The sequence below is a fragment of the Athene noctua genome, chromosome Z (assembly GCF_965140245.1).
Source record: "Athene noctua chromosome Z, bAthNoc1.hap1.1, whole genome shotgun sequence".
NCBI classification, from domain to species: Eukaryota; Metazoa; Chordata; class Aves; order Strigiformes; family Strigidae; genus Athene; species Athene noctua.
In genome coordinates this window covers 21,569,930-21,858,287 of record NC_134077.1, presented here as the reverse complement: position 1 = coordinate 21,858,287, position 288,358 = coordinate 21,569,930, and the positions used below count along the sequence as shown (strand labels likewise).

At 39.8% G+C, this 288,358-nt stretch overlaps 2 protein-coding genes across 13 annotated transcripts in view; one reads left to right on the top strand and one right to left on the bottom strand.

Moving 5' to 3' along the window:
* Window positions 1–73,000, top strand: part of PDE4D (phosphodiesterase 4D) — a 633,293-nt gene extending 560,293 nt beyond the window's left edge. For 10 of the 11 annotated variants that reach the window (XM_074932337.1, XM_074932343.1, XM_074932336.1 and 7 more), the window contains 10 exons: window positions 13,506–13,618; window positions 53,731–53,824; window positions 56,997–57,169; window positions 60,795–60,893; window positions 60,990–61,154; window positions 62,883–62,982; window positions 66,144–66,298; window positions 66,806–66,928; window positions 67,419–67,601; window positions 68,183–73,000. In XM_074932337.1, coding sequence (XP_074788438.1) covers window positions 13,506–13,618; window positions 53,731–53,824; window positions 56,997–57,169; window positions 60,795–60,893; window positions 60,990–61,154; window positions 62,883–62,982; window positions 66,144–66,298; window positions 66,806–66,928; window positions 67,419–67,601; window positions 68,183–68,593 — 1,616 coding nt within the window. In that variant the 3' untranslated portion in view covers window positions 68,594–73,000. Of the gene's footprint in view, window positions 1–13,505; window positions 13,619–46,102; window positions 47,598–53,730; window positions 53,825–56,996; window positions 57,170–60,794; window positions 60,894–60,989; window positions 61,155–62,882; window positions 62,983–66,143; window positions 66,299–66,805; window positions 66,929–67,418; window positions 67,602–68,182 lie in introns of those variants that run through there. The other variant, XM_074932346.1, reaches the window with a different exon arrangement.
* Window positions 73,001–107,273: 34,273 nt separating this feature from the next.
* On the bottom strand, window positions 107,274–253,069 carry RAB3C (RAB3C, member RAS oncogene family). 2 transcript variants are annotated; one of them, XM_074932364.1, is made up of 5 exons: window positions 252,970–253,069; window positions 243,456–243,683; window positions 180,234–180,352; window positions 130,076–130,200; window positions 107,274–115,569 (listed from the first exon to the last, which is right to left on the bottom strand). In XM_074932364.1, exons 1-5 carry the CDS (start codon window positions 252,991–252,993, stop codon window positions 115,382–115,384), a joined length of 684 nt encoding a protein of 227 aa, XP_074788465.1. In that variant the 5' UTR covers window positions 252,994–253,069; the 3' UTR covers window positions 107,274–115,381. The 2 variants fall into 2 exon arrangements, with proteins under 2 accessions (XP_074788465.1, XP_074788464.1); XM_074932363.1 differs by having other exon boundaries at window positions 252,931–252,993.
* Between the last annotated feature and the right edge of the window lie 35,289 nt (window positions 253,070–288,358).

Below are 288,358 nucleotides of genomic sequence, written 5' to 3'. Positions count from 1 at the left end.
AGAAGAAAGATTATTTAGGACTTTTATTGATTACATTTGGCAAAAATAAAAACACTGTCCAGAATTCTTCTGATTACATTAAAAAAGTCCAATAACTGCATGATCAGATGAAAAATTTTTAACCAGATTTTTTTATAAGACAGATAGTTCAGCAAGCAGCAAGCTTAGCAATGATTGATTTCCTATAGATTTATTTCTATTAGATTCTTTTGTTTCTAACAGATACCATTTCCAGTGGAAGTTTTCTCTACCAATGCATGGCTTTCTCTCCTTTGCAGCCTCAGTATACTCTACGGATAACAGTGAGAGCACACTACATCTCTTCACTCAGTAGAGGGATTAATAAAGATTCTCCCTTTAGCTGGTGATTTATTTTCAAGAAACTTTCCAGAATCTAGCATGTTTGAAATCTCTACACCTCTGGTAGGTTTGGTTGAGGTTGACCAAAAGATTTAAAGTAGGCAGATATCCAAAACCAAAAGTATTTTGTGAATTGCTTCTACTCTTTCATACTAAAGCAGTATGTGTCTTCACATGTAGCCAAATGTCTGGTGTATAGATGAGTTCTCAGAAAGTTTCATTTCCTGTTTTTTATACTTTTTTCTGGACCCTAGAGATGGTTTGTGAAACAAAAAAATATTTTTAATTTTAAAGGTAATTTTGGTGAAAAGATCAAAGGTGTTCACTCTTCTCATGTAGTCTCAGATGTAACCCAGAATTGTTCTATCAATATAGATTAATTATGCAATAGAGGAAATGTTTTTGATAGTTTCTGAATAAATAGCTATACAATATATGTAGCAGAGATTTTATGGGGTTGCAGTAGTAAAGCTACCAATGTTCGTTGTGTTAACTTGTGAGAAGTAACTGATTTTCTGTTGAATAAGTAGAGCAACACGTATAGTTGTTCTCAAGCTGAAGTCTTGAGGCCTTTCTTTGTTTTCCTTTTGAGATTTTAGGGAAATACTGCTATGTTAAGCTGTAGGCAGATGTCCTCTTTCAGGTTGTTGTCACAGAGGTCGCTACACGCTGCTAAAAGTTGCTGCCCAAGTTTGTTTTGCAGTGACGTAATTTCTGCATGTGCTTTCTAATATGCTCCAGACAAAATCAGCTAGTTCAGCTCAGATCATTAATTTAAACAGCCTGAGCTGTCTTAGCTCTTCTTGTTTCAAGCATATCAGCTCTTTTAAACCATTTCTACCAGCAATGTGTTAACATTAGTAAATTATAGCAAGGAGCTATTACTGAGCAGATTTGGGCTGAGATTGGAGAGGACATTTCTCCATAGTCCATGTTTGAGCACCAGGTAATTTGAGACAGGTTTTGGAAGGACAAACATTAAAATGTTTATCATATGTGGTAGAGGTCTATGAAAGTATGACTACCATGGAAAAAACTCATTATAGATATATCTATATAAAAAATATAAAAATGCTAGTGAATTAAAACTAATGAACAAATATTAGAAAATATAAAAATACCAGTGAAGATACAATAAATGTATGTTTGTGAGAATCTAATTAGCAATGACTGACATTGCTTACTCTTGAGAGCTGTCTGCTGTGCTGCCTCTTTTTTGAGTTTTTTCTTGGTGTTTTATAAACTTCTCTTGTTCCTAAGGAAGAATTGAAGAAACTGAACTGTAGTAAAACTTCCTGTGACCGGAGTACCATATCACAGTGAACTTTCCATAACATCTTACTAAATAGATTCTGAGAAAGAAACTAACAAAAAAGCCAGTGCTGATTTGTCTGGGCACAGCATTATTTGCTTTATCAAACTAAACACATAAATCCAGCTAATTTAAAATTAGCTACAATGCTGTGAAGAAAGAACCAGTGCTTTTGAAACTGATTCTAACTAATGACTAAGCAAGCTTTGCTAAGCAGAATAAAACCATTTTACTAGAAGTTTTTAACTTGTCAGATCTCAAAGGAAAGGTAGTCATGTTGGGTCACACCGACACAGTGCATTCAGGAACATGTAGTGGGAGAAGGTGCTCCTAAATCAGGAGTTGGTGTCATTTCTTTTAAATCGACACTAAACTACATTAGTTTGTAGGCTGGCAGTAAAATATTAAGATATATTTGTCAACATATGAAGTTGGTATTTGTAGACGTAGCTGGCTTGCCTAGAAAAACATTAATGGCTAAACTGCTCTTGTCATTTCAGATAGGTTCTATTACCTATATAGCTTTTTGTTATCAGTTGTGCAGTGCACTGTACCAATCTGTAAATGCCATGCCACTACTCTTGCGTGTCAGTGTTGAGCAAAATAAGTGTAATGTAAAGGGATATAATTTAGATATGGTTTATTAATCCACTCTTACACCAATAAAGTACTGTTTTAAAGTTTTTATTAGATTCAACACTATTATTATTTATTTTAAAATAAATGCAATTTGCTCCTTGTTAAAAACGTAATAATGGCCCCATTCAAGTTGCTTTAAAAATTGAGAAAGCTGCACTGCACTGCTGTCAAGAACCTGCTGGTAAGTGCAACAGTCCAGACTGTCATGGCCTGGGCAATGAGCAGCCGTCCTGAATGATTATTTTTTGACTTGCAACAAGAAATAGTTTTTATTAAGGTCAAGCTTGCTGTAGTAAATGTTGATAAATGTTGTTATGTAAAAAATTAGAAATTGTTTTTTAAATTGCTAATGGGAAAACAATTTGTAATTATTGGCAAAATACCTGTTTAGAGAGGTTATTAGTAGAAGTTGGAACATAATAATAATAATAATAATAATAAAACTACAGCTGAATTAGGAGAAATCTGTTGTTTTTTCCTGACATCATTTAACAGAGGAGATTTTCTTTGATTGGACCCTCCCTGCTGGCAGATACCCCACAGATTACTTTTACCAGATCTTCCAGGCCTGGGAAAGTGATTACTCTTACTGCAGTATGTGTATATTACTGCTGCCTTCATATTCACACTTTGTGTTGCAGAACTTCAATATGGATTTGTACTTGATTTTTTTATCCTAGAACAGACAGTGCAGTTTTTGTGTAGGATATTGGGACAAAGCTTTAGGGTCCAGTTACGGGTTTGTGCACAAAGAGGAAAGAGGTTATCCATAGTAAAAAATCCAGTTGTGTTTCTCTAGGTATGTTCCAGTATTTCCTTTGAAACCCATGTAGATGAGAAAGTCTTATAGAAATGATGTTTTTACACTGGCAAAGCTCTAGATCACCTGGTAAAGATAACCTTAAAAGATGATTAACAAACCTAATCTTTCAGAAGGAAAAAAGAGGGGAAGAGTACCTGTTGACGTGTTGAAATCCTCTCTTTGCATAGATGAGTGTCCTAGGATTAAGGACAATGTGTTTTTACTGATGAATTGAATCACAAAGTACAGATCTTTATTCCACCGTGTTCTTTCTTGCTGTTAGGAAATGAAACATTTTGAGAATCAAGTTTTTGATTCTTTCCTCTGCCAAGTTTCCTTTTGCAGCACTGATGAGGAATCATTAGTGAGCTTGTTAAGGCTCCTTCATTCTCAGGACAAATTTGCACATAAACCCCAGGTAGCACTGTGAAGCCTGTAGCAATTGCCTCAGCTCAGATCTCAGACTGACTGTCGAATGTAGGTGATTATCTTCAAAGGTTCAGAAATCTTAGTTTTATTTTTCACTAGAAAATAATAATTCTCAAAACCCAAAAACTTTTGTGGAAGTCTACCAGTATCATTGAAGTGTACTCCGGAAAAAAATCTCTGAGCTTCCTTAGAGAGTGTTAAGGGAATAGCAATATGAGGGCATTCCCAGGCTGAAGTAGCTCCACATCCTCCTAACCAGGAGAGGGAGGGATCTTAAACAATGCAGTTGTGGTGTGCATCTCAGCATCTTCTCTTGAATCTACTCCACTTCGTATAAATCAGTAAAGAGTTGAACTGCAGTGATACTGATCATTTGCAGGGCTAGGAGGGGAGAAGCTTCCTTTTTATTATTTATCCATACCAGAAGAACCTGAGCAGAAAAAAAATAAGCAGCTCTACCTCAAATATAGTCAACAAACCTGCATTCGGGATACTCTACACAGAATGTAGGAAACTGGTATAAAATTTTGAATGCTCTCTATTCCAGGACAGATGCATAATAATCAGGCTATTTTAGGGTAAGATTTTCTTTTATTGCATTTTAGGGAGAAAAAAAACAAACAAAAAAAAAAAAACAAAAAAACAAAAAAACAAAACACGCTTTGAACCAGTTTGATGTTACCGCTCTGTAGAGTAGGATATGTATATGTTTTGAGGGTTTTTTAAATCTCAAAAATTTGCTGGGATGGAAAAAAAATTCCCATCAGTTCTAATCTGGTCATAGATCCATGGGAGGACAAAAGAACATGTAGGACATTCTTTTTCCAAAGAAGAGCTCCAGAATGAGGTGAATTAATCACTACTGTGATGTATCTCACCTGAAGCTTCTTCTTCTTACCCTAGTTTTGATCTCTTTTATTTCACCTACCTAAAAATTATGGGCAGGTCATCAGTTAATATAAAAGAGTGTGACACCATGTAAATCAATGCTGAGCATTTGATGCAGGACTTTTAAAAGAAAATATGAGGGAAAAAAATCCTTGTGTGGGTTTCAGGGAAATGAACTGTTAATGGATATTGTGAAAGAGTTTAAATTTGCTGTAAGGGAAAGGCTGACACAGTGTTTGTCGAATTTTCAACTTGACGCATGGAGGAGCAGGTTGAGCTGTCTTGTGGTTTTGCTGGATGACGTTTGTCCATTGCCTACCTGTCATCCAAAACAAACCGTCTCCCAGTCCGGCCTTTTCACAGCCACAGAAACAGTGACTGATACTTACAAGGTAGGTCATCTCGAGGGTTAGTAGCCTCCAGGATAATTTCCTGAGGCAGTATGACACAGTCGTGTAGCAGAAATAATGATTGACTCATTGTCCAGTATAAAGAAGTTGTATGACTAACACAGTTCATTCAGTTTAAACTGTAGGTTTCTTATCTGTGACAAAGATCTGATAATAGTGAGGTGTATCTGACTTCCAAAAGAGTGTTCCTGTTCCTCTGCAAAATCCAAAATACAAGCCAGTGGAAGCAGTATTATCTTAAAACTAGGATAAATAAGAAGTGAGATTGTGCTTAAGAAAAGTGGGGAGAAGACCCACAGTTTTGATGTGTATGCACCATCTATTATTTAATGAGATCTAATCTTGAATGGGGCTCCTGGGCACTACTATAATAATATTTTGAATACATTAATAAGCAGTGACACTAAAACAAAAGAGATTATAAAAATATTTATGATAACAGTAAAGGTCCTGTTAGAATTATCTTATTAAAACCAAACTAAGTCCATCCACCTCCTTAGTCTTATCATTTGTGGGCAAAAAGATTATTCACTTCTTCAACAGTGTCAGAGATAAGCATGGAATTTTACAGGAGATGCAACAGATGATCTGTAGATTTTGTAGAGTGAGGATCTGATTTAGCACGTGCTCACTTGTAATAATCCATCAAGAGTATCCATTCAGACAGGAACTTAACATTTTTCTGTTACCTTTAGTAGGGCACAAGAGTGTGCTGCTAGCCCAAAGGCTGATTCAGACATCACTTGACCTGAAAAGGAAGCATTAAAAACTAAATAAATATTGAAGCAAAAAGCAATGTTTATTGCTTTATTGCCTGTGTCCTTAGTTTAGGGAAGAATGCTCAAATGTTGCTCATTTGTGCCACATAAAAAAGCCCAGTTAAGCAGGTGTGAAGGGAATAACAGTTTCATAATAGAAAAAGGAGGAAAATTCATTCCTGCTACTGCCCTTTCTGCTGCTTTCAGGAATGAAGATGAATGAAGTTGCCTGTTCTTGTATTTCTCCTTTTACTTTGTTGGAAAGACGGCAGGCTTCTTGCTGCCCATCTGGGGCAAGGCTGAGAGGTTTCTCTTCTCCTGCAATCTCCAGAGCCCCGAGATAAGCCTGTCTCTAGCTGCTCCCTCTTGCCATCAGTTCATTTAGTTTATCTTATCAATATCATACAGATGTGGTTCAAATTAGAATTATCACCAGAAACACTTGGGACATTTTTAGAGTGCTCTCCTTAGGAAATAGGTGTGTATTACTAATTGCCACCTATTAACTTTTGAAATCAGTGGCTGCTGTTAGCTAAATCTTACAGTAAGGTAGTGATTTATGAAATTTATTAAATATAAACTATATAAAAATGGGCACCTTCATAGAAGAGCCTATTAACACTGTCTTTTAGGAAGAAAAACCTGCAGTTTGAGTACATTTCTTGTGGGACACCAGAGAATCTAGATGAAGAGCCAATATGAATGCCTCAACTCTTGGAAATCTTTCATTTGGCTTTCCCATTTTATCAGACACCAGGAATTCTATTGAGGTTTCTTTGGCAAAGACCAGATGAAGCTTTTTCTAAACTTTAGCATTTAAAATTTTTCAACATAGCATGATCTCAGGCTGCACTGTTTGGTGTCATGAAGTTCAGAAGTCAAATCAACCAGGAGACATAAATGCTTAGGCACAGAGAGTTTGTTAGTTCTGGTACTTAGAGATATCTTTATTTTTATTTTCTTCTGCAGTGATTTCTGAATATGCATTTGTAAAGTTTTTGAGGAGCTCTCAAAACCAAACAGATACTGAAATACCTTTCCCAGATGGGACTCCCAATTTTCACATTTTAGCTTGATCTAAACAAGTTCCAGTTCATAATAAGGATTTTGTGACAGAACAGTTTCTGGGTCTTGGAGCTATTGACATCTCAGGCAAACCCAGTGGTAATCTGCTTAAAAGTGAAGTTGGTTATTTCTAATAGGCTTGTATTGTTTTTTGACAAAAAATTGAGCTATTCCTTTGTGTTCTGATCATATGTTCTATGAAAGCAGGAAAACAAAATTGTTAGTAGGTCTTATTAAAAGTTTTACACATATCAAATTAGTGATTTGTATTTCTTGTTTTGATTGTAATGTACAGAATAACATATGAGTTGAGCTGTTCAGCAAAATCCTGATGGGGATAACGTAATATCCTTTGATCCCTTCTACTAGGGTCAGAGACAGTACAGTAAACATGACAACATGGCTGTTTGAACCACCCACTTTTTGCCAAAATTACTTTTATTTTTTTCAACTGCTAATTTATCACAGAATCACTGAATGGTTGAGGCTGGAAGAGACCTCTGGAGGTCATCAGGTCCAATCCCTCTGATTAAGTAGGGCCACCACCTAGAGCCAGTTGCCCAGGACCATGTCCAGATGGCTTTTGAAGATCTCCAAGGATGGAGGCTCCACAACCACTCAGGACAACCTGTTTCAGTGCTTAGTCACCCTTGCACTAAAAAAGACTTTCCTGGTGTTCCAAGGAAACCTCCTGTGTTTCAGTTTGTGCCTGTTGCCTCTAATTTTGCTCTACTTTGAAAAATCTCTCACTTCTCTCCTTATGTTGCATCAACAGCAGTATCCTCAGAAACAAACTGTTTTACAGCTACAGGGAGAACTGATGCTGAGGATACATCCTCTCACCTAGAAATAATATTTTTTGTATGATACAAGAAATAGGATAACAAAACAGCTTGAGCAATGAATCCATTATTGAACTCCTTGCCCACAAGCCTCAGAGTACAGAATCAACACAATTACAGCTGTTGGGATAAAGAGACATATAAAAAAGAAACAGACCTTTTCTCAAAATGCAGTTTGTTCATGAAAAGAAAGCAATAACAATGCATGCAAAGGATATTTTTCTTCTTGAAAATCAAGAGCTTTCCTCTTTTTCTTTATTTTGAGCGAGGTTGATTGCCTGATGGAAGGGCTTACTTCTTTTCACCAGTGAGTGAGAGTCAGTGGTCATTAGGCAGTGGAGTAAGGAATGTATTAGTCCTTTGCCAAATTGGTCAGAGGGGAAGGGAGCACTGGATAGGGATGTGTGGTAGCAGAGGAATGTTCATTTGGCCTTGCTGGATATTTGATAAAAGAGTAGATTTAAACATTTTGATGTGCTCTGTCATTAAAGCAGTTAAGTATTTAAATATGCTGTCTGTATCTGTGTTTTACTGATTGGCTTCAGTGAAAGATACTTTTCTGACAATCTGCTGTACTACTCCAGCATTGAAAGACTGTTTCTTAGGATGAATTTGCAAATATGTAACACAGAAATACTTCTAGACTTTAGAACAAATTATATCAGTATGAGTAACTTCATTCCAAAGCCTTTTCCAAGAAGCAGAACAAACGTTTAACAGAAAAAACAGAGAAGCCAGCACAAGTAACATCACCATCCCCACGCAGTAAAACTGAACTACATAGTGAGAGCCTAATGATACAGTTCTTCTATATTTATAAGAGTCAGAAGTACCTTATTTGTTCTGAACTAACTATAATAGGCCTGTTCCAAGAGCCCAATAACTTCTTTGTAGATATCTGCAACCTTTCTGTTACCTGGTTTTGTAAGAATATAAACACATGTTCTTAATACCTTTGCCTGTGAAATACAGTCTTAGGGTATACAGAGATTCTTATATAGCATATTTGGATTTCTCTGAGACCATGAGAGAAATACAAAATGTTGGGGGAAAAAAACCACCTTTTTTCCTAGATTCTCATTTAATGTGTGTTTTGTCTGTGTATTTCTTTATTCAGTCTTTTTTTGTAATGTAAGCGTAGTCAAGTATTTTGAGAAGTTGTGCATAACTGGACTTTATCATTTTGCTGCTATTATTTCCTAGATGTTACTACATTCTCTGTTCAAGGAGATAAGACAGTTTCTGTAGCCTAAGGCTAGTGCTACTAGCATTGCATAAAGCAGTAAGTTGGTCCTGCAGGTCATAACATCCTGAAAGACTAGTCCTTGTCATTTGGACATAGCTCATCTATGCATAAGGCTTAAGGCTTTTTCTTCACTAGAGTGGAGACTCGGAGAGATTTTTGTCATGTGAGAAAGTGAGCATTCAGAGTGCGACCAACAAAACAGTTTCTGAGAAATCTGCTACAACTGAGTTGTCCTCCCGGATGCTCATTCCAAAATCTGATCAAGTGTATTTTGTTTTACTTGTGATTGTGGAGGGATATCCACAAATTTCTAAAGTTAAACAAAAATATCTTTCATCATTACATTTTATCAACAACAAGACATATGAACACTCCACAAAAGTCACAATATTTACAATTTTCTCCGTGAAGCCTAAAAACAAAATGAGGGTTTTTTTCCAGTTATAAAATGGGTGACTAAAAGAACAGATGCTATTTCTACACTGAATCAATATTAATATGGCTATGTTTAATAGAAGGTGCCAACATTGACTGAAATGTCTATCACTTCAGTATAGGTCATCAGTTTAGGCTGTAAATACGAACATCCTCGTTTACAGAAAAATTCTTAGGTTGAACCACAGGATTTTTATTTTTTTTTAATGCTCTAGTAGTAAGAGAAACTGAAACTCTTGGCCCAGCAATTCTGTTGCTCCAAACTTGAAGCTTACACTGGTAGAAGAGCAAAAAGATGGCCAGAAAATTCAGGGAAGATGTCCAAGTCACAGTAGATCTTTAGCTCTTCTTCATTTAGAGTAGCCTGGAGGTTTCCAGAGCTTCTTCCAGCTGCCTGCACCCCCAAAAGACAATACACATGCCAAGCCTATCTGGATCATTACACTGCTTGGCAATGACCTTGTTTTGCCTCCCAAGACGCTCCCATTTTAAGGCAACACAGTGGTCAAAGCTTTTGACTGTGCACTTGCTCAATCAACTCTTTTCCAGCCTCACTCAAACAATCTCAAACGATTGGACAACAATGAAGAATCTGCACTTCACTTTTTCCTTCTCCTGTGCTGAAAATCCTTAAAGTATTGCAGAGGTTAATACAAATACACTTGACTGCTAATAGAAAAGTCTAGTATTGTTTTTGTTTTTTGGAAATAGTAGGACACCATACATGAAAATCATGACAAACCGTTACATAAAGTGGACGCTATTCCTAATTATTGCCATTTAGTAATTTTCCCCTTTGAAAATGTTGAACCGAAGTTGGTTCCAAATAAAGGTGTTATTAGAAGTACAGCTATCTCTGGTGTTGTATTAGGCGCTGTGCTAAGAATCAAGTCTTTTATAAAAACAGACAGTAGAACACCCTTTCTAAAAAAATAGGTGTGCCATGCCAAATTATTATGGCTAAGCTTTTTCTTTCTGCTAGTCTTTCTTTTGTTTTTTTCTATGTACTGTACTGAAAGCTACATGTGGTAGAATTGTTTGTAGTAATCTGTGAACTGTAAAGAGAACATTTGCTGTCACTTCCTTTTTTTCTAAAAGCATATATGAAATAACATGCAAATTGTTAAAGCAACTGGTGTTGAACTGTATTTCTCTCTCTCTTGTTAAAGCCTAATGAGATGCAAAAAGAACCTTTGAAATTTCAAAAACCCTCTGATTTATAGAAATCGATCTGGTTTAGGACTTAATCATCGTAGGGGGGTGGGGGGGTCTTGTGTCACAAAAAAGCTTGATCATGTGCCTGTACCAAAAAACCTGATAAGTAGATCAGTTCCGGCTGGGAATAATTACAGGGTGCTACCTTAGCGGTAACACAGAGGTCAGAAACAGTGTTGTGAGACTGTCAAAGCTGCATGGCTGATAATTATTTTTTTATTCTTAGTTTAGCAGTGACGGGGTGTTATACTTGAAAAGCTGTTAACCTCGACAACATTTTCTACCACATTGTATAACAACAAAAGTGTGGGCCAAATTTAGAGCTTCAGTACTGTTTAGAAAAAAGCTTTCCTATGGTTGTTCTGCCCTTAGAACTGCAGGAACAAAGCGGGCGTGCTTGTTTGATGGGTACTTTGTCACCAGTTAGAAACCCTTTTATTTCCATTTAAGCTATCAGGGCTGGCCTGACCGCTTTGCAATCTGAAAACTGGCAGGAGGTGCTGAGTCCAACAAGTCTTAAGCCTAGCGTTGGCCATAAGAAGTTGACTTAGTGAGTGGTCAGTCGGGTCCCCACAGCAGCTGCAGACTCGAAGTGTGGATCGTGTGGAGCATCCTAAGGGTGAGGGACTTTCTTGTGAGTGATGGATTCTGATTTCTGATGTGCTTTGAGATATACTGAGAAGGTGGGTAGTAGAAAAGATTCCTGAATGTAAGGTGCTGTTGATAATATATATTATTGCTGTATGGATAACAAGAAAATTAAGTTTTAAATAACAAAAAGATAATTTTATTGCTTTTAATGAAGTATGGCATCCCTTAAGTTTATTTGGTTGTTGTCATACTTCTTGGAAAAATCTTACCCTCTTACTTTCTTAAGTATTGGAAGAGATGATGCTTACTTGTGAAGAAAAACACAAGTTTCCCAGTATCTGATTTTCAAGAACTGCTGAAGGGCAGGCTGCAGGCTCGCAACAAAATGTCATTACAGATTCCTTTTACCTCACTTCATTATGCATTTTATCCTCAATGAAATCATTGTATAAGGTCACCAGATAACTACACATACCTTAGCTGCATCTCTGCTTCATCAAAAGCATTTAATGTGGCACACTTACAAACATATTATAAACCAACTTATTTCTATTTACAGTACTGATCTTGATGAAATCTACACTGTGAGGTCAGTCAACCAGTCATGTTCAAGAACTAGTGAGCTGTGATGTCTGCTGTGTTGCAGAACCTCACAGATTCTCTTGATGGATAAACAGGCTGCAAAACTCTGACTTTATTTGCCAGGGGAATTCTTTTGGATCAGATAGCATTTGTAGTAAGTATGACACGTCTGAAAGACAGTGTTTACAATTCAATGGGGATATTTTTTGTTGAATATTGGTTAGTGTTGTGTTTTCTGAGGTGGCGGGGTAGTCATGATATGGGCAGACACTGCAAAATTTTCTTTAAATGGTTCTGCCAATTACTTTCAGTCCAAACTTACTCTCCCATTGCCTTTTTCCTGAGGTGAATGGAAATTATTCAAAATTGTGGAGCATTTTTGCAATAGCCACAAGTATGTGAAGTTTAACAGCTGTGAAGGAACCCAAAATTTTTGAGCATGTGCTCTGAAAATGTAAAAAGATACAAATCTAGTATCCTAAATGTTGAACAGTAATGCGCTGAGCTATTTGGCAATAGTCCATGCTAGGGTGCTTTATTTAAAAAGGAGTTTTAGTTAATTTGTTTGCCTGATTTTTTGGTTGTCTGACATTTTGAAAATAAGGTTAATTTGATGTGAAACAAGTTAAGGGAGATATTTTACATGGCAATAACAAGCCCACTGAACAAACATTTTTCTACCTTGGAGTTACGTTTGCCCGTAGCTGATCCAGAAGCATCCATGCCAGGAGTTTCAAAACTTGATGTTTCAAGTACACAGCTTGCAAGACAGCATGCCTGGGCTAAAACTCACTCGGCTCTGGGTTCAGCGTGGACAAGCATTCTCCCCTTCTGATCTACATCAGAAAATACAGTCAGGTTTTGTAGGTGAGGCTCACACTCTAGACATAGGACAATTTTTCTGAAATTATTTGCATACGAGTAGATCTCCTGCTGTTGGAGAGTTACTGAAGAAGGGAATGTCTTCCTCTCTGTAAATAAAACTTGGAGAAGTTCCACGACAGCTCCAACGTGACAGAGCAATTTTGGTTAAAACATTTCTTCCTATACTGTTATTGGGTTCATTTCCCATATTGTGCTGCCAGGTCCAGTTCCAAAACTTTCATCAGCCCTTGTTGTGCTTACAGCCAATATGTGATACTTCGTGCGCCCACACAAACACACACACAGGCAGAAGAGAGGCTTTTGGGTTAGAGCAAACAGTACTGCAGTTACTTGAACAGTCCTTGAACAGCTGGTGCTTCGGCGGGTCATCGTTATCCCGATCACTTCCACGTGTTTTTACATCTTCCCCACGCTTTATAACCAGTACCCAATTCATTCTCATGGTATCCCAGTGGGTGGGTAAGACGGTACGGAGACGATGGCTCCGCGGGGCCGGCAGGTGCCCGCGGCGGGGCCGGCTCCGCGCCGGGTTTTGCGGGGCTCCCCGTCCCGCGGCGGCTCCCGGCGGGGGGGCCCGCGTGTGAAACCGCGGGTTGGGGGGGCCTCCGGCAGCAGCCGCCGCGCCGGCGGAGCCGCGAAAACAGGAAGCGCGGTGGCCGCAGCCGGCGGCCGCGCTGATTCATCCCTGCCCGGGCCGCCCCGCCGGCGGCAGGCCCGGCCTCCCACCGCCGCGGGACCGCTGCGCGCCCGCGGAGCTCGGCGCTGCCCGCGGGGGGCGGCGCTGCGACCGGCCCCGGCGAGGCGCGGCGCGGCCGGCGGAGAGCCCGGCCGGCGGAAAGTTTCTGCCGGTCGCCGCGCCGGTGGCTCCGGAGAGGAGCGCGGCCCCGCGGAGGGAAGAGCCGCGCCGCCCGCTGCGCGGGCTGGCAATATGAGGGAGCAGCACTCATGTGTGGGCACCGGGCAGCGGAGGATGGACCCGCTGCAGCTCGCCGTTAGCCCTGTGAAGCGCTTGCGAACTGAGTACGCCTTTCCCTGTCTCTTCGCAGAGGAGGCCTACCAAAAACTGGCCAGCGAGACCCTGGAGGAGCTGGACTGGTGCCTGGACCAGCTGGAGACCCTGCAGACCCGGCACTCCGTCAGCGAAATGGCCTCGAACAAGGTAGGAGCCCCCGGCCCCGCCGCCCCGGCTCTTCCCACCGCGCGGGTCGCGGGGGCCCGGTCGCGCTTGCGGGGCTGCCCCGGGCGAACACCCCGGAGCGGGCAAGAGGGGCCGCCCCGGCTGAGAAACTTGCCGCGGGGAGCAACAGACTCCGGATGCGCGCAGGGGCGCGGGAGCGGCTGCTGTGGTGGTTTGTACACAGTTTCCTTAAATTTCAGGACAAGCTGTGAAAGTGATGCAGGTCTTGGAAAGCTGTGCAGCTTCCCTGTGTGCCTCAATTTAAAAAACAGAAAGAAATGGTTTCTGGCTGCTGGCGATAATCCCGCCGGTCGCTCTTTCTTTTCACAGCATCCCATTCTGAACCAGCGGTCTTTCCTAGAAAATGGTGTAGAAAGTAGCCTGAAAGGGTGATAACGGTAGTTTTTTATCCCAGGGGAGCTGCAGGCTGAATCTTATTGTAAATAGTAGTGCTAACAGCTCTTGTAACACGATTTGCTACGAAAGACCATGCTAAGAATGGAGGTGCCATCACAGTAGACACCTGGATCCAGAGGTGTGTTTCTGAGACACAGTGCGCCCTTCCTTCCCGTCTTGGAAGTTAAGGATGCGTTTTGGCCGGGGCCTACGTGCTGGTGTCTCCTGTGATCTGTGCCTGTTTTGCAGTTTGAAATGGAGTTTCCACATGATCCGTTCGTACGTACACTTTCTCTTGTGATTTTTTGTTTGCAGACAGTATGTTGCCACATTTCTGGAGTTGATTTTTAAAGCCGATTCAATAAGCCTGCTGTCTTGCTTCAGAATTCACGTTTCTCATCAGCTGAGTATTTGGGGAGCTACATATACAATGAGAGAGAAAAAAGTTTTAACTAAATAGGTTGGTTTTACTTCTCTCATGTCTGCAAAAGCAGCTGATGATCTAGATTTTAGCACCTCTTAACCATTTTAGTTACAGTTAGGATTTTTTTTTAAAGTGAGAAAACAAGTGGTTTTGGCTCGGCTTATGCTTTTGTAAAATTCTGCTGCCTTTCTTTGATTGCCCTTACCAAGAACCTATTCTTTCTTACTGTCTGTTTTTAAGTCCATGTTCAAATCAGCCTGCATGTAAAATGTGAGGTGTTTGCACTCTAGTGCAGCTTAGTCCCATAATGTAATATCCCTTGTGCGTTTCTTCTCTTTAGAGAGTCTTAGCAGCAATTAAATCTCTGCTTTAAGAATTATCTGCTCGACATTGCCCTGTTCTCAGAACTGTGTTTTCAGTTTTTATTGCCAATTGAAAGAGCTCATTATTCAGGGCCTGTTGCTACCTACGGGCAAGTTATAAAGTTGAGTTTCCGAATCTGTTTTAGCACTGTCAGAATCTGGTGACATTGTTTTCAAAGGGAGTAACATCTGACTGGCATGTAGAGCCTGATCTTTCTTTGCTAACAAGTTTGAACACCTATCAGTTCCCTGACTTGTGCTGTCTGTATAGCCTCTCTTTCACAAGATCCTGGACTTTCTTCAAGTATTTATTACCTCCCTAAAACAGATAGGATATGCAGTATATTTTATGAACAATGAGGGCAAGCTGTTTTTAGAATAAGATAAAACTAATTGCGGATCAGTAAGTTTTAAGTTTTGCCAAGTATATTCAGATTTTTAAAAACAGATCGTCTTTGGGTAAAATGAGACCTAACAACTGCTTTGCATCTTTAAGTAAACACAAAGGTGCTACATCTGATAGTATGCTTTGTTTGGATTTGTTTGATTAAAGAATTCTTTGCTGTAGATTACAGGATAAACATTCTTCATGCCTATTTATTCAAAGGAAAAGGAAAAAGGAGTTAAGGAAAAGTTTTTCATCTGTTTCCAACATAAAATCGTGCAGACAAGGAATTGATATGGGGTACATGGTAAACCTAGCTGTTATAGATAATCTCAAGGTCAGTATGAATGATGCCAAGCTTTATTGCATTTTGCTGTAATGTGTTGCCTCAGTCTGCTTTTATCTGTCAAATATGGATATACATGTCTAAAGAACTTTATTGCTACATACTGTTTCATGTTGCAATATTTAGTAATACTAGGTTCTTCCTATACTGGAAAGGAATAGCTGCTGTTTGGTTTTGCAGGTCATACTCGATTCTTAATGTAAACTTTTTCCACTTTTGTTGTGAAATTGCCCCCCCTTGTATAGAAATCTGACATCTTTCCATGTTTTCCTGGTTTTGTGGGCTTTTAAAAAAGTAAATCAGTACCATTAACCATAATGTGAACAATCTTGAATATAAAATAGCAAGACCATATAATAATATGGGAAATCTTAGTGCGGGAGGATTTTCATTTTAGGTGTGTAACAGGTTGTTCTAAAGTATCAGTTTATTTCTGATGATTAAAACATATCTGGCATTTATACAGCACCTCCTGTTGTAACTGCAAACTGCAACATCTTGATCAGTCTTACAGGTAGATGATATTAATTTAATTTATAGAGAAACTGAATTATAGAAACTTTGCTCAAGGCTCAGGACATAGACTTCAGTATAGCAATGAATATTTAGGAGGACCCAGTTCTATATCCCAGGAGTATGTCCTTTAAAATCAGATGAGAAAATCAGGAAAATTAATGTCGTTGGTACTGAACATAGTTGCTCACAGTGTTTCGCTCTTTGTCTTTCTCTTGATTTCTTTTAAGAACTAGCCTTCAAGAGTGATTGATAGGGTTTTTTCCCAGATTCTCAGCTACTTGCCTCATCTATTTCCCCCCTTGTTTTTTTGTATATAACAGCATTTTCATCAGTCTTAGTTTTCTGTATGTATGGGAACATGTGCAAGACATAAGGAGTAGTGTAAGATTTGAGCTCTGCACCAGGTAGGAGCTTTTGCCCATCATGCAAAGGCTGCCATAGTAGAGGGGGGGGGAAAATCCAGGGAGGAAGCAGTGTTGTGCATACTGAGTGCCTGAAGTAGGCCAGGGGTCTTATCTCCAATCCCTCTCTGTGCAGTGAGTTGGCAGCCTGTACCATCAATTGCGTCTGTGTGGAATCCCCTTACCGTCGGTAATGCCTGCGTAAGACTCGCATTAGCATATCCCAATCCAAGGGTATTTATTTTGTTTAGATGCCTCTTGTGCTCAGTTAGCAGTAGTCTGTGACGTGCCAGCTCACAGCTTTGGGTGACTGAAAGTGGGATGACGCAGATATACACAAAGATCCTTCTTCTCCCAGCTTAAAATTGCTTGAAGCAGTAGGCACGGGGTGCTCTCCACGATCTCTGTATGAGCTCCGGTATGTTGTGGCAGTAAGTGTAACCCCCAGAAACTCTGAGAATGTGTTCTAGGTTGGTTCTATAGGAAGCTGGCTGTGATTCTTGGCTGCCAGAGTTATACCAGAATGACTCTAATATCCAGGTGATGTTGCATTTGCCAGCCAGCCCTGTGATAAGCAGATTTCCAAATGCCTAGAGGCATTGCACATGAAGTAACTAATGGAGAGATCTGTGATGCACCCATAGGTGTAGCTCCTAAATAATTCTGAAAGGACATAGTGTTTGAAAATATTTGTCAATTGTCACTACACTGTTATGAATCTTACAGCTCCTGGTGTTTTCTTAATTTACCAGTTTATGGAATTGGGTACTAACAAGAGAATTCTAGCTTCTGTTTAGAAGCACAGGAAGCTTGTCATCCTCATACTCCTCTAGAAATCCTGCAAGGTCTTGAAAGGCTCTAAAACTAGAAAACTATAAAGCATTGCCTTAAATTTGGAAATTTGACTAAAAGTCCTTCATTTTTGGAGACCTGTTTCTACTTTTCTACTGTGTACTGTTAATATTGGCTAATGTCAGTGGACTGCAGCTCTATTGTGTTTTTCTTGATGATGCTTACTTGAACACGACAAAATTCATTTTAGGAAATAGTTTACCAGTTTGGGTGACTACAATTAGCATCCTTAATTAGATCCCTCTAATTGTTCTGATTTCCAGAGATGCTAACCCATACCAGTTTCTGCTAAACTGAATTGTGAGTAATAGCTGTTGAAAACATAGTTTTTAGATGGGTACTATCTTGCTGATTGATTTCTAACCTTAGACACAGGTACGCTTTGATACACTTTGTACAAGAAAATGATATTTTTAAAACATCCATGTTGCAAAGTGATGTTTCTTATTCTTTAATCATTTGCTCTTTTTAATTAATAACCTCCTCTTTTTTTTCTGCCAAACAAGATTAAAGCAAAAATTAATAGGTTAAGTTCTCTGGGAGAAGAACTATCTTTTTCCAGTATGTGGTTTGGCAGTACCAAGCTTAAGTCCCTGATTCTGGATCTGAAAGTTATTCTGTGACAGACAATAAATAAAAGAAGAATGCACATAATAAAGATGTAGCAAGCACTTTCTGCTAGACAGCATTAATTGTAGATTAGTTGAACGTGGAGGAATACTTATAATGAAACCGATATGCAAAAGTGTGTTTTCACTTCTGTAATTATGGTTTTGCAGATGTCTCTAGTGTGCTGCTTTTGTGTGTCTGAGTATCTGAATTTAGACATAGAAAAAGGCTGAATTTACGTTGCTTTTGTTTCAGTTTTAAGTCTACTGCAGGTGACAGTGTTTTTGCAGAATTTTCTGGTAACTGGTAATGAAGAAGAGTTTGGGAAAGGTCATTCACTGGATATTTGTTTCCCACAACAAACTCAGGTAAATGCACTTTCTCCAGGAAGGTTTTTTAGGTATCAATGCTGAGAAGATTTAGATTTCATTTACCTGGACCATGTTAACTATGAAACTACTTTTTAAGTATAAACTATTTTATAGTTATCCAATTTGTATAGAATATGTGCAGATGCTCACAGATTTGATGCACATCTATTAGATGCACATTTATTTACGGACAGTTACTAGTGCTAGTTACTATTAAAAGACCTTTCTGAGATTGAGTGCTTTTGAAAATGTCCAAAGCATCACTGTAATCAACCAACTAACTTTGAAAGACTGCACTAATGTAACAGTCATGTAAATGTTAGTGGGATTTTGGTTTATGTTTATGGTCCTGTACTTGTCACGCATTATATATGCACAAACAATCTCAATGATACTTTATATTTTAAAAAATTACCTACCTGTGAACATATAAACTAAAATTATACTTGAATGAAACAAAGACAACTTGAAATATGTTCAGTTACTCTTTCTTTTACATTCCCTTCTGAAGTCCCCTGTCAATTTGAGCTGGCTTATAATCACATTTTCCTGCTGCTAAAAAGTGTTTTTCCTTTCCTCCCTTACAAGGCTGAAAACCTCACACAAGCAGGGAGCTGACTAATGTAATATTCAGGGAAAGAGTGAGGCTAAACTAATTACTTGGTTCTGATAATGGATCATGTATAAATTCCCTAACGTGCTTCAAACAGAAGCGTTATGTTACCTTTGCTGTGTTTTCCCAGGAGCAGGGGAGAGCCCCACTGCCCACATTCCTGCATGACCCTCTCTGGGGCAAGAGGAGCAGGGCCAGAAGGTGCCTCCAGCCTCTTGGCAGCTCTTCACAGGCACCAGCCACGGGATGGAGAAGCAGCATCGTGTTGCTGCAGGCTGACAGCAGCTCTCTGGGTTTCCCCATGCCCAGAATATATGGAGCTGATGACAGGCCATAATGCCTGATTTAGTCCATTCATCTGCTTTATATTTTTCTTATTCTGTAGAAAAACTTATGTGCTGTGGTGGTTGGTAATTTTGTAGGAGCCTGGTTAGGCTGAGTCTAGAGCTAATAAACGTGTCTCATGCCACTGTCTCAGTCTTTTATTAACAGACTAGTTTTTAGTATTGTCATTTTTTAATTTTTGCTGCCAACTTTGAGGACAGGTTTGTCACATAGCTAGAAGTTTGTTTTCAGAAATTATATTTCATAAGTAAGAGCACAGGCTTTTTGCAGTACTTGTTCCAAATGTGGAGGCTCAGATGGAGTAAAACTGTATTCTCTTCTGTCGTCATAGCCATTGAATAGTGTGACCTGTTTCCAGTTAAGAGACAGGATAATGTTGTCATAGCCGTTTAAGAGGATTTAAACATCAGTCATTCTCTTGGGTTTCAGCTATTGCACATGAAAAGTAGAAATTTGTTATTGTCATGACTAAATTGCTGCAGAGCAGACGGCATCTCTGTTTTGCTTCTCAGATTTAAAGAGCTTGGGTATCCAGATGAAAAACTTGATAAGGTTTGTTGTATGACAGTACTCTTATATAGTGTCTGGCAATACCATCACACTTGGCTGGCTGACATGATCGTTTAATTGGTTCTTATGTTCCCAGATCTTTCTAGGAAGATCCGAGGATTGGTTAGCTCTTTAGAGTGCTCCTTCTGATGAAGATTACAATTAAGGAGCATCTGTTGTCAAGAAAAAGCTTGAGTGCAGCATCAGGAACTATTTTATTCGTTCAGGATTTCAGTTTGTACAGTGACAGAATAAAGGGATACTGGTAAAGCAGTGAGCCTGGATTTGAATTGATGCACATTTGTGTGGGGTCCCCAGTTTTGATGTACTTCATAAGAGAAAATGAAAAGGATTGTGGAGGTAATGAAGGACCGCCTTCTCAGGCATAGTCCTGCCTTTCCATGCACTAAAGCCAGCCCAGAAGGATTTTAAGATCTCTGGGCTGGAGTGGAGTTCCCTTTGCACAGCTTTATTTGTCCCATGTGAGACCACACATGCTTCTGGAGAGCAACAGACTTGCTCTCAGGTAACCACAGTGATGAGTGAGGTATACATATATATAACAAGGAGATAGCAGTTTGTTGGCTATATTGTACAAGGATGTACTACAGCAAGATAATGGATGAAACTTGCTCTTGTGCAGATGGCTTGCACCAACCCCTCCTTATCATTTATGAACACTTTCCATCCTCTCAGAAACAAGTGGATGGAGTAGTGGTGCCAGTTCAGCAGTGACTGAATCTCTTCTGTGCAAATGTGTGCTGCTTCCGTAGGGACTGTCAGGTTGCTGCCAAATTGGAAAAAACATTAAATGCTCTGTTCTTCTGAGAGGATAATGAGTGGGGGCTTTGGTGTTGTGATAGAGCTGATGGTCTGTTGCTGAGAAAGAAGCAAACATGGTGGGTGAAGATCAATATATTTTGAGTTGTGAACAGCCCCTTCTTGTGCAGGTAGGTGATGGCAAATGTTTGCTTCCCTAGGCCATGACAAGCAGGTGTTTGTTATTCAAAACATCTCAACTGGGTGGTGGGGTGAGGCCCTTCGCTGTTTGTTGGGGCTCTCCTCAAAAAAAAGTACAGGACATAAGCTATCCTGTTCTGTGACACTGGAAAGGAGCCTAAGGGTGCCCCATAGCAGTCAATAAAACACTGGCATTTCAAGTTAGGAACCCTGTAATCTCACAGATTCAGTCTGTACTTTACATTTTAGAAAAAAACAAATTGACTTCTGCATCTCTCATTTGCTTCTGCTTCAAAAGTTCTCGATGTGACAGCTGAATAAAAGGAATGATGCCTGTCTGAGGGTTGCTGTGATTTAACACTTTTCAGCTCTTTAGCTGCTTCTCAGATTTGCATAACTTTCCAGTCACTAATAACTTGATAATTTTTTCCATAAATATAAGCAAATGGTCCATAGGAGCACACAAACAACCCTTTTTGTAGCCTCTTTAATTATAGGAAATGCCACAGTGTGAAAGATTCTTTCCTTTTAGCGTAATGGCACAAAATAATATAGACAAAATGTTACGGAGTAAATAACTAGGACTTGATGTGGGAAAATAACTTTACTTTCAACCACCATAATAGAAGATTTGAAAATTATTATATTTTTCCACCAGTTGAATTATTTAAAGTTAAAATGTGAAACATCAATGTGTCTATTCATGGCATTTACGAAAAATACTGGGTTTTTGTTTTCTTTTTTCCAACGACTTTACTTAGGAAAGGCTTCATGGACATGAGTACTTCATAACTCCTTGCTTAATAGTAAATGTGTAATTCATGGCTCCTGAAAGGTATGATAAATACCTAAATACTTGTTAGCTCCTTCTGACAGTACTTAGTGCAAAGAGCTCCTGCATTGTATTCATAGTAGCGTGCTGCCATAATTAAGGTTAGACTGTAAGGTATGAAGCATTTCAGAGAGTAGTGACCATTCTTTTTCTCCTTTTTTTTTTTAATAGATGTTTTGTTTCCTGTAAGAGGCAGCTTCTGCTGTTAGATAAAGTTTTGGTACAATTTTGGTGTTTGCTGAAATCGCATTCAGCCTCTGCCTCAAGGAAACCCACAAAGAAGCTGTTCTCCTGCTCAGTTACATTAGTAGGGTTTTGGTATCATGTGCTAAAACTTTCCATGTTTAGGAGACTTATGATAGAATTAAGTGTATTATGTCTTGTTCTGATTATTTTTAATAGAGCATATTTCAAAAGAAATTGATCCCAGTTGTAGTTAACTTGCAGCCAGTCCCCCACGTAGCTGCAGAACTGAATGTAGGCAAACTAAGGCATGATGGAAAGTGGTGCTGCTCATCCTGCCTTGAACCTGTGTGAGCAGGGCAGTGGCCAGAACCAGCCTCTTGAGCTGGCGTTCATCTCTGAGCAATTCAGCGGCAGCTTCCCCGTGGATGCTCTGTTGTGTGCCTGGTGGCAGAGCCTGCTGTGATGGGGACTGCTTCTTCACCTGAATCTCCAGCCAATTTTAGGGAACTGATATGGAGTGGTTAAGATGTGTTTGTAGTGGTCCAAGTCTGGAATCATACTTCAGAGCATTTTGCTGCTGCTTTCATGTGTTCAGCCATGCTGTGCAGTTAAGTGTGTGCAGGGCACAGCTCAGTGGCAGGACTTCTTGTGCTCCCCACTGCGTACGTTCACGTGTAAGTTAGGCTTTCAGCTAGAAAGACTAACTAGAAAGGTTTTTAGCAGGTTTCCTGAACGTCAGAATGCAATCCATTCTCATCAACATTAGACATTGGTGAAATGTTAATGAGGCAGCAATTACTTTAATGTAAACTAGTCCAGGCTGGCTTTCAAGCTCCTAGATCATTCTCTCTCACTAATTTACCGTGTGTTAATGCTAGCTCTTGCCTGTGCTCATAGGCACCATATACTAACCAGTGGCACTTTCTTTTTGCCTCAGGTTTGTCTTTTTGAAGAAATTTACAAACAGGTTTTTCAAAGGCATATAAAGCAATCGAAGCAAAGTCAGTGTTCATTTTATTCTGGAATAAATAGCAGGACCTTACAGGAAATGTATATAGTCAACTGCAACCTTGTAACCATTCCACTACATCAGTATTATTCCTCAAATATATGCGGCCAGGAGTATTGTTTGATGGATATAATGATGTGTGGGTTTTAATTGAATTAGTTTACATGATTGAAAGGACGTGTTCAGGCAGGTGTTAATGTATTTAAACCAGGCTATTTGATTTTCTTGTGGCCATGGTTGACTGTACATCCTTAATGCAATAATTTTACCCAGAATTACAGGCAACTTCACACTGCCAGCTGAGATACTAACGTTTTCATAAACTTGATTTTTGTGATTCAGAATGAACAGATGTAACAGAGATGTCTTTTCTAATGGCCAGGAGCAAAATGACTAACAATACTGATATTTTAATTACCTTAAGTCAGATTTTTAAGAGGATGACCACCAAGTGCATAGGTAGAATTTTACCATGAAATACCCTCTGCTTGTTGTATAGTGATACTAGTCAGTAGATTGAGCAAGGCAGCACTGCACCAGTTGGTACTGAAGGTTATTTTAACTTCAGGGAGTAGAAATGAAGGTGCCAAATATTTTTTCCTTACTCTTTCTTAAGGGGTTGGTACATATAATGCACTGTAAAATGTAAACTGAAAGGTACCTCACCCTTAAGGTTTCTTATATGTAGAAACAATGATTTTTCAGAATACATCAGCCACCCATTGGGACCTTCAAAGGGTGGTCTAAATGAAGAGTAATTTCTGCAAAGTGGGGCTATGATTCATGTGTACTTGCTGACACAAGGAAGCAGTTGTTAGTTTTCAGCTGAGCTGAATAAAGAAAGAATAAACACTCAAGGTGACATTTTGGCTGTGCTCCTTAACAGTGTTTCTACAAGTTTCACCCTTGGGACACTGGAAAAGTAGTGCAACTGCACTGGGGAAGAACGGTAAGTAGAAGACACTGTAGGGGTTAGTGTAAGAACAGAACAAATAACAACGTAGTGCTGTTTCATTAATAGAGCAAGAAAGTTTGAAGAGCAGAAACAACTGAAAAGTAGGCTGCCAAGTAGGTGTTGTAAACTTGAGCATATTTGAGCATGTTTTAATGAAAAATGGGAAAGACAGACTAGAAAATAGACTTTCTACGCATGCAATCTTTTGAGTAGTTAATGATCATCTGTGCTTGAAATTTGACAAACTTTATGGGCACTGTGATAAGTAATGGCAAATACAAGAAACACTTTAATTTTTTTTAGAGATTGGGTAACATTTTTGAGGGAAGTTTTGCTATGTGCTTCTGCAAATGATTTTGAAGGATAATGGTTGGGGTCTAATCTTTGCTACTGCTGGGTTTGCAGGTGGTTGGTGTTCTTGAGTATGTCAGCAGTATCATGAAACTTTGGCTGTTGTTGGTAAGCTTTACTGCCACAAATGTGGCATTGGTGACTTAGTTTCCTCATGCATGGTGGGTAAGCCCTAATACATTAGAAGTGATGCGTGGGTAGCGTGTGAGTTAGTGTAACTTTTTTGTTTGGTTGTGTTTTCCTCATGCACAAAGGGACCTCCCCTTCAAGTACATGTGAAACAAACGAAATGTTTTCAGCCTAGTAGCTGAAATGAATGAAACAAGATATAAAATACTAAAATTATATTTGAAAGTTGGTGATGAGCAGGTTTGTAAAGATGTGTGTTACTGTGCTCATGTTATGTGAATTAAAATGCTTGCCTCTTTGATGCTCAATAGCAGCATCTCAGAACCAGGGGGACAGAGAAGTACTTGAGACCTTGCGAAATGCGGTATTTATTTTGCTTTCCAAACATGTGGTTCCCTTGGCTGACCTGTGTTCAGCTTCTGCTGCCACAGAAGACTAGAGTTAAAAGGACCTCAGCCAAATCCATATGTGTTTCTTGCATGCTGTGTAATGTGTCTTGAAGCAGCCCTTGTGTGTGGTGTTGGAGGGAGCATTCTTGGATTCCTCAACATCTCCATCCTCTGCTGCATGCTGAGCACCTCAGCAGCAGCCCGTCGCTGCTGCTGCGAATGCATGCTGTGCTGATGCAGGCACTGTCATAGGAAGCACCTAGGCCTGTCATAAGTAAACAGGTCCAGGAAGAAAGTGCAAGCCTGACGTATGGTGTGGCCATAGCAACATGCAGAGATGAGGGTGCCATTTTGGAGGAAATGCAGGCTAGTATGGCTCAACAAGAAGCCAGAAATTATCTTTGCTGGATTTAAGAAGATGTTCTGTATGTGCACTTCAGAGGTTTTTCTGAAATGCACTACCTGCAAGAAGACAGCTTACAAAAAAACCAAAATCTGAAATTAAGTATGTAAGGGTGTCTTTAAATGAAATTATTTTTCACTTGCTGTGAAAACTTCAGCTGGAAAATATAAGCATGTTTACTCCTGAGAAATATTCATGTGATGAATTGTTTGACAAATAATAGAATATCTCTTTAAAGCTCAGAGCTCACATTTCTCAGTAAAATGACTGTTTTTCTTGTACTGTGAAGCATAGCCAGAGTTTTCTATGTCTGAATACTGGACCCAGGTAAGGTTGCATTTCATAATTTGATAATTAGCTTTTTTGTCTTAGCATCTGTAAAAACAAATATGTATGTTTTCTATCTGGGAGGGATTTTCTGCAGCTCTTTGTTTCTGAAAAGGTTTCAGAGCCTCTATTACAGGAGAGCTCTTAAAGCTCATCACTGTGAAGATGCAGTTGGTTGATACATAGTCAAAGCTTGGCATTTCTAGTACAGCTTTCAGTACATCCCTGCTTACAGAACCTGGTTCTTAAAATGGAATGACTAAATTTTAAATGCAAGAAAAGAGCTCTATAAAGCTTCTGCAAAAACAAATCTTGATATGTGGGGGCTAAAACTTAAGTAGTGATTTTTCTTTTGTGGTCAGGAAATACACATCTATAACGTGGCCTTTGTTTCAAAGAGCTGTGAAAGATAGATTGGTTATGGGAATGATATAACAATATAAAATAAAACTGTGCTGTTAGGATAAAGTAGAACTGCAGGAAGAAAAATAATTTAACTGTTTTGGTAAATTTTCTGTCTTTCCAGATAAGTACTATTCCAGTGCTCATGTGTTGTTCAGATTTGTATAGATGTACATCAGCATGCTTTTATTTATACCACATAGGGGTTTTAGGTTTGTTCTTGCAATTATCATTGGAGCTTGAAAAATGTCCCAGTTGTACAAAATGAAAGCTGACTGACCTGAGCAGAGGATAAGACAGCTGTTGGGCTTCCATCTTCTTACACCCTGTCATTTGAATAGTGTGCCCAGGTATGAAAATGTGTCTTAATTACACTTGAGGGAGGTGTCATCTGGGGTTTGTTTCTGTCTTTTATTGGTTCCTTCTACAGTGTCTTGGCGGTCATGAAATAGCATGCTCTAAACAAATCTATTTGTTCCCCAGTCTGTCTTTTCACTCCATGTCCTGCCTGGCAGTGGTCTCTTACTTTTGCCGATGCACATAGCTTTGAATGGCAAGAGTCATGCCAACCTGTGCTGTCTGCTGGGTGGCTTGCTCAAAGGTGGTAGCACTGGAAGTGATAAGATCCATTTTGACTTGTACCTTTTGACTACCAGGGCACTTCATGGAGTCCATTTGAAGACTCACAAATACCTCAGCTTTATTTCATAGGTATTTTGCTCTTGGAAAACTTTGTAATCAAGAATTAGGACTTTATTTATATTGTTATTTTAATGAGGTGATTAATACAGCAGTGAACAACAGACAAGGCAAATGTTTATTCTTGTCAGGAAACTGTTGTGCTTACAGTGGACTGGGCAATATTGGGAATTTGAGTCACATAACATGTGCTGAGAAAACAGCCTAAAAATTATTTTGTTTTTAAAAACTGGGAACATGCTTTTTACATATGTAGCAGTAAATTAAGCAGTAATTAATAGAATTTTGTATTCATATTGCAAGTTCATCAGAGCATATATTCCAATCTAATGATGTATTTTTCTTCTGTTAGTACAGCCTAATGAGTTTCCAGTATGTGATATTATTTTCATGGTTCTTAGTCTACCTTTGGTTTTAAAGTTTGCATGAATTGCAGGATTCATTTCAGTTTAATATTCAGAAAAGAAAATAAGTGATGGTGGGTTTTCATTGCTAAACATGTCAAATTTTATTTTATTTGTAATGCTATATAAGTTCATAAGTGACATAAATCATCAAAGCTAAAGCATATTAATTCATAGCTAATCATTTAATTGTTAAATATAAAATATTCATTGGTTATGAACCATGAATAAAAGCAGTGTTTAGAAAAGATGATTACTGTATGATGTTACAGTACATACTAGAACTTACTAAATACAAGGCTGCATTTTAGCCTTTTCAAAACAAACACTGATTTAGCAATAAAATTGTTTCCTTGTAAATATCAATGTATTGGTCCTCTTTCAAACTGGGATTGCCTGCTGTGACATTATTGAGGTGTGAGTACACTGATGTGGCAAGTAAACCCTGATATATATTTGTGTATTCCATACTACATTTTCTTCTAGAAAAGTAAGCATAAGAATGTTTTCTATGTTTGAGTGATGAGTTCTGAATAATGCAAATACATTTTAAAAAATGTGAAGGATTACTGAAGAGGTGCCTCTTACAAGAAATCCAGTTATACAGAGTTAATGGGAAATGCATTTTTATATTCTTAAGTATGTAGGACTTGAGATAATCTTGATGTCCTGTTCACAGAATAACTAGGTTGGAAAGGACCTTAAAGATCATCCAGTCCAACCATTAACCTAACATGAACAGTTCCCAACTACACCAGATCCCTCAGCACTATGTCAACCTGACTCTTAAACCCCTCCAGGCATGGGGACTCCACCACCTCCCTGGGGAGCCCATTCCAACGCCTAACAACCCCTTCTGTAAAGAAATGCTTCCTAATATCTAGTCTAAACCTTCCCTGGTGCAACTTGAGGCCATTCCATCTTGTCCTGTCACTTGTTACTTGGTTAGAGAGACTCATCCCCAGCTCTCTGCACCCTCCTTTCAGGGAGCTGTAGAGGGCGATGAGGTCTCCCCTCAGCCTCCTCTTCTCCAGACTAAACACCCCCAGTTCCCTCAGTCGCTCCTCGTACGACCTGTGTTCCAGACCCTGCACCAGCTTCGTTGCCCTTCTCTGGACACGCTCGAGTCATTCAATGTCCTTTGTGTAGTGAGGGGCCCAGAACTGAATTGAGATGCGGCCTCCCCAGTGCCGAGTACAGGGGTCAGATCCCTTCCCTGTCCCTGCTGGCCACGCTATTGCTGACACAAGCCAGGATGCCATTGGCCTTCTTGGCCATCTGGACACACTGCTGGCTCCTGTTCAGCCGACTGTCAATCAGCATCCCCAGATCCCTCTCTGACTGGCAGCTCTCCAGCCACTCCTCCCCAAGCCTGTAGCGCTGCTGGGGGTTGTTGTGGCCCAAGGGCAGCCCCTGGCATTTGCCCTTAGTGAAACTCCTCCAGTTGGCCTCAGCCCATGGCTCCAGCCTGTCCAGGTCTCTCTGCAGAGCCTCCCCACCCTCGAGCAGATCAACACTCCCACCCAACCTGGTGTCATCTGCAAACTGACTGAGGGTGCACTCGATCCCCTTGTCCAGATCATCAATGAAGATGTTAAACAGGAGTGGCCCCAAAACCCAGCCCTGGGGGACACCACTTGTGACCAGTCACCAACTGGATTTAGCTCCGTTCACCACAACTCTCTGGGCCCGGCCATCCAGACAGTTTTTTACCCAGTTTCATTTCATAACAAGCAGCAAAATACACCCAGGTGAGAGTACTTCAAGGAAATTCTTCCAGCTGTTGTGATGAGACTATTGAAGACTAACGGGTGTAGGAGTTGTGCTTCAGCAGCTCCCTTTAGCTACCTTAAATAAAACTTAGTGGGAAACCAGCCATGTTTTTGAGGGCTTCTGGATGTAGCCCATGGGCTCTGAGCTGTGGAAAGGAGAACCAGCTCCAGCCTGGAGGGTGTGTGAGCCACACCACACAAGAGTGGTTCTTGATGAATGGCCCTGTCTCACAACAGTCCATGGTGTGCAGTGGGAAGGAACAAAAAGTTCACAGAATAATGACACTGGTCTACAGTAGTGGAAGAACCAGGCATCTGGTTGCATCTCCTGACCCTCAGTTGTTTTTCCTGATGCTTTCAGTTTCACAAGAGCATGCTGTCCTGAGCAAGTCCAGTCCTTTGTATGTTATGAATGGTTAGCTACCTAGAAACTCTAGTATAGCTACTGTGCTAACAGTCCATTTCTCCAGCTGCCTCTTAGCTGCTGGTTGCTGCCCAGCTGAGACTTGGCTATGACAGTCTGAGCACTCACCTGCTCTCCTCTGCCACAAGGTTAAACAGGGTTGCCAAAGTCCAAGGAGCCCATCTGTGTTGGTATGGAGCAGTGAGGAGTGTTCTCCATCTGTTGTAGGTGTGTCAGTTGCCCTTACTAGCACTCTGTAAAAGCCTCCCCAGCGTGGCCTGGTCTGAACCTGCCAAACCCCGACCAGGTATGCAGACATCCGCAGCTGGTGAACAGAGCACCAGGAGACAAAGTGGAGCAACAGCTCTGCGTGATCCCAAAGCAGCAGCACCCTGCTGCGTGCTGTCACCATGACACAAGAAGTGGGCACACAAAAAGATAGTTAGATCCTATGTGTAGGATAAGAGGTAAATTACTGTTATTAATAGACACTAAGTAAGGAAACATGAATATACCACAAGCTTCCTCATGCAAATACTGAGACTTGTTGTAAAAGCGCTTTAAATCATACAGGTAGTAAGTATGCAATTCAGGAAAATACAGAGCTGCCTTTGGCCTGGTTTTGTTATCTTGTCTCCATCTCATGTGTACCAGTAAACCCAACCTCCTAGTACACTTGACTGTGGGACTGGAAGCCACATTGGTTTCATGCTTGTTTGCTTAAATTGACCTAGAGGCATTTAAGTGAGGTGCTCACTTGGACAAAAAAAAAAAAGCAACATTACATTTTTGTGTGGTTTTCAGTATGCATGAGACAGGGGTGTAGTGGATGAGACTGGTTGTTTCTTCTGTTGTGGATGGTGAGATCTTAATTTTTTGTGAACCTATATAGATCTAGAGCATCTAAATAATCAAATGGAAGGTGCGAAGGACATACTGGAATGAATATTAGTTTGTGAATAACTCTTGAGTTTTTTCCTTGAAAGAACAGTGACACTATCACATGCACCTTAGGAATACAACAGCCATGGTTAATAAGAGCTGGAGTCTGAACCAACAAAATTGCATGAAACAGCTTGCAGTCTGCTTTCAAATTGTGGGTATCTGCTGTGGATGATTTAGAGGCACTTGCTAGGGCGTGTTTTTATCAGAGCTATACAGAGCTCATTGTAGTGTTAGTAGTTACTTTGCAGTCTACAATTCTCTGTTCTTGTCTGTAGTATCATTGCTTTTTTGGTAAGATGGCTTTTACCTTCTGTCTCTTTTTTTTTTTTTTTGTAAACTGAGCAGTAGTATTAAGGATATGAAATAGTTTGCTTCATATTTGGTTTTCATATATATTATAATTAGCAAAGAAAGCCATAATTCTTGCTCTTTCACAAGAACAGTGTGTATGTTAAGCATGACTGTAGCTTTAAAAAAAGATGATTAAAATACTCCTTTCTTTTTGTATGAAATGGCAAACGTTCAACAAGTTTTCTGATGAACTGTTAAAGCATGTGCTTGGCCAGGTTTACAGTAGGAACACCTCATTAAAATAAGAATGTCACATTACAGGAGAAGTAAGATTAATCTACCAGTAGTGGTGAAGCTGGTTTTTTGTCCTCACATAGCAAGCCAGTTTTCTGTGTGAAACAGGCAATACCCATAAAGCTCAGCTTTTGCTTGTATAGCTGTATCAGTCTTAGGCTGAGTGTGTCATCACAGCTCTGAGTAAAGTATTGCTCCTCTTTGCAGATGTGGCTGTCTGCAAAAATACACAGTGTGGGTGCGAAGCTCTTTTGTGGCTATGCTACAGTAGGTATTTATGGGGCAGATATTTACTTGCAAGGGGCATATACATGTGTGCAGGTTTAAACCCTGCCGGGACCGGAGAGCACCTTGCCGTTGCCCCTCCCCCACCCGCAGCTGGTGGGGCTGGAAGTTAAGCACTGACCCCGGGCTGAAATAAGAAGAAATTTAATACAACAGAGTGATAGAACAATCTGAACAACAACAGTAGCAATGGTAACAACAATAAACAGCAATAACAGTGAACAAGACAAACGATATACAGAGAAATACTGCTAGCTGATTACGAAAAAAAAAGGTTCCCGCCAAAGAGCAAGGTAAAAAAGGCTCCGCCCCTGGACCTGACGCCAGCATGGTATGAATAACCCGGTTGGAGATCCCTTCCCCCTCTCTCTCTGCTGGGGAAACCTAACCCTATCCTAGCTGAACCAGGACATAATCCACCCCTTTATTCAATACCATCTGCATCATGTTCAGCTGCCATTTAGCAGTTAACAGTAACAAAACAACAATTAACAAAGGCACAGCATATTTTACGGCATGTTCTCACCCAGAATCAAGTCCCCCTGTGGTACACATCGGACCTCTCCATTGTCCTGCATCACCCACCAGGTGCACCCAGGTCCTTGGGCAAAAGCAATCCCGTGGATGGGTTTGCCTTTACCTTTGCTGGTGCAGGACTAAACCAGACCATTTTTCCCAGCATATTCCTCATGCGCACCACAGGGACTTTATCCCCATCTACAGCACGTGGAGGTTTCGACTGAGCCGGGCCAGCTCGACAGGCAGATCCTCTTGTGTTGACTAGCCAGGTGGCCTTTGCTAGATGCATGTCCCAGTCTTTGAAGGTCCCACCTCCCAGTGCTTTCAATGTGGTGTTTAACAGTCCATTGTAGCGCTCGATCTTCCCAGAGGCTGGTGCGTGGTAGGGGATATGGTAGACCCACTCGATGCCGTGTTCTTCTGCCCAAGTATTTATGAGGTTGTTTCAGAAGTGTGTCCCGTTGTCTGACTCAATTCTCTCTGGGGTGCCGTGTCACCACAGGACTTGGGTTTCAAGGCCCAGGATGGTGTTCTGGGCAGTTGTGTGGGGCGCTGGGTAAGCTTCCAGCCGTCCAGTGGTTACTTCCACCATTGTGAGCACGTGGCGCTTCCTGTGGCGGGTCTGTGGCAGTGTGATGTAGTCCATCTGCCAGGCCTCTCCATATCTATATTTCCGCCATCGCTCTCCATTTCGCTGGGGCTTCACCCGCTTGGCATGTTTGATTGCAGCACACGTCTCACATCCGTGGATGATCTCTGCAATGGTGTCAATGGTGAGGTCCACCCCTCGATCTCGAGCCCACCTGTATGTTGCATCTCTACCTTGGTGGCCCGAGGTCTCATGGGCCCACCGGGCTATGAACAGTTCACCTTTGCGCTGCCAGTCCAAGTCCACCTGAGCCACTCTAATCTTAGCAGCTTGGTCTGCCTGCTGGTTGTGTTGATGTTCATCAGTGGCCTGACTCTTGGGTACACGGGCATCCACATGGCGCACCTTCACAACGAGGTTTTCCACACGGGCTGCAATGTCCTGCCATACTTCAGCAGCCCAGACGGTTTTACCCTTACGTTGCCAGTTGTTCTGCTTCCATTGCTGCAGCCATTTCCACAGGGTATTCGCCACTGCCCACGAGTCGGTGTAGAGGTAGAGCCTCGGACACTTTTCCTGCTCAGCAATATCCAAAGCAAGCTGAACGGCTTTCACCTCTGCAGACTGGCTTGATTCACCCTGTCCCTCAGCAGCTTCAGTGACCCGTCGTGTGGGACTCCACATAGCAGCCTTCCACCGTTGATGTTTTCCCACAATGCGACAAGACCCATCAGTGAACAGGGCATATCGCTTCACCTCATCCGGCAGCTCGTTATATGGTGGGGCCTCCTTAGCACGTGTCACCTCCTGTTCTGGTGACATCCCGGAATCTTTGCTCTCTGGCCAGTTCATGATCACCTCTAGTATCCCTGGGCAGCTGGGGTTCCCTATTCGAGCCCGTTGTGTTATCAACGCAACCCATTTACTCCACGTGGCATGAGTTGCATGATATGTGGAGGAAGCCTTTCCTTTGAACATCCACCCCAGCACCAGCAGTCGAGGTGCCAGGAGGAGCTGTGTTTCAGTGCCGACCACTTCTGAGGCAGCCCGAACTCCTTCGTACGCTGCCAGGATCTCCTTCTCAGTTGGTGTGTAATTAGCTTCAGAGCCTTTGTATCCCCGGCTCCAAAAGCCCAGAGGTCGGCCTCGGGTTTCCCCAGGTGCTCTCTGCCAGAGGCTCCAGGTAGGGCCATTCTGCCCGGCTGCGGTGTAGAGCATGTTCTTAACCTCCTGCCCTTCCTGGACTGGCCCGAGGGCTACTGCCTGGGCAATCTCCTGCTTAATTTGTTCAAAGGATTGTTGTTGCTCAGGGCCCCATTCAAAATCGTTCTTCTTACGGGTTACATGGTAGAGAGGGCTCACAATCAGGCTGTAGTTCGGGATGTGCATCCTCCAGAACCCCACAGCGCCCAGGAAAGACTGAGTCTCCTTTTTAGAGGTTGGTGGGGCCATGGCTGTGATCTTGTTTATCACGTCCATTGGAATGTGGCGACGCCCATCTTGCCATTTTATTCCTAGGAACTGAATTTCCCTTGCAGGCCCCTTAACTTTCTTTCACTTAATGGCAAAGCCGGCCTTCAGGAGGATAATAAAATAATTTAAATTATTTTATTATAAAATAATAAAATAATTTCAATTATTTTCTTCCCTTTCTCAAACACTTCCTCAGCTGTGTCCCCCTATACAATGATGTCATCAATGTACTGCAGGTGTTCTGGAGCCCCACCTTTCTCCAGTGCAGTATGGACCAGTCCATGGCAAATGGTGGAGCTGTGGTTCCACCCCTGGGGCAATCGATTCCAGGTGTACTGGATGCCTCTCCAAGTGAACACAAACTGTGGCCTGCACTCTGGCGCTATCGGAATGGAGAAGAACGCGTTAGCAATGTCATTCGTGGCGTACCACTTGGCTGCCTTCGACTCCAGTTCATACTGGAGCTCCAGCATGTCCGGCACTGCAGCACTCATTGCTGGCGTAACGTCATTCAGGCCACGGTAGTCCACAGTTAGCCTCCACTCGCCATTAGGCTTTCTCACTGGCCATATAGGACTGTTGAAGGGTGAGTGAGTTTTGCTGATCACCTTCTGGCTTTCTAGTTGACGGATCAGCCGATGGATGGGGACCAGGGAATCTCGGTTGGTGCGGTACTGCCGCTGGTGCACCGTCCTGGTAGCAATCGGCACTCGCTGCTCCTCAACCTTAAGCCGCCCCATCACTGAGGGATCCTCTGAGAGGCCGGGTAAGGTGGACAACTGTTCAACCTCCTCCAGGGCAGCTACACCAAAAGCCCACCGGTACCCTTCTGGGTCTCTGAAGTGCCCTCTCCTGAGGTAGTCTATGCCCAGGATGCACGGGGCATCTGGGCCAGTCGCAATGGGGTGCTTATGCCAGTCCTTCCCAGTCAGGCTCACTTCAGCTTCCAGTAGGGTCAGCTGTTGGGATCCCCCTGTCACTCCAGAGGTGCAGATGGATTCAACCCCACTGCAGCTCGATGGCATCAGGGTGCACTGTGCGCCAGTGTCCACCAAAGCCTGATATTCTTGTGGGTCTGACGTGCCAGGCCATCGGATCCACGCTGTCCAGTAAATCCGATTATCCCTTTCCTCCACCTGGCTGGAGGCAGGGCCCCTCTAATCCTGCTCATCATCACTCACTTCTTGTAAGAATGATTTACTGGTCCCCTCAAGAGGGTCAGACATAACGTTCACCATTCTATTCTGTTTGGGGGATTTTTGACTGGACACTGGAGCTGCGCTCTTCTTGGAGGACTCCCCTTTTGTGATGGTCTTCCCTTTCAGCTGCTCTACTTGTGCAGCTAGGGCGGCAGTGGGCTGTCCATCCCACCTCCTCATGTTTTCTCCATGGTTGCGGAGGAAAAACCACAGGGTTCCTTGTGGTGTGTACCTTCTGCTGCCTTTCTCTTGGGTGGGGAAACGTTTACTTCTAATGGCTGAGACATCAGCCCGTGCAGGTGGAATGTAGGACATGTCCTCTTCCATTTTCTGGACCCTCTGAGACAGTTCCTCCACAGCTGAGACCAGGGAATGGTGAGATGAAGGGAGATTTCCCTCCTATTGCCGGAGCTTGCCAACCACTCCATCCACTGTCAGAGTGTGGGTGTCTGTCCACCAGGACACTATTGCCAATGCTTTCGAGTGTGCTTCTGGTGCGCTCTTCAGGAACTTTCGCCACATCAGGTGTGTGCAAAGGACCTGATCTGAGTCCGTGGGTGACTGCTCATCATTCTGATCACCATAGATCATCTCAAACACAGCCAGTTCCCTGAGGTTCTGGATGCCTTTCTCAATGCTGGTCCATCTGCCTAGCTGACATAGGATGTCATCCTTGTGGGGTGCCTCTCCCTTACACTGAGCAGGAGTCGCTTCCAAAGGCTGAGGGTTTGAGTCTGTTTCCCTATTTCCCTATCAATGCCAGCATCCTTGGCCAAAGATCCCAGCTGCTTGGCCTCTCTCCCCTCCATCTCAAAAGCACTGGCTCCATTGTCCCAGCATCGGAGCAGCCAGGTGCAAATCTGCTCGCCTCCCAGGCGGCCGAAATCTCTCCGCCTATCTCGCAGCTCAGTCGGGGATAGAGATCGGGTGATCACCTCTGGCCTTTCCTCCTGTTCCCATGATGAGCCTGGCTCATCCTCATCCCTCACTCTGCGAACTGACTTTCTGGTATATTTTGTTTTCTGTATCAGGGTGACTGACACTGGCACTAAGCTGGCTCTCTGGCTCAGTTGCTGTGCTGGTGGAGGTGACTGAGACTGGCTCTGCCTGTCCCCCCGGTTCAGATATTGTTTGTGTGGCCTTTTCTTCCCCTTGAGGGCAGTGAGTGATATTAAAGTGGACACGATAGGCATGGGCAAGTCCCCAACACATTGCAGCGATTTGTGTCTCCTGGGTTTTGCCAGATTGGTAACACACCCTTTCTAATCACTCCATCAGCTTATCAGGGCTCTGCATTTGCTCAGGAGTGAAATTCCAAAGCACTGGAGGTGCCCACCGACTCAGGCCTTTGCCCATCTTTTCCCACACCCCTTGCCACTCACTATTATCTGACCTCGGGGCAGGTTTCCGGGCACTGCTATTGTTAGAGAAGTGCTGCATGGCCAAAACCGAAATCAGGCAGACATTCAGAAAGCATTGTGCCACAATCACACTGGCCTGCAGGCTCCAAGGATAATTGAAACTCCCCAAAGTGGAGAGGATCTCTTCCCCTGGCTCACCCATAGAGGGGGTGAGACCCCTAACTAAAGCCCAAACGGCAAACAGGTACCGGCCCACCCACACACAGCGATACAAAGGCAGCATAAGCATTCAATAGCCCGTATAACAACATAAGACCCTTTATACCTTTTCCACTGATAACAAACGCCAGCACTGGGATCGTATACTGGATATAATGGATAATCCAGCCCCACCACACAAGCAAGTGGGCCAGCACTGCAAACATTTTCTTATCAAACAAATACAAGCAAAAAAATTACACCCAACAGATTGCTCTATCACCCTCTGGTCAGGGTCTGTCCCTTTTTATTCTTATTCTGAGCCCCACATTGGGCGCCAATTCAGAATGTGCTGGTTTAAGCCCTGCCGGGACCGGAGAGCACCTTGCCGTTGCCCCTCCCCCACCCGCAGCTGGTTGGGCTGGAAGTTAAGCACTGACCCCGGGCTGAAATAAGAAGAAATTTAATACAACAGTGTGATGAACTATCTGAACAACAGTAGCAATGGCAACAACAATAAACAGCAATAACAGTGAACAAGACAAACGATATACAGAGAAATACCGCTAGCTGGTTACGAAAAAAAAAGGTTCCCGCCACCGAGCCCGCCAAAGAGCAAGGTAAAAAAGGTTCCGCCCCTGGACCTGACGTCAGCATGGTATGAATAACCCGGCTGGAGATCCCTTCCCCCTCTCTCTCTGCTGGGGAAACCTAACCCTATCCTAGCTGAACCAGGAAAACATGTACATAAATAAAAAAATTACACAGTTCTGCATTTTATATTCCTTCTTTTACAGACCTATTTCTTAGCCCAAATTCACAAACATGTTACACAGAATCATCTAGGTTGGAAAAGACCTTGAAGATCATCCAGTCCAAGCATCAACCCAACATTAATAGTTCCCAACTACACCATATCCCTCAGTGCTGTGTCAACCTGACTCTTAAACACCTCCAGGGATGGGGACTCCACCACCTCCCTGGGCAGCCCATTCCAACACCTAACAACCCCTTCTGGAAAGAAATGCTTCCTAATATCCAGTCTAAACCTTCCCTGGTGCCACTTGAGGCCATTACCTCTGGTTCTGTCACTTTTTACTTGGTTTAAAGAGACTCATCCCCAGCTCTCTGCACCCTCCTTTCAGGGAGCTGTAGAGGGCGATGAGGTCTCCCCTCAGCCTCCTCTTCTCCAGACTAAACACCCCCAGTTCCCTCAGCCGCTCCCCGTACGACCTGTGCTCCAGACCCTGCACCAGCTCCGTTGCCCTTCTCTGGACACGCTCGAGTCATTCAATGTCCTTTTTGGAGTGAGGGGCCCAAAACTGAACACAGGAATCGAGGGGCGGCCTCCCCAGTGCCGAGTACAGGGGTCAGATCCCTTCCCTGTCCCTGCTGGCCACGCTATTGCTGACACAAGCCAGGATGCCATTGGCCTTCTTGGCCACCTGGGCACACTGCTGGCTCCTGTTCAGCCGGCTGTCAATCAGCACCCCCAGGTCCCTCTCTGACTGGCAGCTCTCCAGCCACTCCTCCCCAAGCCTGTAGCGCTGCTGGGGCTTGTTGTGGCCCAGGGGCAGCCCCCGGCATTTGCCCTTATGCAAACTCCTCCAGTTGGGCTCAGCCCATGGCTCCAGCCTGTCCAGGTCTCTCTGCAGAGCCTCCCCACCCTCGAGCAGATCAACACTCCCACCCAACCTGGTGTCATCTGCAAACTGACTGAGGGTGCACTCGATCCCCTTGTCCAGATCATCAATGAAGATGTTAAACAGGAGTGGCCCCAAAACCGAGCCCTGGGGGACACCACTCGTGACCGGCCACCAACTGGATTTAACTCCGTTCACCACAACTCTCTGGGCCCGGCCATCCAGACAGTTTCTACCCAGCGAAGCGTGTGCCCATCCAAGCCATGAGCAGCCAGTTTTGCCAGGAGAATGCTGTGGGAAATGTTGAGGAACTCGATCCTCATAAAGAACAAAAGGAGGGGAAAACTGGAAAAGTTTTACTTTCTAGATATCTTTAAACTGTTTGTGAGTTACAGCCTGGGAGTTGCATGAGATCTGTGGAGTGATCATGGAATAAATGCAGTATTTGTCCGTGGCAAGCTGGAATTTTTTACTTGTGTCTTTTACCTACTATGTCTCTCAGATGTGGCTGCCATTAACTATGCAAATGTTAACACGGTAAGAGCTAGGAAAAGGACAAAATACTTTGTTAGAAATGTTTAAAGCTAAATCTATTCAGTAAGAAGGGAACTGTTAGAATTTTCTGCAAATATATTTTAGAAAAAATCCTGTTTCTCTTTTCATGATACTTAAAAGATTAAATGCTTGTTTTCAGAGGAGTGTTTTGTTCTTAGAAGAAATAATTTTTGCCATTTCTCTGGTGTGAATACCTTTATGAATTCACCACAGTTTGTCTTGGCAAAGCTTAAGCTTCATTGTGTTCTTATCTCATAATACCTTTATCCTTATGAGGTGTTAACAGTGATGTAACTTGTAAATCTTACTTATGCAAATAAGTTGTAGAAAAGGCATCTGCATTTGCTGTAGCTGCAATAGCTATACAAGTTGAATTCCCATGCTACAGGGCATGGATAGTTAACTGAAGCTAAGAGTGCATGTATGTCCACAGCACAATATTTTTTATTAACAGCAGCATTCCTTCAACAATGGTATTGCATAATTTTAGGTGCATTATTGAAATGTTATGTCTTTGCAGTGCCTCTGACATGTTTACTCCTCTTTTCTTAAATGCCTTCAGGCTGAAAATCTCAGTACAGCTGTGGTGAAGTAGACATAGCCATGTGAAGGAGATGTGTGTATCAGATTTCACTGGTCTTTGGAGTCAGATTATCTTTTCATTTTGTAAGGCATGCTAAAGTGTTTATAAAGCATAGGAGCTTACTGCTGAGGAGCATAGGAGCAGCCCTGAGACTCCACTTACATCAAAACTTGCCAGTTTTACGTATTAGTTGCCCTGGCAAAACATCCTTGGCTGGGGCTGCACTTTGAGAATTAGGGACTGGGAATCAATATATTGCTTGGAAAATGTCCAGGTTCGAAGCATGATAAAATTGGCAGCTCAATGAAACAAAAAATACAGTATAAACTATACTGTGTAGCTGTATCTGAGGTGGAGATTTCCACCTGGCTTTCTCACTGTGCTTTGCCTAGAGGAGGCAGAGAGGCAGGATTCATTTTTCCTTGCTGATAAGGGGAAGGGGTGAAGGTGATATCAACACTTCAGCTCTTTGGTCACTATTGTTCCCAAGACAGGAATGGATGTGTGAAATAGTAAGAACTGACGAGAGACCAGAAATGAAAGTAGCAGATCTCCCCCAACAGCAGCCTCTAAGAAAAAATGGACAAAAAGATTGACTAAGAATGCCTTATTATGCTATCCATGGATGCAGTTTCAAGGAGGAAGTTTTATCCTTTTGTCCCACATCTGATTTATTTTTCACTTGTTTATTTTTCTTATTTTAGTCTTGGAATTGTTACAGCTATCTCACTGTCCTGTACAACTAACCATGTGAATAGAGTTTACATAATGCAAGCATTAAGGGAAAGGGAATAAATCTGTTTTACCTTCCATATGTAACAGGTCTTGGTTCTGCTCTTCCAAGAGAGGTCTGTTCTGAAAAGGAGGTTTGAAAGCCACAGTGAGTCTTCTGATGGACTATTCATCAGTTCATCAGTTCAATGGACTATTGAACTGCTTGGTTTTGAGATTTGGTCACAGTAAAGCCTGAGCAGCTCATGTAAGATGTGCGTTGGGGCAAGTCCTGGAAGTGAAAATCAAATAATTTCTATTTTATTTTCCACTTTTCAACCAAAATAACAGTTTCTATAAAATATGAGTATTATTATAAACCTAACAAATTGCTGCCAGGGTACTATAAGGAAATGAATCATCATAAAAGTCCAAGTTAGAGCTCTCCCGTGGCAGTATTTTGTGGCTTCTCCCAGAGCTGTTTTGAAAGACATGATTTAGATTGTTTCCTGCAAAGTTGGTTGGAGGAGTAATAGCAAGTGAAGCCTGCCATTAAAATAGCTTGCAAAAATATGATGGATTTTTGCATATGAAGTAGATATGAAAAATATGAAACAGGAAATCTAATAGTTGTTGCCTGAGCTCATGTTCAGTCCAAGCTGAGCACACATTTGATTTGTGTGCTGGCATGTTTTACAGATACAGAGAGAAACTTCGAGCAAAACAGTTTGCTGCCTGTTGAGAAACATGCTGATACGATGACTTAACTGAGTGGAGTAGGTATTTCCACTAACATCAGAATAATTTAAGTATGGTTTTGAAAAATACTGCCTTAACCCAGGATATTTGTTTGAAGCATTTCTAGACCAGAGCTATAAATAACTCTGGTCTGTTGTTTTACAACTACTCCTGTTGTGATGCAGACGTAATAGGTGTTTGTATCAATATGCTGTGGATGCATATGAACATGCATAAAAACATGGTATGCATTGTGGGTTTTATGATGAGAGATATATCTATATATCCAAGTAAAGGTAAAATATTCTGTCAATACTGTTTTTAGGGCAAAATTTGAAAAGCCTTCTGCTCACATCAGGTAGTGTTTGCAATAGTAATTTCATGGTCAAAACCACTGGACTATGGTTACACATTTGATTTTTGCCAGTTGCCAGGCAGGATAGAGAGGTAACTACCTGAGTTATCCATTTCTGCTTTCTGCTAGGAAGACTGCCTCCTCAAATCTGCTGTCGTCAGTGCAGCTGTCATCACACCCTGATCCACTTTTCTCTGATCTAAATTAGCTTTCAACAGTAGCTTTTTTGTAATTTACATTATTTTGACAGAATTGAATTCAGGAGAAAATATATAGAAAAATATTGTAAGCAGTAAAATGTTTGTTGAAACTGAACTCTGTTTACTGCAGGGTTTGTTTTGGGTTTTTTTTTAGAAACCATTATATGCATCCTCTATATAGAAGAATTCCTGCAAGAAAACTGTGGGTGGATATTACATCTTGAAAGATTGCCAGTGGTCCCCAAAACATGGGTTAAAATAGGGTGCAATTTTTGTTGCTTGTGCAATTGCTCAGGAGTGTCTACTGAAAATTCTGCAGTTTTAGAGAATACCTGTAAAGACCCTATGATATGGTTGAAAATTAGTAGACCACATTGAGATGTCTGGTCTGGAAAGTTTAATCTGTTCCTATACATTCAAAGTTAATGTTTATATTATCGCTAGAGGGCAGTAAATCCAAACACTGAATTATGTATTTTACCAGAAAGTCTTTTTTTTTTAGTTAATAAAAACTCTTTATTAGACAACTCAGCTCCTGGCTTTACAATGTATTCCTTCTGAAATAGTTTAGAATAATGTTGTCATCTCAGTCAGCAACATAAAATTCTCATACTTGATGCATGAGAATTATATATTGCCACATACAAAGATCTGGAAAATGATACAGTTTAGGCTGTTCTGTCTTGTTTAATGAATGTAATTCTGACAAGCAGAAGGCTGCCAGGAAAGCCTTTTTAATGCAGCATAATTATGCTACGGTTAGGATCCTTAAAGCTGAGACTCCTTCAAAAGAGGGATTTGTTCCAATTACTGCCATCAGTTTTCAGCCACCAGTGGAGTTCATCTCTTCTTGATATTAGTGTAAAACCCAACTTTTTTTTCACCCATGCTGCTCACTTGGTGTGTGGCAGCTCATTGCTGCAGCTGGCTTCTCATTCGGCCCATGAGATCTTCATCTGTTCCTGTTTATAATGCATACAGCCTTGAAAACATAAAATAAGTGGTGGGTTTAGCTGTCCTCCTCTTTGTTTTAATCCTTGCTGCTTACTAGACAGTATGCACTACATTCAGCATACTTACATTCAGGATTGATGCTCAGACATCTCTTTGAAGGTTCCTAGTGAAGCTTCATAGTCAATCCAGGAACTGCAGTTGAGAGTTAAGAAGCGCTGTTCTCCTGCCTTCAAAGCTAAGCATGTTTCTGCTGGAGCTCCTATCTACCCCCTAACTGACCTGTGGAAGGAAAGATCAAGATCATAAGTCCCCTGTGGGACAGTTCAAAAGTGCTGCAGCTGCATCAACAAAGTGGTCCTTCAGACTTTTTCTTATCCTTTTCTTCAAGTGTTGCCATCTTACTTTCCTGTTGACTGAACCATCAGGAATCTTTGCTTACTAACAAGAGCCAGAAAGGAACACAGATACATTATTTCAGAGTATTGAGGTTTCTCCCAGGCTGCTGAGGATGTAATTCTCTTCCTTGTCCCTGTCAGTAATGTGTTTCTAGATCAGAAGTCATATTCCAAATCTTTAGGAAAAACAAGCTTTCCTTGAATGTCTTGTATTCCACAGGTCCAGTCTGTATGTTTTGCAGTGGTTTACAGGCTATAGGTCCTTCTGGCAAGTCGTGATCATCAGTATGACAGATGAATAAAAGGATGAAAACCTCACTAATATTGGGGAAATGTGCATGCCTTTGCATGCACTTGGAATCATAAAAAAGAGCAACCTAGTAATGAAACTCTTCACATTCTTGTTGAAGGACAATAAAATGTAGGTCAATAGTAATTCTTTTCTAACTATGGCAATGGTACAGAGCTTTACAGAGAAATAAGAAATAGATATAGTATGAGTGCTGACAGCTCCAGAAGTCTGCACAGAGGTAGAGGTTACTGCTTCAATTATAAGAATGTTTGAAGTAACTCACTGCAGTCCTCATTTCATCATAAATGCTCAGCTTTTAAATTCTTGAAGCTGCTTTCAAGCAGAATACATTCATAGAAGATGTATAAACAGCTTTTGTGATACATGTTATTTAGAAGGTAGAATTTCTAGAATGAGTATCTGCAATAGATGGGTTGAGTTGTCATAGACTCATGGGGCCAGATGGGTTACTGGATCTCCTGTGTGTCTCAGATGGCTAATTTGCACATGAATGTGGAAGTGTTGAACTCACTGATGTGTGCTTGCCTAATATGACTTGCATTTGGCTAAAATACACCTTCCAAAAAGACTGCTTTTCTTGATTTGAATGTAGCAAGCAGCAGAGAATCTACCACTTCACTGCTTGTGTATGCTAATTTAATAACTCTTATTGTTAATCCACATTTCTTGTTTGTAGTTTGAATTGGTTTCAGTTGATTTGAGGCAGTTTCAACTGCTTTCCATTGCTTCTTGTTGCTTCCTTGGTGCTAGTGAACCAGGTCTCTTACACTGTGTTTCCTGTGTCATAGTTCTACGTAGTAGTCATATTCATTTTAAGCTACAACTGTCTTGAGTTTTTTTCTTTCATTATAAAAATTTTTCTCTATCCTCTGAATAATATTTGTAATCTTTTCCGTACACACTGTACACGACAGTATTTAGGAAAACACACTAAAGCTGTATGCACTAATCCATCACTGGAGTTGCCAGAACTGTGTGTTTAGAGTATCTCTCCTCTTATTTAGCATCACAAGATGCAGATTTTTGGGAGTGATAGTATTGCTATGAGATGTCCTGTTGTGACTATAAACTCTTCAAGGTTTCTGCTTTCTTCAGCACACTCCACCATTTTGTACTCATAGCCTGTGTTCCTTATTGGCAAGTATCTTTGCAGTTAAATTACTTGAACTGTAGTTTATATGAATGGTGTCAAGGTACTAAATGAGGCTGCTGTTGTTGACTTCCACCTCCTCATAGTTTATCTCCACCTCATGTCAATTTCAAAGTTTTCATAGTAGTGAATTAATTCCAGATCACCAGTGACAAAACTGAATACTGTAAAATAGTCTCAGGTCTTGCAGAGCCTGGCTTAAAATTGTCCCATCAGATGAAGGCAACCTGTTTGTGGTTAGAAATGGGTCAGTAATCAGGTTCTTCAACACATTTTATATGTTCTCTCTCAACATTGGGAGTGCTGTTGCAGAATATTACACAGTACTAAATCAAATGCCCTACAACAATCCAATAATATTACATGTTCAAAGACAGAAAATTATACTGACTGGCATTAACTGTATTCATGTGTCTTAGTTCTTTATCAAGCAAATGCCTAGAATATGTGTATTTCAGCTTTTCCATTATTTTACCCAGGATTGATATTTTGTGAAGTGGCCTGAAGTTACCCAGCCATCCTGCTCGCAAATTTTAATTGGCACAAAATTAACATTTTTGCAGTCTCTCAAAATTTGCTGGAGCTGAACATCATAGCTCCTGGGATCTCTGCCATGTCTTTTTATGATTCCTGTGGAGAAAGTTGTCCAGGCTTGTTGATTAAATAATGGCTAACATTTCCTGTGGGTATTAAGGGACTTCATCATCTTCTGCCTTTCAAGGTCATTGTTCTTGAGTCTTTCAAAACACACAACAGTGCTCATTAAAAACTTCCTTTTTTTCTGAATTATTTAATTACTAAGTTACTGCCATTTCAAATTATATCTTTCTCACTTCCATCTTCTCTACTTGATTGGAACCATTGTGGAAAATGTCATTATTCTCCCTTCCCCATGTTTTATCTTCATGTATGTAGGTGTGTATGAAAACAAGAATTTCCCTTTCACATTGCTGGATTTCCACTTATCTCTAACTTTTTTAAAGTCTTGAATTATTGTAGGTATTTAGTTCTGTGTGGCAGCTATTTGTTGTGCACTCATCTATCTACCATAATCTCCTCTAAAGCTAATTATTCACTCATTCCAACCTGGGAATTGAGGATGAAAATCAGCCAAAATGATCAGTGTAAATCAGTGCTGGTGTGAATTTCCCAACTCTAAATTTCTAAGCTTATACTTTTAAACATAGCCAAAATTGGAGGACGTGCTTTTTGAGTCAGTGAACTCATAAGTTATATTACAGCAATTGGTAGTTTTATGAGGTTGACACTATGGGTCTCAGAAAAATCATAGTAAGTAATAAGCTGTCAAGTGTAATTTTCTATTATCGGTGTAGTTAATATGCAGCTAAAATAAACTGCAACATATATGTACACTGGAGGGAAATGTTTTTTCATGGTTTTACATCAAAATTATCTAGCTAATAGCTCTGTAAATACTATCCTTCAAGAAATTCAGTAAACTATAATTCAGCAATTCATATGAATGTGTCTGTCTCATATGTTGGTGGTGAATAAAAAAATTCAAGGAGGATTTTTTTTCATGCACACTAAACAACTAGTTAATTTACATAGCACCCATTTTGAATATTCCTTATCTGAAACAAGTTCTGTGCTTTTGGGGACAGTTGTTAATAAGATTTAGAGAGGAACAGGCCTTTAAATTAATAAAGTAAGAGAAGTAATTTAAAAACCTGACTTTAAAATGTCTACTCATACTACTTATTGCCCCTGAACTTTCATACCTGTATGCTTCACCTCTTAAGTAGCCAGAAGTAAAATGGCTGTTATTTTACCACTTTCTAAGTCATTATTGAAATTGCCTTCTGAAGAGAAGCAGCATATTTTCAATTCTCGGTGCTGATGCTGGGTAGATGGCAGCAGTGCTCTCTTGTGGGTAATCAGAAAACAATGCAACACAAATGCAGAGAAGCCTTATATTCGTGTTACAAAGCTCATCTGGAAGAATGAGGAATAGTATTTTCCAGAAATACTTCTTAGGCTACTTGTCTTGATGAGTCTCTAATAACCCAGGTCTGTTTTCAAAGCTTAATTGTTTTATATTCATTTACCTGTATCGATCCAGGAAAGGTATAATTGCATATCATAGAGAAAATGCATCAGTAATGTATTCATTCACATGTTTTTATATTACCTATATGCTTTCCATATGAAAATACATAAGTGCTGGATGATCTTTGACTGTATCCAGTTGTCACATTGCTCCACATTTATCTCCTGTAAGGAAGAAATTTGTTAATATCATGGTTTGCCCTCTTGATTTTTGAATATTCAATTCTTTTTCGAGCACTTAGTGTTGCTGACATTGCTGTGTAGCATCACTCAGAGAAGTAGAAACCATTTCAGCCAAAACCTCCATTATGACTGCTGTCAGTCAGCATCTTCCAGTGAATCAGCAGTGTGGGCTTAGGCTGAACACTGCACCTCATTCCGTTTGTCCTTAGACATTTTCCCACTGTTATACTGGGAAACTCTTCCTTCTTGTGATACAACAAAGACTCAGAAATTTGCAATAGTGATGCAAGATAATGCATTCCTCCTTTTAAGTTTTGGTCTCTGAATGGCAGATGGTGGGATCTTTTATTTAATGCTCTGAGTCAACTCACTGACACACACCACTTTCAATTAATCCCTTTTTTCTATGATGTATAGCTGTAATTGATTACATTAATCTGTCAAGGCAGAAAGAGCAAAAGTTGAATAAATCCAGTGAGAATTTGAGGACTCTTACTATCTCACTTCTGACTTCTCCATGGGAACTTAATTACTGGGGATTGTAGGATGCATGACTTGCTTTATTTTAATAACTGCTTTTATCTCTTAAAAAAAAAAAAAAAAAACAAAAACAGTAGAAACTAGAAACAGACTGGCCAAGTGGTCTAAGATCAGTTTTTAATATAGATGGTTTAAAAGCCAAAGCCGTTTTCATTGTTGCAGTACATCACAGATTGCTCAAGAAACCTGATAGTTCTATTTCTGTTTTTCCTTCACCAGAACCCTCAAAATATATTTCCATATGAAAAATTAAAATCGCTAGCAATCCACATGAATATACACAATACCAATTTTAATGACTTTTTAATGTAAATGGACAGTGTATCCATTGAAGAGGGCTGGTAAATATTGCTGAAATGAGACCTTAACCCAGTTATTTTTGACTGGTGTGTGAATACTGCAGACAGAGATGCCGTTATTAAATGGCATTTGCCGCAAAAAAAAGAAATACCCCATGCCCAGGAGAGTCCTGAGCGCTGGCCAATGGGAAATTACTGTACATCATGTCACCAGCCCCTCAGATTTATATCTTTTAGGGTGACATGCTATTGGCTGCTAGTTAGGCTCTATGGGAGGGATTACTGGCACTATTTGTGGATCCTCTTCAGGTCCTTATTTGGTAGCTATTGATAGAGCAAGTCTTTCTAGCAGCGGAGCATCTTGACATACATTATTCATTAAGTCCTGGTATTCAGGAAATATGCATATCCCTAGCTCTTCAGATACTACTTCAGCTCGTACAATACATCTCTTCAATGTTTCCTCTGAATGCTTGGAGTTTTACAAATGGTATTTATACAGTCAGAAGACCATGCGGTTGGATTTCATTTCAGTATGCCTCCTGTGCACACAGTTGCTGAGAACCTGAAGATAAGCAAAAAGAATTAGGATCGAAAAGGAGTCTTTCTTCTTGGAAATCGTTTGCAGTATCAGATAGCAAAGAACTGATTAGCTTAGATTAGTAGTATAGAAAAAAAAAATGCCTGAGGCAAACTATTTACTCTCAGTTTCTTGGGGCTACATAAAGGTAGGATTTTGTTTTACCTTCTAAGAGCCTTGATTTGCAGTGCATGATTGCATGATCACTGGATGACATAAGTATTTGTGGCTGATAAAACTGGGTAATGGGAATATTAAGTAAAAAAACAAAAAACAAAAACAAAAAAAAAAAAACCACAAAAAAAACACCCCAGAAAATCAACCCTTTGTTCAGCAATAAGAATGGAACTACACAGTGTACAGTGTTTCTTAGAAACTGTGCTGGGACTTATAAAATAATGTTGCTTCAGTGGATAATCAGACCAAATCTAAAGCCAAAGAAATTAAGAAGAGTTTTGTGTTTTTATAAAAATATTGCTACAAAACTGTATTTCTAGAGACTAAAAGATTTGGAAAAAAAAAAAAAACCACACTAAAAACTGAGATAGCATACAACAGGAGAGAGCATGAGTAAAGAGACTAAGGATAATGGGTGAATGCATGACTCATACTGGTTTTAATATCTGAAGAAATGTGAAATTATCAACAGTATGTTCCAGCAGCATTTTTTGGTAGACTGTGTGTGACAGGTTATTGATTAAAACACTGGTAATTGTCATCTTCTAATATTGATCCATGTTACTATGTAGAACAGCTTTGAACTAGCTTGAAACTGCAGTACTGCTAGAAAATGGAATTAAGCTTTTATCTCTTTTATGGAAAAGTTTTGCACGAAGAAATTAAATCAATGTGCCTATCAACATAAAGAACTGAAATCCACTTAATACAAAATAATGTTCGGGCTTTGTTTTAACCCTACTTAAAAAAATGCTGTTGCCTTTATAATTGTTAACAAGTGTTTAAAAAAGGAAAAAAAGAAACACCCTATGCTTGACATACTATAATTGTTCCAAATCATCCTGTTACCAAGTGTTTAAAAAAGGAAAAAAAGAAACACCCTATGCTTGGCATACTATAATTGTTCCAAATCATCCTGTTTTTAAAAAAAACCCTGATTTTTCTGGAACTAAATAATGCAAGTGTTGAATTAAATGCCTAAAACTAATACAAGCATTATATTCACACATGACTGAATCTCTTACGCTTGCTTGTATTAATACCTATTTTTATCACAGATTTTTTTTTTTTTTAACAGAAATAGTAACCCCTCATTAGGTCATTGAATCAGATCAGATCATTGTGATCATTCTCTGTTAATGCACAGTTGTTACAGTATATTCATAAGGATTTTGATTAGTCATCTGTGAAAAAATTACATCCCATTATGCTAGCTAGGTGGATTCTCTTCTAGTTTGCCAAAAAATAAGATGAGATTACTTTCCATTCAGCTAAAAGTGAGGTATTTATTTTAATTTACTTTGAAGTACTTCCTGCATTTCTAGGCAGCTGCTGTCTGTCATGTTCCTGCTAGAAAAGTCAATCACCTGTCTTCAAAAAATGTTCACTCTTACTGTTTAGCCTTTAAAATGGATGGTTTTTGCTAACTGAAGTTCAGCAGGGAGCGTGGTAGCTGTAATTGATGACACATGGGGGAAAAAAGTCCTCTGTATAGACAGTGTCCTATACTGTCTATGGACAGTGATTTTACTGAAGAAGCTAAATAGTACTTGAACACAATTTTAGTACAGTGCTTTTTGAGCTCACAGTATACACATTATAGGAAAAATGTGAAGAGCAGCAAAGACTCTGTTTGTTATGGCATTCAAAACATAGGAAAAATGTGAAGAGAAGAAAAGACTGTGTTTGTTATGACATACAAAACAGTGATTTAAAGTATTTATGAAATTCTAAGGAAGAATCAAAAATTAGTTTCAGAGATCAGTATGTATGTTTATGTACCTTACTATACATATATTTCTGTAATTTCTGTATGCTTCTGGCTGTACTTTATTCTGTTAATTATATTTCAGAGAATGATTATGTGGAGTATCTACCCTGGCTTTCACTGAGTATCTTTCCTTGAAACAATGAGCAGTGCTGTTAGGTGTAGAGATACACACCTCGCTATAGCTTATGTATAAAAACCAGCACATGACCTTAATTAAACACATAGGTTTCCAACACACATATTTAGTTATTAAGAATGCCATTTATATATAAAGAATGCTGCTAAAATTAATGGTCAACGTTAGATTAATGTTTGGACTAGATGATCTTCAAGGTCTTTTCCAACCGAGGTGATGCTGTAAAATCAAAGCTAGATTTTCTCTGATAAGCAGTAGAAACAGAAACCTTCTGTTAATTTGTAAGGCTGACCTATTTTAAGTTCCTTGTTTTTGTAGAATATAACACTTTGCAAATCCAGTAAAATAACATTGCTTTTTTTCATAATTCTGTGTTACAAATGTCTTTTTAAAATAACATTGATAGGTATTTCAGAACAAAACATAGTCATGTAAGTTTAATGTTCCAAGTATTGAATGAATGTTTCATGGTTGTATTCTATTCATAAAAGCTTTTATCAATTTGATTTAGAAAAGAGGCAGCCAAAAAGGTTGAAAGTGGGATCAGCTGCCATGTGCGCTTGGGAGCCATTACAATGAAAGGCTTCGCGTGCTCTTGAGCATTTTGATTCCAGCCTCCAAGTTGATTAACCCTCAAACTGAAGCACAGGCAGAATGGGGCCTTTTGGTGCGTTGGAAGGACCTTCTAGGCCTAGCTTCACCTTCTGTGCTAGTGCCAAAGGTTGGGTGAAAGAAGCCCTACCAGGACAAGGCATCTACATCAATGGTAGTCTGCTTGTTTCCTCTCCCAGCACAACTAACTGCAGACTGCATATTTACTTGAGGTTTTTGTACTGAGTCGAGAACTTTATGCAAAAAATGTTAAATGTTCTAAAGTGTAATCGATAAACTCCATATATACTAAGCATGCAGCCCAAATTTTTTCATGGCTATAAATTAACTCCAGTTGGATCTTTGTTACATCTTTGAAGTTTCTTTCTAGTATACATACAAAGTCTTTGCAGAATTGTATTAGTGCTCTGACTGCCATCTGGGAACATGGTTACTGCAAAAGTTTGTCTAAATTTTCCTATGTACCTTTGCTGACATCAGAAAAGTATCGTACTTTTTCCCCTGAAACCCTGTGTAGTTTTATCCTGGATGAGAGCAGTAATATATATGCGGAGATGTGCACACACTGGGCGTGTATGGACCTAATGAGGACCTAAACTACCAAGCTCAGTCCCTCATTTGTAACCTCTTCTTGAGGTGACCACTGTTTAGGAAACTGTTCTTGTCTCATCAACATATGTACTTTTTATTTGCACGTATTACAGTTCTCCCTCTATCAGACTTCCTAGGTTTTTAAAGGGAGGTAAAAGTGCACATGTACTTCTGTCACTTTGGGAGATTTTTAATGTTACTTGAATATTGTGCCTGTGTTTGTGTTGCGCGTTCCCTTCCCTCTCACACTGTCCTCCCCCATGCTGAGAGTAAAATCATTAAAATCAATAGAAACAAATGAAATGAAAAAATTCTATATAAGGAAATGTTTTTAGCATTTTTTTTAGACAATACTGTTTTGTTGCTGTGACATCAGTATTCATCAGTGAAGAACTGTATAATTGGCTTAATGGACATTTTATATCCTGTCTATTTCCAGAGGGAATTTGCTAGACTATAGTCAAGGCCTGTGATATTCCAAAGGGATATATATATATATGTGTCATTTGTTTTTCCAGTTTAACAATGCCTAGTGTTTACATGGTAAAAATCTTTCTTTCTGAGGAAGAATATAATATATGCGTAGATCAGCCAAAAAACTCTTACTTCCTCCCCATTCTGAGCTGACAATACCATAATTAAAGTGTATGGTGTAAATGTTTATTAGTAACAAGAGTTTTGAGGCATTATGGTTGATTTGCTTCAATTGGGAAAGTATATGGCATTCATTTTTTTTTAATTCTTACAGAAAATATTTACCATTTACTATTAGTGACAAGGTGGTTTCATGTCTCATTTGACTTGGATACCAAGTGCTAAATCTTATTTCTGAGAGAAAAGTGATGGGAGTATGGGCAGTCTAGCCAAGTTTCAAGCAGTTAAGAGGTGGCTGCTGGATGACTGAAACAGTGTTGACTCACAGATGTAATGGAAACTTCTCTGATTTGCAGTAAGATCTTGTGGGAGACACATGAGAGTTAGGCAGAGTTTCATTGTAAACTAATTGTACAGGGAGTTATAATTCTGTGAAAAGTTGATGCTGGTGCTCTTTGAAGCACTTGGGCCCATTTTAAATCTTTGGGAAATAGGTAAAATCAGGAGAAAGTAGGGGGATTGGTTTATTTTTGCTTGTTTTTTTCTTAGAAAAAAAGATTTTTTCCCAAAAGGACAAGTTATTAAACATTAGAGGATTAAGTAACTTACAGATATACTGAAACGGTGTAATCAACAAAAATGTCTGAACATCTTGATGACTGTTCATCTCAGAGTTATTTTATGTTCTCAAAAAGCATTGTTGTTCATCAGAAATTGCTGCCTGCATATGATCTTCAACTTCATCAGTTTCAGTAGGGATGACGGTTGTCATATAATTTAAAAAATCAAAACAGTTCTCAACTCGTGCATAGTGCAGATGTTTTCCAAATAAATGTAAATTAAAGTCTTGTTGCTGTTGTGTCAGCAACATCTGAAAGCATATGAGGAGATCACACTGCTAGAGTTCTTCAGAGCCAAAGGCTTCTCCTATTGACTTCACTGTTAGCAGGAGGGCCCTGCAGAATCTGAGGGAGTTGTTTTACTGTACACACATGTTTAGCAGGAACACAGACTGTTCTGCAGGTTTCATGCTGATGGTTGAGTTTTTATGTTCCAGTGACTTACAGTGTGATGGGAGGTTGGAAGACAAGGCTTTCAATCAGCCTAGTGTGGAACATAGCGTTAGAATAGAATGCCATGCACATTCGATTTGTTGTGGACGTCTGTACAATAACTATTTAGTTGGAAATTCTTAGAGAACATATACTCCGTAAGTTCCACAAGGGAATTCCCAGTATGTCATAACAAACCTCCCTACCTACTCCATGCAATTACATTTATGATTTGGAGGGAAAAAAAAAAAAAAAAAAAAAGTCCTTCCTATTTGTAGCTGCAGAAAAAGCATAGTGCAAACAAACACCAATTTGTTCTCCTTTCAAAGCTGGGAAACTTTTAAGGAGAGTTCCTGAAGAGTTCATACCAGTAGTGTCTAAATGGTCTTCTTCCAAAGTGTGGAATGTGATCTAGTAGTGTTGCTCTGCAAGAAAAACAGCACACAAACGTGGGCATCATCTAAAAGGGTTTACTAGGAAACAACCAGATACACAAGGACGTATTTAGTTGGGATCTGGTGAACTAGCTGGATTAAATTAAGGAAGAGAGAATATTGGAGTGGTAATGGATATACAGATGACATGCCTGGAAACTAATGTGATTTTGTGAACTTCTGACATTTTATTACGATTCCTATACATGATATTTAGTTTAATTTAAAGCTGGAGTTTCTGGATACTGTCTGGAGACAAGCCATTCCATGAGATCTTCAGTTTTTGCCTTAAGTAATTCAGTTTCTCACCTTCATGTGTACAGAAGAAAAAGCATGCATGCATTACTGAAGTCTGTGTTAAAAGTTTAAACACAGGCTTTTAAAAATACTCTTAGAATTTTTGTACCAGTCACTTTACTGCTTCCCAAGCTTGATTTTTTTTTTTTTTTTTTTTTAAACTTTTGACAGTGGCAACAAATATCAGACCTTACTGTAGAGGTTGATAGTTCATGCAAAATGTATAGTCATGCAGTTCATAATACATGTAGCTGTATTTGCAGTATGGATCTAATTTTCAGAAATGTGTTGAGCACCTGCTAGAGCACAGATATGTCTGAGATCAAAGCTGAGCCTTTGGCTTGTGACTAAAGTAGGATTAGTCTTTGTAGCTCAGGAACTTCCTGAGCTGATGGCATGTCAAGATGGCAGGAAAATGCAGTGGCTAATGGTTAGAATGTTATATAAAAGGTAACTTTTATTTGGCACATTGAGCAATGTGGTAATTGGTAACTTACAAGAAAATAATCTCTCTTAATGTCCTTTTGCCAGTTATAAGTTGACTGCATTTTCTCATGCTAGCTAAAATACATCTTGATTGCTAATTGTATGCTTTTTAATTTTGTTCTGTTTTCCAGTTTAAAAGAATGCTCAACCGGGAGCTAACCCACCTGTCTGAAATGAGCAGATCAGGCAATCAGGTCTCAGAATATATATCGAACACGTTCTTAGGTAAGACTGTGGTGGGAGTTAACTTTTTTGCCTTTTGTTTTTTTAATTTCTCTGAGCTGTGATGGAGCTTAAATGCAAGTAGCTTTCTATATGCATTTCTGTTTTCAGAAACTGTACATTTAGTATCTCATTGTTCAGTGTTTGAGCAGAGAGATCATGTTAGATCTATTTCCTCACAGCTCAATTAGTCTGTTCATGTGGTTTCCCTCTGTAGGTAATTAGTTACGTACATATTTTCATGTATTGTTACAACTACTATATTACTACTGTATTAAGAAATGAATATATAATGAATTAATTATGTTTTAACAAGAGTTCTTCCTCCCTGTTTCCCTCATGGTAGTTAATGTAAAGTGGTTTCAGTGTACTGGAAGCACACAAGCACAAGTAATCTCATAAAATCTTGTAGCATGCAGTTCTGATGCTTTGGTATTCCTTTCCTGCATATGAGCGGATGGGTGAATGTGACTAAGTCAACATCTGAACAGACTGCTGCCAGGAGAATTTTACTTACGTGCGATACTATAGCTGGTGCTTTTTGGTTTGTGAGAGAAGCGGGGATTTTTTTAGTACATTTTATCCTGCTTGTCACCATATCCTAAATGGATCGCTTAATTTGTCTGTTCACTCATGATTGCAGTAGTGTGCCTGAGTGCTGCAGCACAGCAGGGTTTCTGACAATAAGAAAGGGATAAACATCTGTCATGGAGAAGCAATATTGCACAGCTTCAGGAGCCCTGAAAGTCACAGTGTACAGTTGCCTGAGAAGATGACCCACTTAGACTGAAATGACTGAGATAACCTAGTTTCTGCTTGCTTTTACTTGTAAACTTAAGGCTTATTTTAACAGGGTAAGGGAGTACATCTGTCAGTCTTTCACATGAGACCTTGGTCTTGAGCAGAGAGAGAGCTGGAAAGGCAGTCACTTCTAAGTTACTGAGCCACGGGTACTCTTTTGTGGCTGCATGAAAAACTAGGATACTTAAAATTGTAGGTACAAGAGAATTACAACAGGGAAAACCTCATTACAGAATTATTGCTTAAATATTTTCAAAATATGCTGTTGAAGTATATAGGTTCTGAACAATAATGTGAAGAGGGAAGACATTCTTTTCATAGGAAATTTTAATGAGTCAGGTTAATTTTTTAAGTACAAAATCTATCTCCTGAACTACTACAGGCTTTCTCACATTTGAAAGTTAAGAACATGTGATGAGAAAACATGTTTTTCTGTTCTTATTCTTCAAAATAAAATTAGACTGTTTTCCCAGGTAGGGCTGTACGACGTGTATAAAGTTGTTAATAATGATAAGAAATATATTCCTTGTGTAAGAATTAAGGCTCCTACACTGAGTATAATAATATGAAAGATTTTTATTTTTCAGTGTCATTAACCTGTTTACCTATGAATGGAAAATGTAAAAGAACCAGCTAATGAGCATAGCACAACCAGGGTCAAAATGGCAAGCTGTCTTCTGGATGTTCAGATGGGCACAGGATCCTTTGCCTTGTGTGTTCACAGTTACAAAAGCAGAGGCAGCCCCATGGAATTCCTGTGGAGATCTAAAGTCGTTTAGACATACACTTCCTTTCACTTGAGTTAGTCTGACATCTTGGCTTATGAACCTTCCTTTGATGGGTCTAAACTTTGTGCGTATGACCAAAACCATAAACATCAAAGCATGAACAGGAGTCACTGCTCCTCATCTGTTCTCAGTATGCACCAGTCAAGAGCTGCAGCGCTCCACCTCCCCCCTTTCTTGATTATCTGTATGAGGAGAGGGGTGAAGTGTGGTGGGGGCAGTTGGGGAACTTGATGCCACAGGCTAAAGCTTGGTGACATTTCCACAGTCTCGCGTTCACTGTGATTTGTTTAGAATTTGTGGTGTCCAGCGCAGCTACTAAAGGGTAATTGAAAAAAGAAATGGCAGATAGAAAGAAAGTTAAGAAACAAACACAATAACAATCTGGTAATTAGAAATGGACTTGCTGCTTTCACTGTCTTTCTTGAAAATGACTATTGCAGGAAGGAAAAAAATTCTTTAAAGAGCCCAAATTTTCTTTTTAAAATTTTATTTCTTTTGTTTTAAGGATTTTTTTAAATCAGTTTTTGCTAGGCTCCTGTGTTGGAAAAATCAGTTCTGGATTTTCCTAGTTCTGCTGGGATATTCCTTAAGGACTAAAGAAGTGGCAGCTACATTTCAGCAAAGAAGAGATAATTTGGAGGGTGTCTTTAAAAGATGTTGAAATATAGTATGAACAAGAAGAACAAAAATTAATGCAAATTTATATCAGTTTTGGCAGGAGTCCTTTGTTGCACTAACTTGGGTTTCTCTGGGGACCACAGATGTCTGCAGTGCTCCACACCCCCACACTGTTTCTGCAGCAATCAGCTGGCAATTGCCTAAACATACTTTACTCTCAATTTAATCCTTGTCCAAAGTTTCGCTGGCACATACGGTGATGAAGTGTATGAAGTGATGTCACCGAAAGTTACTATGGAGGCAAAAGCCCACAGTAAAATGGATGGTTTGGGCAAAACAGTCCTTTTGTTGGTATTACTTATATCTGGGAGGTGCAGAAATACACTGCATGGCTGATGTGAACTGCTTCTACATCAAAATTACGTGTAGATTGGCTGGCAAAGGCTTTGAGTTGTACAAAGTCTTAATGCAAACAGGATCAGTCTCCAAGTATTAGGTCCTTCAAGTCCTGAAAATGTTTTGTAAAGGTTTACATGAGATACCATTTTGATTGTTCTTGAAACCCAATTTCAGAGTGTTTTTTCCTAGAAAAGAAGAAGTTTTAAATCTTCTTGCAAAATGGAAGTTTAGATTTCAGTTGTAATAACATTTTTATAATGAAAGGATTGACTGTACCTACAGTGCAAGGGATGCAGAAGTGGAAATCAGATAGTCACAGTCACATTTAAAGCAATTTGAAGCAATTGTGAGAGGCAATTTTTGAAACTGAGATCTGCTTATACTGAGGTTTACATTTATCTTTTCATGTTTTTACTGCTCTTGATACGAAGCACCTGTTGCAAAATCTCCAAAAATAAAAATAAAAAAAGTTTTGTTAGGAACTACAGTATCTGTAAGATAAAACTCAACAGTGAATTTTGTAATATTTGAAATTCCTTTAAAATTTTTTCTTTATCATTCTTTTGAAGACAAACAACATGAAGTTGAAATCCCTTCTCCGACGCAGAAAGAGAAGGAGAAAAAGAAGAGGCCAATGTCTCAGATCAGTGGAGTCAAAAAACTGATGCATAGCTCCAGCCTAACAAATTCCAGTATTCCCAGATTTGGAGTTAAAACAGACCAAGAAGATGTTCTTGCCAAGGTAGAGAATATATAAGTCCTTGAATTTAAAGCACTGAATTAAAATAGAGGATGGACTTGTCAGTATTATTCCATACTCTGCTTGTAACCATTGATTTCAAGCTGTAGCACCAAAGCCTGGTCTCACCTGAAATAATCTAAATTTGGTCAAGTGAAAGAGTAACAAGTAAAATCAGAATCAGGCCATAAAGGTTAATTTCTGTGTGAAAAGGATTTCTTCTAGAGATGGAATGTAAATCAGCATTTGTGTGTGCATTAACATAGCTGTTTATTCATAAATAATATCTGAAGAATGAAGAGTAAATATACCATAGGGGAATGAAAATACATGGCAGCCCTATGTGTTTTGAAAATGCACAACTGGTGTTATCATATTAGAGCTATCCTTCCAGGTCTGTCTGTAGCTGTATCATTTCATATACATGATTTGTGGTTTTGTTTTTAGTGACTTTTCCTATGATTTTTGCAGCAATAATCTAAAACTGGCTGTTATGGAGGCTCTCAAAATAAACCACCAACCACCAAAAATTAATTATCAACACAATTAACTAGCCCTCCACAAATTACAGGTTCGAATCTGTGTGAGAACAGAACAACTTCCTAGGGTTTAAGGACAACCCAAAACACTCTTATCACTCACCTAACAAGTGAGGACTCTCAGCCTCAAGGACCTTCTCAGGGCAGTGTCCTGACCCAAGTTACCTCAAGGAGTTTCCTTGGGCAGCGTCCTGACCCAAGGGGAGAGTCCTTGACCACACTGTCTTGTTCCAGGCAAAGAGCTTGAAATGGCTCCCACAGGGGACTGCATTTATACCCAGCCAAATCTGATCTGTAGTCAGTAGTGGTTCTCATTGGCCAAAGGCCCCAGCTACTGTGAAGCCCCAAGAGCAAAGCTAGCCAGGAGCTGCTACACTTCAGCAGCCCTGTTTTCATTGGGCAGGTGCACCTGCCACACATTCCACCCTGTGACAGTCATGATTCAGCTGGTTTCCTTGGAGTGATGGTGCACTCACCTCTTGCCTCCAAGGTTAAAAGGGAACGCGGTCCTTGTGAGTCTCCATACTCGTTGTGGGTTGTCATTCTTAGATGATTATACAATCAAATCTTAAAAAAAAACCCCAACCATACAATGTAGTGCAATCAAAGTTGAAGGAAGCTGATCAACCATTTTAACAAAGAAGATTCGAACGTATCAAATTAACCAATTAATGCTTAATATAGCAACAGTAGCCTCAAGTCTCTTGCCACTTTCTTCATTTGTTGACCTAAAGTAGCATTAACACAATAGCACTAAGTTCAATCATCTGAATGCTGCCAATTTCACAAGATTCATTTGCCACCATGTTGTCGTCCAAGTCCTGATGGTCCATATGGATCACCATTACCATTGCCAATCAGGATGTCGAAGTCATCTGTTTCTTCAAGATCCCAACAAAAAAAACAGAACTAGGCCTTGGGTCAGAACCTGGGCATCAGGTTAAAAATTAGGAATTAATTTTTTCCACCTTTATCAAAGCCCACCCAAGCATGTGGACAGTGCCTGTTAGCCTGAGGATAGTATGGGGTGCGCAAACCCACTGTATTCCTTGTGTGCCTGCTCCTGGATCACCCCGTCAGTAAAGTGGCTCCTTTGGGTGTTTCCTTCTCTATCTGCCATAGCAATAATTATCTAATTGCACATAGCATTTCCTTGCAGCTTCTCGCTGTGTGACTCCCAGAGGAGGGGGGATTCCAGAGATCTTAACCCCTTCTCTGGGAGTAGTTTTAGTGAGCTTTTGAGCCGGTGCATAGCAACCAATTGTCGGTGAGTGCCTATATCCCCGGGGAAGACATGCAAATGTAAATTGCATGCCCTTCCATGTGGGAGCAAAGCCAAGCGATCTCTGTTTACTTCCTGCAATGGAACCACAAAGAGCCTGTCCCAGAGCTGGCGGGGTGCTCCTGCAGGGTTGTACCCAGCCCAGCTGCTCCAGGCCCTGCAGCTGGTATGTATGGGTATGTATGGGCACTCAGTCACCGATAATCTACTGTTAATTGCCACCTTTTGGTTGATTTGTACCTGTATGATTTGTAATATTTTTTCAAGATCATTAATCACCCCAAAAATACCATTTGACTGCAGCAGGTACTGGATATTGAGAGACACACATAGCTTCTGCCCCCAAACTCCACACTCTGCCATTTGGTAAATAGCATTGTTTACCTGCCAAAACGTCAAACCCTAATATTTTTCCTTTGTTCTCGAGTGCTCCCCTCCAGCAATTGCACCAACTTCAAGATGTGACCAGTAGATTGCCCATGTAATAATTGCCCGCAGTACCCCCATGCCAACACCTTCCACCAAAGATGATTCCTTCCCGAGTCATACAATCGACCTGACATCCCAGGGCAGTTTAAACTCTCTACAAGGAGGCTGCTTGGGGGGGCGGGAGTTTCTGACTGACTGGCCGAACCCTCCAGCTTCCATCTTCACCCCAACCCGCTCAGTCTAGCCCATTTTTCACCCATCAGCAACCAGATCCTGTAACGCTTCTGCCTACGTTAATAAATGCACACGAGGGGCGGGGGGGCGTGTGTTTGCTGTTTGCATTCAATAGCTCGATGCACCCTCTCTCTGAGGGACTGGACGTGCACTTTAAGGCATCAGGGATCCCTCTAGTAAGAGATATAGGTGGCTGGGATCCACCAGCGCAATGAGGGCTATTCCACACCGCCCCCTCTCATCCATCACCTGAATGCAAGCTGCCTTCAGTACTCCCTCCGCCAGCTCCAACAGTCTCTTCACCTTAATGGTAACAGGTTCCCCTCTCTCTTTGGGGTCCACACCCCCAGCCCAGTAGGCCACTTTTTGACTGGTTACCTGCTGGTCCATCACACAGAAACCTCCCGCCTCGTTATCACTCAAGAGTTCAACACCCGCAACCCCCACCCCCTGTTAAAGAAACCCTCTACAAATATTCAGGTTTAGTTTCATCAGAATTATGTGAAGCTCACTAAGCTCAGGTCCTGTCCAGGGGCTTGTACGGACAGCGGTTTGGGGGTTCCCACCTTCTGGACCTATATACCTTTCTGTTTTAATGAGAGCTTGCATATTTCTTTCCTCCAACCTACTTCCGTCGGACACTTCCAAAATAATCTCCATCCCACTCCTCAATATCTGCACTCGTGATTAACTTTCAAATCTGAACGGTAGGAAGCATTTTTGCTCATGCCAACATAATTTCAATTTTTTTTTTCTAATAACTGTCTTCTCTCTCACAACAATTCTGTCTTGAAGAAGTCCATTTCCAATTGCTCCTTTAAATTTTCTCCACTACTACAAAATAATCCTGCATCTGAATCAGGCAGGCTAAAATGACACATAGTTCAGCTCCTTCAAGATGCTGTAGAATTTTTCCCTCTAGAGCTTAACAGTCACTCTTTCCTGCTTAGTGAATTAAAATCTGAAAAGTTGGTAGCTGCAAATTCAAATATTGCAGCTTTCCTCCTTCCAGAGTTTAGCATGTAACTTTCACAGTGGCAAGGTTTGAATCTTCATGAATCTGTTGTCTGTAGCTGCTTCAATCAAAAATCACTGAAATTTGTGTGTTAGATTTCAATGTCTTTGTTGCCTGATTCTGCTCTAGGAACTAGAAGATGTGAACAAATGGGGCCTTCAGGTTTTCCGAGTAGCAGAGTTATCTGGAAACAGACCTTTGACAGTCATCATGCACACCATTTTTCAGGCAAGTAGCAGCAGCTGTGCTGCTCATAGCTTATCTTAGTTTGTTTTTTTTTTCCTGTACCTTGTACTCTTAATTGTTTCTCTTCTCCTTGTCTAGGAACGGGACTTGTTAAAAACATTTAAGATTCCAGTAGATACTTTAATAACTTACTTGATGACCCTAGAAGACCATTACCATACAGATGTGGCATATCACAATAACATACATGCTGCAGATGTTGTTCAGTCAACCCATGTCCTGCTGTCAACCCCGGCATTAGAGGTAAACTACCCTGAGGTGGAAAAGAGGCAGGCATGAGAGAAAGGGACATACTAAGACTGTTCTAAACTAACTATTAAAGATCTTAGTTTCTACAATATTTTTTAAATACTTTTTAATGAATTATTTTTGTAATTAATTTTTTAATAATTTCTTGTATGAATTCTACTCTTTTAAAGATACTTTGTGAGGATCAAAGCTTCTTTATACGTAAATATGTGCAGAGAATGTCACATCTTTTTCTGTTAAATCATGCAGATTTGTACTCTTGTAACCTTTTCCACTGTAACATAATGCATAACTTGTTTCCACCATCTCATTACTAACACTGCATCCTATTCTGTCATTATTTCCTATGTGGGATTCTCACTAACCACAATTAGTGGAATTGCTTAAGAAAGATAGGGATAAAATGGGAATCCCTCAATAGAGCCTTTTGAAGTTTTCTTTCCTTGTTTTTTCCTATTTATTCTGATCCTGAAAGGCTACCTTTGTGTTTGTTTCTCAGGCAGGGTGGAACATGTACTAAATTTTCAGTGGACTATCTCTATTTTTCATAAATATTTCAAAATTCTTCAGGAAAAAGTAACATTTCAATGTTCTTTTCTGAGTAGTTTTCTTACCACAAGTGCTTCTCTGAAGTAGAAGGAAGAAAGATGTAGATTACTTCCCTTTTTTTTTTTAAGCACTATGCAGGCCTTAGTATAGCAAACATTGATATATCCCAGTATTATTGGATATATAAGGCAGATAAAGCAAGCAGGTGAAATTTTAGTAGTTCAAAAGGATTTTCCCTCAATTTGAAGGAGGGATGCATTTTGACTTTTTCATAATGACCGATCTTTTAAGTTACTGAATGCTTCTGCTTTACCTTCTTAAAAAGGTAAGTGGACCTTTAAGACTGATGGAAGGTCTAAATCCTCAAAGGGTCAGAAATCCTCGTGAAAAAGTTTCCTTTATCTCAAGAAGAAAGATCAGATTATGTTCTTAAATCACCACTGGCTTCACCAAACAGCTGAACTGATCATCAATAGCATTTGTGGTTGCTTTCCAGATCAACTGTTTTTCATGGCCTTGCTCTTAGAAGAGCTTGAGCTAGTAAAATAGCAATGTCTGCCCAGTGCCACTGCTGACCTACATACCTCTGAGCTGTTCTTGATCAATTATGAAAGCAATTATATCATGAGGGTGATTGTGACAACAGGAGACTAGGGTCCGTGACATGCCAAATCCATTGCAGTCTTCTCTTCCTATCTTCCTAGTAATTTCATGCAGAAGAAAAACCAGTAAATCTTAAAATGCATTGTAGTCTGTGGCAATTTCCTTTAGCATCGTTTAGGAGATGTGTGTCTTTCAAGTGCAGCACAATACATAGGAGTCAGGCTGAAATTTTTAACTTGAATTTGTGCTACGGTTTAGAAACCTGTACTTGATGATGTGATAAAAATTATGTATTTACAGACTGAAGCTGAGAAAACTTCAGTTGTTATGGAATTTAGCAATGCTGTCAGTGTGAAGTAAGGATTGTTTTACTTTGGTTAAACTTGAAATACTTATGAAATTTTACATAATTGAAGATTTTATAAAAGGTTGTCATAGCCTATGTGTAAAATCTGGTACATTTCAAATATGTTTTGCTTGTTCAGGTCTAGATTGAAAGTAGAGTCCTTTTTGTTGAAAACAGGTTTTCATTGATTAGTGATTGTCATTTCTGTTTTATGATTTTTCTAGGCAGTGTTCACTGATTTGGAGATCCTTGCAGCAATTTTTGCCAGTGCAATACATGATGTAGATCATCCTGGGGTTTCAAACCAGTTTCTGATCAACACAAGTAAGTTTGTTCAGTGGTTTTCTCAAAAATGTCCTGCAAGGTTTGCACATAGCACCAAAAAAATGCACAGTTCATTCCTTGTTTGCTTCTATCTGTAACTTTTCTCAGTAAATAGATAGGTCTTTATATTTTAAACTGGGTATTATTTTGCATTTTTGGAACTTTAGGAATTATTTACATAGTAGCCTCTAGCAAGGATTGCTAAGACATGAACTATAAACCTGGCACTGTTTCAGTGTATTGGATGTGGCTTCTTGCACCAATATAACCCGCTTTAATTTCAGTGGCATATGTTGCTATGATAAATGGGTAGCACATTGTACATTAGTACAAATTCTTTCATATGATGTTATTTCTTTTGACATCTGACAACTTCTCCTTTTACAGTATCTGACCCAGAAGTACAAAAGTTGAAATAATGCTAATAATCCAAGCAAGAAAAAGCTACAGAAATAGAAACATATCTAGGGTTGTGTATTTGACCCTTTTGGTTGCATGTTTATAGATACTCTCATTCCTGCACTTTGGATCTATTGCACTGGTGCTAAAATTTCATGACCCAAAATCAGCATTATGATTTGAAGAAGGCAGCTCCTTTTCTGATTCATTACTGTTGTATGTTCAGATAAGACCTCTACTCCAGTTTTACATGCATCTGATTTTGCCTTAATGGCCTGAGGGCCACCCTGTAGTGAAATTCAATTTGATGACTCAATCTGCATGGGATTGACTCCATTTTTTTGGTACTTTATTGGTAACTAGTACACTTCAGCAGTGTGGTTTAAGAGAGTGAATGAAGCTTTGTGTACAAAATGGTGTGTAGTACCTAAATTCTTAAAGAGTGGACATATGTAAGTAAAGTTTTTATTTGTGTGTTTAATCAGAAACTGAGTATCAGGGTATATGGGTGACTGAGGTGCTAGGGGAAACCACCTGTTTGTTCAGGTTTAAGCGGGATGACTGGCTAGTTGAAGGGATGTATCAGTAGTGATACATAAAGCTTTCACTTTTAGGCATACAGTTGAAATTGAGCTAAGACAGGAGTAATTCTGATGCTGTTTATTTAATGATTTAGAAGAAATGTCTTGTTTTTCTCAATTCACCTTTTGATAGAGGGCTTCCATGTCAAACAAGTAACATCACTAGCTGGAACTGCTGTTGCCAGGTTGAAAGAGACAAAGGGATTTTATCCCTTTTGCGTTGTTCTGTGTACAAGGAATAAACTTTAGGGACAGGCAGAGATAAAGACCACCTAATTTAGGTCTCTCAAATCCTAAATTTTCCTAACCTCTAGAAGGTCATTTGCTTGTACCTGGTTTTGTTTTCCAGTGAACCTTACAATGTATTAACATTTCACTAAATATAAGCTTATATTTTTAAAAAGCAGACTTAGAGTTACTTAAAGTAGGTGCATATTTGCCATATTTCAGCTTATTCTTTATAATTACTCAGATGTGATATTTCTGAATATTATTTGCCTATTTAAGGATTTAGTCTTTTACAGAGTTGTCAAAAATCTAATCTGTCTTGAATGTTATTAAATAACAAATATGGATTGTATTAGCATCAGAGGAGATGCTCATTTGATCACTGTAACTCTGACCTTTCAAACAAATACACTTGAAGCTTACAGTGTGTTAGAGATAGGGGAACTTTCTTCCATTTCCACCTCCATTACAAAGTTGAGCACATTTTAGCTCTGTCTGTAGCTCCAGCCTTCCAAAGTATTTTGGCAATCTTGAGTGTTTTGCAGTAAACGCTCATCAGAATGCTATTTGAAAGGAAAATAAACTAGTGCCTGTCTTCTTTGAAAGAAAAATAACAAGTAGGCAAGCTTTGTAAATGTTCTGTGAAAGATGAAAGAGTGATCATTTGACAAACTTGCTTTCTTTTTCCTTTTGCTGTTACGGTTTTGCTGCCATTGGGATAAGGAAAGGTAGAGGAAGGGTTTTCTGATTCAAAAAAGACATGCATTCAAGATAGGAGAGGAAGACAGCAGGAGAAAAGATAATGAGACTAATGAAATCTGAAGAGCAGAGCTTTTATAGGCACCCCATTGAGCCAGAGGGATTTTAAAAACAAAGCTGCTGTAAAAGAAGATAAAGACGACAAAGAGTAGAATAGACTGTGACATATGGTTAGATTTAGGATAGAACAGCTGTAATAAATAGAAGTTAATATTACACATGACAAGTGTGATTGCATAAAAAGTGGGTTTTTTATGACAGGTTCATTTGCAAGCTGTGTGTTAAAGCATACACAAGCAGACTGTGTGGTATTTCTGGGTAGAAGCTAAAGCTGTGCAGAAAATTGTCTCAGCTTCTTTCATTTGCCAGAGATGACTGTTTAGCTGGTTTAATCAGACAAATGCAGACCTTGCATGTGTGCCTTAGCACAACATTGCTGGGAAGGTGTATGTTACTCTCACAGCCATATGGAGTGACTAAGTTAAGAATACTTCTGTTGGAGAAGTCAGCATTACAGCATCAGGCATTGACCATGCTCAAGTACAAGGCAGTAGGCAAGGCCACTGCTTTTATTTTCAAGGCACTATATAACCTTCCAAGGAAATGCGCAGAAGTGTAACTGTTACTATGCTGCCAGCCTCCTCAAATATCTAATTGTCATCAATGACCTGTAGGCCTAATTGGCTAGGCATCTAGCTGCAGAAGGACATAGTTTAAAAACAAAGATGTGTGCTCTCTGCCTGACCTGCAGCAAAGCGTCAGCTGTGTATTCCCAGGTCTGAGTGCTGGATAGCTGCAACTTGACTTAAGCAATGGAGTTTTAGTAGTTGTGTTGGAGGGAGGCATGAAATCAGAGTGTGTTTATGCATATAATATTTTCCATGTGACCTCATGCAGATATGAAAATGTGTTCTGAAAAATACCTTCCTTGTATTTTTTCTAACTTGGCACTCCAGGCACATGTACATGCTTCACTGCAAAGTATTTTCTTTGGTTCCCTCAACATACTTTGCCTTGATTTGTTAAGATGTTCAGTCATTAATTCTGCAACTTTTGATACTGTGTGAACTACGGGAACTCTGTTTCTAAAAGTGCATCTGAAAATCTTGTTATGAATGTAGTGAGTTTGAAAAATCTCAAGGGATTTGGTAGAAGCACAGACTTCAGTAACATTCTGCCCTGCAATTGTTGCAGATTCTGAACTCGCCTTGATGTACAATGACTCATCAGTACTGGAGAATCATCACTTAGCAGTGGGCTTCAAGCTGCTGCAGGAAGAAAATTGTGACATTTTCCAGAATTTGACCAAAAAACAGAGGCAATCATTGAGGAAGATGGTCATTGACATTGTGAGTTCTGCTTGAGTCTACCACTTCTATAGTGCTAGCAAATTGAATAATAAAGCACAGAAACATTTTGTGATAAATTATATGTCATTAGACCCATAACCAATGAAGTAAAAGTTTGAAGTTTTGTTGTGTCTTGTCCAAGCATGAATAGTGGGTTCTGTTAAGTTTGATAACCATCTATACCTTTTTAGAAGGTACACAATCCTGCTTCAAGTTGTTTTCATACTGACGTGTATGCCATTTCACCATCACAGAAATTTGCTACTGGATTGATGATGGATTAAGTCTGATCAGATCATTTTGTCGTATTCTTAAAATAAGCAAAATGAACACTTACTAGTTTGGACACCAACGACATACAGGACTTGGACTTTTATACTGAACTCCTGTTCAGATACAGGAGTTAGGGGTTCCCCCCAAACTGCTTATTTATGTGTTCAAAGATTATTTTAAAAAATCAGTGGAATAATTTATATAATATTCATTTATTTGTTTGTTTCTCTCAAGGTACTTGCAACAGACATGTCTAAGCACATGAATCTATTGGCTGATTTAAAGACTATGGTTGAAACCAAAAAAGTGACCAGTTCTGGTGTCCTACTTCTTGATAACTATTCAGACAGGATTCAGGTAAGAAAATTCATCTACAAATAGTCACTTGTATTAACTTACATCCTTAATGACATTCGCCTGCCCATTCTCCAGCATGTTTTAGATCTCACACCATGACTCACTACCTTCCCTCTGTGCCCTCTTACGCTTCCTACCTGCGACATACTCTTTTAGATACTGAGTGACTCTCAAGAGAGAGTAATGAGGTGCTACAGTACTTCGGGACTAAATGAGGCTTTGGCCTTTCCTTTAAATTATCAGCACCTGATTGGGCTGTCTTTCAGAGATTTTCTGTCCCTTATACAGGCAGAAGCAGCAGAAGCGAGGTAGTTCATGGCTATTACTGCAAGTGTGAAAAACACCCAAGCACTTAAGTTTCTTGCTGTTTAGAGTAAATCTTGCACTACGTGTCTTTTCAAGATTCTGTTTCACAGCCCCAAAAGTGTAAATGGAAAAGGAGCTGTTTTTCTCCAGTGTAATAACGCCACAAGTCTTCAATCTATTTTAGGTTCTTCAGAATATGGTGCACTGTGCAGATCTAAGCAATCCAACTAAGCCACTCCATCTCTACCGCCAATGGACAGACAGAATCATGGAGGAATTTTTCCGTCAGGGAGATCGGGAAAGAGAGAGGGGAATGGAGATCAGTCCCATGTGTGATAAGCACAATGCATCTGTAGAAAAATCACAGGTAATTGATCTGAGTGGGTAGTTTGACATTTTAACAGAAAAAGGTGTTCAGTAGTCATGTTTTGATTAATTTCTGAATGCTCTGCTTCCTTTTCTTCCTCCTAGCTAGCTAATTCAGCTCCTGGGAAGTAAGTGAGGGGAGCTAAGATTTTACTGTGAAAACACAGTACATGGCAGTGTGTTTGCTGAAGGGATTCCATCACTGTAGTGACCTGCAATGTAGGATACATGTCAAAAGAGGGTATTTTACAGCTGCTCATTAGGGTTTCCTTCAAAAGCAGAATTAAATATAAAGCAGCTGTTTGGCTCACTAGATGCAGTGGAGTTGTTTGGAATGAGCAGTTCATTTGAAAACAAATCCTTTCCAAGACTTTATCCAATATCTGGAATCAGACTTTTGAAATGTAAGAGACCCAATTTACTACATAGAAGAGCATGGTTTCCTTTCAGCCATGTTTCAGAGTAGTGCATCTAGTGTCTCTTACTAGTGTTATATTTCTTATACATTGTACGACTTACAGGCATGGTTGTTTTTTTCTTTGTGAATAAGAGCTCATCTTAATTTTGTATTATTTGAAACAGGTGGGTTTTATAGACTACATTGTTCATCCTCTGTGGGAGACATGGGCAGATCTTGTTCACCCGGATGCCCAGGATATCTTAGATACACTGGAGGACAATCGAGAGTGGTACCAGAGCACAATCCCTCAAAGTCCCTCTCCTGCACCTGATGACCAGGAAGAGGGTAGGCAGGGCCAAACTGAAAAATTCCAGTTTGAACTAACACTGGAGGAAGACGGTGAGTCAGACACCGAAAAGGACAGTGGAAGTCAAGTAGAAGAAGACACCAGCTGCAGTGACTCCAAGACACTTTGCACCCAGGATTCAGAATCCACTGAAATTCCTCTTGATGAGCAAGTAGGGGAAGAAGTAGAAGAGGAGGAGAACCAGACAGAACCTTGTGTGGTGGAAGAACATTCTCCTGACACATAACAATGAAGACGCAGTCTCTTTTGTTCTTGCCCTCTCTATTTCTTTTCCTCTTTCTCTCTGTTTTTTCTGTGGGTTTGGGATTGGTTTTGGGGTGGTTTTTTTTTTTTGATTAGGTAATGGTTTCCAAAGTGTATGTCATATGCTAAAACCGTGGCCAGAACTCGCTGTCATCTGCCAGGACATTTGTTGATCAAAACTGACCTTGATGACTCGGTTTGGCACTCAGGAATATTGTAACCAGAATTTTCACCTCCATGACATCAAAAATCAGAGGGGATAACATTCATAAACTACACTTTAGTAAGCTCTCCATTTGGCAGATTTGATTAAATAAATCAAGTGTTTTCAAAGGAGTATCACCTGCCAACCAAATGCTGATATGCTTTGATAGTTTTTGAATTCGTTGTGTTTCACAGTCAAAGTATTAGATAATGCTCATCATGAGAGGAAACAGAAAACAAACTGAGGTTCGTACTGAAAAACAAATGCACGTAAGTGATGGGATACATGATTCTGTTAACAATACGATGATGAGCTGTGGAAATTGCATCATTTTCTAACTTCAGGTTTTCCTGATGCGTGACAAAAAAGTGTGACCCAGTGGGTTGCACTAGCCTCTGGATTTCATATAGTATGTAAGAGATAGATCTTTTGTAGAGCTTACTTTTATTATTAAATGTACTGAGGTATTATATTTAAAGAAAAACACTTTCAGACTTCATCTGCCACTGGTTATTTTTTTCCAAAGAGAAACTTACAAGTTTTCAGTACAAATCTGTGCTACACTGGATAATACTTCTAGGGATTTTTTCCCTTCCTTCTTTTTTTTGCACCTTAATCTCATGGTAATATTGAGCTGTAAAAGTCAATTTTATATATTTGTGAGTTTCATTAATATCCTTTGTTACATAAAACTTCTTCAGTATGATAGCTTTTTTGGTTTTAATTTTCCCAAACATATTAGAGGAACTTACATTGTGCTTTTGCCCTTATACTGGCCTGATCCTGACAATTCTATCTTACTACAAGAGGTGGTTCCAGTGAAACCAGCTGGGACCACTAAGGTTAGAATTTGCATAACTAAAGCCTGTAAGAGAGGTAAATGAATTGTCGTCTTAATACAAAGGCATTTCAGCTGGACAGGGTGCTGGGCCATCTTGTCCAGATGATGCTTTTACCAAGAAAGGTTGGACCAGGTGATCCTTGACATCCCTTCCAACCTGAATTCTGTGACTATAAAAAGCAGCTCCTCTGCTATACTAATAAAATTTGTTCCTCTGAAACATGGTTTCCAGACCAGTTTTGGCTGGGAGCTATAGACTGCTAAATCAAAACAGGCTAATACAACGTATGGAATATTTGTTCTGGTGAAAAAAGCATTAGTGTAATATTTCCAAGTTTGACTTGATCTTTTTAATCTGTGTCAGCTACCTAGTTAAACCATTTGCTAATCTGAGATGCCTACAGCATTAAAATAACATTTAGCATTTTTCATGTCTTTGTTGCAAGAAGAGCTGGGTCAGTCTTTTTATGTTTTTAAGTAAATGAGCAATGCATCGTGAGAATTGTAGTTTACTCCCCATTATTTCAATCTCAGATCTTTTCATCCTTTATCCAGCTTGTGCTGAGGAAATCCTGCTTTTTAGTTTGATGGGTCCTGAAAGCTTCTGTAACTTGGAAAGTTAAAGGGAGGTAGGAGTTCAATCTGTCATTTTCCAGTCCTTTTGTTTGGTCACATGAAAGAGGAAGGAATTTTATTTCCTCCATTTTACTCTTTGTTAAAATTGCAGTTTTGAGCGTAGAAGATGGGAAATAGTTGCCTAGGGAAGCTAGCAGACTCCCAGTCTTTAAAATTTTGGTAAAAATGGCAACATCAAGATGATTTATTAACAAAAGATAGCAACAGCCTTTACCTTTTACCCTTGGATTCATTTTGACATAAGTTTGCAGATATGAATGCAGGGTTTTTAAGTGTCTGAGATCTAGAATAAAAATCTGTTAAAAACAATTGGCTAATAATTCAGCTTTTAAATGCATTTTGCATTCTTCTGTATCCAGGTCATAGTTTTCTCTACCTTTAGCCCTCAAAGGGCTTTAGCACACAAGATGCTAAAGAAGGAAAGAGAATTAAGAGAACTCATGGGTTGTTTTTTTTCAATTTTTGACTTGTTCTTCATCATTTCTCCTGAACCTGATCCATTTAAAAATCCTTTCAATCCCCAAGAGTGCCTGGAACCTTAGTAATGGAAAAGCAATATAAATTCCAAAATAACTAATAGGGACCTGAAAAGGTTTGTATCTGCACTAATTGAAAGTAAATGAAAAGAATAACACCATACTGAGATATACACCCATACATGTGGACAATCAAATAATAGAAAATTAAATAATTTCTTAGAGCCAGGGATATAATGCACTGTACAATCTTTTTTTTCCTCTTTTGCCAAAGTGTGTTTTAGCATTGCACACTGCTTTAAAACAATACAATTTACAAGTGGCTTTATGTGTTCTGAATATTTTTGCCATAAAAAAATGCAGTGAGTGGATAAAGTGGGGAAAAAAAGAAAATTCATCTTGCTTATAACAGTACATTTTAGCTTGCAAGTTACTGTACTCAATGCTGTATTTGAATTGTTAAATTGTTTTGTGTTATTAAAAAATGATGATGAAAGAATATAGATAGAATAAGTAGCATTCAGAAATTTAAAAACTTTTATGAAATGGATTTTACAGAAAGCTTTGACAGTTCTTTTCAAATGCATTATTTATTTTGTGCCATGCATTTTTCTCACCAAATGACCTTACCTGTAATACAGTCTTGTTTGTCTCTGTTTACAACCATGTATTTATTGTAATGTACATACTGTAATGTTAATTGTAAATTATCAGTTCTTATTATAACATCATCCTTGTCAGGGTGGTGTTGCTATATTTGGAAACTCTTGGTGAGAGAATGATTGTGTATACATATTCCTTGTACATTTTTTTTCTCCTGTAATATATCCAGTGTCACCTTAGAGTTTGTTTATGGAAGAGTCAAGAAAAGTATAAAATTCATAAAGATATATCAATAAAAAAAGCTGCAGGTCTTTGGTCCCAGGGCTGTGCCTTAACTTTAAACAATATTTTCTTCTGTTTTGCTGCATTTGGAAGTAACATAGCTGTGGGGCTAGGGCTGGGCATTTCTACCATATTTTTAGTTGCTGACAGGTGGGGATAATTGTATGAGCTATTATGCATGATACTACAATGAGCTTTCATTCACGACCCTACTGGAAGTTCAAGCTTTTCCAGACTTCTGGCAATGTAATTGTATTGCCTGTCTTATAATCTTTTTACAAGCTATCATCAGGGTTTATTGCAGCCATTTTTTGCTCCTAAAAAAGTATAAAATCGATGCTGTATTTCAGTACGAAACGGTACTGAAACAGCTTTGGAAAGCATCTGTAACAAGCATTTTATTTTAGTGCATATTGGGAAATGGAATAATCAGAATTAAAAGGGTATAACTCATACACTTTTATAATTGTCTGTAATATCTCTTCTTTATTTAATAGTACAAACTATCACTATATAAGCAGAATCCATAAAGTAGGACAAAAGACAACTTTAATCTTGGAAATGCTTTCCAACACCAATATTAGTGTTATAAGCAGCCAAAGTTTTATTTTATATAGATGTATCTAAGGCTTTGCACAGGTTTGTATAGCATGATGCACTAGATCTAGAGGAGGGTGGTAAACCTTTAGATCTTTTAATAACACTAGTATTAGGTTTGCAGGTTGGACCGAGCATCTCTTGCTGTTTGACCTGCTACATTGCTTCATACTACTTAGAGCTGATATCAGTGAATTTGCCAGAGTGAGGTAAATACCTCTCCTCCATTCCAGTGATGCCCAGCCCTTGTAGCATGGGACTTCTTTATGAAAGGAGAGATTCTTTTTCAAGGAAAAACAGAGCCTCCTTTTTGACACAAACTGTAGATTTTAGCAGCCCTGGCCCAAAGGAAATTGATTGCTTTTGTTTTAATTGGTATTAAAAGGGACACCGTATCAACAGAAATCCTGAACAATTTTTTGTTATTGTTTTAATTTTATTTTTGTTTTCGTTATGTCTTGAGAGTGGCAACTTGTGTGGACATTGCACATGACTATTCTTTCACTGGTTTCTTAGCCTCTCTTACAGCCTAGGGGATAGTATTGTACATCAATACCTTCATATGAAATTTTATATGCAATGGAAATAAAAGCATGGGTTGATTCTGCCTAGTTACTGTATTTGATTTTCTTTTGCAAGTTAAATTTTTTTACATAGCTGTGACATCTTAAGTGAAAGCATATTTCCTGAATAATTTGATTACCATATTTTTGTCATCATAGTGTTTTGCATAGCAAATACAAAATAAATGTGGGGATAAATCAGAAAAGTCAATCAGATGTGGTATTTTATAAAGCAATCTAATTCACAAAGGTGCTATACAGTTCTATAGAAAGGCTTTCAATCTCAGTTGTCAGGAAATTTTACCATTGGCTTCAGTGGCAAAAGCAGCCTGCCTAGAGAAACAATACACTGGGATATCACAAAGAAAAAAAAAAAAAAAGAGTACCATAGTTAAATATTGAACAGACAATCTCAGCTCTAAATGGATGATCAAAAGAAATAGCATTTTAAAATAAAATTCATAAGTGACAGCTATTGTCTTGAAGAAGAAATGTGATCTTAATGCAGGTCCAATTCTTGAAGTGGCTTTCATGCACCTCTCTGTGATCAAGTGAGAGTTTTGTTATTTGGGGGGTTTGTTGTTTGGTTAACTGAAAATAGTTTACGACTGAATACAAAAAAAATTCTATGTCCATTCTTTCCTTAAGTCTTAAATCCTCCTTTAGGTTCGGGGTTAGCTTGCAAGGAGTACCGATCCCTAGGACTGTTTTTTCAATCCTTCCTTGGTGGCAGAAGAGTCTGGTAAGTGCTGTGCTGGGAAGATGAAGGATGCCACACTCAGCAGGGCAGATAAGCCATAGGGTGGTGCCTAATGCTCTTCGTAAGCTTATCCTCACATGTTCCCAGCAGCCCTAATGGGAAAATGGTTTGCATAGATCACGGCTATTATGAAGGGAAGCAGCAATCCCAAATTCTTGTTGGCACTACTAAAACCTTTTCAGTAAGCAGCTCAGGTACCACAGCTGTGCACGTGGTGAGCCTGAAACTGGCAGGATTAGCCCACTGCATCCTACGTCTTCTGGCAGCACTTTGTCAGTCTGCATCAGAATAGGCAAGCTTCAGAGCAAATCCAGAATGCATCCCATTTCACTGCAGCAAGCTGCTGCTAGAAGAGTTGAATGTGTTTTTAACCGAATGACTCTATTTCCTAATGAGACAAATAGTCTGAATAGCTACAGCTTTGTTTGCTCGATCTCTCTGCTCCACTGAAAACAAAAGTCACAGCTAACTATAACACATGGTGTTTAGTGGGATGACCAGCCCAATTTTGCTACCAGCTGTGAATAATTTTGCTTAGTTTTTCCAGGAAAAAACAAAAACCTCAATGCAAAAGTTCAAAGCTGCTATAAAAGCTTTTAGTTAGTTCAATTTAATTTAGCCTGCAGGGTGAAGAAAATCTCCGGCTTCCTTTTGTCAAACTGGTGAGAAATCTGCAAAAGTAATAAAGGGGATAGGAAGTCCATACAGAAATCAGAGTGACAAACTGGGGGCAAAACCTGGACAGGGAGAAATACCCTCTAGCTAAAATAATCTTGTCAAAGGCAATCCCATAGCTTGAACTAGGAGAACTGACTTTTGAATTTGATTGTGTCTCACTTCCGCAGGTACAAAGCTGTATCTTTTTTCCTTCTCACATCTTCACCTCTGTCCATGAAGTTATTGTGGTAGTAAGAGCTATGTATGCATTTAAGATGGACATTTAGAAAGTAAAAAATTTTGATACAGTGCAGTTTAGCACAGCTTTAAAGACTAAAAATGTGTGATGACTATCTCTGCTAAAGAAGCTCTTAGCATGGGAAGAGGAGGAGGATGATGACATCATACCTGAGTAAACAGTGAGACCAAGAAGATAGAGGACATGTGGCCCCTGATAGCATTAACTGTCTAGTGCTGATGAGCTGTGCTGACAGCAAATTCAAATCAGAAACTCGGCAGTCACGTTGCATAATGTGCTTTGAGCTCAGCTGGCAGCCAACCACCATGTGGCCAGCTGTTCACCTCCCTCCTCCCCACCCCCCTCTCCAGTAAAATAGGGGAGGGACAAAATAGAAGAAAATTCCTAAGGTTGTATCAAAAAAGGATTTACTAATAGTAACAAGAAAACAACAGTAACAGTATTGAGTCCAAAGTGGGTAAAATGTGGCAGTGGCTTACCAAGCATGGTGACAGGTATGCAGCCCACCCCCCCCACCCCCACCCCCCCAGCAGCAATCCAACCACACCAGAAAATCCTGCCATGCTGAGAGAACCGAAAACATTGCGCTCCAGAGAGGGCCCATGTCTGTCTATATACACTGAGCATGATGTCACATGATATGAAATATTCCAATGATTGACCAGGACCTGTCCCTCCATCTGTGCTCCCTCTTAGCTCAAGGAAAGTTAATTCTATCCTGGCCAAAACCAAGTCTCCACCCCTTATTCCATACCATTTACGTCATGCTCAGGTTTCAAATACATTCTAAGGAATCACTACCCCTTTTCCCAGGCATCACAGATATCATTCCATTAGTCTATGGGCCACCCTTCCAAAATCTCTACTGAGTTCATTTAGTCCATAACTTTGGGTTCCATCTGTCATGACAGTCTTTAAGGCTGGAGGGATGAGGTGGAGTTGGCTCAGTCAGTGGAGCAAAAGACTTTGGATGTGGCAGGAGGATGTTGTGGGGCACCAATTGCAATAACAGTTATTTGACAGTTCGATTCATTGGCTATTTTCACCTAAAATCAAATCTCCCTGAGGCATGCATCAGACTTCTCCATCCTCCTGCATTACTCACCAAATGCACCCAAGTCCTTGGGCAAAAGTAATCCCACTCATGGGTTTACCATTACCCGATGCAGCAATAACCCCAACAGTCTTCCCCAGCATAATTTTAATGTGCACTACGGGGGCTTTATCCCCATGTACAGTATGTAGGAGGTTTGATTGAGCAGGACCAGCTTGCTTGGCAGATCCTTTTGTACTGACTAACCAGATGACTAGATGCACGTCCCAGTATTTGAAAGTTCCACCACCCATTGCTCTCAGTGTAGTTTTCAGCAATCCATTGTATCACTCAATCTTCCCAGAGACTGCTGCATGTTAGGGGATGTGATATATTCACTCAATGCCATGTCCTTTGGCCCAGGCATCTATGAGGTTGTTACGGAAATGTGTCCCATTATCTGACTCAATTCTTTCTGGAGTGCCATGCCGCCATAAGACTTTCTCCTCAAGGCCTGAAGTGGTGTTCTGGGCAGTGGCATGGGACACGGCATAAGTTTCCAACCAACCAGTGGCTGCTTCCACCATTGTAAGCTCATAGTGTTTGCCTTGCCAAGTTTGTGGGAGTGTGATATAATCAATCTGCCAGGCCTCCCCATATTTATATTTTGACTATCATCCTCCATACCAAATGGGCTTTAACCATTTGGCTTGCTTGATTGCAGCACATGTCTGACATTCATGGATTACCTGTGCAATACTCCACCCCTTGGTCATAAGTCCATCTATATGTTGCATCTCTTCCCTGATGGCCTGAGGAGTCATGGGCCCAGCGAGCCATAGGTTGTTCACACTTATGTTGCCAGTGCAGATCCACTTGAGACACCTTGATCTTGGCAGCCAGATCCGCCTGTTGGTTGTTCTGATGTTCTTCAGTGGCCCAGCTCTTGGGTACATGAGAGTCTACATGGCATACTTTCATAAACAGATTCTTTACCTGAGCAGCAATATCTTGCCATAATTCAGCAGCCCAGATGGATTTGCCTCTGTGCTGCCAGTTGCTCCGTTTCCACTGCTGTAACCACCCCCACAGCAAATTTGCCACCATCCGTGAGTCAGTATAGAGGTAGAGCACCGGCCACTTTTCTCACTCAGCGATATCCAAGGCCAGCTGGATGGCTTTTGCCTCTGCAAACTGACTTGATTCACCTTCTCCTTTAGCAGCTTCAGCAGCCCCTCGTGTGGGGTTCCACACAGCTGCTTTCTACCTTCGCTGTTTTTCTACAATGTGACGGAACCTGTTGGTAAACAGGGCATATTGCTTCTCATTATCCAGTAGCGCAGTATATGGTGGGGCCTCTTCAGCACACGCTTCCTCTGGCACCATTCCAAAGTCTTTGCCTTCTGGCCAATTTGTAATCACTTTCAGTATTCCTGGGCTGCTGGGGTCCCTATTGGAGCCCAATGTGTGATTAATGTGACCCATTTACTCCACGTGGCATCAGTTGCATGGTGTGTAGAGGGGACACTCCCTTTGAACATCCAGCCCAGCACTGGCAGTTGGGGTGCCAGGAGGAGCTGTGCTGCAGTCCCAATCACCTCTGAAGCAGCTCGGACCCCTTCATGTGCTGCCAGTATCTCCTTTTCTGTTGGACTATAGTGGTCCTCTGATCCTCTGTATCCCCAGCTCCAAAACCCCAGAGGTCGACCCCAAGTCTCCCCTGGTGCTCTCTGCCATAGACTACAGGTAGGGCCTTTTTCCCCAGCTGCAGTGTAGAGCACATTTTTAACATCTTGTCCAGTCAGAACCGGCCCGAGGGCTACTGCATGAACTATTTCCTGTTTAATTTGTTCAAAAGCTTGTCATTGCTCTGGGCCCCATATAAAATAATTCTTTTTCCAGGTCACTTGATAGAGAGGGCTGACAATCTGACTGTAATTTGGAATGCGCAGTCAACAGAAATCCACAACACCCAAGAAAGCCTGTGTTTCCTTTCTGTTAGTTGGTGGGGACACCTGTGTTATTTTATTAATCACCTCCATTGGAATCTGATGATGTCCATCTTGCCATTTTACTCCTAAAAACTGGATTTCTTGTGCAGGTCCCTTGACTTTACCCTGCTTTATGGCAAAACTGGATCTCAGGAGGATTTGGATTATTTTCTCCCCTCTCTCAAAACCTTCTTCTGCACACAATTTCCCCACACAATGATGTCATCAATGTGCTGTAAGTGTTTCAGGGCTTTACCCTGTTCCAGTGCAGTCTGGATCAGTCCACAGCAAATGGTGGGGCTGTGCTTCCACTCCTGGGGCAGTTGATTCCAGGTGTATTGGACACCCCTCCAGGTGAAAGCAAACTGTGGCCTGCATTCTGCTGCCAGAGGATGGAGAAAAATACATTAGCAATATCAATCGTGGCATATCAGTTGGCTGCCTTTGACTCTAGTTCATACTGAAATACTAGCATGTCTGACACGGCAGCACTCAGTGGTGGTGTGACTTCATTCAGGGCACGACAGTCTAGTGTCAGTCTCCACTCTCCATTAGAATTCTGTACTGGCTGTATGGGGCTGTTCAAGGGTGAGCAAGTCTTGCTGATGACTCCTTGGCTCTCTAGCTGATGGATCAGTTTATGGATCAGGATTACAGACTCTCGATTGGTATGATATTGCCATCAGTGCATGGTTGTAGTGGCAATTGGCACCTGTTGTAATTTGACCCTCAGCAATCCCACAACAGAAGGATCCTCTGATAGACCAGGTAACAGAGACAGCTATTTAATTCCTTCTGTTTCCAAGGAAGTTATACCAAAACCCCACCGATACCCCTTTGGGTCCTTAAAATACCCTCTCCTGAGATAATCTGTACCAAGAATGTGTGGAGCTTCTGAGTCAGTCATAATGGGGTGTTTTTCCCACTCATTCCCAGTTAGGCTCACCTCAGCCTCTATCCAACACAGTCAACTGTTGAGACCCTTCTGTCACTCCTGAAATACAAATGGGTTCTGCTCCTTTAAAATTTGATGGCATTAGGGTGCATTGCGCACCAGTGTCCACTAGGGCCTTATACTGCTGGGGGTCAGATGTGCCAGGCCAGTGAATCCACACCATCCAGTAAACTTGGTTGTGCCTGTCCTCCGCTTGGCTGGAGGCAGGGCCCCTCTAATGTTGATCATAATACCTGCTAATGGCAAATGGGTTAGTGTCATGTGCACGGGTTTCAGTCTCATCTTGATCACTCACTTCTTGTGAATACAAATCAGAAGTTACTCTCGTAGGATTGTGAGCAAAGTTGACCTTTCTGCTCTGTTTGGGCACCTGATTACTGGAAACCAGAGCAGCATTTCTCCTAAAAGAACCCTGTTTTGTACTTGTTCTTCCTTCCAACTCACATACCCACTCTTCTAGGAGGTAGGTTTTTCCACCCATTTCTTCATGTCTTCTCCATAGTCACACAGTCAATGCCACAACTTCCCCCATGGTGCATACTACTTCTCTTGGGTAGAGAAACGACTGCTCCTAATAGCCAAGATTCTAGTCCGTGCAGATGGGCAGTAGGACATGTCCTCTTTAAATTGCTGGAATTCTTGAGATAATTTCTTCACAGCCAAGATGAGGAAGGAAGAGAAAATTCCTTCATAGTGTTGTAGTTGGCAAGCCAGTTCATCCACTGTTGGTCCCTCTTAAACTCTCCAGCCCATTACTGCTAATGCACTGGCATATGATGATGGTGTGTTCTGTACAAACTTTTGCCACTTGGGCCAGGTGCATTGGACTTCATCTGGATCTGTGGGTAGCCACACATTATCTGGGTCATAGTCCACGGCTAGCTCCCTCAAGTATTGGATACCTCTCTCCATAATGGTCCACTTACTTGGATGACATCTTCCTTGAAGGGATACCTCTCCCTCACACTTGACAGGAGTCTCCTCCAGAGACTGAGATTTTGTGTCTCCTTTCCAACAGCTTTGTCAATACCCCCCTTCCTAGACAGGGATCTCAGCTACCTAGAGGGCAGCCTCTAGTTCCATGCTACTGGCCCCACTATCCAGCATTGGAGCAGCCAGGTAACAAAATGCTCATCTCCATGGTGGCTGAAATCTTTTTTGTGTGTCTCACAACTCATTCAGGGATAAGGATCAGGTGACTATCACTGGCTCTGCCTCCTCCTCCTGTTCTCATGATGGGCCTGATTCACCATTCTGTACACTGCGAGGGGATTTTCTTGTGTATTTCTTATGTATGGGAGCAACTTACACCATCATAGGTTAGTTCTCTGGTTCAGCTACAGTGCCTGTGGTCGGGCTTGTAGTGGCTGCAGTTTCTGTTACTTTATTATCAGATCCAGAGCCCTTCTCTTCCTTTTGAAGGTGCTGAACAGTGTTTAATAGCACCCGGTAAGAGTGGGTTATGCCACAGCATGTTGCAATAAACTGTGCCTCTCTGGAATTTCCTGGGTGACAACATAGTTTTTCCAAATATTTTACTGGTTCTTCAGGACTCTGCACCATGCAGGAGTAAAGTTCCAATACACTGGAGGTGCCCTCTGTTCTAGGTACTTGCCCATGCTATCCCACATCCCCATCCACTTATAATTCTCCAACCTTGGGGTGGTTTTCAAGTGATACCCTTAAATAGTTCCTTGACCCTGAACAAAACCTGAACCACATGCAGGAACACACTAGCTCCTAGCAGCATGGCGACCACGTTAATGTCAACATTCCAAAGATATTTGAACTTCCCAAATTTCTCAAACACAATTGTGAATAGCCCCAGGGCCAATGACTGCACACTATCATAGATGAGTGTCACATAGTACAGCAAAACCAAAATCTTAACCTGACTCTCATGGACTGTGAGCAATAGCATGGGAAGTACATATTGCAAATGAGGTGGCAAGACCTTAAGGACCCAAGCAATCAACATTTTTACCTGTTTTGTTGTTATTTCAAAAACCTCAGTGCCCCATGTTGGATGCCAAAAACTGTTGTGGTTTGAACTCAGCTGGCAGCCAATCACCACGTGGCCAGCCATTCATCTCCCCCCCTCCCCCCCTCCTTGGTGAAATAAGGGAGGGACAAAAATGAAGAAAACTCGTGCGCTGAATAAAAAAAAAAAAAAAGGATTGGTGCTCCAGAGAGAGCCCTTGTCCACTGAGCATGACGTCACATGATATAAAATATTCCAATGATCAGTCGGGACCTGGCCCTCTAGCTGTGCTTCCTCTCAGCTCAAGGAAAGTTAACTCTATCCTGGCCGAAGCCAGGACACATGGTTACTTCCAAATTTTGAACTCATTCACACCAGCCCTTACCCCATCCTTTTCCAGCATCCGTGGAGTACAGATGCCTACACTATCTGTATCTCTAATATGCAGCAGAGAATATTTTTCTGAAGAAGGCTAGAAAAGAAAATAGGGGTTATGCAGCATGCAGTAATCAAAGTACAGTTGACAGTTGTGTTGTACATGTGTAGGACTTGGCCTACGGTAAGTGCTTATGAGCCATCATTACATGGGGCTAAACAGAGACAGTTGAAGGTGGCTTTAAAACTTCAACACCTTTTGATAGTTGAAACTCTCCAGAAAACTAACACTCTAAATATCTTACCAAGTTTTCAAAACCTTGACTGACTGCAGCATTGAACAAACTAAGGGCTGTGCCTAGCCTGTATCATTCTCAGACTACAATTAGTGGCTTACACTGGCTGTCCTGACCACAGCCAGCGGCAGACATCTTAAACTGCAGTGTTGGTTGAAGCCTGATACAAAGTCTACTTGATACAGGCAATCCCTTGTATGGGGAGACACTGAGCACTGCCCCTCCTCTGATGAAAAGAGCAGCACCAGCTGATGTTTGTAACCCAGCTGGCTGTGGACCTCTGCCGGCACCTGGGTTTCTTACAGCACCCCAGATAAACCAGTTCTGGATTTTAGGATCTTTGCCATGATGTGGAAAGAGAAGCACTCTGTGGAATTTTAAACTTACAGGTGTTTATTTGTTGCATGTACCACAAAGACAAAGCTTGCAGCAAACAAAGAAGCAGCCCTAGCCCTGCTTCAAAGCAACCTTGCTTTCTCACTCTCTCATTCCCTCCCATATGCTGAGGTAGTATGTCTTTAATAACCATCTGCATCTGGGGATGAAGAACGTGGGATACATTCATCAGGTGAGAGACTACCAAGAAAGCAGTGATACAGCATGTGTGTGATGATGCTGTGCTGATGGCAGCTGCAGAGAAATGTCCCTTACAAAGCTGTGCCTGTAAAAGGGCTAAAAAATGCTAAAGAGGCAGTAAATGGGAGACTATTTAACAACCTTTATTATTGCTAAGGACATTATTAGAATCACAGTGACAAGGTTTGGTAGTGATGCTTGGAGATGCAGTTTGAAGGGGAAGGAAAGTGCAATGGAAGATTAAGTTAACCTGGAATCTTGCTGTCTAGTGGGATGTAAGGAATATGACCTATTTATCTTACTCAAGAGAAGGCTAAGATATGGTTTGATCATGTGGGGACAGCAATGTGGTAGTCCGACAGTCCATCTTTTTGTCTAGCAGGCAAAACAGCTGCTGTCAAGGGGGCCAAATCACTGAAAGCTGACATGAAAAATTCAGTCTGCAGGATGGAGCAGCTGTGTCAGCTGGTTTCATTCATGCTTTGTGCTTGCAGGTACATTACTGGGGACAAGGACCTGGGGAAACATTATGAGAGATGTGCTGTGTGTGCTAGAAGACACACACACTGCTTAGTGCAACAGGTCCTACCCTCAAAGGTATTTAATGGTATGTGCAATTCACTTGTTTAGCTTTGCCTGAGAACGGGCTGGTCCTTTGTGCAAATGATGGGGTGGGTGTGTGGTGAAGGAGAGGGAAGTGTGCTTTGGAAGGAGTTTTTCTATTACAGTAATTTTCAAACCATAAAGCAGTAAGGCTATTTATTGCAAAATAGCAAAGTATTTTCTTTTATTTCTTTGTAGGGAAAAAGCCACTTGCCTCTATTTCTCGTTAACAGTCTCCAGTCTGAGCTGATATTCTCATTTAACCTCTGCATTGTTTGGCTCCTTCCCCACATGCTTGTATGAGGGAAAGTACACTGCTGGATTTAGGGGTGCTGCCAGTCATGTCCCTCTTAATGCCAGTGTGGGGTTCTGGGCCTGTGATCCATGCAGGAATGGGAGATGTAGCTGCAGTGCTCCAACCATTGCATTGTGCTGTTCATGGAAGCAGTTGTGTGTCACCCTGCGTTAGGAGCATGGTGTTGGCCCTGTTTTCCTCAGCTGAACTGAGACAGAGGGGTGTAATTTCTTCCATTTCTTAAATAAGTACAGTCCTCATCAGCCAGCCTGCCAGTGGGGTGAGGACATCCAAAAAGACTGGGCTGGTCTGCTTCTTTCTTTGACATCGTTTTTGAAACACAACATATATTTAGATTTGGGTTTCCTTCTCCTCTCATTGTCAGGTAGCTGAGTTTGGCGGGGTTGTTTCACTGTGTTGGGCAGCATGGCTGTGTCCAGCCAGGGGAGAAGATGCCTCTGTCTCAGGAAGGGATGGGTGCATTCCTGGTAGCGGGGTTCTGCTTTCTGCTCTTGCAGTATGACTAATCTGAGTGCACAGATGTGTGTGTGCATTTTCAAACATCTTCACTTTCACATACATCAAGTAACTTTGCACTTGGATGGTCTCACCAGCTCCTGGAGCTTGTGCTTCATGCACTGCTCTTCCTCACATCCCTAAGGAGGAAGGCAGTTACATCTCTTATTCAGGAGCTGCAAAGTCTCCCTCATGTACTCAGTGCTTAGACACTCTCACAACCAACAACTGAAGGACAGCCTGGCCCCTTCCCTCAGCTTCTTGCTCTCCAGGTGACATCATGCCAAAATCCCTGCGGGAGGGAGCACTGTGCTGGAAGATATTCTTCCTGGCCAGTGGGAGAGGAAAGTTTTGCAGATTGTCCAGAGATATACCAAAGCACTGAGCTGGGCTGTGTGATGATGCATGGTGTGAAAGCATCCCACCTCACATGCTCCCAGGGGTTCCCTCTCAGTGGGAGATAAACACTCACCATAAGACAACTGCACATTTCTGCGAGCCGTAGAATTTACGAGGCCAGTTATCTCCTGCTCTGGTGTTTTTCTGAAGTTGTAAGCTCCCAACTGAGCCTACCTCTGCATGGGTAGATAGATGTATGGGGGGTTTTTTCCTCCAGCTGGCTGTGTATTTTCATAAAAATATTAGAAATTTAGGCCCTTAAATGTGGTAAAATTTGGCTACAGGTTCAAATGTTAGAAGACAGCCATGTAGGCAGCTGGTATTGGTGCATGGAATGTGTTTCCTGGCAGCAGGGAGGATGGGGACTCCACTCCTTACAGTTACCAGCCATTTCCTGGATCCCAGAGGATCTTTGATGGAGGCATCATTTCCCTGGCAAGTACTGTCCACCAAAGAAACATGCTCGTTCCTGGTGCATCCCAAATATGAAAGGAGTGGCAATGCCTTCCTGGGGGGGCTCTGCCTCCCATCACCTGCAGCAGATGCCTGTGGGAAGGGGCAAGGTGCATGTGGAGTGAGAAGAGGTGCAGGGAAGTGAGTGCTGCCCTCCACTATGCTCTATTTAATTAAACAAGTTAGTGTCTGTATGTAGGAGCATGCTTAGGATACAGCAGCTGTCAGCTAGTATGTAGACTATCTATGTAACACCTCCAGTTTTGGTGAAGATTACTCATATAAGCTAAGGTGCAATTAGCTAATGAGATTTCATTGAAACCTATCAAAAATGGTCTGTCTGGAATTGTCTTGAAGTCGAGTAAGAAACCCTCAGGAAACACACAAGTGAGGAAAAGCAAGGGGGAAATGTTTCAAGGAAATTTAGAGAAAAATGGGTATAAACTATTAAAATTAGATTATTGCCATCTGGCCCAGGGTTTTGACACTTTGCAAAGATACAGCCTCCTGCTGTGCTCTCTGGTCTCTGCAGTCCCCTGGTGCTGTAGGCACCTGGGCATTTGTGCTGAAAAGCTGTGGGGTGGCTGGGGGGACTGAGGACAAGAGAGGGAGACATGGAAGGAAAGCAAGGAACAAAGACTCACTCAAGGAATGTCTCAACCACAGACACTCTTCTGCTCTGGAAAGGATTAAAGAGCTATGAATCTCAGCCGAAAAACCCCACTTTGTTCTGAGGCTGTTACATACTGGTGTTCAGGCCTGCACAGTTGCCTTCTTGCTCCTTGCAGTGCTACAGCAGACTTGCCTAGGCTCAGCCAGAGCAGCAGGTCATTACTAAATGCAGTGCATAGCCGGGGGTGCCAGCTCCTCTGAATTCATCAGAGGGATGGGTCGCCTGGAAAACCACAACTGCTCTGAGGCTGAAATGCACCCCTAAAAGTCTCCCAGTTGGTGCTGGCAGCAACCTCGGCAGGAGCGAAACCTGCTGAGCTCCTGTGGGTTGCCCTGCAGCACCAATACTCCCACTGCCTCCTTGCTTGGAGCCAGTCAGCACTGGATTGAGTGGTCTGTAAATTTAAAGGGTCTTTAAAACCTCCTTCCCAAAATAGGAATAGGGTGCTATGCTGTTTGCAGTGAACTGCAGCCTCCATTCTGCAATGCTGAAGAGCACTGCAGATGTGGTGCCAGGCAGGGTCCCCAGCAGGGCCCCTGGAGCTGTCCTGTGGGAGCCATAAGACACAGGCTGTCTCCCAGCTAGTAATCAGTATTAATGAACACTATGAGTATTCAAACAATTTATCCATAAGCCAAAAAAGCCTTCAATAGCATGATTTGTAACTGAACTGGTCATGGTTTGTTTTTTTTTTTTTTTTCCCAATCAGGTAGTCAAAGCAACCCCCAAACTCATCCTTTATTCAAGTCTTTCATAGCATTGTTCCTTTTTTCCTCACCAGAATTTCCTGCGCAAGCCCCACCTGCATAAATATAGATACCTGCCAGTGCTTCTCAGTGGCCTGCAGCTGTCCAGAGAGACTAACAGGGATGCCCTTTTAAAATATGTTGTTGGAGAGCCCATTCAGCCCTCGTGCCTGACTCAGGTGTCTTCAAGCCTCAGGCCGCCTGCTCTGAGGGTTGCCGGTCCCAGTGCTCTGACAGCCAGGGATTGGTGGCGAGGTCCCAGGACTGTTGTCCCATGGGACAGCTGTGTCAGCAGTGCTGGAGTTCATCTGCTCCAGATGGGCTGTTTGCACAAGCTGCCGGGAGAGAGGAAGCGTGGGTTGTGATGCAAGATGTTTCTCTAGCAGGTTGATGAGCTGGTGAAATCCTCAGGGCTTCACGCTTGGTGAGCAGTAAAAATCACAAACGAGTGCAACATCGATGTTGTGCAGGGATGAGCGCTGGCTGTATGGCGAACAGGATGAGGTTTTGGGCTACCTGTACTCTTGCTTGCCCCCAGACAAACCTTAAAGGCCTGAAGGTTTATTTTAAGATAGGTTTGGACAATTTTTTGCTGCCTCTCTGTGGAGTCCCACAGCTCTCCTTGTAGTCATAGCCCTCCCTGACAGCACTAACAGTGCTTTTTTTCCTGGGGAAGAAATGTTAAGGTTTGGCTCCTTTCAGCAAAAGGTATCCTGACGGTGTTACCCAGGCTTTCCTCTGCTGCACTGGATTCAGGGAGATAAAATCCCAGTGACTCCCCTTCCTCTCCCAGTAGTTACCCAGTAGCAGGCAGTGGAACCCTCGCTTCAGGGGTGCTGCTGTGCAGCTAGCACACTGCAGAGGAGCAGCTGAGTGGGTCACCAGATGCTGTGATGGTATTTTGTGTGTTCATGGCATATGCAAAATGCAGCCTTAGGCACATGCTAGTCTCTACACATTCATTTCAGTATAGAGCAGCATATTATTGTGAAAAATATATCAGTAGGTGAAAAAAGCCTTTTGAAACAGGCTTCATATCCAAAATCCCATATTGCATTTCAGGTATTGCCATGGGGCTGGTTTGTGTGTGGAATGGTGGAATCATATACATATGCCTCTGCCTCTGATAAACTGAAGCTTCCTGTAACAGGGTAGAGTTTTGTGCCTGATTTAAAAAAAAGGGGAGAGAAGGAAGACTTAATTGTGAGTCACTGGAAATCCAGTGAATTACTCTGAAAGTATTAGTGAGAGCTGGTATGAATCACTCCTTTCTCCTTTATGCTACTTCAGCTGAACTACTCCAGTGTTCAGCTTCATTAATAATTAATACAGCAGGGAAGCAAGGCTTGGATGCATTGTCTTCTGTCACAGCTGAAGGGGAGAGCACATCTGCAGATCTGCACAGCCACTCTTACACCAAAGCTCTGGAAAAGATGGCTGGATGTGTAAGAAAAGCAAACAAAATCTGTCCCTCTTGCTGTAGCTAACAGTGGTAGGTGAGAAAAGGTGAGCACACCATCCAAGATGGAGTGAAGGTTCCCCAGGAGAAGGAAACAAGCACGCAATAGAAAACACAACCTTGACATCTGCAGCAAGGCTCACACAGCAACATAACTGTGCTTGTTAGAGGGGAGGGAAGCACAGGGCCTCCCAGGATGCCTTAATTAACAGCTAAAAAAGCCTGAGTTTGTTCATGAAACAGGTTACAGCAAGACGAAGGACTGCCTAGTCCCTGGTGCCCTGTGACCTCCAGGACCTGCTCTGCAAAAGTGCCTGGCTCCACTGTTTGCCTGGCCCCCACCTTCCACCTGAGCATCTCACAGGGAGGGCTGATGGATGGGGCAGGGCAGTTCGGGGGGGCATAATCCTGGAATTCTTTCCCAGTGACCATCTGAGGACAGATGGTAATGGTGGATGGAAGGATGCTGGGAGCACCCTTAGGGTAGGGGTAAAGCTCCACGTCCAGCAATTGTTGAGAAAGAGGCACCACAGCTTGCTCACAGGGCAAGGGAGGGAGCTTCTGCTGTCACGGTCCTGGCATGTGGAGGGAAAAAGTCCTGGGAGAAATGTATATGGGACAGCTTGTGTAGAGTTAAATCAGGCCCTGGCGAAGAGCAGTGGTAAACAGTTTAACCATGGGCATGGCAGATAGGGATCCTATTTTAGTCCATCTACAACTTTCCGTTTTTTCCCATCAAGAATACAGAGGGAAGTTAATGTCTGTTTACTTTGGTCAGTTTTCCATGTCAAGGTGATGGGTTGGTTTTGACATCAGCTAACAAGTTTTAGTTCAGCAAGGAGTTTTTGGTACATGTCTGTGAGTTAAGGCTTTACAAAAAGCTTTTACAGTACAGAAATCACTACTGCTTATTGAGCTTTTGAAACTAGTACCTTAAGAAAGCTTATTATATCTCTATTAGTGAAAGACATATGAAATAATCTATGCTTGGTGTGAAAAAGTGTATATATACACATATATATACACATGTATATATACGTATATATACACATCGCTTTTTTACTTGTTGAGAAGGGGAAGCTCTGTGTGGGGTGTGTAGATGAACATGCTTCTCTTGTGGAGTAGTTGCACTAAGCAGGAAACCGCCACCCTGCACAGCTCATTAGTCTATTGAGTCTACCTGTAGCAATTCAAGCAGTTATCAGGATTGAACACCTGGATGGGCTGATCTGTAAGAGAGGACATTCCTTGCAAAAGTGTCTACAAGAAGGAACATATGAATGTTTATTGACAGCTTCAATGCAAGGCCTGCAGGCTTTAACTAAACTCACCTCTGCCAGCCATGTAAGCTACGGCAGTGGACTATGCACTGCTGTGGCTGATCTGATTCCTCCAGCTCTGCTGAAAAGGGGCAGAGACCTGGTGGATGAGCCTGTTGTGGATTAAAGTGTCTCACATGGTTATGATTCAATAATTTAAGATTTATTCATGGTGTGAGGTAGATCAAAGGTTAAATTTTAGCAGCACTTAATGGTTTATGGTAATGATTTAAATCGATTTGAAGATTTACAAAGTGATTTAGTAAAATGTATTATGATTAAAATAATGACTTGATTACAGATTTGAGAATGACAAGATTCACACTAACTTACTACACGGTATTCTAAATCAAAAAAAATATATATGTACATACGTAAATGCTCAAAACACACACAGACAGCATGGAAATATTTGGATATCCAGTGAAATGTACAGACATCCACAATTTTAAAGGCAATTGTGTAATTAAGCACATAGACAAGTAAAGAGGTGGGTAGAAGAATCTAGCCTATAGTTAAAATTTCCCTCTTCTTGAATTTGGAACACATTCAATACTTCAGTATTTCTCAACAAGTGATAACTGAGAGTCAAGAATAGTTCGCCCTGGCCTTCAATCGCTTTGTGGGCAGATGATCTTCAAACTTTGAGAAGGCTGAGCCTGAGAGGTGTCCCAGCTCAGGGAAGATTCTGTGATCCAGGGGAGCTCAAAGGGTCTTGCTTAGAATTGCTATTTATAGGGTGACATAATTGTCTTTCATCAGGTACTTTTCCATTTCAGCCCAACTCATGGTGGAATATTCTGGTACTTTTTATCAGCTGTACAAGACCAGAACTTGCTAGATATTGGAGTTCTGATATCACCCCCTTCGGTGCACAAACCAAGTACAGACGTACTAGGCTGTCAGGAGGAATTGATGGTTCCTATTGTTCTTTAACTGGTAAAAGAAGGGGGCAGAAACCATGTGGGCTAAGGGAGTGCCTTAATGCTCTGGTGCCCTGACTTTGTCATTGTTCTAAATGGTAGGAGTGGAGGGGGCAGAAAGCAGGTGGGCTAAGGGGGCACCTTAATGCTCTGGTCTACCACCTTTCCCAAGCCATTTGAGTTGACATGTGGCCCACTCCCAAGCAACAGGGGAGGCAGGAATCAGGAGCATTAAGGGAGTACCTTTATGGTCTGGTTCTCTACCTTTCTCTATTAATCTTGGGTTAGTATGTGACCCAAGCGTGGATGCAAATTGCACTAAGCACTGAGCAGCCTGACAGGGGGCATTGTACCACCACAGAGCCACCACTTGCTCTGGACACAAGCAGCAAAATGCATGTGCCTTAGAAGCAAGATTTAAGACCATTAAGTAGCTAAACACAAGCAGTTATAAACACACAGACACGTGCTTGTACAAGCTAAGATGTTCCTGTGTTATACGTGAGGAACACAGCACAGACATTCCTTAAAATGGCTCACAATAATGGAGCCATGGGGAAATCATGTAACAGAACTAACTCTGCCTGGACTTTAAAAGTATTGCATACACTCCATATTGGGGTGGTCAGGAAAGTCTCAAGGATCAAACAGGTGATGGCATTGTAATAATTAAAATAGACTTTGAATTTAACACTCAGTTGAGACAAATGGAGCAGGCTCACAGTCCTGTTGCTTGTGTGTTCACCATAGGAGAAGCGAGCTGCCTAGGGAGTCACAGAGGCTGGCTGCGCAGACTAGCATGAGTGGTAAAATACGGTCTCATCTTTTTCTTTCTCACTTTTTTTTTTTTTTTCCAGTTTAAGTAAAGAGAGAGAGCAGAGTAGGCTCTCTGATAAAAACAGAATAAAATTGCAGAACTCTATCATTGTTTATGTCTGGTTTTTGTTCATGACAAAGTCATTGGCAGTAAGATTTGACAGGGCCATCTTAAAAACTACCAAATGAATCAACACATGAAAGTTAGTTAATCCTATGTTCATCTGCAATGGTCAATAGGTTTATTGGATGTCAGTGGGGACCCCGTGCAAGCCTTCTGCTTGCTGCAGCACCTGTGATAAAGTGACTGTCATCCGTTTACCACACCTCTCCTGGGACTCACAGCCAGCATTGCTGCTCAAAACATTGTTTACTTCAACCCCCTTTGGCTCAAATAATGCACATTGAGTGGCATGTATTAGGAAGAGAGGAGGTGTTCATGACGACAGAATGCCTTACTGTGGTCTGTCTGGGTGGGAGCGCTGTGCCTGGCCCTGCTGGCGCCAGTTATGTGGTCAGTAAGGCAGGTCACCTGGTTTCTTTGGAAGTGCTGTAGGGGAAGTTGGTGTCTACAGGAAGTCAGATCCAGGTGCACCCTCAGGCCTTGCAAAATGATCCATGAACTGGTTTTGAGCAAGTAATTTCATGTGGGCACCAAGATAAAATGTAGATGAGGCCAACTGAGTAATTGCAGAGACCACTTCACAGGAGTCTTTCACACAGAAAACAGAGGCCCAGGACACTGGCTGTCCTGGAAGCAGGGCTCTAGTCTCTAACAGGAGTCTGTCTGCATTGCAAGGGGAGATGCCCTACAAGGCACTGTAGAAGTGAAAGAGAGAGAAGAGCGCTGTTGTGCAAGCTGGCTTCCTCTGGCTCCTGGAGGAAGCCCAGGGCTTTGCCCTATCTCATGGAGCGATCTCCCAATCAAAGGAATTTCCTCTGCAGCCTGGGTTCCCCCTGTAGCATTGGAAAACATGTGCCAGTAGCCAAGTTATGGCAGGGTGCCTTAGTGCTAGTCCTGGATATCCTCCCAGTATTTAATTAGAGACTGGAATGAAAATAGCATGCTGTTCTCCACTGCTGAAAGGAGCAGGAAGCTTGATGAACCGGCAGAGATCAGTCACCCAGTCTCCAGGACAGCCATGACTCAATCTGCGACAAAACACCTGACACAGAACAAGACATTCCTTGGGAAATCCCATCTGTGCCTTGAAAGGATTCCTTCTCCCGAACTGGAGGAAAAAGCAAAAGAGGGAGGGAGGGAGGGAGGGAGGGAGGGAGGGAGGGAGGGAGGGAGGGAGGGAGGGAGGGAGGGAGGGAGGGAGGGAGGGAAGGAGGGAGGGAAGAAAAGTGAGTAATAAGATCTATTCTTTCAGGGATATAGAAAAGCAATGACTGCAAGACGGTTCTTCCTGCAGCCTGTGCCAGGCTGCTATAGCCTAATGAGCAAGTTTGCTGACCTAGATCAGAGTCCATGTGTTACGATGTGACTTGTGCAGCATGGACCATTGCACAAGCTCTTTGAGGGCATGTGTGTGCAGTGAGCCACAGCTGTGCCAACACAGGTGCTCTTCCTGGGGCAATGCACACTGTGACATTTGCCCTTTGGTGTCATGGGTGCAGCCTTAGGGCACCACCATTTCAGGGAACTGCCCCATGCAAAGCCTCTCTGCTCTGTACCCAGCCCTGGCAGCAAGCACACCTCTCTAGGTACTGAATGCCTTGCAGAAAACTCAACAAGCAAGGGAAGCAGCTTGTGAAGCTAGTGGTGAGGATCCCTCCCTAACAGCCGAGCCTAGGTAGATTCAGCCTTGACAAATCCCCCATCTCACTTGTGTGACACATCAAATCTGATGAGCGAATATGCTACCTGAACCAGGAATGTACAAAAGCACAGACACTGCCTGTGAGTCACCTGCTATTCCTGCCTCCAATGAGTCCCCTGATACACTGGTGACATGCTAATGCCAAACCATGTGAAGAAAAGACTGATACCTCCCACCCTCTTTTCTCACCTGTATCTTCTGGGCAGGTATATGTAGCTTGATAAGAAAGGAGGGATGAAGAGATGAGTTTTTATGAGGAGGTAAAATAAGGTAGTGTTTGGTTTTCTGCTTTCTTGCTGTGACATCTGATGATACGAACACTGGATAGAAGGAGCAGTAGCAGGGCAAGGCAAACATGGATAGCTTTGTTAGGCTGCAGTAGGTCATGCTGGGCTCTCAGATGAGTGTGTGCAATGCCCATTAAAGCAGCAGGAGCTGTGCCAGCCTGTCCAAGGCAGAATTACAATACCTCCTTGCCCCATTTTTCTGCAATATAAGATCATCAGTTTGGCCATGGCAGAGCTTAACCCTGGGTTGCTCATGTCCAGGCCACTTGGTACTGGCCAGACCCAGCTCCCTCGTGCTGTGGGGAAAGATTTATTCCCAAGGTATTAGTCTTCTGGACTGACATCCATTGCCCAACTCCGCAAACCCTTTTTTCACAACAGCCTCAGACATCACTTCTCATAGCAGTGTTGTATCTTAGCCCAGGCTTTTCATTCAGCCACTTAAAGGACATCCTGCTATGAAAGCAAAAATTTTCTCAGGAGAAGTTTTATATACAATTTACTCTTAGAGCACTTGAAAGTTTTGGTGGGAGGAGGAAGATGCAAAGCAATGAGGATAACACATAGCTAAAAGTTCCTGCTCTCTGCATGGCTTGATGCCATGAACTAACATTAGCAATAAGATTTTGGCTTGATGTGGATGTGTTCATTTTCCTCAATACCTTGCAAAAGCTTGAGTTCTTTAGCTTGGCCTGCACCCTGTACCCACCCATCACATTTAGGATGTCAGGAACAGAACTGAGAGTTGAAGCTGGCATCTTTACCACGTTTCTGAGGAGGCTGTGATTAGGGCTGAATAGGTGCTGTGTCCTGGCAGGACCACTGTAAACCACCATGTGCGCAGTGGCTTCACTTCTGATTGATATCAAAGAAGGGTGTGATTCTTCCCCCATATCAGTACAAACTACTAAGTGGGACATAAGTGGTGCACTGTTCTTCCTGGATCTCCATGTAGGTGCAAATTTCATCTAACTGTCTTATAACTAGAATCATAAATGTGCCTTGGAAATCTGGGCTCCTAATTGAAACAACAGGAACTAGAGAGTATTACAGTGTTTACTTACTGCCTCTACTGAATCACCTCCAACACAACCAGCATCACATTGTGTCAAGGCATGGCAATGCCACCTGATTCTAATCTAATTCAATAAATTTCAAGTAAAAATCTTGCTATAGAGACCTCAGGAGGCACGTGTAGAAACAGTTACATACCTAAAGGATGTTTTCTTTCATGTGAGGCTATGCAAGCCTCATTAAAAACATGTAGAGTTTTAAATGCCTGCCATGGAAAACTGGTTAAGGCTTGCTTTCAGGAAGCTGATGGCAGTAAATTAATTAATGAAATCCAACGTGTAAATCCACTGGTGAAACCCAGTAACATGATCTGGTGGTGATCAGTCCTGGTGATGGAAATGCTATAGATACCAAAAGTAGAGACAGAAATTCTTTGTGATTTCAACTTCAGAGCCACTGAGTGAGAAGAGCCAAAATCCCCAGCTCCCTCCTCATTTACTTATCCACCCACAGACTTCGAGGATTGCAGAGTCATTAGCTCATGTAACCCGACCTTTTCAGCTCTTCGAATCACACCTAGTTACTCAAAGCAGTGTTTGACAAAAAAAAAAAAAAAAAAAAAAAAAAAAATCCAGTATGATATTCAAGTAGCTGGAAGGCTTTTCTTTTACGCTTTTATGCCAAAGTGCTTTATCTTTCTTTCGGAAAAACTGCCTCTTCTGAAGAGACTTCTTTCTCTGGAGGGTAATTTCTCATCAGAGCAGGACTGACAGACTTCCCAGCTGCATTATGATTCATTCTTTTACTAATCATCATCTTCAAAAGTGAAATTCACTTATATGCACAAGTTTTCTCTGAGCTGGTATGACAGGGAAGTCCCTGGGTGTTTGAGCAAGGGCACAAGGATTCTACTGAGGACTAGGAAATACCACCTGAAGTCTCTCCAATGTGCAAATGTCTGTGTTTCCATGCTGAGTGAGGAATCAGTCAGTACAGCTGTCATGGTGCTGCTTAGTGGTGCATGATTAGAGCAGGGTTTATCTGTATATAAAGTATGTGTATAAATAATATATGTATATAAAGCATGGTCAACACACTCCCTACCTCTAATAGAGCATTTCTGTGGGGAAAAGAGAGGGATCTTTGAGGACTCTAGAGTAAGTAACAGCATGGTGACAACATGGGTTCCTAGAAAGCCTTGTTGGAGTCAGGAAGGACACAGTGAAACATATACAGGTAATGCTTTGGTTCAAGTGGTCTTGGGGAAGGAACTGGTTGGTGCAGGTAGCTGATCCTATGCTATATGCCAGAGGACAGCTGATACACTAAGGCAGGCCTTTGAAAAGTGATACCAATGTGGTTGCTTCTGGTTGACCAGAGAGACAATATCAGACCGCCAATAGCTTCAGCCTTTTATGAAATTATGATGTATGGTCACCTATCTGGACAGCTACAGACTTGATACAAATGCCTTTGTCAAGGCTGGAGCAGCTGAAGTCTCTGAATACGTACACGAGTGAGAAGTACATGGATTCCTTCTTGCAGTGATTCTTGACTATTGCTCAAGTCTTCCTTCCCCTCCAAACCAAGCAAACTGATTCTGATTACATCAGACCCACCTGCATTGGTCTCTCTTTCTGTACCTTTCTGGTTTTGTACAGGCTTTGGCAGCACTTCCTCAGAGCTCAGCTTTTGATCTTCTTTTTCTCTCCTGTGCACACCTGGTTTCCTAAATCTTAAACAAAGATGCACCTGAGGCACACCTACAGATGTCAATGCATGTAAATAGAGAGGTGGGAATAATCTTCAGCATTTAAATGAACAAGGATTTTGCGGTTAACCATTATATCACTACAGTATCTTAAAGCAAGTAACACACTTACTGGCCAGCACACTCCGGCCTTCATTCTACATGCAGTGGCAACAAAATGCCGATTTTGGAAATAAAACACTGCAAAGTGGTACCCTTGCAGTAGGTCATTTTGGAGTTTTACTGAGAAATTCTTGTTTAACATGAACATGAAAGGTGAATCAGACCACAGATTTAATATGCACTCATAAGTGTGTTATGCTGTGTTAGGTAATCACTGGTCTTGTGTTGAGCACCTCTATTTATACACACTGCTGCTTTTCTCTTATTTTCATATAGGTTCTGACCTTTTTGCAGGGGCAAGGCAACCTTTGTTAGCACATAATGACAGTAGACTAATTTATGTTGCTCTGCTGACTCAGAACTATTTTTAAAAACCCACATCTGAATCAAAAAGTCACATAGCCGTGTAAAAAATCTGGGAAGCGCTTGGCATTTAACAAATGTTTCACTGAATTATGTTAAAAATTGCTTTTTCTGGAGACTTCCATTTCCACTGTGACCATGTGAAAAGTGTTTGAAGAGCCAGACAAGCATGGCAGAGAGGAGGCTGACTCTTTTGGGAGGCTCTTTTGCTTTGCTGAAAGGTAAAAATGTTACACACTCTGAACTTGCTCCAGAGACAGTCGTCATGATAACTGATAGAGATAACACAGCTATTTTCACTGAAAAGTTCCTTCAGGTTTAAACCTGAAAACAGGAGCATTTACTGATGAGCACTAAGAAGTATAATACAGGTAAAACCTTAATTTCCAGAAGTCTAAAATGTAAAATAACAAAGCGACTTCAGCCTAGTTACTGGAGAATTAAAGAGACTGTAGACAATTTATAAGATTGCAAGCAGATATTTGAAATTATTTTTATTTGGAGAGTTATAGCCAAGTTGTCATGAGACAATGCTCACTTGAAACTCTATGAGAAGCTCCTATCTTCTTGAAGTGGTGTGTTGTGCAGAAATCTGTTTGGGCATCAAGAACTGGAAGGCTCCAGTACAGCAGTCAGCATTATCTCATGGCAAGTTGAAGACATTTCTTTTTTCCTCTGTATGTCAGTGTGTGATCTAGCTTTAAAGGAATTTGGGAGAGCTAACAGTAAGAACCCATGAGACCAAGGAAGGGCTTTTCCACTAAAATGTCAGGAAATCCTGTAAGGCTCTTCTCCACTCAGGGTTTCCCTGTGAGGGACCACTGCTTAGAAGACTTTACATGACTTTATCTGTGCCCTCCAGCTGTCAGCAGAGGCATTCTGACAGAAGAAGATTGTGCTCCCATAGGAGATGTGATTACCATCTCCATAAGTTTCTCATGGTCCTCCAACTCTTCAGGATCGCTGGATCCTGCAGCAGAGTTTTCTGCAAAGTCAGTCCTGGGCCATCACAATTCCTGGACCCAGATTAAGGTAGCCTTCACCCAGTGTTAGGGGAGGCAGCAGGGGAGCAACTGACCTCATGAGAGCATTGGTGTTGTCCCTGGGAGCCCTTCTGTTCAGCCACAAAACAGCAGGTTTCCAAGGTCTCTTGGCAAATGCAGGTGCAGGACATGACTGTGGATGACTACACCAAATGTGGTCGCACAGTGTGCAACCGCTATCACCCTGCACTCCCTGGCCTGCAAAAACTCTGCTTCCTTTTGCATAAGGGCAGCAGGGAAGCATTTTATCTCTCTCGAAAATGAGCAACTACAGAGTTGCTTGGTATGAAAAACAAGATGCCTTCATGGTCTGAAGCAGCTCCCATGTTTTCTGTTTCAGCTTTACTTGTTTGCACTTTTCACTCACTTTCACAACCTGCTCTGTACCTGATACTTCCTAATTCTTGCATACCATTTCCTTTAGCCAGACACTTCATAAATGGCTCTGTTCACTGCCGCATCTCTCAGTAAAGTCTAAGTTTGCAATCTCTGCCATGCTGACCCTTACTCTTGTAAGCACCTCTCCCTGTCTGAACCCAGAACCTTCTCTGCTCCACTCTGCAGTGAGACCCTGCTCTGCTTCTTCAGGCCTTGCCAGTCAGTCTTAGTTTAAGATGAGGAACTAAGAGAGCATGGAAACTGTAGAGGAGGCAGAACTGGGATGGTATTGGGAGCAGGGATGAGCTCTCCCAGGCCACTCTTGTTCTGCCAGGGAAGCCAGATCTTTACAGACCTCTTACAGAGACATCATTCAGAGAGAAAGCCTTAACTTGTGAGTGTGATCCCCACCGACCCCCAACCCAGTCTGTATTTTGCTGTAACTCTGCTAAAATTATAATTACCAGCGGCCATTCTAATGCATCTGCATCTGGTCATGTGGATTTGGGGGAGACAGATAACAGAACAGCCAAGGGCTAATTTGAACAATGTGCCCACCTAGCCACAGTCCTGGTCAGTGTCTGACTCAAGCCAAACTTGGAAGAAACTAATGTCTGTAGTCAGTGTGTAACTTGACTATAAATCAATCGTCTTACTCTGTAAATGCTGGACAGCTCAGGGCCCATTGAGGTCTCCTGCACAGCAGTGGGCTGCATGCCATGCATCTCCCCTTGAGGAGGGACACCTCTCAAGGTTGCTCCTTGGGGTTGCGAGTCCTTGCCGCAACAGATTCTCGGTAAGTGATTAATAACATACTAAACTTTAAAATCCTAACTAAGTGATATAAAGGATTGATTGTGTACATATAATCCTTTAGACATAAACCAGATTTATTCTATTTTTGATCAAGTCTGGAACTAAGTCTGGATCCAGCAGCACCTAAATTCCCCTCTGAGAAGTTTAGAGCGCAAGGGGCTCCTTTCTGATCCTTGTAACTCAATGGGAGGCTCTCCCTTGCAGTTTTGTCTGACCCTGCCCTTTATGCAGTAAATAATCTAGTGTACCTTGCCATCAAAACTTGTTAAATCACTGTTGCATTTATTATCAAAATTGTTAAATCACTGTTTTATATCAATAAACATATTGCTACTTCTCTCTTATGAATGAAGCCTGTCACTCCATCCGTGACAATACTACAACCAACTGATGGCCCAGATAAAGCAGGGGTGTAAGAGGGTGAAAGTGGACATGGCAAGTCTCATGTCTGGTCATAGTAGTCCTCCTCAGCAGCAGTCACTGCACAGTGGACTCATGCCTCATGTGAGTTGCTGTGTTGCACCACCATTTCTGAGTTTTGCTTTTCCTGTTTTTATGTTCATGCTCTTGCAGGCAATCAGTGATCATTGCCATTGTGATGTAATTTAGAGCTGGACTATTTCTCCTAATCGCTTGCTGCAGGCATATTAAGGCAGGATGCTGAGATCTGAGAGCACAGCCCCAGCAGAGGCAGACACTGGCAGACTTGTCTGTGCTGTGGGTTGCGCCAGGCCCTTGCGGGAAAAAGGAGTACAAAAGGAGTCACATCTTTAAATGAGAAGTGATGGAGAAGACTGGGAGGGAGAAACCCATAGCCTTAGTAGATTTTACATGGAACAGAAATCCTTCCCTCCTTACCCCCTCTGTGAGCACATTTTTGGGTAGCAGCATCAGCAGGTCCCTCTCCCTCTGCCTGACCACTTTGGCACACAAAGGGCAAGAGCACATGTTCATTTCCCCAGAAGCCATAAGAAATTAGGTTGGCATCCTTTCCAGAGTTATAAGGCAGCACTGGGATTCACACCCCATGTGTGTACCTGCTGAGAAATATTTCTGCATTGTCTGCAACAAAGGTTAAGAGGGGACACCAGGCACTGGACGAAGGGAGCTTTTATGCTTCTGGCTGCCTGCCCTGCCAATGCCACAAGACTGGGGCCAGGGCATCCACCCAATCCCTGATGAGGGCAGGAGTGCCAAGCATTGTCTGTCTGAGCTGAGCATCAGACACTGCCTTCTGTCTGGCTGGATAGGGGGCAGATCAATCAGATATTTTACATGTGGGGGATGCAAGGAGAGAAGCAATCTCTTCTCCCATACAGGAGTGGGGAGGGGTCCCCTGATATTTTAGGAGGAGGTCAGCTGAGCATTTGCAGCCATCTCTTCTCTCTCTCTCAGAACTTTAAACATCCAGTTAATGTAAATGCCAGCTCAAAGTCTCCAAACCTAGTGGCCCACATCTTTGGGGCAGATGGAGGGATGGGGAGGACTGAGATATCCACAGCCTTTGCTTGGTGCAGAGTGGGGCCAGTCTGTCTCTGACTGCTCTGTACCCCCCATGCACTGTACTGCCCATGCAGAGGACCACAGGATGGGAGCGGGCCCGCTTCCCCTGGGTGATGGATTAATAAGAAATATACGTGGTGTTCCTGCTGTTTCACTGGTGGGTCTGGTAGCCTTTAAAATTCAGGTTTGCAAGATTACCTTTTGTAAATGTTTTGGAAAATGTAAATATTTTTGAACATTCTAGTGAGTTAGCCTTAGGGCTAGGGTTTTAAAAGTAACCCTAGAAAGTGTGTGAACTGCCATAATATCACGTGAATTAGGAGTGGGATACACCATTTTTTGTAGACTATATCCTCATGCACCACATGCCTGTCATGTGGCAAAGCAAAAGCAGCAAATGATCATTTGTAGTGTGCTATAGGTTCCTCTACACTGTGTAAAGTTTCCTTGCTTTGCTATCTTGGTGAAACCTCTTCCCATGGCATGATAGGATACTTTCTCCACTGGAGTGTGGGATTTATTAGTCTTATAAGGAATGGGGAAGGGTGTTTCCTATCTCCCCACTGGAACCAGCTCTGCCTCACTCCTATGCCTGGGGCAGAGGGCATAAAAGAAATGAGGTGGACAGCATGAAAACCCTGCTCAAACAAGCAGCACACTGCATCATGGGCCCTCATTACAGCTGTGTGTTTGTCCTGCTCTGCAGGTGCTGTGGGTGGCAAGCTCCCTCTGCCTGCCAGCCTCCTGCCCAGGCCAGCACAGGCTGCAGGTCCTGTGCAGGAGCACCTCATGATGCAGCTGAGTTGCCGGACCTGAACAAGAAAGCCTGTTTGGGTGGCTCTGTGAGCTCACCTGGAAGTGTGGCAAATGCACAACTGACCTTGCTGTTCAAAAAAATGCAGAAGTTTGTGTCAGCCTCCAAGCTTGTTAATGCTGAGGTGTTTCTGGCTATAGAACCATAATGTTTTGTTTTAAAGATGATAGGAAGCTCTTAAAGAGTCTCTCTGCACTAATTCTCCAGGGAATTTCTTGCTCTCAGTGCTCAAAGCAAGGCTGGTAACATGAGAGGTGTCAGGGGCAGATGGAGCACTGCAGTGCCGAGCTCAAATGGAGAGGCAGAGACCAGGATGCCCATGTGGGATGGTGGGAGAACATCTTTGATCACTTTTCTTTATATATATGGGAGAGCTGACAGCATGAAGTATTTCTCATTCTTGTTCTTTCTTCCCTTCACCTAAGTAACAATGCTTAACACACTAAACACACGTCAGACACTTGGAGCGCAGACAAAAGACTAGACAATAGAAGGGATGAAGCCAATATATTATATGGCTTTTAGGCGCCTATTTCACAGCTCTCCTGGAGTTAGACTCATGGCTTGGGAAATTAGAAGAATGACGATATTAAAATATGTAATTAAAGCCAGAGCTGAAAATAGTTAGCAGCTGCTGCCAAAATGTGTGCTGTGATTGAAGCAGGATGCGGTCCATGTGGGACAAGAGGAAAGTGTTGGAGTGGAGCAGAAATCTTTCCCACGCTTGGATCCGGACAGGTAAAAGGTAGCAGATACGGATATCTGCAAGGGATTCAGCAGAGATACTGAGCTAAAAAAAAAAAAAAAAAAAAAAAAAAAGACCTTGTTGCCACATCGTGGCCAAGAGAGGCCACACATCTCTAGCGTGGAGGAAACAGCCCTTCTCTCTCCTCCAAAAAGAAAAAAAGAGAAGCAGCTGTACACAGACGTAAAGGCAAGCTGCAGCGAATGCTATATGAAAACATTAGCAAAGTATAAAAGGGACACAGCAACCCCGGCTGTTGCTTTTTCCCATCGTCGGGGGACGGCGGCGGGGCGCGGTGGCTGCTCCGCCCAGGCTGCGCGGCGCTGCGCTGCGGCGGCTCCGGCGCTCCCTCTGCTGCCCGCCGGTGCTGCCCGCGCAGCCCCCAGCAGGCGTGTGCTAACCCCCGGCCTGCTGCACTCGAAAGAGAGTACGGTGGGGAAGGGCTAGGCCAAAATGCCGGTTCCTCGGGTGTAATCCCTTCTGGGTTTATTGGTGGGGTGTTGGTGGGATACAGTAATGCTCGTCTGTACGCTCCCCAGCGGTCCCTCTGTGGCACACGGCTGTGGGGCTTACCCACAGAGGAGCGTGGTCAAAGCGACTGTACATGGTCACCGGCGCAGCAGTGTGCTCTTGTGCTGATCAGGGGAGCAGCTCCCAGGCATCACCCTGACTGCTTGCCCTGTGGCTCGTGGGGAATGACGGGGCAATGCTGACGCCAGGAAACGCAGCCTGGCTTGGTGCTCAGGCCTGACGTTCAACTGCAGAGATCAAAGTGATGGGAAAAATGAATTTCACGTGATGGGGCAGCTTCATCTATCGACCAGGCTGAGCAGCAGATTGGTGTTGAGAGAGTGGAAAATGGAAAAAATGGTAACTTCTTCCCATGAAAGCTGAAATAAGCAAACTGCTCCCAAGGCAAAATGCTCTGAAAAAAAACTTTGCTGTTTGAAGAACAGGATTCCTTTACTGAACAAAAGATGTTCAGAATGATGATTCCCCAGAGCTGGCCTTTGTAAAGGACTACAGTATTTTGACCTATTTTGTCCTCATTTTTAAGTCAAACAAAAAATTGTCATGTCTTAACATATTTTACAAACATTTGCTGAAAATTGGGGAGCCCTTCGAGTCCCTGTGAACATCTCAACATGACATTCAGCTTCCAAGCCACTTCAGCAGCTCTGCAGTGAGACCCCACCCTTGCCTCCCATCAGCAGGGTGCTCTGCCAGCTTCCCATCTCATTCCTCCTCTTCACATTCCCCAGATTGCTTAATTTACCTGCTTTATCAAGTATAATCTGAAGTCCAGATTCTCCTGTCCTGGTGTTTACCAGCTCTCCCCACAGCTCTGCATGCCTGTGGCCACCTCCACTGTCACTTCCTCTCCTGCTGCCCAGATCCCGCTGCATAACTGAAAGCTGCCCTTTTTCATCCTGCCTCTTGGCTGTGCCTAGAGACAGCTCTGGTGCCCACCTTGCTCTGTGCATACCTCAGCCTCTGCTCTGTTCCCCAGTTTCTCCCAATATGGATCCCTGTGATGTTCCTAAAATCCCCAGCTTTGATGGTTGAAGTTGCTGCTGGATGGGATCAGTTTCTGAGCTAGCCCCTTTCTAAATGGCTTCCAGGTAAGCGAGAGTAATCTGAGGACGTGGGTAAATGCACTGGTGTTCACAGTAATACCTATTACAAATAGAAAAGTAATAAATAACAAACACCCCTTTGGCAAGCAGATCTCCCCAGCATGGAGGAAAAGGCCAGTGGCAACCCCTCAGACTCAGTTAGGAAAGTAATTTCTGATCCAAATTCCTCTCAATCACTTTCTTTTAGGCAATTTAATAAGAAAGGGTTAATTTTCTCCTCTTGTGTGCCTGTTCCTCCCCTTGCTGTCTGGCAGGTCCAAGGACAGGGTCCTGCCAGGCAGCTTCAGGCAGCTGCGATGCGCAGTGAAGTGTGTTTGCGGCACACACACATTAGAGGGCTATCTAATGCAATTATAAATCACACAGCAGAAAGACACCTGCCACTGCCTCCCAAGGGGCCTGGGGAGAAAAAGGACTGGGAAGGAGCTGGGAGGGCTTTGAGCCAGTAGCACCTGTATGGGGTGTTGGGTAACACAAGGGCTGGTTCTTGCTGTGAGACCAGAAATGATGGTCAGTTAAAAGGCATTTCTTGCATCTGGTTTTCATTTCAGTGCCAAGAAAAGTACAGAGGCAGAAGGAACAAAGCAAGTTATTTTGATGAGCACATCAGCACCAGGCAGTTCAATGTTATGCTGAAGTAACCCAAATAATTTGAGCACTGGCTGTGCTGACCACAGCAGCACTGGGCTGCAGCAGCAAGTCCTAGGGAACACCCTGTGTGCTCTCTGTACCTTGGGGTGTGTAGCCCAGGGTGTAAGACCCATGGCAAGTTTTACCAACTGCACACATCAAGGCTCTGGACAAAGGGGTCATTCCTGATTTACTAACTTTACTCTCATAGACTCACCCCCCTCTTTCCCTTTCCCCATGCCTTCTTTTAGCACTATGAGATTAAACCATTACCTGAGTGTGTGGCTCCCCACTTGTTGGACTGAAGAAGCACTTTGCAAGCAAGTGCAGTGCTCAGAAACCTAATTGTGAAGGTTTGCTGAAGGCACACAGATGACCAAGAAAGAGGCTGCCCACAAGATCACAGTTTCCGTTGCTCATACTTGGAAGTGGCTTTTGGTCATCAAAACCATCCAGGCCCAGCTGCCTTTTCCTGCTGTGGCTTGACTCTGATCATCATCATGATGCACATACACCGTGGCTTATTATTTGAGTGCACACCTTTCCTGTACAGTGAATGGCTGGTTCTTCTGGTTATGTGACCTGTTTTTCACAAAATAGGACTCACTTCCCAGAATCCCAGCACTAAAAGGTCACAATATCTCTTTAGAATATAAGTGGTGAATGGGGGAGAAAGCATCTGTTTGCCTAGCACTAAGACACCATGGCCAGTGACCCAAGTTCAGGAGGTTAGCCCACCAATGAGCTCAATGGATGGGGAAAGTCTGTTGCCAGCACATCTCCAAGATGTAGTTCTGTGATTTCTTCATTTTGCTTTTGTAGCAGTTGCCAGGTGCCTGCCACTCTGAGTTAGTGATTTCTGCATTATGGAACTGTGCAGGCATAGGTTACCTTTAGCTACTTTTATTACATGTTTGGTAATGCAAGAGAGGAGGCTTAGCTGTTGTGTTTGTTATTAAGTTGTCTTTCTGTCTCCTTCTGAAATGTAATAGCAAAGACATTATCTCCTAATGCAATAGGAAAAATCCCTGCTCTTATAATTCAGGAATCTCTATTATTATATTTCAGGAAAATAATGAGTGGAAGAAAACTGGGAGTCACATGCAGAAGGGGAATTAGGCAACTTCCAGACTGGAATTCTCATCCCAGGGCCAGGTTCTTAGGTCCCCTAATACCATGGTGTGGAAAGCACTTGTATAATAAAGGCAGATAGCAGCTAACCTATTGATCAAAAGCAAAGGAACAATGAAATGCAAGGCTGTGTCTGAAATCCTGTGTGTGACCTGGGTTAAATGACCTCCTGTACCCTTGAAGTGACCACAAAGTAGCTCTGTCCTGGTAGATGGTCCCCATTCCATGTGTGGTGAAAGGAGGCTGTTTAACCAGGTTGTCAATAATGCTAGTGCAGATGTTTTTTATTCTGCATAGATGTAATGTAACATTTGTTGCATGTTGACTTTAGTTATATGGTAAAACCTCAGTGTTCTTCTGCTTTGCCAGGTGGCATGCAGGCAGTTACGTGCTCTCATGCAGGGAAGACATCGGAAGACTCTTCTTGCTATTGTTAATTACTGAAGAGTGAAACTGCAATTTGAAACAGGCTTTATTTTCGACACAATTTCTAATGTTGTTCCCCAACAGAAATAAAAGAGATGGCCCAAAGGCAAGTTCCACCTGAGACACCCACCAGATGTTGCCTGAGCTGACGTCTGCCTCACTGCTGCAGGGCAAGGCTGGCTGGGCAGTGTGTGAAGTGCAAGATGCATGCATTGCGTTGCTGACCTGCAAAAGATCTGGTAGTATTGAAGTCAGGGGCTAATCTTTTTTCTGCTTTGTTGAATATTAAAGATAACAGTAAAAGTTAAGACTTGCTGTGGCAGACTTTGCTTTTAGGGTTCATCTTCTTGAAAGAAAAGCAGGGCAGGGTTTTAAAAAATGGCTGCCGGATGTTATATTCCTAAAACTTTATTTAAGCTTTAAAATCTTAAGAGGCTGGTGAGAGGCAGACATCCTGTGTGGCATCCCCAGATGTTCTACAGCTATTCATAGACATAGTTTCTAACCACAGGCATTGGTTTGAAACAAGTGTGTACACACTTCTTGGGGACTCAGAAAAGCCATCATGGGCCACACAGCCAGCTTGCTCTGTTATGAGCATGCTTGTGTCTGGCCAAGTTGTATTGGGCTAGCTGCACTGTGTCATTAAGGGTGATAATTTGCCTGCCCAAGGTCACTCTTTGCATGTGCTTGAATGTGAAGAGGCAGTATCTCCTCAGGAGAGAATGTTCCTGCTTAGAGAAGGCCCCAGATACCCTTCCCTGGGGCAACTGCTAGAAGTGAAGAGTGTAATACTAGAGTTTATAACACTCCAGAAAGATGGTTTTTATCTTCCTAACAACAGGGTGTTTGGGTGGGCTTTGGTCCTTCCACACCTTTTTTCTACAGTTGGAATGGTCTCTGGTATAATTTTCCATCCCCTTGCAGTGGGTTGCAGAGCTCCCTGAGCTCACTCCTAGGCTTGGTCGCTCATTGGGCTGGGTGACTGCTCATCCTGCCACTCCTACAGCTTCTTGAGCCCCAGTGGAGCATTGGGACCAGACCCTAAGCAGACCCTCTGGCTAGGATATCATGGAGGTCAGGGCCTCACACCAGCTTCCTATTGCCTATGCCTGCCACTGATGACCTGAGTTCACCATGGTTTAAATCACATCTTTTCCTAATGTCAACCAGTTAAGATGTAAATCTTCTGGATTACAGTTTAATTCTTCAGGATCTTGGAAGACTGCAAACAGACACACAGATATAGCAAGGCACTTCATAAGATTTTTGAAGGTACCTTTGGTTTTCACTTTACAACTCAAGTTGCATGGATCTGTACAAAAAAACAACTAACCCTCCTTGCACTTAGCTGCCTCAGTCTTCTCATTAACTTGCACAGTTAATGCAAGAGTTAATTGCACCCCTTCAGTTGGGTGTAAGCCTATAGTTTGTCTTTCTTGATTTTGGTGAATCACATTGCTAAGTCATCTGCCCTCACTTCACTTGGGACATTCTGCCTGTTTGCCTGTTTTTACTCAAAGTCAGGGATCTTTTCTGTGACATCTCCTTACATCTCCCCTTTCCAGCATCTTTTCTGATATAATTTTCTTTTGTGTTTAGGAACTTTCTGTTACTGTATCTGAACTTCTGACTGGAAATAAGATAAAAATGTGTTTTGTTGAGCAAGAAACACCAGTTGTTGAGACAGGTTTTATCCTAGTAGATCACCATTCTCACCTACTCATCTGATTTTCTCTAGTCTAGTTCTATGTGTTGAAAGTCCCGACACATTAAAAATAACACCAGTTCAAAAATTCTTTCATTCCAAGGTATCCACCAGAAGTTGTCTGTTCCTTCCCTGTTATCCTGTCCCTCTTACCTCTCATTCTCTTGTCTTTAGCTCACCTTAGTAGGCAAAGCAAATACATAAGGGCCAATCTCACAGAGCAATGGCATGAGGAAGGTTAATGGAGAAGATACTAGGTTTGCTGGTAGCTTTGGAGGAATGAGGTGATTAAATGACAAGAGTCCATGCCAGAAAGAGAAGCTCTATGAATGAGGGCAGTGAGATGCACAGATAGACCCCTCAGCAGAAATTTGCCTAGAGATACAAGATCCCAGGCAATAAGCTAGGAAGTGCTTTGTTTTCAGTGAGAACCAGGCATTAATCAGGCAATGTTTACTCTGCAGATAAGGTGTAAATACAGTAGAAAAACTGGGGAACTTGTATGAAACACAGTGGAAAAACAAGAGGGAACATGTGCTAAAGAAGTTTGCAGGTGGACTTCTGCAAGCAGGAGCTGGGGAGCACAGGGGACAGTGTGACCTGTTCAACAGATTGGTTGAAGATTAGGATTTACATGGAGGGAAGACAAACTCAGGGGTCACGGTAGGGTTCAAACTAGCACAAGGGTTTGTGTGTGTCTAGGAAAAAAGCAGTACCTGGACAGTGATATATCATGACTCATGTGAAATACGACCCACAGCAATTGAGATGCCTCCTTGAGGCTAAGGTGTCATGACCAACTAATAACAACATCCAAAAGGCACAGATACTATTTAACAGTTTACACAGCGAAATGTCAAAGAAAAATTTTGCCCCATTTAAAGGGTCAGCATATAGGCTGATACAACAGTGTGGGAAATGTCTAATCTTTCTCAAGTATATTTTGAAGGCAAAGTCTCCAGTGAATTCTGTGGGATTCAGACAGAACTGCAACTCACCAGTGCTACTGAGAGGATATTAATGAAATTAATTATTGCAGCTGTGGTATCATTGTCCATTATTTTGTCAAAACTGAAGTAATTTTCTCCCAGTTTTAGTAAGTGAAAGGAAAGAAACAGAGGGAGGAGGGGGGTAAGACCGTGTCACCACACCTGAGATATTCATGAATATAGTCTCTTGAATATTTATTGTAATTGCAAAAGGAAAAAAAAAATCCAACAAAAAATTGAACAAACAAAATCCACTTGGTATACAGAAGTCACATACAAACAGAATATCCAATGGAATACACATGGTCTCTACGTCCACATAGAATTAAAACTCTGCACATGGATAAAACTTGTACTTCACATTCAGACAAGAGCTCCCGTGGATGTATGCAGAAGATTCACAAAATATGTCACCCAGCAGAATTTTAAACTAACATTTTTTAGAACCACAGTAACTATATTGCAGTAGGAGTCAGAAGAGGATGGACAGACTGAGTCTCACCCCCTTACAAATGTATCCTAAGCAAGTACTTCAAATTTTCTTCAAGAACAATTCAGCAAGCAAGTTAGCTTGAGGGAGCCAAAACAACTACATGTTCTCAATGTAAGCATTTATCTTTGTGTATGTAACCACATGTCTATAAGGACTGATAAAAATGCTAGGTAAAATTATCTGCCAGCCCTTAAACAGTCAGGTCACTTAGCAATAAAATATTTAGGTAAAGCATCCTCAGTCCTGTAGCCATCTGTATATCTGGATTTAAGTGGTACCTCATATTATGACTGTTACTTTGTCTGCTGCTCAACTACAAAGACATCAAGAATTTTCCTTTTTTGTTAAGCAATGACAAATTTATCTCCACATGCATTTTCATTTCACTCCAGTCTGTATAATTTTGCAGTTGTTTTCATGGCAGAAGGTACAAAAAAGGAGAATTTTGAGGGCTGCTCAGGTCATTTCAAGTACTGTCCCGTGTTACTTAATGTAATCTGGCTACTTTACTTTCTCAAACTATTTGATGACATAAGAAAGGAATCCTGTGATATGGGTCTCCAGTAGGCCTTAAGAGTTTCGTTCTTTTCTTGTTGAAGCTAATTTAAAAAACACTCAAATCTAAATCAACCTTGTCAGAAAAATGCATCAGATCAAACTAAAAATCTACTTATATACCTTTTAATGTAGTACTAATGAAAATTGTTATGAAATTGTTCAGCAAAACCAGTTACTCCCCTCAGCCCAGACTCATCAGCCTATCTCTATTTGACAAATTCCTGACATGTTCCTTTGAAACCAGAGATGTAGCAAGAATTAACAGAATGAGCTTATCATATGCAGAGTCCATGGGCACAGCTAGGAACACATGACCAGTCAGTGATTCAGAGTTTAAGGCCCCAGATGTATCCAAGGGTTTTGCTGAAGAGGAATGGCCTTCCTCGTGTGCTTGGAGAACTATTAGAAATATGCAAGGATATCAGGAAAGGAAAAATAAATTATTGAATTTCTCCTTTTAAATTCAAGGTTAGATTCTGGAGTGGATTTTGTTTGGGCTGGATTTGATTTATATCTCAGCTTTACTGCTAACAGTGCAGCTGTTCAACATTGAGGGCCATGTAACAGTTGAGTGAAGAGTCTGGGTCAATATATTTAAGGATGTATCTTCCATCTTTAGGATCTAGAAATGTTAAGAAATTTAACTGGCAGAAGTCACTAATTAAGGTCACCATCTACTGTCCTGGACCATTCTGACTGTGACCTTAAAGCTGTTCCCAAAAATGTTAACTCAGGGCACCGACTGAAGTTTGCTGAGTCATCTGCAAGAGTATTGGGTATTCATATTTGATATTCAGATAAGTATTATGAGTTATCTGTATCAGATTAAAGAAAACATGCCCACATATTATGTGATACAGGCAGACAGAGCATGTACCTGATTCTCTAAGAATAAGTAACTCACCATAACTGATGAGCTCTAGGGGGGTTCTTCTGATGCCTCTAGAGAATATGCTTTAAAAATATAGGGAGATAGTTTAGAAATGGTTGCAAGCATCTTCTGACTGAAAGCACTGTCCCACTAGATTTAGTGTAACATGATAATTTTCAAGAAGGATACTCGCAACTCTAAAAGTAAAATTGACATGCACTTGCAATAAACATACAGATATCTTTTACCATTGCCTTATATATGAAAAATAGTTTAAATGACTTAAGAATATTCTTACACTACACTGGCAAAGTGTTTACTATATAAATTTTACTACAAGACACATACATCTACTGGAAATCTTAAGCCACACAGGCATCATCAACAGCTTATCACACACACATGACACTTCTCCCTTTCACACGTTTATATACACTGAGTAAATAATTAAATATTGCACTTATTGGCCCATGATTCCTCAGTTTTGAGGTATTCAAAAATAGAAAACATATCTATTTTTATAACATATTTTCATGCAACACTTAAGACATTTGAATTTTACAAACACTAGTATATAGGTTACACATTCTGACAGTCCAACTGAGCCACGACACGTCTGACGTTACTGACAAAATATTAAACAGGAGTTACAGCACAAACATTTAATTTAACACTAGTTGCAGGTACATGTCAGAATTACTTGAGGAAATTTATCACCAGAAGTGGTAAGGAATCTCTAGCTTTCATTTCTGCATGTTATTCATGATCCTGAAATGACTGGAAGATTAGGACTTTTGCTTCCCCCCTAAATCAAATACCAGGTACCTTATTCTACAGATGACAAGCCACCTACATTTGCTGGAACCGTGGATAATAAACCTACGGTCTGCAGATGTAACCCAACTGATTTCTGGTGCTGAGACTTTATGAATAACTTCTACTGTGGCATTTAGGGAAGGTTGCACTGAACATGAACAAGTAACAGTGGGAAATGAATGAGTGTCAAAGATGTACTGCTGTGTATACTGAGTATACTATATGCATGTAATTACAATTTCTGTTTCAATGAACATCCATGAATAAACAAAGTAAAAAGAAATGAGGAAAAAAAAGAATAATAAAAGCTTAAATTGCAAAGGTGAACTACATCTATGCCTTAATAAAGAAAACTGATACAAGTTATTTAAATAATTGAAATGAGTTGCATCTTTAAATGAGACTTGTCAAATAATGAACCTTGGAGAATCTGGAGTCAGAGTGTATGGATTAAGAGACTATGTGTATGGATTAAATGGTGTAAAACAACACAACTCACTCTCCTGTTGGTGTAAGTGAAGACATGTTGCTTTACACCCCCTGAGGGTTTATCTGTGAGGATTTGCATACTCACGCTCTCACATCTCTAAATCTGCCATCCTAAAGGAGAGCTAGGCTCATACGCTGTGTGTCTGTCTGTATGAAACAGGCCAAGGTGGAATCTGTCTATCAGCAGAACAGGAATTTAGTTAATGCCCTCAAAAAAGCAAATAATAAAATTTGTCTCTCACAAACAAATATAGAAAAGAGTAGCTGGGGAGGGGTGAAATTTTGGAAGGGGACTTCTTTTGGAATGCAAAAGCAGCATCATTCATCTGCTATTGAAGAGACAAAGGCATCACTATCAGGTGTAGAATTCATAAGACCATTTTTTTCCTAAAAATTATGAATGCAAAGCATTCTCAAAGTTAGGATCAAACTCCAGCAGATTTTGTGCATCCTGAAATAGCACTTCATTCCTAAAATAAAGAAGGTGCATGTGTTACAGCTGAATATACAGAGCTGAGCAGACTGGGAAGAAAACTTAATCTTTCAGACTGGTGCTCTGGAAAGGCCACATAGACGTAGTTGCTCAGGTAGTTTCTCTAGGCATTACATTAATTATAAACACAAACGAACAAAACATTTCCAGGTAACAGTCACATACACAGCTGTTCAGAGTGAAAGAGTGTTTTGTGACAGAAAATCAGGCTAGTTCATACGCATTTCAAACACCAAACAAATAGGCCTAAATAAATAAAACAACAACAACAAAAAGATACAGTATTAAGTTAGTTGCGCTATAAGGACCAAAATGCTTGTGAACATGAACTCTTATCAGAATCAAAAACATGCATCTGAAGTTTCAACCCAGCAGGGCTTGTGTTCAGCAGGTCAGTGCCAGGAGGCACCGCAGGAACCATTCACATCCCATGCTCATGTGTGCTCCCAAGGCATTTTCTGAGCACTCATTTGAATATGCAACAAGCAAGACACTGTCAGAGCATGATAAGGCTGGTGTATTACCCATGCACAGGATTAGTCTGCTGCTAAAAGCTTTAGTCTAGATCATAACTTGGAAAATGTTTTGTGTAGTATTAGTTCAGCTGGAACCATGGAGCTCAGGACCCTCTCACAGAAATGTAATGTGCTCTGTGTGTCAACTACTGTGTCTCAAAAAGTGACCTAAATCTCAGCTGAAGGTGTTATCTGGGACTGGATCGATAAGGCTCCGTGACATTCAGTCTTGTGTGCTGAAAATGACAACAAATTAGTGCAAAGTGTGCAAGTACAATTACACAAAGATTTGTTAGGAGGCTGAAAGTAGTTTTGTATCTCTTATCCCAGGTTTCAATTTAATGATCCAGACCTCTTGCATCACTAGAATATAACTCTTTTTATCCTGGTACTTTCTTTTGATGGAACTGTGCTGCACCAGTGAATAGATCAGGGATTTAATCAAATACTGCTCGTCTCCTCCAACAACTCATAATCAGTGACTATTGGATATGTGTGAAGAACAAGTCATTTATCGTTTAAACTTTGGCCCTTGATCAGGTTGGGATGGGATTTCCAGAAGTGTTCAGCCTAACTCGTATTTAAGAAAAATTGCAGTTCCATCACAGAAGTCAGTAGGAGCCAAACTAGATTGAAGGAGCCACACTAGACTGACACAGGCTGCTTTCCGATATCCTACCCTATGAACAGGCCAAGTCACAATATTAAATAGCATTAAAATCCAAATCTTACTAGTTTCCTCAGAATTCAAACTAGATTTTTAGAATGTTTGGGGAAGGGATAGTAAATTACTTCTCAAAAGCCTTTTTGTCTTCTGTGCTTCTCTACAATAGCCAGGTTCCTGTTGAGAGAGGTACTGAGATCATGATGCTCCTGATCTAAATGTGACCAAACTTTATAGCAGAAAACTCAATATTGCTGTGAAATATCTAGCTGCAAAAGCCAACCTATGATGGAAAATAAAACCCTACTTTTCCAATGGTAGGTAATCCTGATTGTTAAGAAAAGGTCTACTTGAATTTCCACTCATTTTCAATTTCAGAGGAAGGGATGGTAAGATAAATTGGGTTCAATGGGACATCAGCAGGTCATCCTTCCCAACCTCCTGCTCAGAACAGTGTTTACTAAGAGGTCTGAGCAGTCTGCCAAGGGCTTTAGCCAGTCTGGTCTTGAAAATGCTCAAGGATTTGATGTGAACACTTTAAAAATTAATCTGACTAATTCTGAACTCTATGACAATGTCTGAGTGATCCTAGGAGCTTTTAAATATTGACTGGTTCTCCTGCTGTACTTCACATGTGCCTTTTCCTTATCACACATGGCTGGCAGTCTAATGAGCAATGTTACTCTGGCAGCTGCTTCTTCCATCCTCTCCATCCCATGTAGAAGATCAGACATGTTGGAGGCCTGGGAGGTTAGTTGTCTCAGAAACATGAAAGAGAGATTATCACTCTTAGGTTTTGCTGTTACTTTTCTGCCCAGACTTGACACAAAATGAAAAGCAATTAATTAATCCTATTTAATTAAGGAACTATTTATCTATCACTCAATTTGTTTAAAAAGATATACACCGATAATACATTGCCACCACTGATTAGAGGTCTATGTGGTCATAAAGAGGCAGAGAGGGTCTTGAATTCATTGCAATGGAGTGCAAGCAACGTGTGGCTGTAGCAAGGGGCATCTTGAATTTTTTTTCCTTATTACAATGTGCACAGGATGTGACAGCTTTGCAGCAAGCATCCCAGAGGAAAGCTGGAAGTATACTTGCACTTGTAGCCATGCTGCATGATCCAGGATATGCCCAAACTCGTGTAAGATGTGACTATGTCCTTCTCTCCCCCTGCCTCACCTGAGATGGCTCAGACTAATAATACAACCTAAACCTTTTCTAAAGGGCTGAAGGTGAGTGCTGTCTCAAGGCTTCCCTGCTCATTTTTCTCCAGAAGGAATAACTGCACATAACAAGGAAAGGATGGAAAACTGCACATCATCTCACACAAAGCTTCCTCAGCATCTTATCACTTCTTCCAAAGCAGCTGGTACCTAGTGGGTGAAGAGGTACTAATGAAAGTCTCTCAGCAGTGATCAACATGCTGCCTTAGACGGGGGAAAGAAAGGAACATCTCTGAAGAGAGGCAGGGTTATGGTTGAGATAGCACATGCCTCTTCCACCTGGCTGCTCATCAGCCCCAAAGAGGACAGTGCTTTCTCTCATGGAAGTAAACAAGTTAAGTCCAGTCTCCATGTCTACTGGGAAGACAAGTGTTTAAGTAAAGTAGCTAATAGGAAATACATGCTTTAAAACCCCAGACTGAAGAAAAAACATTTACTCATTTAAGTTAGGCAGCCAATGTAGTGGCCAGTGGCACATCCATTTTACACGCATCTACATGAGTTTGGAAGTAATTTTTACTCTGTCAAAGTGGATGTAGGTTACTTAATCAGTACAAAAAAAGTGATAATTTTCTCCTAGTGTATTTCAGGAGTTATATAAATTACCTTCAAAAAACCATAATGTCTGTAGAGAGATTTCTTTGCAGTTGTGAGCAGTTTGCAGTACCTCGTGTTACTTCTTTTTTGATTTGTCTTCTGATTTTTCCCGTTGCAGACAGCTTAAGAAATGTCAGCCTTGTCCTAAATTCTGTCTAACTGGAACAATAAAACAGCTAATGCTTCTTCAATTACGCTGTTTAGTCAAAAAATGTCACTGTGACGCAAATAAAGAAGTTGTACATAGTATTCCAGGGCACAGATGTAAGAAACTGTCACCAGTTACTGCAGGAGCACTTTTAAACTGTGAAATATGACTATTTTTAACACTTTATTAAAAAAGAATTTGTGTACTTTATCCTGCTATCTTCACAGCCTTTTGCTGATCTTATGAATGTATTCAGCCTAACACTAGAAATGTTGACAATTTTTTATTACTCCTAAAGTTTTTAAAAATCATGAAACTCTGATTGCCTTGTCAAAATAGATATCCTCATCAAAATAAAAATAAGGTCAAACTCCAGTTCACTTTCACCAGCAGCACTTCTGCAATAGGTCTGAGTAAAATACAGGTGTTTGTAACTAGTGTGGTGATGGTTGACTCAGTGACTGAATGGGAGATGAAATTCCTGAAAACTTAAGTATGCAGATTTGACAGCAAAACAACAAGACAATTTTTAGCTATGAACTACTGAACGTAATGGATTTGGCTCCATCAGGGGTAATATAGAACTGTGTGTTTGATGTCTTATGCAGGTAGAAATGGAAAGAGCTATTCAGCCCTCCACTACTGTGGTAGGTACTACTGGGATCTCCGTAATGGTGAAATGAGAAATTAAGTCCAGTTTCAGAAAGGTGTTAGATAGACGTGCAGCTCCCATGGAAATGTAAACATATCAGTTGTCCAAAGAGGATGAAGTACCTAATATGTCTGAGGGACTACGCTGAATACCCACATCCAGTTGGAAACTCACATGGAAGTTTGGTGGCTTTGGGTCTAGGAACTAATTTCTTTCTAATTTCTGCAATTCCCAATCAGTTATGATGTGTAACATGAGTGTAGACTTGCCAAGGCAATATGCTCCAGGAATTGCTCCTTATAGAAATGTTCTGGACAGAATGAGGAATTAGTTCACTAAAGGAATATTTCTAAATTGATTTTCAGTCAGGACAAAATATAAGTGGCAACAGGAAGCTTATGCTAAAACACCTTGGCCACTACACTAAGGTTACAACTATATAATTTGAAACTGATGAAGCAAGAGTCAATTCTAGGTAAATGTGGTCTGAGGGCATGGCACCAGCTGAAGTAAGTGTAATGTAAAACAGTAAAAAGAAAAAATAAGTTAATAGCCACCCTGCATGCAAAAGCCAGATGCTAAAAATTGGATTGTCCTTTCAAACTAAAAACTTCCCTATCTCCATACACATACTTGACCAGCTGCTGATGTAAAATAAAAGACTTTTCTCCCAAATAAATTAATAAGACAGTATAAATAAAGGCATATAGACGATTCATAAACACTCTGTTGGCAACAGAACACACTGGAGCTGCCTTTGCTGATAGCTGCATTAACAGCCACAGCTGGGCTGCTGTGGAGGAGGGGTGTCCTTTAGCCGTGTGTTTTGCTTGGTGGCAGCAATGGTGGGATCCGTCTCCAGACTTTCTGACATTTTGTCACAGATGATATCCACAAGTCGCTCAAATGTCTGCTTGACATTAATGTTGTCCTTGGCACTTGTTTCAAAAAATTCAAATCCTAAGAAAATAAACAAGACATTTCTGTTCAATGTATATTCCAGTATCTCCAATAAATACACAAATTTCTCTTGGGCAAAGAAGAGTGGAGAGACACTCAAAAACCAAACATATGAGAGCACACATATGAAAGAGTGATATTGCAAGAGCAGTTAAAATTGTAACACAATCAGTGTAAGTACACTGGTGCTACTTGTTTTACACCAAGCCAGGTAAAATCAGGACTGGCCCAAATACATTCCCTTAGACAAATTCTACTTTAAAACAGTTTACTCTAAAAATTGGCAGTGATTTGAGAGTAGTACTATTTTAGAAATGCTCTGTATATCCATCCACTGGGAAGGAATAATCTACTGTTCCATCTCTAATATGTTCTTCTGAGCATTATTCAGGTGGAAACTGCCACTTCCATTGTGTCATTAACCTGGTGCCAAAACAGCCAACTGTGTGTGGAAATAAGCAGGTAAAAAACCCAGCAAGACAAGGAAAGATTTCTAGAATTTGTTATCTACTTAAGTTAGGGGTGAATTATTTGTGAGACCAAAGGGACTCCCAACCCCACAAACCAAACTAATAAAAAAGTACATAAACACACATAAGGAAGAAAACTTTTTAATTGATTTATTTAGGACTTTTTATCTATTGATTCCCAATGGCTACCTCAAAGGCAAAAAATTCAGAGCTATCCTTAACCCAGAGGGGCACTGGAAACCTTTATGGAGCAGAGCCAACCTTCCTAAGCGCTCTTCTCTGCCCCCATTTGTCCCATGTTTCATCTTCCACATCTGCTTCCTTCATGTAGGCCAGGTTTGCAACTTTCTGGTCAGCCTGCACTCCAGGCTTCCTTTTCAAAACATTTTCCCTTTTCAATTTGTTTATTTTCTAAGCCTTTTCCTCCATGCTTCACCTTTTCTCACAGTTACCACACGGCTCACCTGAGGGTTCACTGGTAATTTAAAACTCTCTCCTCCTTCTGTCTTTCCACCACCTAAGGGTTCAGTATTAAAACAGTTTACCAAACATCCAATCCACCGGTAATTTTACAGAAGTGCCTTAGCCTTTGCAGAAGTATTTTGATTATTTCTGATTAAATCTGAATAACAACATGCAACTATCACCACGTTTAATTAATTTATGTTTGGTTTTCTGTGTCTTTTTTTTTTTTTTTTTTAATATGTGTGTTTTCTAGTGAATGAACTAATCTTCTGTTTTAAAAGGACACTTGAAATTTAAATGCGACCACTTTGGTCACATTAGTACTATGCATTCAATACGCCACCTAAACAGGAGGTAATGGGCACATTCAGTCCTATAAGTGCATGTAGCTTTGTCATGTTTGAGTACTAGCCTAGACTTACAGCGGATAATTATATTTAGCTTGGCATGATATCCCAGCATGCACTAATAACCAATGCAAAAAATTAACTCTCTGTTCTGAATTTTCTTCATATTTTTATATAAGGTACCTTGTGCTGAAATGTCACAAAGTGCTAAATCATTTACATGCACAGGAGCTAAACACAGGCCAAAGTTAGTGCTCGTAGGTAATTAGAGGTATAAATATTGTACAGGGCTTAGGTCATACAACTCCTGTTTTGATTTGTTTAGGCAACTGCATGACAGGGTCTCTTGGGAGATGGTCCTGAAGGGTACAGGGGTCCAGGAAGGCTGGGCACTCTTCAAGAAGGAAGTCTTAATGGCACAGGAGCAGGCTGTCCCCAGGTGCTATAAAAGAAGCCGGCGGCAGAGAAGACCACCCTGGCTGAACAGGGAGCTTTGGCTGCAACTCAGGGAGAAAAGGAGAGTTTACAGCCTTTGGAAGAGGGGGTTAGCCACTCACAGTGATTACAAAGATGCTGTGAGGTTATGCAGGGCAGAAATCAGGAGGGCTAAAGCCCAGCTAGAAATTAATCTGGCTTCAGCAATCAAGGATAACAAGAAATGTTTCTATAAGTACTTCAACAGCAAAAGAAAGACCAGGGAAAGCCTCTAACCCCTGCTAGATGCAGGAAGAAACATGCTAACAAGCGACAAGGAAAAGGCTGAGGTCCTTAATGCCTTCTTTGCCTCAGTCTTAAATAACAAGATGTTGTACTGAGGGAATCCAGCCTCCTCAGCCAGAAGACAGAGACTGGGAGAATGACCCCTCCCAGTCCATAGGAGGAGACAGTCACTGACCTGCTGAATCACACAGACACACACAGGTCTATGGGACCAGATGGGATACACCCGAGGATGCTGAAGGAGTTGGCTGGTGCTCGCCAGGCCACTTTCCATCATTTACCAACAGTCCTGGCTGACCGGGGAGGTCCTGACTGATTGGAAACTGTCCAATGTAACACCCATATATAAGAAGGTCAGAAGGATGATCTGGGAAATTGCAGGCCTGTCAGCTTAAAATCCGTGCCCGGGAAGCTGATGGAGCAGCTCATCCTGAGTACCATCACACAACACATGTGGGACAACCAGATGATCAGGCCCAGTCAGCGGGTTTATGAAAGACAGGTCCTGCTTGACAAACCTGATCTCCTTCTACGACAGGGCGACCTGCTTATTGGGTGAGGGAAAGGCTGTGGATGTTTGTCTACCTTGACACTGTTTCCCACAGCATTCTCCTGGTGAAACTGGCTGCTCATGGCTTGGATGGGCACACACTTTGCTGTGTAAAAAACTGTCTGGATAGCCGGGCCCAAAGAGTTGTGGTGAATGGAGTTAAATCCAGTTGGTGGCCGGTCATGAGTGGTGTCCCCCAGGGTTCGGTTTTGGGGCCACTCCTGTTTAACATCTTCATTGATGATCTGGACGAGGGGATCGAGTGCACCCTCAGTCAGTTTGCAGATGACACCAGGTTGGGTGGGAGTGTTGATCTGCTCGAGGGTGGGGAGGCTCTGCAGAGAGACCTGGACAGGCTGGAGCCATGGGCTGAGGCCAACTGGAGGAGTTTCACTAAGGGCAAACGCCGGGGGCTGCCCTTGGGCCACAACAACCCCCAGCAGCGCTACAGGCTTGGGGAGGAGTGGCTGGAGAGCTGCCAGTCAGAGAGGGACTGGGGGTGTTGACTGACAGCCGGCTGAACAGAAGCCAGCACTGTGCCCAGGTGGCCAAGAAGGCCAATGGCATCCTGGCTTGTGTCAGCAATAGCGTGGCCAGCAGGGACAAGGAAGGGATCTGACCCCTGTACTCGGCACTGGGGAGGCCGCCCCTCGATTCCTGTGTTCAGTTTTGGGCCCCTCACTACAAAAAGAACACTGAATGACTCGAGCGTGTCCTGAGAAGGGCAACGGAGCTGGTGCAGGGTCTGGAGCACAGGCCGTACGGGGAGCAGCTGAGGGAACTGGGGGGGTTTAGTCTGGAGAAGAGGAGGCTGAGGGAAGACCTCATCGTCCTCTACAGCTCCCTGAAAGGAGGTTGCAGAGAGCTGGGGGTGAGCCTCTTTAGCCCAGTAGAAAGTGACAGGACAAGAGGGAATGGCCTCAAGTTACACTAGGGAAGGTTTAGACTGGATATTAGGAAGCATTTCTTTACAGAAGGGGTTGTTGGGCGTTGGAATGGGCTGCCCAGGGAGGTGGTGGAGTCCCCATCCCTGGAGGTGTTTAAGAGTCGGGTTGACATAGTGCTGAGGGATCTGGTGTATTTGGAACTGTCAGTGTTAGGTTAATGGTTGGATTAGATGATCTTCAAGTCTTTTCCAACCTAGATGATTCTGTGATTCTGTATTAATATCAACAAGTATAAGGATAACCTCACAGGTATGTGTATACATTGTTGTGAAAATTTTTCCTTTCCACATTTCTCTGGAAAGTAGGAAAACTGTGCATAATAAGACTGTCTAGAGAAATCATTTAGTGGGAGGAAGTTTGAATCTACATGGTATTGTTTTAGTTTAGCTTGGATTATTCATCTCTTTTGTTCTAAAATAAAAGGAAAACCGTGAAAGCCAGTGTGGCCTCACTTGCTGGTGGCTTCAGCCCTCCTGCAGAGCTCCATGCAGGAGAAGACTGTTCAGATTGCTTGGGGACTGCCTGGGGGAAGGAAGATCCTCCACATTTTCAGTGTTCTGTGTTGAAACCCATCTGCAACTCTAGCACAGCAATACAGTCAGATCCACAACTGTTAGTGTCTGCTCCACAGGAAGCAGGAGAAGCAGTCATTTCAAAGAGGAACAAACTGGACCAGAGGACAGAAGTGTTGAGGGACAATGAGGAATGGCACACCAAAGCTTTGGAGAAGATGACAGGAGGAAGAATGAATGTTAAGGACATTTCTGAGGGGAGCAGTTTTTACAGATAAGAAGATAGAATAACTGGCACATGAGGTGATCATGAAAGGGCAGATATCACACGTAGGTAAGAGATCTGGACAGAGAAAAGCAGAAAATGAAAGAAGAAGTGTCACAAAGAAGAGAGGAGACCCATGCCAGGAAATACTGTAACATGGACGGGATCAAGCCCACTACCATGATGAGGCTGTTCTGCATAAGAACACTGTGAAAAACTTAGAGGCACCCATTCTCCAAGTAAGATAGAGGCTTATAGAGTGTTCAAGCACAAACATATATATTCAAATAAAATAAAAAAGACACCACAGCTGTGGTGAATTCCATGGCATTTCAGTTATAATTTTGATATAAGAAGGAAATTGTAGTCACAGTAGTGGTGTAGTAGGGGGTATCAGGATATGCCTGTATACACATCTCATCAACTTAGTCATTAATTGCCTAGGTGATCCTAGACCTCCCCAGCTAGACCCTAGATGAGATATGTGGGAAACTGACTGAACTCCCAGCTGCCTCCACAACAAAGTATTTGCTTTATTCTTTACAGGATCTGTACAGATGGGAATTTTGGACAGTCCTGGAGATTCCCCCAAGCAGTCCCTGCTGTGCATAGGCCAGCTGACAGGATCTATTTATATGCTTAAATGTCCTGATAAACATCCTAAGTAGAGAACAGGGCCATGGTGGTAGGCTGCCCCCAGGTCATTCCTGCTGTGGAATGGATTCAGTTGCACATAGGTAAGACACCTGTAGATGGTCTTGGAAACTTCTTTTGGATGCAGAAATGGTCACACAGAACAGTCTTTCGAAGACAGTTAAGAGATGCTTTGTGCACAGTTTAAACTAATCACTGGCATGTTATCATGATATGTAGTGGGCACATAGGACCAGCTGAATTACAAGAATTCAGCAGAACAAGAGTTCACAGAGTCTCATCTGATACAACTGAGGACACTATTGCAAGGACCCTCACAACAGAGGCTCCTGTTGACATTCAGACAGCAATTGACTGTACTGTGCAGGTGATTCAATTCCCCACGTGACTGTTACCTTATGCAAAATATCCCGATAGAGTGGTGTTTCTCTTCTTTTTTTGTTTAACAGAAACTCTATGAACAATTTCAAAGAGACAGGGAGCTTTTTTCCTAGCAGAGTGTGTCTGGAATAAATACCTGAATTCTGGTTGTTTTCCATTTTGTTATGGAATATTTTGCAGACTGTTTTCCCCGTGATCTCTCCTCCTGACACATCTTGCAATTATTTTACTAATAGTGCTTAGAGGCACTAAGCTTCTAAAATTCCTGTTTATGAGAGCCTCAGATCTATGCCTTTTAACACTGTCTTCAGGTTTTTTTCCACTGCTTATTATTAATAGACAAAAAAGATTTTTCATGTGAGTATAAGCCTGAAGTAAAGCAACTCTCTGGTGATACTCAGGGCAGCTGACCTCAAAGAACACCATGTTCCCACCACCCGTGATGATCTCTACTGCCAACACAGATGTGACCAGGCAGATTACTGAAAAGATAAGACAAAACCCAAGAGGCAAGTGTGTAGGCAAGGCAGAACAGAGCTGAAACTGAGAAAATCCAAAATACCAAAGTGCTGCCTGAACATATGAACAATGTGTGGAGTATGCATCAGGATGTTCTAATTTAAGTGACTCTTTTGTGCTTAATTCAGTTTTCCCTTTGCTGTCTTTACACTATGTCTCTTTCCCTTATCTACCTTCTTCCCAATAGTATTGACTCAAAGAAAGCTCACAGGCTCTCAGCAGCTCCTGCAGAGCACTACAGCAGCAGTGGCCAGCCAGGACACCAGCATCATGCTGTTGTTCACCTGTTAAGTTATAATGCACAATAGCAGTTTAGATAACCTCCCTAAACACATAAACAGACTGAATTACCAACTTTTTTCCTCTCTGCCTCACTCTTACCCTGGATCTGCAGAGGGTCCTTCATCAATGCTTGTTAACACTTGTTTATGCCTGCTTTCAAAAAACAAGAAAGAAAAAAAAAAAAAACAAAAACGAGAGCCATACACAAATGGAAGAAAATTCTGTACCCTCTCATCTTTCTGAGAGAATGTGACATCAAGGAGACACACTAGCTAGCAAATTTTAAGCACAATTCCACAGACAATACAGACAAGAGCTATGTTAATCATAGAATCATGGAATAATAAAATGGTTTGGTTTGGAAGGGACCTTAAAGATCATCTAGTTCCAACCCCTGCCATGGGCAGGGACACCTTCCACTATCTCAGGTTGCTCAAAGCCCCGTCCAGCCTGGCCTTGGACACTGCCAGGGAGGGGGCAGCCACAACCTCTCTTGGCAACCTCTTCCAGTGTCTTACCGCCCTCACAGTGAAGAATTTCTTCCTTTGATATAAACTAAATCTACCCTCTTTCAGTTTAAAACTGTTACCCCATATACTATCCCTACACCCCCTGATAAAAAGTCACTCCCCACCTTTCCTGTAGGCCCCTATAAGGTCTCCCTGGAGCCTTCTCTTCTCCAGGGTGAACAAACCCAACTCTCTCAGCCTGTCCTCATATGAGAGGTGCTCCAACTCCCCCATCACCTTCATGACCCTCCTCTGGAACAGCTCAGGCAGGTCCATGTTCTTCTTATGTTGGGAGCCCTAGAGCTGGACACAGTACTACAGGCGGGGCCTCATGAGAGCAGAGCAGAGGGAATTACCTCCCTTGGCCTGCTGGCCACACTTCTCTTGATGCAGCCCAGGATATGGTTGGCTTCCTGGGCTGCGAACGCACATTGATGGCTCATACTCAGTTGTGCATCTACTAATACCCCCAAGACCTTCTCCATAGGGCTGCTCTTACCACGTTTCACCAGATGATCAGGAAGATCCTCTGGCTTCAGAGTGTTTGTCCAAACCAGGACAATTTCATTTACCACTCCTGATATTATGTTTAACAGATGTCCTCAAGGGTTTGTTCCTGCAACAACTATCCTTCCTTGAAGACAAGCTTGAACTGTCTGTTCTGATCTGATCTTAGTGCTGATCTTGCCAGCACCCTGTTCAATCCAGTATTTTGAGGAGTAGTAGGAGACTGCAATGTCAGAGCAGGAAATGGCCACAGGAGCCTGCTCCCTTTGTAACACACAGTGTACAAAAGGCAAAATCTAGGAAGCCATTGAAATTAATCATTCAGCAGTGTCATAGTGTATAAAGCAGATGAGCTAATGATGCCTTATTTTCTTGGATTTGCCTCCTGTGTGCAGTTCTGAGGGGATGCTGGCAGGCACTTATCTTCTTGCCTGCTGTGAACAATATCTAATAAGATTTGCATTCACATTGCAGGCTATCACTCAAGGCAACTGAAGGATCTCTGTCCTCTGATCAGTTGTCTGCTTCCTCAGAACTGTTAATATCTTTGAGACCTCTACCTCTTTCTTAAAGAGAGAGAGACACACGTGCCATGACTGCAAAGGTCATCTCTCCTACCAAAGTTGGCTCAAAGTAGGTGGTGACCATTGCTTTCTTCAAAATATCTCCTACACCTGCAACTGTAGCAGATCTAGTTATACTGTACTCTGCTTTGTAGACCAGTTGGATGGGACCTCTGCTGTCCAAGCAAACCCAAAGGCTGGACTATATTAAGACAACTATTAAAACTACATTAAGCCCCAGAGTAGGACTTTGCTAATATTACCTCAGCAAAGAGAAGTGGTTTAGCACCAGTCTTGATAGACCTTGTGTAAAGATTGTTAACAGAATTGCTGAGATACTTATCCAACCTTTAGGGTGGCAAGATTTATTAAAAAAGAAAGAGCTAAACAGGGACTCTTAGCTGTGACAGAACTGACAGACTTGAGGGGCACTTACTGGTAATGCTCTAGCAAACACCTCCTTTTTCAGACTTTTAGAACAGAAGGTTTCCATATAAATTCCAGTTGTACTGATTTTGATTGTGGCTTCCGGATACTTTTCAAATGAGTGTATTTGGGCAATAAGTTAAATTACTGGCAAAGAAATTTCTTTTGTTTGTTTACATGAGGCATTTGTTGAGCAAACACAATCCCTTGCTTCTCATTGTCATTAACTTACTTTCCTTCAAGTGTGTGAAAGCAATGGCAGGTTGGCATTTCCCCCTGTAAAAAAACATCCTGGGGACAGGAGCTTTTAATTGCTCTGTCAATACCCTGTATGTGTTGTAACTAAACAGAAGACTCTGGTGTTTGTCAGTGCTGTCAGTTTGCCTCCTTCCTCTGGCACTAAAATTTGCCCTTTAAAAAGAGCTAAAAAACAGTGAAGGATGGAACTATGAATAATCATGTTCTGCCCAGTGCAATTATTTTCATTTTTAAGGCAAAGTTTGATGCAGCCATATGTCCATGCTCTCAAAGCTGCTGGCGACCCTGCCTTCTGCACCACAGCCTCCAGCCAGTCACAAAGGCAAAACAGAACTTGATGTTCTAGCAAGCTGTGTGCTGAGGTGCCAAGTCCCACTTGATTACTGATTTAGATGCCAAAATTATAGCCCTAAAAATGCCTCCTCAGTTGCTGCCTAAACTCACAGATGCCTAGTACTCCCAGTGTCCCCACAGATGCTTAATGTACACACTACCCCCAAAGAAGTGAAGTTTCACTCCAGTCTTGATGTTGGGGAGCTGCTGTCTTACGCCTCAGCCCTGTTGGGATTCAGAAACCGGTTGTGTTCCTGTCCCAGCTCAGCAGCAGGACTGGTCTTGCGGGCTTGATCAGATCACACAGAAGTGCTGGATGCCAAATTGCACCCTGTATAGGCACATGACACTGATAAATGGTCCACCTTCAGGCTTACTGGGGTGATAGATGGGTTTAATTTGAAGAAATCTAATCACCCCTGAATTCAGTCTCTAGCATCTCCCAGGCATGATCATTATGTACATACATGGCAGAGCCAAGAACAAAATGAAAACAAAATAGGCAAGGCAGGCTGATTTTGGTTTAAAGTGAGAAATTTTCTTGTCATTTTTGGTGGAATTTAGTTTCAAAGCACTGGAACTCATGAGAATGAAAGAAAGAAAAAGCTGTAAATAGTTTAAGGAAGAAATGAAACAGAAGAGAAGAAAAAGATTGAGCAGGGAAAACCACCTGAAACATGCAAAATAAGGTATGTGCTGAGGGGTGTAATGACTACTTGTCTGAGTGACAAGCTGTGGAGGTGCACTGAAGCCACAGGCACTGCTGACACTGCAGCTCATAGCATTCAGAGCCCTCTGCAGGTGCCCTGATGCAGCTGATGGCTGGCTTTTGCTGGCCCTTGCAGAAGGGAATGTGAGATCTCACCCAGAAAGGGCCTGTTTTGTTTTGGTTTCTGACATGGGTTGGTGGCCACTGGGAGAGACAATGTGCCAGGATTTGTTTAGAAAGCAGGCAAGCGTGCCTTAAGGCATGTTCATACATGCTGGATGCCCCCAGCCACAGGTGACACCAGGTGGCAGAGTGCAAAAAACATGGAGGCACGGAAAAATTCATGGGAAGGGCACTGCCCTGAAAACTGCTGGACAGAATATAGAGCCAGATGTGGATTTTAGTGGGACATCACACTAGATGATCACCAGAAGTCCTTTCCCATCAGCATTTCTATAATAAAAAAGTTCCATTTCCCAGAGCCTTAACCAACCTGAGGCCAAAAGGTAGGACAGGAGAAACAATACCTTACAGAAAATGTGGCCAGACATTTTGGGTAGCTCTTGCAGTACTCCCCTAGTACCTGGTGCAGCATGAACACAAGAGGCATGGCTTGGACCTATGGCAAGATTGTGCTTTTGCAGCAACTTTAGGGGCCCTGGTCTTAAAGATATAATATGCTCTGTAATGGCAGTACATGCAATTAAAAACTAGTGAGTGTTGAAATAATTTGTAGCACACACATCGCAAATAAGTTATAAGCATGTGAGCAACCAAGGAACACATATACAATTACGTAACTAATTTGCATGCACGCAAAATGTCATAAATAAATGGAGAAACTCTATGTCAAACTACATATGCAACTGTCCATTTGCATTGTGCAGTTACTCAGTCTGTTTGAAACTATGTGTACACCTCTGCCTGCTAATCCTTTGCCAGAGTTTGGATCATAATATATCATACCAAGAAATTCATGCCATCTGTGAGTCTTTCTTTTTATTTCTATTCTGACAAGCGACACCAAACTTCTATGAACACGTGAAGCATTGAACTCAGCTGAGTTGCATGAAACAAGTATGCCAGAAAAGCTGTGTGAGTAATGCAGCTGGCAAGTGTGCATGCATTTTGCTTGCAAGAAGTTCCAAGCCCTTTTTACTAAAATGCTTTAAAGCATGTAAGTGCTAACTATATTGGGGTTTCACTCAATAGCCAATGTATGTAGTACTCAAAGCAAACATTCATGAAGAGACAAAATACCATAAGCATTATGTTCCATACCACTTTTTTACAGTGATTACTGAATAAACTTGTTTAAATATGTTTGCTGTGATCCCCATGTCAATATTAACATTACATTAATCGGTTCTCTCTACTGGATGGCTTGTCATCTTTCTGTCTTTTCTTGGTAATATATCTTTGTGACGTAAAGTTATGTGACTCAGCTGAATTTATTTGATCCTGTCTGTTTTCATCTCATTCTAACATTACTCTTTTAATGATGCTAATGTGTTAAACCACCACGAACTAATTTCTGCAAAAAGGATGTATCACAAAAAGTACTGGATATGGTGACAAGCAATGGTTAAGGTGTGAGATGGTCTTTGTGTCTGGAAGGATAAAATAATCTGGGAATATCAGCCTGGAGAAAAGGGAGGGATATGATAGAAGTCTCTGAAACCAATGATGTTGCAGAGTAGGTAACAGTAAACAGTTGTTCACTGTTTCTCAGTATGTAAGTGAAGAAACATAAGATAAAACTAGCAAGTGGCTGATTCAAAGCAGAAGCAGATAACTCAGATATATTGCACATAGTTAAATGATGATGTGAATGGTAAAATTTTATATAGTTTCAAAGATGTTACTGGACAAGTCCATGGAAAAAAGTTCTGAATGGGTTATTGAATATAAAGATACTTGGTTCATGAGGCCAGCAAATATAATTTGCTACAATGTCAGAAAGTATCCCTGTATGTTTGTCCTTTTATACCACTCAAAGGCACGTACTTCTGGCCATTACCATAGGTAAGGTAGTACACTCCTTGAAGCTATGATTTGTGGTGGTATTGCCAGTGTCATGCCCTATGTGATTAAAAACAAACTAAAAAATCTAAACCAGAAATTACACAAATTTTGTCTTCATAAACATTCTTTTAATTTGCCTTCAAAGTCATATATGGTTTTCTTAAGCACTCCTCTCCTTTATGAGCTTCTGTTAGTATTATGAGAGAGGTAATTTGAGCTACCATAGGATACTTGACTAGTTTAACTAGACCTTCACAGGTAACGAGACTTATTGCTGGTAGATCTAAACCACTTGTTTGGGTTACAGTTGAGAAATAAGACAGCACTAAGTTTAAAGAAATGATTAAAACTTATTAATAAAATTGAAGGCCACACTTTTCAGAGAGGTTAACAGTCACAAAAGAGGCACAATTTTCTGATAATGCCATTCTCAACAGGGACTATGTTTCCCAAAGGGCTAAATGACCTGTATTCTTTTTGACCTTTTGAAAACCTGACCCAAAATGTACATGTATTCATTTTCTCAGTGACTTCAAATAAACCAGGGCTGAAAATAAAACCACACTTCAGAACAGAGTGTTTCACAACATGCTCTTTGTATAGCATTCATGTGCTGTGCTTGCCTGTGATTGTGGCTGTAATCAATGCTGCAGGCCATGACACTCAAAGGACCCACAGTCTTAAAATGTCTTGCTGGACACAAAAATCTATATTGTTATTTTTAAAACTTGACCACAAGAGATATTATCAACTCAATGGCAGAAAAAGACAAGACAGTCCCAAGTGTTAGACACAACTCATGCCCTTCAAATTGGCCAACACGGCTAGAGCACTTACTACAGTTGAGAGTAACTCATTCTGTTTTTCCTGACACCACCTCCCATAATCTCTGAGCAAATTTAAGAAATGATTGCAGCTGTACAGGAAACATAAACTTTTGTGTGTTCAGTCTCAGTACAGTAAATGATATACTGGATCTGAGATACAATTTAATCTGCCCTTGAGATAGCCACAGGATGTATTTTTCCTGAGAAAGGAAAACCCCAGAGCAGATAGAGATGGGAATAGAGGATAATCTGCTTCCATAAAGATTGAATTCTAAATCCCAGGAGTTAGTTTGCTTTAAAGCTTGAAACATGAGTGTTGATATCTATCTCATTACTCTTTTTTTTTTGCAAGCATTGGTTATTACAGCTGAGGATTCTTGACTGTACCACATGCAAAGTTCCTTTCCATCTTGCTAAATTCATGACCTTGGGGATTCCCTGTGAACTCACTGCATTAATCTTTCTATAGGAAAATAGTTTGAGGAATAGAAATTCAGATTAGTTATGTGACTTAAAAAGTAATCTTCAAACTCTACATTGCAAATTTATCTTTATTGCCAGACATTTTAATGTCTGGTCTAAATTTGGGGTAAAAGTATACAGTTATATTTTTCTGGATTTCATTCTCCATTTAATACACTTTCCTAGATCCTATTAAACTGAATAAATATTAGAAATGCTTACAGAGGGAAGAACAGATATCAGAAATATATATAATGTGACAGGTATTTCTGCAAAGAAACTTATCTTCTGTTAAAGCAGGTGCAATGGTAAACATTTTTGTTTGTTGCAAACAGTTTTAGAAACTCAGTTCGTCACAAATATTGTCACATTTTCTGGACATAATCTTCTGTTAAATCTTTTCTGTCACCTTTCAAGGACTAATTTAAGGCCATTTTTAATGTATACTTTTGAGGTGTACTTTTATACATATATAATGCTTATTTAGACATATGTGATAGGAAGATATGTTATTCTGCTTAAATTACTTACCAGGACAAGGGATTGTACTAGAAAAATTATTTCAAAAAATTAGGTTAGCGAGCTATGAATGTACATAAATTAAGAACCACCAGCATTAGATGCAGTATAGGCAGTATATGCATGAAATGTCACCATCTTTCTCTGTTTCCCATGCAGTTACTCTTATAATGCCTTTTCCCCTAAACACCCATATAGGAATAATAACAAGGAGATCTTACACCCATGTTCACCAGACTGAGCCTTTACCATTTAAAAATAATAACAAACCCATGCCCAGTACAAGTACAGTAACTGATCTCCAGTGATGCTAGGGTTTAATTTGCACACCCACTGAGCATGTTCTCCAGAGATCAGCAAATTTGAAGCATAAAACAGGCCAGGCAGTGGTATTATGATGATACTCTGGAGATTTTCCATTACAATTTGGTCAGTGCCACCTCAAAAACATTTAATGTTATGAAAGGATATCACTGCTGTGCAGAAATAAAAAGAACAGAGATGTTCACAGCTCTGTAATTTTCTGTATGGACAACATTTACCTCCTAGAGAGAGACTTTATGAAACAGAGGTTCATGTTATTTACACTTCTGTAAATGTGCAGTAGGTGAACTGTTAGCAGCAGGAGTTGGATATTGGTGTCTTTCTGATTTAGATTACTGGTATTACAAATCATAACCCAAATGTTCTCAACTTACAGAAAAGTCTAGTTCACATTTTGAGTAAGTTATTTCTTCAATCTCTCTTTTTTTTTGTTTTGACTTTGGGTTTTTTTGTTGGTGTGTTGGTGTTTTTTTTTTAATTTTTCCCCAACTAAGATGTACCTGCCTATAGCTGTAACTATCTAGACATATTGTATATATACAGATGCATGCCTAATCTTGCTGCTTATCACAAAGGCCATAATGTACTTCCTATCTAAGTAGCAGCATAAGGAGCATTTTATCAGATATGTCTTTAGTCTAAGACAGCCTCTGAAGCAGCACTAGTCCTGTGAACTTTTAGATGACAGACATTTCCCAGCTCTGCATAGGGTCATCCCTGGACACGTCTATTCTAATGATATTGCAGTATTAGTGATATCAGCAAGGACAGTTCAGACCTTAGCTTGCAGAAGCAAATGGAAGGTAGTGTATGATTATTTCTTTCCAGTGAATGTATCACTAACAATTCATTACAAGTACTGCACCAATTAATGACATTACATTGTGCATTCTCACAAGTAGTCATAAAGCTTTTGTAATCTCTTTTCTTACCAAGTTGCTCTGCTAAATGTTTGCCTCTCTCAGTGAAGATTACCCGTTCATCCTCCATGTCACATTTGTTACCGACCAAAATAACCTGGGCATTATCCCAAGAGTATGTTTTGATTTGAGTTGACCTTAAAAGAGAGACACAGAGACAGAGAAGTCAAAGTAAAGCAAATTCCCCTTAAATCAATTTCAGACAGAACTGTAGCAAGACAAAAAAGACAATACTGATTTTGACATCTAGGGTAACATGATTCTGTTTAATTCTGGATTTCAAATAAACTAAGGATTATCTGTCACAAATTATTATTACAGGAATAATATGAATACAGGTTTTCCTTCTACTTGTGAAAACAAGACAGTCTTTCAATATTTTCTCCTGTCATCAACACTCTTTCAGTATTTTTGGAAAGAAGCAGTGACACTTTCTCCCACACAATCAAAATAGGTATTTTCACATTTTAATGCAAACCTTATCATCTAAAACCAGAGCTTTGAAATAAAATCAACAGCTTATTCATTTCTTACCTTTCACCTTTTAAAATCAGGATCTAAATTTATCAGCAAAACTTCAAAGCCATTCTGCCTTCCTTCTGCTGTTTCTTTCCAGCACATTCCACTATAGGTCTTTGCCCCACCAGGACAACAACAATGTTTACATTGTGCATTAAGCCATGGACAGGGACTGACTTTGAACTTTAATTTACTTTCCATTTAAATTGTACAAGCCCTAACCATGACTACACCTGGATCAGAGTATTTGAGGCCTTAAAACACCATGGGGCCTTGAGTGTTGTGGGTGAAACAGTTTACCTTACAAAGCTCTCTTCTACAATTTGAATGCAATGCAGCTAATGGGCAACTTAGGAGCACACTCATAGCACCTCTCAGTTGCTGACTGCCACTACTGAGCCTGATACTCAGACATGCTCTGTAGGAAGGCAGGCTCCACATCCTGGCTCCAGTCTCAGCCAGGAGTGATGCTGCTGGCTACCACCTTCTAAATGAGAGCAGTACCTGCCTTTGAAGGTAACACAGGTTGCAGCAAGCTTACTCTAAGCACTTACCCTTTGCCTTGGACTTGGGACTGTGTCTGGCTTTAGGCTCTGAGTGAAGTGCTTGGTAGGATATTAATCTCTCTTCTGTCCCCATATGATCAATGGAGAGAGAAAAAGATGTAGAACATCTCTCTCTCCCCACTCCTTGGATAATACAGGGTGCTTAAAAAACCTGCTTAACTACACATTTAGGAGAGAGTGCCCTGGAAGGGAAACCTGTTGTGTATCAGGGCCCTAAGTCTCTGTGAGATAAGATGAAATGACTTCATAAATCTGTCATCTATGTGCTTTGGAATCTGGTTTGTGTGGCTACTGAGTTCACTAGTGACCCCTTCCCATAACACAGCCATTATCTCTATATTCAGATCCTGTCTGCAAAATGTTTCATGCACAAAAAAGATCGTGATGTAGTCTGACAACCACTTCTAGTGAAAGACAGAAAATGGATCAAATCTCCCCACCTGGCTTTGCTTTACTGCAAGACCAAAGGGATGGAACATGAGCAAGATGTGCTACCGCTATGTTTGTAACACTGGGTCCAATTCCATTGCCCACAGACCCAGACGCTCCTCCATGAGTCAAAGTATATCTTTAAGCCATGTCTTTACAGTGCTGGGCAGAAGAATCTGAGGGGAAGGATCACACTGCCTTTAGGGCTGTTTTACTTCCTTAGAATGATGAAAAAGAAGCTGAAACAAGCCCCAAACATCTAATGCTACAGATTATTCCCTTGGGCCTGCCCTGATCTTTCCTTCAAGAAATGGACACTGTGCTATTTTAAATCTGTTTATAGTAATTTGAGTAGGCAATCATAAGATACTGTGATCAAAGCAGAGATCAGAATTCCCAGTATGCTTACATTTACTAAAGATACAATTGCTCAGAAAAAGGTGCACCATGCATTCATTTTGGCAGAAATGTTCTTTTGGAACCACGCTGAGTTCTTAGGGAATTTGTGGTTAAGCAAATTAGAACTTTTTTTTTTTTTTTTTTAACCAGAACTACATTTGTCACAGTAGCAACTTTGCAAATACTAGCAGCTCAAACATCAGAGGATATTAGCCCTTTAAATACTCTAAGGAGCTTAGCTTTGAACAATTACGTGTTGGTGGTCAATTTGTTCCCCTTATGTCATCAGGAAACTGAAGACATTTCAAAGGCAAAATATAGTCAAAATACTAAGCTTTAGAGAAGGAATTACTTGCATATTCTGGAAATGTAAAATATAAGAAACTGATGAAGAAATACAACCTGGAGAAATATCATCTTACCAGTGTAAAGAAAATTCATTCAGCTTTGTTTTTCAGACTTCCGCTCCAGAGCCTTACATGTGTTTCTTTACTTAAGAATGTAATACCTTCATTTTATACAGCCAGATGTGATTTTTCATGCTATGAACTATGAACCTGTGCATTCAAATGCTTCTCATTACCAAAGTGACTAATTTTATTCTTAGACTTTTTGATCTGGTTTGCTTATGTCTCATCTTCTAGTTATAAAGAATTTTTTAAGCAACAAGAGATCTTGTCCTTGATAACAATTCCAAAGACTTATGTTTTGCAAAAGATTCTGTAGTGCCAAAAGACAACCGACTCACTGTGAAAATCAAATGTATCTCCACACAACCCTGCATTAGTAGGAACCCAGATTTAAAGAACATAATAGGTTTATGAGACTGTTATGTTTTCTTACAGACTTCTATAGATTTTGATTGCCACAATTCTCCACAAAAGCCATCACACAGTTCATTTAAAAAAGGTATTTTGCTGTTCCTTGCATATATGACCTTTCAAATGACCAAGGCTTCTGATTAATCCAAAACACAAACTACTGTCCTTGTAAAGAACTTCAGCCTCAGGAAGATTGAAGACATGAAAAAACAAAGCTGATATTTGCAGTAAACTGAAATACAGCAATTATTGTTCAATCTCAGTGACCTGGTGTATGTCAATAGTAATCTACCCTGTAAATCTTCCACATTCTACTTGTATGGTAAGCAGGCAGTCTGCAACATGCTTGAATCTTATAATGTAGACACCAGAGGGGCAGATTAATGCAGGAGTTCAATGATTCATTATTTTCAGTGATCAGTATGGGACTTGTTCTCCCTGTACTGCAATTCTGCCATGCTCCTTGCCAGAAGAGAGTACTTGATGAATGCTATCTAAAACAATGCTATCTACTCATCTCAATACAGTGCAGTAGTTTCCACTACTGGTTCAAAGTACTGTAAAGATACACCAGTAAACCTCCAAAAGAGTTTTGGACTATTATGACAGAAGACTGTCTAAGATAATATGCAGGCTTTTTTTCCTTTGCTTTCCTTTCCACTGTGTTCTGTTTTGAACACAAAAATCCTACTTGGTTTGAAATGAACCCGGAAGGAAAGGTAAAGTTAAACAGTTCACACTGGCATATGCACACTGCTTCAGTATTACCATGCTACCTACTTCTGCTCCTAGGAAATGCCTTGTAATACTTGTTAGTTCACAAAACTTTCTTCTGAAAATATTGCTTTCTAGTTTAATAGAGTATAAAAAGATTTTGCATTGCTGCAGGTTCTAATACTTTTTACTGAAGGAGACAATAAAACCAGCATTGCTTAGGTAAAACTATCCACTGCTACCTCATGTCTCATGAGCACAAGGGTTTCAAAGTTAATATTACAATGCTTAAAATGGTGAACACACCATTATAAAGATCAGAGACACTATTGTCATGCACTACCTCCCTTCAAGTCTGCCAGAAAAATTCAATGTCACTTCTGGTTATAACTAAGCATAGTGAAATGCACCTTCATGACAGACAGGAAGGTAAATGGCAGTATATAAAAGGTCTATGTTACAGCACATTATGTTGTGGGAAAAGATCAGGGCTACATCTATTCTCAGATAAGATCTCTAAAAGAGTCAGTTTAATACAGAAGATGGTTCTAGGAGGAGGGCTGAGACCAACTGTTAAAGAACAAAACTTTCAAAGAAGCAGAAGACCAGCCTTGTGCAGCAGTGTAACCCTGCACCTCTGAACATAGAATCACAGAATTATCTAGGTTGGAAAAGACCTTGAAGATCTTCTAGTCCAACTATTAACCTAACACTGACAGTTCCCAACTACACCATATCCCTCAGCACTATGTCAGCCCAACTCTTAAACACCTCCAGGGATGGGGACTCCACCACTGCCCTGGGCAGCCCATTCCAACACCTAACAACCCCTTCTGGAAAGAAATGCTTCCTAATATCCAGTCTAAACCTTCCCTGGTGCCACTTGAGGCCATTCCCTCTTGTCCTATTGCTTGTTACTTGGTTAAAGAGACTCATCCCCAGCTCTCTGCACCCTCCTTTCAGGGAGCTGTAGAGGACGATGAGGTCTCCCCTCAGCCTCCTCTTCTCCAGACTAAACACCCCCAGTTCCCTCAGCCGCTCCCCGTACGACCTGTGCTCCAGACCCTGCACCAGCTCCGTTGCCCTTCTCTGGACACGCTCGAGTCATTCAATGTCCTTTTTGTAGTGAGGGGCCCAAAACTGAACACAGGAATCGAGGGGCGGCCTCCCCAGTGCCGAGTACAGGGGTCAGATCCCTTCCCTTTCCCTGCTGGCCACGCTATTGCTGACACAAGCCAGGATGCAAGAGCTTCAAATAATTGACCAGGCAACAATGGTGGGGTGTCTGTGTGCACTCCTGTGGGCAACTTACAAGGAGTTTAGCACAACATGATGGAGTGGGGTTCAAAAATACCTAGTCCCAGCTGGCTGAGATAGCTAAAATACTGTAAGCCAAGGTAGCTAGCACAGAGCAATATGGGGGCACTGCTGTGATGTTACTGTTGTGTAAACTAGCTTGGTCACATTAAAGTATGTGATAAAAGCTCATCTGCACATCCACAAAGGCGTACAGAGAGACAATGGCAGGTGGGAGAGCCCAAATAATATCCTGGCCCTGGCAGCCTATCACAGGAGACATCAGCCTGTCAAAGGCTCACATCCACAAGCCCACAGGAGAACAGGGGCACAATGGCAAGTGAGAACCCAAATTAAGGACTCAGAAGAAGAGATACCACATCCAGACCCCTGCCAGGGCTGTCCCAGGAAAGCCTCAGCCCCTCTGTCCAGGCATGAAGCCCATCACCATGGGTCAGCACTGTAGGCTCGCATTTCCAGGTGCCAGCAACTGGGGAGGCTGGGATCCAGGGTCAGCTACTGGGCAGATTGAGTGTATGAGCTCAGCTGATGGAGGGACTCATGCTGTATATGTTTACACAGATATATATTCTCACTAGTGGGCCTCCATGCTGCTCTGCCAGGCAGAGGAGCAGGATGTGACTGTTGGTGGTGTTTGTCTGTGTGAGACCTCTGTGTCTGTCTGTGATCTGTGTGCTGGCCATGTATATATGCATATGCGTGTGTTGTACATGTGTGTATTGTGTGCACATGCCTGCTGGGAATACATCTTCAGCTTCACTACTGGTTTGACCTGGTGCATGCAGCTGAAGCAGCCTCACCTCTCTGGAGCTGTCAGATCCAGTGTGATATATTTTCCTCTAAGAGTTCAGAGTCAACCAGCTACACCTGGGTAACACTGTGTTGTACCCTGGAGAAACTGCTACAGAAGCCAAACCTGGAGCTTGTACTTAATACATTTCAGGTTGCACCCACTGATTGGCATACTTCGGGGTTCAGTCTGAATGTATCTCCAGAGGATCACTTTTGGCTAATGTATATGTTCTGAACAAATATTAATCTAACCTGGAATAGTCTCTAGTATATTCTCACCCACAGGCAGCAAGGATAGCAAACAAATAGATTTGATATATATAGGTCCATATAGTAAATATATCCAGGATATGAACTTTTTTAGAGATAGCCACAATCTACACACTGCTGTTTGGACCTAGAGCCCCCCAAGAATGCCTGCCATCCCTAGAGGGGCTGATTTCTATGGGCTTTTTAGATGCATTATGTAGTAAGTCACATGCACTGACAGCAGAGAAACACCCTAATGAAAATGCTCCAGAGAGGCCATGTATGACGCTTCTTCCAGCAAGTTCAGGGAACATGTTGTATTTCTGATGTTCTGGTTTCAGAAAGGAGTATGCAATTAACTGAAGTGCATCATCTTGTCAGTAAAACAAATAAAGAAAACAAACAAAAAAAACCCCAAACAACCCCAAAACAGATTAACAAAATCTCTACCAAACCCTTTTTATTTTTTGAAGTTACTGTTGAGTTGACTGATTGATCCGAAAGATTGTCCCATCTCTGTCCCTGGCATGGTGCCTTCAAAACCCATTAGTTGAACTATCAGGGGTCCCAGCGTAGTGATGGGATCTGGGGTGGAGTTCAGGTTATCTATTCTAAAACCTTCTCAGTTTATTTAAGTATTTGGTGAGGGGGAATGTCAGAGAAGCAGCTGTGTGTTTGGAGGTGTGTCCAAAAGCATTCTGTCCGCAGCTGAACTTCCTCCCTTTATTTTTAAGTGAGTGTGCCAAATGCCTGACTACCTCTGAGCAGGAAGGCTTGCTTTCCAGCATTTTCAGGGGACATATTTTTTCTTCTGTAATCGAGGAAATGGAGGGTATCTTTCCCTGCTTCCCCCAGTCCCCATCCTATGATGTGAGAAGGTATGGCACAGCCCTCTTCAACCCCTGACACATACTTGGATGGTAAGAGGAAGTTCTGCTATTTCCCTTTTCTCTGGGGACAGGATTGTGTCAGGACCTCTTTTCCACCCTTCTTGTCTGTGAGGAGCTTTGGCACTCTCCACATTCAAGCCATCTTTTCCACAGAGTGAGTCTGTGGTCTCCCTCATGCTACCAAGTGTCTTCTACGCTTCAGTGTGTACCATATGTTCTGTTCCTTTCCCCACGCCCTCCTAAACCATTAGTATTCCCATCAATCCTGATAGGTTATGTGCCTTAAGAATACCACTGTATTTTGAGTTTTCCCATCTCCTCTCTTCTGTCCCACTCATCCTGGGGGTATGATGGAGTTGGGCCCTATATAAGATTATTCTATACAGCTCGGTAAATGATTGCAATGCTCAGTCTTGCTAGCCATTTGGAAGCTGGCTCTGTATCAGCTGCTCTGCCCTTGGTGCTCAGACCCTGCTGCAGGGATGGCAAGAAGAGTGGTGGCCTCAGGCTTTCCATCAGTATTTTCTCCAATAAATAATCCACTGTTAGTGTGAGATAAGTCATCCAAAATGTAAACCTACCAGTCAAAAGCCCCAACTCAACTTTCTGAATGGGATTTTGAAGACAGTGCTGGGGTAAAAATTTAAAGCACTCTGAGCAAAAACAAGACAGAAGAGTCCTGTAGTACTTGAATGCTAGACTTTTTGTGGTCATGGTTACTGGCATAGTAGGAATATACTTGAAATAATTAATAATAACACCAGTAATAACAAAAAGAATATCCTAGAATCTGCCAAATTTTAGCTGAACTGATGAGCAGCTGGGGACAAACACAGCCCCAAGAAACAGAACCAGTTCTGAGAAACAGCTCAGGATCTTTTCTCCGTTACTGACAAGGAAGATCTGGATGTTTGCAACTTTTAAACAGAAACTGTTGCTACTCATTTCATCATTCTGGCATGCTCTAGCTGAGGGCCATGAAAGCTCAATGATTTTGGTTAATACAAATTCTTTTACCTCTTGTGTTCATGAGCCTCTGCTAATCATTGAAGCAATTAGTGAAAACCAAGAAAAGCAATCAATAAAGGAATTTATTATCAAAGTGAAGTAGTGACAGGAATGGGAAAATTGCACCTCAATCCTTCTCATTGAGGATTTCAATCTAGTGGAAATCCACTTCTATTCAGAATAGATGACATATACTGAATTTGGGATGCTTATTTTCAGTGATGGTACCAGCACCTACTGACTCAAGTGCTTATTAAGAAACGATAGAGAATAGACTAAGATGTCCCAGCAACACAAGGCTGTTGAATATGTATGGAGAAGGGCAAAGAAGGGGAAAAAAAGGACAGAATAAATTTGTCCATACTTTGTATCACAAAGCAGCAAGAGAAAAGGATCTGTGAAATGAATGTATCAGCAAAAAAGGGATAAACCAACCCCTTTACTCTTGCAACATATCAGGCTATATGAATATTATCTGGAAGTGACCGTATTTGATGTGTCAGTTATTGTTTGTACTATATTATGCCTTCTGTCTGGATTGAAGGGCAAATGAATTGAAAAATGCATTATGATTGTCAAATAAACTGATACTGAAGAAACCAGAATACCAACGACTGGCCACTTCCTTCTGACTGGCTTTATCTTCCCTGTGCAGAGCCAAAGAGTGCACACCATGCAATGAAAGGCTGCATGTTTAACCCTCCCTTGGAGGAAGACAAACCAATGATGCAGAAGCTTCATAACAGGTGTTACACTAACAAATTTCTGGTTCATTTTCAGACAAAAGTCTAGTCAAAATGCACATTACCCAGAGCATCACAAATTTTCAGTGTTCTGGTAAGGAACTGCATCCACTTTAAGGAAAATATATTTAGCTTTGTCAGTGAATAAAACACAAAAGAGGCCTTAACAGAAGACTCCACTACAAATTTCTGAGGCCATAACTTCATTTTAGAAAACCACCTGCCACATTTCAGTTTTGACAGGTTATAAAGATAATAAAAATGAATCCAGTTCTTCTGGAGGATAAAACTGAGGTAAGCTTTAATTTATACATTGTTATAACATTACATAAGGAAATGTGACATCTCATTTTGCAAAAAGTTTAGTTTAAAAAAATTACAAAGTAGAGAACAGCCAATGTAAAAGATTATATTCTCTGTGTGCTTATGACATTTATTCTTACGTAAGTATCTTAGTGACAATCCAATAACCATAACTGCAATGAGGAAGTATATGCTTGCTCAGTAATGTCCCCTCTTGGGAGTGCCCTGGGTCTGCCTTTAACACAACGCAGGAAGAACTCACATGGCATTGATACCTGCCATTCTCTGTGGTACCTAAATGGGAAGTAGGCATCACAGAGATTCATCAGTCAGAATTTTCTCTCTTTCTATTGAACCACTTATATCTGTTCTTACCTTGCACACGGAAATGCCTTCCCATCCATAATCCTCTGCTGAGCACTTTATTGAAATAAATTTTATTTTTAATGTAACGTACAAATAATTTTCTTAATAGTCCATGAATTAGCTTTGGTGCCTTTTCTGTACAGTGTTCTTTCAAATAAGAGTACCAAGTGTCTGTTGTTGTCAGAAGATTATCTTCTGATGCTAAATGCAAATCCACTAGATAGTGGTGTATGGTATTGAATAAATTGTGGCAAAAGACATTGATGTTTAAGCTCTAATTCTTACGTATGTCCCTTTAGTTAGAGTTAAAATGAAGGACCAGAAGCCTGCAGGGCATACTTAATTTGTATTAATCAGGTTGCAGATGTCTTTAATTTTTGCATCTTTGGCACTATCTCTGTATCCTGCTTTCCTCCCAGCTATCAAATACACCTTAAAACTATTTTCCAGTATCAGTGTAGCAGGAGCCCAATTACACGCTTTCTACATTTAAAAAAAAAAACAACCAAAAAAAACCCCAAACCAACTGTACTCTAAGTCAGTATTATACTCTGTATGCCTCCTGCCCAGTACCTCCTGTGCCTGACGTCTGCTGGCCATCTCTTTAGAAGAAAAGTCCACTAGGTGAGGTGTTTTCTGTACCTGCACACCGTACCTGCACAGCCAGCTGGCAATTAAACAGTTGGCAGTAAGTCTAAGAACAGTCTTAGGCAGAGTAAGGTCCTGACATGCAATATGTCACTCCAGCATTGCACACCCTGAAGGCTTTTTAATCATGGAGGCAGATGACAGAGTACACGTAGGGAAGCTCCTAATCCACTTCTGGGCAAGGTGGGCTTTGGCTGAAGATGTGCAGAATTAATAAAAGACAGTAAATTCCCTGTCAAAGTCATCTGTATTTCTTTCCTTTTTTGATATGTAGTATATGTTTCCTTTCCAGGACTTTTATTTATAGGAGTTGAACAGATGTTTACACAGACATTGGAGAAGAGACAACAAATACTGTGTTAGACATTAAGGACAGCAAGATCTTCCAACCTACTTCCTTGTATTTTGTGTGATGTTAAAACACTGTGAAATACATTTCAGTATTTAATTCTTATTCACAGAAGTACAAAATCCTCTCCTACAACAAGGTTTACTTATGAACAGTCCAACTAATACAACACATTTTTCAGTGGTACAGTAATAACACGTTAATGAAGAGTTTTTGTCATGTATAATGCTGCAATCTGTGTCATATCGTAGGAAGTGATTTAGCAACTCACCATACAGACAAAAGGCTCTACATTTAATTTTCTCCCTACTGAGAAGCACACCATTAAATTATCATCCTTCAAAACTACCACTGTACATGCACAGTACACACAATCATCAAAAATTAGTGTTTGAAAGGAGATGGAAAAAAGTATTTACAGGAAAATAATATTCACAGAAACAATAAAATACAGTCTGCACTTGCACATCTTTTGACTATCCCCATGGTTTCATGCTCCAGATGCTTCCAAATAAATGATCCTGTTAATCACCAATTTATGCTGATTGCACAGACTGTCGCTGGAATTCTGAGTAATGACACTAATCAATACAGCTGATCCTAACTCTGGTATTTGAAAAACATAGCTGTGAATAGGAAGTACTGAAGTCATTTGCTAAAGCAATTACTGTACAATTACATCTGTTTGAGTATATTACACTTTTAAGTAAATGAGCAATTAGCTGTCACTTAAAAATATATTTTTGGCTTGTCATTTTGTATTTTTATATAGATATATATACACCAGGAAACAAATACAGACACATATGTATGTGTCCTCACATTGCTGTTTTTCCATCTCACAGTGAAGTGGTTTTTATAATTTTAAAAAAATAGTTAAGCAAGCAATATTGATGTTGAAGAAGTCCTTTTGGTCCTACATACTCATATCTAATACTTCTCTCTTCACTGTACCAGCAATGGTCCCTTAACCCTGGATTGCAATACTCTGCTGAAGAGCCTCTCTTGCACTTCTGGGGTTATCTGTTCACATCTTGTCTTCAGTCCCAAAGAGCACCTGCACAACAATGGCATTTTGGAAGCAGCAAAGTTTTTACAGGCACAGTCAAGTTCATTTGGTTTGTAACAACATTAATACATCTGTAGCTATAATTTAGCCGGGTCACACACAGTAATTTGTTCTTCCTTTATCTCTTTTAAATAGCAAATCCAGATTCATATTTGCAAGATATATGGCAAGTATACAATAACAAGACATGCTTATTTTAGGGAACTTCTCATTAAAAATTCTCTGGAATTCTGGACTGACCCTGACTTTGTACTGACATATCTCATCATGAAATTCATTGCATATTTGTGGCTATTAATCCCTTTCTGCCCGTTTCACCAGGAATGCCTTCCAAGTTTCTTTCACTTCTCAAATTCACTGGTTTGGATTTTATTTCCTCTATTATTTTAGCTTTCATTTTTCAAGTTTAAATGAATTCTACTATTGCTTCTCTTATATCTGATCTTGTAGGATCATTTGGGGTTATTTTTCTCATTTGATATTTTGCACAAATTCTTTCATAAATGACTCAGTCTTATATGCACATAAACTGTATTCTGAAATGCTGTGTTCATGTTTTAATGAAGGGGTTAAAACAATCAGACCTAATTTTAATCACTGAAAAAGCTTACTAGGTCATTGAAGCCACCTGTGTTAAATTATCATGGACTATTCTTGATAAGTATTCATCCAGCTTGCAAGCCATGTGTCAAGGCTGTCATATGAGTCATTTTACTTCTTGATGTGTTGACGCATTGTTTTACTAAAACATCAAGGTTATGTTACTTCTGTAATAGTACATTTTATACCGGAACTGGTAGAAATCCTATCAACATTTTGCCTTTAAAGTTACTTATCTTGTTATGTTCTAGAAGCATAGCAAAGAAAACATTCAGAGCTATACTTGAACCCTAGGCATAAAAATAAGATCCCACAATTGTGTACTTGCATCAATACCTCTTTGGAAATAACTTCCCTATGTGGCTGTACACTTGCAAACGCAAGAGATTTGAGGTCTGAAAATTTTGAGTCAGAATACATGTGGCCTAGTTTTCATCTGAATACTTGAGCTTCGGCCTTTTTTCATGGATACCTGAAACTAGACTGGTAAAATGGCAACTACCTTAATCCCACTGTTAACTGACAGTGGTTAATTAGATGAGTATGAATATAATTGTACTTTTTTTTTTTTTTTTTCCTTTGAGGCCTTGAAGGTAAATTTTGAATTAATCTGATCACACTTTGCTTTTGGGGTACTGCTAGTGAGAATTCATTTTATGAGGGCTGCCAGAAGCCAAAGACAACAGCAAAAACCATTTCACTGTCTACATCCTGCCTGGCACAGGGTGGCAGGATTGTCTTGCTGACTCACCCTGCAAGCAAGTAAACTGCAGGTTTATTTCTGCTGACTCACAGAGGATGACGGGAGGCATTACACTTTAGATTTCATTTCTAGGATTAAAAATAAAGCAGGAGAAAAGTAAAAAAATGAGAGTTGTGTATTGATTCAGAGTAACAGTAGTGCTGCTACCTAATTTGCAAATCAAAAGACTGTGTTCATGTATAAATATGGGTATACATGTATGTATTTGCTTCTCAGGACCTAGCTATTATATATTTTGTTCTCCATCACAGTTCTTAAAACAGCAATATAGTGGTTGTACCTGACCTCAGAAGCCAGAGATAAAAGGAAATCCTGAGTGTGGTGGAAGCTGTTAGCAACATATGTAGGCATGAATAAAATTTTTTAGTAAAAAATCTGGAGATTGGTTTTAAAACTTTAGAAAAAAGAATACAATGGCATTTCAGTATGATAATGGACTAACCTCTTCTAGGGCTCATGTTGAAATTTCATAAATTAAAGTTTATCTCACTATGCCTGTGAGCACTTCAAAGCATACTGTTTAAACCATGGTAGCTAACACATTTTTAAGGTTACAGCTTCTCTCTGTTAACAAAAAGAAGTGTTTAATATTGTCTTATTGATACTTTGTCACTGACTTCATTGGGTAGAGAACCCTCTCAGAGGACATAACTGTGTGCATTAAACAGGTACTTGACTAGACAGTAATCTTTGGATGGAAAGCTTATAGGGGCAAGCATCACAAAATTAAGTTCATCAGTGAAATTGTTCTGTATCCCTAGAGCAGTAGAGTGAAGTAATGTACTGGAAAAATCAAGAGAATAAAACATTTTCTGTGCACTGTTCCAGAAATTAAAGCCTACAATTGCAAATGAGTAAATGTGAATAAATGAGTTGGACAGCAGGTCTTTATAAGGCGTGGAGTAAGGGAAATGACACGCTTTACCAGAAAGTGTTTCCAGTGTGGATGTAGCAACATCAACAAAACTGTATTTTGCCCTGGAATGTAATAAGCTATCACGCACTGCCAACTCTGATCCTATAGCAAATCAAAATAAAGCAGTAAAACTTTTGCCCATATAACCACATCCCTATTAGAGACTTTTCTTGGCAGAGGTAGACAGGTTAAGAATCACAACTCTTTACAGCTCTGACACAGATGGCCTTGTAGAGGTCTTTCTGGGTGCAATTCATCTGGTCTGTTCTAGACAACCTCTTCAGAATGAGATGAGTAATGAGTGAAAAGTATCTGTTTCTTGCCATTGACTAGAAGGGATCCTCATGTGTTTAATTTGGATATGGATGTCTGCAATTTATCAGCTAAATTTATTCTGAGCAGTCTTATCCACAGCTTTGGATGTTGTCAAGGTATCCAGGGTTACAGAACCCACTAACAGACTACAGGATTTGTCTACAGAATAAGAGTATCAGGTGAAGGTTCCCCATACACCTCTACTTTAAGGATATAAATTAGCAAACAACTAAACAGACATATCAGAGAAAGGTTTCTGCAGAGGTATTACCCTCAGGAGATAGTTTAGCTATGGAACTTATTCAAGCTTTGTTGTTATGAAACTTTTCTAGCTAAGAATGGTTCTCTAAGGCATGTTCACTATCTGTAATTCAAGAAGGAAAACCACAGGACTGTGCTTGTAGCAGACTACGACAGCCGAGTACACCTGTGTCTATTGCAGAACAGCAGAAGAGGTACAGTCTGGGGCAAGACAGTACCACCTCCTGCCATCCATCTTCCTTTCCCCCTTTCCTTTATAGTATCCACCATCTGATCACTTTCTCAGGAGCAGAAGGCCTCTCCTCTTTCATCTCTGCTGTGGACAGAGTATTATTCTCCTCATAATCCTTCATATGGTTTCAGTCTAAACCAAGCATCCCCAAGGGCAAGTGGAAAAAAAACCTGATGGGTAGATGTGAAGAATTCAGAGGAGGTCTGGGTACATTTTCTAGACTGAGTAGACAAGAAATGACAATATGACACTCCTCTGCATGTGGAAATCCTATAGCTAACATTCTGACCCTGGACCAAGTTGCAGGCCCAACTTTGCCTGTTCCTCATCATTAGAGATGTGTAGAAACCCCAGCCTGCAGATAGAAGGACAGTGGGTGAAGGGACCTGTATTTCTCACAGACTAGGTGCTGGTAGGGACTCTGACTTAATTAAGAAAAATGAGATTCTGTGGATCACATAAAATAAGTAAGAACTACTTGTGAGAATCCTAAATGCTGCAGCAATTAGCTCCACATGAACTATTTAACTATTTATGTCCAGAACGAGCTATAAAATATGCACTAAAGTTACTGAAATGCAATCACATGTACCCATAGAGAAAGTGGGATCTCTGTCTTTTTTTTTTTTTTTTTTTGCAAAGCCAGGAACTAACCCAACTGCCACAAAACATATCTAGGGAGCAAAAAGAAACAGAACATACTGAGGTTAACACAACCTCATTTCTTCCTTTGTGTTTAGTTCTGTTCAGCTGTATCGTCTGAGACCACTACTCAAGATGTAGTAACTCCACTTCCTATTTTTGAAGCTTCAATTTGCTATGCAGAATCTCAGCATTTATTAAATTCATTAAAATTCAGTAATTTTTGTTGTTAGAACTCCTGACAACAGAAGGCAAAAGCAATGCTACTGCTTGCATACTCAGGGAACCAGAAGCCCAAGTGCAGGTATACTAACAGCCTCACTCACTGCTGCTGGATGTAGTTCAGAAAGACCTATTAGAAAGTCCATGGGAAGGAGAACTCCTCATCTGACCATTTGTCTGTGAATGGCGTCACACTGGCCTGTGAGTGTATTTGAGGGATAACCATCTGTTTTTCTATGATGATCAGTAGAGCTAAGAAAGACTAAAAAGGAAGAGTGATGTATCTGGAAAGCCTGATGGTACTAACCACCAGGTCTCACAACAAAGAGAGGCCATGGCTCTATTCATCTAGGAAAATTTCTGGATTTCACTGAGGCTAAATTTTCCATAGCACCATTTGAAAGTGAGGTCTCTGTTGCTCACAGCTGAATGGGAAATTACAGCAAACCTGGCTTCATTTATACATGCCTGTGTCAGCATCTGATGGGACTAGAGCAAAAAATTGCTGGGTACACCTCAGAAACTTCAGGTAGTCCTCATTGTCTTCTTCGTGGCAATGTGTGCTGCTCTGAGCTTATTTAACCTATAGGCTTGGGAGCTACAGGCCAGAGTCACAAAAGGATTTTAAGTGGTTAGTTCTTAGTTCTGACAGATTTTATTACGGTCTGAGTGTTGATCCTTCTTTTCAAGATTTGCCCAAGACAGCCAAAAGGTTATCTCCAGACTGCTATCTAACATGAGGGCTTACTGACAGCCCTGCTCATAGACATGAAGTGTCCTCTGTAAGTAGCTTTTGTACCATAGATTGTGGGCTTGAAGATCAGGGAACTGCCAGGGGGACCCATCAAGGGATAAAGAGAAGATCAACAGTACTCTATTAATAGAAAAAAAGAAGAAATTTCAAGCAGGTGGTTCAGCCTCATCAGGGCTTGTATTCAAAGACACACACAATAACTAACTCTCAAATGGACAGTCCATAAAAAGGAAGGTATGCTAACTTGAAGCATAGATGTGGGAGGTTTGGGAGGGGAAGCAGAATGGACTGCAATGTAACTGAACTGTATTCTTTTCCTGAGGGCCACAGAGTCCCTGGGGAACATGCAGAGACCTTCCAGAGAAATAAGGCTTGTCCCATGGACCTAGTGCTTCCCATGGTAATCCCATGACCTACAGGTGAGCATCAATAGCTTCAGTCTTCCACATAGAAGTAGAGAAGAGAATATGAACAACAAGTTTAAAACCTATATTCTCTTTTCCCATTTGTCACAGCAGTACTGAATAGATCAATAATTTCCTAAACAAATTTTAACTTCTACCCTCTGGACATCTGGCAGGAGAAGGACTTCGAATGGAAGAGAGGATGTGACTGAAAAAGAAATTATGAGCTATCTGAAACCAGTCCAGTTAAGTAAAGTGTGTTATGCATGAACAGATGCTAAGGGATAATCAAGTATCTATTCTAACATTTGTGGCAGATAATCTCTGAAGGCTGAAGTGCCACACCGTCCTTAAACAATTTAGAATAAGAAAGTAAATCAGATAAAAAATAGACACCAGCGAAAGTAACACAAAGGGTCCTATTAATTTGTTGTAAACTGCATGTTACATATTTATATATCATGCATAAGTGAGTCTGAGAGAAAAAACAAATAGCCCTAATCTTACTAAAGCCCAGAACAAATATGCTATATTTTTGTCAGTATAATATGATTGATAAATTAGAAAATCTTTCCTCTCTTTCCTCAATTTTGCCTTGAAGATTTTTCTAAAATTTTTGCATAGCATTAGAAAACCCTCCTTGGATTCTAAACAATGGCTGCTTCAAGAGAAATCTGATGATTAACCAGTATCAAACAAAAATAAATGTCTAAAGGCAGAAGACACATATAAATTACATAAATCGTTAATATAACCAAAACTCAGTTTGCTGATTCACTTCCCACTTATTCACACAGAGCAAAAATAATTATTTAAAAGCAAAATAAATCAAGAACATATTCTCAGTCAGTGTGAAAAAAAACCCTTGAATATAAACAACTCACCTGAAGAGATGTATGAGAAGCAGGTAGCTGCTACATTGCACACTGAAAAGGAGTTGGGCCTATAGCATATATAAGCAATATGCACAAAGCCATCTTTGGCTGCTTTCAGAAGAGAGGCAGGGGTGCTGCAGGAAGATACCACAGAATCCTTATATGGAAAGAAGACAGTGTGGCGCAGCATGCAAAGCAGGATGAATTAAATGTGCTGATTAAATGAACAGCTTGCTTTTTGTACCTCAGTGAAGTTCAAAGCTTTCTGGACAACCACTTTAAGCATACCTAGCAATCAAATAAATGACTTATGTTATAAAACCTTCATGCAGAGAAGCAGTAGGTAATGCAAAATTTATCTCTTTATATGCCTCTATCCCTCACCTTTGTTCAGGGCTTTAAAAAGAATACGTAATACTTTTTCATGCAGGTATAAATACTAAAGACTGGGAGAAGGGAGAGGCCCCCCAGTATACTGATGTAGAAGAAATCTGAGGGCAATATCCTCTATATTGACCCCTGAAAGATGGTCCAAACAGGTTTCCCCAAAATTATCCCTCAGGCTTGCTGCATGCTTATTCCTTGTGTGCAAATCTAGCTAAGGACTTTGTGATAAAACAGTCAGTGTTGCCTGCCCTGTTAAGTTTATGCCTCCAAGCAGCAGGACACCTGGGCTCTAATCTTGATTGTAACAGAGTCTTACTGCTGACTGTAAATCTAGAGCAGTGAGTAAGGTGGCACAGGTGATCCTGAGGACTAACTGTGAAGAGCAGGAGGTCTAGTGCCTTTGATTAGAGAGGACAAAGGAAAAGCAAACACACCACAAATTTAATTCTCAGACTGAGGACAAGAGGAAGAGAAGTAACTTTACTTGTAATTTGAAGTATTGTTACAAAAATCACTGACAGATACTAACTGTAACATCCTAGCAGGTTTTGGGGTTGGGTTGGTTTGTTAGCAATGTGTTTTGTGCTCTAACACTTCAAAGTTGATGACAACAATTTTTGGAGAAAGGACATCTAAAATTTGGAGTCACACTGTCCTGAGCTTTGAACTGGTGTGTTGAGTTCTGCTAAACCAGATTGATTGTTCAAGTACCTCCATATGGATTTACATGTCTATTTTTGTACTGTCAATTAGAATAGTCACTGAATGGTTAGAGCTATGCTCTGAGTGACCTCTCATGGATACATTAAATGGACACAAACACCAAAATACCCCTTTTTCTAAGCTTGCCCACAAGCCACGAGAACTGCAAGCCTTTCATTTTCAGTGCTTCCCAAGAGTCTCCAGGATAAGGTGTGATATTTGGATGTCGGACATCCATATATTTTACCTTGAGGTGATCTTGACATGATCTGGCTCATTCTTTCAGTATAAAAAAAAAACAAATGGAAGAAAGCTGCTGTTCTTTCTCTGAAACCCCAGGTTACTGCTTCTGATTGGAATATTTTTGTACAAATCCCCTCATGTTTCCCATATTTCGTGATGCTATCAAACCTCACCTCTGCTTTACTTATAACTTCAGCCTGGATGGCCAACATGTTTCATTATTCTAACACAGTAACCTCCACACATTCTCCCAAGCCGTCCTTTGTAGAAAGCAGCATGATGTTATCCCCCTTTAAATCTCTGCTGAAAAGCAACCTGTGTAATAATGTCTTTGTTTAATGAGTAGCTAGCTGGGATGCTGTGAATTAACTCATTATATTAACTTATTATAATATTATACTATATATTATATTATATTATATTATATTATATTATATTAATAGTATATGAAATATACTATTATATTTCACTGGTATCCTGTGTTTCTTTGTGTTGCCTTATATCTTTATTCCTTATGCTTCTGCTCACACTTTACTCATACTACTTTGGTCAGGGATTTTTATTTTTTATTTGTTTATATTCATGTACAGTGATTAACACAATGTTATGCCACATAGTCCCACAGACTTGACAATAACAAAGAGAGCTGCAAACACTGAAGGAAAAGCCCAAGGACTAAGCCAGACAGCAGGTTACAGCAAAACACATGGGGTTAAAATATAGTTTTGGCTTGTAGCTCTCTTACTCTTGGGTCCCAAATAGAGCCAAGTGAGGAAACCAAAACCAGTCCTAGATGAAGGAGGAAGACATGAAAAACTTATGGACTGATACACATGAAGTCTTCTGGCTCTTGTTTGCTTCTATTTTGTTCAGGGAAAGAGGACACTGTACTTGTATATGGAAAAGATATCTGAATAATATAACAAATTTCTCCATCACAGAGAAACAGCTGTGCTAAAGACTGAATATCATCTAACAGTGTGCACTAAGGGAAAAATAAGGATGATATTAAAAGAGCAATGCATCTGTATTTAAAATTACTCCTAATTATTGCTATAATGACAGAATGATGTAAGGTGCTCTAAAGGCGTAATGAAATACCGCCCCCACAATTCATAGAATTCTGAGGCTTTGGTAATAAAATAAAAAGAAAATATTAACTCTTGATGGTTATTGTACTTTCAAGAATTTTATGTGCAGTTCTACAAGGTCAAAGAGAATAACATTTCTTTTGCACAAAAACTGTGAAGGAAAAGTTGTACTCAACTCAGGAATGTTTTTGATAAAGCTTAGTAATTGTTTTCCTCTTAGTTGTGAACCAGTTGGTTGACAGTTTATTTGGACTGTTAAAAAGTTTGAAAATTTTTAAAGAAGCTCAAGGATTTGAACACATGAAATCCCAGTCATCTTGCCACTCATCCTGCTGGTATTTTTATGTAACAGACTAAACATGATGTCTCTCCGGCATATACATCAACAGCAATGTATTAGCTAAGGCTCTGGGCTGTGAGCTGGTTGAGCTGCAGGTACATATTTTGTTTTGCTGAGTTGTGTATAGCAGCAATAATATTGACAAAGAGCAGTTACAGGTAGGTGAGACAGGGAAGTAACATCTCAGGATACTGCAGCTGTTTGTGTAGTAAACACAAGTACTTCAGTATAGTATAAGCACTAAATATCATCATAGAACAGAAACTGGCTAAGAGGCATAACGTAAAGAGGGAAAGAAAACCAACATTTAATTTGGAGAAAAAGAGCATCAATGCCTCCAATTTTTGTGAAACAGTAACAATAATATTCTGAAAAACCAGGTAAAATGGGAACACATGGACAAACCAATATTAGAATAGTTACGATGGAAGATGACTGAAAAATTTCTGCAAGAGTGATGGAATCTAAATGAATGGTCAGTCACGGCTGGTAAAATTTAGTGTTGAAAGATTTAAAACATGCACATTAGAAGGAATAATCTGTACTACTCATCTTCTCTAATGAAGTCTAAATTAACTACAATCACCTAGGAAAAAGCTCAAGTGTCATTGCAAGCTGCTTAATGAAAACGGGTGCTCAATATGCGCAATAGTCAAAAAACCAAGCAAAATGTTAGCTGCATGCTTAACATAATTGAGGAGAATACTCAAAAACTCCTTCTTGTCCAAGGTCATTAAGCCAAATTTATGGTTTTGTAGGCAAGGTTCTTTTGATTTTTTAAAAATTATTATTTTTATTTTTGTAAGAGAGTAACACACATCTTTGATACAGTTTTCTGATATACAAAAATATGTGCTCAAAGCTGAGGTCACAATAGAAATTAAATAGAAGATAGCAATTTTTCTCACAGTTCATAAACCTCATAAAACCAGACTATTCCCCAAAGAAATCCCTGTATAAAGAACTTGCTATTTCATGGAGTAGCACATTTCATTTTGTTTGTTTGTTTTTAGCTGTTTCTCTGTCTTCTGCCTTTAAATACATAGAATAGGCTCCAGTTACCTAACCTGAGACATTTACAATGTAAATGTTTGTTACTGTGGGTCAGTCACTGCTGACTCCCTTACTGGAGAGATAAAGTAATTTTTAAAGCACAAATCACACAACCTGTTTTAGATGTCTGTTTTAGGATGAGACAAATTGTGACACAAAAGTGCCATATTCTCTGCACTGACTGTAAAGTGACTCTAAAGTAAATAGCACATGGCAGATGCTGACATCTTGTCAGGTGAATGCCAGCCTTACAGATTATCAACATCTGATGATCCCAGCTCAACTATAACTTTTTTTCCCCCAAAAAAATTTTGTATGTAATATACATATTGAGTAGAAAACTTCAACTTTTTAACTAGCTTTTTCCAAAACAGGAGCTTCTACTGGTTCTTCCATTTGTTCTGGATAACATATGGCCATTGTATCAACAGCATAGTTTTATCTGACCTTCATCATAAAAAACAGAAACTCCAATACACAAAGCGTTCTTGAAACAAGATGATCAGTTCTAGTCACTTTGGCACAGAAATATATAAATAATAATAATAATAAAAATATATATATAAATATATATATATATATAAATATATCTTGATATAGAAAAGACTTGAGAAAAAGTAAACTGTATGATATGGACATTGGAATTTTTATGTCCTGTGAACTGTCAGTGTCCTATGTATCTAAATCAAAGGATACGTTAATTTATTTTTGGTTCAGACAAGTAAATTTATTAGTTTCACTGACAGAAGCATGCATATTCATTCTGCAAAACTCTTCAATTATTTCTGAAATTTAAACAAAATTACTAAAATTAATCCGTCATTTTATACTGGACTGAATGACTGATTAGACTACAGTTGCCCAGCACTTGGATGAAAGCCTGTCCTGGGGTTTCAGGTCTCCTAGCTGCACACCAGAGTTATGACCAGTTTAAGGCACATGAACACAAGAAACGGAAAGTCTTCATTCAGTTTCTTGCAACCAATGGATGGAAATAGCAAGAGTCTTTATTTAATGTGTAGCAGATGGAAGCCAAACAATAATTTTATCTGAGAAAAGCATATAAGACATACAGGAACTGTAGGCCTGAAGAAAGAGTATTTAGAAACAGTTTTACAGACTTGAGCCTTTTACATTAAATTAATTCTATTCTTCATGCTTGACATCTAATTTTTCCTATTAAATCCAATAGCGATTGCCACTCACAAAGTGGAAATGTCTGCTTGGGTACAGCATAAATAAATCAAGGCCTTCTGATAAGCATATATAATAGGGATGCTTTTAACCTTCCCATAACCAAAGCACTGAAAGGACAAGTTTGCAAATAATTGTAGATTAATAGAACAGGCTGTTTAAAAATCACTGAATCCATACACAGCAGAAAACTGATGTTGTCTGAAGATGTTAGGAAGGACAACTTGCCATCCTAAAAGAGTTAGAGGGCATGAAGTTAGTCAGTGCCTACTTCAGCTGTCTCACATAGAGACTTATAAGGTCAGAGAAACACAACAAAATAAATCCTGTAGGGACTTGTTCAGTGCCAGAAAACTTTTAGGATAGTTTACAGAAAATAAATTACATAGTGGAAAAAAATCTTGATTTAGAGTGATTTGAGGCAATCCAAAACCTTCTCTGCAATTTTGAAATACACTGAGTGGTTAATAAAGTTAACACTTTTGCATATTGAAGCCTCTCTACTTATGTCTTTAGACTATCACAGTTACACCCTGACATACCATTCCCTGTGAATGCTGGAAATTTTGGGGTTTGATTTGTGTTTAAAAATGAAGGATTTGCTCAGACCTCCCTGTTTTTCAGTTTTGACACTACAAGTGATTCTACTAGTTACGCAAAGAATTCAGGAACAGACAAATGCATAAATAAAACAGAACTTCTCTAGGAGGACTAACCTATTTCGAAATTATTATTTTGAAGTAACATATGTGGTCTTTTTCTGAAATTATTGTTGTTTATGTTATGGCATTCCTACATAGAGAAACTGAGGAAGGAAGAACTTTTAAGTAAGGTGAAGAAAGATATGGCACCAACTTCAAGTCTGTGGTAATGGGTATGTACAGTCTTCCAGCATTCTGGCTGAATTATCTTTGTTAAATCAAAAATGGATGGAAATTTATGCAGATTTAGAGGACTGCTGAGAACTGTGAGAAACATACACAAGGCATTGCTGTCCTCCCCAAACACATTATACATCAATATGTTATGATATCCCTTTGCAAGAGGCTTTGAAGTCAGTCATCCCAAAGGTTTCTCATGGTGACAAGAATTTGACCATTTGACTAGTTTCAGTCAAAATTCAGTTTTATTACATGCATTTAACCCGTTCATATTTTTATGTAAAGAATATATGCTAATACAAAACATAAGATCCAGTGGATAGGGTCTTTTTAGAGTAAAAAATGCATATTGATTTACGAAGTAGCAAAGGATATGACTGTCAGTCACTCAGTCAGTTGTTAATTGACCAGTCAGATACAGTACAGAGTTCCTCATCCCACCAATTAGCATTTGTGTATCTGAAGACATAAAGTTGTCCTTAATTTAGGTAGTGTGTCAAGACCATTCTTTGAATAACTTTGCAGTAAATATGTTTTGGAAGGAAAGATTAAATCTGTCTGAATCTCCAGAAGGACTCTAAGAAGCTTAGTAATAAAAGCTAGCATTTTCCATCAGAAAACTATTTTGTCTCTGAGGAGTAAAATCTGAGACAGAGAATACTCCAGGTGAAAAAAAATTCCTAACTGACTGTATAAGGAAAGAATCTACAGAATGTTAGCTGCATACAGGGACACTGCCCAAGGAGGTGATATGTTTTATTAGGCCAAGTGACAGAGCTGGGAAAACAGAAACGTTTTCATCCACAAACACTTCTTTAAGTCTTCAGGAAAAACGCCTAAAATATTGTCTCTTTCTTGCATCTGTAGTACTTGGTCCAATAAAAGCAGATTTCATGTGAATTCAGATATAAAATGGCTTGACTAACGAGTGATTTTAAAGTTCCCTCACCTAAGGTGGAGAGGAATCTAAAAATGGGGATTCTGGTGAAGCTTAATAAAAGTGCTTAGTTCCCCAACATGTTTTCCAGAGTACCCAAAAAAGCAGAATATATCCACACAGAAACTGCATTTGCAGAAATGCCTTCAAGTGACTGATGATCAGCAGAAAAGTGTTTTCCATGGAACAAAGCTATGACTGCCTACCTGGATTCCTCTGGTTTGACAGTAATCTGATTCTTCAAGGAACAAGAGTTATGTCTCATACGATTTTTGGAGAGATATAAAAATAAGAAAATTTAAATAAAAAGGTTTATATATGGATTAGAAATAAGCTCGAAACAAGGGGAAATAAAGATCTGTTGACTGAGTGAGGAAGATTTATAGCCTGATGAAGTCCAAGTGTTCAGTATCCTGTACCTGATCACTTATTCAGTCTTTAAAATAAAGATTGGTTTGCAAGTTTAATGCAAGTTTAGTAGCAGCAGAGAAATGCATGACAAAATAGCAAAGATGTTAATGAATGTTCAGGAAATTTAGACATGTTTAAGTCAGCAGAGCTTGATGTTTCCTAAGGCACTAAGGAAACTGTTGAAGTAATCTCTAAACTATTAGCAATTATCTTTGAGTACTTCTGGAGTAGGTCCCAAGAAATTAAACACAGGAAAGATTAGAATACATTAAAAATAAAAAAAAAAAGTTAAAAGCAGAAACTGAGCAATTATAGACCAATAAGCCTGTACAATGCTTGGAAATCTTTAACACCAGAGCAGTTTCCTGGCTCCTTAGGTATAACGAGTTCGTAAGACATAGCCACCACAGATGTGTTACTGACATTGTTATGTCAATAACAAAGAATGTTAGACCAATTTGGTTGTCTTCATTGGTAGGCTAACTAACCTGGCAGGTACAGAGAAGAAAATGAATGAGATTCCTCTTGATTTTAGTAAGGTTAACATGTAACAGGATTTTTCTATACAGCAGCAAAGGAAATATACAGAAGAGAAACTGACCTAAATTAAAATCTGCCCTCAGAATAGTTATGAATGATTCACTGTCAAGTTAGAAAGGCACTCTGAACATGGGCTGTCAGTGCATTTCTATTTGATGCTCTATTAATGACTTGGATGACAGAATCAGGAAGACACTGATCAAATCTGAAGAAACCAAGCTAAAGGGAAATATTTGCAAGTGCTTCAGATTACAGGATCAGAATTTGAAATGGTCTTTATAGACTGATGGAGCAATCTGGAATCAGTGAGATTAAATTTAATACACAATTGCAAAGTGCTACCTTCTGGAAGAAGAGAGCAAGTGCATAAATATGAGCTTTGAAATAACTGACTAGATTGTGCTTCTAAAGAAAAGAGTCTGGGGCTGAAGCAACCAAAAACTGAGTACAGGTAATACAGTGACAAGACAATCTGGCAGATGAGAGGTGTTACAAAGAACAAGGATTATTCATTCTCCTCAGCAATTGAAGGACTTTTGCTCTATTTCACATGCTACACTTTAAGACAAATGAGGAGGATTATAAAGGACAGAAACAAGACAGATCAGAGGTTTAGAAAATTGTGAACAAATATTAAAGGATAAAACTTTTAATTTAGAAAGGGTGGTAGAAGAAGCAACGTAGTAACAGTGTGCTAATACTTAGCAAAAAAGATACAAATTAAAATAAATCATTAACCTCAGCTGGAAACAAGGTGGATAGCCCATGAGAAAATGTGAGCACTGACAGTGGCCCACAGGGAATGTCCAGCACAGGGCTATGAACCAGGCACTATTCTGGGGTTCCTACAGCCCTGGTTGGCAGGGCACATTTTAATTTCATGCTGCACCTTTCTTAGTGATGTAGTTGACAGATTTGCCTTACTATGGTTCTGAATACCCTATTCTATGGTAAATCAGTTTCCTGCACTTCTTATTAGAGTCACCCAGGCATACAGCACCATTTTTCTTTGTGCTTTGCAGATGTGCTATGTTCCGTCTATTCCAGAGTAAGTTCCTTCATATGCATTATGGCACCACATTTGAAAACTGTCAAAAGTCCCCTTATTATAAAATTCTAAGAAAAGATAGAACCAAGATATTTGACACAAATTGAGGATCCATGCTCCAAGAATGGAATAATACGCTAAAGGGGGTGAAGCAGCCCTGTGCCTCCAAATCCACCCAAAATGTCTTTATCCATGAACAGCTACTAAATTAATAACTTGTTTAGCTAGCTAGTTAAATACTGTGTCTTGACATTTTGATCCTGAACATCCACAACACTTTTACATAACTTCTTCATGGAACAGTGAGCAATCATAAATCCACAACAAAATACAGCAAGGCGAGGATTAACCACTTTTAACTTCAGCCTCTGAAAGCCTAGGCATCCACTCTAAGTCACCTGTTTTGGCTCCTTCCAAAGTCGAAGCAAAGGCGCAGTACCTGGCAGAGAGAAGTTCATTACACTATATAGTGACTGTGAAAGTTTAGTAGATTAATTTCTCCTCCCAGGCTCTTATTTATCTTCTTTGGTTATAAATAGAGCCTTGGTGAGTGGCTTAGACTAATATTTAATTTAAAGTCATAAGAGATTGATTCTATTATAACTAACTGAGCATATTGCTTAATCATCTACATTTGCACAGATATGAAGGGTCAAATACAAATGAACATTGAGTAATATGGAATACATATAGGAAGTAAGCAGGTTTTTAAGAGGTTGAAGATGCTAGACATGAAGAGATAGAGAAAATTAACTTTGGACTTGAAATATAAAGAGATTTCAAAGGTAAAAAAAATCCAGCAATGACCTGCAAAGTTACCAAGCCAAACACTTACCCACAATCTCCAAAACTCCCTCAGAGTAGGAATTTACTGAATATGAAGTACATGTTCTGCAACTTCTGTGTGATCAAGATAATAAGCAGTTTTTAAAATAACAGAATTTATAGGTCTTCTTTTGTGACCAAAATGTTAAAGGTTATTAAACAAGATCTAAACAGGGTATGGCTATATTGACAACTTTAATTAAGGAATATTGTAAAATAAATATTTTAAAAATAAATATGCCCATGTACAAAGGGTGAATTTTGATTTCCTGATGATGTAGATAGAAATGACCTATGATGTGTTTTATGCTGATTGTTATAAGAAATTTTCCAAAAGAGGCAGTTAAGGGAAACACTGATGACTTTCATAAAAGAAACATGAATCCACTTCAATGCTTCTCCTTGAAATGTGCACCCTGCACTGAAACTCTGCAGAACTTCCATTAGAGAAGGAAATGCTTCTGAAAGTCACCTTCACTAGTTACCCAAAGAAATACAAGCCTTGAAGTTTGCTTATGACAAGTGGCTTTATTCTTCTAATTCTGTCAATAGAGTATTAATTACAACAGCCCCTCAAACTGGAGTTTAAAATGATCCTTGGTATTATAAATTAAATGTAAGGTATGTATATCTGAACACTGTATTCACTCATATGTAGGTAAAGAGGCCTTGGCAGTATTTTGTGAATCACCTGTTTCTTAAATTTGAGACATTGTCTGTCACAGGCAGTGTCTTTTATTAATCTGATTTATCTAAGTGATATAACTGGTCACTTTTCAGAAAACGAATTAAATTTTCAAAGGCTAAACTGAATGTGTGCATCAGACTGTAGGGAATTATATTGTGAATAACTTAAGGCAGACATTTTTTAATTAATACTAGTGAATTATATGATAACTAGATTAGTAGATCTAGAGCATTACTATTACATTGTTACACAGAAGAGCACGTTTTATATCTTAAAAGTGAGCTATAGATTTCATACTATTGCATCAGATCAGGAGCAGTTTCCATCTTGGAACAATTGCTTTGTTTTATTTCACTCTGAGATCCATTTAGGAAATTCTGAATTGCCCATTTATTATTTAAATAAATATTTAAATAAAACCAAAACTAAAATAAATTATAATTGGACATGCTTTCTACAAAATACTGACAACATTCAGAACTGGGAATCATGTCCATGTTTTTTTCCAGATAAAGGGAAAGATATTTTTGCAAGGCTTTTTTATTGCCTCCCACCACTCTGCACAATTTTGTGCTCTCCTTCATACATTTTTGTGTTCCAACCATCTAAAATCTTAATGTCTTAACAGAAAAAATAAAAAAAAAAAAAAAAAAGACCTTTTAAAGAAAATAAGTGTTAAAGAAAAAGGTGTGTGCAATGTGCAATTAGAACCCTCAGAAGTAAGTTTTCTGCCTTTACATGCTATTATCAGATGTGTGGAACAACTATCTAATGAAACAGAGAAGATGGCAATTTATGCATTAAATGGTATTATTGAATTTCATGTGCCTCTATTGACACATCCTCATTAATCTCTATAAAATATAGTATCTTTCCTAGCCTGTGTAGAAACTAGACAACAAAGGAGACTACAGTCACCTGACGTCCAGGTACCCAGGAATTGATCCAAAATTAATCTGCCTTTCCTGTAAGAGCTATTTGTTCAAGTGCTGCTTGGCACCACTTACAATACCTCTAAAAATGTGCTACTGAGACATCTGCATTAACAGTTTAAATATTAACAACCTCCTATTTACTTTTGTTGTCTCCTTTGTCACAGTGGAAAGAAAGGAGCATGTGGTGTGTGTGTGTACACGTGTGTATTAAAGTTCAAACCATATCTCAGGAAATTAAAAAAGCATTCCGCCTCACAAAACAGGTGGAAGTATGGCAGAGATTTGTAGAGGATAGGATTGGATTGGTTACCTTGGAAACAGGTTTGAATTCTTTCATCAAACAACAAGATGCTCAGTGTTGACCTATTTCCAACTGCTGTGTATAGATTTAAGGTGGACCTTCTTACAAAGTTTATACATAAAGGTCTTCTTATCAACTCTGAGTATTTGTGTACTGCTTAAAAGCACTATTTTGTTTCCTCTACACTTCTAAGTCTTTAAAGTGAGATAGGTAGTTGAGAACAGAAAAGCAAAAGTGTAGGAGGATGTGATAATCTCCTGGACAAGAATTTGTTTCCTGTGTATTTGAAGTACTTGTGAGTACTTAAAAAATATTTTCACCAACATATTATCTTTACAGTAAGTACTCAATGACTATAGGTAAACAATTGTTTATGGAAACAAGCCACTTCCCATCATATTACAGAATTTTAAACCTGAGATAAAATTCCACTTGATATTTAGCATTATTTTGTCTTCCACAACCTCAGCTCCAACGGTTTGTTTTATTTTCATGAAAACTTACATTTTGTATGGCAGTTTTGCATGAAGCCTGTTACAACTGACACTCAGTTCTGTTAAGACCTTTAATCCAGTTCATTAATGACGGAAGGGTAACTGACTATATCAATCTACCTTTCTCATCATATCCTATTAAACATCATGGTATAGAAAAGTGGAAACAGAAAGAATCATGAATGTAGGGATGATATATACTCTCAAATACAGATGTACATGTGTACAGTACCATGTGTTACTAATTTAGGGATCCTCCTAGGTAGTCTGGATGTCCAAGGGACACAGTGCTACACAGCATCACACAGAGATGTGGCATTAAATCCCAGAAGCAGTCAGGTTGCCTGCCTGATTCGTATAACAATTATAATCTGGTCTGAACAATTTTGGGTGAATTTACTTTCTGTTCCTTGGCATCATGAGAGCCCTAGCTGGGGAATGAGCAAAAAGAAAGGAAAGCCAAAACCTCATCAATTAAAATTCAACTAAACATGATGAAAGAAGAAAATAATTAGGAACTTAATAAAACAATACTGTGAAAATAGGATTGGGCTCACTCCTAATGTACAGTTAGTTCACATCATGATATCTAAGTGATAATGTGATTTTTTGAACCATTCTTAAGGTGATTTTATATCTCATATTTTCTGAAGCCATCCATTTTTTAGTAATTTCCAGAGAGAACAGATGTATTTGTTTGTGATAGGTTCTGTTTCTTGCAAGGAAATACATTAAAGGTTATATGTTTGCAGCACTTTAAATGCCAAGGTTTTACTTCTCTTAAAATTTCTCATAAAACTCACCATTTTCTTCAAAATATCAGCTCTTGAGATTGTGATATTACATGTATTTTTTTTTAAAAGGGATATTATTGGCCCTCATTGTCATTGGTAAAGGTCTGAAAACATTTAAAACACCAGAAGAGGTGTACAGGTACCTCAGAACCTCAACCTGTGTAAACAAAACAAAATGGAGTCCTTTGGAAGTCCCACAGCCTCTTTCGCCACAGTCTCAACACTTTTAAGAGAGAACAAAATTTTTTCTTCACTCTGACATTTTTTTCCCCCAGTTCTTACTTTGGTAATAATATTCTTTCGGAGACAAAAAAGAAGATTCTTGGGTGGATAGAACTATTTTGGTTTAGTTTGGCCACAGACATAGGATTTGCCCAGCCAATTGACATGGCCAGCTGCAGGTCAGGTAGGATATACTCCCTACATACATACATACATACAGGGAACTACTTGTCTTTAAAATGCTGGGCACATATCTGGGAGAGCATAGCTGAAAATTATTAACAGAGCATTTATTTCTAGGTCTTTCTTCAGTGTATACTGTGCTGAGATCAGATAATTATTGACACTCTTACAATGGAGTTTTAAAATCCATCATAAAAATCATTCATATGGACAGTGTGAACAGTTAGGCTATAATCTCTTTGCAGTTCTTAATGCCCCCGAGGTCCAATCATCTGCTTTTCCTGTTATGTATTGACACACAAGTATAGGAAGTAATATATTTTAAGGACCTCATTATCATATCCTTCCATTATTTTAATTAACTCTGTCTACTTGAAGATTAACACCTTCCTTCCTAGGACATCCACCAGTGGTGTATCATCACAGATTGCATTTTACCTAAAGAGAAATCTTTTGTAAATTATTACTTTCATGTTTGTGACTCCATTAGTCCCTAGATTGTTTCGGGGGTTTTTTTTGGTCATAGCTCAGTACATAACAGGAACATCAAAAATTAGGTTGAAATGTATGCAGTAAAACTAATACTGGACTGGCTGCTCATCATCAGCACTGTTGCTTAAGCTGAAGAGCTGAAACCCAATATTTCTTCAATTCTGAATGATGAAAAATGGTATTCTACTGGTAGATCTTCCAAGTACCCCTTTAATAGTCACACATATTTGAAAATGACAATAAAGCACTCTGAATGTATAATTTGTGTGAGCTATGTTTATATATATAAATAATTACATTATTTACAATAATGTACATTATATTATATAATTACATTCTATAACTACAATACATTACAGAATTACATTAATTACAATATATATAAAAATAATTACACAATATTAATGCTGATCTACTTTAAGTCTTAATTTGCTCAATGTATACAGTGGTAATGTCCTTTTAATCATCACGAGAACTAACACACTGGGTGAAGTTTTTTGGGATACTTTAAAACCTAGTGTCTCTGTTCTTCTTTAATGTGTATAAGAGATGAAAACATTGGATGTGCTTTGCTCAACAGACACTTTTGTGTTATATTTGTAGTTTATCCTGTATTTGCCACGTGCTCACTAATTTACAGTTACATGATTATATATATTTTCGTTAAATAAATGGATATTATGAATTAGCTGCTGCAATGAATTAATACACCAAGTTAAGCAATAAATGTCTGGAGGAAGAAACAAGCTGAGCTCCAGTGTATTTTATTTTCATTTTTCATCTCCACAGTTTTATATATGTCAAGAGGCATACATTTTGACATATTTTTACTGTGAACATGACATTTTGTATTGGAATTTGTCTGGAATTTGTTTAAAACTTGACAGGCTTATATTCTTGAGCCCCATCCCATGGAGGTCTAGAGCTCTACTGATGACATGAAGGATGCTGGTGCTGCAGGAAGCTTGGCCAACGCTGGCATGTGCCCTGGCTGAGCAGACAGATTCCTGAGGCTTCTGAAGACAACAACTTGCTCTGGCTTTAAACTGCCTCTGGCCTGGAGGGTGAGCTAGCACAAAATATGCACTGCTTGTCAGCTATAAGTGAAGACATGGGGGGTCTCCCAAAATGCAGCATGGCTGGAATGAGTACAGCCAACGCTGCTGACCTGATGAAAGAATCACTTCTCAATTCTCTTTCTTCAAAAAAGTGAAATGATTCTTACCATTTTTTCCTATCCTTCTTAAGCATGGTTCTCACTATTCACACTCTTACACACACACCCACACCCCCCTTTCTTACAGCCATTCAATTTGGGCTGCAATAAAAGGCACTTGTGCTTTCTTCTTTATTATATAGTCATTTCCCTAAAAAACAAAGCCCAAGAAAATAATCTACATCCCCCAAATAACCTAATTTATGCCTTTATGTGCACAGAGAACAAGCAGAAAAACACAACAAAATAGTCACCTGATTTAACAGAAAAGATTCCATCTCATTTTCTTCATGCCTTTTGCTCCTTTACACCCTGTCTAAATCCCAAGCAAAACTGAAAGACATTCCCAGCAGACTCCATTGCGAAGGCTCAGAAGGAAACCATGTACTCCATGGTAAGGTATGCATACATTCTTTAAAGAAATTCCATTTCCGCTCCCTCAGTGTCCCAATTTTTTTAAATGAATGCAGTATTTAATTAAAAAAAAAACAAACAAAAACCAAAAAAACAAAAACCACAACAAAATGGAAATCGTAATCAAAGAAATGCTAAAAATGCTGATTAACTGCTGAATATTAAATAAGCAATACTCCAAGCATTCATATTTTTCAGGCACTTAATTAGGAAGGATTGTCTGATTTCATCCTTGATGTCCTTAGCTATAGCTGAAAATAAGAAAGCAAAAGACATTTAAAACCTGATTTTTTATAGTGTGGGGGACTTCAGCTCTCTCTGTAGCAAGTTCTTATGTGCATGAAATTGGTCATGGTTGTATATAAGGAAAAAGTCAAAAAGGAGAGCAACCAACATAATAAATCAATAGTTTTCAATCACGTTTACCTAGGAAAGTGTGAAAGTGCCTTCAGCATAAACAAAAAACTCCAAAACCAAATTTGGTAAAAATAAAGGTAATGAAATCTATATTGACTGATTGACTGAATAATGCTTAAAAGGGAATCCAAACACTTGTGTTTATGAGTATTTCCCTCCCTAGGACTCTCATGCAGAATGTTTGATTTTCTGTTCAAATCTTACCACATAAGAAAGGAGTATTACATTTCCTGGAGTTTTTAATTAATCGTCATATCAGTAATGCCTAATAAAACCAAATTAAATATATTAAAATATCAAAATAGTTGCTTTATGATGCCATTCACCTCTTTGACAGGTTTTGCAGCTTGTAAATCTTAATTTGTATTTATTTCATTCAACATCTTTATTAAAGAAAGTGAAATCTAGAAGCTGTTTTCAACATACTGTATTTTGGTGAGACTGCTGCACATCAGAATCAAAAGACCTTTGCCTTTAAAAAGGCAAAAACCACCTGCATGTAATAAAGCTGTGAGTACCCATGCCATCTGTGGAATTCTACAATAACATTTTAATGCAACATGCACATACAGTGTGACTTTACACTTCAAAACACTTCCCCAGTTCTGCCTGTCTGGCTAGGAACACACAGAGGCTGGCAAGGTCTGTCCATGACTAGGGAATAAGCTGGCTGCATATGAGGCAGCTTTATTCTGGAAGCCATGAAAGCAAAGTTAAGCACTTCCTCTGTATATGATAATAGGATGGGGGAGCATGGTAGACAAGTGTCCCGCTGTCCTCACTTTACACACCTCATGGAAACGTGAACCGCCTTAACCTATGCCATAATTTAACGTAAATTTTTAAATTTTGTCACCTTTCTGTAACCCAGGGGATGAACTCTAGTACTTGAAATTCTTCCTTCAGAAAGCAGTGTGGGTTACCAGCCAAGCTCAGGAAGAAAATCTGTGTTCTTACAGCAGGGTGCTGCCCGTACAAGTAGGGATAACTGTGCTTTTCCAAGCCATCTCAGAACTTCTTGGAGAGCACAGTTCTCTGTTGTTTTAAGCTGAGCATGATTTGAAAGTGCATCCTAGCCCTTAGTGATCAGGAAATGATTTTGTGGCAAAAGGACTGTCATTATCAGCTTCAGCTTTGTGCTATGAATATACCAGATCAATATTGAAACACCCTTGTTTGGTCTTTTGCTGCACTGTTCTCAAGGTAACCTTTGCTGTCAGAAAAGTCAACTTCAGCAGTTTATTACATAAAATCAGACTGAAATGCAAGAGAGCTGCTTTGGAGACTTCCCAGCTATATGTATGTGTCCATGGCTCTGGCAGACCCTAAGTGAAAATTGAACCGTTCCAAAACTTGCTTAAATGTATTTTACAAACATCCTTCTACTTTATGAAGTGCTCTCAGTCCCTCCTAGCAAAATCCTTTTGCTTTCCTTCTTTATCTCTTCCCGTGAAGATTTTTGCCAGTTAAGTAAAGAAGGGAGAAACTATTTTGGAAGAGGAGTCTTAAGAAGTTTCTGGTGTTCTGGAGTCAAGAGAAAAAACAGGACCATCAATGAAAACAAAGATGTCAGTAGGCTAGAGGGTATGGAAGATGGCCACTGAAAAGTGGGAAGTCATTTTTTAAAGAGCTGAAGTGGAGGCTAGGGAGACAAATCACTATGAGGGGGATGTATGAGTTAAATAAAGATCAATAACAGAAAAAACAAATAAAGACAAGCTTACAGCAGCAGTTCCCCAGTGATTTGGTGTGAGAGCCACCCCTGCTTCACCCTGGTCAGAGTCTGAAGGTACATGCTCAAGCTGTAAGGGATGATCCATGCTGCCTCATTCCCCAGCCCACACCTAACAGCCTTCAGTTAGTGGCATTTTCTGGTTCCCACAAGTCCCTGAGATACCCTCTGCAGCCTTGCGACATCCCCTCCTGCTGCTGTGCCTCTCAGCAAGAGCTGCTGCCCTTCACCAACAGCAGAAGCTGACTTGAGGAAAGATCTGAAGGATGTCTGATCACCTCCCAGTGCTTCTCTGCTAGAAATACTTTACAACAGAACTACCGCTCTTGACAAACACCTTTAGTTCTCCTTAGTTGACGCTGAAGACCTATTTCTTTTCTATTTCGCTTCTTAAAAAAACACTTTTCTGTCCATTTCGAATTTCACCATTCTCTCCAAAAAGGAGACAGGGCCTCAGATCATCTGCTTGCTCTGTCTGCACTCCCTGTTTTCTCTGTGGGACAGAACTTCTGGTCTTTTTAAGAGAGCTGCAAAGCTGTCACCCTTGCACAGTTCCCTTCTGCCTCCTGGAACATATTACATTAAGCTGACAGGACAGCTCTTGCAAGCACTGACAGGTTTTTTTCTTGTGTGACTTCATTGGGAAAGAGAAATATTTAAGTATAGAACTGGAATTAAAATGAATTAAGCTTTAACTCAAGGCTTGCAAAGAGCTTGTAATATATCCTAAATTACTTGAAAATATGACCCCAGGAAGTTCTCTCCTTTGAGAGGGCAAAAATGAAGAGACATCAATAACTATTTAAATTTTAAAACCCTAACTTAAATGTGAGGAAAATATTAGTTTTTGTTTTCTTAGTATCACATTGGATTCAGCACACTGTTTTACGGTGGTGAGTAGTTTGAAAAGCCCTTTATCAACCTCAGATAAACCCAGAATTCCGCTCTAGCCATCATATCCATGCTTTTGTTTATATATCTAAGCTTTGACTGCAGTAACTAGCCCAGTGAAGAGTCTTCATGGAGACTGAACAGTCATTTTAAACACCCATGACTTTCAGAACATAAATCTTTCTTAACAGATACTGTATGAATTTTCAGCTAGAAGCAACATTTCCTGATCATTCTTGGTTATTTTTGTATTTTTTGTAATCTACTCATGTAACTATGCATAGGCAACAAAACTCTGTGATTATAAAAAAATGAATAAGCATTTATATTTCAGATGAACTACCAATATTGATTTTCCTTGATCTATGGAGGAAATGTCTTTAAATCTGCTCAGATACACAACTTTAACTGCTATGTAAAGTGTTAAGCATTTGCAGTTTAAAAGCTCAGAAAAAAAGTAGCTTATAAAGGCTGTATTAAATAAAGACAAAGGTTAAGAGGGCTAATTTCAACTGTGCATCTAAAAGTATGATACAAAAGTGATATTTATCATTTCTCTCAACTTTTCCATAGCTTATACACATGCAATCTTAATCTATGTCTCCCTCTTTTTCTTTTTTTTTTTTTTTTTTTTTAATGGCAGATGCAGGTTTCGTGTGGGTGACTTGTCATTAGGTCTTCATGATGTGTTGCCGATTCTCTCCCAGCAACCCTAACTGAAAGGAGTCATATTATATCAAAGGAAGGTTTATATTGTCATCCTTTCTGGCTGGTTCATATTTTGTTCTCTTCTCCCAGAGGCTGTAACATTCAGTTTTATTATCTCCTTGCTTGTAGCAAGGGAGATGTGATATGCAGGCTCCTCTGCTTGACTAGAAGTAGAAACTGCTAGACTCCTTTCTTCAGAATTGTTTTGAAACAATTATTTTTTTCTGCTTTATTTTTGCTTCCTTTAGTACACTTTGCTCTGCTAATGTATACACATAGCTAAGTGCAAATTTCATGTGTTCAATTAATATGGATTTCCTACAGAGTTTTGCCCTCCAGGAATAACAGGAAAACAACCACCTCACATGACAGATACTAGTTTTGTTGTTTAGTGTACATCTGAAAGGCACAGTTTAAAATGTAGATATGGAAAAAATGGGGACTTCGTGAAGATTTCTCTCTGTCAAACTGGGCCTGAAATCAGTTTTGCCAGTATTATGGTTTTTCAAGGCAGCCATTCCCTATCGTTTTTTAATTCATATAATAACTCTTTTCACTTGCTGTGAATGAAACGCTGTAAATAGAGATTTATAGTGCAAGTGACAGGAGGCATTTCAAGGTAAAATATATTGATTTATTCTTTTCCTTGGAGTATGTTCCTCTTATGATGTATACTCATGGCAGATCATGTTTTCTACAAGTAGAAGGGAGTGGAGAGCTTATGAAAGCCTTCCCTGCTGTGAACATTGGACAGGTACAACTCTTCTTGTGATTTCATGTGTGAATCAAATTTTAGCTGCATTTTTAAAAATCCCAATGCTAGCATGAAAGGGAAAAGGATGGTGTGAGGTCCCTATTTTCCCTGGTAGAGTTAGAGCTGACCTGATATGTAGCAGCATCTGCTTCTCCAAAAATTGCTCAGTGTTTCCAGGAGTTACACACAAACCCAGCACCTTCTAATTCCCTCTCCCCATCTCCACTGAAATCACAGTTCACAATCTCCTGCTGAAGAAGTAATATATAGATGAAATACTAGTAACGTGATCACTGAGCTGTCACTGACAAATCTCTTACAATGAACATCCATAAATTACTGAGGCTATGTATGCTGGGCTTTGTCACAGGGAGAACTGCAATGACTTTGCAGGAATAATCTGTATTCAAAGTTTGTACTGCATGAACTAAGCACTGCACAGAGATATCCAAGCTTAGGCGGAGCAAATTAGCTTAAGTATTGGAAACAGTGTCATCCCAGAATCTCACTGGGACATCTCAGCTAGTTTGCACCTTTCTGTGCAGCGCTGCATTATACAGCAAAGGCAATGGCGACACATTCAGCCACTGAGATAGTCCTCAGTTGTTTGGAGGCCAGCATAGAGGAGGCTTTAAACAGATAGACAGTCCCTCCTCTGGTTCCTCTGGGAAGATTTATAAGCAGCTTGGAACCTCCAAAGCTCACTGTTTTCACTGACAATTCTGCAAGGGTATCACACAATGTCTAGAGAAATTAGGTGCTGTTGAAGAATGTTTTCCACTGTTTAATAAACACACAAAGCCTTGGCCCAAATAGAAGACAGGCTTTTCTGTCCTACTTATTCTCCAGAAAGAGAAGGGCCCTAATACCTCTTGTATTGTGAGAAACATGAGTGAGGACTGAGTACACGTAGAATTTCTAATTTGGATTAAGAAGATATTTTCCATTCTTTTTCCTTATTTTATAATAACTCTATATTCATAAACCTAGAAATTCAGAACTGTTTATTTGTCTTTAACATGCTGTCACCTGATATTAAGGGGATAGACAGGTTCTTTGAGGGATCCTGGGCAGAATGATGACAGCATTAAATCGTAGTTACAATTAAAGCTTTATTTTCTTAAAAGAATTTTAAGATTAGTATAGTGCAGAATTTATTATTAGAATGGCGCAGGATTTCTACAAGCGGAATCAATGTAGTGCAATCTATAAGTAGTGTAATACACAATTCATACTACAACATAACTTAGGATTTCTAAGCAATTAGACTCTCTGCAGAATGGATCAGGTCTTAATGCATGGTTTGCTGTGTCAATATAACAATCAATCTAGACTCAAATATCATACAAAAGAAGATGAGTCACTCAGTCCTCAGAGGACACAGACAATGGTGGAGGTGCACCTGGCTACCGGCGGGTCCCAGGTCTCGCTGTCCAGCAGCAGCTCCAGACCAGGTTCTCCACTTAGGACTTGTAACTGCTTGATTTTATAGACAGTGCTCTGGGTGCTGTTATGCTTCCCTGTTCTGTGATGGGGTCATCACTCACTGATGGTGACCACCACTGGGCTGGCTGGGTGCCTGGAACTTTCAAGACCAGTGAGGAAGGGAGTAATTGGCCTGGTGCCCAGAGTCTTGAGGCTGGTAGGGAAGGGAAGAAGAAATCTGTTTATTTTGTCTACTGGTTCACAGGACCTTCAGGTCCTGATAATGAAGGGAAAGGGAAGGAATACATGACCAGCTTGGTCACAGACAATGGCCATTTGTCTCATAAAATGATGTTAGTTATGCTAACCTTATTACCAGGTGTTGGGAGCCGGGGGTACCGGTCACATCTGTGTACCATAAAAATACATTTTCTGAGGTAAACTCCTTCGTGAGGCTGTAGCTTTGGATTTTTTTTGTAACAGACAGAGCTAGGTTGTAATACTTTTACAGGTCTGCTGGTTTTGTACCAGATATAGTCTGTTCAGAAAACATCTGTGTCCTGAGCTTCCTAAGAAGCTGAAATATACAGTTCTTCAAGTACCATGCAATCTGCTCTCGTGGCCAGCTGGAATCTACCACCGTAGGAGTTTTAAAATCTGTTTTAAGTCACTGTTCATGACTTTCTTGAAACTGAAATTTCCCAAAGTTACATTGTTCATGCCCTGATGTTGTCTGTGTGGATTTGGCAGTGGGTCAAACAACAAATGAGACTGGAAAAACTAGACTTTCTTTTTTTTTTTTTTTTTTTTAATTTAAAACATTCATTATTAAGCATTCACTATGAATGTCTTTCTTTAACGGTCAAGGCCTTGCAATATTCTGATGAAAGACACTCTAAAGGTTGCTTCATTTGCAGGACAGACCTAAGTAGCATTATGATGTTCTGAAAATAACCATTATTACTGGGTTACACTGCCATGTCACTTGCAGTTTGGATTCCAATATAAGAACATTGACGGCACTTTTCCTGCTTGATCAGAGGGCTGAATTCCAGTAAAACATGTTGTGCTCACATACGGCCTGTATCCTACATAGCTATCTTCCTTTTAAAACTGCCAGTGCTTGACACTCTAAACAAGCCATGCTGAAATCAGATGCAGAGGAAAGGAGGAATCAAAAGGAGAGGAGCTAGCAAGAGAAAGTAAGCAGCCCAAGGGGAGCAGAGGCGAGGAAGATGAGGGAGGGGGAACACAGTTAAATTCTTCAGACTGCTCACAAGGCTATACATTACTTTGCTGCTGACTCACACAGTCTTGGCTTTGTTGGCTTTTGGAAGAATAACCTCCAGGCTTCATGAATGAAGTTTCAGCCTTTAGTATTACTGACATATATCCCAATCCACAGAAGATAACTGCAAATCTGAAATCCCCCAAAGAGGGAATCTCAAAGTTTGAGATTTTTGTGCAGGGGCCATGCTATTCCTTTGAAGCTAAGAATAACAGATTTAGAGTATCAGACTACAGAGGAAAATAAATCTTCTGCAACTTGACCTGAGAGTGGGAACTGTTTAGGGACATTACTGAGTCACAGCTAAGACTCACATATTGCTGGCTGGTAGCAGAGCACTCATTTGGAAATGCTGAGCGATGGTGTAGCGTTGTCAACATGCACAGTAACAGAGATAAAACCCAGTATATTAGTTACTGTTCAGCCAATAAAAACTATCATTGCCACAAGATTTTATGACATTTATTACTAACAAAATAAATATTGTGAGTTGATGATAACATGACAGGTTTTGTTTCTTTTGCTGCTGGTTGTGGCTCTAAAATAAAGAGACAGACTAGGCCAAATATTGGAATCAGTCTTTCATATACCTCCTTTAGCACAGGGTTATATTACCATGCTTAATTGTGTTTATCTTCCTAATAAAATTCAGCAGCTCACCATGCCTCTCACAGACATTTTCCACTTTAACTTTTTGAAAAATAAAAGTGTTATCATAGGAAAAAAAAACAGAAAAAACTGAAAATCTCATTAAGAGTATCTTAGCATAGTCTAATTAATGGATAACAGTTCAACACGACAGCATTTAGATGTTAATCTGATCATCTGGTTTGCTTTCATCTACCTCAGTGTAAACTTCAGTGACTGTATCTGAAGAAGAGCAGGATCTGGTACAGAACAGAAGAATCTCCTTTATTTAAAAACCATTCTCTGAAGGGCTAAGTGTCTATATTGCCTCGTCAGCCATGCAATGAAACTCCACTGTGAAATTTTCAGCCCCAAAAGATGAGCTTATGTTCACACTGTCATCTATTGTGTGACACTATTCTGTGAACTATTATTACTACTTATTGATATTCAGTTCAGTTACTAGCTGAGAGATAGCAGGCTACAAAATAGGTATGTTCTGTTTCTTGCTGTGTGATCATAAAGAGCAATGGGCAGGAACTCAGGAACTAGATGATAATTCTGCCACATAAAATCCTGGGAATTAGAACTGAAGTATGGGGATAATTAAGCCAGACCTCTCTTCTTGCCAGATGCAGATAGTAGCCAGGCATGATTTGCTAGTTTGTCATGTTTTTCCAAATAAAATATTTTGTTGGTTTCATATCAGACAGGGCTACCACGTTTTTATGACTGAGGAAAAAGGGCCTAGGAAGGGAGTGATGCAGCCTTCCTTAGTATTGCCTCACTCTAACAAGAAGACAAGAAATTGATTCCCAGAACTGCAGCCCCTATCTGTGGGGGTGGGGACAGTAGAAGTGTTGCCGCACTCACGATGTAGTTACCAGTCCGCAGCTGGTGCTAACAGAGGCTGCAGTCCATGATGCTGCCAATAAGTCATGCCTAGTTATGGACAACTGGAGTCCTAATCAACTCCATGTGAGATGAATTTATTTATTTATTTATTTTTTAAAAAGGCAGATAGGTCCAGTATAAATTAAGGGTGACTTAATCTTGCTGGTGAATTCCTGAAGCACATTACTGAGATTAGCTCCACTAAGTAGCTCCACTCAGCCACCAGTAATCGAGCAGGGTCTGGGTGAGTGATTGCTATCAATGACATAATGATTGTGCTGCTCGATCCCAGATTTGAGAGAAAGAAAAGACATGGAGCACCCTGAGAGAATTCTGTCTGCGCAGTATTTATTCCCTTTCCTTATTAGACTCACCACTGGCAGCACTGATATGGTGTAATGCTGCTGAGGATAGTTGAAACCCAGTCGCTCTATCACTTCCCCCCTCCCCCCCCCCCCCCCCCCCCCCCCCCCCTTTTTGCCTTGTTTTCTCAACAGGGCAAAGAGGGGAAAGAAGATAAACCAACCCTTGTGGGTAAAACAGAAGCAGTTTTAATATAAGCAAAATGAAGCAAAGGTCCATGCGTGGAAGCAAAAGCAAACAGATTTATTCTCTACTTCCCATGGACAGGCGATGTGGGGCCTTCTCAGGAGCAGGGCTCCAATACGCGTAGTGGTTGCCTCGGAGGACCAAGGGTGACCCCACCCCCTTCCTCCTTTCTCCCAGCTTTATACTGAGCAGACGTCACATGGTATGGAATATCCCTTGGTCGGTTTGGGTCAGCTGTCCTGGCTGTGTCCCCTCCCAAAATCTTGCCCACCCCGTCCCACTGGGGGAAATATCAGAAAGAGCCTTGGTGCTGTGTAAGCCCTGCTCAGCAGCAGCCACAACACCAGGGTGCTATCAACACCCTGCCAGCTCCCAGCATAAACCACAGCACCATGGGGGCTGCTATAGGGGAAAACCGATTCCAGTTCAGCCAGACCCAGTACAAGGACCTTCTGCAGAAACGCTTAGTCCCACAGCAAATGAATGAAAGGAGCAAGTGTGAATAAGGGCCAATAGGACCAAGAACCACATATGGATATTTTCAGTTCCACAAGTGTGTTTCTTTCTATGGTTTAAGAACATAAAAATAGGAAAGAATGAAAAATGTCATGAAAACTTAATGGCTGTCTTTCCTGATTTACTGCTACAATGCATGAATTTTATTTTTTTTTTTGACAGTAAACATACTGAAAACATTTTATGATGGTGTTTGAGCTTTTAAACCAAAGATTTACTATTTTCAAAACAAAAACTCTTGGATAAGGATTTGCATACATTTCCATGTGCAATATGCATAGTTAAATTCAGGATTTAGTAGAAAGAGAAAGATAGGAAAATATCTTAATCAAAGCAATGTTTTTCAGGCTACTGGGCTGTTTAAGCCTGACAACAGATAAGTTATCAGGAAGAATCTTTAAAAAAGCAGGCATACTTTCTTTTTTGTCACTGAGAGTTTTCCAGGCAAATCTAAAGCCATGTATTTGGCAATGTCAGTGATAAGAGAGGGTAATACATTACTTTCTGTCACATCCAAAAATTCAAGCAATAAATAAATAGTTTGGATTACTTTGAATATTTTTTTTTTATCTGTCATGCATGATATACCAAAAATTACAGAAACCTCCATCAAAAACATAAACCAATCTATTTGCACAATTTTCCTATCAACGTAGATGCCTTTTTTTTTTTTTTAGGAAGACTCGGTTGCAATGTATGCAGCTGCTTAACTCTCTAGGGATATGCTCTGCTCTTGAGTTAGAAATACAGGGATACTTTTTTTTCAGATGTGCTGGGAGAAACATTGTGGAAGACTTTGGAGTGGGTCTGTAAAACTGTAGGTGGTTTGAGCTAGAATCGCTTTAGCATCTGTGAGACAAAGTTTTATAAAGACTTTTGAGGGAAAAGATGTCATCTTAAAGAGCTAAGTTTTCTGTATGTAATTTACTACCCCTGGACTTCTGTACTAAATGATGGGTGAAAAACAACTAAGTAAACTGACCTGGAATACAGAGTTTTGTTTAAATATTTTAAAACACATTTGTTCTACCAAGAATAACTTTTTGATAAATGTCTTGATATTATTTTGAGGGGGAAAAAAAAAAATTAGAAAAAATATCTAATTTGCCACTGGCCTTAGTTCTTACACAAACAAAAAGGTAAAAAAAAAAAAAAAGTAAAAATAATTTTAGTGTCATTATGTGCATAACAAAAGTCCATTTCCAATAGCAAATATTAAAGGGAAAACTGTAAATTTTGTGTAATTGCAACCACTAAAGATATTTCAAATTTTAACATGAGGTTTTGTTTCCTATATTTAAGTCCATAAAGAATACCTGTCCCCTTTCCCCTTATGTTCGTCCATAGTCCAAAAGAAAGACTTAAACACAAATTAAAAAACATACCAAACTGAGATTCTTTTGAAATATTCATCTTTAAATTTCACCCTCTTTCCACAGAATATAATTTGGGCCATATTAGCATTTCATTCTTTTGTTTTAAATAGGAGAAGGACATGAAATCTCCACCAACGTACAACTTCTTGCACCTGCTCAGCTGAAAAGTATAAAAAACAGGGTATCTGCTTAAATCTCTGTCCATATCAAGCCCAAGTTAATACATTTAATACTGACATGCTCCATCAGAATATTTTGCCAGACAACTCTAAGCTATATTGCTGTGTGAAGGTTGCTGTCAGCTGTATGGCAGACTCTCAGTTTGTGCATGGATCACCAGTGGACATGATGCAGCTCATGTCCAGATAGAGCCCTTCTGGACAGAGATCCTGAGGATGTGCATGGGAAATGGCATACGTGGCTTGCACCTGCGCTCTCTGCAGTAGAACTGCACAAACTGTGCTCAGTGTCAGGTCATATGTGCATGTAGCAGTGCTGACATTAACTTAATGGGCTTAATTTGCTTTGAGGACTTCTTACATCTGCCCATTAACATGCTAATGTATTTTCCCATTTTAATTTTTCTCTCGATGACAATTCAAAAAATGCCATCATGTCTCTTATCACAAGAGAGACATGATAGAACACAGAAAAACAACTTCTAGTGTACCATAGCCATAGATGCTAACTTATAGTTCCCTTGAGGTGCTAAAAAGGAAAGAAAATGCTAATAGATTGGAAATAGAAATGTCACAATTTTTTCCACAATGTTGTCCAGAATAACAAATAGTCTGGCATGTCCAGTAAATCTATCAGCCAAACACCATGTTGTTGTGAATGCTCATGTTTTTAAAGCCTTAATTCTGAATGTTATTTTGAATTCATAATAGCACAGTCACTCTTTAAAGCTCTGCTTTAAAACAATCTAAAATACCTTGAAGAATTTAATTCAAGCTATGTATACTATAGGACACCCCCCCCCCCCCCCCCCCATTTCTGGGAATGGCTGTACTCAGGATCCACTTTGGTCTTACACGATGGCTACAGTTTCATTTCTATTGTCTTTGCTCAGAGCAATTCCTGTGGGAATATAATGGACAATAGACAAGAAGGATTGTAAACCTGCTTAAGTGATTTGCAGTTGGGTGTCAAAAAACACATATATCATACTGTTGTTTAGTTTTGTGTGCTAGGCAGGTAAAACAAAGCAAGAGAAAAAGAGGAAAGACAAGCATGTTTCATGAAAGACCCTCTGAATTTCTGAAGGAGATGTGTAACCATAATCCTTTCCAACAGGGACATTAACAAATATCCATTCTGTCGTTTTTGAGAACTATTTTATTTATTAAAGAGTGAGGGCAATCAAAGTTTTTCCTAGGATGTTGTCCTCCCTGCTCCTGTAGGCCTCAGCCAAAAATGCAGGAAGAACCAATTCTGAAGATCTTGACAAGCTTATGAAACACAGACTGTCTGAAAACTTCAGTACATAAAAGCATCTTATGCTCCTTCAGCCTTGTGTGTCTCCTGAGGAAGCACCCCTGAAACTGAGACCAGCAATGTGGAATTCTCAAATTTTAAAATCTTGGACAGGAAGCCCTTCACAGCAGTGCCTTTAGCAGCCACCAGACAATGATAAGATATATCTGGAGAAACACTTGAAGTTGGGATGACATTTTCAGGTGCAGAGGAGTAAATTAAACTGAGTGTAGCAACTATACACAATGTGCTCTCTGCTCTTGTCTAGCCTTTGGACTTCGCAAAGTTTCAAGTCTAGAGTTTCAACCTAGAACATAAAACTGCAGGCTTTTAGATCATGATTTACATTCCTGCTGTTTCTGACCTAGCTGGAGACACTGCATTAGAAATAGCCAGAGTATAAAGAACTCTTTGACTCCAGTTCAGTCATTGTAAGTCTAGAAAGGTGGTATTCATAAAAATAGGTTTAACTTCAACTCAGAGGCATTTATTTTCCTGGCACTTCTATAGAACTCAACACATTGAATTCGTAGCATTTGCAAAGATAGTAGATAGCCTTTGCCCTCTCCTTTCTACCATAAGGAACCACTGCCATAAAACTAAAGCCTTAAGTGGACTGAACAACTAAGAGTAAAGGAGGCATAACAGCTCCTAGTGAAATGTAATGATGGAAAATGCTAACAAATGTAAATGCTACAAGTGGTAGTATAAGAGGAATGAATGCAACCACTGTGACATTATAACTGAACTAAAACAAATATGCATTGAAGTGAAATGGAACCGCTCTCAACATTCACTTAATTCCCCTTCAGATTTAATAAGAAGGTTTTTTAAAGAAAATTAGATTCCAATAGGCCAATTACTTGAAATATGTGGATGCTGTTTAAAGAATTCAGCTAAATGGGATGTTTTGGTTATTCCCTGTTTCTAATTTAGACCTCAGCCAGGCAGAAAATGATGCCCTACAAGTGTTTCCTATACATAGGAAACAAAACTGTTACAAAATCTGCATTTTTTAGGGTGGCAAGACCAACATGCACCAAACTACTGCAAGGCACACACCTTGCACTTGCAGCATTAGCTGCATTTCTGAAGGAAAAAGCCTCCTGGAAAAGGCAACTTCAAAATCTGGGCATAGCTCCATACGAGATCTGCTGAGTTAAAGAGTGTTTGATTTGCTCTTTCTGCTAGCAGCCAGATTCTCAGCACACATCCACTCTCCCTGAACAGAAACAGAAACTGTTGGTCTTTACGAACATCTGAAAATCTGTATCTGTAAAAGAGAATACTGTTCACTGTTGTGACTACTGCCACTGGCATTTTCTTCAGAGGAAACACTCAGGGGCTGACCTGAAACTGAAGACAAATACACTTCAAATATTTTATAATTTAGACTAACTGCTGATAAAGTCTATAGATTATACAAAAAAACACCAAATGGTAAAAAATTTTTAGAGGACCTGTTAATTTTGTAGGTCAGTCTGAACTGCCTGCTAAGCTAGGCTCACTGAGACAAAATCTGCTATAGTATGTGTGAAACCATGCAGGGAACACAGCTATTTGGAGAACACATGTTAGTTGAACATACCCCAGAAGGCAGCAGTTCTGAAGTGACTGAACAATTATAGGACATGAGCATTGGCAGTGTATTCTTAGCATCAACTTCTGCATGAGACTGAAGGTAATAAACCACTGTGTGTATATACAGCAGAACTATCAGAAGTACCAACTCAAGATTTCTCATATGCCAAAAGCTTTTGAATCTCAGAAAAAAAATCTCTATTTTGGTTACAACTTTTGTTGTTACTGTCATTTGCAATCTTTATGGTGTTTTTTTTTGTTTTGTTTTGTTTTGTTTTTTAATTTTAATTAAGGAATGTAAGATATGAATGTTTCCTAAAGTGTCTGTAGTATGGTTGAAATTTATTGGGCCTTCCAGTAATTTAACTAAGCTTTCAGACAAAACTTCTCAGTCCCACAGAGTGGTGGACAAATGCTTGGCTACTATACTGTTGAAGGTGCTAATAGGTTTAGATAAAATTACAGATACTGATTTTTTTTTTTTTATGTAAAATGTTAATAGTCAAATTAGATACAGAATTTCTCACAGCTGAATAGATTCATACTGACCCAGGCATGGCATCTAGACATACAAGTGTCTGTTGCTATAAAGGAGAAATGTTAGCCAGACTCTAGAATGAAAAAAATGCCTTTCAGTATGAGTACAACCACTTTGAACTAACTGTTTTTAAAGAATCATCCCAACACATATTTTAAACCAAACTCCTTTATACAAAACTAAAAGGCACATGTAGATTCATTGTCCTGACTGCACTGCCGTTTCTAGATCAAGCCTTGAAACGGATGTGATTTGAGATTGGATTTGGCCCATTGTGCATGTATATGAAATGGCATCACTGCCTTCAGAGGCATAGAGAAAAGCATTTTAAGCCACAGGGAGGTTTAAAAGCTCCCTCTCCCTCCCCCCTTATCTTTCACAAATGCACAGACCCGTGCATAGCCACACTTGCTTTTCTGCAGCCTTGGTAGTTAGGACTTTAACTTCTCCCACATTCAGAGACAAACTGTAGTTTTGTAATTACTGCCAAAATTGGAGCATGGGCTAATCAAAATAAATTATCAGATGTGAGATGGGACGAATAAAACTGAGGAAGAACAGCAGGGCAGCAACTGGGCTCATGAAATTAAAAATAACAAGCAAAACTATGTCTTATCCTGACAAGTGAGGCACCTTGCCTCTCTGTCATCCCTTTCATCATGCAGATGACTGCTCAGTAGTTTTCGGGACACAGTAATGCAATCCCTCCTGTCCGACAAAATTCTGTAGTAGCTGCCAACAGTTTGTACAGCTTCTAGATATAAACGATGGAAAAATCACACTTCACAAACCTATTTAAGAACTCCATAGCTTTTAAATATTTAGTTGGTTTAGTTGTTTCATTTTACAGGGACTTTTTTTTTTTTTTTTTTAGTTAGTATGAAATCTAGTTACTTTTTACCAGGAGATAAAGAGTGCCAACTATACCAGATCTAGGAGTCTGGAAAACAAACAGGTGGGAAAATTAATACTCATATTTACGCTTGCTATAAAGAAACCTTCCTGTCTGAGGAAGCTCGCATGTCATCTGGTTTGTCCAGAGATGGGGCAATGAGATTGGCAGATTACAGCTGTCCTAGACAGCCATTATCACCTAGTTAACCTAGTGCTTGAACAGAATAAGCCCATGGACAAAGAACAGCAGAGGCAAAGCAAAAAAGTGCTTCAGCTGGCAGGCCCAGGAAGCAGCGGTGGTCATCAGACACAACTGCAAGTTCAGCTGAGAGGTTGGGTGTACTCCTTGTTTCCCTGTTTTTGCTAAACTTTCATAGCAGCATCTATGAATAACAGTTTCAGCTACCTCTTGTCAGGTAGGAGATTCTGTTTCATGCTGCTGAACAGAGCAGTACTCCCAAATGTGTGACAGCAAGTACTGAGCATGACGCCTCCAGCTGGTACAAAATGGGCAGAACTTCCCTTTGGCATAACAAGTCACAGCGAGAAAATGTGTCTTCCTCTTTGAGTATGAGAGGCTCCTCTCAGATACACTCAGTTGTCCAAAAGCTAGTTGTCTGGTCTATACTAGTCATGTAAGCTTATTGATTCTCTAGTAAATGGAAAGAGATGCTCATAAGAATAATCTGCTGTAGAGTCGTGCAGATAACTGATGGAGAAGAGAAGGTGGGACACACTCTGGAGTTGCCCCTATCCCCTGGAAGAGTGCCAGTGACTACATACATAGCACTTATACAAGTAATGTTAGGCAAGCCAAGATCCCATTTCTTGAGAGCAGAATCAAACTAAGGTTCTCAGTTGTTTACAGAGTGGTGAATGATAAGGCTCAGCATATACAGACCAAGAAAAACTTCAGCTGTAGAGAGGGAATGTGCTCCATGGGTTCAGTGGCACTTTCTACCACAATAATAAGTAGAGGAGTGTGAAAAAGTTTTTTCTTGGAGACTCTGAGACCGGGCAACAATTCCGATTAGAAACACTATCACAGCATCACTGCCTTTCACTTTAAGAGTGAAACATGTTTCTGGCCTTGCCTGTCCGGAAAGAAGTACACAGTAGGGCATATCTTAAAATAAATTTTAAAAATACTAAAGAAACATAGTGAATAAATGACACAAACTCAGAACAAAATCCTCTCTCAAACACAGTTCTCCTAAGGGAACAGCATGCAACAGAGCATGTGGAGCACACATGACATACTATTCATATCACTCAGAGCACTTCTAGGAGGCTCTCACATATTAAAACAACTTGTAAAGGAAGAGATCACAGAGATTAATTCCACCTTTCCTTTTGGGTCATCTTTACTTTAAAAAGCCTTGCATTGTTTGGATCCTGACTGACTCATGTCTGATTAAAATGACACACTTTTATGGAGACATCTGGACATTCACTTAATACAAGGTAATGAAAGTACCAGCCATATCTGGTTCTGCTATTCTGCTGAAGTTTGCTTTGTTTTTATACCAGAGGCACAAGACCAACAACATAAGTATAACCAGCTATGGTTAAAAACAACATGATAAAAAATGAAATTAAAAGACAAGCCCCACACATGTTATCTCATTTTTTTCCATGAAATACTGAAACTCTTCCTGGTATCTTAGCAGTTACTCTTCAGGCTAGCATGTTGCTGGTTTCAGTAGTATCAATAATACACATTAACTAAAATCACAGAAAACACAATGGTTACAGGGAATTATACGCAACACATTTAAAGGTGTTCATTGTCTTTCCAGTAAAAAAATCCAGCATACATTTGGCCATAGGAATTCTTGAGCACTGTATGTGGAAATAAGTTTTCCAAAATAATTCACACTGTCACAGCAGGTGAATGATATCAAATATCCTCTGTGCTATTTATTATGAATTCCAAGTTTTACTCACCAGTCCTGCACAGCATTAAAAGATTCTTCATTTGTGATGTCATACATTAAAATGAAGCCCATTGCACCCCGGTAGTAAGCCGTGGTAATTGTTCTGTATCTCTCCTGACCTGCCGTGTCCTGAAAAAATAACAAATAAAATTTTTATATGTTGCAAGCAAATGAAAAAATATAATTTTCTTTTTTAATAGCAAGTAAACTCTGACAACAGTTACTGCACAACTCTGCAATCCTACTCATAAAACTAATCAAGGGGCAGAAAACTGAGAATAACAGGAAGAAAGAGAATTCTGCATTGGATCATAATAGGAGGGACACATCCATTCTGTCATAAGGTGAGAGTGGATAGAGGCAGAAAGGCATGGCCATCCATCAGGTCATATATCCTGAGTCATTTGCTGTTTCACATCATTCAACCTGAGAACTGGGTAAGAACCTTGTCTCCTGCTCCTGCCTTGTACCTTCCCAGTTTGACAGAGGAAACAGGTAAAATCTCATGTCCTGGAAAAAATGCTGAAACAAAATAGCATCCTTAAGATCTTAACTATAAGATCCAGATGGTTCCTGAGGTCTGGAAACATCCTGACCAAAAAGGCAATGTTTAATCATTCTGTTCTTGCAATTTTAAGCCATTTGTGCTCATGTGAACTTTAGTACCAATACAGATCTATGCTGACAAAATAAAAGCTGGAGGTCAGTACTTTTAAAATAAGGATGATACACACACACACACACACACACACACACACACACAAATTCACTAGCAGTCCCTTACCTCTAACCAGTTTTCTCCTTCATTCTCTGTATCTCATTCAATCGACTTTAAAGTAAGAAATGTAAGTCTTCCTTTCTCCTACTGCTTTCTTTACTTATTTACATTAAAAAATTTTCAGGGCAGCAGCTACCTGTTACTCCATTTATGTCCAATGTCTAGCATAACCACACATGTCTGTACTAACATTGTGATACAACAGCAATAACTAACAGATGCATAACTATTTCCTGTTCCAGCAAACCAGTTTAATATTTTTAAAGCATAAACATTAGAAGCTTTAGATGAAATGTATGTAATATTTCAGTGCAATCCTGTAACTGTGTAACAGATCATCTGTGCATATTAAGTTTTAACAAACTTTGAAACAATTTCATTATTTCAGATTTTTTGAGTGCGTAACAAATATCTTGCTTCATAATACAGACAAATTTATTTGATTTGTCTTCCTACAGAGAGAGAATAATTTCTGAAATGATTCCTGGGCTAGTAGTACTGGCTTGTGAACATGAGAAAAATAGATTAAGTGGGCTCCTTCTTTAAACATTCATCTCATAAACTAATAAAGTAAAAAGGAGATTTGACATACATAAGAAAGCATTTATAGAATAAGAAACATAACCAAGACAGTTACTGAAACCAAACAAGGTCTTAGGTAAAATATATGGATTCTATTCATTCTAGATTACAGCTGCTACTGCTTTGATGTAGTTTCAGTGATCCAGGATGGAAAGCTAATGTAGAAGTTAGACTCTAACAGGTCTCACAGGAGATTAAGCTATGTCTTTGTGGGAAAGGCCAGACAGACCCAAACTTTTTCTGCTTATACTCTAAGCTGCCTAAGCCGATATCAGTTGTGTCTGGAGGCTGGATAGCTGCATTAACAGGAGTGCCCCTAAATTTTTTGGTGGTATTACTGAATAGTAAGGTATTAAGACTCTTTCACTAAACCTGTGCATATTCTAATACTCAGAAGTCAGTTTTTTCTCAGTAGCTCATGGTCTTTCAATAAGAGAAAAGTATCATTGAAATGTTGGGCAAAATAATTTATTACCAGAAGAAATATCATGTCATTATTTAAAACCATTTCATTTAAGGAATAAAGTTTACTCTCCCACGTTTTGCTGGCTTCATTTATTTGATTTGATATTAGAGAAAAGAGCTGGGAGGGACAGAAGGAAAATATGGCCTACAGCAAGCACACAGCCTTGTAGTAGCCGAAGAGATATGATTTTCAAACAGGTTTTGTCAGGGTCTATCTGATTGATTGTCAATCAGAGACACTTATGGTTGCAAATATGATGGTATGACAAGCAGGAGTCCACTGCTACTGAAGTGAATCTTAATTTGTTGCGGGTGATTTCCACTGAAGTCTGTCTGCAGATAAGAGTGAACAGCCCTAGCAATAAAGATGTAAGTCAGTGAGGCCTCCTATCCAAGACACCAGCTCTCTTCTGCATAGTGTTAAAGGTAGCTAGTGTGGGCTTAGGCACTCTTGATTACAGAGAATAAAAAATGAGTGTAAAGGAAGACAAATCAAGATAAATGTTCTTAAATAATTTTACACAATGGGAAATGAAGCTGCAGATGAAGAGCCAAACACTGACTGACTTGGGGATAGGAGATGATCTTCTCGATATAGGCATTTGATTTGCGTCAGTCTGGGAAGGAATCAGGTATTTGGGGTTGTTCTCAATACAGGCATCTAATATGTGCCTGTAGTTAATGCTATGTTAATGTGATAAAAAAAAAGAAGACTTTCTAAAGTGATATTTCAGTGTATGGCATAGATGGATGACCATGACTAAAGTGGAGTTTAATAGTTTCAGACATTGATAATCACATTCCTGTTGGTATTATTTTTACTCACTTGTTGTAAGGAAGCAACTAAACTTTTAACTGACCTAAGTTATTGGCCTAAATTATGCAGTAGAGTGTTTATGATCATGTAAGAACTCAAATATCGGTAATCAATGCCAAAACTTCTGTGTTCCACACATTCATAAGCATCTCCTTTGTATTCTGACTAGAATATATTCAAAACGCTCTAAAGACAGCTCGTTTTGTAGGACTGTTAAGTAACTCAAATACCATTTGTTGGGAGGAATAGCACATTAGAAACACAAAATACTTTAATATTAAGTATTATATTTTATTAAATGATTTATTTATATGAAACATAATGCAACAATGTAAGTGGCCTTTCTCCTTGTTTATTAGCATTTATTTTTATGCAAGAAGTGAGAGGAAAATAACTAATTTCCATATTTCATCATATTTATATCTGTAAATCCATATGATTTTATCCTCAGGTACTGTTCTGCACTTGTACTCGAGGAAAACCTTTTCCAGTTCAGGTATGGTTACTGGCTACTGCTATGTTATCTTGTCCTTTTTGCAAAACCATGGAATTAACCTGAAGACCATCTTTTTAGGCGTAAATTCTGAGATATCCGTAGTTTGCACTGACTGATGTTTATTTCTAAGCAAGCTAAACAAAACAAGCCTGAGGAAGAATAAAATTTGACCTATTATTGACTGGCATTTTAACCAAGGTAGTTGATTACCATCTTTGACAGGCAGAGAACAAGACACGTAGATCATTTGGGGGCTTTTTCATTCATGTAGGTAATGTGTGGTAATGACAATGACTGTTCATTAAAGAAGCAGAGTAGAAAAGCAGAAAGGAATGAATGACAGTGAGGGAATTCTTTATGAAAAGTTCCATGCACAGAAGACAGAAGAGGTATTTTACAAATCTTCGTCAAAACAATACAAAAAGAGTTTCAGCAGCTTTAAGAAGTTATTTCAAATATTATATTCACTTTCATAAATTCTGGTTTTAATAAAATTCCAACAATTCCATTATCTTCTGGTTAGGTGATCCCATCTTAGCAAATCTTCCTAAATAGGCAGCAGATTTTAGATTTTAAATCACAGAATGATAAAGTTTAGTGGACATAGTACTTTAGAAATTATCCACTTTCTAAGCACTGCATACAGCATGCTGGCTAATAGCCCATGGTACTATGTATTGGGAAGACTCTCAGACTTTCACAGTTTGGTCTTGTGTGCTCTGATGTCTTTAATATGTTTTGCCGTTTTTTTTTTTTCTTAACTGATTTTTTCACCTATAATTGAAATTTGATATTTGCAAACATTTTTACGCTCCAGATCCTATTACATATAATTTAATGTTACAAAAACTCAGTGCTTTTTGCCAGAAATTCAATAAAGGACCAGTAAAGCTTCTCCATCAGTAAAGATCTCACATAAGTCATATGTATCTATAGCAGTGAAAGAGGAATGGTAGAGGTGTAGACTGAGTGCAAAATATCTGTTTCTGGCTCAGGGTGAAGATAGCCTGGTATGTATTTGGCCAACTCTCCTTTATCATATAGGTATCAAATGTTATGGAGATAGATAATTCTAGATTACCTTGGATGTTCATTTAAATTAAAGCCATGAATTTGACAGCACTTTAAAGCTTAAAGTGAAGATTTGTTTAGTTACTTTTACAGCAACCACATGAACCAGGTTTTGTCCTGTGCTTCTCCCTTGAAATAACCCTGTAATAATGTTATGGGAAATTTACTACAGATTCTCATTATGTCTAACTGCCATACCACTGAAGGCCTTAGCGTATGGGGAATGCACCAGCTGCTGACAACAATGCTCCCAGAGGAAGGGAGAGAGATAACATAACAGCCATCTGTGCAAGTAGAAACACTTCAGAACTGCAAGATTGCTGACTCAAGAAGAACCTGGATTTCACATGAAGTTAAGATATTGTGGGGCTGGAAAATCTCAAAATATAAACCACAGAAAACAAGGTTCCAATAATAGTCTTGAAAATAATAACTATTCAGGCTTGCAAATTAGTTATCTGAGCTAACTTAGGAGAAGTAAATCCTCCTTACTGTCAAGTCCTGCTAAGCAAGACTTCATGCAGAATGTGCCATACCAGCTTAGACTATACCAATGCTTTTGAGCAATATGTTAAATCAGGCCCTTGAATTTATTTGCTGAGTTTCTGTTCTCCATATTGCCCTGCCTAGCACTGCACCACTGACAGGAACAATACTTCATGTAAATAACTTCCAAATGGAGTTGCTCATTATTAATGCAGACAGTTTTGAAGATGAAAGCAAACAGCATTTGGCAGCAAGAACTTCTAATGAGCATTGTCATGAAGGAATTCAGTGTGCAGAACACAAACTTACTTTGTAGCACACTTCAGTGAATCCATGTCTCTGCATTTCTGTCCTGTATGCTAAACGCACAAATATCTTTTTAGATCCACATCCTTACATGATGAGTTTTACTTATATAACAATACAGCTTGTGTTACATGCCAAAAAACTGGCAGCAGTAGAGGATTTCTTGGATGGTGTTTGTATCTCTGCTGCACATCCACAACATGTGAAGATAAGGGAATCAGAAAGATAAAATCAGAAATGTGAACTGGGTGAATTCTCACTTTGCAGGTCAAAATTTTCTGTTAAGATAAACAAAATTGGCACAGCATTCAATAGCTGCTGGTCCTTTATTATGAGTTTCATGTTTCTTTCCTGCTGTTGCTTCCCAAAGGTTATTTATATACTCCACAAAGAGACTCTATATATCTCTAATTTGTCCTATTCAAACATAAAAGGACTTGAGGAAATAAGTGAATGAAAATACAAACCGGTTCTTTTCAGAGCAGCACAAAAGATGTCTGTGATCTTTCCTTAGGGATCTCTGGAGTCTCAGAGAAGAAAGGTTAAAAAGAAAATTATGACAAATGAAAAAGAAACAGTAAGAGACCTGTTCAGGGAGGGGCAAGTGACAACCTCTGCAAAAATCTTCTTGAAATTGGGGGTGGAAAGGAGTAAATCTACCTGAAGCCTGCTGCTAACCACCCAGGAAGAGCAGCTGTGGATCTATACCCGAAGCAACTGGGCAGGCACAAAGAAAGAGGACAAGGAGAAAAGCTGCTGGAGCAGAAGTAGCCAACGATACCAGGAGCACTCTTTCTCAACGAACACCACTTCCAACACAAAGTGTCAGGCACACAGAAACACAGACATGAACATTTACAACTAGGAATGGAAAATACAGTTTGAAAATGTTTCTTTAGCTAATGTGTGGACAAAAGATCTAACACCGCATATCGTCAACTCAGTCTTTGTTTATGTACCTATCTCCTGTCAGCAGCTCTTTCCAGATTTCTCATGGCTTTGGTTTCCCTAGAATTTTGTCTTTTATATACATACATGTGTGTGTATATATATGTGTGTGTGTGTATGCATGCCTGTGTTTGGAAATATATATATATATATATATATATATATATACATATTTATATCTAAAAACATCTAGACTGTGAAAAGACAGCTACTCAGATTGCCAGTACACATCTGCTAGATGTATATGCTAGTCATAGAATCATAGAATCATTTAGGTTGGAAAAGACCCTTGGGATCATCGAGTCCAACCATCAGCCCGACTCTACAAAGTTCTCCCCTATACCACATCCCCCAACTTCTCATCTAAATGACCCTTAAACAGGGTTGGTGACTCCACCACCTCCCTGGGCAAACTATTCCACTGCCTGACCACTCTTTCTGTGAAAATTTTTTTCCTAATGTTCAGTCTGAACCTCCTCTGTTGGAGTGTAAAGCCATTCCCCCTTGTTCTGTCACTAATTACCTGTGAGAAGAGACCAGCACCAGCCTCTCTACAATGTCCTTTCAGGTAGTTGTAGAGAGTGATGAGGTCTCCCCTCAGCCTTCTCTTCCTCAAGCTGAACAGTCCCAGCTCCTTCAATCTCTCCTCATAGGATTTATTCTCCAGGCCCTTCACCAGCTTCGTTGCCCTCCTCTGCACTCGCTCCAGCACCTCGAGATGTCTCTCGCACTGAGGTGCCCAAAACTGGACACAACACTCCAGGTATGGCCTCACCAGTGCAGAGCACAGGGGACTGTCACCTCCCTGCTTCTGCTGGTCACAATATTTCTAATACAAGCCAGGATGCCGTTGGTTTTCTTGACCACCCAGGCACACTGCTGGCTCATGTTCAGCTGCTTGTCAATGAGAACCCCCAGAGCCTTCTCTTCCACACAGCTCCAGCCACACCTCCCCCAGCCTGTAGCCATGCAGGGGGTTGTTGTGGCCCAAGTGCAGGACCTGGCACTTGGCCTTGTTGAAGCTCATCCCATTAACATTGGCCCACGGATCCAATCTATCCAAGTCTCTCTGTACAGCCTACCTGTCCTCATGCAGATCAACACTCCCGCTTACCTCGGTGTCAGCTGCGAACTCACTGATGATACACTCTGTGTCCTTACCAAGATCATCAATAAAGATGTTGAACAGAAATGGTCCCAACACCGAGCCCTGTGGAACACCACTTGTGACCGGCTGCCAGCTGGATTTAGCTCCACTGACCACCACTCTCTGGGACCATCCAGCCAGTGCTTGACCCAGCAGATCATTCGCTCATCCAGGCCATGGGCAGCCAGTTTTTCTATGAGAATCCTATGGGGAACTGTGTTGAATGCTTTCTGAAAATCCAGGTAGACAATATCCACAGCTTTTACTCGTCCAATAGTCGGGTCATCTTGTCATGGAAGGAGATCAAGTTTGTCAAGCATGACCTGCTTTTCACAAACCCATGCTGACTGGGCCTGGTCCCCTGGTTGTCCATTATATGACTTTTAATGGCACCCGAGATGACCTGCTCCATGACCTTCCCTGGAACCGAGGTCAGACTGACAGTTTTGTATTTTCCTGGATCGTCCTTATGCCTCACACCAAACTCAGAGGTGACCATTCATTCATTGTATGGGAGATGCTGGAGCATTGCAGGGCCAGCTGGAAAGAGTTGGGGCCAGAGTGGTGGGAAGACACATTATTTCAAATGCAGCTAGTTAAAATAAAGGGGGATGGGAGTGCTGTCCTGGCAAGCAGGAGGTGGGGCAGAGCTTGCACATGAGAGAAAGTCTAAGATGGGGTTGTGGAATTACTTTACTGCCAGATTTGCTTTCTCTCACTCCAACCATGTAGCTGGTGACTGACTGAAGTTGATTTCCTTTTAAATTTTATGTCTTTCTGCTTTCCTATTCTTTCTTCTCTCTCCTCCTTTATTTTTTAAGACTCACATAAAATGCTCATTCTCTGCAGTTCAGCTACTATGCCTTCCTAAAGCACAGAGTTTAGGAAAGTCACGGTATCGCTGCCTCCTTCCTAGCCCAGCACAGCTTGAACTCAGCTGCCATTAGATCTGGACACAAGTTTTGAGCCCTGCTGTCATTTCAGTATATTCTTCCCTCTTTCTCTGCCACAAGCTGCAGCTTTCTTCTTGTCCTGTCTTCACTTTGATTGTGGCTTGTTCTGCTCTGTTGGAGGTGAGGATCAGTCCTTCTTCCACATCTTTGGACATACTTTGTAAAGTATCTGTCAGATCACTAGGACCTGGCATTGTCTTAAAAAGTAAAACAGATTAATTGAAGTACCACTTTATATTTTAACCAAGCTTGATGTTAGGTGTTAAGAATAATTTATCTTTCTGGAAGGCTTGGGCTTTGCTTTCAAGATCTGACACTGAATCCTAGTAAAGCTTGAGAGGATCAGAACAACCTACTTTTGAGTATAAGGGACACAAAGGCATGTTAGAGATACAATAACATTACAAGGAATAGTAATCTTAGAAATCTGACAATCAAACACACTATGGATGATCTTCAGAATTGCCAGAAAGTTTCCTTAAGCTCCAGGAGCATACTTAGTAATTTAAACACCAAACAAACAGTGGTCATCATACTTACAATGGGATGAGGATAGGTTGCAATACAGTCAATCCTAGTGCTGTGAGACCTATGTCTATTATGAAAACAAGAAGCAGAGCTGTTTCATCTATAGATGAAGTAGGCACTAAACAGTCCTTCAGTCCTTACCTCACTTGGCTTTGGTGACTGCTAAAGGTATTTGCAACTTGCCAGTGTTTCAGAGTTGTTTTTCCATCCCCAAAGCACTTGGTAGCCTAAAAGTAGGTATGTTCTTGCCCTATGATAAATGTGGGGTTTTCTGTTTGTTGTTTTTTTTTGGGGTGGGGGGGGTGTTGTTTTTTTGTTTTGTTTTGTTGTATTCTGGGGATTTGGGTTTTGGGTTTGTTTTGTTTTGTTTTTACAGCTGTACTAAAGCTTTTACATCTTTGTCTGATCTTCCACTGCTTTTGAAACTCATTTGCCTTTCATTTAGCAGAGATCGGAAAAAACACTGAGCTATAATGTTAGGTCAAAGACTTAGAGTCAAACTGTCTATTATCACATAAACAGAGAACAACACTGAAGTATATGGAATGCCAGAGTACCTTCCTCTTCCAATTTCTGTACTTTGTATACATATACATATTTTGGATTAACTACTTCTCTCTAGAACTTGTTATTCATAAAATAAGAATAATATGCTTTTAGCTTTCTCTCTCCCTTCTCATTCTGTCCTGTTCTGTGTATTAAAGACAGATTTTTCTATTAATATTGATTACTCATGGTTAATTAACTTGACGTCATTATTCAGTATGAGGTGGGATCCATGGATAAAGAAAAGTTTTACCAGACATTTTGATAATAGCTCTTTGTTAGTGGCTCATTGGTACTGATAGTAGCACTGAACCAATGTGCATAGTAGTATCATCATGTTACAATATTATGCAAATCCTTGTCTACTGATTAACTAACAATACCTTTTAGCTATTGACATCTGTGAACATAATTCTTTCTTCATGACAACACCAAGTTTAGCACATTTTTGCTCTGGGCCTTTTTTAGAAGTACAGTTTTGTAACTCTCCAAATCTGAGAAAAAAAAATGAATTAGTGGTACAAAGGTCCTTTTAAAGCCATAGACCAAGCACTCTTGCCAGAAACTCTCCATCTCTTCTCTTCCTTGTGATAAAGCCCTGTGTTTGAATCTGCAGTGAAGTTTCTCTCATTTGGAACAAATTAAAGGAATGTTCCTATTAAATATTATTAACCTTCTAAACCTTCACAGTAGTAAAATAATACATTTCTGTCCAGAATATTAAGTTTACAAAACACATTTAAAGGCTCATTAGAATTACTATCAACTTATGCTTTTTACATAAAAATGTTTAAATCTATTACCTATAAAAAGGAAAAGAGACAATATGCAACACAGAACAAGACACATTTTCCTAATTTAAGCAAGAAACTATAAATGCAATACTTCTGGAAGAGTTCAGCCATGGCTGAAGTTCAGTCCCACTCAGAACCTCCATGAGTGCCATTAAAAGGCACAGCTTCGTGCTTTAGAAAACCTGCAGAATAAAGGTACTGAACTACAGTGTGCTCTGCACTAAAAAGCTGCCTCCTGCCTTGGAAACATAATGCTGTTTTAGAGCTGTCTTGAAGATTCCTTGTGCAGTAATCTGTAGGCAACTTCTGTATCCTCTTTCTATGACTGTGGCATACATTGTCTTTTGGGGCAGATATCAAAGATACCTAAAGAAATTCTGGTAGCTCTTTGTATATCATATCTCAAGCAGATTAAGATTCTCAGTTTAAGATTCTAAGGCTTATCTGAAAAAGCACGTGATGCGTTCTGGAGAACTTCACCAGTGATGTATCGAAGGTGGAAAATGACACCATCTTTTCTTCACTAGCAATGCAGCCCCTTCATGCCTTTCACGGAGCTGTTTCCTACTCTGACACAGAGCTATGGGGAGCTGTGTTTGCAGGACAGCCTCCATCAAACTCTCCTTTTTTCCACTTTTAACTCCTTTGCCCTTCAGCAGCCTGTTATCACCAAACATTCAATTACTATGTGACTACGGATGAGAACTTTGAATTCCCCATCATTTTAGCTTTTGTTTTTCTTGCGTCTGATCATCGTGACTAGTAATTTAGTTTTGCAGTGATGGGTATTATACAATATGGTTAGAACTGTTAAAGAAGATAATGTTCTAGGTCAGTTCTTCTGTCATCTTCAACATATTCAGACAAACCTGTCCAAAATGTTTCTGTGTTAAAGGGCAAGGCAGAGAAAGGATAGGTGGCACAGGACAGATTATGACAGCTGTCAGGTGCTGGAAGGTTTTTTTACAGCATGGGAGGCCACTGCTGCTTCCAGACAGCTTGTGACACACAGGTAATTCATGAAAGTCCAAGAATCTGACTCCAAGACTTTTGGACTTTGATTGACTTCTCTAATTCTTTCAAAGTTGATCTTTAATTAACAACGCTCACAAGATCCCAGAAAATCTATTTTTCTTACTTTTAATTATTTTAGATTCTTTGTGGAAAAATTAAGAGGACATATCCTTTACAACAAAAAGTTACATTTGCAATCAATATGCTGCTAGAATTATCTACACCTAGATAGGATTTGTCTATTTGGGGAATCTTTAAATTGTATTGAAAGGAAAATGAAGTCTCATCAAAACAAGATGTTATTCTTAGATGCACCATAAGCAGTGCTAGAATCTCCACAAAGGAAAGAAATGTTAAAGATGCCAAATAGAACAACAATATAATCTACTATATGATTTGGGGTGGGTTTTTGTCTTGAAAATATATTATTTAAGCTAAAGGCCTCTGTGTTCTCTTGCTTGTCAGTAAATATGTCTGCACTATGGTTGCACATTGAAAGGTAATATCCTGGTATTTCATGGGAGAAATGTAATTTAAGAGAGCACAGGTTGTTCTGACAGGGAAATATTTACCCTGAAAACATCTCAGCAGCTGACATAGTTCAATACACATCAACCTATCATGACCTTTATGTTGTTCTTGTTTAAGACTGTAAATTATTAAAGAGCAAGTTGTGAATGGAAGTTAATATGTCAGGTGTGATTAATCTATGATTCTTACATTATTTCAAGTACAGTGCCCTTATCCTTTCATTCTCTTCTTGGGGAGTTCTGCATAAAGTGGTACAATTAATTAGATTTCAGCTAAAGTGCTGTTTAATTTGGCCCCTGGTATCTCTTCTTTTTTAGATCAGACTGGTTGAGAGCTATGTGTTTAGCATATGTACAGTCATATTTAGCAATTCTAATTATTTATTTTTAACTTTAAACTCAAACTTTTGGGAAAAACGCAGTTTTCACCAGAAAGCATAATTCTCAGACCTGTTAGATAGAATATAGTAGTTCAGCTGGAAGGGACATACAGTGATCATCTAGCCCAACTGCTTGATCTCTTCAGCGCTGATCAAAAGCTGAAGCATGTCGTTAAGGGCATCGTCCAAATGTCCCTTAAACACTGACAGACTTTGGACGTTGACCACCTCTTTAGGAAGCCCATTCTGGTGTTTGATCACCCTCTCGGTAAAGAAATGCTTCCTAGTGCCCAGTCTAAAGCTCTCCTGGCACAGCTTTGAGCCATTCCCATGTGTCCACTCACTGGATAGCAGGGAGAAGAGATCAGCACCTCTCTCTTCCCCTTCCATCCTTCTGCTGCTCAGGAAGCTGCAGAAAGCCACGAGGTCACCCTTCAGCCTTCTTCTCTCCAAACTAGACAAGACGAAAGTCCTGAACTGCTCCTCATAGGACATGCCTTCCAGACCTTCCACCAGCTTTGTTGCCCTCCTCTAGATGCATTCAAATATCTTAACGTCCCTTAAAAATAAATATATTTATTCATAAATAATAATTATTATTTAAGATTAAATACACAGATAAGTACAGTATAAATATAACTATAACACTAGTATTTATTGGTTTACTTTAATAATGAGAAATTCAGTCTTTTTACACATGGCAGCTATTTTGGAGTCCTGGCCACTGTACAATAGACTGTGGTACAGTAGCTGGTATTGGTAACACCATTACAGTATATATGTTCATATAGGAAGCAGAATAAAAACCATACCATCTCATTCTATTACTCTTTTAGAAGCGGTCACATTTTGTTCCCTTAGGGTTTTGTCCAAAGAAATCTGAAACAATTAGCAAGTTTTATTTAACAGGTAAATATCCAGTATCATTCCAAGCAGAACACTGAACACCCCTACAGACAATCTGTAAGCAGAGACAGTCCATGATCTATCATTAGAAGAAATGCAGTTACTTTGTTGGTCACTGCAAAGATATTGGACTTTTTTTTTTTTTTAAAAAAAAGTATTATAACATCACACTGGTATTAAAAAAAGCTATATAACTTTTTGTTACATAAGAACTTGTTGAAGTAGGTTCAGAGGAGGGCCAAAAAGATGACTGGGGGGCTGGAACACCTCCCCTCTGAGGACAGGTTGGGAGATTTGGGGTTGTTCAGCTTGGAGAAGAGAAGGCTCCAGGGACACCTTCCAGTACTTAAAGGGGGCTACAGGAAAGATGGGGAGGGACTCTTTATCAGGGGGTGTAGTGATAGGATGAGGGGTAATGGTTTTAAACTGAAAGAGGGTAGATTTAGATTATGTCAAAGGAAGAAATTCTTCACTGTGAGGGTGCTGAGGCCCTAGCACAGGTTGCCCAGAGCAGCTGTGGCTGCCCCCTCCCTGGCAGTGTCCAAGGCCAGGCTGGACGGGGCTTTAAGCAACCTGGGCTAGTGGAAGGTGTCCCAGCAGGGGGTTGGAACTAGAAGATCTTTGAAATCACTTCCAACCCAAACTATCTGTCATTCTATGACTTTGTCCTAGGTGTAAATACCTCTGACAAAAGTCTTCAAAAAGACTCATCATGAAGTTGGATCCTGAATTTACAAAAGCACAACGATACAAAACCACTGAATATATTTGAGAAATTTACTGGATGTGCTGTGTTTTTCAATGACTAAGCAATTTTTGTACTTAGGCTTTAAATATTTGGGCAATTACTATCCAATCTCCTGAATCAATACAACTTCAGCACACTTGTCACCTGCTGACTAGGTTGCAATAGACTTTCCTGTGCAAACTATCACATTTATGAGAAAAACATACACAGGTAGCTAGGCAGGTGTGAGTACTCAAATTCACATGCCTGGACAAACTAGAAGACAGCTAGCATTTAAAGCCTATTTATGTAGAAATACACTTGCCTGTTATTCAGCCATTTTTCTTGAGCATCCACTACTGACAACTGTCATAGAGAAAGTACTGGGCTAACTGGACCTTTAGTCTGATGCAACATTCTTATGATTTTACAAAACATTCATGAAGATTCAAAACTAGAATTTATTGTCAGTTGTTATCAGAATCTTGCTAGAAAATCTGAGTATTTTGGTTTTTGACAGAGGAATGAGCAACAGTTCTTTCAACAACAGTTCAAAGAAAAGATATATTTATTCAAAAGTTTCTTCAATAAATGAGTAATAAATAAAGCAAAGAACAGGTATCAAAAGAAGAAGGATATTATCCAGGAAATTTTCCTTCTATATTTCAAAAAGGATTAGGCAAACAAAGCAGTGGCAATATTTCTACACTTGAAGGAATAGGTTTTGAAGTTTTACAAGTGTCTATGGAATCTGGCAAGAGAATTTAGAACGAGTTCTTAACAAGAAGTATATGGCAGACTTTATAAATGCATAAGTAGGCTGATGCACTTTGAGAAAAACAAATGTCCAGAAGTCCCCATGCAGAGAAGTAACTTCTGAAAGGAATTCAGGCTGGATGTGGACTAGAATGGTGATCACATTCTGGGATCAAATCTTAGATGAACAAACATTACGTTTTGGACTTTTAAGGAAATCTGATCTTTAGACTTAGGTAAAGAAAGAGAGGTGAGGGTCAATGTAATTTGTAAAACTAATGCTTTGTGTTTAGAAATTCAGAAGAAGAATTTAAAACTGCTGCTGCTTTATCATTAAGAAGTGATGACCGTTTTTACCTGTTACATATGAATAACAGTTTGCTGACTACTCACAGGTGGTAAAAACATGACTATGGAAAAAAATCAAATAAAATTTTTATTCACTAAAAATACACACAATTTGAGTGCTAAATTAAGTCATATATAATACCGCCACTCTGGATTTTTGATGCAATATTATTTCACTGGAAAATGAAGAATTATCTAAATGAACTTTTTCTGAAGTTTATGTTTGTGTGAAAAATTTAATCGCAGCAGGTAATGGGATCCAGCCTACTAGCCAAAACCATAAAATAATTCCCACCAGAAATAGGTACTAGGTCATAGGTTGTAGAAATACATGCATTAACAGAATAATAAAAATGTTGTCTTAAAAAGACAACATCTTGTCTGGATATGGTAGGCCTGACAATCCTTGGCTGTCTTCTAGTCAACATATACAGGCTTATAAAGCACAACATGGACATGAGATTCCATATCACTTTACACCTGAAAATTTATACAACTATTTTGTAGATTCGCTTTTATTACATCACCCAAACACAACAGATCATTTTATAATCCAAGCAGACAGATTTCTCAGTTTCTGAGGAAATCAAGAGTTTCTAATTATAGAGTGCTGATTTTATTTTCCTTTGGCTTACTTTTTAAGCAAGTGAAACTGAATTATGGGATCCAATAAGAAGAAATTTTCAAGCAGAACACAGTTACAGAAGAAAGTCTTCTTGGTTCTGTAGCTCTAACAGATATATCCACGCTTAATTTTCTTTCTAGTAACAAAATATATGTTTAAAGACGGAAAACCTAGATCATATAATCTGTAATTGAAATAACTTTTTAGGAAGATTCAAAACTATTTATGCTGATCAAGTAAAGGGGGACAATTCTATCAGTCCTGAAACCACAATGTCATCAAAAGAGGTCAAATCAAGTACCAAATTAAAATGGAATGAAAATATTTTGTTAAGGTAGGAAAGACCTGTTAAGGTAGAAGGCCTTATAGAAATGCACCTTTCTTTCCAGAAACATTCTATAATTCTTATATGTATTACGAGGCAGAATGATTGCCAGAGGTTATTTGAAAAGTTTTGATTGCAAATATTTCAATAAAATAAAACATGCTTTTATAAACAATTTCTAAACGTAGGATTTAGATCACATATGATGTACTGTAATTAGTGTTATCCTTCAGCTGTGATTTTCAAACTACAGGTATTTTTCCAGTAATCAGAGTTATTCTGTTTTAATGCATCACAAAGGAACAGGAAATTATGGTCTAATGGCAGCAGAAAAATGACCAACGGTGAAATCTGTAACAAGCATAATTATAATCAATCAGGGCTACATTAAAGCACTAGGTACTACAAAACCAGACATTGGTCTTATACACAAAGAACAGTCTAAAGAAAAAATTGAGTGTAAATAACTTTCAAAGGGCTTCACTGCCTACTGTGCAGCACTGATTACACTGAAGCAGTAGATGTTTGATGACTTCTATTTTATTTTATTTATACACTGTACTATTTCTTCTCTAATTCAAAATTTCAATAAAACTAAGACACATCTTCCTGGAAGCCAACATATTCTGCTACAGCTCTATCCCATTCCTTCTCAGTCTTCTAACTGTCACATAATAGTGGTTTTATAGTAGTAGCAGGGTTCACTAATTTGCAAACAGTACAGTCACATAGGTTCATGTTTCTGTGTATATACACAAATTTATAAATATGTATCTGTATATAATATGACCATATGTATGTAACATAAATAAAACATATATATTCCACCATTCCTATTGTGATATAGTATTTTTTATAAACTTTCCCTAAGCGTTATGTCTTTACGTCAGGGCTGAAGAAAGCAAAATTTTCACATTGCAAATTTGTGCCTACTGTCCCAGAATTCTGACTGACCTCATGAAAACAGGAGGAGAAAAAAATATAGCTATACATAATTGTTCCTGTAATAAACTATTGTAACTAATTTGCTAAGTTAAGCAAGGCGGGTACGTTACGCTTGAATGATTTGTAAATGTTAAACCATAATATCCTGCTGTCTAAAATATTGTAAAAATAGAATATGGTACCCTGTGTGGATCTGAAATGATTTGTGATCACTATAACCCATATTATAATTATGATGAATGTTTGAATATCTATGGATAAAATATAAAGTGTGCTATTTGCTTGAAACAATGCAATCACTTCTCAGAAACCCCACCTAGAGCTGGCATGCAATCGCTTTCTCACCTAGAGATAATATGTAACGGCTTCTCGGAACCCCCCCCACCTAGAGATAACCTGTAACTGCTGCTTGAAGAAAAGCCCGCCAAAAGATCTGATCCTGAGGCTTTTAAAAGATCCAATAGGAGAAAAGCGCGCCAAGAGACCAAGGCTTCGAGACTTTCAAAAGACGCCCCAGGAGGACAAAGACCCAAGCATCTCAAAGGACCCAATGGAAAAAGGGCAGGACAATCATCTGACGAGAGGGGATTGGTTAATACCGTAGCACAGAAGTATAAAAAAACACTGGTTTTTGAACTTGGTGTGCGTATGGCAGAGTTGTGGCTCTCTGTGCACCCAGCACTGCTTTGCCTATTGCTTCCCACCCTAAATCGATTGAACCCAAATAAAACTATATATATATTTTTATAAAAATTGGCTTTGTCTGATTATAACATTCCCATATACATTTACATTTCAGAAATTATAAACAAAGAGGAGAGTTACTTTACAGAAGAGTTAAACTCAGAAGTATGACTCAGAAATGCAAGCATACTAAGACATGGTAATTATTTCAGATTCATATATTATTTACCAAAGAAAATAAAAAATGAAGTTAAATATAAATGATAGCAAATCAAATGAATCTTTTTAAATTACAGATTAGACTACATTAATTTCAAAAGTCAAGTTAAGAACTCCCTTGATAAAGCAGCTGTTAAGTACACAGCAGAGTTAACATAATTCAGGTTCTTTAACTGTGCCACTCCAGGCCTCTTTCATTGCAAAAGGCACCTTTTGGGTGGACATGCATTTTTCTTGCATTCAACCTCTGCCTTTGGCTGCTGCAACCTGAACAGAAACCCCAGTAATGTTTTCACTGATATAATACTGACTAGCATATTAACTGGAAATTGCATTATTAGACACTCAACTACATGTTCTTTGATCCTAGATAAAAATTGAAGGTTATTTCTACCCTGATTTGATTAAATTGTGGGACATGTTCTCTCATTGTGCAGACATAACTGAATTATCATTCATCAGCTGGCAAAATGCTACTGTGACTGACAAGACAGACTGACAACCAAAGAGGAGTCCTGAATAAAGAAAGATCAAAGTGAGAATTGAACCCAGAAAGGAGTTTTCTTCTGCTACACTTTCTAATATACTGGGGAGAAATATTAACAAAAAAAAAAAAAGAATTGTGGTCATTACACATGTAAGCATGCTCAGAGACGGCTGCTTCAAGGAAGTAAGAAAAAGGAGGATTATTAGTCAGCTCCACAAAGGATCCCAGGGGTTCATGTTTCAGTCCATAGCACTTAGCTCAAACAACAAAGAAGTTGTTGATTTTGCTAAAACTACCTGATGTTAGTGGGGGTAGGGCAGGGAGGGGAAATGGCCCCTTCCAAACATCTGCCACAACAAACTGCAATTTTAGAAGGTGACAGAACTCACTACTTAAAATCGGAAATCATATTCAGTTCTAGAAGCACTGATGGATGTATTACAATCCTTTGTTTTGTACTACTTTTTTTTTTTTTTTTTTTTTTTTTAATGCCAAGTACTATCAAAGTTACTGGATGCTGCAGGTAGCTACAACCTCTCCAAAGTTATGAAAATCAAACTTCTCTTATGTACCTATACCGGAGCTTCTGAGTAATTCAGGTACCCAGTCTTCAAAATTGTGAATAAGGACAGCTTCATAGGACAGCATTAGGTGTTCAAGCAGGCTAAGGATATAACTGACACTAAAGAAATAGCAAAGATGAATATGATTTGAAATCTGAAAGAAAAGAGGCCCAATTATGTTCTGTTACACAAAGTAATTGAACAAGCACATATAGCTCAATGAAATCCAGGCTGACGCAAACCAAAGTGAAGATGTAACTTCCCAAATGAAAGAATTAAAATTTTGAGTAATTTATTCCTACTGACATTGGTTTCACCATAACATTTACCTTTCTATATAATGCAGTGTTGTATTTATGTGTTTCTATGTTTTAATTACATTGGCTTCCACATACTTCCTGAAGAAAATTCACATGGGTTTTATTTGGATTTTTTTAAGATGCTATATCAGTGTTAGACCTTTTCCAAAGCAGATATACCAGGAGTAGAAACAACTCAAGTATTTATGGAAAAATTACTTAAACCATTGACTCATCACCAGATACTATATAGTAAAAATTCAAGTGATTCCAGCATGGATGTTTTGAAATAAAGTATAATATGTACTTGAACAATATAATGTACAGAAATAGTAGATTTAATCAATAACTAGTTTATTCTTTTAAACCATGAATCGAAGCAAAATACACTTAATTTAGTCACTTCATACCAAGCATGATATTAATCTCACAGAACAATTTAACTGAACTTGGAGCAAAATTACTAACTACAAAAATGATTCTCTATCCTCAAATCTTTTATTAGACTTACCATATACTTATCTAACATAAAAAACTAGAACGTCAGTCACCCTGTATTTTTTCAGAACATGCTCTGAATTAACAAATCTTTAGAAAGACTTCTGAAAGTACCTGTTACCCATTCCAATAATGTTAGCAGAGAAGTGTAGAGCAAAAAATCTATCATATAGATGATATATAAAAATCTATTGCTAAAGAAAAGTATACAAGTTCAAGCATAAAATTATCAATTTCATTTTTATATAGGATAATTTAGGCTAAATACTACCAAAAAGAGGGATAGGGGATAAATATAGTGTCTAAGGTAGGTGGTATACTTTAGGCCTGTGAGGTCCAAACAATCTATCTTCTCCTTCGACCATCACCCAGGATCCATGTAGTATGATTAGGACTAATGAAGTTTGAACTGACTGAAGTGTAGCATAAGGTATGGTCAAGGGTATGGATCATGAGGCACCAGTGGCCATAAATGAAACATGGGTCCTGACTGATGACTTAAATTTATTCATATTCCATGATGGCAGCTCAATAAAAACTCGCTTAATTTAGGAAGTTAAGAATTGTTTGAGGATTTGTTTGTTTGTTGCGGTTGGTTGACCCTGGCTGGATGCCAGGTGCCCACCAAGCTGCTCTGTCACTCCCACTTCTCAGGTGGACAAGGGAAAATACAATGAAAGGCTCATGGATGGAGATAAGGACAGGGAGAGATCACTCACCAATTACCATCATGGGCAAAACAGTCAACTTGGTGAAATTAGTTTAATTTATTACCAATCAAGTCAAAGTAGGATAACAAGAGATAAACACAGATCTTAAGAACACCTTGCCCCCACTCCTTCCTTCCTCCTGGGCTCAGTTTTACTCCCAATTTCTCTACCTTCTCTCTCACAGTAGTGCAGGGGACAGGGGATGGGGTTTGTGGTCAGTTCATCACCCGTTGTCTCTGCCGCTCCTTCCTCCCCAGGGGGAGGACTCCTCATACTCTTCCCCTTCTCCAGTGTGGGGTTCCTACCATGGCAGACAGTCCTCCATGAACTTCTCCAGCATAAGTTCTTCCCATGGTCTGCAGTACTTCACTGACTGCTCCAGCGTGGGTCCCTTCCACAGGCTGCAGTCCTTCAGGAACAGGCTGCTCCAGCCTGGGTCCCCCATGGGGTCACAAGTCCTGTCAGCAAACCTGCTCCAGCGTGGGCTCCTCTCTCCACGGGGCCACCGGTTCTGCCAGGAGCCTGCTCCAGTGTGGGCTTCCCGCAGGGTCACAGCCTCCTTCAGGCATCCACCTGCTCTGAGTGGGGTCCCCCCAGGGGCTGCAGGTGGAGATCTGCTCCACTGTGGACCTCCATGGGCTGCAGGGGCACAGCCTGCCTCACCGGGGGCTGCACCGGGGCCTGCAGGGGGGTCTCTGCTCTCGTGCCTGGAGCAACTCCTCACCCTCCTTCTTCACTGGCCTTGGTGTCTGCAGAGTTGTTCCTCTCACATGTTCTCACTTCCCTCTTCTGGGTACAATTGCCCTTGCACAGTTTTGGTTTTTTTCCCTTTGTGGAATCTATTATTCCAGAGGTGTGCTACGATTGTCACTGGTGGGCTCGGCTTTGGCCAGTGGTGGGTCCATCTTGGAGCCGGCTGGCATTGGCTCTGTCAAACATAGGGGAACCTTCTAGTAGCTTCTCACAGAAGCCACCTCTGTAGCCTCCCTCACTACCAAAACCTTGCCATGCAAACCCCATACATTTGTTTACATTTTAATACAATAATTAGTATAACAGAATGCTGGAGGCTAAAGCAAGAAAAAATCTCTGTAGGGTGCACTTTTTTCTTTCTTATTGTTTAATACAACTATACTTTGCAGTTCAAACATAATTAATTGTTCTCTCTGTCTTCTCTTGGACTCTTAAAGTTCCTTTGTGCATTAGTAACCTATTTATCTCTATAGTATAATGAAATAGGTGCTAGAACAAGAGGTAATGGCCTCAAGTCACGCCAGGGAAGGTTTAGACTGGATATTAGGAAGCATTTCTTTACAGAAGGGGTTGTTAGGTGTTGGAATGGGCTGCCCAGGGAGGTGGTGGAGTCCCCATCCCTGGAGGTGTTTAAGAGTCGGGCTGACATAGCACTGAGGGATCTGGTGTAGTTGGGAACTATTAATGTTGGGTTGATGGTTGGACTGGATGATCTTCAAGGTCTTTTCCAACCTAGATAATTCTGTGATTCTGTGAATACCTCACAGGTGGAGTGGCTGAAGCAGAAGAGTTTGAGTGAATTGTCCATGTATAGCAGTACAGAATATTAAATCCAAGACCTCTTTTATCCATCCATCCATCCATCCATCCATCCATCCATCCATCCATCCATCTTTTCCCTTCCAATTCCCTTTTTTGCTGAGAAGAGTGACTGAATCCTTAGTACAGAGTTCATTTGCTCCTAAAGCAGTAAAATCTGCTGTATACTATCATGACATATCTTCCCTCCAGTAAAGAAAACACAATTGCAACACAAAGCCTGACTGAAGAAGAAAGATAGCTCCCACTATTATATTACTTACATTTACACTCAAGACATGTGTAATGGGTATTTAATTGGATTATATGACAAAATTTGAAAGCACTAATAAAAATTTAATAACATACGTCTAAGGACTGATTTTTAAGAAAGATACAGTTAAGAATATTTACTTCTGTAAATATAGATAACTTTTTCTAATAGATTATCTTGTATTCCTCTGCATTTTGTACAGAATAAACATATAAATTAGATCTATGTAATTAGAAAAAAACAGCAAATATAATATATTCTGTTATTTAGTACATAAAAATGCATGCTACATTAATCCAACCTATAACTTAACTCAAAACTTAGATCATATAACAACTCTCAATTTTTAATGAATTTTAAAGAATTACTCATAACGTCTTTTTTAAACGAAAAACCTACAACATCAATTTGTGAGGGCAGGGATCATAACCGCCGCATGTTTTGGGGGACATTCATGAAATGAATATGAATAAATGACTGAATGAAAAAATGAAATGAATAAATGAAAATCAAAATAATCATTTACCCAAGTTGCTGAAAATTGCAGAATCCAACATGAAAATCTTTATCTTTAGAAGATAATTGCTAATCACAGTAATGAGGATGTATTGCAGTGTGAATTCTACTGCTGTCAGCAGAAGAGGAATCTGTTACACCTCTTTCTGACGAGGCTTCCCTGTTCAGCTCCAGTGCAGCATCTCAGGCTTTTAGGTCTGGAGGACATTCCCCTGTTCAATCTCAGTATCTATTACCCAAGCTGGAAGCCACCACTCACATATGACAACTCAGCATTTGTCAGTTTTGGTGCCATTAGTTGAATACTGCAGCTCCACTTGTACCCCACATGCCAGTGTACAAAGGTAGAAAAGCTGTGGACTGCACAACTCCAGAGCACAGCCAACTTCTGCTTACCAAGTATGGCAGTTCATCCATTTATTCATTCACACTGCAATACTTTGATCTGATTCTGTCCTGTGTCTTCTTTCACTGTGCATGGAGCAGCTCCCTTAGCTCAGCTTAGGTCTTGACCTTTAGCCCTATTCCACTTACGACTTCTGCTATACTCTTCTCATACTGTTTATAGTGAGCCATTGACCTCTTGTAACCAGCTATTGCAAATTGCCCCATTATGCCTCTGGTCAGTATTACACTGAACTGCTTAGAGCAAGAGTTGAGGCAGCCTCTGGAAAACAGGAAACACAGTGTGGGCACTGCTGCAAATAAAGAGCAATAATATAACTGTGATTCAGATGTTTTCCACACAAAGGTGTGTATCATAGGTAAAGTGAAGTGGTGCTCTGAAACTAATCTAATTGTGAATTGCATACTGTTCACGATCCCTGCCAACTACTCTCAGGAGGCATTCTATAAATTGTATTAACGTAAGTAAGGTCATCTGAACTACACAGTCAATGTGTAGTTGAACACAGAAGGGATGGCCTTATTTGAAGAAGATAATTCAGTTTAGGCCAAATTTTGCATTCCACATATTTAATACAAGCTGTGAGTACAGCTAATACCTATTTGGATATTCAAACACATTTTCCCATGATTTGTGGTAATTTACTTGTTAACACTTTTGGTATTTGTCATCATCCACTTTTTGTAGAAGCATCACACATATACACGATTGCAATTTTTCTCTTAAAACCCAGGAACTGCCAAGTATCTCTTGAGTTGTTCCATCCTGTGTGGTATGGAACTTTTGACCCAGTAAAACATTTACACACAGTCTTAAACACAGTGTTTTAAAGAGTCCTCTGTTAGTAGAATTAGTCAGATGCTTAAAGGTAAAATAAGCCCTAACTTAATTACTATTATCTAAAATGAATTATGATGGTTGGGTTGAAGTAATCTTCTATATGAAATGTTGACTCCTAGAATCATTTGGCAATTGAAAAAATGACAGAAAAGACAGGTATGAAGTAATCTACTTTTCTCAAATCAGCATTAATAATTCTTATCCTGGATTGTAGGACTCATTCAAAAGCCCAGTGAAGATCAAGAACAACCTTTCATCAACTGTAAACCATAGATATCAGAAAAAAGTTAGGGTGGGGAAATTTTTTAGTAACTGAGTAGAATCCCTCTGACCCTGGAATGAATTCCAGCATAAAAACTTTAATCAACAAGTCAAACTTTGATCTCAGGATCAAGTGCTTAAAACAGGCAAACACTCCCAATGCTTAGTGTCACGTTATTCATGTCTGATAGAGAATTCAGGTGACAAGAATACAATCTACAGCTTTCCTGCCTGGTTTAGACTGTATGTTCTCATCATTTGCAATAATACTGTTATTGTACAAGTGCAAAGCTTCCCACTTCTGTCTAGGTCAAGGGTCCCTCTTGGTATATGCAAATACATTTGAAAACCACAAACTAGGAGCCTGTGTACCTAAAACCCTGAAGAGTTTCCTTAAAAGCAGCTTTTGACACATGCTGACAGTGTCATGTTCAGCACAAAATGCTGCAGCTACTGCCACTTCTCTTTTCTAATGAAAACCACAGTTCAGGGTGGCTATGGTGTCAGTGACCATTTTTATATAGTAATCTCACAGTTATAGCTCTTGTCCAGGAAGGAGATAAGACAGCTCAATGCCCATCTCAGTCCAAGGACAGAAGATTGTTCTTTACTTCTCAGGAATTATCTCATGAGTCCCCTTAAGTAGTGGATTCCCCTTCTTGTCCCTGGTTTTAGGAATTCACAATTGCTCCCTCAGTGAGGCAGATAGATTCTACAGACAGACATGAAAGGAGAAGACTTTTCTCCAGACCCTGCAGGTTGGACCTTCTCCATGAAGATGAGAACAGTGACTCTTGACTCCTAGCAGCAGTGAGCATTGAATTCTCCCATCCTGGCTAAATTCTTTAACTACCACCTCCAACAGATTAGGAATAAACTGTTTGCTCAACATACAGAGAGAGAACATAGAAGCCAATTAAATCCAGCAGATGTTTTTATGCATTTTATTAGGTTAGGTGAAGGAATTCCTGAGCTAGACTTTGTTGATATTTACTTTTTTAAAAAACCTGCTGCTGCCTATAGTGATCTCTCCCAGTTTTAAAATCTATGAACTGTACTGTTTTACATATGCTACAGAGAATTCTAGGGGACAATCTGGGGAAAACTTAAAATAATGATAATAAAAAATTGCTTTGCATTTCCAACCCCTCAATTTTTTTTAACAATTGAATTTTAATTTTTTTAACAAAGCTAGGCTCCCTTTCCCATGAAAGGCTGGACAAGATGATCATCTGAGATCACTTCCAACATGAGCTATTCTATGCTCCTGTGATGTGAATTCTGTATCTAAATGTAATTAATTTAGGATCACAAAATTTCAGACCTATCATTTCCCATGCTTCCTACTGTTGTTTTAGCCCTTCACAAAGACACCATCTAGCTGTTTTAAGTTCTGGTCCCAGGTATTCAGCTACCCGTACTCTGCACTGGTGAGGCCACACTTGGAGTACTGTGTCCAGTTTTGGGCATCTCAGTACAAGAGAGATCTCGAGGTGCTGGAGCGAGTGCAGAGGAGGGCAACGAAGGTGGTGAAGGGCCTGGAGAATAAATCCTATGAGGAGAGATTGAAGGAGCTGGGACTGTTCAGTTTGAGGAAGAGAAGGCTGAGGGGAGACCTCATCACTCTCTACAACTCCCTGAAAGGACATTGTAGAGAGGCTGGTGCTGGTCTCACAGGTGATTAGTGACAGAACAAGAGGGAATGGCTTTAAACTGCAACAGGGGCGGTTCAGACTGGACGTTAGGAAAAAAATTTTCACAGAAAGAGTGGTCAGACAGTGGAATAGGGTGCCCAGAGAGGTGGTGGAGTCACCATCCCTGGATGTGTTTAAGGGTCGTTTAGATGAGATGTTGGGGGATGTGGTGTAGGGGAGAACTTTGTAGAGTCGGGCTGATGGTTGGACTCGATGATCCCAAGGGTGTAATATAGGTAAATGATTTCCACTCTGGGAACCAGGTGTCTAGAAAAGGTCTTGGCATATCTAAATCACTTTACGGATCTGTGTCTTAATGACTAGGAAAAGGACAGAGTAAAACACCCAAACTGCAAATACTGCCAATCTGTATATAAAGAAACATTTTTTTAAAAAATAATGTAATAAATTAATATCAACACAAAGAATAAACAAAGTAATGATAAACTTCTCTGCTGTAAAACCAATAGCATGTGCCATCATCTATATGCTGGAGGATAGTCACTGAGCTGTGGACAGACTTCTTGCACAATCACTCTGTGAAACTGGCAATATTTTCCCCACATCTGACATATGGGTTATTTAAATTTAGAATAAAAGAAGAATGAGCCAATGCCTAATTTAATCAGGAAAAAAGTCGACTAGAACTCGAGTTTTTGATAGTGATACTGACTTAGAACAAAAAAAGGATTTAAAGTGAGATCAAGATTTTAACTGTTTACTAAAACTAAAATTACCTGGCTTGGAACTTCTGTTTTTCAACTGAACATTTGAGCTGCCAATTCTGGCCATTGAAAGTCACCGTTTATTCTTTAGATAGACTAACTTCAGAGTTGAACCTCACTGCAAATTAGAGAAATATGAATAGCTCATAAAATACCTATTTGATTTGTATCAATAGCAATCGGAGTGAGAAATAATCCAAGCATTTCTGTGCTAAAACTTTGCTAAAAATTATGTTCTCTCTTACAGAAAAAAAAAAAAAATTAAAAAAAATATTTGAAAAAAAAATTTTAAACCACTTTAATTATCAAGAAACAAGAAAATGAAGGAGATATTTAGTGCCAATACAGACATGCATACACACTATTTCCACATGAAAAATTCCAACCAAGGAAATGCAGCTACTCTTACTAGGACAGGCTTTGCACAGAACTCTGATATCCATCACAGTACCCATTCCTTTTCATATGCCTTTGGCAGATCTGTAACTTAGACTGCTACTGAGAGGTCCAGAAATACTGGCTCTCAGCCCATTAGTTGCTAAGTCATCCCTTCCAGCTTCATTCAAGTATTACTCTGTATTACTGGGTGCAAACAAATTAAACACTATGCTGGAAAAACAGAATTTTTCAGACTGAGGGACAGTCACAGAGCATGACTCTCTTGTTACTGGAAACTGAGATTTCTACACAGTTCTTGCAGCTTCCTCTTAAGTGTAATTCAGTATCTTTACAAGATAAGTTATTTCACAATGGGAACAATAGAATTAAATTCAAAGACCAGGAGCTTGAACGTGTAGTTACTACACAAAACTCACAACAGTCTCCATGAGTAATTTGGATTTCTAATTCTAGTAGAGTGTTGGACCAAAAAAAGGGACTCTGATCTTAAAAGACAGAGCTAAGGGTTCATTTCTAATACTGTTGACAGGTGTACCAGATTTGACAGTATCAGTCTTTCTTAAGGTAAATATGGATCTGTTACTTGAATGACTTAATTCATAATATGTTGTTCAGTATGTCTTTCTATTCTGTGTTATATATTCTTGGATTTGGTTAATTTTGTAAACACAGTCCCCATAAACTAATTTGTCTCAATAGTCTTCCTTCAGAGCTTCCAAGCCTATAATATCACAGTGTAATATTTTCAAGATTCTTACAAGTAAAATGTTCAAAATTGCAGTTCCCAGAAATTTCTAGCATAGATTGTCAAGCATGTTGATCCAAAGCAACCTGTACAGAAGGTGGACTTTAGATTTATATTGTTTTCTTATCATTTCATGTTAGACTTGTATTGCTTTCTGATGTATGGTGGATATTTATTTCATTAACACACCAAGCATTGTGATGAAAGTTTAGAATAAGCTAAAGAGGTCTGGAAGTCATTACTTCATAGAGCCCAGCAAGTCAGCTAAAATAAAGCAGATTACTTCATAGATTACTTTTCTCTTCATATATAAAAACTATCCTAAGACAACTATTATGACTCTTTTGATTGACAGCTTTCTTTCTAAATAATTAAAAATAGGTACTTTCCCACATTATGTAATTAAGAAGAGAACTGTAGGGAAATTAGACATACACAAGTCTACGGGACTGGATGAGATACATCTGAGGGTGGCTGGGGTGCTCGCCAAGTCATTTTCCATCATTTACCAACAGTCCTGACTGATGGGGGAGGTCCCACCAGATTGGAAATTGGCCAATGTAACACCCATATATAAGAAGGTCAGAAGGATGATCTGGGAAATTGCTAGGCCTGTCAGCTTAAAATCCGTGCCCGGGAAGCTGATGGAGCAGCTCATCCTGAGTACCATCACACAACACATGTGGGACAACCAGATGATCAGGCCCAGTCAGCGGGTTTATGAAAGACAGGTCCTGCTTGACAAACCTGATCTCCTTCTACAACAGGGCGACCTGCTTACTGGGTGAGGGAAAGTCTGTGGATGTTTATCTACCTTGACACTGTTTCCCACAGCATTCTCCTGGCAAAACTGGCTGCTCGTGGCTTGGATGGGCATAGGCTCTGCTGGGTAAAAAACTGTCTGGATGGCCGGGCCCAAAGAGTTGTGGTGAATGGAGTTAAATCCAGCTGGGGGCTGGTCACGAGTGGTGTCCCCCAGGGCTTGGTGTTGGGGCCACTCCTGTTTAACATCTTTATTGATGATCTAGACAAGGGGATCGAGTGCACCCTCAGTCAGTTTGCAGATGACACCAGGTTGGGTGGGAGTGTTGATCTGCTCGAGGGTGGGGAGGCTCTGCAGAGAGACCTGGACAGGCTGGAGCCATGGGCTGAGGCCAACTGGAGGAGTTTCACTAAGGGCAAATGCCGGGGGCTGCCCTTGGGCCACAACAACCCCCAGCAGCGCTACAGGCTTGGGGAGGAGTGGCTGGAGAGCTGCCAGTCAGAGAGGGACTGGGGGTGTTGACTGACAGCCGGCTGAACAGAAGCCAGCACTGTGCCCAGGTGGCCAAGAAGGCCAATGGCATCCTGGCTTGTGTCAGCAATAGCGTGGCCAGCAGGGACAAGGAAGGGATCTGACCCCTGTACTCGGCACTGGTGAGGCCGCCCCTCGATTCCTGTGTTCAGTTTTGGGCCCCTCACTACAAAAAGAACATTGAATGACTCGAGCGTGTCCAGAGAAGGGCAACGGAGCTGGTGCAGGGTCTGGAGCACAGGTCGTACGGGGAGCGGCTGAGGGAACTGGGGGTGTTTAGTCTGGAGAAGAGGAGGCTGAGGGGAGACCTCATCGCCCTCTACAGCTCCCTGAAAGGAGGGTGCAGAGAGCTGGGGATGAGCCTCTTTAAACCAAGGAACAAGTGACAGGACAAGAGGTAATGGCGTCAAGTTGCACCAGGGAAGGTTTAGACTGGATATTAGGAAGCATTTCTTTCCAGAAGGGGTTGTTAGGCATTGGAATGGGCTGCCCAGGGAGGTGGTGGAGTCCCCATCCATGGAAGTGTTTAAGAGTAGGGTTGACATAGTGCTGAGGGATCTGGTGAAGTTGTGAACTGTCAGTGTTAGGTTAATGGTTGGACTAGATGATCTTCAGGTCTTCCCCAACCTAGACTATTCTGTGATTCTGTGAAAGCAAACATGGTAGCCTATTTCTTTTATCATGTATTTTTTTTCCCCATACTTTTAATGAGAAATAATTGCACTTCAAAGCCACAGAATCAGTAAATGTTTCTGAACTGAACTAAACACCTAACATTAGCTTGTTTCTTGTTTTTATGTCCTTTAGACTAGCCATGGTAGGCCAGATGTCAAAGAAATCAAAAACATTTGTTCCAATATCCCCATATTATATATCCTGGTAAATGCGTCTGCCATAAAAAAAAAAAAAAAAAAAGCACCTTTGCAGGAAGAGATTAATTTCTCTGTATTCTGAACTCATCCAGATATAGTATAATTTGTGTTGCAGAGTTTTCTTAATATGAGACAGTTCAGGTTAAAGCAATAACTGTTTGAAGACAGAGGTATTCCTGGATTTTTACCAATAATTTCTTAGGGTTAGCTGGGTAAAGGATTGATTTCTTCATGCTGCAGTGTATCTACCCATAGCTTACTACTGAGGGAGAGGAAATGTTTTAGATAGACTCTATTAAATATGGGTAATTTATTCCAATTCAGCACCTCCACAAAAGCAACTCTTACCACTTATGGCCACTTATGTCCATATCTAAAAGCTGTTTCAATTTTCTGAAAAACACATCAACATAATCATCAGGTTAAATATTAAGGCTACTCCACTGAAATACTGAAGTTCTGAACTTCTATCTATGAATGAAACCTATATCTAATAAATATTAAGACAATAACATGCACTTGCAGCACTTTTTTTTTTTTTTTGAGAAAACCCCTGAGGGTGATAAGCAATCTGCATTACATTTCAATATCAAAATGCATCTGTCCATGTCCCATGGGTAGTAAGAAACGACTGCATTTCCATTGCTTCCCTCAATGATCTTAAAACTACAAATGTAGTCTTCTGGTATATTATAACTTCATGTTTATATAAAGTCTATTTTACCAAGTCTTGTGGAATATACATGGTGTTATCGCAGCAACTGGATTCTGCCAGAAATTTTGTCTTTTTCAGCTATATTTTATGAACTTTTGAGTTATTTGCTAATGACATCTATGCTTCCACAAGTATATAGGAAGACATTGAAGTAAAAATTTGATCCAGATCCAGAACAGGCAGCTTGGCACATTTTTAATGAATTACCCAGAATTCACCCTTACAAAAATTAATGTGACATTATGATTGTATATAATATGCACAATGACAGACATTATTGATTTAATGTAAGGTTAGAGGGACCCAGGTAACTATGATATAAAGCTATCTTATACAAAGGAATGGTAAACATTTATCCAAAAATTTTGATCCCGCAAAAGACTTCATACAAGATCAGTGCTTTCTATATGCAATGGTGTGGTGGCAACTGTGATTCAATACTCAGTGCTCTACATCCACCATTGCGTTCTTAGAAAACCACTGTCTACCCAGAGAAAAGAGTGGAATTTGATAATTTTATCATCTCTTAGCCTGGAGCATCTCCCCACTTCACCAAAATTAGATTTTCTACTTAATGTTGGTTTAAAATAAGCTCTGAAGTGGACAGAAAATACCTGAGAGCTCATCCTTATTAAAAGGCTCTCTTGTACAGGTCCTGCTGGGCCTGAAAAATGAAGTTGTAGTAGAAATATTGACAACACTTAGGAGTTGCTGCTACAAAAATAGAAAGGGCCTGAAGATCTGGAGAATTTCTAGTCAATTCATGGATATAAGTGTATAAACAGTCCTTCTCCACACAAATTTGCTCAACTTCTTGTTTTAAACTTTAAACTTTTGATCTTTTAAACTCTGACATCCTCTGAGTTGCATCCTCAGTTACTGTTGGACTGGGGAATTGAAGGCTAAACTGACAACATAAATTAAGCTAGCACTTGAGTCAGTGTACTACAACTTGAATATAGGACCTAGAGATGAAGGAGGAGTAAAAGAGTGGCCAAATCTGATACGAGGAAATGATCACCTGCTTTGTAACTTATTTACTTATAGCAACTTATAATGATTTCTGAGAATTGCTTAAAAATCCTGCTTGCCCTGACTGTTCTGTGGAAGCTTATAAAGGACTACCGTGTTCATCAAAACAAAGAAGTTTTCTGTGGAAACTTACTTGTGGAAACTCCTGTGGAAGAATTACTATGTTCAACAAAATATGTCCTTGGAAAGCAGATGTGCTCTAACGAGTTTAGTCTTTTAATGGATAGCCATATATGGACATTAGAAATTGATAGACTGGTACTTTATAGATAAGATAGAATTAGTAAGCTGGCTGAAAAAAATTGTTATGCAAGAAATTGGCTAAGAGAATCTGAGCATGCTCTGAGGAAAAGTACAAGGTGAGAAAGACTACAAGCCTTCCTCCAAAAGACCCCCGAAGAAAACCACCAGGAGGCAATGCGCAGGTGCAAAGAGAACATAAACTGCTGACACCAGCCTTTCAAACTAACCCAGCCTTACTAACGCAGATGTATGTTTGTGTTATGTAATCCAATGAATATGGATATCCACACTCTATAAGTTTTTGGTAAAATGTGCTGGGGGTGTGCAAGCTTTGTGGAGAATCCCCTTGCACCCTGGTGCCAGAGTAAACATACCCGTTTTATAACTCTGAGTTGTAGAGTCTGTTTCTGCAAATCAAATTGGAAAGAAAAGCTAAAAGGTCAAGCAAAGGAGTTATGAGAGGTCTATCTAAGGTGCACAAGCAAAGGTATACACATGCTGCAAGGCCAGATACGGGCAAACAGTGAGGAATGCCAACCACAAAGTAACACAAGGTCCACAGATAGAAGCAGGCATGACAAAAGAAAGTCTAAGAAAGTTAGTCAGAAGAGGTATCATCATCAGCATGACAGAAAACAAGATCAGGAACAAGGATGAGGGTAAGAATTAAATGGGTTAGGAGCATATGGTACAGAAGTCAATATACAGCTCAGGACAGAGGCAAAGACAGGGGCAATAAAGTAAAAGTTGAAGATAATATGATCCAGAAACTAGCTGAAAAGCAATGGGAAACAACTGCACGTTAGCAGAGAGACAAAGTCAGGTGTATAGGCCAGTCCTCAGCTGGAAGGGATTTGCTATATTGTCAGATGCTAAGGATGCTAATTGAAACTACCTGCAAGGCTGCTACTTAGAACCTGATGCAGACACTCTTTAAATTGCACACAGCTTTCATATTCCACAAAGTGTTGCAGAATTATTTTCATGAGAGCTTCTTTTTATTACTGTAATAAAACAAAGCTGCTTTATAAACAGAACGTCATATCCCATTATTAAATTCACTTCAAAGAATGATGCTGTTTTAAGTCCCATACATTGGCTTCTTTATGGGAAATTAATGCTCTACATTAACTATTTATTCAAAAGGAGCATTGGACTATCATATGCAAAAGGCTAAGGAAAGGAAGCTCCTGCTTCCTTGAGACAGCTGGCAGCAGGAACTCTGCAGAGAAATTCTGCCTCTATAGAAATAAGGGCAAAATTTCCACAGACTTTAAAGTGTAAGCATATGCCTTAGTGATAAATGCATCTATGTGGCAAGATCTGCATGTACCATGATTTTATTGCAAAATGGGTTGACAGAAAATGCTCCGATAGTATTGGCTTCTACTGTTGGATAAAATGACAACTATAGTGTTACATATGTAAGATGGATCAGGCCCTAAAACATTGCAAGAGGGTGATTTATTTTTCTGTATATATTTAATCAGGTATATTTATGTGAATAACTTTGCTACAGAGAGCCATGCTAGACCTTCCTGAAAATCAAGCAGTAGTACAGATGTAGTAGTACAGTAGTACAGATACATGATGGGTGCACAGTAGATTAAAAGCCATGACACTCAAGCAGTGACAGAGGCAAAGCAATACTTTAGTCCATAAAGCGGAAAATGGCCAAGTTACTAGAGTTCTTTAGGGAAAGCAAGGAAAAACTGCCACGACTCTCACAGGATTCCACACAACTAGGAAAGACTGTTACTTGCATTCAAGCATCAGCTATTAAAAACAGTTAATTGTGAGAATCATGCACTTCTATTTATGATCCTGTTGTTTCCTGTACCACTGAGGACCTGGAACATTAAAATTCTGAAATTACAGAGGTATAGAGATGAAAAATGTTTCATAAGATCTAGATTCTCATTGTTCCTGTTCTGTAGAACTGTAACAAGCTGAATATTGTGGTGAATACAAACACGGGTCAGGTGTTGCAGCCATGTCTTTAGCATAATCTAGTCAGTTTGATCAAATAACTAAGTTCCAGAAGACCTGCAGATAATCTTGTATACCATTTAAAAACAATTCTTTAGAAAAAGATCTGCACATTTATACTGCAGAAATAAATCAGTTACTCGTACAAAAATGAGTGGTGGCCCCCAAATATTTTCTAATAAATACTGCATTGCTAAAATGTAGGCTTTTTTAACTGGTCTAAGTCATGTCCATTTATATGCTCTATAGAAAAGAAACCTGAAGTTAACACAGACATGGGATGAAAGAATCTACTGGACAATTCTTTAATAAGGCCAAGTATATATCTCATAGGTGTTAGGAGAACACAGGAGAGCCAAAAAAGGATATGGAAATTCTGATAGATATGTTAATAGGCATCTGTGATTTATTAAACCTAGTAATTGCTCTATTGTTTGAATCAGATTTGTTATCTCAGAAGAAAGGTGATGTTATTTTCACAAAAAATATTTTCCTCCTTACTCTCCTAGCTATAATCCAATTGATTGGGATTCTTCTGCATCCTCCTTCTTTTCTTACTTCATCCTGCAGCAAGCCATTACTATGAGAGGAACCTTTTCCTTCCCTCTGCTGCCCAGGAAGGAGATCTTGCCACTGATGGCAGCAGAGCCAACCATACTACTCCAGTGGAAGTAAGATGTCCAGCTCTTCAAGAGTTCTTTCCTCCACATCCTTCACAAAGCACATCAAGGGAGAATGGCAAGCAGAAATCCTTGACAAGAAAAGTCAGGAGGATGAGAAATGGCTAGGTCTACACCTAGGCAGCATTAGGAAATCCAGACCACAGCTCTTGTCAGTTTTGTGGGTTTGCAAACTAAGGCTAACAAAACCATTAATTGATCTCTGAGACCTTCACTCGAGTATCAGAAGTTGTTTCAGGATCTGCTGCTTCTCATTCATCTCAGCCACTCACAGGAGATGAATAATTAGTTTTACCTTATCTTCTACCAGAAAGGCAACCATTTTCTGTAAGCTCACTGTCCACAGATATATTTATATTCCAGTAGACATATTCCATGTTTTTCCATTGAAACTAAACCACAAAAGTTCACAGTGGAAATGGCCATCTGCACATGCAGAGCTAGTATTCAAGTCTGTAATATATCCATATATTAATCAAAAGGTTAAAACTTTTATCAGTTATTAATTACTGAGGAGGAGCAGATCTGGAACAATAGCAAAAATAGTTATTCACAAAGAAGTTAAATTGAACATGATTGGAATGCAATTGCTTCTGTTCTCCTTTTACTGCCTCTTCCACAAATGTCCGTAAACTATTTTTTCTTGGGAAATAAATGTCACTGCTATGAAAACAATGCAGTATATATGAATATGTGAGAGAAAAGCATACTCATAGCTGAACAACGGCACTGCTTGCTCAGGTATCTGTCCTGTCTTCAGGCACGTCCTCATTACAAAATAACCATTTGGGAAAGGCAGAACTTTACCAGCACCTTGGAAAAAAAACAGAACCAAAACCCAACAGAACAAGAAAGATAAACTCACAGAGAGAAGATGCACAAAGATCTACTGACTTCAAGTATTGATCTGGACATGCTCGATCGATGGGCTGAGGCCAAGTGTATGAGGTTCAACAAGGCTGAGTGCACTTGGTTCAAAACAACCCCACGTAACACTACAGGCTTGGGGAAGAGCAGCTGGAAAACTGTGGATTGGAAAAGGTACCTGGGGGTGTTGGTTGACAACCACCTGAATATGAGCCAGCAGTGTGCCCAGGTGGCCAAGAAGGCCAATGGCATCCTGGCTTGTGTCAGAAAGTGTGTGACTAGCAGCACTAGGGAAGTGATCGTCCCCCTGTACTAAGCTCTGGTGAGGCCACACCTTGAATACTGTGTTCAGTTTTGGGGCCCTCACTATAAGAAAGACATTGAGGGGCTGGAGCGTGTCCAAAGAAGGGCAATGAAGCTGGTGAATGGTCTAGAGAACAAGTCTTATGAGGAGTGGCTGAGGGAACTGAGGTTGTTTACCGTCAAGAAAAGGAGGCTCAGGGGAGAGACTTTATTGCTCTCTACAACTACCTGAAAGGAGGTTGTAGTGAGGTGGGCGTCAGTCTCTTCTCCCAAGTAACATGGGATAGGACAAGAGGAAATGACCTCAAGTTGCACCAGGGGAGGTTTAGATCGGGTATTAGGAAAAATTTCTTGACTGAAACTGTTGTCAAGCATTGGAACAGGCTGCCCAGTGAAGTTTGAGTCACCATTCCTGGAAGTGTTGTAGATGTGTAGATATGGCATGTGGGAACATGGTTTACTGATGGACTTGGCCCTGTTATATTTGTGGTTGGACTTGATCTTAAGGGTCTTTTCCAATCTAAATGATTCTACGATGCTATAAGCAGGGGCCAGAATAACATGGACAGTTATTTAAGAATTCAAATCAATTTTTCAGTTGATTTTTCAGCAGTGATGCCTTATGGGATGACATCTGCCAAATAAAGAGTGGAGGTCACCGGGAATATAACCGAGCTGTTTGAAAAGCAGACAGCATCAGTCAAGAAATGAGATTTAATGTAGCCTACAGCATGTTTCCACTCATAGTGAACAAGAACATCAATTTTGCTAAGTATCCACAATGATTTCCACTTATTTATGAATGGGGCTTGTGCAGAATATATTTCTGGGTCAGAAAACCAGATACAAAGTATATCTTTTGAAAGATATCATTGGTCTGCATTGTTAGTGTTCTTGGGAACATTCAGTACCTGAAGCTACAGAATAATACCGTGGATTTTTCTTCTCTCCCCAAATAACTTCTTTTTGCAGAGTTATCAGCAAAAAATGCTTCTGAATCAACATTGACTAGCACAGATAAACCAGAATGAACATGTCGCCTTGAGTAAAAGCACTTTTTCCATTTACTAGCAAAGAGGAAACATTGTAAAACTTTCATAAAAGGGAAAAACACCAGATATCTGCTGAAATAATGATAATTAAAAACCCCACCACCACAAAATCTACAGTAAAGAAAATAAGTAGGAATCCCTTGTACAGTGGAAAAACAGGAAGAGACAATTTATTATTAATTCTTTCCAAATCAACTGAAAATCATCCAGATAGCATCAATACAAATCAGGCATTTTAATTTAATTATTATTTTTTTAAGAATTAAAATGCTCTTCACTTCCGAGACACTGATGCAATCAGAGATTTAGAATGTTATTTTGATTGATTGCACTGAGTACTGCTTGCTCTACACATCCTGCCTCAGAACAGTTTTCTGACACATTGGAACTGGCTTGGAAAATTCTTTATATGCAAAAATATTTTTAGTTGTAAAGTTTAAATAGTGGTATTTTAATCTACATGACAGTACAGCAGACAATATTACTGCCTTTTAAAGTTCCAAAATGTGAAATACGTCCTCACATAACCCCTGTAAAATAAGGAGGGAAAAAAAGAAAAGTAAATGGAGACTTAGCAGAGAAGCAGGTGGTTTAGCAGAGACACTGGGCAGGTGGTTTAATCTTTCCCTCTTACTGCCTGCACTCTTATAAAACTTGAACTTGGCATTCAGCAGCAGACTTTTGGAGTGTTTGGGTATTCTTTTGTTCCTCTCACCACCACCCCTTTTTTTTTTTGTTTTTAAAAACATAACCAATGGATATACTGTAAATAGTGATTAGGTCCTAAAATAAAACTCATCATTGTTCTCGCTGCACAAGCACCTTCCCAAAGCTGTTTCTAAAAGGTGTGAAATACATGTAACTTCTTAACTTAAGAAAATAAGAGAAAAAAAATTCCAATTGCCATGCTTATGACAAGTGATGGAAGAAGTAACACCAACACAATTATTAGGGGGATGCAGGGGAGAGTGTTCTCACAGATTTTGTGAAACTGCTGTTTCTGCACTATATGCAATATAAATGCTCTCTATAGCACATTATTAAATATGCAGGTATGTGCCAAACATGTTAGAAAGCTATTTTGTCTCACATTACAGGACCGTTCAATTCAGAAAACTTGCAGAGAACAGAAGAAAACAAAAAACCTTCTACTTCAAATTTTGATGAAATGGACCAAAATGCCCCCCAGCTGAATTTTCTCTTTATTCTTTATCTCCTGGAGAGAAGAGCATCAAAAGAATTACAAAATATCATCCATACTTCACTTTGACTAGAGAATGAACTGTTGGTGTCCTCCACTTAGATTTTCCCATGAAATATTAAATCCCAAGTCCCAAATATGATTAAAATACAAACGCCAAAGTGTCCTTCTTGAAAGAGATCTTCTCGACTCTATAATGAGAAGTCGACTCAGGAGGTTTCGTTAAAAGACCTACCCACTTCATTAAGCAGAGAGCTTGAAGATCCTTCCAAAAGAAAGTGTCCTTATACACAGAACAAATGAGGAGGACAGCTGCTTCTCAAAAGGGAATGATAAAACTGGACACAGAACCAGGCTTCTTGACTTGTATGCAATCAAGTCTTATCCCACAGCAATTTGTGTCCAAGACAACAGTCTTTTCTACCACTTTATTCTGATATTGTTTTCACTAGGTAGGTTTTACTAATATAATGAAATTAATCTGGCTCAGCATGAACAAGATGGTAGTCTGAGAAGGGACTTAAATAAATCTTTAATTAAATAAGATGTTAAATAGAGCTGGTTGCTAAGAGCAGTTGGGTGCCTCTGTGTGACACAACATACAGGAACATACCTATGAACCTTATCAACTTGGGCAATAAACTTTGGCTCCCACAACTCTTTCCACTCTTCTGTTTTCATATCACATGCTACTTTCCCTTCCTTCTGTCTGCTGGCATATGCCATATCCTGCCCCACTCAGATGCTGCTGGCATATGCCATATGCCCCACTCAGATGCTGTTCTTCCATCCCCTTCAAGCACTGCAAGTGCTTCCTGGGTCCTGCTTTCATCTCATACGGAAAAGGAGAGGACTCACACAAGTAGTGTTAGTGGAGTCCAGCTCTTCAGTACTACAGCACATGACAGAGGCTTTCTCAGGACAACCTGTAACTGGCAGACTGAATCCCAGGATGCTGTACTATCCATATGGGACAAATGTGTCATGGTTCAGTGGGCACCTTGGTAACAAAACCATAAACCTACCATTTAGGAACCTCAGATATTGGTGGGTATGTAGAAGGATACTTGCAATGCTACTGAATCACAGCTCAAACAGTAACTATTAATTCTGTACTGTTATGGCCAAATTTGAGTTCTTAATCTGCTAAAGTTGCTATGTTCAGAGCACACCCTCACCCCCCCACCCCCCTTTCTCTGAACATGCTTTTGTTTATAATATGGAGATCCACACAACTGTTCCTACTGCTTCTTGCCCACATAACCACAACAGCTGCAAATAATAAAGATGTTTTTCCCTTTGTAATATGCACATAAGTCATCAAGCTAGGAAACGGAAATCATATTAGTGTTTTAGTATAGTGTAAGTCAACTGATGGAGCTTGCATTGATAATACTGATTTTACTTTATAGATTTTATTATATTAACTTTAGTTTTTTGATTTTACCTATTGAAAACCTAACCGAGCAAATACATCCTGTCTCTTAACCTAACTCCACAGGCATATCCTTAATCATTTTTCCCCACTACACCATAGGAATATTAGTACCCTACAGCAGGAAGATACCATAGCAGAGCTCCTTTACATGCACACTACACATAAGAAGCTAAGGGGCTTATCTGCTGGCATACTTATATTTTATCCAAAGGAATACTCTCCATATAGCACAGCTATATTCAAGACAAGGGTACTGCTGGGATATTGATGTTACCTGAGATAATAATAATTACTTCCACCCTCAGCCAATGGAACTACACCAGAAAAATTTTATCGCCAAGTGTAAGTAAAGAAGACACTAAAGCACAATTGCACTTCTGGTTTTATATAAACTTATTACAAAATTCTAAACACCGTAAGAATTTGAATCCCACTGCAGCAAATATTTTGCAGTAAATCACAACTGCAGACTGATCAAATTATGCAGTTCTCTTTTGTGGCTAATTGTAGGGATTCAGATAGGAAGGGTCCTTGGGAGGTCATCTAACCCAGCCCTCAGCTCCATACAGGGTCAGCTATAGATTGGTCCCAGTTGATTAGAGTTGTATCCAGCTGGATATTAAAATCCTCCAAAAATAAGATTGCACAAGCTCTCAGGGTAACCTGTTTCACTGCTTTACTGTTGTTATAGTGAAAAAAACTTTTCCTTATATCAAGCCTGATACCTCCTTATAGGTATGGGAAGGCTGCTCTGAGGTCCCTCTGAAACCTTACTTCTTCTAGGCTGAGCAAGCCCAGGTCCCGTGGCCTCTCCTCACAGGGCAACAGCTCCAGCTCCCTGGGTATCTTGGTGACCCTCTGCTGAATTTGCCCCAGTATGTTGGTATCATTCTTGTACGTTGGGGGAGGCAGGGAAGGCAGGGGGAACTCAACAGTATCATGGATGAAGTTTAATAAGGATGAGTGTGCTCCTTCTGATAGAGTTCCCAATGTTACAGAATTCTTTTATATATTTGCCAGCAGCACCAAGGGTGAATCTCTATGTAGTATGTAGATTATTAAACACCACGAAACATGTATACATGTGCACTGTATACAGTAATTTGAGTTAACCAACAGGTAAAATTATTTGTAGCTATTAAAAGACACAGTAACTTGAAGATAGCTAAGGAATCCAGTTCTGCTTGAAACTTCAAGGATTCCCTTGGCCACTAGAAGGCAAACCATAATGGATAAACTTCATCCAGCAGCATACTCAGCAACACTATCCCTTGATTTTATTCTCTTCGTTCTGTATGCTCCATATAAGACTGACACAAATACCCCCAGCCGTCCTCTTTTCTAGCTGGTATAACAGTTTGACTTTTATTCTTACCTCCGCATTAATTTTTCCTGGACTCACTCCAACACGGCTGTACTGGCCAGGCTGCCTTCTAATTAGAAGTTCAATCTGTCTCAATTCATGACATTTAACTTCCCTCATACTTCTTAGATAGATAAACTAATACTTTACCATTTCTTTGAATGAAGGATGTTCTCTGAATAATTTGCAGTCTCATAAATTATTTTCCCGAGAGACTGAAGATGTTGGGCCTTAAGAGGTGTCAGAGATGTTTAACAATTTAGGAATTTTGGTGATGCTTTGTCTGGTATTTAACAGAAAAAAAAAAAAAAAAAAAGCAAAAAGCAAACTAATTTCTGTTAGTACATTGCTTTAAGTGTAAAGAATGTATTTCAGATTTGAAATTCCACTAAAAACATAAAAGAAAAAGACCAGAAAAAACCCTAAATATTTCCAGTATAGATTTTAAGCATTTTGTAATTATTATATATATATATATATATATATATATTAAGGCTTATTTCAGTTGACAGCACATTCTTTTTTTCCAAGTTTGCAAATTAATTCAGATACCATTTCAAGTTCTGAAAGGTCTGAAATGAAAGCACCTGGAAAACCATACCTCTAGTCGATTGGAGTTACTTTCTCATGCTGCTGATGATGATCGATTAAATCCTTCCTTTTCAAGTATAAACATGGTGGAAGATGCATAACCTGTTAGCTTGATAACTGATGCTTATGAAATAGTTGTTAGTTTGTCCCTCATGGAGAATCATGTTAGGTGAGGCAGGCTTACTATTATTAAGATGTGGCAAATCAATTTTGTGTCAAATCATGCTTGATTCATGCACTAGCAGCAGATTCACATAAGAAGAAACTAGAAAAAGGAAATACCTTCTAGCCACTAACTGCTCTTAAGAAAGCTCCAAACAATACCAGTAATTCATGTTTCCTAAGTAACTTCTAAATTTACAATGCAATGCATGAAAATATATGCAAATAATACACATTCTTTAAATGTCTTGCTGAAGCTCAGCCAGACCCAGTCAAATTAGTCAACAGCAGCACAAGCCAACACAATCAGGTTAGCTCAGTTAGAAAGGAGAGTTGGATCTGCACTTTGACTCAAATTTTACTCCTTGTATGCATCAGCAAAAGTTTTCCCAGAAATTAGAAAACTGAAAAGGGAAACCATAAGGAAGAAACCAAAGGAAAAGCTAAACAGTTTTTCTCCTCTATTCCTGTAATCCAACTCTCTTGCATAGATTGTATGCTGGAATTGGAAATAAATTTTTCCACTTCATCAAAGGGATTTCTTAAATGCTTCCTGGTCATATCTAGATAAAACCAAAAACCCTGAAAAGTTTTTTACGGAAAAAAATAAACAATCCAAAACAAACTAAAAAACCCAAACCAAAACAACAAAAACCAAAATCAAACCAAGACAGACAAATACTCACCTCAGACTAGTCATTATATCAACAGCAGTAAGAAGTCATTTGGGATGTGACAGACCCAGATACCTACCACCTGTTTTGCTAGAAATTCTATGCAGAACCTCAGAAACCTTCCTCAGCAGAAATTTGATCAGAAAATTTTAATTTCCACAAAACAACACAGAATTACTAGCAAATGCTCTTCAGTAGCTACTTTTTGTCCTGAATTCCTGGCATTTACTCTACAGCTAATATATCTGTCCACTCTCAGATTTTGATGCAGAAAGCCAAGGTTTTGCAGGATTTCAGAAGAATACTTCTAAACAGAAGAGAAAAAGAACAGGGAAAGATGTCATGATTACCAAAGCTTAAATGATGTTCTGTTGAGAGCAGCTATAGTTCAAAGATAAATTGGAGAAACACCTTATTCTCCTGACTTAAAACCATGATAATATAATATTTTGTCATATGAAAATTTATATGGTTTCATGAGACCATGAGACCTTGGAGAAACAAGCCAAGAAAGAAATCAAGTAAAAGAAAAATAAACATTAATCCTTAGTCATTTGATATCATTAGAAATGGTTGCCCTTACATGGGTACACCTCTCATTGATCAAGAGGTCTGTGGCAATAAGCAAAACTGAAGTCCAAATGTTTCACTCTACATTTAACAAGAAAACAAAATATATAGCTTTGAATAAGTCATTCAGGTTCTAGTAAATGACAGGCAGAAGTACTTTAGGTTTGCACAGAGAAAATTTCAATGAATCAGGGTCTATGAGCTGTGTCAGGACACAGACAAGGCAAAGACAATCTTTGCCTTCAGTATTAGCCTACTCTTGGGGTAGCATCTGTGTTACAGTACAAAACAACTTGTCCATGGTAATGTATACCTTATCACCACAACAATCACACTGTAATCCTGTTCAGGACTGTCATCCTTGTGGTTTCAAGACTGCCAGCACACAGAATCTGACACTTCAAGGTTTGTCAGTCATACTTAGCCTGGACAGTAAAGGCAGAAATAAGTGCTAAACTGCCCCAAGAAGTACAGTGATTTAAATATATGCAAGAAGTGAGATCTTTCAGTAGCTTATTAATATGGCAAATTTACCTTGTCCTTGTTTTGTTAATATAATTTCAACTGGTGAGCAATTAATTCTTTTAATGACAATTGTATGGGTTTTTTTCTCAATTCTAATAATTATGTCTAAATTTGCCCTTCAGAAAGTCTGATTCTGAAGCTGCTACCTGTGTAACTAATACACATTTCTCCATTAGAGAGAAGTATCAGCTTTAACGTTCACAGTTTTTGTAATTACTCAGAGGCAATGAGGAATAAGCAATATCGCTTTCAAGAATATTAGCTGATGTGTTCATTGGTATTGGAATAGATCCTATGCCCACGTAGGTCAGGGTAGCTCCACAAAAGCCAAAGAAATCACAGACTTATCTCAGCTGGTCATCTAGCATACTACTCTAAAACTGTGTTGTGTAAAGTGAAAAAAACCCAGTCCTAATCTGCCTTGTCACACCTGGACAACTGATGAAAGATTTTGGAAACGCCAAGTAAAATTTCTACAATGAAGCTTTAATGCCTTGAAAAAGTCTAGAAAGATTTTTTAATAATTGGGTAGTAACCGCAGATTTACTGCTCTGTGTGGATAATGAATGGATAATGATTCTACTTGTCCAGACTGTTTTGTTTTGTCATGAATGTCACCCATATTGGGGGTTTTTTTGCAAGGAACATATAATATGCCTTTGACAGAATAAGTTTAAATTCCTTTGACAGAGTAAGCAGTAATACTCATGCCACACTAACTACCCTGAAAGTTTGTAACAAATCTGTGATGCCATAACAACTTCAGTATGTGTATCTTATCTACCCATATAGAAGGGATATTTGTTATATCAGGTGATAAAAATAAATCTTCCCCAGCTGTCAGCAGCTTTGTACTAATCTCTTCATATTGCTGTCCCAAGCTCAAGAGCACCATGAAGCTGTACTGGGGCACTGGTTCTAGTAAAGTGTCTGCACACTAGGCTTGTTCCAGATGCTGACTCCTTGAACACAATGCACACAATAAAGTACCTGTGACATTCACAGTTCACACAAACCATCACTCTATATCTCAGTGCCAGAGAGGCATTGCAGTAAAACCAAAGAAATCTGTGCTTAAAAGCTGAGAGAATTTTAAAATGAACAGTTGTGACCTTTTACCTGTGCTAGGTTATCTATTTAAAATCCAATCACTGCAAACACAGAGATCTGATGAAAATTGAAACAATGATAAGAGAAGGAACATAATGAGCTAATTACTGAAAATGGAGCAGACTAAAACAGCTACTCCCAGTATCCATCCAAAGGAACAACTAGCGTTGCTAGTTCCAGTTAATTCCTACTATTGTGAAGTCCAGTGCTGAAGAAGAAAAAAGACAAAGAACAAACATCATGTTTAGCTTACAATGAACTTGACAAACTAAGCTAAATCACTAACTATGAAGTCTTGAAAGGCAGCAAAGAAACACATGAAAACAAAGCAAAACACATGAATGCAGAATTATTGCTTTCTGAAGTAAGAACAGTATTTTCCAGTTTCCTAGTTGCCCTTTTTCTCAAGTACTGGCAGATATAAAAATTTAGGTTTTATTTTATCATGCAAACAGTTGAGTGACTTTTGCTACTCTATGGGAAATCTTTGGGAATTCAGCTAGAAATTCTTCACTGTTTAAATAGTTCCATGTTCTTCTGATATCAATCTGTCATTTAGGATTAAGACTGATATTTATCCCTATACAAAGACCTCGCACAAGATCTACACCTAACTTCTACAGAAACCATTGTTTTACTGCTATGACTGTCATCTTGCCTGTTCTCTATAGCAAAGGCTTGGGGAGGAATGTTGCTTTCAGTAAAAATTACCAAATTTATCTGCCAAATTAAATATTCCCAATCCACCGAATACCCTATTTTCAAATAATATTAGAGATTAACACTGCAAAGTTATTAAACCACAGGACTTCACAAAGTGCTTACAGGTAATTAAAAGCCCTGTGTAAAGTAAGGCAAAAATCCCATGCAACTGTAATTTTGTGCTGTAGCTTGTAATAAACTCATTAGCAATCACAAAGGAAGGCCATACGCTGATTACTTCACAAATGTTCTGAGAAATTAATGGCAATGGGTGGAAACAATGTCAAAGAGCAAGAAGAAAACAGGAATGACATTTTTGCTCTGTAATCCCGGGCTAATTGTGGCAATCTTCTGTGCCCCAGTTACTTTGTCAACATCAGGAGGAAGACCCCGCTGTTTACCTTATTGCCAAAAGCCTGTTCCAAGGATATTCCAAGAGGTTTAGTGATATTTGTCATGAGTGGAAAAGCCATGCTGATTCTATGTTTCATAACTGCTAAGTGCTGAAAAAAACTCTCCTTATCTAGTGTAACATGAGGCAATTATAGAAAGAAATAGTAATGAGAGAAGACATTTTAATATTTGAGAATATTTTAAGAGGGGAAAAAATGCCATAGCATACTTCTGCTCCTAAATACCATTTGTTCTCTCTTATTTCACCCAGCTACTGTTCTGGCTTTCTCTACCTCTTTTTCTGCAAAAAGAAGGTCCTACCCTAGCCCGACTCTACATGAACAGGTGATTTGTGTACAAGCAAGTAGTCTAATATGTCCTGAAGATGTGATAGTCTGCTGTGAAAAGCAATAGCTTTCTTGAGTCTGTAAGTACACCCCTCAGCTAATATATTCCTCTTCCTTCCTTTCTTAAAAACTCAGTGGGGAACCCAAAGAGCATTAACATGCCTCATAAAACACAGTAAATTTTTATGACAAGTAACAAGAAGAAAGGACATATACATTAATCTAACATTGATATTTCACATATTCTATCACAAATGTCACAGAAATATATGATATCAATGTGATGTTTTCTTATATTTCTGAAGATCCTTAGGCATTCTCCTTCCCAGAGTAGAAAGTAGATGTCTTCTTTCTCCATATTAATTGTTGTGATTTTGCTCTATTCCAATGCTAAACAGATCATACTAAGTGGACAACGTAACTGATTCCATGTAGCCCGGTATGTAATTAATGAGGGTCTCTAAGTGGTTGCACTCTAATAACATTTCCAGGTCCTCTGTCATAATTAACTACATGTGTTGCAGGCACATGGGTACAGAATGTGATTTGAGAACAGGCAGCTGCCACCAGGAATTAATTCCTACTAGGTAGAAATATATTTAGCCATGACTCAAATGAGGTAAATTGATGTCAAAATCTGAAGCTGAATGGTTACAGATGCAGACTTCTAAGGGGTAGGTCACATGGACCTGGTCTTTCAGTCTTTATTTGCCTGAGTAACCTCTTTATTTGTAATAGCTTAATTGGTAAGACTGGGAATCACTTACATAGAGGCTGCAGAACTGAGATCTAAGACTGACGGGATTTTCACCTGCAAGTGATTTCAATTCTGGAATCTCATGACAGCAGGATGGAGCACAAAGAAAGAATGCAGTTTCTCTTGAACATGTACTCACGGATGGTAGAGGCAAGAATGTTATTTTCATGCAAGTAAGCTGCTTAATGGCATGGAGGCCAAATCACAAAAATGAGTTAGAACTCTCCCCTCTGAAGAGCCCCAGAAATAATTTTGAAGAGACACAGGAAAGTACAGATTTGTGCGAAAGCCTATTACAGACTGAAAAAGAGAAAGCCAGAATGATTAGTATCACATGCAGCTCATTTACTTAAGACATATGCTGCAAAATCTTGGTTTGCATTCAAGGGAAATGCCTGGCTTTTAGGAAAAAATACTGTTTAAGATTTCTGATGCAGAACAATGTAAGGAACAATTAAATTACAGTCCAGATAATTAACAGTAAGAAGAATGGCAGCAGGCATTACATAGTGTTCTCTGACAAATATAAACAAGTCAGAAAATGGATTGGTGAGCAGAACTCACTACTGAGAGAATTAATTACATATCTTTTTCCTAAGACATGGCTATGAAGCACAGATTCCTGCTCACTCCCACAGATAACAGAAGAAAACAAGGAAATTATTGCCAGGTCATTTTAAAGTTGTTTTTTGATCTCAGTTATTGCCTCCAGAGTCCTTTGGCTGTCTGGCCCATGTCCACTGGAAAAATCCTTGTGATCCTTTTCCAAACACAAAAACATGCCCATGTGCAGATTTTGGGGAAAGAAGGTAAGTCTTAGAAGCACTTTAAAAAATGTTCATTCAAAAATTTTAAAAGGCTTAAGAAATCATACAACCCTCTCAGCAAATTCTTTGTGAGGCATTATGCCACTGAGCGTAACAAAGCACCTTTTGCTTATGAAAAATCATGCCCAGAAATGCTTGATAAAAGCAGATTTAAGGAAGTGCAGCCTCTTTCTCCATGGGAAGTATCCATCACGAAAAACTGGAAACAATTGGCAGTGTACAGAGGATCTTAAATCTATCAGCCTGCAACAGGTATTATGACCTGTCTTCAAAGGACTGGAAAATATAACCTCAACCCAAAAGAAACTGTAAGAGCTCTATTCTCAGTTCTCCACCTTTTTGTAAACGTATACACAGCAACATTTTTGGACTATCTACATTCTAGAATGTCATGTATTCTACCACAAAGGTTTTTCAGATAGACCCATGATTACAATAAAATTCAGATAATCACCTGATCTCCATAGAGACATCAGACCAAATCATTATTAAAGGGATGCAAGCATCTATTCATACACAGTGGGATTAGAAATCTTTATTGTTTTGCTTAAAAATTCTGCCATGATGGCTACTGTTTTTCCCACCCTCATTCTCAAAAGTTTAACAAAGATGGCATAGTCTCTGAGCTCTAAATTTTCCTAATAAATATTAGTGCCCATCTTAATTTTCCTCTGCAAAATCCTTTTCTTCACCAGGCAGTCAAATTCAAAATGAGAACATAGGCACCTGGTTCTAATATACAAAAAATGCCTTAATGTTATTAACCACTGGTGTCATCTCAGCAATGGCATCCAGCTAAAGGACGCTTCTGCATGCATAACATTGATTCACTGGTTAGTGTCTGTCTCCTTAATATGTGTTAATCATAACCTGTCCAAAATGGTGGTCATTAATTTACAGCACACAGATTTTTGCAAAAATTATGAAAAGCCATTACTAAACCAAGAGCAATCTCTCAACCAATGGCTGTTCTTGTTGTCAAAAGGTATTCCTTTGTTTTCTAGCTGTTAAGGGTGGGATTCAACCATCTAAAATATAAACATCTATTTTACTATTTTAGGCCTACTTCTTTCTCAGTTTAATAGAACATATATTTCCAAAAAGGGAATTTTTACAGGAAATTTTTCTTTTAGAGGTGTATTTTAGCATAGAATAAATCACCTCATGAAGACAGATATTTCTGACCACCAGTTATAAAGCCACAGTAGACTACTAGCTTAGAGCAGATACATAAATCTTAGCCAAATAAGACCTTCTACATTACTTCTACCTCTCCTGTTTTCCATTATAAAACCTGGATCTCCACCTCATTGAGCTTGTTACTTGGCTCTTTTCACTTTGGTGGAACAACACTGATGTATATCAACTGACAATCTGTCCCTGAGTGTAACTTACCATTCCAGAATAGATAAAACAAGAAGTTGCTATTGTATACTTTTCTGAAAGCTTTCTTGTTTGAACTACTCAGAAGCAAACATCATCAGGTTTAGAAGTTCTGTTCACAAGCTTAACAGATTTAGAAATCTGAGTGGAATACTCATGAGGATAGGTCCAGATAACATCACTTAATTTAACTGTGTAAGAGAAAATCTTCTGACGTAATAGTCAGGTTGACCTTCTTAAAAGGTAGCTGCTGTCTCAGTCACAAAAGTCACAGCACTTGATAAAACTTTTAGATCTTAAACCTAATATAATGCTGGTAAATTCACCTGTTTCTTGCTGTAATGAAGCTAAAATCTTTCCTAAATCCTTACTCATTTTAAGGAGTTTGGCTCTATTTGTGTACAAGAGATACAAATTACAGGGCGATTGCTAAATTAGATTTACAGGTGATTCAGTTCTGAAGGACTGACAGTTAAATTCTTCAAGGACATTAAGAGTGGTTAAACTTATTTCTTTCCTTCCTGGCCTTTGGTTTACCAAGAGGATGAATCACAGTAATTCAACAGTGCTTCTTTCAGACATGAAAGTTGTTTGACATAGAGGAGGGTTTGCTGTATTGTTAAAAGTTATATGTGATCAAAAAAAAGAAACAATCAACCACATTTAAAACACTTGTTCATACACCACTGACAAAATTCACAAGTCAGACAGAAAAAAAATGTCCTATATTACTTTGGTTGCCAGTTATATTTAATGAGACAAATCAATGGAAGATATAATAACGAACATTTTATGTGGGTGAGCCTGTCCATTTTTTTTAAATTGCTAAAATAAACTTCCATCATTTAAAATTCATTCTACATAGGCCATGTTTATAAACACACTAAACAAGGGGTCCCTGTGTGGATTTAACTATATGCTTCCAAAAGAAACAGCCATAGTAAAAGATGAGTGCTACTGTTGAAAATCTGAGTTCCCACAGAAGACATACACTGATTTTGGTCTGTTGAAACTTCTATTTGGACAAATCATTAACACAGGCTCCCTTCTGCATAATCAGAAAGAAACAGCTGTAGGAAATGAATTCTCTGGGCCTGCAGAATGATCCTGTTTCCTAAGAACTGTACATAGGGAAAAAACCCAACAAATTTACCTTTGCACTCAACAGAGTTTATCTGGAGCTGGGCTGTAAATGAAGTAAACCCACTGGGTACTCTATGTTCTCATTGGAATTAAATCAGGTGAAAAAGCAAAAGGGGAAAGAAAAAAACCCTCCAAACTTAAAAAGGTTTAGAAAAACATTGTCTGTTTCTACTATGGTAGACTGCCATGCTCTGCTCTTGTGTCATTGCTTTGTGTTCAAGACCCTTTGTGTGCTGAAAACACTGAGACACGGTGTGCTGGAAACTTTGCTTTGCACAGTGATTGCACTGAAACAAAAGATGTATTAAATAAATGTCTTTTCATCATTGTCAACAGAGACAGTCCCTAGCATCTTTCCAGAACATGTTCACAATACAACAATCTCCTCATCCAAACCTAAACCAGTCTTCCCTGAAATTCTCCTCCCACTTTATAAAGAAGGTGTACATATTTACTTACTCTTTTATATGCAAAGAGAAGGAAAGTCATACAATTCTGTTTCATTTCCTAGCTGGCAACACAAAATGGAAAATATCAAAGAATTAAGTCCCAAGGGCTGTGTTGTGGTCAGAGTGAACTCCATAGTATATACAAAGAAAGAAGAAAAAAGAAACTAAGATCTCAAGAGAGATGGTTATTGCAAATCGGGTAGGAGATAGTAACATTCCTATGTTTGCAGAAGGAAAATAGGGCTTTTGAAATCAAGGTTACACAACTTATTTTTCAGAGATGCCCCGCAAGAGGTTTTATTTCTAGCCAAATACAGGTTGGGTTAATAATGTAAACTATCAATTTTCTCTCATTTTGCTTCCTTGTTTACTTGCGTGAAAATGCATTTTATTTAAAAATGGGAATCAAAGGACAAGTACTACCATAAGATTGTCTGCATTCTACCCAGTTCCTGACCCTGCATGCTTCATACAAAACAAGAAGACAGCAGTCCTGCCATGCCTCATCTCCAACCTCTTCTGTGATTGTGTACTACTACGTGATAGCTCTCAGAAAACCTCGTTGTAAGGGTCAGGCAGGTAAAATTCCTATTTCCCTGGATCCTGTTATTTTCAAAGTATTAAGGCTCATTTGTACATGACAGAGGCCTGAGTATTAATAAAATGGCTGTGAATGAATTTTCTTGCACTTTTCTACCTAGGAAATATAGCTTCATAAAAAGCAGGGCAGCTTCTTCTGGAAGAAGGCAAAAAACTGATCTGGTTTACATGTAAATAAACATTTACGTATGACCAGTCTTGCTGGGTGAGATCAAAAGTATATCTAGTCATTATCCTCTGTAACAGTATCAATGAATAAGTGCTTAGGGAAAACTGTAACAGCAAGGTTACAACCCCCTAATCTCCAACCACATGCAGCTCTGTGATTTCCTGAGCTAGTAGTTTGTATGTCTGTAAATACTCTCAGTATCTCTTTACACAAATTTTCCCCAGACTTCTCTTAACTCATGTAAACTTTTAGCATGTGCGATGTCCTTTAGCAACGACTTCCATTGCTTATCCACATGTATGAGACTGACAGAATGTATGAAGTGAGTCCAGATATTCTTCTTTCTGCTCCTTTAAAATCACAGGTTCATTCCTCTCATACAGACCAGACCTTGTAACAGCTGGTTTACAAAACCAGACATTTCCATAGGCAGTCTTAGCCTTTCAAATAAAGCAAGGAATGGTCATGATTTTAGGTCTAAATATATATGGGTTTAATCCCCAGAACTGATGTCTGATTAAGAGTGTTACATACAAATGTCACCTTCTATCATTGTTTCTGCCATTTAGCTTTTAAGGCTCCTGTTACAGTATAATCATAATGGCATTCATTATCTTCAGTGTAGAGGCATTGGTCCTGGACTACCTGACTTTTCTGTAAGGTCTCTTTATCCTTCAGGCTGTTAATTACTGTCTTGCTTCAGATCTGACGTTCATTTTCACAGGACTCCTCATTTACGCTTCAATCACATAACTTTTTTGTCTATTTCTCTCTAATTAGCACACTACTGGTTTTCTCAGCCTTTCCATTTCCCAGCCAAAGCAACTACAACCTCCCTTGCCATTATACGATCTTTCTGCCTTGAGAGATTCTATACTTCCTGCAACATGGCAGACATATTCACACTCAGCTGCTGTCTAGTGAGTTCCTTTGCCCACCAGACTCATCATAACCAATGACAAAATAGATTGCCTGTTGATCGTCCTTGATCATAATGTTTCTGTTATGGCTCTTCCTACCTGCAACCAGCATTATCTTATGGAATGCTGTCAGCTAATGATACTATTCTGACCACATCATTTCATTAAACTGTGAAGCAGAGTGTTGTTAAAAAAGCACTCTTAGCACCTGCATGGATGGACTTTTTGAAATAAATTTAGTCTAAATAAGAACAGGAGGAAGGATAGTGGCTCATGGATGTGAAGCAATACAAATACTTGAGTATTTAAGGTACTGTAAGACCATTGTCATATTTAAAATATCATACAAGCATTAATTTTTACTGTATATTTGGGGAGGAAGCACTTGGGAGCATTCAGAACAGTGCATGTGCCATTTGCCAGCCAAACTCCACACACATGCTTTCTAACACAATTCATGGATGCCTCTGTCTGTTATACAGACCGTAAGTGCATATCCTGTTCACTTGTTACAGGTTTCTTCTAACAGCACAGCAATGTCATGTAAATAACAGGTCTGCCCACATATTTTTCCCATGCAAACAGTTTCTCAGCAGAGAACTGTATGTTTTGGACAAAATTAAGTCTACTTATTGAAAAAAATTACTCATCAAAAACCAAAACACTAGTCTTGCCTTTATTTTCAAGAGTAAAAAAGACAGTCTTTTTGTTTCCTTCTGTTTCCTTTAGCTCCTCTACTCATTACAATAGGGTTTTTCTGCACCTGTCTTCTGTTTGAGTTCCCTTCTCCCTAAGAAATACCTCCAGTGCAGTAAATAATGGTCCCATTTTCTCCAGAAATACTTCACCAGGCACATGCAACAGCCATATTAACTGCTTTTAACTGGATGCTTGGTAGGAATCATTTCTCTTTCTCATATGCCCACATTGTGCCTTTCTTCAGTGGCTGTTAACTGAATAAATTCTAATCCACAAAATAATGTCTTGTTGTTCCCAAAGTGCCGAATTTGGTACTGTTCAAATAAATTCCACTTCTGTTACTTAACACTTGAAAGTCACTATTTTTTTCTGTGTGATATACTGATCTTCTATGCTGCTAACACTTCCCAACATTCCATCATTAAAAAGTTTTATTAGCATATACCTACTATGTATTAAGTTAACTACTTGAGTCCTAAAACCTTTCCACAATGCATTCTAAATTTGATGTTCTCTCCTTTCAAGGCAGCTTGTCATTAGTTTCTTATCCTTCTTTTCATCGTTAAAGTCTATCTTCTCCAGGAAATTTCCTTGATTCCTTTTGTTCATGTAATTAAAGAACCTTACATTTACATCCAGTCAGCTGGGATGCTTCCACACTTCACTCTCGCATTTCTAGTTCATAGTTAACATAGGTGAAGCCATTTCATGTGTGATTGTATCCACTAAAGTTTAGGAACACTAATCACAAACAGATTTCTCCAAATAAATTACAGTTGAAGTAAATTGCATTTACTGCTGTTAAGAAGTCCCATATGAAGACTAGAATTTAAATATCTTTTCAAGAAGAGGTCAGAAATAAGCAGTCCCAGAAGATTTCAGGACACTGCAGAAAATATAAGTCCTAATAGGTGCATATAGAATTATAAAATATTACACTTCCAGGCTTTTTTTAGCCCAGCATATCCTAGAATGATTCATTAAGCAGAACAAACACAGGGCTTGCTAGCCAGTTGACAGACCAAACCATGTAGAAAGGAAAACCAGAAACCCCTATGAAAGGTTACTTCATATTCCTTTCTGCAGGTGTGGCTTTATTTCCAAATAAAATAAACCAAAGTCAATAGTATCCAAACTATATGGGACAAAAATGTCCACCAAATATCATTCTCACTGTCAGAACAGAACAACTGATTTCCTGTGACAGACCTGAATTCCTTTTTTTCTCTTTATAATATATCTAAATATTAACCTGATGGGCAAGAAAGTAAGAACTCCTTATACCTAGGTATCATCCTAATTTTAAAACAAACAAGTTGGCTAAATTACACCATCAACAACTTCCATCTGAGTTGTTGACTGAATTCACTGAGGCAGAATTCTCTGTTTTTCTCAAACTGCAATTAATGTATAAGTAACAGGCAAAAACTGTGCAAAGATTTTTTTTCATGATCAGTGAGTAATAAAACTACCTTAGTTAAACCAGAAAACACCTCAGTGATTACAGAAGAAAAATATATTTATACAGAAAAGATTGAGGAAGATTAGCCTTCAACTACACTGAAAAGAAAATAGAAAAATCAGCTTATTTACTAGAAGAAAATGCAACGAATATCCTAACTGATTTTTCTTAGATAACCAAGAAATAAGTCAAATAAATACAGAGCTAAATCCTCCAGCGATGTTGTTTTGCTTGATGTCATCATTTCACATGTAAAAAAGCTGGGTGCATTGTTCATAATGTGTTAGATACTACAAACATTATCCTGATGTGACACAGAGCCCCTTATGGTTCTGGCTTCTTATAAAATGCACTTAAGCTGACTTCCAGAATATAAGGCAAATTGGGAAGTGTTAAATAAAAATGAGTTGCTTTGTGTGACCCCTATCCTCTCTCCATCCATCACTTGTGCTCCTCTCAACCCGGCATAATTTCAGAATGACTTCGAGCTGTTCTAACACAGCACAAGGAAACAGCTTGCACTGAGCAGCAGGAGATGGCAAAAGTGAGCTTTAAATACTGTTTCTATACTCCCGTTTTCCTGATATTTTCATTATGGCTGCTGTCCAAGGCTCTGTTCCTTTGATTTCAAAGCAAGGACTGCACAGCAAGAGTGCAACACTTTGCTCTAATCTACAAAAAGAATCTTATTAAAATGCAGGGAAGAGCCTGTATGGGCTTTTTTTTTTTTTTTTTTTTTTTTTTCCTTTGTAGATTCACTGCAGCTGTATAGATGTCTTAAATATGCCTCTAAAATGGTTGGTTCACAGGTCCTGGAAGCACAGTTGACTTCCCTTTAAGGAATGCTGTCAACATTAATTTCATTTTAGAAATAGATTTATTCTTGCTTCTTGAAATGATAACTAAGTAAGTATAAGTTGCATCTCATAGTTTATACTGTCAGATTTCTCTGGATTTTATTGAGCCAAAATAATTAAAATAGCTTATTTATTTTTCAACATTAGTCCAAGATTATTCTTCTTGATTTAGGCCCCTATCACAGCAAAATTTTCCATTACCTTTTTCTTTCCTATCCTGACTACTCACTTTGAGCAAAATCAAAGATCTTGTTTTTCAGGTACACACATATGAAAGACTTTTGTATCTTCTCTTTCCCGTTCTCATCACCAGTTTTTAAGGAGCCTGTGTAGCACCTTTATAATATTTGCACAAATGTATGTGCTGGTACATGACAGTCCTTAGGGTATATGCTTCCCTACATGGGAAAAGCTGGTGACTGGCAGATCATGATGTGGAAGGTAAAGGCAGCTGAAAAAATGTTATATCAGACTACCTGGTCACAGGTTAGGGGGAGCTGCAATTACTTTAGGTCTGGCAGGATGATGATTTATTGGTCTAAATGATGGCAGGATGCATTTTCTAGGAGTCTGATGAAGAAAGCTGCCTAAGACACATTAGTGAAAAGTGTTCTCGAAAATGTCTAAAACTAGCTCAGTTTCTCTTAAAGAATCTCCATGGAAATTACCACTTAAGCAATGCCTTATTTAGAATTTTAATTATGCTAAATGCCACCTTCTCTTTCCAATTAATCTTTGCCTTTGAATACAGATGTATCATTTTACTGATAACAGGAGTCTTTATCAGAGAATAAAGTCCAGCTATGATATATATAGTGTTAAGCTGGTCACAAGGACCTGATTTCTATGCTGCAAAGCTCTACAGCAAAATTGTTGAAGTAGGCAATGGAGGGTTTTGTAAACCACAGAGCTTTGTAAAATTGCAGAGTAAAATCTTTGACCTAATATTACAGAAGGCTTTCACAAAACACATGGAATATTGGGAAAAAGAGTGATTTAATGCTAGTTGCAGTTGCAGGACTCACATCAAGTGTCCTCTTCGAACTATCTGAGCTCGGGAGTTTGCAACCACTCTGGTGTGTTTGAGTGTAAGAGCAAGCACATGGTATCAGGTCACAGGGCTCTCTAGACCAGGGTGCTGAAGTGATAGGCACCATCCTTTTTCTGACTTGGGTTTTACAGCAATGATTAAAACCCTCAAGACAAGCACCTTTTATGGCAATAAAACTGTAATGTCACATCAATATTTGAATAGCGAGTGCTACTTTTTAAATAAAAGCATAGCAATTTTAAAAGTGCCATCACTGGCCAACATGGCCAGTCTCACAAAGTGTACAGCATGTGCTCTTTGCACTGAAGTCCGTCTGAACTGATTATGCCTTTTACATTGCCAAGATCATCTTTGTCATTGAAGACTGGGCCCTGGTTCTATATAAGAAATGCATCAAGTAGTTTTACAAGATGTTTATTACTTATAATGATACATCTTTATTTTACACCCAGAATTGGCCCCAAGGTAGCATTTCTTGCAAACGTTTTTACAGTTTTGTGTTTTCCAGTAAAGGACTGTAGTATCACATCTGTTACCACTTCTGCAGTGTGATGTCAAAGAAAATAATACAAAGCATCATGTGTAGTATCTGTCAACATTTATGGTGCCCTGTCTCATAAAGTCTTGGTCCCATTATCACTCAGACTCTTTGGTGCTTTCTCTCGCATCATGATTCATTCTATGAGCAATTGCAGTCAAATTTCAAATAACAGCACACATATTATCTTTTCAGTCTCTGTTTATATTTCCTTCAGCTCTGATGCCTTTAAGCTTTAAGATATATATATACTATTTACATTATGTATACATCATATAGATTACATAAACTACTAGCATCTACTAAAGTTTAGAGAAAAGGCAAGCTGTCTTCTGCTTTTTAGGTAAGCAGTTTTCTTTTCCCCAACAAACATCTACATTAACCATCTCCCCTTCCCACCTGTTCATTCTCACTTGACTGGCTAAAAGTTAATTATTCAACCATTTTTTTCTTGGCTACTTACCTAACACAGTGGAAACCTGAGTTGAACTGGATCCATGGGCACAAGTTCAATACAAACAGAAGAACAGGTACAAGAAATAGAATACAGGATAAACAGGGCAAGATAAAGATAGCACTGAAAATCCCTGAATTGAGAAAACATACTTTGGAAGTAACTAAGATCCCCAAGCTATACAAAGATTAAAAACTCCTGGTGGTCCTCTGTCCGAAATCTAAACACAACAGTGCTGTCTGTACTACAATGCACTTTCCCTTGGCTGTGCAAATCTTTAATATTTGTGGTTGAAAACTCCAGGTGCTACAAAAAATAAGGGAAAAAAACCACCTTAGGGAAAAAAAATTATTAATGAATACCAGTATTTCTGATAAATAAAGTATACCAAATATGACTTGCACATAAGAGGAAGAATTATCAATAAAGATGTAAGAAGCACTGCATGAAATAATACTGCAGTATGAAAAGAGGATCTTACCCCAAGCTTTCAGGTGAATATTATTCATGGCTCTTCAAGGATATGTATTGCATAGAAATAAGTGGAGGATAAGATAGGAAGATTTTAGGCCAACAATATCCAACCACAACTGGGATAACATTCACCTGTTGGGGGGAAGCCTAAACCAGTACAAAAGCTGCCCAGAATTTTACTGTGTTTCAGCTAACAGGAAAACTCCAGAAAGAGGTTGTGTCCTGGCCATCACAACTATATTCCTCATTAGTCATCTTTTCCCAGGAATTGTTCCTTCTGACAGAACAACATTTGTGAACACATTGAATTCCTTATCACCAGAGACAGATGAGCCTAACTCAAGGCTGGCTGGAGCTTTTGCCCTTTCAGGCCATGCCTGTAACAGCAAATTAAGTTGTGACAGGGAGCATTTCAAGGCTATGGAATTTGTCTATACCATGAAACTGCCAGCATGTTTTCTGGCATGGTTTTGACCCTCGCTTGCTAGCACTCTACCAGACAGTTCCTGGGCCAGGTTCAGGACTTAGAACAGGACAGTGACCTTTCCCAATACAAAATCTGGGTGTCCATTCTCTTTCAGAGACTAAAAGAGTTTAAACGCATAGACAAAAGCTATTCCATGTAGATGGACTCGATGCCAAAGAACAATCTTGGTGTGTTTAATTTACTAGTACAGATGGATCTAGAGAAATCCCAAATCCCTGAAGTTTTCAGCCTTATATACTGCTGTATTCAAGTCACTTGTTGCCTGATATATTACTGGATACACATTTGATTTTCATGCTGAGATAAGGAAATTTAATTTTCAATATTAGATTTACTATCCTCATCTCATAAGGCTGTGTACTCAAAGCCACAGCTACACATTGTCACCAGCATCTGAGAAAGGAATCATGAAAAAAACTTTGATGTGGCTATCATATGAATTAAAAATACTCAGATGAGTCAGATGTGGCAAAATCAGGCCCTGAAATTCCTGAGATGAAGCATTTTCTACATTTGCTATCCACTATCTCCACGTGTACTCTTAACTCCTCTTTTATAGCTTCAGCTTTCACTACCTTTATCCTGAACCAGTGTATTTAGTGATTCTTGCACTGATGCTATAGCTTTAGTCACTGTTACAGAGTATTTCTGCAATACCGCACAGCCTCTGCACTTGCTGTAGTATACCCCTTAAAGACTCAGATATGAAGGTAATTTTCATTCATACTGGTACTCCCAGAGATCCCTCTAACACACACATGGAGAAAAAAGAAAAAATATTTTAACTGGACCCCTTTCTACTACTAAAGCTCTGTTAGAGAGCTTGTAGAGAAAAAAATTAGGTGCCTAACATTTAGTGACTTTTTTAACAGCTACTATAATTATTAAATGATGACATGGGATCTCCTCATTCAGTTTATAAAACCTAGACTTCACTTAGTCCCTAAGCCCTGTGACAATTTATAGAAAACAGTTGATGTGAAGACAACAACATTTTGGATATCAAATGAAACTATCACACACAGTTCTAGGAAGGATATGCTGACACAAGCAGCTCTTACACTATCTTCTCCAGGAGGATATCTTTTATTTATGTGTGATCATTGTCCATGAAGTCCATGGCTAGCCTCAGGGAAAAGCAATCTAAGCAGCAAAAGGCAGTGCAGTGTTCTTACTTAATATTTGCACTAAAGTGCTGCAATCAGACAGAAACTATGTAAATATTTTTTGGGTAATAAACAGACCAGAGAGAGAAAACTTGATGCTTTATTCCTCAAACAAAATTTGTATTGAAATCAGTTAGAAATCACTGAGTTCTGATCAGGTAAGTTTTAAACGTGAGCTACAGATGTGGTATGTTTACACCGTCAGTTAAACAAATACATTGACCTGTCTTTGTAAATCTTATTCTTTTTTTCTAGGAATCAATATTTGCACTTATTTTTTCTGGTTTTCTCCCTATGCTAATGATTTATTTTGAACAAATGTTAGGTAACAAATTCCACTGTGCAAATTAGCCTATATTTTCTTCATAAGCTTTCGCAGTCTATTAAACTATTGAGAGTTTACAAAAGTAATGCAAACTTTTATGGCACCACAGCTACAGGGTATACTGAATGTAGTGATTTATACAATGAATACAATGATAGATCTATAAGGTTAAACTTAATTTTATTTTCTGATTTGCTCCTCTGAGTTTTTAATCATTTTCTTTAGCATGCATTCTTGGCAGAATTAGTACTGACAAGCCATTTTTTTAAATTAAACATAATTTGAAATCTAGCAGTTTGAAATGGAAATAATCTTATAGCCTTCCAGTCCCATTCTTTTAATGTTACTAGCTCAAACCAAATGCAGCAAAAATTGATTATTTGACACTGTAAAACATCCTAAAGCCCTCTGATGCACTTTTACTCTATGCACATATGTGCTGCATACAGACACAATTCCTTCCAAAATTTCTTATACTTCCTGATGAGATATCAATACCATTTTAGGCAAAATACCTTTTTTTAAAAATAGATTTCTCTCCTTTAATGGGTAAAAAACCCCTGTTAATATACTGTCTTTGTAATGTCCATACCAGGGGTGTCACATTTATAACTTGCTGTGAAACAAAATTTCAGGGCCAGCTGGTGGTCCTATGACAAAGTAATGTGCTATCATTAATGAATATAGCACTTGAACTCTGAACCTCTCTCAATTCCAGTAAGAAATACTGTGGAAAAAAGGGGTTTGGCTCAGACAGAAACAAACCAAATGTTACAGTGCTCGCAGCAGGCTCTTTCTGACCATAAAAAAAGATACAACAGTAAGTACTAGAGAGAGCCCCATCCTCCCTGACGTGAACAATGAAAGAAGAAAATTCAGTTCAGGTCCTTTGAATCCAAGAATAAGACACCATTGCCTCAAAGCAAGAAAAAGTCTCCAACAAAAGACTTGCAGGGCATCCCAGTAAGATAGCACCAACTTCAAACTGTTAACTCTCATTAGTTCACCTGTGATAATCACACAGTGAATTTTATTAAGAAATAATGACTGCTTCCTTCAGTATCCAGGCTGACTTTCAAACAAACTTCCACCCTTCACTGGTAAGCACATGTGAATTTTATTCTGAGGAAATCTGCATTTCAAGTTCCAACATGCTTCAAGTTGAACACAAAGTATCATGCTGAGAGGGCTATTAAATGTGAAGTTTAAACACCTGCCCAAGAAGAATATGTACAAAACCGTAACAGGACACTTTGGATTAACTGTGTTTCTAAGTAGGGAATTTTAGGGACTTAACAGCATTACTATTTACACATTTCTGCATCTTACTTCCAGGCAAGGACAGCAGAGCAGCACCAATCCGTGTATTTCCTCACTGCAGTACACGGCAAAGTAATTCGGTTCTGATCTTGTAATTCAGAACACATTTTACAGTTGCACTTTCAGTTTCTTCTGACTATTCAAACCTGTGAGATTTTTCGGAACATTTTGTTTCATATATGCTGAATATCATTTATCACATTATGTCACCAAATACTTGCCAGTGATTTTGAAGGAAGTGTTATAGCCTCATGCATGTTTTTACTCAGAACTATCATCAAATCTCACTGTGATTCATTCAATTTTATATTTTATCTAGTATAACTGTTTTTTCATAAACGCAGTTTGAAATGGAAAGGACGTTGTAGGAGTACTATTCATTTCAGAAATGCATAATCAAAGAAAAGTAATAAAGTACAATATAGACGGATGTTACATATACAGATACTGCGTATTAAGAACAATACGGCTGTTGATATAGCTTACAAGATGGGGCAATAGTGCTCTATTTCAGATGTTGTGCACTAGAATAGCTTTATGAGACACTTAACTGATTTTATTTAGGGTCCCAGAGGTGCAACAGTCAATTGATTTACTATCAAGCGTACCTGCAACACAATGCTCCAATCCAGAAAACTCCATCTAAAAAGTGCAAACCACAATAGTGAGCTGTTGCAATTTGAGTTAATTTGGCAATGACGAGGCCTTTTAAGAACTGGCATTAAAATTTTAATTAGAAAAAAACAAAAACAAAAACAAACAACCCAAGATGCAGTGCTGGCTGGAGTAGATGGAGTAAAAACCTTTAGCATGAAAGATCTGAAGTGCTGTCTCTAACACTATGTCCGGGTAGGTGACTTTAGGAAGGTCTCTTCCATTCTCTGAGCCTTTGTTCCCTCTTCCCTAAGGGACATGGAGCCCTTGTGTTTGTTTCACTCACTTCAATTTCATGTTTTTTTAGGCAAGGACTGTCAGAGTCTGTTTGGACTCTGCATGTTACTGCCATGCAAAGAGTAATAAAATGTCCATTTTGCTAGAAATGGAAGATTCTTCCAACTGGCAAGACTACAGCTGCTGCATCCTCTTTATGCCATGCAAAGCCCTGAACATATTTAGATTAATGGGCTGCTCTGAGCCAAGCACATATTTGTAGTCTGCTGTGGAAAGGTATTATGAGAAGTATACTGGTATTAAACTAATCATATTAATACAACATTGTAAACTAATGTTGCTGCTTTTGCAGCAGACATGAACAATAAATTCTATTGTAGAGGGTATTTGGTGATTAAAAGAAGAACGGTGTAAAGACTATAATGTGAACACAATTTTATTGCTTCATTATAAAAAAATAGTAAGGTAATGTCAATGTGAATTACCATGTGATCTCCAACATTAGAGCACTACAACAAAACTAGCAAGTTACTGCAGTGAAAGCATGCACATGACATACAGTTACTTAGTACGTAGCACTGTTATAATAACAAGAATCTAAGCTTTAAAAAGTAGAGAATTTGAGAGGCGAAGAGTCTGTGTTCCAATTCATAGAGGGCACATAATAAAAAATTATTTGAGATACCAAGGTATGAAGCCTACCTAAAAAGACATGAATGAGAAACAGTCTAGGAAACCGGGAACTTCACCTTTGTGAAACATTTAAATAATATTCAATTTATCTACCCTTCAAAACATGTTAGATTAACTGGTTGTAATTGCTCTGAGGTTTCCTGAGATTTAATGGCTGCCAGTCATTAACTAAATTTTTTAATTATTTGTATTCATGCACAAAAAAATAGCATCTTGGTTAATAAAGCTGTTATAAATATCTCACGAAGGAAACATTGCTCAAAATCTTCAAGCACCCACAGAAGATGGCAAAGACCTGAAGCTTTAACTCCATGTCCCACATTGTTCTGCTATCTTCATCTCTCCTTTAAGTGAGTATCACCCTATCACCCAAGAATTATGAGATGTGAGCACCAGCTCCTGAATAAGTAAGTTTTGGCTTACTTTCTTTATGAGGAAAGTTTGCAGAAAAGAACACCTATTCCCTAGTGTCACATTCTCCTACATTTGGCATCTTTCTACCATCTCTAAGATGTAGGCAAGGACAAGGGTTTTTATACACTTAGGCAACACAGCTGTTATGCTCTCCATTTCCACATTTTCTTCCTCAGCAGAAGAAGGAAGACATTTCAGGTGATCAGGATGACAAACATAACTAACGGAGCAAAAAATTATGCCTTCTGTTATATAGCCACTATTATAGCTCCTACATGAATTTATAATTTTTGAGTGAAGAAACCAGATGTTAACTGATATTTCAAGGTACTTTTTACTTAGGTACATTACAAGGTATGTATCACTTTTAATGGCCTATATATTGCACAGTTTCTTATACTTCACTGCACAGACATCAATATGTGTCAATCTGTGTAATTTCTTAATGGAATTTAATTCAGAATATATACTCTGCTGTGTTGCAATACCTCAAAAATACCGCCTACACTCTATTATTCAAGACAGTAAAATGATGCAGAAAATACTTAACTGTTTTTTCATTACTATGCATATATATATATATATATAAAAATTATGACATTCATTGCAAACCTACAGTAGCTTAAATGTTATCTAGCAAACTGCTACAGCTTGCCTAGTTCATAGAATTATTATTTTTGGCTTACCCAAATCTGTAGTTTAATTCTTTTTTCATTTTTGAAAACTGTTTTTACTTTGAAATCGATCCCAACTGTGCTTACAAATGCAGATGTAAAGGAATCATCAGCATATCGGAACAAAAAGGAGGTTTTCCCAACACTGCTGTTGCCGATAATGAGGAGTTTAAACATGTAATCAAAGTTCTGGTCAGACGTATCTTTCTGGCCATATCTGGAATCTTGAGCAGATGCCATCTGTAATTCAGAATAAAAAGAAATAGTTTATTGTCTCTTGTATCATATAAAACTGTAAACATTTAGATTTTTGTTGGAGTTTTTGATACCAGGTATCAATGAACTCAGTAAGAAGTTCACAGAGATTTACTTCTTTTTTATGATTCTTGTATCCATGGTAATAGTTCAAGTTGAAAAAGTGGATGTAAACATCACTGGTGACTGATAAAAAAAAAAAAAAATTCTAAAAATCCAGGATAGATCTTGAGTATATCATTAAAAAGATCAACCTTCAGAAAATGCAATGAATGAAACAGATAGTGAAAATATAGACAAAGATGCTTCACTTGTACAAGAAGAAAATAAGACATCAATGCAATGTTATGACACAGAAGGTATATTTTTAAGAAGAAGACTTATTTGTTTTACATCTGATAAAATTCTTGAACTATTTATTTTACTATAAATATGCTGTTGTTTTTTGTAATGACTAAAACCTTATTCAGAGCATTTTGTCTTTACCTGCTTTCAGTTATTGTATCATTAAATAGTGAGTTGGGTATATACCTCTGAAATAAAGTCTTGATTTTTTTCTAGTTCTAGTCTCTTCTATAGTTCTGGAAATTGCAATGTTAATGCAATAACATCCTAAGTGGCAGTTGTCAATCTTTTAAAATTTGTCTCCCTAATATACAGATTCTAATTCATATAAAAATCCTAAATAATCATGGAATACTGAATACAGCTAAGTAGCAACCTTATTTTGCTCTAAAATCATGGGTTCCATTTATAAAAAGTACACTTTTGCCTTTCAGAGAGTTGCAGAGATTAACTTGAAAGCCTGACCAAAATTCTACATGGGATGCTCAGAAAACAGATGGCAGAAATAAAGAACTTAGAACTAGGTAGTGTTTCACCTCATATGCTTTTATAGAAAAAAATCTCAAGTATTTTGAGAGCCTGGCAGGATTTTAAATTCTTGGAGTTTAGCAATACTAAGGGCAACACTTTCGCACACTGATTTCAGACAGAAAGACAGACATCATATCCTAACATAAAGGTTTATGGAAAAGCGGCTCACGTCAAAGCTTTCTAAATTAGACACCTCAGGGCGCATTCAGGCAATCAGAGAGGACAGCTGGAACCAGGGTTAGGGCTGTACACTAACCTACCTTCTCAGCTGAATTTCTATTACTATATATATTTTCTGAGCTAATTCTGCTGTCTCATAGTACAAATAACAGTCTGACAGCCTCTTAGGGCTACTGAAGAAGCATATAGAAGTGGGGACAAAAAGTCTGGAAGGAAACAACAAAAGTAGCAAGCTTTTGAGAGAACACTCAGTGTAATGTTTATAATTACTAAATAATACAGTAAAGGAGTGTTTGATTTCAGAATTACCTTTTTATTTGAAAGTGACTAAAGTTCTTGATTAAATGTACTCTTGGGTACCTACATGCTTGCACTTTGAGTGTTTAATATTTATTCACTCCTTTCACAGGTGTGCAACAAAAAAGTTTTAGAACAAAAACCTAATTACTACCAAGCATCCACATCATTAATCTTTCACCTTTCTGATTTCCATAGCAAAAGACAGAAACAAATCTTGTCCATTCTCCCTTGTTGTAAAACTATCTTGCTTAGAACATGAGAAAAAAAAATCAAATGCTGTTTATACCAGTGTAATCACAACTGCCTATAAAGTAGTAAAAAGTATGCTGTTGTGTACAGTTTGCAGCAACAAGTCAATAAAGTCCAGCAGACAGAAGACTGTGCAGTGTCTGGGGATGCCTGTATACAGCAGCCTGTTCTGCTGTCCTTCTGACTCCTCTCTGTAATGCAGGAGCTGAAACCAGTAGTTGCCACTTCTAGCAAGAATAATCACTTTGTTTCTTGATTTTCTCTCTTCAGAAGTCTTCCATGTACCTTCTTCAACCCACTTACGGTTTTACAAAAAGGGGTTTTAGCGTTCATTTCATTTGCTGCCCTGAGTCCTGTATGACTTAAAATTCATCCCCATGTACTTTAAAGACTAACACTTCAGAAACAATATGATTCAGTGAGCAGAGGAATCAGGAGACCTGGATTCTAATAATAGTCTTGCTAAATCTTGTACATTATGTAGCCCTCAGTGTAAGAGCACATTTCCTGTGGATGGTTTTAAACACAGAAATTCCCCACAAAGAAATTTCAGTGCTCCTCTAAATTATTGTGTTTATGTGTGTTATCCATGCAATAGTTTCCTTAAACGTTCTTTAAAAATAAAAAAAATAAACCCCAACACCTTCACTGTGCCTTGAACCACTGGATTCATTACTTGCAGAACCATAGGTAGAATTATGGACAAGTTGAATACAGAATTGCAGCCAGATTTTATTTCAGGGGTAGGAGTATGTCTGCCTAATACAGGATGCAGAATGCAAAGGAAAGGCCTGGGAAAGACTACTTTCTCCACCTCCCACCTGGACATTCATGAGATTATTAGTGAGGTATTGATAATTCAAACTATTTGGAGAGACTAACTTCAGTCTGGAAAGCCAGTCTCCCTAGACTACCTATAGTGATCCTTCCTCATGTCCAAAACCCAAATGATTTTAGAAAACTGGTAGTCTGCACACAAATCAAATATGGGTGATAAAACTTTGCCATTACTTCCCAAACTCAGTCATTGTGTAGTAAGCACAAAGTCAGATTCTTCAGAGTACAATTCACATCCCCTGCAGATAAATGATACTCTAGAGGAGTCTGTATTTTTCCGCAGTAAGGGAGACCTAGATGCTTGGTCCTCTTGAACTTTGTCAATATGCCTGCAGTGCTTCTCTTTCTTAAATGTAAGCTGCTGACTTCAAGTAAGTATGGGATGTACTGTAGCCCACTTCCCAATGCATTGCTATGGTAGTTCACTCCTAAAAGGACTTGTTCGTATTATGGAGGCATTTGGCAAAGAAATGTGAAGAAGCTAGTGCTGATGTTATGTTCCTCTTTTGAAAATGATGCTGGAAGTAATCACCAGGAAGGTTCAGACCTGAAATTAGTACTACATACATGGATGAGAACTAAATAAAGATGCCAATCTTGCTAATGCTATAATATTCTGTTTCCAAGAAAGAAAACCTCATACCTTTATTTTGACAGAGTTCTCTTCTCAAATGATTAAATGAATATAATAAACAAGCACCACTTTCAGCAAAATGCACTTAGTTTTGTCTTCAGTAAATTTTTGTCGTTATTTAGTAAAATTGAAGACAGAATGCACAAGGCTGTTTTCATGAGCATAATGCACACTTGTTTTATTGTAGAATGAGCCGCTGTTCAGATCGCTACACCCATCAGGATGTTAGCACCAGAGGGAGTCTCAGGACACCTCCTAGAGGACTCAGGACAGACTTGAGAGTCCACTGTGAAATCTAAGCTCAAGACAAAGATCAGAAGACCTATGGTCAGGAGGTCTCACATGCCTGCTCCCTATGAAAACTGGGAAAAGGTATGTCCCCAGCTTGAATATGGTCCAAGGACGAAAAAGAATGGCTTTGTATGCTTCCCTGCTTACAGCACATCTTTAAACTTCCTAAATGTGGTAAGTTTAATCATTAAGCAGAGTTTTCTTATATCAGATCCAGGCACTTTTCAAGTCTCATGTTCAGCTGTTTCCTTGATCCCAAAAGAACAGACTAAAACAGGGCAGGATTGAGAACAAATGTTTGAAAAAGTATCTGTTTATCTGTCACCTTCATGATAATAACAAATCCTCCTTAGAGGACCACATTCTTTGACAGAATTAATTTGAACAGCTTTCTCATTTAAGCAGAGCAGTGTGACATGACCTCCTTGGCCTGCACATCACATATATATGCACTCCACTTATGTATGCACCCCACTCTGGATGCCTAATGCAGGATGAATTGCCTCTGGAAAATATAATGCAAAAGGCAAGAAAAACTGGGATTGAAAATACTGAAATTCATTCCTTTGTGTCTTTCACAAATGCATTGTTTTCTTTTAAAAACTGTAATAACAGGCACGTCTTAAAGGAAAAGATCAATAGTAACCCCAGGGAAAATGCCTTGTTTCTCTCTGCAGTAAGGATAGAAACTGAATAGCTAATTTGTTTCAAAGAGCAACACTCCTATATACAGTGTAGAAATAGATAAATTTCCATTGCTTTCTAAAAAGAAACTGAGATAGTAGTTATTTTAGTAAAAGTACAGTGTTCTCTGCACATGCAGCTTTTTGTGAAGTTATCTCCTTGCTTTTTGTAAAACACAATTAGTCAAACACTTTAAATGGATATTGAAACAGTGGAATACAATGGGAAAATTCAATGTTTGTAACTCAACAGACTGTATGTAGGATGCACCGCAAGTAAGTGTCTTTAATGTGCAAACCAAATGTCATCATTGAAATAGTAAAAATGTTACCAAGATCCTTACATATAAGAACTCTATGACAATATAACACAGTCATGAAGAAATCAATGATTTTCCAGGTAAAATACCAAACCAATAATCTAGAGTTTGGATTTTATTCCTAACTCTTTCAGAGGTATCCTGTGACTTTTGTTTTCCTTTTTTCTATACCTTGGGCAAGCTGCTTAACACCTCTTATTTTTGGTGTGCTCTCAATGAATACATCAGTATCCACAGATGCAGACCACAGCCAATTCTCACAAATCCTTACCATCTAATTTTTAACTGACCAGTTAAGAAGACTTACAAAAGTTCAGTGGACAACGGACCAGCCACTTACTTGGAATTTATAGATTGCCAGCCATCTGCAGAGCACAGCTTGTGAATCAATGTACTTGGCAGCATCAGAAGAAGCTTATTTGCTTCAAGGTATTATGAGGTTAGATTCATCAGTACGTGTAAGCATATCATAACCCAGTCTGAAAGGTGTAGTTAGATTTATTATAAGCGGCATACTGAAATGCCAAGTTGGGGAGTATCTGGAAGATAGAGAGAGGTGAGAGTCTAAAACATTTTAAAGAAGCTCCACCTGCTTCGTATCTGCAGAAGTAGCATGAACATGGCCACAGTACTGGCAGCTGCCCAGGACAGCAGAATGAAAGGTGCAGTAAAGAAAAGTTCTGGCAAGGCTTTAGCACAGGTATTCTGGAAAATCTACTTGTGATGAGCCAGGGAATTATCGCGCATTTGTCTTCTATAACCTAAGTTTACTTTCTCCATGAAAAGGGTAGCTTAAGAAACATATTTCCAATTCCCACTCTAGGTAGTACAGCAAAATCCCTTTCTTCACATAGTGATAAAACCAGAGATAAAGCCCCAGGTGGGTTGGTCTAACACAGGACGTCAAGAAGCCACCAAAATAGGACAGCTCTGAAAAGAAAAAATACAAGCTGTGTCAGACCAGGTACTCCAGTAGAAATAAACCTGGAGTAACTGGGGAGTAGGAAAGAGAATGAAGATGAGATGGTTACAGCCATCTGCCATTTACCCTATTTGGTGAAGCTCTCAGGGTCAAGAGACTAACAAAGATTGTGCAGCATTTCAATTGCCAGAGCAGCTGCATCAGGCCAAGAGATAAAGTAAAATACTAATGCCACTATCTAAGGCATTGCTGAGGTGCCATTAGTAATGATTCTGGTCAAGCGTGTCTATGAAAACTGAGTTCAAACTGGAAAGTACAGAAAGAGATTACCAAGAAGATCAGGAGAATGAAGAGCTTTTCTTACAAGAGAAATCTTAAAAAAAAAAAAAAAAAAAAAAAAGTAAGCAAAACATGAGCTTCTTTCCCTAAACAGTAATCTGAAGTGAACATTAGGGAATGAGGTTCATTTAGACTGATGTGTACTGGAGCAGAGATTGGACATTAAGAGGTGAGTATAAACTAGCCCTGAGTGCCTCTGAGTTGGAGATTAGGAAGTATCTAACCAGCAAGGGAAGAAGCTTCCACAGTAGGCTTCCAAACAAGCATAGTGACAGAAAGAGGACTACTGACTCCGAATGCAGCTTGATCAGTTAACAAAAAGGTGTATATAACTTGCTCTGTGGACTCAGTGACTTGGCAGGCTCTTCCACTTCAGTGCTTCTAATTTGAACTGAGACTGGCCTATCTGATAATTTTGCTGAGTGATAGGAGATAAACTGCCATGCTAACTCCTGTGTCTAATAGCTTTGATTTGGCTTTTTTCATAATCATTTTATAATAATCTCTTAAATATCTGGAAGCAGCCTTTTTGCTTGCTATTGCCCTTCTCCATTGTGTTTGCATGTGTCTGTTATAAATCCATTTTGCTGGGGCCTAACCACTGCCAGTGACAACAGGATATGAAAAGCTAAGAAGTAAATGTTTGCATTTATTTCCTTGGCAAATAGCAAAGCAGATTATTTACAGATTATTTCCCACTTCCTAGTTTTCCCTCATCTCTATGGCCTCAGTCACCTTTGAAATTATCTGATGCCCTTGCAAGTGAAAGAGAGGGTCCCTAGAGATCTAGCATTTTCTAGTGGCAAACTGCCACCATTAATGCCCATATGCTCTGATAAACACTTAGAACAGGTTATCCAAACTACAGTCCTGATTTTTTTATTCAGGCAAAGTGCAGGTATGTGGAAAATTTGCACGCTACAATCAGATAAGGAGTGAAAATTGAAGTGAGTGAATCAGTTATGAATCACTGAGAATTTCCCATTGAATTGTCACTTTTGAAAATACCATGAAAGCCTTAAGGGAAACACCTGAGAGATACACAGACTTTTCAGCTAATTCAGACCAGTTCTTAGAAGAACATGTAGAAATCATACAGACTTCTACATTAACCAGAAAAGAGAGTTCATTGCTTTTGACTTCTAAACCAAAACCCTCTCCATGGCCATACGGACTGCTAAGACTTCTATCTGTTCTTTGCAAACAGGGCTAGAAAAATGAAAAGTAGTCACAAACTCTGACTCAGATTCAATTATATCCAGCATTTGACAATAGCAAACTTTTACACTAGGCAACTTCTTCTCTGGAAGGACTGTTTGGACTGCCTTTCTCGTAATTGTCCCTTCTTGTCTACAGAGAAATGGCATGAGCCTGAGACTGAAGTGAAGAACTCACACACAGAAACACAATGCCACTTCACAGGTCAAAAGACATACACTTGATCACACCTTCTGTTGCTTTTCAATTCAGAGATGGTAGCTCTGTAACACAGTTCTGTAAATTTGTTGTGTGCAAAGAAGCAACTACATTTCTTTCATGTATTAGGAAATCAGATAACTAAAAGAGATAAATCAAGCCATTAGTTCAACCAGTCTAAACCACATTTGAACAAGGACCAAAAATACTTGTCTAATGTTGGAAAACAAAAAGATTCATAAGAGGAAGAATCCACAATACACTATTGTTTTATGGGAATATTTAATAAGAATAATCTTTGAGTATGCTGGGAATAGTGTAAGTAGAAGAAAGGGGAAAAAAACATGCAGAAACGACAAGTAAAACTCAAACCTCATCTGCCAGACTGCATTTTCACATCTTGGAAAAATCCAAATGCTTGTAATTGTAATTTTGGATTAAATATGCTTAAAAATAGATACTGTTTGACCATCTCACCACCTTGAAAAAGTGGAATTTGTAGGGGTTTTTATAGCTCTCTACTGTCTCTTTTTGTATTGAGATTCTGCTGACTACAGTTGTATTCAACAATAATCTGTTTGTATTGATAATCACACTAAAAAACCAGGAAGCTTTCTCTGATATGTGTCAAGTACATATTTTTTTATATATATGGACTTTCTTTTCATTTTAACGTTGTACCACCATTTTGATTCCACAAGTATTTAACAACGTCAATGAATTCAACACCTGTCAAAAACGTCCAAGACCAATCTGTAGTTTTCGTCCTTTACTAGTGAAATTTGCTTTTATCGAAATGCTCTCCAAAGCAAATACATAATAAAGACTTCAGTATCTCAATAAGTATGTGTAAATAAATGGCAAATACCACATAAACATTTCCAACACATGCATGTAGCATATGGAACTAGGCTTTTTAAACAGCATACTAATTACTGCTATTCTCCAACCAGAAAACTGAAAGACATTCTTACTGAAGAATGGCTTATTTCTAGTGCACCTCTTTGGTTGAGCAGTTTCAGCATGTGACATCTGAGCAACTTCTCTGCAAAAGATTTATGAGATTATGAGTCTCTGTACAAAGTCAAGCAAACCCAACTCCATATCAACTTAAGATTTCAGACTTCTTTTTGAGCATGCATATTGAGGAGGATGCAGATTTTCCCAACAGGCTGAAATTCTATTACTGACAGAGTAGATATCCAGCATGAAAAATATTAGCTAGCAGAGCCACAGTTCATAACTTCAATCACAGTAGACTGCAAAAGTGCTCTTTGCATTGAATAAAATCAGCAGGATTGATTGTTACCAATCCACTAGTAACATGACCAATCTTCTATTAAAAAACAGTCATGCGTTTGAATGTATAGTCTGGTGTCCCCGGAGCTCCTGCATGAGATTACAGAAGAGGTTCTAATTACTAACTAACTACAGTTCACCAGCATTAACTGGTTTGAACCAACAACCTAAAAACTGATAAAAACTCAGCATAATGTAACTTGTATCTGTACTGCATCCGTTCCTCCAGTGCTAAGGGGCATTATATTTTTCTATATATAAATCTGCTGAAAAGGGGTCACCTCTTCGCTACCCCCAGTTCTATCCACGAGTCATCTCTCCCCGGTGCAGATGGATAAACGCTCCTTGAATAAACAGGTGGAGATGAAGTGCCAAGTTCTTCTGCAACCGGGTAGGACCTCATTACATCACATCACCTAACAACTTACAGCCACTCGCTCCCAGGGGAGCTGCGACCAACGCTCAAAGGGCAGTATCTGTAAAAGGCCGTTCGGTTTGCCCAAATGCCACCCGAAACCCACCCGCGGCCACGGCGGCGGGGTGGCGGCCACCGCAGGGCCGTGCCGCCCAGCCTCCTGTTCCGGCTGCCCCCGGCCCGGGCAGCCGCGCTGCGCGGGGGACGGGGCCGCCCCACCGCACCCGCGATCCGCGACGGGCCGCGGTCGCCGCCCGCCTGCCGAGAGCGTCCGCCGGGCACCCTCTCACAGAGTCACGACACCCCCCGGGCTCCATCGCAGTCACCCCCGGTCCCCTCACGCAAGGGGCGCCCTCACCCCCATTCCTCCTCACACATCCCCGCCATCAGCGGCAGAGCCCGGCCCGGCGGCCCCGCCACGCCGCTGCACGCCCCGTCCCGCGGGCGCTCGCCCGTGCCGCGCCGGCCCGCCCCGCTCGCCGCTGGCTCGGCTCCGGCCCCGGGACCGACCTGCACGGGCGCTTCGTGCCTCATCGCCGGGCGCGGCCCGCCGCCTCGCTCCGCTGCCGCTCGCTCGCCAACGCCAACCGCCGCCGTCGCCGCCCGCGCTCTGCCGACAAACCCGCGTCGCGATCAGCACCGGAGCTGTCCCCGCTCCTCCCCCGGCGCCGCCCCGCCCTCCCGCGCACCCCCGGGAGCTGTAGTCCCCCTGCCGCGCTCCCCCGCGCCCGCCGCCGCCCGGGCGCGGAGGAAGGACTTCAGCTCCCGGGGTGCTCTGCGCCCTCCCGCCGCCCGCCGCCGCGGAGGACGGCGCGGGCGGCGGCGGCGGGGCGAGCGCGGCGCTCTGAGAACTTGTCTCGGGGCGGCGGGGCTGCGGCAGGGCTGAGGCTGGGCAGCACGGGCCGCCCTGGCGTGGTTTGCCCGCCCTGAGGCAGAAAGCAGGGACGGAGCTAGCGGAGCCGGGCCCCTCACCGGCCCGGTCCCAGCGCCGGCAGGCGGGGAGGAGCGGCGACGGCCCGGGGGAGCGAGAGCGTTGGCGGGCACGGCAGGGGCGGCTCTGGCGCGGGCTGCGGGGAGTCGCTCGGTGGAGCGGGGCGGACACCGCTCCCCGCCCCTGGCCACTGCGCGTCCCTCTTCCCGCGCCCGCAGCCGCGCTGGTCCCGCTCCGCCCGGCCGGCAGGGGGCGCGCGCGCCACCGCCCCGCTCCGCGGCGTCCCAGGCCCCGGAGCCGAGCGGCCGCGCCGCCGAGGGCCCGGCGCCCGTCTGCACCCGAGGGGAGGGCGTGCGGCGGCCGTGGGCCTGCAGCCAGGCGGTACCCGCAGAGCCCACCATGCCTCGGTCCCTCTCCCGCCTCCCTCCTCCTTCCCCACAGCCCGCTGTGGGGCTGAGCGAGGCCGAGTACCCTTCGGCGTGGCGACTGCTGGTTAACGTCCTTGGTATCCTGACAGTGCCTACCCGCTCCGTGACTTCTCCTTCTCCTCATATCGCATTGTTCCTGCTTTCTCTCCTCACTTGGATTTTTTCCAGCCTTTGACAAACAGCAGCAGGCAGGTGCCAGGCCGTGCTGCTGCATAATGGCAGCAGCCCTGCATGGACATGGCGCCTGTCTTCTGCATGGTGGCACGTGCTTTGATGGCAGCATCGAGGTCATCATGAGGAATGACAGTAAAACACCAAAAAAGCACCACACCTTCTGCATATGTCCCCAGTGCTGCTTTTCATTGTCCAAGAAGAAGTTTTGAAGGTCTTGGCACTTTTTCCATAACCCCATCCTCTAATGCATCTTCCAAATTGATCTTGGACCCAAATATACAGGTCTGTAGAGGGTAGGAAAATGTATAAACATTGTATTCAGATTTAAGATTTGGCGTGTTCTCCCCTACTGAAAGGGTGAAGGTGGACAGTGAGCAGTGAGCAGTGAAGGCGCCTCACCCTGGGGATGTCTGCCCGAGGTTTCTGAGCTGGATGTTGTCCGGACAGAGAGAGAAGGGCAGGAGAAAGCAGCTGCAGAGGCTGAGGCAGCATGGAAGCAGCAGTCTGCCCTGTGGACTACCCACTTCTACATACGTGGCATGTGTTGCATAAAGTAAATCACCTATAGGAGCTATGATTTAGGCAGATTGTATAGTAGAGACACGAATATAGATTAAAGTGTCTGTCAGAAGTAATTTCATTCTAGCTCTGCAGGTTTTTAATTTCATTTACAGCTATTCAAACTCACCTCAGTATAACATGAAAATAGGAATTAAGTGGATGTCACAGCTTAAACCAGGAGACTGGAGTTTTTTTCAAAGACATGGTGTATGCCAGCATGCATTTTTGCAGCTGATTATTTCCTGCGCTGAGCAACGCTGAATGTTGCTGTTTCTGCCATTTTACACCATGTGTATGTGTGCATGCATGCATGAGCATGCTAAGGGTTGATTTTTTTTAATGCATGTCTTTTATGCTCGCTATTGATTTTAGGTGAATACATGCCAAAAAATCATGAGTAATAACCCATTTCCCTCTGAAAACAGGGCACATTATATTTATTATCAATTGCGATTAAGGAAAAATGGAGACATTCCTTCTCATATTAAAGCATTGTTTTATGGAGTTTTGGTTTTAAGAAAGTATTATTACACAATCATGAATATATTAAACTATAGCTTTCCATAAAGCAGTTCTTACTTCGGAATGTCAATCTTAGCTGAATAGATATTTGAAACAGTAGATTAAAGTTTTCAGAGAAGCTTTTGGCTATAGAATTTAGAAAGTCGATACTCTGGATTTATTATTTTATTAAACTCTTAAAGTAGATTTACTGCAGATACTGTATTAGAAATGGCAAGACTTAAGTGATGCTGGGTTCCCAAATTTATCCCAAGACAAAGATCCTCCACCTCTTTTTATTATATTGGCATTTATCTTAGCATTGAAGTCTCTAAGCAATCTCTCACCTAAAACCTCCATACAGGGAACTATCAATAGAACATAAAGCACAATTACTTTTTAGATTGTCATAACTCCTTCTTTAAATCATGGGATCATCTTTTTGTTTTGTTTTTATTTTTACTAAAAATATTAAACAGTACCTCTGCATAAACAATAATTTTCTATTCCATTGTTTAATTTTTAAAAGGCATAAAAATGCAAGAAGTAACACTGAGATTTTGCTTTGTGTGTTGGTTAAAGAGACAATACTGGGGTTTTTTAATTACTCGGGTAATTAAAGAGCAAAATTTTTGTGGGGCAGGAATTTCTGTTGATTACTGTGGGTTACAGTATGTTAACATTTTTGGAACACAGTGTACATGAAGCTCTCTTTTGTACATAATTACTATGAATTAGCTAACATAATCAGATGCTAACGTACAAGGGACTCAGTTTAGTAAAATACCTAGTTCTTTTAACCAGGAATAGTAGAAACGGTGCAAAAGTAGTCATGAACATCAGTGAAGGTTTTCAGTTATACTAATTATACTACCTCCTTTTACAGTTATATTGATTATACTACTTACTTTTCATTTGCTAACACAGGAGTGATTTTTTTTTTTTTCATACCAAATGATGGATCATGGAATAGACAGGACAAGCTAGTTATTATTTGCTAATTTGGACTAAAGAAAAAAGGAGAAATTTTAATTTTCCTTAGGTGATAACAAATATTCAAATAATATATGTCATCACAGAAGCTAACCTAGAATGAGCATGCTGCCCATAGATAGCTAGTACAGTCAATCTGGTTATCTACATGTAGAACAGTGTGATTTTGGAACATTTTTAATTCTTTATAATAGTTTGGTTTTTGCCCGAAACACTAATTTTATGATACATGGAAGATAAAAAATAACTTTCAGGGCTGCATACTAAATACAAGAAACCTTGTACTAACAAAGACACCAGGAGCGAGCTGGTTTGTATACAACAGAATTGTTTTGGATGAGTGAATTCTGGAATGATGGACACAGTAACAAAGCTGTTTCTCAGTTTTGCACTAAAGGTCTACAGAAGTGAAAATATAAATGCAATGCAACTTCTATTTCACAAGTTCAATATACATATTGGTAGCAAATACTTTCTGTGCTTTCGAAACTTTCAACATGTAGGCCATGCTATAAAACTAACAAGTAAGTAAGATTCAGAAGTAGAAGAAGCCTAAGAGGGAGAATAATAAGGCAAAGAGAGTTGACTAATGATCCTTGTTCCTCTTTTGTACTTTTTAGATTGAAATACAAATCCTTTCAGTTTTTGATTTAAGAAAATAAACGTTCTTACTAGGTACATAATACCAGACGTTTTGAAATATCTATATATCTTGACCATGTTTTCTCTCATGTTCGTTAATGTCAAATAGCTTTCTTTTTTCCCCTGACCTTTTAGAACACCGTATTTCTTTTACTTCTGCATGCCATTTGACTTATCCTGGGATTGGGCTTTGGATGCAGAGAAAAGAGAAAAAAGAGTCACAGGTCTTTCATTAAGCAGTAAAGGTTGTTCACCCTGACTCAGTCTGTCATGTCTGCAAGTCTGGCTTATGCTTGCAAAGTGTAAATGTTGTGGTATGCCTTCTTTAGATTTTTTTTTATTTTTTTTTTTTTTTAAAGTGTAGGATCCTTATATTTGACTAGGTAAACAGGAAATGTAGAGAGCAAGAAAATGGTAATTAAAGATCTCAGGAATGTTTCTTTCCAATTACAGTTTTAAAAATTATTTCATCAAGAAGGCAAGCATAAATTAACAAAATACAGTTCCAGAAATTCTGTTGAGAGCAGATGTGGCACTGAAACAAGACAAGATCTGTCTCAAGCACAGATCTCAAATACACACCCATTGAAAAAAATCTGTGGGGACTTCTCGTTCAGCTAGAAGACAGATAAACTACATAGAATCTTGTCATGGGGTAAACCATGGAAGTTGTTATGTTTGCATCAAATGAAGATGCTTCACTACTTATAGATGCTGGGTTTTGTGACCTTGCCAGATTCTGCAAGTCCTTAAAATCCCAGCAGATGAGAATCACACGTCAGGCCTCATGACAGCGTGCTGCTGATGCATGAACTGGAGTTGCCACAGTGGGGAGAGAAAGCGGTGGCTGAAGAGCAAGTCTGATGCTCATCACATGAGACTTGACAGGTCTGCATTACAATGAAAAGCAAGTAAATGGTTCTTGTCAGTGATTTTTTTTTTTCCTTCTCATTTTCAGAATATAAGATACTGTCAGTACCTTCCCTGTTAAACTTTGCAACCACTAAAACTGTAACACAGAACTAAAATGCAGCTTTTCATTCAGTGGATAATGGACCAGCATAAATCACTACATTTCTGCCGTTGATGGAAATGAGCACTGGGGTAATCTGTCTTTGCACTGTTGTTGCCATGGCTACTGGGTCACAGCACCAGATATGCCATCCATTTCCTGCATCCTCATATTCTACATGCAATGGTTTTGTTGGCATATAGAAAATAGAAGACTTGCATTGTGTTTTTCATTTTCTATTGCATAGCACACTGTCTTGTCTGCAGTAAGCAGGTCTGTGGAGATCAAACAGGCATTTCATACACTTCTCTTTGGAGGCATCTCCTTTTGCTACGTATCCTGGAGATGAAGAAAAAGGCTTCTTGCTCTTGACTCCAGTCACCACCTAATCTGAGCACTCACACCACTATGCATCTGCATGTCCAGTGACCTCTGCAGACAAGGGACAAACTGCCACCTGGAGCTGAAGGTGGCAGTACTTTTAAGTCTTCTGGCACAATTTTTGATACAAAGTGTAACTAGAAATATTAAAAATGTCTGCTCAGCTGTTTCCTGAACAAGGGCTTTCCACTCAATCTGCATGCCATTCAAGAGGAAGACTAAAGCACTATATATTCGTTATGATAGGCAGATTATAAAGGTTACAGAAATTATGGAATTAAAAACCATACTTAGAATTGTGCATATACCTGTAGAGATATTTAGTAGCAGTGCGTGCATCATCAAATTTAAAAATGCACTTAAATTACAGATTAAATTTATTGCTTATGTAATGCTTTTGCAACAGGCTTTCTATTCATGGAGAAATGTCATCATCCTAAGCTTTTTGTGTATCAGAAGAGTGGTTCTTTTACTGTCCATTAATCACAAGATCCATCCTAGACAAGAGGAAGCTCTGATGGGAAAAACAGCACACATTAGTTTCTATCATGCATGGAAATTCTTAAACATGGCAAACAAAATAGAGTTCTGTCAGATCCATGATATATCACGTCACAATTCTGGATGGTCATTGGATGACATTAATGGTTCAGTACTGGCAACAGCTCAGATCAGTCAGATGACCTAAGGAGAGGGGTTCTGGAGCTACTGGTCCGGTAGGAATTTTCATACAGTTCCTCCTCTCAAAGCATTTGTGCACTGCCAAAATAGTTGTTAAAACAGCATAGCAGCAAACTCCTTGTGATTAATTCATCTGTATTAACTTCTGCAAAACAGCCAAGGAAAGCAGCAGCCATGAACAATGGGGTTTAGGCTCTCAGACCAAGCAGGCTGATTTTTTTTTTTTTTCTAGTTTTGGCGAAAGGCTGATTGGTTAAAGAAATAATCTTACCGATTTTATCAGATATACAAACAGTCAATGAGACTTCTAGGGGTACTACATTAATTCATTTTGTACCTGACTTGTTTGTCTTCCCTCATTTAGCTAAAAGAACTGCATGTAGTCAGATTGCATATTTTTCATCCAAAAATGTAAAAATGAATGAGGAAATAAATATATTCACATCTTGCTCTAATATAATTTAATTTTGCTTGCTTTTTCTCATCTGTTAAGCATTTCAAGATAGAAACACAGTTGCTGTTAATGATATCATGGTGATTTTATCAAGTACTTCCCATGAATACTCTGCAGCTGTGTTAGAAGAGGCTGTTGTGGCAGGAAACAACCTAATAGCTATTTTTAGGTCCCTTAACTATGCATGACTCAGGAAGAAAAAGAATCGCTATTTGATTTTCTATTCTGCCTAAGTACTTAAAACACCAATCACCAGGCCTGCTCAGACATCAGTCCTGTTTCATCAGGGAGATGAAGAATAAGCCTTTGGAGCTCAAACATGAGGATGTAATTCTGTGAGATGCTGATCCCCCGTAGATCTCATTACATTTCAGTTGGAGGCATCTACCTTCTCTCCGGTCTGAGATCATAGGCTGAAGTTCAAAACCAAGGAAGGAGCCCCAGCTTGGCCTTAAGTGTCACATCAACTTCATGAGCATCATTTGGAGCCTCTGAAAGCACCCAGTAATTTTTTCACCAGAGTAGAGAAATTGACTGGTCATCAGATTCCATACATGATTAATGACATATTGTCTGCCTCCACTTTACTCCTTTTTCCACAGTTAAATGCTTCCACACTTCACCATCTTCCTTGTTACCCCTGCAGTACATTATCATGCTACGGAGCTGACAGTAGCCCCTAGCAGTAGGTCATCATTATTTTCCATTAAAGGATAGCTTTTTAACTGTTCCAGAGAAATCATCACATCCTATCTCTATTACCCGTAACTGTCTCTTAATGTTTGGAAAAAGCATTAGGGGGTTGTGTCCCATTTGAGTATGTCCATATTTTGAATGTCTGCTTCTTTCTCGCTTTTGCTCATTGCAGAATTATGCATCTCACCAAAGTCATAACTGAGCATCTGAACCTAAGGGCAGGTTCAGCCATAGTAACATGGTTTAGCTCATTTTGCCTAGCAATCCTAGGGTTATGCTCATTTGGCACACAGGACTGAGGGTGTGGAGGAATTAATCAGGAAGGGAATAAGGCTGTTTACATAGTCTCTCAAGTGCTCTGGAACCTGTAAAATATGTATAACGTGAGACCATAAAGGCAGGTCAATAAGGATGGGATATGGTAGATTAATGTTTCGCAAATGAAGCCAGTTCTACCATCATGATTTCTGCATAAGGTACTGAGCAAAATAGTGGCAGCTGGTGAGAGAGTCCACAGTTAAATATTTACTACAGAAACCACTGTGTCATTTCAAGATATTGCACAGAGCTGGCCAGTTTCCAACCAGAGTTGATGATGGGCACTCACACAAGTCATTCCATTAGCTCTTCCCCTGCAGTAGCAACCTCTAGCAAGGAGGAGTAATGGGCAGTCCTAAGGGAAGGATCCCTTACACTGCCATCATGCTGTGAAACTCTCAGCACAGTCAGCTTCCATAATGCTCATTTTTAGGGTGCCTAAGCACAGTCTTATTTGTTTACATGTTTAGTTCTTAAAAGTGCAATCAAAATGCCAAGCTGCATGTTCTGGAATAATGAATGTGGTTGAAAATTTGTTTGAAAATGAGTTTGGGTTCTGCCTTTACCACTGATTCATTGTGTGGCTTTAAGGAAGTCTCATTGTCTCCATTTCCTTTTCTGTAAAATAAGATAAGGGGAAAAAACAAGAGTTAAGGGAAGTAAAAATACCACAACAGAAAATATCTTGAGGAAATGAATCAGATTATGTTCTTTGAAAATGGTACTTAATATGATCCAATAAAAGAGAGATACTTACAAATAAGCATAATTAAGCAGACAGTTATTCCTGTAGCAGCATGTATCTATACACTTTCTGAAGAAGATAAATTAATTCTACAGATGGAACTCTGTACTATGAGAAGCTTGTTCCTATATTTCTAGTAACTGTATTGAAATGCAGAGGAATGAGAATTAGTGTTGTGCTGGCAACAAATTTTCATCTTCCTTTGAATTTGCTAAAATTCTTTGGGATAGTTTTTCAGACAGCAATTTTCCAGTTGAAATAACATCAAGTAGAACTGCAAGAAAGTGCAAGATTCTAGAAAATGTTAGTTCTTTTTAATATTTTTCAAAGTCTTGCTACTAGCTTTGCATAGCAGAAGGAAAACGAGTATCTTCATGGCATACATACACAGTTCCAGAATTATCCACTGAGATATTCTGGTTCTTTTTCAGCAGGGCCTCATAGTTAGTGTTTAAAATTTCTTCTGGTTTGTGATTCATTCTTTATGTTCTTGGAGTAAGTACATTCAGAAGGATTTACTTTAAGCTGTATCTGTTTCCTCACATTATTTTTACATTATTATTCTCATATGGTTAGAAACACAAAGCAAGGTCATATGGCTCTAGTTTCAAGAATGTGAAATGTAGATTTGTCGTTGTTAATCTCATTTCTCACTAGGATTGCCTTTGTAATTACTCACCCTTCAGCCTTGTAAAGTAAAAACATATGTACTGCGGTAATGTCAACATCTTTGTATTCATCCGGTGTCATTCCAGCCCTACAACAGCTTCTGAAATATATAACAAGTTCAGTCAACCAACAATGCAATGACCACTCTGGTTAAGAACATGCAGGCAAAGCATTACATCAAGAGCTCTAACGTTCAAATACATATCTTTACGGTGGCCAGAGCTGCAGTGTCAGATAACAGTAAAGAGGGAGAAAAATCTTCCCTGGCGCAACTTGAGGCCATTTCCTCTTGTCCTATTGCTTGTTACTTGGTTAAAGAGGCTCATCCCCAGCTCTCTGCACCCTCCTTTCAGGGAGCTGTAGAGGGCGATGAGGTCTCCCTCAGCCTCCTCTTCTCCAGACTAAACAATTTCCATTCATATTGCATATCTGCCTATTGCAGATATCAGTTTAAGTAACAGACGTCAGAGTTGGCAGCTGTCTATTATACAATACTAGTAGCTGTGCTTTATTTATTCTGCAGTAGATTGTAGCATCCGTTCTAAAATAAGAATTAAAAAAGGCAATTTATAACATTTAACTATTCATAGCAAATTTTGTATGGCATCTGTATGATAATAATATTGGTATCTTGTATATCTATTACAATCTAAACTACTTGAAGACAAGAAGGTCAAGCTATTAAGACCATCAGAATTCTTCTCTTGCACACACAGGAAGCAAGCATAAAAGAAGTCTGTGTTTCAAGGTAATACATTAATGCTTATAATAGTTTAGTAAATGTTGATTACTATTAGCATCAAGTCAGCAATACCTTTCACAATAAATTTGTAGGTATGATAGGATATTTCCTATTTATCAGCTGGCAATTTTGATAAACTGAACAAAGACAATAACTATATATAATTTACATTGACTTCAATTTAAGCCAAGCCAAAATGCAATTACTGGATACACAAAGCATAAGTTTCCTTTCGTTTAGAATTATTTTCATCAAATCATAGAATGGTTTGAGTTGGAAGGGACCTTAAAAATCATCTAGTTCCAACCCCTGCCATGGGCAGGGACACCTTCCACTAGACCAGGTTGCTCAAAGCCCCGTCCAGCCTGGCCTTGGACACTGCCAGGGAGGGGGCAGCCACAGCTGCTCTGGGCAGCCTGTGCCAGTGTCTCACCGTGCTCACAGTGAAGAATTTCTTCCTTCCATCTAATCTACCTCTTCCCTCTTGGTTTGAAACTGTTACCCCTTGTCTTACACTCCCTGATAGAGTCCCTCCCCATTTTTCCTGTAGCCCCCTTTAAGTACTGGAAGGCCGCTATAAGGTCTCCCTGGAGCCTTCTCTTCTCCAGGCTGAACAACCCCAACTCTCTCAGCCTGTCCTCATGGGGGAGGTGCTCCAGCCCCCTGATCATCTTTGTGGCCTCCTCTGGACCCACCTAAGCAGGTCCATGTATTTCTTATACTAGGGGCCCCTGAGCAGGTAGGGTCTCATGAAAATGCAATAGAAGGGGAAAATCACTTCCTTGACCTGCTGCCCACAATTCTCTTGATGCAGCCCAGGATACAGTTGGCTTTCTGGGCTGTGAGTGCACATTGCTGGCTCATAGTCATTATTTCCAGCCACTACTACTATCCCATCCTTCTTTACAGAGCTGCTCTCAATCCACTCACCACCCAGCCTGTATTTGTGCTTGGGATTGCCCTGACCCATGTGCAGGGACTTGCACTTGGCCTTGTTGAACTTTGTGAGGTTTGCATGGGCCCACCTCTCCAGCCTGTCCAGGTCCCTCTGGATGCCATCCCTTCCCTCCAGCGTGTTGACTGCACCACACAGCTTGGTGTTTTCAGCGAACTTACTGAGGGTGCACTCAACCCACTGTCCATGTGACCAACAAAGATGTTAAACAGCACCAGTGCCAACACTGACCCCTGAGGAATGCCACTTGTCACTGCTCTCCACTTGGACATGGAGCTGTTGACCACAACCATCCAGCCAGTTCCTTATCTGCTGAGTGGTCTGTCTGTCAAATCCATGTCTCTCCAATTTAGAGACAAGAATGTTGTGCAGGACAGTATCAAATGCTTTGCACAAGTCCAGGTAGATGATGTCAGTTGCTCTTCCCTTACCCACCAGTGCTGTAACCCTGTCATAGAAAGCTTCTAAATTCATCAGGCATGATTTGCCCTTAGTGAGCCATGTTGGCTGTCACCAGTCACTAAGATTTGGCTAAGATTATATGATCAAGTAAAAGGGGTGTTCATTTTGGGTCAGAGTCAAGTTGTTACACTGTGATAAACATGCAAGTGCTGTCAGTATATTTTTTTAATATAAACCATAATTGTTTAGTAACACGGAGATTGATGATTATTTAAGCTTCATGGAGGGATGGCAGAAAGATTTACTTTCTTTAGGATACTTTAAAACACATGCTTTATTCTCCACATTTCTTTTCTGCCAGCAATTTACCAGAACCCTAGTAAAGGCTGATGTCACATCTGGGCTGGCTAATGTCATGATACAGCTCTGTCACGCTGCTTTCAGACTCTTATTACTCCATTCTTCTACCATCTCTTTCTGCATTTGCTAACAGAAAACATTTGTGTTTACTCTCAAATGGATGCTGGAAAAGCTGGCAAGTCTCTTCTCAAAGACTTTCTCTGGAGAAACAGTGTCCACAGCATAGAGCTCCTCATGTAGAAAAAAAAAAATTGGAAGTGGGTAGCGCTGGATCACGTGTGTTGTTTCTCTTTAAATGCAGTCACCCAGAAGAAAATGAGGAAGTAGCTTAATATTAGCATTCTTAAACTCTATGAGATATTTGTCTGAATGTGCATGACCTTAACCGGCAGCAAACTACCAAGCAAGGTCATGACTACATCCACCCATAATTCACCTCTAAGCAATCAGAATTGACTTCTCACGTGTAATTATGTCCAGCAAATATTTTTAAGTTATCTGTACTGTGCCTTGGATGACTGCGACTCAGCTTCACATGCTGTATCTTTTTTAGCAGACCCTCCGGTAACTGACAGAGGGAAATTGCTTGGAGCAGTGAAGAAGACAATATGAAGCAGCTAAACTAAGCTTTTGGCTTGTGTTAACAGATATAATTTATGCTATTACAAAATGTCCCCTGCTGAACCTTGCTCCTCCAGAAACTGAGACAAATGGAGAAAAAAGAATCTATGAGTATTTTAATATTATTATTGTTCAGTGATGACCTCCTCCTATTTCTTCTTCCTAGGATCCTGAACTCAGTGTTTACACTGTGTAACACTGGTTTTCAGACCTGACTTGGACACTTCCCTTTGTCTGCACCTTTTCACCCCAAGAGTCCTGCATGTATAAGATGAGGGAATGCATAGTTTATACATGTTAAGCTATGTAGGCTTGGCTATATAGTGGTGAAACACGGGAACAGTTTTCCCAGAGAGGTGGTAGATGTCCCATCTCTGGAAATATTCAAGGTCAGGCTGGATGGGACTCTGAGCAGCCTGATCTAGTTGAAGACATCCCTGCTCATTGCAGGGGGGTTGGTCTACATGACCCTTAAATGTCCCTTCCAACTCAAACTATTCTACGATTGGCTTATATAGGCTTGTATAAGATAAGCCTTCTCTCAGCTTCAGACTGTGTAGTTAAACGTAATATCCAGAGGTTTGCAATTTGCAAGCTAACTATCATTGTGAGGGTTAGTCTCCTGTATTTAAATAGAACAATGATCTTCCCCTTTTTAGACTAAGGTAACTGAGTCTTCAGAAATAATTTGCACTGTTTACTCATGCTATTTGTTTGCTCTTTGATCAGCAGAGTCTCTTGCAGGTAGGCAGGCTAGAAACCCTTTTTGAACAAGATTTGTCAGGGTTTTAATCATCAGTGTCAGCTTCTGTAAAGATGTCTTTGGTGTAACTGGTCCCTTGACTTTTCATACACCTCAGTTCCCTTGATATATTTTTTCGTGTTGCAGAGATCATTCACTTAACGAGATGCATTAAAAAATATATGCAATTCTACCTTTGAACTAGTACAAAAATTACTTGAGATGGGCACATGAAGTGTTGGGGACCTTCAATAAATTTCAAGTCCATAAGTCAATAGCTTTTCCACTAATTTCCATGAGGCCAGTGTGTCTTTGCTACTGAATAACATCTTTCGAAATGGGGTCAGGACTTGTTTTCTTTTACTTCTAATCAGCACTGCAGAATAATTTTATAGAATTAACTAGTCTCAGCTCATGTTCTTTGCCTTTTGAAACCATATGGATCTGTTTCACAAAGCATTTACTCTTCATATCTAACTCATTCTGTGGCTTCACAGGAGTTAACTACTACATAAATCCCTGATTGCACAGAAAGGAAAATAAACACTCCCCATAGCCTCTGATTATATTTGACTCCATCTCATTATCAAACTTGTTTACATTGTTTCAAATTAAGCACTTACTAAAATAAAGCCTAATGTCTCCAAAACAATTTTAATGTATTTGCTGCTGTTCACTGCATTTTAACTACTCAAAAATGTTCTTCTCTTGAAAATATACCATCAAAATACTCAGATCTGATGACAATTAAATAAGATCATCAACAGCTTTGTACCATTTGTACCTGTCATGTGTTACTTTCAAGTGCTCATGTTAATTTCTTCATAATATCCCCCAATATTTACTTCAGCATATTTCCTAATATTGTTATCCAAAGTTCATTTTGAGATAATGATAAGATTAATGTTAGTACTTTGGCATCAAATCACATTTTAAATACACATCCTGGCAGCTTTTAACTTTCCTTCTTACAACTGTTGTTCCCATGTTTAGTCATGGAAATCCCTAAACAGACTCTCCCACCTCCATCCCATGGTATACAGCTAGGTGAAAATCAGAGGGGTGGACATCAGTGCCACTTGCATCTTCTGATCTCTTTGACATGTTAATATTTCACCTGAAGTTCTTATTTATAGATGTTTTACATCATAATAGTTTTTCAACAGACACTAAATTAGGCCTTCGGATCCAGTGCAATTTTAAGAGTTGTGTTCTCAGCTTTGTGTGCATTGTGAACAAATTGGTACTGCTTCTCAGCTCTTTTTTCTGATAGCTATGTTGCTGCAGCTAAAGGGACAAAGTAATCTCAATATAGAAATTTCATGTGTACAGAAAAACAACCATATTAAACACAAAACTGGGCAATATTTTAACATACTAACCAAGGCTATACTGTCTGGGTTTTCACTTCATTAACTGTCTAGTTTTGCAGCAACCTGACACCAAAGCAGCTTTCTGCTGTATCTCATTTTGCAGGCAGTCTGGTGTCTCATTTTTCCTTTGTGAGTAATTACTGTTCTACTGAATACTTAGGTAGGAGATTGATTTTTCACAAATCTGTTAGCAAATGTTTTCTTGGTTTATTCATTTTTTACTGGAAGTTAAATGTGCACAGAGAGTATTGCCACGACAGTGTTTGCTAAAAACTTACTCCATCTTCTGAATTAATCACTAACAAGTGAAATTCAGCTTGGCATGACAGACTCTTGGAGGAGAGTGCTCTTCACACACCCACGTATGCATACACACCCTCATCCAGACAGTTCTCCCTCCCATCACCACCAATTTTTTATAGACTTGCAGCACTTTCATTTAACACTGCACTTTTCTGAAGTGTTTTTAATTAAGTTTTCTGTTTAAGTTTTTGTAAAGTACTGAATCAAGTAACTATTAGAAGTCCGGATTGTACTGAATGCAATCACTCCTTCCATTTCTTTGGGTTGGCCTCATTCATGCAATATCTCTTCATCATACACAATACCATTTATTATTTGTAGTTCTGTTAACTTTGACAAACCTAATCTTCCTATTGTCATGTGTGCCTGACCTTCAGGGGAGGTAATGGATATTTTCTGAATTTGGAATAACTTTAGAATGAAACTTAAATACAACTTCTATTAAACTTTTAAAAAAATCTTAATTTACTCCTTAAAATTAATTTAATAGCCTAAAAATGCTAATCTTGCCTAGTCTGTGCTATCTTTATTCTTTTTCAGTTCTTGATTTTTTCTTCCTTTCTTAATTAAAACACTGATTCTTGCCCTTGCATCTTGACCTGCCACACAGATGCATCTCTACTCTCCAGATTTATTACTTTCTTCCCTCAACTTTTTTCTGACCCCAGGTCCTGACACAAGTTCCTTCCCTCCTCTCTGAGCTTCAGATCTGAGAGTCTTTGATTCTGCTCCACTTTGTGCCCTTCATAAACCCTGCAGGCTTTCAGGCCTGTGGCTGAATTAGCCACAGTATTTAAAGGTGTGAAATGCAGGAATACTGAGTCATTTCTAACAGTAAGAAAATCCCGGAAATCCATGACACGAGGACAAGTAAAATGAATAGACTCTTTTGTGCAAATTACTCAATCAAGTCAAAGAGTAGCATACATATATGGATGTATTAGGTACCTTGTATGTCCCACAGAAACATTAGATCTTGTGTCTTCTGAACAAACGTTTTCTTTCAGGACCATTCTACTTGGAAAGGCCATTCCTTCCTTTGTCATGTGCCAATTACTTATTTGATAATGTTTGCAATTACCACTTCCTAAAGTGGACATTTCCCCTTAGACAATTCATTCAAGGGCTGCACTGAAGTTTCAAATCTGTGCTTACAATATACGGCAATAGTAGTAGTCTAGAAGTACCTTCCTGTTTTAAAAGCCCTTTTGCTATCTTTAGTCTCCTAGCCCTGTAAATTAGATAAGCAAGAAGTCCAAAACAGGGCCAAAGATAAACTAAAAAGCTGATTTTGCATTCTACCATTGACATCAAATTTTGCAGTATTCAGATTCTGAAAAGTATTTCTTACTCAACAAAAGTCCTAAAAGTCCATCTTGAAAGTGGCCTAGCACCTGCAACTGGGATGATCTCATTCAGCAGTAAAGACTGCCATTTCTCTGCAGCTTTGCACAGTATGTACTCATTTACACCAGTCCCTGCAAGTGTAACCCACTTCACGTGGTTTGCCCAAGTTCAACCAGACATACAGTCTTTGAAGGAATAATCAGATTCAGCAACTGACTGCTACTCCAAAATGCCTCTCTCAATTTCTCTAGCTGCTCTTCATTACAACAAGCTGATGCAGTAAATTAATTGTATTTATATCATTTTCTCAGAAATACTCATCAAGAATAGTTCAGTACAATCACCATGTGACAGGACGTAAATCACATTCTAGCTCCAAATCTATTTAGCAGGAACATACTTAGCCCCAGATTTTCAACCTGAAGGGTATCTCAACCACTTAATTTGGAAAAAGAATGTCTTTCAAAAAGCCTAATTAACAGAAGGCTTAAACTTGCTATAAGGCAGTCTGTCCATCCACTAAACAATGCTGAGGTCAGTCTGCAAACAAAAAATTTGAGAGGTAAAGATGATCACCTCTCTTCCATGTGCATAATACTATTTTTTCGTTACATTGATCAAGAATTTTTCATTTAAGACAAGGAATTTGCTCACAAAACAGAAGCACGAACATTTTTAGCAAGACAAAAGACTGAGACAATTAAAATATAAGGTAATTTGTACTAAAAGAGTTTAAAATCAACTCCATTCAATTCAAGTGGCTGCTGTTTTGTTTTTTTTTTTTTTTTTTTCTAGCTTGCATCCTGGCAACAGCAAACACAACTTTATTTACATAACAGATATTGTTGATCATTAGGGACTTTGCCCTACTTTGGTTTACTGTTCATTAACTATGTTTCTTAAAAGACTGTTCAATTAAAATGATAGTTTTATCAACAGAGATTAGGCATAATGTTATTGTTACTGAATGCAGGAATACTTGCATATGAAGACATTCTTGGTAATTGTTAGTTTACACACATTTAAGCACCGGGGGAAAGCATATTGAAGTCATGAATATTGCTTTTAAAAGAAATGCCTAATGATCAGACATCAACAAAAGTTCAAGAGCCTGACATGATTCCAAAATTCAATTCTAGCAGCTGTAGCAATTTCAAGAGATAAAGACTGGAAGCTTGTAAGTAAAAGCCCTTTCCATTCCAACCTTCCAAACACCCATGGATTTCACAAAAGGCATCGTCTAAAGCATGAGTTACTCAGAAAGTGTCTGGCAAGATTATGATAAAAAGAGGAATCCATTTGATATCACCAGACCCTCAAAACGTCATTTTATTTTTCGCTTTATCTTTCTTTTTCTTTTACTATGGAAAAAAAAAAAAAAAAAAAAAAGAGAGAGAGAAGAAACTATCCTCATTCTGTGTCACAGCAAGTCCTGCACTTCTGGTAAATGGGACTGACAGCTTAACCCAGCACTGCCAGGCACCCACCATTGTAAGACAGTTGTCAGCAGTTTCTAATTTTTGTGAAATTGTGCTAAAATTTTCCATTTCTGTGGGCAGAAAGTACCTCAAAATAACGTTACACTCTCCTGTTGAAAATGTAATTAAAAATCCAGTGTCCTTTAGTGACACTTTAATTTTGTCAAAACTGAATATTATCTAATATCAGGGCTACATGTTATATTAATGAACATATAGGATCTGCTTAGTAGCAGCACTGAATCTAGAGAAAACTGTCTAGGTCACAAGAACAGGACTGAACATACTGAATAGTGCTACTGTTCTTTAAATTACTAAAACATCTGGGATTGGGCATACAAAAAAAAAAAAAAAAAGAGGTCAGTGTTCTCTTATCTAAATCTTTCTGCTAACCAACTATAAATGGGAATGACTAAATTATATCAGAGATTTTTGGTTTTTTCTTTTTTAAAAAAACAGTATCTCAGGTACACATAATACACTGACAAGAACAATCAAGGAGAAAATTAATAATTGTCTTCAGAACAGACTCTGACTTGTGGGCAATAAATATTAAATGGAAGCTCATTAACTGAATGCTGCCTATGCCTATCCTATGCAAAGAAAGTGGAAAAAAATGCAACCTGAAATTGAGAAAATTACCATAAATGCAGCCATGCAAGGAGATTGATTTATATTGCACAGACAGCCTTAATTTTCTAATTTTTGGGTGCTTAACACACAATAATAATATTATCTGGTGATCATTCCATGCAGTTTGATTTTGTAAAGAGATAGATATAGATAGATAGATAGATAGATAGATAGATAGATAGATAGATAGATATGTACAAACCAGTCTGGAAGAATTAAAGTCCATTAAAACACTGGATCTCCATACAAATTTATTTTCCAAGAGGATTAATCTTGGCCCTCTCCTCTTGTCCACGATGATGGCCACTAACGACTATTTTGCACTCAAGTGTTACATGAGATACTGGTCACCTCTGTTCTAGGTGGTCTACCTGAACTACTTCTGTGCACACCTCAGCTTGTGTTGAAAAATTAGAGTCCAAAGGAAAAAGGAGGTTTGCCAAAGATCTCTAACACCTTTAAGCTGTGCTCATTCTTCCCTAGGCTGGAGTTACAGAGACACACTCAAGACAGGGCCATAAGGACCTAGATGGAAAGGGCTAAAGAAAATTATCTCAGACCTCCTTTCACAGCACAGTGTCTGCCTGCAGTTGAAAATCCTGTCAGAGATAAGGCACAGATGGGTTTTGTCATGACACAGGAAGAATTAAATAGTCCACTCCATCGCCTTTGGGCCTGAATTTTCATCAGGCCACATCGACTTGATTTTCCAGGAAAACGTCCCTCAGAAAGTCACAGCTAGATAAACCAAATAGTAAAGACCAGAGCTCCCCCTGCCTTAATTTCAGTACCAACCCCAGGACCATCCTGGGGATCTGCTGACTCCCGTCCAGGCACCAATATTTCTCAGCTAGCAATGTGCTTCATAGACAGGTCATGCCACATCTGATCATTAAAGGCAACATGCCATGGTGCCCATGGGCTTTGTGCTGTCTGAGAAGGCTGAGGCAGATGTGATGGTAGTCCATCAAGTCTTTCACACCCTCCCTCCAGCTATGCCCTGACATGGTCATCTGGTAGAACAATTGGAGAAGAGCTCAAATGTTTTACAAATGTTTTCCCTCCCCCTTCACAACTTCATATATGTAAAGGGAAGGATAATAAAAGCAAGGAAAAAGAAAGGTAAGGGAAGGTCTGTGCTGCATAAATGTATATTGCAGTGGAATCAAATTGCTGATAGATAATCTCTGCCATGCATTTTTTCCACTTCTTGTACCTTTAGGAAGTTTAAAATAGCACAAGACTCTTTTTCAGCTCTGCGCTCCTCGCCCCCCCCCCCCCCCCCCCCCCCAGTTATGCCTCATCACTTGCAATCACTTGCAGTCTGTATTCTGTTCAGTTGGTGAGTATTTCTGGGTAAGCTGTAGTCCGTTCTGCTGCTTCTGTTTTCTTCTTACCACTCTGTCCTGCAAAAGTAGAAAATATTTAACTTCCTTGCTAATCAGCCAGTACCTGGTGCCACGTTAATAGCCAAGTACAAGAAAAGGCTCTTATTAAAATATACTCTTTCAAAAAGTTCCTTTTGAAAAGGAATATAGTCTAAAGAAAAACATGAAGCTGGGCACATCTCCATCACACAACAGTTTGTTTGTTATAAAGCTCTAAAGCTGGTAATCTCTAACAGGCCCTCCATATTAATCATGCTGTTTACAGCTCACAATCTGTCCACTCCAAATAGAATTGTTGACTCGGTACAACTTTTTAGACTGTTATTGAGTAATGTGCTTCTTGCCCTGCTGAAGCTTAGTGTTCTTCCTTCACACAGATCTGCTTTCTTTTGTGGTGGCATTACCACAGTGAGAAATGACTTCATCCTGCATGTGTTACAACATTCCCAATAACACATAGCTGTTCTGCTTCTTCTTGTTGGTCTGCGAATCTCAAGGATTCTTCTGATCTTACTGGCCTTTCAAAGTTTTTTGGGCCATTTCAAAGGGTTATTTTCATCCTGAGCAAGGTGCGAGTCATTTGAAAGAACTCTTCCACTTAACTACAATTTTGAAAAGTCATTTAGTCTTGAATTAGGATCCTATTTTAATTTCTGCATTAGTATTGTAACAACACTGAAGACCACAACAGTGATAACTAATATTGCCATTGAGACAATACACTGTAAAAAATTACAAAACAGGTGAGACCCGAGAAACACTGGGTTTTCATCATTGTCACTTCTGTGTGTTGTGAAAGAGGCAGCAGGCTGTGAAGGCACAGGTAGCCAAGTGTCACTCCTGGCATTCAGGAAGTAGATTTGCAGAATATACTAGTCTTTTTACAAGTCAACGGATGATTTTTCTTCTGGCAGCCACTTTTTGTATATCAGTACCTCCCAAGCCCTGCCCTCTAGAGTTGAGACCTGGACCAGCATCACATGCTGACAATACATGCTATTATTTGAAAAGCATCCAGCACAACAAAACCCTAATTCAGACTGAAGCTCTGGCATAGTAATAACAGAAATAACTGTAATTCACTGTGAATCCCTTTTCCCAAGAGTACATTGGAAAGAGTTATCAAATAACTCTTATGCTTCCAACTAAGCACTCACAATAAATATTCACAGGTTTAGTTCTGAGTCCCCATTACGTGGCAGATCCAACCTCTTACTTTGTCTGTTTGAACTGGAGAAGGACATACAGCAGCGCTGCCTATGTGTCCTGCCTCTGCTTCTCCCTCCTGAGGGGCTCCGGGTTCTCCTTCAGCTTTCTAGATAATGTATCTTGAGCACTAACACCAGAAATAGTATAAAAGATCAGTGTTTATCCTTCAATTTAAGCAACTGAGAAAGTTAGATGAAGAAGATGGAGAGGAAAAGATGTGGCTGAGCAAAGAGACTAACCTGATTTCCTTTTATGACAAGATGACCCGACTATTGGACAAGGGAAAAGCAGTGAATATTGTCTACCTGGATTTTCAAAAAGCATTTGACACAGTTCCCCATAGGATTCTCATAGATATACTGGCTGCTCATGGCCTGGATGAGCTAACGGTCTGCTGGGTCAAGCACTGGCTGGCTGGATGGTCCCAGAGAGTGGTGGTCAACGAGATTAAATCCAGCTGGCAGCCGGTCATGAGTGCTGTTCCTCAGGGCTCGGTGTTGGGACCATTTCTGTTCAATATCTCTATTGATGATCTTAATAAGTATCATCAGTGAGTTCGCAGCTGACACCAAGTTAAACGGGAGTGTTGATCTGCATGAGGACAGGGAGGCTCTGCAGAGAGACTTGGATAGATTGGATCGGTGGCCAATGTTAACGGGATCAGCTTCAACAAGGCCAAGTGCCAGGTCCTGCACTTGGGCCACAACAACCCCCTGCATGGCTACAGGCTGGGGGAGGTGTGGCTGGAGCTGTGTGGAAGAGAAGGATCTGGGGGTTCTCATTGACAAGCAGCTGAACATGATCCAGCAGTGTGCCCAGGTGGCCAAGAAAGCCAACGGCATCCTGGCTTGTATTAGAAATAGTGTGACCAGCAGAAGTAGGGAGGTGACAGTCCCCCTGTGCTCTGCACTGGTGAGGCCACACCTGGAGTGTTGTGTCCAGTTTTGGGCACCTCAACGCGAGAGAGATCTCGAGGTGCTGGAGCGAGTGCAGAGGAGGGCAACGAAGCTGGTGAAGGGCCTGGAGAATAAATCCTATGAGGAGAGGTTGAAGGAGCTGGGACTGTTCAGCCTGAGGAAGAGAAGGCTGAGGGGAGACCTCATCAGTCTCTATGACTACCTGAAAGGACATTGTAGAGAGGCTGGCGCTGGTCTCTTCTCACAGGTGATTAGTGACAGAACAAGAGGGAATGGCTTTAAACTGCAACAGGGGAGGTTCAGACTGGACATTAGGGAAAAAATTTTCACAGAAAGAGTGGTCAGACAGTGGAATAATTTGCCCAGGGAGATGGTGGAGTCACCATCCCTGGATGTGTTTAAGGGTCGTTTAGATGAGATGTTGGGGGATGTGGTGTAGGGGAGAACTCTGTAGAGTCAGGCTGATGGTTGGACTTGGTGATCCCAAGGATCTTTTCCAATCTGAATGATTCTGTGATCCTGTGACTTTAATAACAGATTTTTTTAAATAACATTGCAGCTGAGAAGAGATCAAATCCTATCAGAGGTGCCTAACAGAGATAATCTGAATGTTGCTTCTCAGTGAAGTGGTTTATCATTTTAATATTTCCCCTTTGGGTGCACTAAATCAAACCAGAGGAGTATTCTACAGCATCTTGGCTCAGCCAGTCTCCTAGACATGAAGGGCCTCTAGTGGCCAGTGGTTTCATTATATTAAAAATAATTCTTAAATCAGTCTTTCAAAGTAGGCATTTTAAGATGACACTTTCTCTCTGCCTGTTGTCTTTTATACAGTCTTAATGAACAAAGAAACTTTGACAGAAGGATACTAAAATGTAGGATGCTGATGTTATTCTACATGGGATAGAGTGATATGGAAGGTCGGAGGCTAAGCCATACCGTTTCAGGCCACCAAATTATTTTATACATATGGGTCTCCCTTATACAGTCTTCCTGTATCCTTAACATCCCTCACCTGCACTGGAGTTAGAAGAATCTTGCTTTTCAGAAATGTCCAAAAATGCATTTTTTCTTTTAACAGCTGACAGATGCCTAGCTTGTGAGAGAGAGGATAAGAAAAGATTTAATTGAACTCTGCAGACATGGCTAACAGACAGCTGATGGTAGCATATTATATCAGTATAGCAAAGAAAGGCAAGATGTAAGAAGTTTCAAGCTGAAGTCAGCAAAGCCCTAACTGGTAATAATGCAGGATTAACAGAAAGAACACTTAAGCATTTAAAGAGATAACAAGTTCAAGTTCATAGTGGAAAACAAGCACCAACACTGGTTGACTTTCTAAAATAACATAAACCCAGCAGGTCAAGCAAAAGCTAATTAGGGTTAAGTGAAACATCACTAGGCAAAACTTTCTGATCTATTTTTTTAGGACAGAAGAGAATAAATGACTTTTTCTGGGCTAAAAATCCCATTAAAATGTTTCCTATTGCCTGGGAGATGAGATCTGTCGTAGAAAGGGAGGAAGAAAATAGGAGAAATTGCATAAACCATAAGTTTATTCATCAGAGAAAGGCTTTGACAGGTGAACTGTCATTACTGGAGGGTAGACAGTGTTATATGAAGTGATGACATCATTCACTTCACTATGACACAGCCCACGGGATTCATCAGCCCAACATAGAAAAGTCAACAAGTCTCACGTAAATGCCTTGTAGGTTGAAGTGTAGAATTAGAGCTCATCTCTAGCCATTATTACTGACATTATGGGAAATAAGAGCAGTCTCTCACACATGATGATCTTACTTGGCAACCGCCATTGGGCACCAGTTGGACAAGGCGCCCAAAAAAAGTGTGCAAAGAAACTATACCCAACAGGAAAACAGTGTCTCTGAGCCACCAGGCTCTTTCAGACTAACCTTGTTTTAAATGTTCCTCCATTCACAAAAGGTTTTTTAATGAAAAGGGCAAGCTAATTTTAACAACTATTTCCTGTTTCTCATCAAATGTTTTGGTCAGGCTGGTTCAGGCCTGCTCTTTTTTAAAAAATAAAGAATCTTATTGAATACACTAATTGTTAATAAAAAACAGAATATGCTTCACAGATGAATAAAGTATTATGGCAGCCAAGATGTGAAATCCTGAAGGTTTCATTACAGTTCTCTTATTCACAAATACGATTACTTTTCAAAAAATACAAGCAAAGTGTTCTAAAATGTGTTTGATAAGACTAAATCTATGAGCCCAGACATATAGGACTCATCTTGCTCTCTGTGTTCAGAATATAAACATGAAGGATATGTATGTATATACATATTTTAATAATTGCTAGTTTTCCACTCTGGACGCCCTGTTTGTCCTGATGTTGTTGTCATTTTAGCTTAGATTTTTTGTACTTTTCTCTGCATGCCTGCTGAATTAACAGTGTCCTTTATGGAAATTAAATTAGTATCATGGATCTTAGTGGGAGTGACAGTTATTGGCAGAGGATGGGGGATATAATAACTCTCTACCTATTTCTGGAATTTTAAATGGCTGATGGCTGCTAAGTGCACTGTTACAGCAAGTCACTTTGGTCTATTTTAATCACCTGCAAACGCATGGAAAAGCATGTCCTGTAATAGCCTGCTTTCAGGGGAGTTGACCTTGAACCTTTAAATTGATTTAAGAACAAAGCAGAGAGTTGTCTGGTGCTATCACTTTGTAGGTCATTGTCAGTCCCGGCTAGCAGAGGGTAGCAAACTGAGTTTATAAACAAACATAAAACACATCTTTACCTACAAGAGGTTGCACTGTGGATGGTTCCAAAACTAGGATTCAGGTTGCAGCTGTTCAGCTCCTTAGTCATGATTATCAGAGGCTGAATGGTAAATCAGTAGCACAGCAGCAAGTAGGCTAGCAAACACCAAAGGGATCTGCAGCTACATCTTTGCAACAGACCTAACTAGGCTAGGGCATGGGCTTGAGCACAGGAATGGCATCTGGCCACCCCAAGTACATAAGTATTAGCATGTTCCCCAGCACAGCCAGCCTGCGCCCATAAGGCCGTGCCCAGGCATGGCCCCAGGGAAGGCGCGGGACAGGGACCCTTCATGAAAGACCGTATACAGAAGGCCATGCAGTTTCACTGATAGGATGGGATTTCTGCAGTATAAAGATCCCATCTAAACTCCAGATGTGATCTCCATGTTTCTCTGTGCAACATTACCACACACACAGCCAACCATGTGTGTGCCTCCTCCTTGTCCTCTATACTTCCCAGGATTAACCTGAATGGTGAATTTTCTAGCATTTGCCACTTATTGACCTAATATGAGAAAACAAAGTTATGAAAGAGGATTTTTTTCCAATTAAATTATTGAAAATATCAACTGTGAAAATAGTGCAAGGTGTTTCCCTCCCTTTGCTCTATTTCCCAGACAAAAAACAAAACAAAGCAAAGCAAAACAAAACAGAACAAAACAAAACAAAACAACAAACCAAACCAAACAAACAAATTGGACTGTATCAACTGAAAAAAAGATCATGGTATGAGTGAAGGGAAAGCATTCATTTCCACACATGCAAAGAAGAACAATCAAGAGCACAGGCTTGTGAAATGGAACTGACTGTGCTGCACTTCAACAAAACAGTATTCAGAGAATAAAGAATATCAAATAATCAACACCACCATACAAAAAAGAGCAATACTTTGAAAGAAGGGATCAGCTAAAACATGAAATCTAGAGCACAGTTGGGCAGACATACCACACAGTCCTCCCATTGTATGACTCTTGCAAAGCTTTGGTTGCGGTCCTGACGTGACAATCTTGCTTCTAGGCAAACTGGAAAGTATCCAGAGCAGTTGACACAGCAAATACAGGCAGAGGTCTAGAAATTTAGTGAAGAAAGACCAGAAAAAAATTGTGTTCATTTAACCAAGAAGAGACTGGAAGGAAATACAAATTTCTTCAAATATCTGAAAAGGAGGAAAGTATGAAATTTTTCTCTCTATTCACCATAAATGGGGTTGAGAATGCTGCTTATACTGCAGCAAAGTTTCAAACATGAGGAAGATTCTAACAAAAGCTAGTTAAGCATTAGCTGAATCTGTCTCTGAATAGGATGGACAGTAAACTGCAAGGAATAGTCTTGGTGTCATTGATTCGCTTCCTAATTGCAACTTGTTACATTTCAGTGTTACCGACTGCATCTCTGCCATAAAGCACAAGTTTGAAATGGGCCCTATATATACACTATATACTACACTGTATGCTATATACCATATACACTAAGTATGGCACTATTCCTTCAACCTTAATTTCACCCTTAGGAGCTATGTACAACTTTCCATAACCTTGACCAGGAAAAAAGATCTCTTTCTCAGGATCATGGCTTACCAGCTCAGGCCAGAAGGGGAGAGTTGCTAAGGCACAGTGTTCAACCGGGATTGCTCTTGTCACAGAATGGAGGGAGCTGTGAAAGATGAGGAGTAATTGACATCTTTTCAGTCCTTGGTCTTAAGGCTAAAATGCCCACTTCAGTGATTTTCATGCTACATGTATGTTTGTTAAACTAGAAAATGAAGCTATGTACATTTATTTGATTGCTCTCATATTAGAATATGAGGAGGAAAGAATATAATTTCATATTTGCTTTTGGTAGTCAGCCACTTTTTTTTTTTTTTCAATTTTCCTCCTCCCCCACATTTTCTTCTGTTGCTTTATTCTTTAGCATTTTAATCTCTTGCTGAAATTACATGTTTTCCTCAGTGCTGTTTGCCTAAGATCTTAGAGCTTGAAAAAATCTGCTTATTAAAGTGAGTCTTTATCACTGTCAAGGTTTGTGAAGCTTGAAGAAACTCACTCCATTTTTCCCTTGCCCTGAAGAAAGGCACACACAAAAGGAACAATTGGGGCCACACAGCTGAAGTACATCCTCCAAGATGAAGGAAGTTCAAATTATATATCACAATTTGATACAGAATATGAGGAGAACTGTCCTTGACATAATTTTAAATCAGAACCACTTTGTCACATTATTAAAAACTGAGAAAACACAGTGAGGGCAGTCTTCAAATGCTCTATTGAAATCTTTCTCCAGCAAAAGCAAATAACGCCCTTTTGTCCAGTATTTCTTTGTACTTTTCCATAAGATGAGGAGATAAAAATCTTATTTATGTCTTTCAGCAGCACAAAAAATATGTACCATCTGTAGATGTAAATTTAGGGAAGCCTGGGGAATATGCAAACTTCAATCCAGGGTGAATTAATGTAAGCTTCTTTTAATATCACTGGCTTTTCTCTATATACCAAGCAAAACCAAATAATGTAACTGGTATACTTATCCTGCCCACTAATTGCAAAACTCCTGCAAGGTCTCAGAATTTATTTAGATATTTGGGACCAGGGCAAAGGGCTCATGATCTGCACCAGACATCTGCAATTGTTATTCCACCTCCCAAGCAACAGAAGTAAACCTAAATCTGAAAAGGAATCTGGGTCACTGCTGGGTTTAGTAAAAAAAAAAATAAAAAAAAAAATCTCAAAGGAAATAAAAAACCCTGAATATTTCATATTCTCTAATTCTGTTTCATCATATTGCCAATGACTTCAAAGCAATCAGAGACTTGGAAGCTGCTTCTGAATAAACAACTGAGCCATTGCAAGCCACAAGAGCTCTGCATCAGGACTGCCTCGTATCAGCAAAGCCACTGATTCCTCTGGGCTCAGGAGCTCCCCCTGTAGGGAGGTTGTCCTTGGAAATCAAGCTCAGACATAGATACTTAAAACTAGCAAAGTTTCTTAAGGAAAAAAAGAAAAAAGAAAAAAAAAAAAAAGAAAGAAACTTTTTTCATGAGAGCTTCAGATCAGCCTGCTAAATGTACAGCCCGATTGTATAATGTCAGAATGGAGGTCTGAGTTTCACACCCTGGGTGTTTTAGAAGGAAGGCCAGGGACGGGTAGAACAGCCAATTCTCACCATTAGAAAAGAGACTAACAGTAGAGACAGCACCTGAATGATTTGGGAAGGTAACTGAATCACCAGGCACTGCAAAATATGTTTTAGCTTTCCTTTATAAGCTAACTGGCATTGTAAAGGCTCCTATTTGTCAAGACCAGGGTGCTGAGGAATGTTAGAAGCAGAAATTGGGAGACAGCTGAGTCACAGAATGGTTGTGGTGCTCTTGAGAGGCCTGTTGCCATTGAAGGGCCTCAGGAGAAACATCAAGTGTCACAAGTTCAAAAAAAGGGGCACTGGGGAGAATTGCAGCATTTGAAAGTGTTACAGCAACACATGCATTCTACCCTTTAATTTTCCAGTTAGCATCCTTTAATAACCAGTCTGTGTTCTGAAATAGATCAGACTTCAGAACCTTCTACCTTTCTCTGATGATTTATCTATTTTTTTAATTGCATGGTACAGGTTTAAGTAAGGAGCTTACTGATTCTGCTAAATGAAACATAATACATGACTAAAGTACACATCTTGTGTTCTGAGCAAATAATGAAGGCTTCATTACCTAGCCAGTTCAGATCATTCAGGTAGACTGGATTTTCCCAGCCTAATGCTTTTGTTTTGGGAGACCTTCTATTCCATACAGGGAGTGACTTATGGACACAACCCTTTGACATCTTTTGATCTGGGACCTAAATTATTATGCACTGCAGAAGTCTGGCATAATACTGAACTAATTTCAAGACAATAATGACATCACAGTGAAAGCTAAGTTTCCTGTTTCACTTATTGGTTCCTCCTCTTCCCCCAGTTTGCTTATTGCATTCAGACAGCATGCTTCGCTATGTACAAATTTAGGTGAGAAAGCCTCTTTTTCTTCCTTTCAGCCTTAGCCTGCCCTGTCTTTGAAGTAGACATTGGTCTGCCTGATCCAATTTGACCCTAAAAACCCTAAAATTATGTTCAAGAAAGATTTCAAGTTTGTACCTGAATGAATTTCACCTACACAGAAAGAGCCAAAACACCAAATCGTGATGTAGTTATGGATCTGGTCTGAAGCTGGGAAATATTTATATGTGGCTTTCTATGAAGTGAATTGGAAGAAAGATACCAGACAAATGCTGGCAGGCATAGAAGATGCTACTCAAACCACTGCTATTCTGAAGAAAAATTTACTGCCTAAAATGGCATCAAAACCTTCCTTATTTCTTGTTCCTGCAGGAGAACCATAAAATGCAGATGTGAGAATGTTGGCCAGGTGGTGGTGCAGAGCCAGGCATGGCTGAGTGGGAAGGAGCCCTGAGGATCAGGGCATAAAGGGATGATGCTTTAACCACCTGCTGTCACTGGGTCCTTAGATGGTCTCTGCACATGTCCAATCTTTCTTCTCTTGGGGAAGTATCCATTAGAAACCCACAAACTTCCATTTCACCCATGGGCCTGTCAAAGTGGTCCTCAGTGATACAACTGTCATTTTTGTGAGGAAGTGCTGAGAAAAGCAAAAATCAATGCTAAGCACTGCCCTGTAACTCTGGGAGAGTGTAAACTCCCATGACCTTGAATACCCACAAACTGCAAAATCCTATTTGGAGCATGCATTGTATCTGGCAACAAAATCCCCATGCAACTGCTTTAAAGTAAACCCTTGTTAGACATTGACATTCTCTAGTTACATATCTTCTGATCTACATGCAGCTTCAAAATCTCTCTTCTCCTCGTGCTCTCCTGCTAACTGCTGCCTCAGTTGTTTGCCAGTTTCAACAAGTGACCTGAAAGGTAAGTGCTCCTCTCTAATCTCTTACCCCTTTCATCTAGCTGTCTCTATACTAAAATCAGCATTCTCTTACAGCTGTCTGAAACAGTTACTGCTGCATCCCCCTGCACCATGTGGAATACAAAGCTGGCACTGTACCCTACCTGAATGGCAGATTTAGTCATCCACCCCATGGCAGCTTAGCTCTGCAAAGAGAAGAGTCTGGAGCAGTTCTGCACAAGACTTGCAGCTAACGAGGACACTTGAAGGTTGCATGCGATGGATGCTCTCTGAGTTTGTGATCAAAATGCTTAAATCATTTTAGGCTTACAGAAAAAAAATAGCTGTAGGTTACCTGCTGTTTTCTTAACTAATGAAAACAACACAAGCATCATAATGCAAGAATACAACAATAACAATGAAACTTGACATTCTAGTTATGCCTGAACTATTGTATGGTGTATGACAGATATAGGTAGGAGAAAGAGCTTGATTTGGAGACTGGTTTTAGTAAGTTTACTTACAGTAAGAGACAATTCCTGAAGGAGTCTTTGTATCAGAAAAGTCAGGGAATGGTTTTGAATGTATCCACATCTGTTTCTTTTCTAGCTTCAACTACAATATAAATGAATAGAATAAATTTTTCTGTTAAATTAATGATTCAAAATGTAACTTGTCTAATGTACAGGAAGAGCAATATAAATACAAAGTTCTGGCCTGGCACTTGGAAGACAAAATGTCATGTTCTTTATTGGCTACACACTTCCTTTCTACAGTTAGCTAAATCACATTCAGTGTTGCCTTTCCAAACAAAAAGAAAAAAGAATTAATGAAACATCACTATCTTTGGTGTTGGTTGGGCTTTTTTAAAAAAAAAAAAAATACACTGAAAGGTATGAATTGTTCAGGATATAGCAGCATATACAATTCAAAACACGAGTTTAGTGTTTGCAGCCTAGAAGTATCAGTATTCATGCTTTAATTGATTGTCCATGTAAGAGAACTATGAGCTCCCTCTCAGTCACCATATGATGAGAGCACTGCAAATTCACATGATAGCTAACATCTTAAAAACTGTTTTGCAGCAAAATCCTCATGTGTTGTTACAACGGAGATAGAAAAATGAATGTTCTTAAGCAGTTTCTTCTGCAATACTAGGAAATGCTGCCATCTAACTGTATTTGTGTCCTGCTGTCTGCCTTGAACAAAAGAATTTTAGGAGGAATCTGGACACTAAAGTAGAGAAGAAGCAGATTCCCAGTGAAGAGGAAGAGTGCTCAGCTGGGCAGTTTCTCCATTACAGGCCAAACAAAATTGGCATATTAGCACTCCTCCTCTGGGAAGTCCAAATTTAGGCTTAGGATTTGAGTTTTGCTTTTCCTAGTCACATTTCCCTTCTCACCTATACTTCTCACTTTCTGTCTCTATAACAACCTCAAGTGGCTGCAAACAGCTGGTCTCCAGCAGAGATACAGAAATGAATAATCTCTATATTTGGCTGTCTTATAAGAAGTCTAAAATAAAAACCTTTCAGTTAAATGTCCTCTGTTGACCATCAAATAAAACCTAAAGCTTTCATCTGAACTTTAGGAAGCAAATCTTAATTCTACAGTCATTCTAAGAAGCACGATTTCATATAAGGATTTCTTAGTCTAAGACACCAATAGCTGGATAACGTATGAGGTATACTTCAGTGTAACTTTGGGCAGCTTTAGTCATTTTTGAGACAATAATTTTCCACAGGGTATCTTTTTTGTATTCAGCTCTGATTTTGAGATAAAGGGCAATATTCATTGTATCAGATGGTTTTAAATACTAGCTACTCAGAAGGAGAGGGCTTGTTTTGATGATGCTTGCTGATAAGCAGGAAGAAGAATGCTTGACACCTATCTGAGAAGGCCAGACAAATGGACATATGTCTCAGACTGGGAGACAATCTTCTCTTGGCAGCTTCTAGAAGCAGAATACAAATGAGGTCTGGTCCTAAAGTCAGTTACTTTAAATCCTATTCAGGACGTAACATACCTTTTTTTTCTTTTTCTTTTTCTTTTTTTCTTTTTTTTTTTTTTTAATTTTGAATACATGATATTGCCAACTGATCAAAAACCAAACCAGAACATTTTAATAATAATGTCACCTGACAAAATTAAATTTCCACTATCGCCAAACTTCAAATACAAGAAACAAAAACATTTTACCTGCTTCATAATAATTAACAAGTTGCATTAAGCACACCTGGGGTGTGCTTAATCACAGCTGGGATCAATAGGGTGAAGGAGCCCTGAACAAGGCAAGAGACAGGAAGGGAAACACTCCAGTTAAAACAGGAACCTCAAGGTACTGTAGTTTCCTCCCTGAAAAGATGAGCTGGTGCAAAGGCTGTGAATCAAGGTCTGCAACATAAAGATGTCTTCTGAAGCAGTAAGCAAACCAAGGTGCCTCACCTGAGTGAAAGCTGTCCCCAACAAAGTCACAGCTGTTCCTGCCATTCAAAGGGACCTGGACAAACTCAGGAAGTGTGAACTTCAGGAGGTTCAACAAGGCCAAGGGCAAGGTCCTGCACTTGGGTCAGGGGGACCCTCAGTATCAGTACAGGCTGGGAAATGAAGGGATTGAGAGCAGCCCTGAGGAGAAGGACTTGGAGATACTGGTGGATGAAAAACTGGATGTGAACCAGCCATCTGTACTTGCAGCCAAAAAAACCCAATTGTGTCCTGGGCTGCATCAAAAGAAGTGTTGCCAGCAGATCAAGGGAGGTGATTCTGCCCCTCTTCACCACTCTGGTGAGACCCCACCTGCACTGCTGCATCCAGCTGTGGAGTCCTCAGCACAAGAAAAACACGGGCCTGTTGGAGTGTGTCCAGAGGAGGGCCACAAAGATGATCAGAGGGATGAAGCACCTCTCCTATGAGGACAGGCTGAGAGATTTGTGAATTGTTTAGCCTGGAGAAAAGAAGGCTCCAGGGAGACCTTTTTGCAACCTTTTAGAACTTAAAGAAGGCTTATATGAAATACGTGGACAGACTTTTCAGTAGGGATTGTTGAAATAGGACAAGGGGTAATGGTTCTAAACTAAAAGAAGATAGATTCAGACAAGATATAAGGAATAAATTTTTTATGATGAGGGTGGTGAAATATTGGAAGAGGTTACCCAGAGAGGTGGCAGATGTCCCATCCCTGGAAACATTCAAGGTCAGGCTGGACAGGGCTCTGAGCAACCTGATCTAGTTGAAGATGTCCCTGCTCATTGCAGGGGGGATGGACTAGATGACCTTTAAAGGTCCCATCCCCCTCAAACCATTCTATGATTCTCTGCCCACTCTACAACAACACACTATTAAGGAAATCGTCCTTAGATTGAACTTCATCATCCATACATAATAAATCATAATGCTGCAGAGTGTAAGAGAATGACGCTGCCTCTGTTGCTCTCAGCCATTCTGGGGAATCTCTCTCAATGCTACTGACAACATGGCAATATTGGTGACATTATAAAACCAGTACTGTAAGTTCAAAGACAGATTTGTATCTCCCTCACAGTGAGACTCACTGGTTTCAAGCTTCTAGGCTCATCTTTAAGAATGGAAAATGTTGCTTGTTATAGGTACTGTCCTGCTCAGACTACTAGCAAGGTTTCTGGCTGCCAGCAGCTAGGTATTTGAAAGAGGGCAGCAGATAATCCAGTTTTGAGACATATAACTGTCCTGTTAGGTGCTGCTGGTAGTTAAAAAGTCTCCTTCCTTCTCTCCACAATCTTGTTTCAATGCTGGGAAGTTTTATACATAGTTCTTGTGAAATGTGTTAAGTACCATCTCATAATTTCTTTGATTTTCTTAATATTATCATCAAAATAGTTAACCCATATTTGACTACGTTATTACACTAAGAGTGTAACAAAACAATCAAGATATTTTGGAACAGTCACTAATACAGCATGTATCTTTCTGTGCTTTTGTCATCACACTTAGTCTATTCAGAAGAATAAAAGGTTTATTTTACCTTGTTTATTCTCATGCAGGGTACACATAAATACTGTGAACACAAACATAATCTATTCCTAGAGATTATGAATCATTCCTGCTTCGAAACAGGAAAAAACAGAGGTGTTAGTAAGAAACAAAGCACTTCAGAAATTCTTAGACTAGACTTTAGATAACTACATCTTAGACAGAAGTCTTTTTTAACTCCAAGGTTCACTTGACTGAGGAAAATAGTAAAATGCTTCCTTTATTCTTCCAAGTTTTAATTCTAGGTGTAACTTAATCTATCTTGAGACTGCACACCAGCATGCTACTAAAGAAGTCACCAAAAAAATAGCTCTTTCTATAGTTGGCCCTCCTGTATGGCTTCTTCCCACCCAAGAAAAACACAACCATCACCATCCAACTTTCCTACCCAACAGCTCTCTCTAAATATATGCCTGCTTTGCATGTATGTATTACTAAGGTGCTAATTGAAAAACAATAATTGTGCTACTTGACAAACATATAAACTGCCTTTAATAGTCTGTATATAGGGTTGCTATGTTAGATGCACTCTGGTAGGCAAGTTTATGTTATTGCTAGACATTTTATCTGCTCTGTAGTTAAACAAGACTGTTTATTCCTTAATGAATAAACTTACTTTATTGCAAGTCACAGTTGTAGTTTCAAAATACCAGTCTACATGTTTCAGCAGGCAATCAGCACAGGAAAATAGGCAAGCCTGGCAAGCCTAAGGACAGCACCTGCCTCAGCAGTCCCCTAAAGCCAATGTTCCATGGCAATTGATCAGGCATGCTTGCAGTTCACAGAATCATTCAGGTTGGAAAAGATCCTTGGGATCACCAAGTCCAACCATCAGCCTGACTCTACAAAGTTCTCCCCTACACCACATCCCCCAACATCTCATCCAAATGACCCTTAAACACATCCAGGGATGGTGACTCCACCACCTCCCTGGGCAGCCTGTTCCACTGTCTGACCACTCTTTCTGTGAAAATTTTTTTCCTAATGTCCAGTCTGAACCTTCCCTGTTGCAGTTTAAAGCCATTCCTTCTTGTTCTATCGCTAATCACCTGTGAGAAGAGACCAGCGCCAGCCTCTCTACAATGTCCTTTCAGGTAGTCATAGAGAGTGATGAGGTTTCCCCTCAGCCTTCTCCTCCTCACACTAAACAGTCCCAGCTCCTTCAATCTCTCCTCATAGGATTTATTCTCCAGGCCCTTCACCAGCTTCATTGCCCTCCTCTGCACTCGCTCCAGCACCTCAAGATCTCTCTCGCATTGAGGTGCCCAAAACTGGACACAACACTCCAGGTGTGGCCTCACCAGTGCAGAGCACAGGGGACTATCACCTCCCTACTTCTGCTGGTCACACTATTTCTAATACAAGCCGTGATGCCGTTGGCTTTCTTGGCCACCGGGCACACTGCTGGCTCATGTTCAGCTGCTTGTCAATGAGAACCCCCAGATCCTTCTCTTCCACACAGCTCCAGCCACACCTCCCCCAGCCTGTAGCCATGCAGGGGGTTGTTGTGGCCCAAGTGCAGGACCTGGCACTTGGCCCTGTTGAAGCTCATCCCGTTAACATTGGCTACCGACCCAATCTATCCAAGTCTCTCTGCAGAGCCTCCCTATCTTCATGCAGATCAACACTCCCACTTACCTCGGTGTCACCTGCAAACTCACTGATGATAAACTCCGTGTCCTTATCAAGATCATCAATAGAGATGTTGAACAGAAATGGTCCCAACACCAAGCCCTGAGGAACAGCACTTGTGACCAGCTGCCAGCTGGATTTAGCTCCACTGACCACCACTCTCTGGGACTGTCCAGCCAGCCAGTGCTTGACCCAGCAGACTGTCCAGGCCATGAGCAGCCAGTATATCTATGAGAATCCTATGGGGAATATTGTCAAATGCTTTTTGAAAATCCAGGCTGACAATATCCACAGATTTTCCCTCGTCCAATAATCAGGTCATCTTGTCATAGAAGGCGATCAGGTTTGTCAGGCAGGACCTGCCTTTCATAAACCCATGCTGACTGGGCCTGATGCCCCGGTTGTCCATTATATGACTTGTAATGGCACTTAAGATGACCTGCTCCATGACCTTCCCTGGCACTGAGGTCAGACTGACAGGTCTATTTAAAGTCTTTAATACTTGCTCTGAAAATTCCTTGAATTGAATTGTACTAGCTGAAAGAGAATTGACTGCTGTACAGAGAGAACACAGATTAGCTGTTCTACCTCTTATATGTAGGTTCATCTAAACTGCCTTCTCTTGCTGCAAATTACATCGAAAGGGATTTTTGTTTCTTCTTTCTTAATAATGCAAGTGGTAGTCTTTAGTGATTAAGACATTGATTATGCTTTAGCCTGTTTCATTTCTTATTTCTGTGGAAGAGCAAGCTGCTGCATATCACTGGCAACCATGCAATGTAGAGTGAATGCTGTTAGCAGGAGGGTAGCTGGCTGCTGCAAAGTGCTCTTTGTGCTACTGGGCTTTTATCTCTTCCAAATGTAATTAATAACAGATAAAATTGGGAAGGAAAGAGCTGAGTAAACAAACTGGAAAA

Bases quoted from the DNA above. Each gene is read 5' to 3' on its own strand.
- RAB3C (XM_074932363.1), bottom strand. From the start codon at position 252,993: ATGAGGCACGAAGCGCCCGTGCAGGTCGGTCCCGGGGCCGGAGCCGAG. The intron at 243,684-252,930 runs GCGGGCCGGCGC...TCTGAATTACAG, and splicing joins CCGAGCCAGCGGCGAGCGGG to ATGGCATCTGCTCAAGATTC. The intron at 115,570-130,075 runs GTAAGAAAAGAG...TTATTTTCTTAG, and splicing joins ACATTTAGCAGAGCAACTTG to GATTTGAATTTTTTGAAACA.